Source organism: Pan paniscus, chromosome 10 (genome assembly GCF_029289425.2).
Source record: "Pan paniscus chromosome 10, NHGRI_mPanPan1-v2.0_pri, whole genome shotgun sequence".
In the NCBI taxonomy this organism is placed as follows: Eukaryota; Metazoa; Chordata; class Mammalia; order Primates; family Hominidae; genus Pan; species Pan paniscus.
Genome location: NC_073259.2, coordinates 121,864,133 through 122,151,224, shown reverse-complemented (window position 1 = coordinate 122,151,224; position 287,092 = coordinate 121,864,133). Strand labels below are relative to the sequence as shown.

General features: G+C 48.7%; 1 protein-coding gene, 1 long non-coding RNA gene and 1 pseudogene across 4 annotated transcripts; 2 read left to right on the top strand and 1 right to left on the bottom strand.

The window, feature by feature from the left end:
• The first annotated feature begins 102,393 nt into the window (after nucleotides 1-102,393).
• Nucleotides 102,394-271,355, top strand: RBM19 (RNA binding motif protein 19). 3 transcript variants are annotated; one of them, XR_008620506.1, is made up of 26 exons: nucleotides 102,394-102,593; nucleotides 106,385-106,567; nucleotides 108,622-108,741; nucleotides 108,897-108,935; nucleotides 109,396-109,588; nucleotides 110,751-111,019; nucleotides 113,591-113,671; nucleotides 116,214-116,292; nucleotides 118,645-118,716; nucleotides 119,758-119,961; nucleotides 121,331-121,461; nucleotides 122,320-122,441; nucleotides 122,871-122,967; nucleotides 126,360-126,470; nucleotides 128,601-128,801; nucleotides 131,637-131,766; nucleotides 141,565-141,743; nucleotides 144,038-144,098; nucleotides 148,087-148,166; nucleotides 150,341-150,396; nucleotides 153,705-153,821; nucleotides 207,911-208,016; nucleotides 222,165-222,285; nucleotides 243,668-243,780; nucleotides 270,227-270,382; nucleotides 271,145-271,355. XR_008620506.1 is itself a non-coding variant. In XM_034934590.3 (25 exons), exons 1-24 carry the CDS (start codon nucleotides 102,558-102,560, stop codon nucleotides 243,763-243,765), a joined length of 2,886 nt encoding a protein of 961 aa, XP_034790481.1. In that variant the 5' UTR covers nucleotides 102,394-102,557; the 3' UTR covers nucleotides 243,766-243,780; nucleotides 258,268-265,182. The 3 variants fall into 3 exon arrangements, 2 of the variants coding, with proteins under 2 accessions (XP_034790481.1, XP_008956072.1); XM_034934590.3 differs by lacking the exons at nucleotides 270,227-270,382; nucleotides 271,145-271,355 and adding an exon at nucleotides 258,268-265,182; XM_008957824.4 differs by lacking the exons at nucleotides 270,227-270,382; nucleotides 271,145-271,355 and adding an exon at nucleotides 244,343-244,932.
• On the bottom strand, nucleotides 131,817-136,355 carry LOC134728502 (uncharacterized). Its single transcript, XR_010108968.1, has 3 exons — nucleotides 136,063-136,355; nucleotides 134,877-134,986; nucleotides 131,817-131,926 (listed from the first exon to the last, which is right to left on the bottom strand). It is a non-coding gene; the product is annotated as an uncharacterized LOC134728502 (long non-coding RNA).
• A 150-nt stretch (nucleotides 271,356-271,505) lies between the features above and the next one.
• Nucleotides 271,506-279,801, top strand: LOC117975214 (dynein light chain 1, cytoplasmic-like; annotated as a pseudogene).
• Nucleotides 279,802-287,092: the final 7,291 nt, after the last annotated feature.

The window sequence follows — 287,092 nt, the reverse complement described above, 5'->3', positions numbered from 1 at the left end:
CTTTCTAAAATTTTTGCTCTAAATCCTTCCTCTTTTACCCCATGAGACTAAAAGTTCCTCTGAGGAGGAGACAACATTAGACTGGGGGGGTGGGGAACAGAGGAGCAAGTGGCCCCTGAATCAACTGAAAAGGTGATAAGCTCATGTTTAGGTCCCACCTCCAAATTTATCAAAGGCTTCTGGTGGGACTTAAGATAAAAGAGCCCTGACCCCCCTATTTTTCCTCAAAAGTCATGAGTGGAAGGGCTTCTTTCTCCTCTCTTAGTTCAGGACATCCTCTCTTGAAGTGGCCTGTTCTGCCACATCTATAGCACCTATCTTGTCCTTCCTCCCTCTTAGTTCTGGGATTCTTTAACTCTGTTCCCCCATACTCTTTAGGGGTCCTGGTAGATGAGAACCTTGGTCCTCCAGATGGAGGCTGGGGTCCTTTAAAAGAGGGTTCAGACCCTTTATAGTTTCTGGCTCCCTGGAAACTGTCTTAGAAGTACCTGGGTTTGGAGCCATTGTTTGGAAGGTAGAAAACATAAGTTTTGTCTTCTGTTTTTCTTCGTCCCTTTTCACATATACACTTGGGAAGACTGTCCCCTAATTGTCTCTTTTGTAACTTTTTTGAAATGTCTGGCCAACTTTTAGTGACAAATTGGAGTTTCAATATTCCTTGCCCAAGGGGATCATCCAAACTGAGGCCTGCATATTGCCTCATTTGCTCCCTCAGTCTGTCTAGGAATCTCATAGGCCCTTCATCATTTTCCTGTTATATATCAAATGTTTTAGAAAGATTTTGGGTTTGGGGTACTGAATCCCAAATTCCTTTTATTAACTCCCTTATGTTCTGCATATTTTCCTGGTGATCTGCAGTGTTGTCCCACCAGGGATGTCAGGTGGGGAATTTCTGGTCTGCGGTAGGAACGTTTTCACCAGGAGGGTGCTCACGTTCCCAAACTACCATAGCAGCCCTACGAATCATACTCCTTTCTTCCCCTGAAAAGAGCATGCCCAAGATGGACATTAACTTGATCCAAGTGTATAAATGATGTCCTAAGAATTGGTCAATTTGGTCTGCCCCTCCATAAGGGTCATCTAATAGTGGTTTAAGCTCCTTTTAAAAATTCCAGACTTCTGAACTGGTTAAGGGAGCATTTACAAAGCCAACGCCCTCTCCTACCCACCTTGTGGTATCTCTTTCAAAGGGAAGAGGGTTGGGGCTGACCCCTTAGGTTCAGAGGGAAATGGGAAATTCTGAATATCTTTTTTACATTGTGCTACCTCATGGTGGAGTCCTCTTAGGGAGGGGTATTTAGGTTGGGACAGAACAGGCTGGTGAGATGGTAATTCCCAAGAGTCAGGGTTATAAGGAGGAGGGATAACATGAGTACAGGGGAGATTTGGGATGGGATCTGAGGCAGCAGTGGCTGTCTAAAGGGAAAGATTGGGAACACTGAGTGGGGGAAGATGGTCTAGGGGATACCATGTACTGGAGTCTTTAGGCATGAGAGCTGGCTACTCTGACTTCTCATTTTGAGGTGCCAGATTGGGTTCTTCCCTATTTGTTTTTAAGGGGGAAAGGAAGGCAGGTCCTTGCCTCCAACAAAGGGCATAGCCTAGTTCTTCTTGAGACACTGGATTTTTATCATTAGCATATCGGATTAGAAGCTGACACATTACATCCTCATTCGACCCAAACTTTGGCCAGAAGATTGAGGGTTTAGGGTGGGTCCCTGAGTTCAAACAAAAGAGCAATATTTTATCATTTGTTGCTTTTTCCTATGTTTAGTCCTTTCATTATCCTTCAAGTAGTTTAACATGAGACCTAGGGACTATCTGGGGAAATATCTTTGTTACCATCTTTATCCCTCTTGCTCCCTGTCTTGCTTGGGGTATTTCCCATCTTGATGGTTTTGGGGTAAGCTTCAATTTCCCTTACTGGAAATTTCTCACCTTTTGGGGTGAGGCTCAATTTCCCCTACTGGAAATTTCTTGCCTTTTGGGGTGAGGCTCAATTGCCCCCACTGGAAATTTCTTGCCTTTTCTACTACTGGAGGTTTGTGTAAGGTTCGATCCCCCCAGTGGGGATGTCTCACCTCGTTTTCACCTCTAAGCCACCCCAACCAGGGAATACTTCACTGCCCCCCTGTGGCTTTCTTATCTTGGTCCCGACCACCAAGGAAATACTTTGCTGGCTCCTGTGGTTATGGTGTATTTTCCTCAGTCTGTGCACAGACTTGCGTGGCCGTTATGGAGGATCCTTTACCCTAGGTTGCCAGCCGATTTCTTTCCACATTGCAGAGAGCTCAGGTTATTCCTCACACTGGGTGGGTCCCGATTTCTTGCCCCTGAGGCTGCCATAAACGGGTGGGGCATGCCTCATGAGAGAGAACCAGAGACCACCCCTGGAGGGGAACATAATCCTGGATGGGCCCCCAAATTGTTATAACTGAAGTTTTGGTGCTTCAAAAGAAATAGCACTGGAATATAAAATTTTCTTTTTAATCCTCAGCAAGGCTATTTGCTTCTAGAGAAGGGTACAGCCTCATAGATGGGACAATGGTGAGCACACAGTTGAACAAGGAAGGGGAAGGGGTTCTTACCCCTGACACATGTAGCCCCTGCTGCTGTGTTGTTCCCCTATTGGCTAGGGTTAGACCACATAGGCTAAACTAATTCTGATTGGCTAATTTAAAAAGTTGGAGTGAGTGGTTTGGTGGGAAAAAATGGTTATGACAGAGAAGGAAATCAGAATGAGTCAGGGTGGAGAAAGGAGCCGGTAACCCGGAGGGAGTCAGGGTGGAGATAGGAGCCGGTAACCCAGAGGGAGTCAGGGTGGAGAAAGGAGCCGGTAACCCGGAGGGAGTCAGGGTGGAGATAGGAGCCGGTAACCCGGAGGGAGTCAGGGTGGAGATAGGAGCCAGTAACCAGGAGGGAGTCAGGGTGGAGATAGGAGCCGGTAACCCGGAGGGAGTCAGGGTGGAGATAGGAGCCGGTAACTGGGAGGGAGTCAGGGTGGAGATAGGAACCAGTAATCCAGAGGGAGTCAGGGTGGAGATAGGAGCCAGTAACCTGGGAGGGAGTCAGAGTGGAGATAGGAGCCAGTAACTGAAAAAGGTTGCTTTATGAGAAAACCACTGCCATGTTGCGAGGAAGCCCAAGCTTCCCCTTGAAGAGACATCTGAAAAGAAATAACCTGTATCGACTCACCAACCATGTGACCAGGGCTAAAGAATCCACTTCCAGGAATGCTCAGGTTGCCCCTGCTGACAGGTCCAGCTGTCTGTCCCATCCCCCCAAGCCTGCTCATATGCAGATCCATGGGCAAAAGCAGTGACTACTGTTGACTTCAGGCACTGATTAGGCAATAGACACATAATAGGAAGAAGATTCCAGCTCTGAAATCCCAACAATGAGGTATGGGAAGAGAACTCATCCTTCCTATAAAGATTAGAGAGGTAAAGTCATGTTCTCAAGATCACAAAACTAGTAAGAGCTGATTGTCATGCACATCCAAGTGAAGAGACCACCAAACAAGCTTTGTGTGAGCAATAAAGCTTTTTAATCACATGGGTGAAGGTGGGCTGAGTCCAAAAAGAAAGTCAGCAAAGGGTGGTGGGATTATCATTAGTTCTTACAGGTTTGGGGATAGGTGGTGGAGTTAGAAGCAATGTTTTGTGGGCAGGGGGTGGATCTCACAAATACATTCTCAAGGGTGGGAAGAATTACAAAGAAACTTCTTAAGGGTGGGGGAGATTACAAGTACACTGATCAGTTAGGGTGGGGCAGAAACAAATCACAATGTTGGAATGTCATCAGTTAAGGCTATTTTCACTTCTTTTGTGGATCTTCAGTTGCTTCAGGCCATCTGGATGTATACGTGCAGGTCACAGGGGATATGATGGCTTAGCTTGGGCTCAGAGGCCTGACATTCCTGTCTTCTTATATTAATAAGAAAAACAAAATAGTGGTGAAGTGTTGGAGTGGTGAAAAATTTGGGGGTGGTATGGAGAGATAATGGGCGATGTCTCTCAGGGCAGCTTTGAACGGGATTGGGGTGGCGTCAGAACCTACAGTGGGAAAGATTCAACTGAAGAAAGATTTTGGGGGTAAGGGGTGATATTGTAGGGTTAGAAGGAGCATTTGTCGTATAGAATTATTGGTGATGGCCTGGATGTGGTTTTATATGAATTGAGAAACTAAACAAAGGCACAAGGTCCAAATAAAAGAAGAAAAATAGGTATTAAAGGACTAAGAATTGGGAGTACCCAGGACGTCCAATTTGAGCGTGTCCAAGGGGGTTCAACATTATTGTTTGCTTGGTTGGTGAGTTTCTGGGCTCTATCCTTGAGTTTTTTTATGTTGTCATATACCAGGCCAGATTGATTTAGGTAAAAACAACACTCTTCATTTAAAAATATACAGAGTTCTCCTTTTTCAGAGTAAATCGAGGCCTTAGCGGTTTTGGAGGACAACTGCAGCTAAAGAGTCAACCTGGGCTTGGAGAACAGATAGTTTGTGACATGTCTGTAATGCTAGCGGAGAAGTCATTAGAGAGGCTGTGGAATGTTGACAGAGGTTGAGATGCCTGCTATTCCAGTTCCGAGTGCAGTAGTGGAGGCAGAAAGTCCTAGACCCACAAGTAAAGGGATTAGTGGGATGACTCTTTTTCTGTCATGTTGGTGTCATGAGGGGGACAGGTAGTTGTCCGTTCCCATCTACAAACTGGATTTTGGGGGTAAGGAAAACTAGAGTACATGTGCCTGTCCAGTTGGCAGGTAGGCACATGTAGGTGGAAGAGCCACATAAAAAGAAGAGACCTTGTGTACATTTACTGGAAATGTAAAGTGAAAAGGTGAGAGGGTGTACTGAAAGAGGAATCCTGCACCCAAAATCCTAGAGCTCCAGCAAGGGCAGCAGCCGTTAGAGGTTGTAATGGGGATTGATGGTGCAACTCATAAAGGGAGAGGTTTGGTTTTCATGGTGTATGAGAAACCACATAGTGTCTACAAGTAACCTTTCACTGCTATTCATGGGGCTGGGTATAAGAAAGCAAGAGGAGGAGCTAGGAGGAGATTCAGATGAGCAGGGGGAGGGTAGCCAAGGAAGGAGTGAGATGCAGGGTAGTTGTCTTCCTAAACAATAGTGACTGCCAATGTTTTTTAGTTTGTCAGTAATGATAGAGGGCTTATCAGTAATGCAAAGTGGGAGTGTTCCCACCTGTTTGGTAATGTGTGTGGCTGGGTTCTGGAGATAGTAAAGGAACATTTGGACAGTGGGAGGTTGCCTAAAGGGATTCCAGTAGGCTGTTGTTGGGAGATGCATAAAGGAGTGGCAACAGAGATAGTTGTTTGTGTGGTTAGGGGTCCAAATATGGGGGGCGTGGAATTAACATAAGGAGAAAGGTGCTATAAGTAGATGTGGAGAAGTGTGGCAGCTTGTTGGTGTGAAACATCTGGGGAGTTCTCACCAAATCTGTCTAGAAAGTAAAGAAGTTCCTCAGGCGGGTAAAGATGAGTGCTATTAAAGGAGGTCCTGAGGTGCAGGGAGACAGGAGAGGTAGCCCAGTCTGCCTGTAGAGCGGGGGTGGCTGTGTAAGAACAGGAAGAAAGGGAAATGCATAGCCAACAATTCTTTGCTAGAAAAGGATTGGAGGCAGTGAGGAGATAGTGGGTGAGATTGATAGTATGCTGGAGGTAACTAGGGAGAGGTAGAGAGTGGCCTAAGAATGGGAATGAGAAAAAGAGTGAGTATAAAAGTAAAGAATAGAACTTCATCAGGGTGGAAGTATTAGAAGGTGCCCTGTCAGCAAAGATCTTGACTCCAAGAGGGAGTCAAGAGTGGTGGTTTGGGGATAGAACCAGGAGATATCAGCTGTGATGGCTTGGAGAAACAATGTAAACCGGCAGCATAAACAAGAGCAGGTCATTTATGAGTAGTTGAGAATGGTGAATAGGAGTGTGACTAGACAGAATATAGTAGGGATGACAAGTTTTTGGGGACAGGTCAAGTAGTAGGGGTGACTGCATAAAGCCCTGTTGCAAAGAGTAGGGTAAGGATGGACAGACCTAATAGAATGAAGGGATGTATTAGGCTCATAAGGGTTATTATTTTTCAGAAATGCGAGTGAGTTTAAGGGAAGTAGGGGAGAGTATTTGCTACTTCCGGGAGGAAGAGGAAATATCAGGCTGGCTGGCTGACAGACACAGCTTTATTCTGGAATGGTGAACCCAATGGGGAGGGTCCTGCAGGCTGATGGTGGTTGGGGTATTATAAATGACTAAGTAGGGTCTGGTCCATCAAGGTTGTAGAGTTTGAGGGGTCAGATTCTTAACAAGAACTGATCACCCAGCTAGGGTGTCTTCATATGGCTGGGAATCTGGAGTAGGAAAGAGATTGGTCTGGCGAATTTCTTGCTTAGCCTGCTGGAGGCCTGGAAGACAGTTGCCTAGAGGGCTGGTGTCTGGGACAAGGTTGGGGCCGAGTAAGAAAGTATATCCATATAAAAGTTCAAATGGACTGTACCCTCTAGCATCTTGAGGACAGGCTCTAATTTTGAGAAGGGCAAGACTGTCCAGTCCTTTTTAAGTTGGAGGCTGAGCTTGGTGAGATGTGTCTTTAAAAGACCATTAGTCCATTCTACCTTTCCTGAAGATGAGGACAGTAAGGGGTATGAAGGTTCCACTGAATACCAAGAGCCTGAGAAACTGCTTGGGTGATTTGACTAAAGGCCGGTCCATTATAGGATTGTATAGAGGTGGGAAGGCTAAACTGAGGAATTATGTCTGATGTCTGACAGAGGGGAATAAATGACCACGATGGCCTTCTCAGACCCTGTGGGAAAGGCCTCTACCCATCCAGTGAAAGTGTCTACCCAGACCAAGAGGTATTTTAGTTTCCTGACTCGAGGCATGTGAGTGAAGTCAATTTGCCAGTCCTAGGTGGGGGCAAATCCCCAAGTTTGATGTGTAGGGAAGGGGAGGGGACCTGAACAATCCCTGAGGAGTAGTAGAATAGCAGATGGAACACTGAGAAGTGATTTCCTTAAGGATATATTTCCATGATGGAAAGGAAATGAGAGGTTCTAAGAGGTGGGCTAGCAGCTTGTAACCTACATGGAAGAGGTTATGAAATGACGATAGAATAGAATGGGCCCATGAAGCTGGAAGCAGATATTTTCCTTGGTCCAAGAACCATTTGCCTTGTGTGGGAAGATATTGATAGGCGGAAGTTTCAGTGGGAGAGTAGGTGGGAGTGACAAGATGAGAAAAACTGGCCATGAGGGACAGAAGTTGGACCGCTAGCTGCTTCTTTAGCTACCTTATCAGCATAAGTGTTGCCCTGAGTGATGGGATCTGATGCCTTTTGGTGGCCCTTGCAGTGTATGACTCCAGCTTCCTTTGGAAGTAAAGTGGCCTTGAGAAGAGTTTTTATTAAAGAGGCATTAATGTTGGACCACCCTTGCATAGTGAGGAAACCTCTTTCAGCCCATATAACAGCATGGTGGTGCAGGATATGGAAGGCATATTTAGAGTCAGTATAAATATTGACACATAATTCCTTTGCAAGAGTGAGGGTTCGAGTTAAGGCAATGAGTTTGGCTTGCCGAGAAGTAGCGGAGGGGGGCAGAGCAGCAGCCTCAATGATAGATGTGGAAGGTACTATAGCATAGCCTGCCTTTGCTGGTGTGTGGCGATTAGGCATGGTGGAACTGCCATCAATAAACCAGGTGTGATCAGGGTGAGGAATAGCAAAGAAGGAAATATGGGAAATGGAGTGAATGCCAGGTGTATCAGAGAGATAACAGTCATGGGGGTCAGGTGTGGTATCAGGAATAATGTGGGAGGCCAGATTGAAGTCCGGGCCAGGAACAATGGTAACTGGGAAATTCAACAAAGAGTGAGTACAGCTTAAGGAGCTGGGGGAGCAGAAACTATGTGTGTCAGGTGTGGGGAAGAAAATAGATTTTGGAAGTTACGAGAACTGTAGAGAGTGAGTTGAGCATAGTTTGTGATTTTGAGGGCCTCTAAAAGTATTAGGGCAGTGGCAGCCACCACATGGAGACATGATGGCAAGCCTAAAACAGTAAGGTCAAGTTGTTTGGACAAAAAGGCTACAGGGCACGGTCCCAGTCCTTGTGTAGGAGTTCTGACTGCACAGCCCTGCACTTCATGTGTGTAATGAAAAGGGTTGGGATGAGTCAGAGCTAGTGTGGGAGTAGTCTCTAAAGCTGCCTTCAAGGAATGGAAAGAGGAGTGGGGAAAGGATTTAGGATCTATGGGGTCAGCTAGGTTTCCTTTTGTGAGTTTATATAATGGTTTTGTTAGTATGGCAAAACCAGGTATCCAAAGGCGAAAGTATCCAACCATGCCCAGGAAAGAAAGGAGTTGTTGTTTTGCCGAAGGGGTTGGGGTTTGAGAGATCAGTCAGATGCATTTGACAGGGAGAGCATGTATGTTTTTATGAAGAATTATGCCAAGGTAGGTAACAGATGGAGAAGAAATTTGAGCTTTGGAGGGGGGATACCCGATATCCCTTGGAGAATAAATGTTGAAGGAGCAGGAGGGTGTCTTGTTGAGAAGAATCAAAGGAGGGGCTAAAAAGAAGGTCATCAATATATTAAATAACGTGAGAAGTGGAGGGGTGGAAAGAAAGTAAATCATGAGAAAGAGCTTGGCTGAAGTAATGAGGGCTGTCCCTGAAGCCTTGTGGCAGTACAGCCCAGGTAAGCTGCTGGGACTGATGGGTGTCAGGGTCAGTCCAGGTAAAAGCAAAGAGAGGCTGGGATGAGGGGTATAGGGGAATAGTGAAAAAAGCATCTTTAAGATCAAGAACAGAATAGTGAGTTGTGGAGGAAGGTATTGAGGACAAAGGAGTGTACGGGTTGGGCACCACAGGGTGGATAGGAAAAACAATTTGGCTGATAAGGTGCAGATCCTGAACTAACCTGTAAGACTTGTCTGGTTTTTGAACAGGTGAAATGGGAGAATTGTAAGGAGAGTTTATAGGTTTTAGAAGTGCATGCTGTAGCAGGCAAGTGATAACAGGCTTTAATCCCCTTAAAGCCTGTTGTGGGATGGGATACTGGCATTGAGCAGGGTAAGGGTGATTCGGTTTTAATGGGATAGTAATGGGCATGTGATCAGTTGCCAGGGAGGGAGTGGAGGTGTCCCATCCTTGTGGGTTAAGGTCAGGGGATAGGAGAGGAAGATGTGAAGGAGGCTTTGGGTTGGGAAGAAGGGTGGCAATGATATATGGCTGTAGTCCAGGAATAATCAGGGAAGCAGATAATTTGGTTAAAATATCTTGGCCTAATAAGGGAACTGGGCAGGTGGGGATAACAAAAAAACAGTGCGTAAAAGAATGTTGTCCAAGTTGGCACCAGAGTGGGGGAGTTTTAAGAGGTTTTGAAGCTTGGCTGTCAATACCCACAACAGTTATGGGGGCAAGAGAAACAGACCTTGAAAAGAAGGTAATGTGGAGTGGGTAGCCCCCGTATCGATTAAACAGGGGATGGACTTACCTTCCACCGTAAGAGTTACTCAAAGCTCAGCATCTGGGATGGTCTAGGGGGCTTCCAAGGCGATTGGGCAGCGTCAGTCTTCAGCTGCTAAGCCGAGGAGATCTGGCAAGGAGTCGGCCAAGGAACATTGGGTTTGGGCTCCAGGGGCTTTAGGAGCAGTGGTGATGTGAGTCAGAGAGTCTGACCTCCACTGGGGGCCCACACAGACAGGGCACGGCTTAGGAGGAATCCCGGGCTCCGGGCATTCTGAGGCCCAGTGGCCAGGCTTTTGGCATTTGAAGCAAGGTCCATGAGGATGTTTTGAAGGAGCCCCTGGGAGCTGTGGCTTGAATGTTCTGAAGTTCTTGTATGCTGGAGACATACGTGGTTGTGGGTTGTCTTACAGTGGAAGTAAGTAGCTGTAACCCAGAAATATGTTGCTATCTGGCTACCTCCTCTCTATTGTACACCTTGAAGGCGAGGTTAAATCCTGTTGTGGGGTTTGAGGGCCGGATTCCAATTTTTGAAGCTTTTTTCTAATGTCAGGAGCTGACTGGGTGATACAATGTGTATTAAGAATAAGGCAGCCTTCTGGCCCCTCTGGGTCTAGGGCGGTAAAGCGTCTAAGGGTTGCTGCTAAGCGGGCTATGAACTGGGCTGGGTTTTTGTCTTTACCTTGGGTAGTTTCTTTAAGCTTGTCATAATTAACAGCTTTGTAAGCTGCCTTTTTAAGCCCTTCAACTAGGCAGGAAACCATTTAATCTCGCCTAGCTATACCTGGGGAATCTGCCTGATAGCTCCATTGGGGATCCTCTTGGGGAACTGCTTTAATGCCTTTCTGGAGGTCTGGCTCATGAAGCCGGTGGTTATCAGCATGAAATTGGGCTAGAGAAAAAACTCTTTCCCATTCATCTGGGAAGAGGGTAGAAGTTAGGATGACATTTAAGTCACTAGAGGTTAAATTGTAGGAGAGAGTTAGATATCAGAATTCTTGTATATATTTAGTGGGGTCTGATGAGAAAGATCCTAAATGCTGGCTGATTTGGGAAAGGTCTGATAGAGAAAAAGGCACATGTACCCTGACTATGCTTTCAGCTCCAGCCACGTCTCTAAGAGGAAATTGTTGGGCAGGTGGGGGAGAGCTAGTGGCAGAACGAAACTGTAAACCAGACCAGGTGTGGGGAGGGGAGGTAATAGAAGGGTTACAGGGTGGGGGAGCAGAGGCTGAAGAAGAGTTGGAGCCTGATTCAGCCTGGTGGGGAGCGACCTGAGGAGGAGCAGTCTGACGAGAAAGTGAGAGGTCAGATAGGTCAGTAGAAAAGGAAGATTCACAAGACTCAGTGACGCTTGGCGTTGGGACTGAAGGGACAGGGGGGAGGGAAAGGAGGATTTAGGATGAGTTGCATTGGGAACAGAGACTAGGGAGGGAATGAAATGTGAAAAATGCCTAGACGTAAGACACCTCAGACCATTTGCCCATTTTTCGACAAAAGTTTATCTAGGTCTCGTAGGATGGAGAAATCAAAAGTGCTGTTTTCTGGCCATTTAGAACCATTGTTGAGTTTGTATTGGGGACAAGTGGTGTTGCAGAAGAAAATAAGATGCTTAGATTTTAGGTCAGGCAAGAGTTGAAGAGGTTTTAAGTTCTTAAGAACACAAGCTAAGGGAGGAGGAGGAATGGAGGGTGGAAGGTTGCCCATAGTGAAGGAGGCAAGTTTAAAGAGAAGGGTAGAGACACAGAGAAGGAGGGTGGGGAGCAGCCCTGGGCTGCAATGTGGGTGAGCAGCCAATGCAGGCATCCCCGCAATTGACTTGCCACCAAGGGAATGTGGGTGAATGACCAAGGCAGCCGTCCCTGCGGTGATCAGACACCAATGGAATGTGGGTGAATAATCAGGCAGGCGTCCCTGCAGTGATTAAACACCAAGGAAAGACTATCTTCCCGAGTCCATGACCGGCGCCAGAGTTTTGGGTCCATGAATAAAACATGTCTCCTTTGTCTCTACTAGAGAGGAAAAAGAACTGGAATTGGAAGGACAGGGAGATTGAAGGGTAGCGAGAGAGGCTAGAGAAGAGAGTTGAAAAGACTGCTTACCCGATTTGAAATGGGTGAGATATTCCTTGGGCTGGTTGGTCTGAGGACCCGAGGTCATAGGTGGATCTCTTCATGGAGTGAGAGTGAGGACAGGGGACTGGTCTCCCGAAGGAGTCCCTCTGACCCGGGTCTTAGGCACAAAATGTCACGTGCATCTGAGTGAAGAGACCACCAAACAGGCTTTGTGTGAGCAATAAAGTTTTTAATCACCTGGGTGAAGGTGGGCTGAGTCCAAAAAGAAAGTCAGCAAAGGGTGGTGGAATTATCATTAGTTCTTATAGGTTTTGGGATAGGCGGCAGAGTTAGGAGCAATGTTTTGCGGGCAGAGGGTGGATCTCACAAAGTACATTCTCAAGGGTGGGGAGAATTACAAAAAACATTCTTAAGGGTTGGGGAGATTACAAAGTACATTCATCAGTTAGGGTGGGGCAGAAGCAAATCACAATAGTGGGATGTCATCCGTTAAGGTATTTTCACTTCTTTTGTGGATCTTCAGTTGCTTCAGGCCATCTGGATGTATATGTGCAGGTCACAGTGGATATGATGGCTTAGCTTGGGCTCAGAAGCCTGACACTGATCTTCAAACACAGATCTGACCCTAAGCCTTTTTCCATGCTGCTAACGTGATGACTGTCTTTAGGATGACCCTCCCCAAAACACAGGTCAGTCAACTCTATGCTCAGCACAAAAAAATACTTAGGAATCCTTGCTGGAGACACATAGAGTCTATGAGAGATGAAAGATCCTCCCTACCTGCAGATCCCACCTTGCTGTAAGGGAGGCATCACCTTTCACAGTTGCTCAGCCCCAAAGAGTTACAGATGCAGGGTTGCTGAGAAAAGGATGTAAAGTTCATAAAAGCTGTAAATCAGAGGCACTTATTCCTAATGAAGGCTAGGAGATGGAAGGGGTTGCTTGGCTTCTGGGGCTTAGTTTTCCCTGCTGGAAAATTGGGATAAGCTGGCACAAGTCTGTATCCTGAAATTCCTCTGGATTTGAATCCTGATCCCTAATCCATTACTCTTCCCACTACGAAGTGGCAGGGGTCTGCTGATGACATACAGCTTACCTCTGTCCTGGGTCCCAAACTTTTTCAGCTACACTGCTTGCGAGCAAAGCATGAGGACCCTTTGCTGACTCAGACCCTAGAGTAGGTCCCCCTTTTCTCGTATCATGAAGTGCCTGTAAGCACACACACCTTACTATCTTCGAGATATAAATCAGCCCATTCCAATGCTGTGTGGTTGTGAACAAGTCAGCCTGCCCTCCCCCAGCTCTAGCATCTTGTGGTCTCCTGTTTAAAAAAGTGTGTGCTGGCTAATTAAAGGGCAGGCCCTTCAGTTGGAACAGTAGGTGATGGTCTGTAGTCTCTACACTAGAAAGCACAGAAAGGAATCATGCCCCCAGATGGGGGAGTTTAAAAGAAATGAGATGTCATCAAGAGGACTCAGCAATAGCTGTCAAGGGACTGTCCATTCTAGGCACTCAGGTGCCTTTTGAGATGCCGATGTGATTGGGGCTGTGTAAATGGGAGACAAGATCAATGATTCAACTTGAGATTGACAGTGAAGTGGAGATAGACAAGCTGGGAAGTCAGGGGCTGCCATAGACTAATGCCTAAGGGCATACATTTGGTGTCAGGTCCTAGCTGTGACTCTTACCTGCTACGAAACCTTGGCCGAGCTGTTTGGGAAAAGGGCTCTGAGATGAAAATCTATCTGTGAAACAGGAATGTTATTCAATAGTGTGATCACGTTGGTTCTCATGAGATCCAACAAGTCCTCAGTGTCTAGCATGTCAGATGCTCTGGATAGATTGTCTCAAGGAGATTGTAACTGCCTTCTCATTTGTAGCCGCTACTATTTTAATATACTCTAAATGCTACTGGGGAAAATCATAGGTTGAGTCTTTTTGGGAAACCCTGAAAAGATGTGTCTTAGGGGTGCCCTTGGGCTCAACCCCTGTGGAAAGGAGGGGAAAAAGGGAGGTTGAGCTGCAGTGTGGGCCCAACAGCAGCCTTAGCCAACCGCATGGAGAGCTTGGGAGCTGGGATGGCCCCTCAGAGGCATCTTGAGAGGTTGTCTGGCCAAGCCTTCATACCTCTGTGTGGGTGTTATTGGCTGTGAGCTACACAGATGTGCATGATCTTAGACTCAGCTGTTCTCTGCATCTCAATGAGGGGCTGACAGCCTGAGCCAGCAGCTGAAGGGGATCTGGGTATGTAGCACAAGGAAACATGGTATGCAGGGATGGGGCATGGGAGGGCTTCCTGGAGGAGGGTGGTGTCTGTGCTGAGTTCCGAAGGTCATGTGAGTAGGACTTGGCTACATGAAAGATAGTAGGAAGAAGGAATGTGCAGACAAAGGAAACTTCACAGGTAAGGGGAAAGAAGAAAATAGCTGACACTGGACCCGCTGCTGTCCTTTGACCTAAGCATGTTCCTTTCTTGAGCACTTGCCCTTGGAACACACTTTATGCACCACATGACTCACTTTCTCTCATGCAGGTCTTATGAAATATCCTGGGAAGGTAACACTGAGCTGATGCTACTTTCTAATACCGCAGTCCCTACTACTCTCCCTTTCTCACCCTGCTTTGCCTCCCAGCTCTCCTCAGGTCATAGAAAGATGAGAAAGTAGGTAGTATTCTCCCATGAAAAAGAAGCTTCATGAGGGCAGAGACTTGGAGCACACCTACTTTGTTATTCAACATCCCAACCCTCCCACCGCCTGCTGCCCCGCAGGACAGACCTCTGGATGCATTCAGAGACTTGGTCCTGCAAGTCAAGATTGGCAAGAAGGGCCAGATGGTAAAAATGTAAGATGACATTGTGTGCTAGGATGGCCAAAGAGTGGTGGAATGAAGGAGCTTGCTTGGATGATGTTGGGTTCCTAGGTCCCGGGGGTGGAGACTTTGACCCTGTAGGTATGTGGTGGCAAAAGGGCAGCTGAATTTCTAGGGAGTACCAGAGCCATTGACAACTGGAGTTGATGTCTCAGGGAGGATGGTGACCTCACTCCCAATACCCTGGAAGATGGATCTGTGTTGCAGCTAAGGAGGTATATCCACTTATGTCTGGGACAGATGGCACCTTAATCTTTCCCAGGTGTGGACCCTGCCTGACTCCTTGGAGGAGGCCCTTTCCAGGTCTCATGGGTTGGCCTTGAAGTCACACCTTCCTGAGCAGGATGTCTCTTTATTGCAGGCTTCCCAATTGATTGTTCTGAGGACAAGCCCTTTGATGGTTTTATCGTCCCTAAATTCACACCAGGCCCCAATAACTTCAGAGTAGGTAGAGAACGCAGAACGGGAGGGTCTGGGAAAGCGGATCAAGGCAGGAGATTACAACCTCTGAATCTGCGAGACCAGACTTGCCTCTGAAGGCTTCCACGTGTGGAGCAGGTCCTGCCATCTCCATCCTGGAATGCCCAGGCTAAGTGGATCAAGGTGGGCCCTCTACCTTTGAAAGCCCCAAAAACACCTGCTGCTGTGCAGTAAACAGCAGATCTGTGCAGCTGATGGCTTCTGTCCAGCGACAAATTCCTGGGACTAAATAACTCTCAAGCCTGACATGGAGGCTTTATATTGGGTATCACACACCCCTGCTCATCTTGGGACCAGCTCAGCTGACTTTGGCTGAGTGTCTGCTTTTGAAAGATCTCAAACTGAGATGAGAATTTAGGTACCACTTAAGCTTCCTGCCTGATTTTCTTCCCTTCGCTCATTTTCCTACCTTATTGTGTATTTTCCTGGGCTGACCTCCCAGTTGAAAGGGGCTGTTAAGGAGGCAGCAATTGGTCTTTATCCCATCGGGGACTGCTGTGGTCTATGCTGTGGTTTAAATACTTGGATCCCGCCCCCCCCTCCAAATTTTTATGTTAAAATTTTAGCTGAATTAAATATAAAGGAGTTTAATTGAGGAAGGAGTGATTTGCGATTCGGACAGTCCCCAGAATTACAGTAGATTCCGAGAGACTCCAACGCAGCTATGTGGTAGAATTATAGATAAAAAAGGGAAATGACTTACAGAAATCAGAAGTGAGTCTCAGAAACAGCTGCGAGTCTCAGAACCAGCTGCATTGGTTAAAGGTTGGCATTTGCCTTATTTGAACACAGTTCGAACAGTGGGCTACATTTGGCCAAAACTTGGTAATTGGCACAGGTGTGGCTACGGTCAGTTTGCACCTCCCACTTGTTATAGTTCACAATGTACAGAACAACCTTTAGGCTGAACTTGAGGCAGCTTTAGGCTAAACTGATTAACAGTTGAAAACCTAGCCCCACCAGCAATGTGATGGTAGTGTAGGTGGGACCTTTGGAAGGCGATTGGATCATGAGGGCTCTGCCCTTATGAATGGGATTAGAGCCTTTATAAAAGAGGCCTCGGAGCTACCTTGCCTATTCTACCCTACAAAGATGCAGCAAGAAGTGTCCATCTGTGTACCAGGAAACATGACCTCACCAGACACTGAATCTGTCACTCCCTTGATCTTAGACTTCCGAGTACCATGAGAAATCTTAGAATCCACCCAATCTATGGCATTTTGTTATAGCAGCCTCAGTGGACAAAGATGGGGGGACCACTTGAGAGCCTGCTCAGAACAAATCTCAGGATTGTTCTCCAAGGAGTGCAGAAGCTGTGGGGGTAATATTTAACCACTGACCACATCTTTCATGGGGGTGGAGTCGTCCCTCTGGGTATTAACCTGTAAGCACTTCTGGATTGCTATGTGTGCTTCTAGATGTTCCTATGGCCAGAGAACACCCTCAGACTCAGGTGCTTTCAAGGTGGGAGGCCAACAGCCTAAAGGTCATGTGCCAAGAACTGTCCACTGAAGTTGCAGGTGAACCTCCAGGTGGGCCAGGTGGATGTGGGAGACTCAGATTGCTGGCTTGCATCTGGTTCCAGCTCATGCTTGGGTCAGTTCAGGAGCCTTCACCAATGCAGCCAACAAATACCATGTGCCAGCACTGCAACTACTGAGGATACAGAAGTGAACAGAGATGACATCTCATACCTTCATGAAGTGCCATAAATCTCCTGATCCAACAGCAGTATGCCCTGTGGTGCTGAACCCCCTATTGACTCCATTGGGGAGGATACCAGGTTCAAGAGATCAAAGAGACCCAGAGCCAGCAGGCTAGAATTGGGATTTTGTTGGGAGCTTACATACAAGTTGTCCAGTGGCAGTGGCCTGAACAGAACTGCCTTATATATAGTCTAATGGCAGCAAGCTGGACTGCCTTATATGTAGTCTAATGGCAACAAGCTGGGCAGAAGAACCATGACCGCTTGCAAAAAGCATGCAGCTTATACAGCACTTTCACTTGGCAACAACATCCTACCTGGCAATCTTCATTCAACCCAAAACTTGGGGCCTCTACTCCCCTGTATGGTCTATGTGTCATAGGATGGGCTGGGGACTTGGATGTTCCTCATGGACAAGGAAGAAATCTCCCAGTTGGCTGCTCCTGGATTCCCTAGCTTGGAACACACATTCAGATGCATCTGCCCTACAGGACCTTTCTCAGGGCATGCTTAAGTTACTGCTATCAGGTACATTTAGCATTCACTTTCCATTGCAATGCCCTATTGATACCCGTAAACACTCTGGCGTCGCAGCTGACTGGACTAAGCTCTGAACACCAAGCCAGCTATGCCACCAGTAGATGTGAAAAACATCCAGGTTGAGGGAGCAATAAAAGCAAAGTGGTTAGATGCGACTGAGCTTGGTGTCAAACTGTAAGAAGGCTGATATGGCTGGGGGAAAGTGGTAGGAGACACCTTTGGAAAGGACAAAGCAGGCTGGCTGATGTAAGTCTCTTTAGAAGCTTAGCTTTTATTCTTAGGCCAATGGGAAGCTAGAAGTGTTAAGATTTTAAAGTATCATGAAGTAAACTGGCCTCCTTGCTTTCATTCTCTCTAGAACAATGGAAAGGATGCAGGCAGATCTAGGATCTGAGATGGAGCTTACATGACATGCTGAGGGGATGAGATGTGGGAAGGGGGAGAGCTCAAATTAGGATGATCAGATCTGTTGAGTCTTCCAGAAAACATGCAAAGAGTAAAAAGGGAAAGCGGCCTATCAAGGGCAATTCCCCTAAGCTGGAGCTGGTATCACTTCTCTACTGTGTTCAGTGATGTCACATGGGGAGTTCAACTGGTCACAATGGGAGTATTTACACCTCAAATTGGTAAACGTGATAAATCAGAACTGGTTGTTAAGTACTTACCAGCATACCTCGAATGTCTGAAAGATGGAAGTAGAACTGGACAGAGAGAGCCTCAGCCTGCAGAGTAGACCTGACACAGCATCAGTTAACAAGGAGCTGACAAAGACTGCTTATGAGAAGAGTCCTGCACTGGGGAGAAATGGCCAGGCCTTAGTACCCTTCTGTGCTGAGTCTCCTGGCCAGCAGCTTGGTTGTGTTCCAAGATAGAACACAACCTCATACATGAAAGCTGGGATTTCATTGTGTTCACTGCTATATCCCCAACAACGGAATGGGTTACCCAATGCAATGCGTCTTTGACAGGTCTCAAAGTGGGTTCTCTGAAAGGCACCCTGGATTTGTGCAGTGTATACCTATATGGCCCATCATGGTGGCTGATGAGGAAGACCCCAGCCATGGGGGGAAATGCCAGGAAATTCAAAGGGAATCTAACATGGAGAGCCAGTTTCAAATCCCTTAAGCCATCCCTAGAGCAAACAGTATGTGAGATCACCCAGAGATTAGCAACAGCTGTAAGCCACTACTACACTAATGTTGGAGAAATGGAAGAGGCAGCACCACCAGAGCCCGGAAGTTGGTGCCATTGTGCCAAAGCTGGAAATACTTCAGGCTTTCCCAGCAGTAGTTGATGACCAGGGAGAAGTGGCTGGCAAGACGAGCTAAAACCAGATGAGACCACATCAGAGGAGAAATATTCCGGTTTCTCCTTTTCTTGGGTTTCTATTGGTTGAACTCAAAAACAAATACCACTGGCAAGGGAGCCTAGGAAACATAGCCTACAGGGCTCTTTATATGCACAGCAAGGAAGGATGAGGAATTGATGTAAATGCAAGCAGAGAAATGACTAGAAGAGCAGTCCTGACCTTGCACACAGTAGGTATCCAAATACTTGAAGACTAGTGTCTTCTGTCATTCAAACAGAATTAAGCAGAGCTACAGAGATGTAGAAAAGAGATCATGTGGGAACAGAGAGATGGAAAGTAGCCTCTGTCACTGACAGCCTTCTGGCTCCCAGCAGGCCCAGACCTCTTTTTTCCTATCCATAGACTTTGAGATCTACACCCCTAAAACCACTGCTTAAGGTAACCCTAATGAGATGACTTGAGAAGATCAGTTTCTAGTAGCCAAAAGTCTTAGACCAGTCTGATTCCAGCAAAGTCATGGAACCTACATAAGTGTTAATCACCAGTTGATTGGATAAGGAAAACATGGTACATGTACACCATGCGATACTATTCGGCCATGAAAAATGAAATCATGTGCTTTACAGCAACATGGGTGGAGCTGGAGGCCATTATCCTCAGTGAAACAACTCAAATGGGCTAAAATACCGAACTGTCACTTATAAATGGGAGCTAAGCCATGGGTAAACATGAACTTAAAGATGGAAATGATACACTGGGGACTCAAACTAAGGAAGGTGGGAGGGGATGAGGGTTACTGGATATAATGTTCACTATTTGGGTGATGGATCTGCTAGAAGCCCAAACCTCACCATTACACAATATATCCATGTAACCTGCACATGTATTCCCAAATCTAAAAGTCCAATTCCAGAAAGACAGTACTTGGGATACTTTTGCTCAATAACCTTCTATAGCTCACTATTGCCTTCAGAATCAAGTTTATTCTTTTTATCTTAAAGGGCTCAAAAACAGGTTAGAGTTTCAACTAAACACATCCTTTCATCCTTTCATTTCTGTGTGGCTCTACCCAGAAAAATTGCCTCAGACATTGTATCAGCTAGCTATTACTATGTAAAACTTACTCCAAAACTTGGTGGCTTAACTTCATTTAAGGCTGAATGTTCCATCTGTGTATATGCCATACTTCCTTTATCCGTTTATTCATCATTGGACATTTAGGTTGTTTCTACATCTTGGCTATGGTGAATAATGCTCTAATGAACATGGGAATGCAGATAACTCAAGATCCTAACTTCCTGTATATACCCATAAGTGAGACTGAATATATGGTGGCTCTAGTTTTTTTTGAGGAAACTCCATAATGTTTCCCGTGGTGAAATGTACATTCCCAAGGGTTCCAAATTCTCCTGCCAGCATTCTTTTTAATAGCCATCCAAATTGGTGAAATGAGACTTCATTATGGTTTTGATTTGCATTTCCTGGGTTAGGAAGTTCTGCCATATTCAACAACATGGATGAACCTGGAGGACATTATGCTAATAAGATAAGCCAATCATAGAAGGACAAATCCTGCATGATTCATCTTATGTCAAATTCAAAGAAACAATAGAATGGTGGTTACCGGGGGCCTAGGGTCAAGGAAAATGGGGGAGGGAGATACTGTTTAACTGGCATAAAACTTATGCAAAATACATTCTAGATCTGCTATATGACATTGTTCCTATAGCTAACAATATTGCACACTTAAATCTCAAGGGTTCTTACCACAATTTTCCAAGTAAATGAACAGTGGCTCCTGTTCACAATTGCAAAGACTTGGATGGTTGCAATGCCCATCAACGATAGGCTGGATAAAGAAAATGGCACATATACACCATGGAATACTGTGCAGCCATAAAAAAGGATGAGTTCATGTCCTTTGCAGGGACATGGATGAAGCTGGAAACCATCATTCTCAGCAAACACAAGAACAGAAAACCAAACACCACATTTTCTCATAAGTGGGAGTTGAACAATGAGGACACATGGACACAGGGAGGGGAATATCACGTACTGGGGCCTGTCTGGGGGTGGGGAGCTAAGGGAGGACAGCATTAGGAGAAATACCCAATGTACATAATGGGTTGATGGGTGCAACAAACCACCATGGCACGTGTATACCTATGTAACAAACCACCATGGCACGTGTATACCTATGTAACAAACCTGCATGTTCTGCACATGTACCCCAGAACTTAAAGTATAATAATAAACAGTGGCTTAAAAGGATGAGCATGTATTATTCGTACTGAGTCCGAGTCAGCATGGTGGCTCTTCTGGTCTCAGCTGGGCTCATTTAGTGCTCCTCTGGTCAGCTGGAGAGAGAGCTCTGCTGACCCTAGCTGGGCTTTGTCACATCCTTGGGAATCAGCTGGCTATAAACAGATCTGAGATGGTCTTGGCTAGGACAGCTAGGCTGTGTGGTCTGTTATCTAGCAGGCCACCTTAGGTTCATTCACATGTGATAGCATGCTTTTTCCACTCTTTCCTGCAGCTAGATTCTAAAATAGGGGACACCACGGTGTGCTACCCAGGTCTCATCTTTCAAAACTGAGATGTAATTCCCCTGGGTGCTGAGTTTGGCCTGCTGGTGGCTCATGCATCAGATGCTCTTCAGGAATTACCCTCTGCTGAAGACAGCCTCTGCTAGCTAGCATGCTCCCTTCCTGGGGGCAACCTACATTCCATGACTATGAAGGGTATGAAGCCCATCTCTCTTCACTCCCACTTGAGATAGCTCTGAAAAGCAGTCCCCGTTTCAAAGCTCTCTGTGGGGTCAGCTGAGTTACCTTGCAGCTGAACTACAGTTTCTCCCATAGGAAACCAAATCTCCCTTCCCCAGTACCCCACAGGTACTGCTCATGAGTGTTCTCCCCAGTAAGCCACCTGCACACAGGTCCCAGGGAACTCGACCTACATGATTTCCTCATGAGCTGAAGTTTGACACATTAACATTTACCCGTATGCCACTAATTGCATAGAGACGAGCTCTTTGGGGGAAAGACTTTGTATTCTGATTTCTGTAACACAAATACACCTGACTATTTCAAACCACTAGTTAAGTCACAATGTAGAATCAGGAAGAGATGTGCAAAATAGACCTTCACAATAGGGGTTGGCTTAAGGACACTACTGCCCCCAACCCAGTGTGTCCACATGTGTATGTGTAACTGAAACAAAAGTATTTGGAGGCAACCTCGCTTTACTAATCTGCCTTGTTAGGAAACTGACTTTTCTATCTGTTTTCACTACTCAAACCCTTTCACAAGCCACCAAATTTTAAGGCCTCTAACAGGTGGTTGCAACCTGCAGCTTAAAATGCATGTGTTAGGAGTAGGTCCTGCTTGGCAGAGCAAGCCGTGGCGAAATGAATGTGAAGGAAGGAGGGTTCAGAGGCAGGAGTTCTCCCTTTCCTCCAGGGTGATTCAGGGTTTCTTAATTGGGGCGAGGGGAGGATAAGCAGAAAATACTGTGTTTAACATTGAAAAGCTTGCAAAGTCCCCCTCTTTAGATTTTGTTCCCAAAAGTACTTAAGTTGTCTTATGCCCTAAGAAGTGTTCTTGGAAATGGGAGTTAGGTTGTCCAGGAATTGGCTTTCTAGTGGGGCTTATATCAAGGAAAGCAAAGTATTTCCCTAATCCAAACCCATACCCCAAAAAGGTAGTTATAACACTGTGGGTGGTCACACCAGGAGTTCGTAGGATAAACAAAGCCATGTTCCACCATCAATATAGTGGTGTTAATTGTCACCTTTCAGGATAGTCTAAGGCTTTCAATACCTCCAATAATTGGCAAACTGGCTGCAGCAGAGCCCACTTCCGTTGCAAGCATGCTATTTGATGTGTGCAATCGGGGACATCTGACATAAAACCCAGCATTGGGGTTGCTTGTGACCAATGAGAAAGTCTGGCAACCATGAACTCACATTCTCACATGGCAATGATCTGATGGAGTTAAATGGAATGGTGACCTTATCATACGGAGTCCCAACAGGCAGCAAAGTTTGAGACTCCCCCAAAAAAGCAAGGGTGGACATTTTGGCATTAGTGTCTTCAGGTAGGCTTGGAAAACAGCACCTTTCCCACTGTACCTAGTTTAAGCAGTACCTAAAGAGTAAGCTGATCTTAGCTAGGTAGGAAAATAACTCGTTCCTAACCTGGCATGTTCCACCCACAACTGCAGCCCTTCACCTTGGCTGTTTGCAATCAACGGGAAATGGTGGTCTTCTGGTGAAGTTTCTCTTCCCAGGCAGCTGAGCCGCCTGTTTCTTTGAAGATTACAGGGCTTTAGCATGCCTTTAAAGTGAATTTTTCCCCCTGTGTTTTATTATAACTAATGACCAGAAAACTTTTCTTTTTTTTCCCCTCCCTTTATCTCTTAAATATGTTTCTTTCCTCTTTAAAAATGCAATATTTCTTTTAAACCAGGATATGAATGAGTCTGTCCCTAGCAGGGCAAGCCCAGCTTCATCCGTCAATTTGATTATGCAAAGCCTCTGTTTTCAGCTGGCATCTGAGGTGGATTTCAAAGCCATGACGCGTGTGCTTCCAGGCTTACGACCCAGAGAGCAACTGTCTACAAGAGCCTGAGCTCTCAGCGTGGGTCTGGTTTTAAGAGAGGATCCCTCCAAGGCCCCAGTGGCTAAATGATTCACAGGATTGTGTGTACACATGCAGGCACTAACACAACCAGGAGAGTGCAGTTATGCAAACCCAAGCTGACAGTCTGTTATTGGTGCCCAGGAGTCATTTCACTTAGATACAGAAAACACATCTGCAGTAGCGCAAGACTTCAGGTCATCGGGTAAATGTGCAAAGACGTAGCTACTGAGGCATTTTAGTAACCAGTATTAGGTTTCCCATTTTCCCCTAAATGCTCTATGGTACATGCATACAACAGAACAATACGGATGTCTAAGTACAATACTAAGTACACAATACTAAGTACAAAACAAGATTCAGAACAGCTACTACAATACGCATGCAATTGTATTGATTTGCGCAATTGGAGACATTTGCACAAACTATATCTGTACATGCACAGACTATATGTAGAACAGGGTTTCTCAGCCTCACCACTAATGATATTTATGTCTGGATAATTCTTAGGGGACTGTCCTATGTATTACAGGATGTTTAGCAGGATCCCTGGTTTCTATCCACTCATACAAGTCGGACCATCCAGGTATGACAACCAAAAATGTCTCTGAGCGTTGTTAGCCATCCCTGGGACAAAAATCACTCCCAGTTAAGAACCACTAGTCTACAAAGATACAAATGTAAAACAGCAATAGTGAATTCTGGGTAGCAGAATTCAGGGAGTAAGGATGAATAGGAGACTTGACTAACTATTTAAGTTGTATTGCTTTGGAGGTGGGCCCCTTTAATGTGAGATGAAGATTATTAGGTACCCTGACTTAATAACCAAATATAACTTTTATAAACCAGTAAAATTCAGAAAATGTTCTTAAAGTTTCTCAATGGAGCTATTACTAAGCAAAGGGTCTTTGCTGGGAACATGTGCATGGAGCCCTGGTGAAGTTTTTGTTCAGGGTACAAGTACATTCTGAACACAAGACAAAGTGGTTGCATACATTTCTCTACTTATACCACACACTTGAAAGAAGCTTAATTTGGTTGGGGAGCTCTGGCAAAGTATAATCTTTCAGGTATTATATTTATTACAAACTATTGCTTAATCCTCACTATTAATCCAATAACTGGAATGCAGTTTTCCACCAATACAGTTAAGAGAAGTGGCTTGCATTGACTCCCTTATGGACTCACTCAGTGGGAGAAAAGTTGAGGGACTTGATTTGGATGGTACAAGAATGACAACGTGAGCAGAGGCCGGATTTTGCACATCACACCCAAGGTATCATAAGTGGTACCTTCTTCATAAACGACTCCTTGAAGTGATGGCTGTAAAACAATCTTGGAAAACATTCAGGATTGTAACTCTTTAATCTGGCTTTGATCCAATCACTCAATTTTATATATATATATATACACACATGCACACACACATATATACACACATATATACATATATATGTGTATACATATATACATGTATACATGTGTATATGTATACACATATATGTATATATGTATACATATATGTATGTATATATGTATACATATATACATGTATACATGTATATGTATACACATATATATGTATATATGTGTGTATATATGTATGTGTGTATATAAGTATGTATATATGTGTGTATATATATATGTATATACCCTGAATCAAATCAATGTAGGGCTCCCAGAATGAACAAGGATGTTCCTTGTAGCCTTTATTAGGAAGAAACTGGAAATAACCTAAGTGCTCATCAAAAGTGCCTGACTTATATAATGAGAAACCCACACTCTGCAGCAGCTGAAATGAATGAGGAAGATCAATATAAACCAGTGTGGGATGATCTCCAACACATTAGGTTAAATTCCCATTTTATGTGCAATAGTCTGTACTGCATTAAAAAACCATGTTTTAAAAAAGTATGTATTTAAGTATCCACTTGTAGGAAGACACATATGAGAAAGTCTAGAACAGTGCAGCTTGTGTATGTATAGAAGTGTTCTGTATCTGTCCTGCCCAGTGCCATAGCCACTAACGATGTGTACTATTGAGCACTTAGTATAGCCAGTATGACCAAAAAAACTGAATGTTAATTTTGATTTAATTTGAAATTGCCCCCATTGGGTAATGGGTACCATATTGGACAGAAGACTATAATCTGTAGTTGAGAAGGCTAGAGATGGAACTTAATGGCACTGGGGCAGGAAGCCAGGAGTTAAAGAGGACCTTTTGTGTGTGTGTGACTTGGCTTTAGGAAGTATATTCCCTGTCTTATGTTAAAAATTAATACTCTTCTAAATGCACTGTGGTACCTTGGGTTGAATCCTGGAACAAAAAGTCAATAGTTAATCATTGCTGAAATCCAAATGAAGTCTGGAGTCAGTAGCAATATACCAATATTCACTTTAATTTTGACTAATGTATCATGGTAATGTAAAACATTGACATTAGGGGAAGCTGGGTGAAGGATATACAGGACCCTCTCTACTTGGTAACTTTTCTGTACACTTAAAATTATTCCAAAGTAAAAGTATATTCCAAGACTACAAGTTTAGTGCTGGGTTTTTCTTAACTCTTAAATCGGACACTTGAAACACTTCTGATTAAAGACAAGAACACCAACTTCAGTGCTTTCTGGCTCTGGGCTCAGCATGTTTGAGAACTTCAAAGTGGAGGCATCTGGGCAGCTGCTCAGAAGCAGCCACCACCATTCCCACTGCGCTTCTGTCTGGTGTCTGGTATGACCCTAAAGCCTTGAAACACCTGCAGAGACCTGGCAGCCACCCAGAGACTGGCCCTAGTGCAAGGCCAAGAACCTGAGACACATCTGTTCCAGTGGTCCCACCTCCATTAGAGGGTGCCACAGAAGCTGTTGCTTCTTCAAGGTCATTCTGAACGTACTTAGATTTATGAAAAACATGGACAAAAGAACCCACTTTCCAGCTGGTCATGGCGGTGTGTGCCTATAGTCCCAGCTACCAGGAAGACTGACGTGGGAGAGTCTCTTAAGCCCAGGAGTTCGAGGCTGCAGTGAGCTATGATTGTGCCACCGTACTCTGGCCTGGGCAACAGATCAAGACCCCATCTTTCATCCTCTACCATGTTTGTTACAGTGCCTCTTTGTGGCCAAGGGTAGATGTTTCACTACTTCTGTCTTAACAATGAAGAAATTGGGAACTCCCTTCACCTCTGAGCCTCAAGATCACAGCCAGCGCCCAGATGCTGTTCTACAGTGTGGAAGAGAGGCGAGGTCCCCACCTGAGTGGAGTTCCAGGCATGCAGAGCCACTCAGACCATGCATTCTAGACCCCAGCCAACCTGGATCCTGTGCCGTACTTCTAACACTTCCTAGCTGTATGAATCTGGGGAAAGCCTGCTGCATGAGGTGGTCTGAGCCTCTGTTTTCTCATCTGTAAAATGTGATTCTCTCTAGATTGGGTAAGATTTAAGTGACCTTGAAATTAAAGCCTCAAGACTATTTGCTGATGTTCATCACTGTTACACCAAGTAGGAAAAAAATCCTTGAACCACACACTCTTAGAAGTTCTCTGGCTGAGACAGGAAAAGAGGAGAGAAAGTTGTAATTCTTACTGACTTAGCTTCTAAGTGGAACCTCAAGATAATGCAGCAATAGCAAACCTGAACCTGAGAAAAGTCTAGAATCTTTGCCTTTAGGTCTCAGTTTTTGTGATTGATAGAAGGCTCATCAGTGTTCTGAGTGATCCACCTGGTCTGAAGATCAATCAGTACCTTCCTGAGTAATAAGGTCCTATAATAAAAATGTATGTCTGTTTTCATTGGAACATCACACGAATTTAGCGAGGACTTCTGCTGTGTCAGAAGCATCGCACAAAGTCGATGTGATGACTACATCGTGGTTTTCTGGGTCTGCAGGGCTTCCAGCCTGGCCAAGGGTCACATAACAACTGCCTTCCTGAGCCCTTTTCCTGATGTGAGTAAATGACTCCTAAATCAAAACCAGACTGCTCCCCTTACCCAATGAGCACCTCGCCAGCAAGAGCCTTCCCCGTCTGCCTGTGAGCTTGTGTCAGGGGTCTCGGGTCTTCATCTACACTGTCTAAAAGCAGCTCCTCCAGAGAACTGCTCTTCAGTTTCCTTCTCAGCACAGCCCAGCCAGGACCTTTGAGGGCCAAAGAGCGGAAGGCAAACTGAAGACCACCAGTCTGGCCCCATTTCAAGAATGGGCTACTATCTAAACTCTAGCTATGCCACCTTCTGCAGGATTATTCCAAGGCTTGGATTAGATGAAGGGAGGGTGAGAGTGAGAAGTTTGAGAAGCATTTGCCACTGTGACTTCTAGAACAGCCTCAATGGCAGAGGAGAATGAAGATACACTTCAGTTTTTCTAAATTGGCTAAATGTGAATCCAGGTGGCTTAATTAATGCTGAATAACTGGCATGGTCCTGTTGTGCTGGTGTCTGGCAGCAGGGCTCTGAGGAGCACTCAGGATGGAGTGAAGTAGGCTCCAGCTGTACTGAAACTATAAATTCCAGCAACCCTGCTGACTCCGGGAGACTCCTTACCCTAACCTCAGAGGGACCTGAAGCATCTCTGTGGTCTGCTGGATGACTTCTTCTCTTGCCTCAAACCAGAAGCTAGCATGGCCCTCCCTCTGTCCCCCAGGAGGAGCCTTCCCTCAGCTCTGCATGCCCAGGAAAACCCACTTGCTCCTGACTCCCAGTGGTGCCCAGGGTCCAACCACCAGGATCTGGCTGGCCCACAATTCCTCTTGCAGGACTGGTTCCTGACTCTGTAGGAGAAACAAGTGGGTGGGCTGGACTACCACCTCTCACTGAGACTCAGGAGCTGTCTCTGCCTGAGAGCATGTTCCTATTTTTCTCCTATATCCCTTCCAGGAGAGTCATCTCTTACACCTGCTTATTTGCGTTCCAAAGTACCCTGTCCCGGAGATTACAGCACAGAGCAGCCCATGTTGCAATTATGAACTGTCAAGGCTTATGAACATGAGATAAAACTTTAAGCGGTCAACCTCTGATCTATTGTATACCCCTAGAAATGTTAGGCTGTTTAACCTTGTTTGCTTCTGTGAGCCTCAGTTTTTTCATCTGTAAAATGGAAATAATAGTATCTATTTTGTAGGACTGTTCTGAGACTCCAGCAAATGTTTTAGCAGGCACTCAGAACAGTGCTTGGCACATCGTGTTTATACAAGTGTTTAAATCCCATAGAACCCTTGCAAACACCTCACAAAGGAAGGAACCATCTGTCTTACTGAGAAGAAAATAAGAGCTAGACTCTGTGTTTCACAGGTCACACAGCAAGTGCCAGCCTCAGCTGTCAGCTTCTGCCATCTGACTTGAGTCTTGCTCATATACCCAGTTTAATATTATGCCTAACTGATTTGATGGTGACTTGAGGAAAGTGGTGTTCCCCTTTGAACATGTCAATCTTGCATTCTGTACCAACACTATTCATTAACCTTAATACTATCCATTTAAACTTAAGCACAAAACTTAGCTAGTTTTTTTAGAACAGAGAATGCGTTAAGCTTTCAACCAGTTGAGTAAAAAATTAGAGGATGGAGTTGGGAGGCCGAGGTGGGCAGATCATGAGGTCAGGAGATCGAGACCATCCTGGCTAACATGGTGAAACCTCGCTCTACTAAAAAATACAAAAAAACTAGCTGGGCGTGGTGGCGGGTGCCTATAGTTCCAGCTACTCGGGAGGCTGAGGCAGGAGAATGGCGTGAACCCAGGAGGTGGAGTTTGCAGTGAGCCAAGATCACGCCACTGCACTCCAGCCTGGGCGACAGAGCGAGACTGTCTCAAAAAAAAAAAAAAAAAAAAAAAAGCTTAGAGGATGGAGAGAGCTGATACTTGAAGATGAACCATGTTAATCTTCAGCAATTCGCCAAGTTTTGAACCACTGACATTTGGATTTGCCGTGTTGAATACTCAGTTATTTGCATATGTTGACTTCTTTTGGCCTCGGTTTCCCCCATCTGGGAAAGACCAGTTGATTCGAGGATTCAGTAAGTTCACTTGCACGTGAGCCATAGTAACTAGGGGCAGAACTATTGAGCCCTGGCGTTCTGGCTGCTGTATCCATGCCTCTAACCATCTTGTTCTGAGTCTTCTTGGGACCACCAGCTGAACATCCTCGCGAGCCCTTCATCTCCATCTCTTCTCTGAAAGCCAAGTACACCATGGGGCCAGGCAAGATGGGAGCCTCTGGCAGAGGTGGCGGCATGTTTGTTATTCCTGCCCCACCTTCTGGAATGGGGGATGGCGGGTGTAGCCTGTAGAGGACGTTGAATAATAACTGGAGAAAGGCCTGCTCTGGTTCCCAAATAAACAGGCTCATGAGTGATGAGGGGGGACCCCCTTCTCTCCCACCTCCACCCAGGGCAGCTGCAGCCGCCAGCACTGTGCACACGTTTCTTACACGAAGGCGAATAAACACCACCAGGACCCACTTCAAAAGACTCCAGGAGCAGCCGCTGCTGATGGAACTGGCATGCCTATAGGGGGGCTGGGCCCGTGCAGAGGGGCTAGGGTGGCCTCTGGTAACAGACGGCCCCAAGACGTCCAAATACATCAGTGTGGAGGCCTCAAAGACCCAGTGACTGCGAGCAGGAAAAATAAATAATGCTGTTATCTCTGAATTTTTCCCTTTGATCTCGTTTCCCCTCTCTCTCCTGCCATTGCTTTTTCTCCCCACCCCCTTTCCTGATTTTTCTCTCTCCGCTACCTTTTTTTTTAAAAAAAACCCTTTTCTCCTTGCCATTTGATTTATGCCCCCAAACAGCTCTGAGAGGCTGTCGTCCCCTGATGAATTGGTGGGGTTGTTCTGCTCAGAGACCCCGAGCAGGCGGCTGGGAAGGGAGCGAGGGGAGGGCGGGATGGTTCCTTCCAAACAGGGAAGACCTGGCCTCAGTGAGGGGGATGCTGTATGGACACGTGTGAGCACGTGTGTGGGTGTGTTCCTACTGGCACACACCAGTGTCGCCTACAGCAGCAGTCCCCAACCTTTTTGGTACCAAGGACCAGTTTTGTAGAAGACACATTTTCCAGGCTCGGAGGAAGGGGGGGTGGTTTTGGGATGGTTCAAGTGCATTACACTATGGTACACTTCATTTCTATTAAATTGTAATATATAATGAAATAATTATACAACTCGCCATAATGTAGAATCAGTGGGAGCCCTGAGCTTGTTTTCCATCAACTAGACGGTCCCATCTGTGGGTGATGGGAGACAGTGACAGATCATCAGGCATTAGATTCTCATAAGGAGCATGCACTCTGGATCCCCCAGGTGGGCAGTTCACAATAGGGTTCGCACTCCTATGAGAATCTAATGCCACTGCTGATCTGAGAGGAGGTGGAGCTCAGGCAGTAACCCCAGCCAAGGGGAGCAGCTATAAATACAGATGAAGCTTTGCTCACCTACTCACAGCTCACCTCCTGCTGTGTGGCCCACTTCCTAACAGGCCACAGACTGGTACTGGGCTGTGGCCCAGGGGTTGGGTACCCTTGACTGAGAGCTTGGACCACCTCGGCTTCCACTTGGTTTTGTTTCTGAACCAACATAGGAATGCAGAGAAGTGGTTTTTGAGCCAATGTAGGAATAAGAAGAGGTGGTTTCTGAGCTAATGTAGGAATGGGGAGAGGTGGTTTTCTGTCATTGTTGGGAGATTATTCAGAGACCATTAAGTGTCTACTGCATGCAAGGCTCTAGGAATCTAGGGGTAAAGTCAGTTGTGACTTAGGGGCAAAAAACTTGTGACGTTCTGTATCCATCAGTGCAAGGTTGTGCCAAGACCTCAGGCTCTGGAACCAGACTACTCAAGGTCAAGTTATAGCTCTTTAGTTCCCTGGTGCTGTGCCCTTAACTTAATGAAAGCAGCTCAACCTGTCTGTGTCCAGTTTCCTCACCTATAAAATTAGTGTAATAAGGTTTGCCTCATAGTATCAAATGAGTTAACACTGAAAGCACTTAACAGCAGCTATGGGGTGACAACTAAAGTCTTCAGAGAAGGCTGTGTAGAGAGATAACAGTGGCCAGAACAACCTGTGCAAAGGTCCTGAGGCTGAAGCATTCAAGGAATTAAAAGCAACTCCCTTTAGAGGCTGAAAATTCAAGGGATAAGAATGAGTCTAGAGAAGCTGGCCCTATAGTCTTATAGGACAGGATTGGCAATTTGGTCTTTATCCAGATGGCAATGGGAAGCCCTCGAGGACCTAAGGCAGAGGAGTGATGAACTGTGCATTTAAAAGATCCATGTGGCTGGCTGGTACCTGGGAACAAAGGCCAGGAAGGGAAGTAGATTACTGAAGTTGCCTAGATGGGGGGACGATGGTTGATCACCGTGGCTTTGGATGAGTACAGTTGCTTCTCTCACTCTCCTTGACTGACAGCAATGAAGGATTATAGAAGGAACTTGACTGAATATAGTACATGGAAAAGTTAAGGTAGCCTCCCAAGTTTGAGCATTTGGTGGTACCATTGACTGCAGCAGGAAAGGCTGGCAGTGTTTTTATTATTATTATTATTATTATTTGCCAAGCGGCAAAGGAGACTGAACAGCTGAGTTCAGTCTCAGAGCAGCTGAGTCCATCTTTCACACCTATGCAGGAAATATTTGAAGCCAGAGCTACTAAAGGAATAGGAGTCTGCAGGCAGGTGGCTGAATGCCCCAAATCAGGAAAACTCAAGGCACCTAAAACCTGCTTTGGGAAAATTATGATCAGTGTCTTCCAAACGTTGCTACACACTAGGATTTTTTAAAGTATTGATGCTTGGCTTCCAATCCCAGACACTGATTTTGTGTGAGATGTGACCAGGGCATCAGGGTGGCTTTTTAAAGCTGCTCAGGTAATTCTAATGTGTAGCATAACTTGAGCCATTGTAGTAAAAACTCTTACCCTAGCTGCATGCCAGGCATTGTGCCAAATAGATTATACCCTACCTTTAATCTCCATGACAGCTTCTCTGAAGGTTTCTCATCTATAAGGGGAGACAGAAGTAACTGCTTCACAAGGTTAAATAACTTGCCAAAATGACACAACTAACATAGGTTATATGTGAAACTTGAGCCACTTGACTCTAGATGAAGGGCTATAACCATCACACTATATTGCCTTCCCGTTTGAGGATAAAGCAAGGAGAGATGAGAGGTGGTAAAAGCTCATCAAAGATGAAGACCGCCATCTTGGAAACTCCTTCAAGCTTCCCACGTGTCTCCAGGGAGCAGAACTAAGAGTGACCATGGGTGGGAGGTCTCTGCCATCAGAGCTGGTACAATGTCTAAGTTTCTCCTTATTAAATTTCTTTTTTTATAGTTAACAATAATTTATTTTATATTTCAAAATAACTAGAAGATAATTGTAATGTTCCCAGAACAAAAGATAAACGTTTCAGGTAGTGGATATACCAATAACCTTGATTTGATCATTACATGTTACATAGTATCAAAATATCACAAATGCTTCCAAATATGTACAACTATAATAATTTTAAAATCTTTTTTAAAAGACTAAGAAAATTTAAAAACAAAATTGGAGTCAGTCATCTCAAACCTTGCCACTGCTTTATCAACTAACTTTATGTAATAATCTAAATCCTTTGTTGTCATTTCAATAATGTTTATAGCATCTTCACCAGAAGCAGATTCTTTCAATAATGTTTATAGCATCTTCACCAGAAGCAGATTCCATCTTAAGAAAGCAATTTCTGTGCTTGTCCATAACAAGCAATTTATCATTTGTGAAAGTTTTATCATGAGACGTAGCAATTCAGTCACATCTTCAGGCTCCACTTCTAATTCTAGTTCTCTTGCTATTTTTATCACATCTGCAGTTTCTTCCTCCACTAAAATCTTGAACCTCTTGAAGTCATCCATTTGGGATGGAATCATCTTCTTCCAAACTCTGACTATGTTGATATTTTGACCTCCTCGTGAATCATGAATAGTCTTAATGGCATCTAGAATATGAATCCTTTCCAGAAGATTTTCAATTTACTTTGCCCAGATCCATTAAAATACAAGCATGTTTTGTTTTATTGTGCTCTCCAGTTATTTCTTAAACACTTTTTTTCCAGTTCCACAAATACTTCCTTTTATTATTTTTTCCTTATTCAATTTCATATGGGCTACCCAGGTTGGAGTAAAAAGCATTTGGTTGGTGGTATCCAGGGAGAGATGCTGGACTCAGCTACTGCTTATTGGGAACATTGTCAATGTCAGGCCCCTGGTATTGATTTTTCTATCAATGACCCCTCAATGCTTAACACCTTAATTCTATGTAAAAGGTCTAGTCTATTACCTCCCTAGTATGAAACCAGAGGCCAAGGGCTCCCTATCCATCTTGGTCACCATGCTCTTGTTAGGCTAACCTTTAAAGTGTGTCTACATTATAGCCCTTCCCTACTCCAGAATCTACCACACTATATGGTTTGATTCTTCTAATTAGGTCTTTACAGTATTATATGAATAAGCCACAACTTGTCTCTTCTACTTTGGGAATTTGATTTCTGTTTGGGGGCTATCATGAGCAATGCTGCTATGGGTGTCCTTGGACTTGTCTCCTGGGGCTTGGGGCAGAACTACTGTGCCACACAGCACAGAGGTTTTTACATTGATTTTTCTCAAATGATGTCAACCTGATTTCCAAAGCAGGCTAGACACTCCAGCAGTACATGAGAATGTCTGCTGACAAACACCTCTCATAACAGTTGTCTATCTAAAAGAAATTCCCACATTCAGTCACACCCCTGTACCCCCCTTTTTCTGTTCATTTGATCCTCAAACTGTGTCTCTGAGGGGGAGGTTATAGGACCCCCCATTTAATGGATAAACAAGCTGAGGCTCACCCAAGTCACACTGGGAGGGGGCAGATTCAGATCTTACTTTCCACCTTGTTCTCAGTAAGTTGTTACCTTCAATGTTCAGTTCCTCAACTGAATCCCCGAGAGTGTATAGCACGAGGGCATATCCCGTAGGTGAAGAATAACTCTTCCTATAGGAGTTGACTCAATTCTCAAAGTACAGTGGTATGGCTCTGTGGCTTCTGTAACTGTAGACCATTATAAGGCTGGCCTCATGCTTAAGGATCTAGGGAGGCAATGCAGGGGCTGGAAATAACAGCTTGTACTTTAAAATTAGACTGCATGAGTCAAGTGCTAACTCCATTAATAGCTAGTCTTTTAATCTTGGGTAAGTTGCTCAACCTTGCTGGGCCTCAGTTTCTTCCTTCTGAAAATGGGAATAATAGCACCTTACTGTTGGAGTTGTGGTGAAGATCAGATCATGGCACATGGTAAGCAGTCAAAAGTCAGATGCTTTTATGAGGACATTTGGAATATGTAGCATCCCACCACGTTGCCCCCCACACCACCACCACCACCACATTGCCCCCACCACCACAACCACCACCACCCCCACCACGTTGCCCATCCCCCACCCCCACCATGTTGCCCATCTCCCACCACCACCACATTGCACGCCCCCCACCCACCACCACCAAGATGTCTCCCCACCAAAAAGATGTTTGGAAAACCTAGTCCCAGGAGTTAAGGTATAAATGTTGAGGGAGTTTTATTCTAACTCGGATCCACAGCCACATTTTGAAAGGAGTGTATGTGTTGTAGGGGGTTGCTGAGGTTTGCTGGGAGGAATACATGATTAGAGTGAGGAATATCCTTGTGGCAGCCACCCTCACATCCACATTTCCTGCCTGCCAGTCCATCAAGCAGGAATAAAATTCCAAATGGACAATATTCCAAACAAACGATAAAATAAAGCCAATTAAAGGGATGGATAAAACTAGAAAAGGTTAAAATAACAGAATTAGTGTAAAACAACTCCCTCGACTAGGTTGAGACCCCTAGATATGTGTTCTTGGAAAACCCCGTACTCCCTTGCTAGAGCTGCTTACAGTGGTAATTGACATGTACTTTACAACCTTCCCAAGGCAAATGGGAGAGGCAAAACATATGGATGGTGTCTGCCTTCTGCAGGGTTGTATCCCCAGCACCTAGCATAGAGCCTAGCACATGGTATATGCTCACTAAGTGTTTTTCCTTTGCCCACCTTCACTTTTATTCAATGAGGCCTCTGAAACTAAAAATCACAAAAGAATAAGATAAAACTTATGTAAGGCACAACCTAAGATGGTAAATGGCATAATGGTAAGATGGTAAATGGTATGAAATGAAGAGAAAACAAATGGAACAATTATAAAGTCAAGTTGGAAAACTAAAATCAGCTAAGATGAAATATATCAATCTCAGTCTTACTCTTTTGTGTTTTTAAGTTCATCCGACCCTCTAGGTCATATATAAGAAGTCTGGACAGCTCCAAGCTAAGGTAACCAGACTCCAAAAGAGGAAAGTTTTGCTCATCTGTCCTCCCAAGTTAAGCCCCTTGGCGGCTTCTTGCTGAAAACTTCATTCTCCTATCTTCCCACTGAACAAGATCTTACACCATCCCTACCTCATGAGTGGGCCTAGGTGACAAGACCTCAGGCTTCTCTTGACACATTCCTCTCCATCAGAAAAGCAGATGAGTCTGTGCCCAGCATTCCCAAACACAAGTACCTTGTTGAAGCATCCCTTTGAGAAAAATATCTTCTCTTCCTGGCTTCGGTAGCAATAGCCTGCTACAGTTACCCACTTATTCCAAAGAAGTTTTCCAATTGAAACCATTTGTACAAGCCTCAAACTATCCCTACGCTTTATTGGGGGATTTAGCAGGTATCTAGATTGGTCAGGGCAAAAGGGAAAAGGAAGGTAAACACCAAAATGTGGTTCCATAGCACCTGCAGTTGAGCATCCAGAATTGTTTAAGCCCCAGAAGACCCCACTAGAGAAAGATCTCCGTGTTGGTCCAGCCAACCATGGTCTGTATGCATAGGAAGGGAGGTAATGCAGCAGTCAAGAATGTAGGCTGTGGGGTCAGATGGCCATCACTTAAATCTGCTTCCACCACTCACCAGCACTTGATCTTGGACATACTTCACATCCCTGAGCCTTACCTTTTTTTCTCCTGTAAAATGGTGATAATAGTACCTATTTCACTGACCTGATGGGATTTAGTAGATTCCCATATGTTAAAGGGTTTTTACTCCATGTTCCAGGTACTGTTTATCTCACTTCAGCTTTCAAGTCACCCAGCCAACAAATGTTGAGCACAGAAGGAATAACAATTATAGCAGCTGAGACTACTTGGACTCTATCAGATGGGAGGATACATTTCTTTCCCAAGGTTATTGTGAGGATCAGGTGAGGTTTGCACATACTCTTGCTTCGCGGACAGACTGAGTCTACAGAGCTGTGTTTAAACTCTGGCCCCTCAACACACTGTATGGCTTTGGGCAATGACTAACCTTACCTACCTGTAAAACGGAGATAACAGAACCTCAAGGTGCTGCTGTGAAGGTTACATGAAGCGAGACATGTGACGTGCTTGGCATGTGGTAATGACTTTGTAAACACAAGCTGCAATTATGTGTGTAGAAAACCTTGGAGACAGAAGATGCAGTAATGAAGGACAAGACTTTCATGAAAATGAGTCAGAAGACTTTCATGAAAATGAGTCAGGTGTTAAAATAACTTAATGTATGTTTGGTTCTCTTGGTAACTCTACTCCACCCCCACCCCATTCTATCATTGTCTGTCTTTCTAGTTCTCTCAGTTGAAAAGACTCCACTTGAGAAGGCCCCAGCCCATCTGTTTCAAAATACAGGGAAAAATGCCAAATAGCCTCCCCAGCTGGGCCCTAACTGCCTCTGATAAAAAGGATGAAGAGAGGTGAATTCTGAAAATTAAACAAATCCTGGTGTCTTTGAAAGGTCACCCGGCTCTGACGTTGGCTGTCCCGTCGGTGACAGACTGCAGGGCCAGCCGGCAGGAAGAAGGGAGCCTCAGGGGCAACTAAAACCAAAGTCTAGGGTGGCCAGAGAGGAAGGCCCCAGGATGCCACTCCCAGCAGGTAAGCAGCCTGCAACGAGATGATGGAGACTTGTTCTGCAGAGCTAGCTGTTCACAAGTGCCTTGTGAACACCTACTGTGTATAAGCAGCAAGAATCAAATTCTGTCCCTCCATGGAAGAACCCACTTTCTAGTGGAATGTTAGCACTTCCGTCCGTCCCAGCAGCAGACAAGGATTCTATCTCCAGAGGTAGACTTCTGATCTCTCAGCAGCAACACAGATGAAGAGGATGGTTCCAGGGCTTTGACTTCACTGGGATGCTGCTTTTCATGGGAACCTGCAGGAGAAATACCATCATCACTTCTAGGTGTGTACATTTCCCACCTCCCCCAAGACTGGACAAAGCAGTTGGGGCTGGGGGTATGTTTTCCAGCAGCCTGGCTCATGTGTATGGCTGAATAGAGGGTCTAGACCCTGCTGTGCCAAGGAAACAAGAGGGAGGACAGGGCCACCCCAAGAGACCTGGGAGAAGGAAGCCAAACTCTTGGCTACAGTGCCTTTAAAACTTCCTGTGACTGTGACTGCAACCACCAAGCAGCAGACATGCCTTATTTCAGCCCTAGGTTAATATCAGTTACTTCTATTGTCCCCATTTGATGTATGGCAAAACAGGTGTTGGATCCTGGCTCTGCTACTTCTGAGCTATGTAACTTATAGCTCAGGAACTTGCCCCAAGTCCATTCTATGCAATGGTTAAGGTTCTCCATTTCCACAGCACATCCACAAGATCTGAGAGGAGAAGAAAGCAAAATATTCTCCTTCAATGGGTTAGAGACTGGTAGAAACTTTACCAACAAGTGACAGCTCACCCTACCTTAATCAGAAGTGTCAGTGCCTCTTTTGTAGGAAGGATGCATGAGCCTTTCCTAGGCAGGCTCCAGCCCAGAGGATAAATCCTCCTGAAAGCCCTTAGAAAATGGAAATGGAAATAGCCAAACTGGAGTTGACTTCCTTGCCTTTTCCCATACATTCAGAAACCTATACATGTATATGAGTTGCCTTAATCAAATGGGATACCCCCAAGTTCTATATCTTTTAGTGGCTCCTGGTTCAGTGATAGTAATCTGTACATGGCCAAGATGCAAGATATGACTTTACTATCAGGAAATATTCAGTCTAGCAGGAGACACAATATTATACAAGTGGGTTCATACTCCCTTGTGACATCACCGCCTTATTTTTGTATTTAATAGAAAAGACAAATGATACTCTATCACCTGCCAGTTCTATTACAGTAGATTTGCAGGGACAAGGAGAATAGAACATCATTTGGTAGGAAAGGCTTGAGTCAGCCCTGGGTTCAAATCCCAGCTTGGCTATTGTGACCTTGCATGAGTTGCTCAGTAACCCAAAACTTCTGTAAAAGGAGCCTGATGGCCACCTCAAAAGGTTGTTGTTAAATTTTCAGGTGACATACTTAGCAAGTTGACTATAAATAGCAGATGCTACATTATCCACCACGTGATGCAGTGGTGAAGAATATTGCTGTGAAAACCAAATGTAGAGGATACCAACCTGGTCTGGCACTTACTAGCTAGGGAGAAGAGAGGTTAAAGGACCCTCCCAAGGTCAGTTTGCTCAACTAGAAAGTGGGATAACAGTACCTAACTCATTGGACTGCTGTGAAGATTAAATTAAACACTTGAAGTCCATAGAATAGTGCCTGGGACATAGTATTGGGAGACTATGTATGTATATATGTAAGTCTATAGGCGACTTACATTCCTGCATGTCTTCTGAGCAGAAGCACTGAACTTTTGTTCTGGACTACCTCTTCAAGAATGTTTATATAATCAACTGCCTTGGTAAATACTGTCACCACCCCCCTCCACCGCCTCAGAGCAGAGGGAAGATTCATTTGTTGTCCTGTGTAATAAAGACAATGTTGCTTCTCAGGCAGGTCAGACAGATCTACTTGCAGTTCTTTGTCTGGTTCCCTAGGCTCAAGGTATCTCAGCTGCGGTGTGAACCTGCCACATATGTAGCATTCACCTGGATTGCTCTGTGCCCAGGTGAATGGGAAAACTTGGACAGCAAGGGGGAACCCTCAAACTATCGATGTTTATTCTGCTTGCTGTGCTTTGAGTAAAAAACAAAAATCCTTTGTCTCTGACCCAGGAGTCTCATGTCATCTTGACAATGTGTTCAAGGTATAGTGGCTATTTTTAAACTATAACTATCATTTGCTTGCTATTGCAAATAGGGCCAACATCAGATAATTTTCACCCATGGAGATGGACATGTGAGGCTTAACTCATCTGTCCCTTGTGGAGCTCTTCTCCAGGACCTAAAGGATGTTTTGAATCTAGATATTCATTCATTCTGTCATCTGATCAGAATAAAACTTTTGCCTATAAATCAGAAGTTCAGGGATCACATAAAGGTAGTGACAAGTCTGTCCCTTTAGCTACTTCAGTCAATTGGTGAAGAAAGGAAGACCTCAATTGAGTCAGATTTTTATCTGGGATAATATTACAAGAGACTTGTGAAGTCATGTCCTGGTTCCAAACCCCAGCTCCACTACCAGCTTAGCTGTGTCATCTTAAGTCATTTGCCTCCCTCTCAATTTCCTCATGTGTAAAATGGGGATAATACTTTCATTATTTAATACTTGAATAATCATAACATGTCATTTCAAAATATCAATTTCTACCAAAACTTCAAGGCATACCTATACCTCAGTTGAACAGCATTGCTCACTCACCTTCTAGACTTTCCCTTTACTAGTCTTAATATTCATTGCTGAGTGTATCACTATCTGCAATTATATGTTAATGGTTTCCAAAAATGGCCACCAGCACTTCCTCTCCTCCCTGTATACACTTGCCACTCTTCATAGCAAGAGGCGTTATTAGTATTTTCTCCTACTCCTGAGTCTGGACTGGCCCTGGGATTTGCTTTAGCCAATAGATTGTAGTGGAGGTGATGTCTTGGGACTTCAGCCCTTAAGGTTTGCAGCTGCATCTTTCCCTTCTTGCAGCCCAGATGCCATGCTGTAAGGAAGTCCAAGCTGAACCGCTCAATGATGAGAGGCCACATACAGAGAGACCCTGGGGGGTGAGAGGCCATCATAGTGTTCCATCTGAATCACCAGCTAAATGTAAGCATGCATTAACTCCAGGTGACATAGGGTAGAAGAACCACACAGCTGAGCCCTGCCCAAATACGCAACCTGCAATATGAGAAATAAGCAATCATTGTTGTCTCAAGTTACCAAGTTTTGGGGTACTTTGTTATGCAGTAATTTTATTTTTCCCCTCACTAGGATGTAAGTTCAATAATGCAAGGACTGTCTTTTCACCGTATCCTTGAGCCCAGCATGGTGCCTGCCACTTGGTAGTTGTTTAAGTATTAGATGGTTGAAGCCACTTATTCACTCAAGCAGGCGTGGTGTTTTGTTCACCATTGTACCTCCAGTTTCTAGGCAACAAAACTACTGCCCCTTTGTTGATTAGAGGCTACTTATGTATGTTTTTAATCGGGAATTGCCTATCTCTGTAATAAGTGGAGATGAACAATAATATAAAACAAGACCTGGGAACATCCTGACACTTAACCAGGCAGCCAACTGCTTATGTGGTTGCTTTCAAAGGGGCATGCTTCTCAAATTCTGGTCCTAATTCTTCCAGTAGCTCAAATGAAGCCCCATTCTTCCCCTACCCTGTAACATAAAGTAATCATTTAGCAGATGAACTCTGCACTTTCATTCCTTTAACACTGGTCTCCACTAGAGAGAGAGGTGTCTCTCCCTTCTCCCACCCAGAACCTCACTGGTTTGGCTCTGGGTCTTAAGAATAGAAAGATCTGAAGAAGTGGTCTCTGTTCTCCCTGACCCAGCTCTTGCCCACCTCCCAGCCGATGAGTACTTTGGAGAAAGAAGTGAGCAACGGAAAGATGCCCAGCCTCCTGTAGCAGTGCTGCCTCTTATCAGTCCCCCAGCACCAGAGCCCTGCTGCAGCCCTCCCCTCCCCCAAGGCTGGGCCTGACAAGTTTGTACATTAGCACTTTTCAAAAGCAGTGTCCACTTTGGGAAGGGTGGCAGGGCCCAAGAGCAGCCACTTCCTTTGACAAATGCCAGTGCTGACAGCTGAACGCTGTCTTACAAACCCTGGCCCCTGCTGCTCCCCAGGAGGTACTGGGTAGAGCAGGAAGAAGCTCAGAGGTAAGTCATTCACCAAGGACAGTGAGCCCCAAGATGACATCTGCTTGATAGAAATCTACAAACACAGGAGAGAGGCAGTGAGCTCCAGGGCTGTTACCCCTGGGATCATGCTCTGCAGGTTCCTAGCTGTGTCTCTTGGGCAATTTAGTCCATGTTTCCAAACGCTATTTTCCTCATCTGTGAAAGAGAGGCAATTACTATGCCATATAGTTGCCTATTACTGCTTAATGGATTGCCACAAACTCAGTTGAAAACAGCACATTTATTTTCTCAGTTTCTGTAAGTCAGGTGAGCATATCGCTAGGCTGAATCCTCTTGAACCAGGGTCTCATGAGGCTGCAATCAAGATGTCGGCCAGAAGTTCCCTGGAAGGACCCACTTCCAAGCCCCTGTGATCACTGGCAAGTGTTGGTTTTTTGCAGGTTGTAGGATTGAGGACCTCAGCTTCTTGCTGTTGGCTGAAGGCTGCCCTTAGTTCTTTGCCATGTGGGCTGCCTCAACATGGCAACTTGCTTCATCAAAGACAGCAAGGAGAGGGGTTTGCTAGCAAGACAGTTGTTAGAACCATAGAAGTGATATCCTATCCCTTTTGCCACTCCCAGCTAGGAGCAAGTCACAGGTTCTACTCATACTCAAGGAGGAGAAAGAAGGTTGACAAGGGCCCCAAACACCAGGAAACAGGGACCACTGGGGAGAATCTTAGAGCCTGAGATGCATCAGCTCCTTCATTCCCACCTATGAGTCAGCTGTATGAAGTCTTTAATGCATGGCCTGGGTTTTCTGTTTAATTCCTAGCATTCAGTGTCCCAGCAGAAAGCAGATGGAATATTCAAATAAAATCCCTTCATTAAACTCATCTCAAAGGTGTGGAAAGGGAGTAAGCAGGGACACTAAAAGGAAGCAGAGAACTGTCCTGGGGCTGGCAAACTGCATCCCTACTTATGAAGGGGAAAGGGGTGGGGTGCAGTTCCCTGAACATAGAGGAAAGAGCCACATGGAAAGGGCTGCCTGACAGTGGAGGAGCAGCTACTGGCCAACCAGTGGCCCAGCCAGCAAGAGAAGGCTGGGCTGAGGCTAAATACCCTGACCTCTCTCTCCTACCTCTGACTTCCTGCTGGGCCTTCCAGTAGCAGGGCTCCCCTGGAAGTCATAGGAGGGGAAGCCATTGCATCAGTCTCTACTTCAGTCCCAGCTTCTCCAAAGAAGTAAAGGACAGCTCTGGGGACTAACAGCAGATCTTGCAGTCATTCATATCAAGCAGTTTTCAAGGCAACTAGTAAACAAAAGTAGAATATGTTTCATGATTCCAGAGATTGGAATCCCTACTTGATTTTAAACCTTGGGGATCTGTAGACCAATATAAAGCAGTTTATGATCTGGAGCAAGAGTCAGCAACTATAGCTCATGGGCCAGATCTGGCCTGCCACCTGTTTCTATAAAGCTGGGTTTTTGGGGTTTTGTTTTTTGTTGTTGTTTTGACACAGGGTCTCACTTTATCACCCAGGCTGGAGTGCAAGGGCGCGATCTTGGCTCACTGCAGCCTTGACCTCCTGGGCTCAAGCGATCCTCCCACCTCAGCCCCTGAAAGTAGCTGGAACAACAGGTACGTGCCACCATGACCAGCTAATTTTTTTGTGGAAGCGGGGTTTCACCATGTTGCCCAGTCTGGTCTTGAACTCCTGAGCTCAAGTGATCAGCCTGCCTCAGCCTCCCAAAGTGCTGGGATTACAGGCATGAGCCACTGCACCCGGCCTCTATAGTTTTATTAGAACCCAGTCATGCTTGTCTATTTGCATATTATCTGTGGCTGCTTTCATAATAAAATAGCAGAAATGAGTCCTTACAATAAGGATTATATGGCTCTCAAAGCCTAAAATATTTAACATCTAACCCTTTACAGAAAAATTACCAATCTCTGGTCTGGTAGAAAAGCATTTTGATTAGAAAAATAAGCCTTTTAGAGGAAAGAAGTAGGAAGAAATTAAATATTCCCATCTTTAAAGACAAGCGTGTGATTGGCAATTAATGTACAGTGTCTTGATCACAGCACAGGATAAAAGTCCCCAACTGACACTGCCTCTGAGGTACATTTCGGAGGTTCTATTTAAAAAGGTAAATATGAAACAGTCACAAGGCATAACAAGGTTAACCCAAACACCTATTTTGTAATGCGCTTATACAATCCTGGGTGCTCAGGGCCAAGAATGCCTTCTAGACTTGCACTGAATATCTTTACTAAAACCACTGTATTAGTCTGTTCTCACACTGCTATAAAGAACTACCTGAGACCGCGTAATTTATGAAGAAAAGTGGTTTAATTGACACACAGTTCTGCAGGTTTAATAGGCATGATTGGGAGGCCTCAGGAAACTTAGTCATGGCGGAAGGTGAAGCAAGCATGTCTTACTATGGTGTAAAGCAGGAGAAATAATGTGTGAATTGAGAAGTGCCACACACTTTAAACCATCACGTCTCATGAGAACTCACTATCATGAGAATAGCAAGAAGGAAATTCACCCCTATGATCCAGTCACCTCTCACCAGGCCCCTCCTCCAATTTGGGAGATTTGGATGGAGACACCAAACCATATCAACCACCAAATTTCTATTATAAAACTTACTGTAACAGAATCCCCTTCTTGCCTTAGCAAACTCTTTCTTATCAATAGTTGAAATTAAGAAGAAAATAGTCCAGTTTATTCACTCAAATGACCAAGCATCTTTTTATTATAGGTCCCAAGGCAGGTGCTAGGGATATGTCAAAGTTTTAATCTTTCATTCCCCTGTCTGGATCTTAATCTCAGAGATGGTCCCCTCCACCACCTATGTGAGCCCTTAAATCCCATTCCTTTTGTTTCCAGCCCAAGCCCTCTTTTCAACACACCACCGAGGAAAAGGGGGTTGAGGGTAGGTGGGATAGAATGTTCCACAGCTGATATGGTTTGTATCTGTGACCCTCCCAAATCTCATGTTCAATTGTAATCCCGTGTTGGAGGTGGGGCCTGATGGGAGGTGATTGAATTACAGGGGTGGATTTCCCCTTGGTGCTGTTCTTGTGATGGTGAGTTTTTGATCTGGTTGTTTAAAAGTATGTAGCACCCTCCCTTGCTCCTGCTCCTGCCATGTAAGATGCCTGCTACCCCCTTTGCCTTCTGCCATGATTGGAAGCTTCCTGAGGCCTCTACAGAAGCCGAAGCTATTACGTTTCCTGTACAGCCTGTAGAACTGTGAGCCAATTAAACCCTTTTCTTATCGATTACCCAGTATCAGATATTTCTTTTTTTTTCTTTTTTTTTTTTTTTTTTTTTTTGAGCAACAAGGCTGTTTATTTCACCTGGGTGCAGGTGGGCTGAGTCTGAAAAGAGAGTCAGCAAAGGGAGATAGGGGTGGGGCCGTTTTATAGGATTTGGGTAGGTAAAGGAAAATTACAGTCAAAGGGGGTTGTTCTCTGGCTGGCAGGAGTAGGGGTCACAAGGTGCCCAGTAGGGGAGCTTTTGAGCCAGGATGAGCCAGGAGAAGGAATTTCACAAGATAATGTCATCAGTTAAGGCAGGAACAGGCCATTTTCACTTCTTTTGTGGTGGAATGTCATCAGTTAAGGCAGGAACCAGCCATCTGGATGTGTACGTGCAGGTCACAGGGGATATGATGACTTAGCTTGGGCTCAGAGGCCTGACATTCCTGTCTGAAGATCGGCATCCGTGATGGTCTAGGGGACTTCCAAGGTGATCGGGCAGCATCAGTCTTCAGCTGCTAAGCCAAGAAGATCTGGTAAGGAGTCAGTCAGAGAGCCTTGGGCCAGAGTTCCAGGGGCTCTGGAAGTGGCTGCTGGGTGAGTTGAACAGTCCGATTTTCAGTGGGGTCTGGATTTGAAATTGGTGAGATGTTCCTTGGGCTGGTCGGTCTGAGGACCTGAGGTTGTAGGTGGATCTTTCTCATGGAGCAAAGAGCAGGAGGACAGGGGATTGATCTCCCAAGGGAGGTCCCCTGATCCGAGTCACGGCACCAAATTTCACTCACGTCCATGTGAAGAGACCACCAAACAGGCTTTGTGTGAGCAACAAGGCTGTTTATTTCACCTGGGTGCAGGCGGGCTGAGTCTGAAAAGAGAGTCAGCCGTATCAGACATTTCTTTATAGAAATGCAAGAATGACCTAACACAGCAGCAGACCCAGGAAGGACTCTGGGCTTCCTGAATCTATTGAGTGTGCTATATACTCACTAGATGTGAGACCCAGGGCAAGTCACTTCCCCCATAACCCTCCCTCCCTCCCCTCATCTCCCTGAGGGAGTAACATTTCCTGCTTCATCCATGTCAGAAGGCAGTTATGAAGCTGGAAAGATCACGGAAGGCTGGAGACTGTATAATTCCACTCATGAGGCACCTAGAGTAGCCAAGTTCAGAGAAAGAATGGTGGTTTCCAGGGATGAAGGGGGAGGGAGAATGGGGAGTTAGTACTTAATGGGCACAGAATTTCAGTTTTGCAAGATGAAAATGGTTTTGGAGTTGGATGGTGATGGTTGTATGAGCATGTTAATGTACTTGATGCCATAAAAGAATACCTTCTAAAGAGAATCGAGGCTGGGCACAGTGGCCTATGCCTATAATCCCAGCACTTTGGGAGGCCAAGGCAGGTGGATCATTTGAGGTCAAGAGTTTGAGACCAGCTTTGGCCAATATGGTGAAACCCTGTCTCTACTAAAAATACAAAAATTAGCCAGGTGTGGTGGCATGTGCCCATAATCCCAGCTACTAGGGAGCCTGAGGAAGGAGAATTACTTAGAACCTGGGAGGTGGAGGTTGCAGTGAGCTGAGATCATGCCACTGCACTCCAGCCTAGGCACCAGAGCAAGACTCGACTTTGTGAGCACTGCTGCAGAAAGAGGACTTTCTCTCTCATGGCTCTTGGGTTTTGCTGCCACCCATAGCAGACTCCCAAACCCAGAGCCTTTTTTTCTATACAGCTGTTCCACAGCCTCTCCACCCCAGCCCATCAATCACTCTGGCCCTGCTCTCATCCAACTCCCCAGGGCCATCTCAGGTACCACAGTCATCCATCAGCTATGCCAGCACTCTCCCCTTCTTTGCCCACCTCACTCAACCCTCCAGCCCCAGGCTCGTCTCAGAGCCATCTGCTGTTCCTGCCTCTCCTCTGCCCTTCCTAATCATCTTCCACCTGGACAAATGCAGGAGGGGTGAACCAAGGCAGGTACTCTGGCAACAGAGATCACCCTGCTTGGAGAAGATTGCCTTCTTGTCTCTGTTCCCAGAGGCTCTAGGGTTCTAAGACAGCACTTGTCAAACTATAGACAGGCACACAAGTCACAGTCTTGTTAAAATGCAGAGTCTGACTCAGGAGGTCCAAGTGGGGCCTGAGTTGCTGCATTTGTAACCTACCAGGTGATGCTGATGCTGCCAATCTGGCCACAGCTTGAAAAGCCACATCTGAAACACCACCCGGTTCCCCCTCTGCCTGACCCTGGGGGAGGACTTCTGAGAAGGAACTTAGTCGATATTGGGATCTTGCTTGAATTTGCAGTGACTTCAGTTTAACTTGAATAAAACTCGACTTTGAGGCAAGTACCAATTCATGGAGCATGTCTTCATCCATCTTGGAGAAAGCTATTTAGCAGATGTTGAGAAATTATTTTTACCAAAGGAATTAAGGGGGGAAGAGACAAATCTTCCTTACAGAAGAAACCCAAATAACATAAATCAATACAACCCCATCCAGGAGGTGGAGCTTAATATTCCTTTTCTCTCCTCCCCACCTCCCTAAAAATAAGAAAAGGATGAAAATTATAGCTCTACAATGGAGAGATCCGGCAGCTGCCACCTGAGCTGAGTGATCAACGTCAATACCATTTGGGAGGCAGGAGGCTGGGAGATGAGAAAGATGCTTCACCTCAGGTCGTCTTCTTGGGAAGCATCACCCCAGGATCCTCATGTGAAAAGCATCAGACCAACAGCAGGTGGACATCCTACAGAACACCTGACCAGTACTCCTCAGAAGTTAAGTTCATGAAACAGGGAGAGATGGAAGCTTTGACCTGAGAAGACTGGAAGAAACTAAGATATTAATACATGAGAACCAAACACAATGTAGAATCCCAAAGAAGATCTCACAACAGAGAAAGGCACTGCAGTAAAGTTGTGAAATCTGAATAAAGTCCAGGATTCACAGTAAAGTCCTGAGGTTGGTTTCTTAGTTTTGATGAATGTCCTGTGGTCTTGGAAGATGTTCGATTGAAAGTGTGAGGAGTATGGAAACTCTTGTCTTTGGGATGCTTTTGTGAATCTAAAATTTTCTGAAAACTTTTTGAATAATTAGCCTTACATGGATTAGGGTGTAACTGGGAAGCTGTACTGTACCAACGGGGATCTTATGAGAGTATCTAAAATGACCGGAAGGAATTATTGTATTACTGCATTGTTTTATATTTTACTATCTCCTGCCAACTCTTCTCCAAAATAATTCTGTGCTAATCCATGGCATCTGGTGGGTGGGAAGATGCAGTGGGACTGGGCTGCCATAGGTATAGTCAGTGAGAATGTGCTTTCTGTGAAGGATCTTAATAAAAACGAATTAAACATTGGTCTTTTTATTGCTATCTGCTGGCAATTCTAAAGTCATAACTTTTAACCTGGAAACTGGTAGGCATTGACAATTGAAATTAACATCACTGTCTGTCCCTGTTATATCTCGAAATAAGCAGCTCAATTGTTTTTTCCTTGGCTTAGGTATTTACCTGCCCCTAAAAGATGAAGCTAGATGACTAATCAAGACTAACAAGTTGTTCATCAAGATTCCCCCCAACTCCCCTCCTTACTGGGCCAGAGCCATGTCAGAAGGCTTGCCCAATCCTAGTCAAGGCCCAGCCTAAAAATTAGCCCAAGCCTTAGACCTCACAAATACCCTGCCCTATTCCCCATTGTGAGATACCTCAAACTATCAGGGGTTCTCCTTTACTGCAATGAGTCTGAACTTTAATGTGGGGTTTTTCTCCAGTACTTTCTTTGGGAAGTTGACAGATGCATCACATAAAAACCTACACATGCACAAAACAAGCACAAAGATGTTTATGTGCAGGATGACTAATAGGGAGAGTTGGCAGCCACCTATGTGTCCATCAAGGAGTGATTAAATAAACACTGAATGGTATCCTACAAGAGGAGCATGCTAACTAAGCCAGATACACTGAAGCTGGAAATGTTCACCCCATTCTGAGATGCACTACATTAAAAATATCTGTAATTCTAAATATTTTGAAAATGATCCTCTTTCAAAAATCATGCCTCTGAGGCTGTCTAGGTGTATATATTTGAAATATAAAAATGCATTGAAAAAAACTGGAGAACTGGTGACAGTCTTTGGGGAAGAGTCAAGAGAGACTTTGGCTTTATTTCTTTGCCCTTTATACATTTCAATTATGTAATTATTTGCATAATGAAAATGCTCTTACTGAATTTTTAAACAAATTGTCTATTTCTCTCCTGGTCCAGCATCTAGGGTACTTCTACAGTTATGATTCTGAGCGTGGGTGATGGCTCATCTGGGCACCTACTCTCTGCAAGGCTGTGAACCTGATCCTCTGAGTAATCTTCATGACAGTCCTGAGGGGGTGAAGTTGTCCCCACTTGGGGACAGTGAATGATGGAATGATCTGATCCCACATCTTCTGCCAAAGCACACACCATAGAAACAAGTACGAAGTGCATTCTTAATTCTTCATGACAGGTGCTGCTTATTCTATTTTTAAGGCGGGAAATTGCAGGTTATAGAGAATAAGGTTTTGCATGATTGTAGAGCTAGTAAATGGTGGGTGGGTGGTAACTATCTCTTCAGGCTGCTGCTTAGAACCTGTATACTCCCCATTCTCATCCCCTTGCATCTAAGGTTCCTGTTCCTCAATGGAAAACCCCTTTGGGAAGCTGATTCCCCTGCAGCTGTAGAGGGGAGTTTGAGGTTCCCTTGACTCTTCTGTTGAATGACTGCTGAATGAAGGTATCTCCCCTAAAGAGAGCATTTCTGACACTGTCATCATCCCTCCAGTTCTCCCAGAAGCAGACCTTGAGACAAGGAGTTGTGTGCCAGGGAATTATCAATGGATTGTCTCCAGGAGGAACTGGGAAGGGAGAGGGGAAGCAGGATAGGAAAGAGTAGAATTCCAGCAAGGGTATGATTTCAGGCAAATCCCAGCCTGAGCCTGATCCTGCAGGGTGCTGTGGGGCACAGTGTAGCCTCTTTTTGTTTTTTTGTTTTGTTTTGTTTTGTTTGTTTGTTTTGTTTGTTTTTTTTTGTTTGTTTTTTTTTTTTTTTGAGACGGAGTCTCGCTCTGTCGCCCAGGCTGGAGTGCAGTGGCGCGATCTCGGCTCACTGCAAGCTCCGCCTCCCGGGTTCACGCCATTCTCCTGCCTCAGCCTCCCGAGTAGCTGGGACTACAGGCGCCCGCTACCACGCCCGGCTAATTTTTTGTATTTTTAGTAGAGACGGGGTTTCACCGTGTTAGCCAGGATGGTCTCGATCTCCTGACCTCGTGATCCGCCCGCCTCGGCCTCCCAAAGTGCTGGGATTACAGGCGTGAGCCACCGCACCTGGCCACAGTGTAGCCTCTTAATAGGTCTTGATTCCCAGCAAGGGACCTGGGCTTCTATTGTCCCCACCAGTCAGTCACTGCATGGGGGGCTGCCCTAGAACATAAAGTCCCAGACACTTCTGTCTCTGTGGGTGAGGCTAAAGCAACTCCAATACCCCCTGGGAAGTTTCATTGCTTTCATCTCTTGTGACCATCAATCTATTGCAACGTGCGCTGTAGCCTACCCCACCCCCAGACGGCTGTCCCTCTGGTCATTACTGTCCTAGTCCCAGGACCAGGTGGAGGTCTCCTTACAAATCCTATCTCCCTTTTGTGAAATGAAGTGGTCGTTTGCAGTGTTTTAAAGGGAGAATGAAATATTCCAGTCAGAAGGACTTTCTTCTGACAGCATGTTACATGAAAACTGCCAACTCTTTATATTTAAGACTTCTGTCTACTCAATTCATTGATCCTCCCTCCTCCCCCTCCCACAACACTTAAGCTATGTAGAAGTGAGTTTCTCAAAGAACTATCAGGAAGTGTGAGTTTCTCATTCTTTTGGAAAGCAATCTAGTGAACTCTAAAATTCCAAAATTGCATGGCCTTTGACCCAGCAGAACTCTAGCCTGGCAATAGTAAGTACAATAGTAAGTACTCGACAGACACACAGTGGTGTTGACTGTAGCCCATCTTATAACATCCAAAGAACTGGGCATGACCTGCACGTCCATCCATAAGGAAGAGGCTAAGGGTGGTGATCTGTCTGGACTGTGGAACAAGCTTGTCCAACCTGTGGCCTGCAAGCACCCCAGGATGGCTTTTGTGGCCCAACACAAATTTGTAAGCTTTCTTAAAATATATTTTCACAATGATTTTTTTTTTAGCTCATCAGCTATCGATAATGTATTTTATTATATGTGTGGCCCAAGACCATTCTTCCAATATGGCCAAGGGAAGCCAAAAGATTGGACACCCTTGGTGTGGAATACCATGCGACTGTTAAAAAGAGACCCATGAATTCTATGTTGAAAATGTGTCCGGGATGTATTAGCAAAAAACACACACTGCAGAGTAACAATACAGTGCAAATTCCCCCCTCTTTTTTTTGAGACAGGGTTTCTCTCACCCAGGCTGTAGTGCAGTGGTGTGATCATAGCTCACTGCAGCCTCAACCTCCCGGGCTCAAGTGATCCACCTCAGCCTCCCAAATTGCTGAGATTATAGATGTGAGCCACCGTGACTGGCTGGCAATCTCACTTTTGCCAAAGTGGGTAAATCCTACATGCATGCATGTTTACATAAGAATGGAGAAAAGTGGGGGAAGTAATACATCAAAAGATGATGACTGGTTAGTCCTGAGTGATTGGACAGTATAGCTCTCTGCATTACTTTTCCTTAAAGATACAGCTTTGTAATATTGAATAAGTTACAAAGGTAAACTTTAAAACTGAAATGTTGGGAGCTGCTGGTTGAAGCAGGAAGGTGGAGCAAGCCTCATTCCTAGCCTCCAGCTTCCCTCTTCCCTCCTGTTCTCCTGGGCAGGCATGTGGATTGCAGGGCATCACCTCCTTGGTCCTCCTGGGACATCTCACATTGACACAGCCCACGCTGCTCAGCCCACCAGCTCTCAGCAGGCCTGCTGCCCCTGACCTGACCCCGGTTCTCTGAGAGGTTGAAAGGCCATGGTGAGATAACCCAGCTCCGTGCCCCCACCTGGCAGAAGATCAGTTAAAAGGCATCCAAGTGGAGGACCCCCGTGGCTGCCTATTTAGAGTTCCTTCAGAGCCTCCCGTGATAACAGCCACCATGGCTGAGCGCTTACATAGCAGAGCTTACAGCTAAGAGCATGGACTCTGAAATAAGTCACCTGTCATCTCCAGGCCTTAGTTTGCTCTTCTGTGAAATGGGCATAACGGTACCTCTCAGAGTGGTTATAACTAAAAGATCATATGCATGAAAAGACATACTGCATGTTGCATGTTGTCATGTGGGAACTAAAAGTTGATCTTGTAGAGTAGAATAGTGGTTACTGGAGGATGGGAAGGGTCAGGGGTGCAGGTGGAGATAGCCCAAGGTAGGTGAATGGATACGAAGTTACAGCTAGCTAGGAGGAATGAGCTCCAGTGTTTTATAGCATTGTAGGTGACTGTGATAGCAATTTGTTGTATATTTTCAAATAGCCAGAAGGGCAGATTTTGAATGTTCCCAACACAAAGAAATGATCAATGTTTAAGGTGGTTTTTATGTCAATTACCCTGATTTGATCATTATACATTGCATAACTATTGTAATATCACTGTACCCTATAAATATGTGCAGTTATGTCAAATAAAAGCAAAAATGCTAAAAAAGATGTATATGGACTCATATTCTCTTATCTATGTTATATACTATTTTCTGTATATATTCTCACACATATGAACAGAGCCAATATTAAGCATGTACTCTTGTCAGTAATTTGTCCTTCGAATACTAGATAAGAGCTCTGGTGCTGAACTCAGACTGGACCTGGTTTTAAATCCTTGCTCCGCAGATAACTAAGTCTCCCAAGACAGCCACTATGATTGACAGGGAGGCTGGAAAAGTGTCACTCTATTGCTACCCCTTGCAGAGCTGGTGTCAGATGGGAAGTGTCTGTAAAATTTAGGGCCACTTGGATGAATTTCTTCAAGAAAAGACCATATGGGCTAGAACTGTTGAAAGGGATTTCTGTGCTGCAGGAGTTGGTACTTGGTCCTCTGAAAGAATGGATGAGGAGCTGGGCCATTTTGCTGCGTGCCTGTGAGGAGTGCCATTTCTATTGCATTCTTAGGAGTCTATGTGAACAGCTGCTCTTGGAGCTGGGCATCTCTGGCAGTCCCACTCAGGACTTGCTTTGCTGATAACATTGGGAAGTGTGCTGAAGTCGGGGTTGGGGTGGAAGAGTCAACTTCCAGGCCCAAAGAGAAGTCACTGTCCCTTCTGACCTCCTGTCAAAGGTTTAGCCTAATTTATCTCTTACCGCTTTCTGTATAATAAAAATATTATGTAGTAATAATTTTTAAAGTTAAAAGTTCCAGCCGGGGCAACATGGAGAAAACCCATCTTTACCAAGAAAAAAAAATTAGTGGAGCATGGTGGGACTACAGGTGTGTAACTTGTAGTCCCAGCTACTTGAGAGGCTGAGGAGAGAGGATCACTTGAGCTCAGGAGGTGGAGGCTGCAGTGGGCTGTGATCATGCCACTGCACTCCAGCCTGGGCAACAGTGAGACCAGGTCTCAAATCCAATCAACTAAAACTATTGGCTAGGTACGTTACATGTGTGATCTCATTTAACTCTCCCACCACCCCATGAGCTATTGTAAATTTCACTTTTCCAGGAAGGAGCTGGAGTAGAACTAATAAGATGAAGAACCTTTACTTCCTGAGTGCCCACCAGGCACTGTGCTGTGCACTTTTCTTGCAAGATTGTTACGAAAATGAGATAAGGTGGGTAAATGATGGTTCTCCCCAGGGAAAGCTGAGGTGCGGAGAGGCCCAATCACTTGTCCAAGGTCTCAGGGAGAGCAAGTGGCAACGCTGGGATGCAAACCAGAGTTTCTCTTGCTCCAAATCCCTTTCAACATGGGCAAACAGTTTCTTCTGCTTAAAGAGTGTGGAGGACCCCTTGTGGCAAAATGTTGTCTCACCTGAAAACCATTCAGACAGAAAGCCAACTGATCCCCAGGGGGGAAGGGGAGGGAGGATTGGAAGGAAGCAACTGACTTATTTCATCTCAACATTGGTAAGATAAATTTAAAACAACACAAATGTCCAAAAACAAAAGATTGACTAAATTGATTTATATAATGAATATATATATGTATATATATATTACATATATATAAGAAGCCATTTAAACCAATGTCACAGAACATTGATTTGGAAAGGAAATGTTCAAAGGTTCATTAAAAAGCAGATGGGAAACAATCACGTAAGACATGATCTGTCTTTTTATTTAAAACATCTGCATTTGACCAGGCACAGTAACTCATGCCTATAATTCCAGCACTTTGGGAGGCTGAGGTGGGTGGGTCACTTGAGGTCAGGAGTTCAAGACCAGCCTGGCCAACATGGGGAAACCCCATCTCTACTAAAACACAAAAATTATCCGGGCGTGGTGGTGCGTGCCTGTAATCCCAGCTACTCCAGAGGCTGAGGCAGGAGAATTGCTTGAACCTGGGATGCAGAGGTTGCAGTGAGCCAATATTGCATCACTGCACTCCAGCCTAGTTGACAGAGCAAGACTCCATCTCAAAAAACAAAAAAAAAAATCTGCATTTTACATCATTCCTATCATACATTGAAGTAATGTGCTATGGTTTTACCTGAATGGCAAGATCAATAAAGGTAATTTTTGACCTTCTTTATTTGTATTTGTACTGTCCAAGTTTATAAACCTAAATGCCTTATTTTTCCTCTGGAGAAAAACATTGTTCTAGAAAATAATATTTTAAAATAGTTATCAAACTATTGTGGAAGAAAGCCCCTCTTTGGGGGCCTGTTTCCCCACCTGAATGATTCAATTGTGTTCCATCACTAGGTGCACCACTCAAGTTTGAAATGTCCCCCTCCCTTCCCCTCCCCATGCCCCTCCCTTCCCCTCCCCCTCCCCCTCCTCCCACCCTCCCCCTCCCTCCCCCTCCCCCTCCCTCCTTTCCCCCTCCCTCCCTCCATCTCCCTCTACCCTCCCTCCCTCTCCATCCCCCCTCCCTCCATCTCCTTCTCCACTCCCCCTTCCCCTCCCCCTCCCTCCTCCCTCCCTCCATCTCCCTCTTCCCTCCGTCCATCTCCCTCTCCCCCCTCCCCCTCCCTTTCCTTCCCTCCCCTCCCTCCCCCTCCCCCTCCCTCCATCTCCCTCTCCACTCCCTCTCCACTCCTTCCCCCTCCCTCCCCCATCTCCCTCTCCCCTCCCCCTCCCTCCCTCTCCCCCTCCCCTCCCTCCATCTCCCTCTCCCCCTCCCCTCCCTCCATCTCCCTCTCCCCCACCCTCCCTCCATCTCCCTCTCCCCCTCCCCTCCCTCCATCTCCCTCTCCCCCTCCCCTCCCTCCATCTCCCTCTCCTCCTCCCCTCCCTCCATCTCCCTCTCCCCTCCCCTCCCTCCATCTCCCTTTCCCCCATCTCCCTCTCCCCCTCCCCTCTCTCCATCTCCCTCTCCCCCCTTCCCCCACTCCCTTTATCTCCCTCTTCCCCCCTCCCATCACTCCATCTCCCTCTTCCCCTCTCCCTCTTTCCCTCTCCCCCCTCCCCACTCCATCTCCCTCTCCCTCCCTCCCTCTCCCTCCCCCATCTCCCTCCCCATCTCCCTCCCCCTCCCTCCCCCCTCTCCCTCCCCCTCCCTCCCCCCTCTCCCTCCCCCTCCCTCCCCCTCCCTCCCCCTCCTCCATCTCCTCGCTCTCCCTCCCCCTCCTCCGTCTCCCTCCTCCCTCTCCCTCCTCCCTCCCCCTCCTCCCTCTCCTGCTCCCTCCTCCCTCTCTCCCTCCTCTGTCTCTCCCTCCTCTGTCTCTCCCTCTCTCCGTCTCTCTGTCTCTCCCACCTCCCTCTCCCTCCTCCCTCTCCCTCTCCCTCCTCCCTCTCCCTCCTCCCTCTCCCTCCTCCCTCTCCCTCTCTCCCACATCACTCTTTCTCTCCCCCATCACTCCTCTCCCCCATCACTCCTCTCTCCCTCTCCCACATCACTCTTTCTCTCCCCCATCACTCCTCTCCCCCATCACTCCTCTCTCCTCTCTCCTCTCTCTCCTCCTCCCTCCCCCTCTCCTTCTCCCTCACCCTCTCCTCCCTCCCCTCTCCTCCTCCCTCCCCATCTCCTCCTCCCTCCCCCTCTCCTTCCCCTCTCCTCCTTCCCCCCTCCTCCTCCCTCCCCCTCTCCTCCTCCCTCCCCCTCTCCTCCTCCCTCCCCATCTCCTCCTCCCTCCCCCTCTCCTCCTCCCTCCCCATCTCCTCCTCCCTCCCCATCTCCTCCTCCCTCCCCATCTCCTTCTCCCTCCCCATCTCCTCCTCCCTCCCCATCTCCTTCCCCTCTCCTCCTCCCTCCCCCTCTCCTTCCCCTCTCCTCCTCCCTCCCCCTCTCCTTCCCCTCTCCTCCTCCCTCCCCCTCTCCTTCCCCTCTCCTCCTCCCTCCCCCTCTCCTTCCCCTCTCCTCCTCCCTCCCCCTCTCCTTCCCCTCTCCTCCTCCCTCCCCCTCTCCTCCTCCCTCCCACTCTCCTCCTCCCTCCCACTCTCCTTCCCCTCTCCTCCTCCCTCCCCCTCTCCTCCTCCCTCCCACTCTCCTTCCCCTCTCCTCCTCCCTCCCCCTCTCCTCCTCCCTCCCACTCTCCTTCCCCTCTCCTCCCTCCCCCTCTCCTCCCCCTCTCCTCCTCCTCTCCTCCTCCCTCCCGCTCTCCTCCTCCCTCCTCCTCTCCTCCTCCCTCCCCCTATCCACTGCCCCACCCCCTCTCTCTCTGTCTCCCTCTCACTCTCTCTCTCTCCCTCTCCCTCTCTCTCTCTCCTTCTCACTCTCCCTCTCTCGGCGTCCCTCTCTCACTCCACACACAAACATGACACTTAGCTTCAGATTCTTCAGCTGTGAAATAGAGATGACACTCCCTGCCTCATAGGTGTGTTATGAAGATCCAGTAAGTGGACACCTGTAAAGCACCTAGAACGCAGGACTCTGACAAGCACCTACCTAACGTGCCTCCAATAATGCTGGTGAGTTAGGCCAGAGCCAGGGCGCAAACCCAGATCTTTTGTCCCCGAGTCCACCACTCTTCCCTCTGAATTCCATTTCTTCTTTATGACATCACTCCCGATGGAAGACTGTCAGGCACAGGGGCAGGCTTTGAGTGGGCAGAAAGGGCTTCCCAGAGGTCTCTGAAGCCCCCTCGAGTACATGACCACAGTCCCCCACACCCCGGGCTTCAACACATGCAAGCTTCCAGGTCTTCATCTCCGCGGTCCTTTCGTGGCAGCTGCAGGTTTCTGCTTCCCCGATTCCAGGGCCATTTTTCTGCCTGAGCAGCTCCAATATCTAAATTTGCACTCCTGGCTGCAGGAGAGAAGAGCAGGTGTGGAAAGCTTTTACTTCTGAGAATAACTCGGGAGTCATGGTAAGGACAAGAGGAAAAGGAGGAGGTGTCTAGCGGGAGATGGTGCCAGCTCCCCGCTGTGTTTGCCCAAGGCTGGGAAGATTCTCATCCATGGGGAAGAGGGCAGGGAGCCCCAGACAGTTCTCCTCAGAGCCAGGCTGGAAGCTTAAGCCTGAATCTCTACCCACTACGAGTTTGCTACCTAAATATTGGGACGGCACCAAAGGCATCAATGTGTAAGGCTGAATTTAAATGATGCAAGATTCACAAATCACGGAGATGCAGAATCAAACACACGACCTCTAGGAGGGACTTCAGACAGTTCTAAACCAGCGCAGTGGCTTAGTGTGGCTCCTCCCATAGAGACGTGGAATCTAATTTTCCTTCCATGAACCTGGACTGGCCTTAGTGACTACTCTGACCGTTAGAATGTGGAAGAAGTGACGTACTGGGACAGCCGACGGTTGGTCGTAAGAGCCCTTGAATCTCCTCATTCGGAGCTCCTGAAAACTTTCTACAAGTCAGTGCCTTGTAAGAAATCCTACAACCCTGATGCCACCATGCTGTGAGAAAGCCCAGGCTACCTGAGGGAAGAGGGCCTGGAAAATAAGGCACCAAATGGAGCGTGAAGGACAAGGAGCACCGAGGTTCCAGATATGTGAGTGAAGACGCCATCTTGGAAGTGGATCCTGTTGCCCTAGTGGACCCCAAGTGAATCAAACAGAAATTACCCACTGAGCCCTTCCTGAATTCCTGTCCCACAAAACCAAGAGCAAAATAAAATGGCTGTTTTAAGCCACCAAATGTTGAGACAGCTCGTTACCCATCAATAGATAAGAGAAATTGCCATTTTTGTACCACTTTCATAATTTTGCTATATGAATGTATTATTAAAAGTTTCTTCCTTTAAATTGACTTACATTTTTGCCATATTTTTAAACAAATTTTATCTACATATAAATACCATGTCTTATGAGCTAATTTGAGACCCCTCAAAATTCATATTTTGAAGTTCTAATCCCCAGTATTTCAGAATATGACTATATTTGGAGGAAGGGTCTTTAAAGAGGTTAATAAGTTAAATGGGATTATTGGGATGGTTCTTAATCCAATAGGACTGGTTTCCTTATAAGAAGAGGAGATTAGGACACAGACGTTCATAAAGGGAGAATGTCATATGAACTTGAAGATGGCCATCTACAAGTCAAGGAGAAGGGACCTCAAAGAATCACCCTCGCCAATACCTTGATCTCATACTTCTAGCCTCCAGAATCATGAGAAAATTGATTTCTGTTATTTAAGCCACCCCATCTGCAATACTTTGTGACATCAGCCCTAGCAAATTAATACACCATGAAATTGAAAACCAGTATTAGACACAAACAAAAGATAACCTTTTTAATAAAATCCTTTTCCTTTGTTGTGTTTTTTTATGCTTCATGATGCCTGCAGTGCTAAGCATACCACACTTTGAGAAAAACTATATATTCTCATCTACTAAATGAGGGTTTTAGATTAGGATAGAGGCCCAAGAGAGGCAGTGGCATGTCAAGGTCACAGGACATGTTGATTGGCAGAGTTGAAATGAGAGTCAAAGCTTCCTAACTCCCAAGCCATCAACCCAAACTGGCTTAGGAGGTTCTAAGAAACACCTCTTGGCCCTAACTATCTCGGCAATTCATGGGGAATTTCTAGCATCAAATAGAGTGGAAAACCTCTTAATGCAAAGAAATAAAATTTCATGCAAAATTGAAAGAGAAGGAAGATCCTTAATATTATGTCAATTGTATTAGGGTTCTCTAGAGGGACAGGACTAATAGGATAGATGTATACATGAAAGGGAGTTTATTAAGGAGCATTGACTCATGTGATCACCAGGTGAAGTCCCACAATAGGCTGTCTGCAAGCTGAGGAGCAAGGAAGCCAGTGTGAGTCCCAAAACCTCAAAAGTAAGGAAGCCAAGAGTATCGCCTTCAGTCTGTGGCATTAGGAGATGGAGCCTTTTGGAAGGTGATTAGGTCATAGAGCCCTCATGAATGGTGTTAGTGGCCTTATAAAAAAGAGGCCCCAGAGAAATCTCTTGTCCCTTCTACCATGCGAGGACAGAGTCAAAAGTTGCCATCTATGAACCAGGAAACAGACCCTCATCAGACACTGAATCTGTTGGCACATTGATCTTGAATGTCCCAGCCTCCAGGACTGTAAGGCATACATTTCTGTACTTTATAAGCTACCCAGTTCATGCTATTTTGTTTATATAGACTCTACAGTCTCATAGACTAAGACCATTCCTAATTCATTTCTTTGCCTGGAGTACTCCCTGCCAACACAGACATACAATCGTAAAACTTAAGGTAAGCATGCTATGCTGCATGATCTATTAGAGAGGTAAATCTAGTACTATTCTGCAATAATGTTTCCTGAGCCCTTCGTGTATGCTAGACTCTTTGCTTGGGTTCTCTTACACTTCTCATTGATAAATCTATGAGGGAAGTAATATCATTGTGCCCATTTTTCACAGACTGTCAGCCTCTCCATCCTGCCATCTGGGGGATTTGAAAATCGTGATTTTGCACGTGCCATCCCCTTTGCGTACGTTGTTCCTTCTTTTCTTGTTCCCTGAGTATTTTGAATTTGTCCTCCAAGATTTATCTCCAACATCACCGCCTCTGTGAAGCCTTCCCAGGTTCCCCTTTCCAAACATCTGAGAATCACTCTGAGCCTCCATATTACCTCAATTTCCTTTTTACATGCAGTTCCTTGTCATGCACTGTGATGTCACACATGCAATGTGACACTCAGTACCTGGATCCAGGCGGTGTGGTCCTTCATGCCAGGAAGTGTGTCTAATTCATCTCAGAATCTATTCTTTGTGCACTAATTCATTCGGCTGACTACCTACATAAAGGATAGAATCCTTGTTGCTCTTGTTCACAGGTGAATAAACATTCCCTGTTTATGTGGGTGTGCAGCCCACCACAGGGTTTTAGAGGAAAAGATTGGCTTTTTTTTCTTAATTCATTGGCACACATATGGGGTCTGCTTGCCCTGGCTGCTGGAATCTTGTCACAGAGGGGGCTGGTGCTGAGGGGAGTCACTGGGATTGTTCCGTTAGAAGCTCCTAGCACCCAGTCCTCTGCCTCTCTCTTCCTCGGTTAAGGGCCCTTGTGATTACATTTGCCCACACAGATAATCCAGGATAATCTATCCATTCTAAGGTGAAACAAGTGGCAGCCTTAATTCATCTGCAGCTTTAATTCCCTTTACCATGTTACATAATGCATGCACCGGTTTGCAAGGATTAGGACATAGACATCCTTAAGAGGCCTTATTCTGCAAACTATACCAGTAGCACCTGCACTCCCATCCCAAGTCATGACAACCAGGTATATCTCCAGACATTGTCAAACGTCCCCTGGGGAGAGGGCAAAATCTGCCTTACTGGAGAACCATTGATTTAGAGAATTCCTAAGCATTGTAAGTCCTTGCTTCTGATATTTGCGCGTTCTAGTGACTTAATAAGAATTGTGGCTGGGCAGGGTGGCTCACATCTATAATCCTAGCATTTTGGGAGGCTGAGGCAGGAGGATCACTTGAGACCAGCGTTCAAGACCAGCCTGGGCAACATAGTGAAACCCCCATCTCTATCAAAAAAGAAAAATCCAGGCAGGGTGTCATGCACCCATAGTCCCAGCTACTCAGGAGGCGGGGGAGGGACAGTTGCTTGAGTCTAGTAGGTCAAGGCTACAGTGAGCCAAAACCACACCATTACACTCTAGCCTGGGCTACAGAGTGAGATCTGTCTCAAAAAAAAAAAAATTAAACGAATTGCAGGGAGTCTGGAGGTGAAGTGAATTACACCAAATGACCAAATGGTACCAAATGACTTTGTCTGAGACTCCATTTCCTCATCTGTACCAAGAGGAAAATAAAAACCATGTACTTCTAGAGTTATAGAGAATATTAAAGGAGAAAATGTGTGAAAATGGCTCTTAGTGCCTGGGGAACGGAGAAGCTTAATTATTAGATCCTGAGAAAAATTGTCTTGAATAGAGACATAGTATTAATACTAACTGCCTAGCCTTGGGTTTTCCCCAAATTAGAGCCCAACACAAAGGTTATTTAGGGAAGTGGTCCCCAGGAGTAGAAGCAGGGGGCTGGGGTGAGGTGAGCTAGGGAAGGAGAGAAAGCCGATTCGCAGGTGCATTATTCAGCTGGGTTCCACTAGGGACACGTGGTCTCAGTCTCACCTGGGCACCCTCAGGGAAACCACGTAGCACCTGCCCCAAATGTTTCCACCCAAGACAAGGGACAGAGGCATGGAGATTTCATGATTAACCTACACTATGTGATGGCCTCCATTCAAATCCCAGCTTCACCACTGGCTAGTCATGTCACCTGAAGTCATATCACCTCTTTCTGCATCAACCTCCTCATCAATGGGAATGTTGATGGCACCAATTTCATAAGGTGGCTGCAAAGAAGAGATGAAATCACATATATAAAGTGCTTAGCAGGCTGGGCACAGTGGCTCATCCCTGTTATCCCACACTTTGAGAAGCCAAGGTGGGAGGGATTGCTTGCACCCAGGAGTCTGAGACCAGCCTGAGCAACAGAGCACGACCCTGTATCTCCAAAATAAACATAAAAAGGTAGCCAGGCATGTTGGCATGCACCCATAGTCCCAGCCACTCAGGAGGCTGAAGCAGGAAGACAACTAGAGGCCAGGTGTTCACAGCTACAGTGAGCTATGACCACATCACTGGCCCAGCCTGGGAAACAGAGCTCACTGCAAAATTAAAAAGTGCTTAACAGTAAGTGTTTAATTAAAGGAAGTTCATAATATGGGAACAGTGTAAATAAGAATATCAGACCCCACTGCCTGGGGAAGGGCCTCTATCCCACTTGCTCTCCCTTTGTGAAATGCTGAAAAATGGACCTCAGTGTCCTTATCTGTAAGACAGAAAAATAATAAAACCTGCCTCAGAGGGTTAGAGTGAGGAGTAAGTGAGACAAAGCATGTTAAGTGTTCAAAGGGCATCTAGCATAGAGGTGCCCAGGCTTGGCACTGTTATAACTCACTCTCTGTGTGAGTTGCATTAGAAAGCAGCTTCAGAGAGTGAACAGACTGGGCCTGAGTTGTGTGTGTGGGCTTAGAATGAGCCGAGGTCAGAAAGGGCTCCTTGCTAGACTCTGAGGTAATGGGGATGGGTCCTAGGGAAGCCAGCATGGAGCCCAGAGTGTTGTTCTATCTCACGCCTCTAGGAGAAGCTAGAAACCCAAGAGCGACCTACCACAGGGGTCCAGCTGTGTCAAAGGAGATGTGGGGGACTCATTGTGGTGCCTGTGTCGTTAGAAGACCTGAATTCCAGGGGCCAGGCGCGGTGGCTGACATATGAAATCCCAGCACTTTGGGAGGCCGAGGCGGGCGAGTCAGCCTGGCCAACATGGTGAAACCCCGTCTCTACTAAAAATACAAAAAATTAGTTGGGTATGGTGGTGCACCCCTGTAATCCCAGGTACTTGGGAGGCTGAGGTAGGAGAATTGCTTGAACCTGGGAGGCAGAGGTTGCAGTGAGCTGATGTCACGCCACTGCACTCCAGCCTGGGCAACAGAGCGAGACTCCATCTAAGAAAAAAAAAAAAAAAGACCTGAATCTCAGAACCTGCTCTGCCCCACCCTTGTTGTGAGACCTTGAGTGAGTCTCCACTTCTCGCTGGGTCCCAGCTGAGCAGACAGACTGTAGACTGCAGAACAGCCCAGGGTTCTCTCTCTCACCCTCCATCCGTCCATCTCTCCTTCCCTGGATGCTCATGTGATCCTAGGTGATCCTGTGCATCGGGAGCCTCAGGGCTACTGTGTCCTGGCAGAGTTTGCTTGTCCAGTGATTGTCACCTGGCTAACTAGACTTGACCACATGCCTGTCCCATTGGACACAGTGCTCTTCAGTCCTTTCTGCCAAGGCTCTGTCTGCCACTGCCCTGCAGCCGGCTCTGTGTCTCCTCCCCCTCAGTTTCCTTTCTTACCCTTTCCCCACCCTTGGCTGGTTCTGAATTCTGGGTAACAAATGTCACCAAGGGACCAGCAGGGACATTAGCAACCTCATAACCACTTTTATGAGCAGTGAAATTTAACAGATCTCTCGTGTGGCCTAGGGAAGGTCATCCTCCCTTCTCCTTCCCCTTCCTCTTTGGTTGTTGCGAGGTAGGTGCATAAATTGTGTCTTTTTATTTTCTGTATTTTCTGATGTGTTGACACCTGGGGCTTCACTGATCCTGGAGAGAATGTCCTTCCCAGGGGTAGCTAATTTCTAGAGATAGTCAGGAATTCATCTGCAAGTGCACCTGTCATGTGTAAACCAACCGATCTGAAGCCCACAGCCCAGCCACCTTTTCTAGTGGGCTCTCACAGTCAGGCCACTATTCCCCTGCCTTAATCACCCCGGGGCTGGGGAGCAGAAAACTAGGGATAGCCCCTCTGTGTCTATGCTCCAGAACCTGCTAGAATTACCCCAATTTGCCAATCCTAAGCAAACCTACCCTGCCTTGTCTTGTCTTCCTGCAAAAGCCACAATAAAGGTTCTTGCCCACGTTTTGCCTCCCTCTCCCACTACCTCCTGGCCAACTCTGGTGCTGCCCTGTGCGGCCTTCCGTAGGTGATATGTCTCCTGTTTTTAGGGTCACGTGAGGAAACCTTCTTTCTTCATAAGAGTCATTTCCATGTCTGTGTATCTTACCATCTATGATTAAAATAAATCCTGGGTACATTTTAAAGACTGGGGTGGACCATCTTGCATTGGTGATTCAGAATGGGATAGAATGTGTGCACATAGCATTAAATGATCTTGAGAAAGCCAATTCCACACTCATTAACTAACTCATTGTTTATTCCTATTCAACCTTTTAGGTTACCTGGAGAAGAAAGTCTCAGCTTGGTGCTATTATGATTTTAACATGTCCATTTAAATAGACACCCCAAAGACTTTATTTCATTTGGTCAAAAATAAACATCATTTTTATTACATTTATGATGATGGTTCCCTGCAAGTGACAGCAAATAGAGCTGATTTTCCATTTACAACCTACTAGTTAGGGTCCCAACAGGATTACACAGTGCAGTTAGGATGATCTACAAAGCACTCATTGCAGGAGTATGGCGGGGTGGAAGGGGACCAGGAGGGAGGACACAGGATTCTGGGTAGCAGAGGAAAATTATTGCCACTCTTAGACCAGAAGGGACCAAGGGGAGGAACTATCACAACCTGTAAGCAAAGGGAGATGTGCAGAGCGGGCCAACTTGAGAGAAACAGGGATCTGCGTGGTCAGCCCAAGACCACCTCCTAGGGAGGGAGCCACACAAACCAACAACCTGACCTAACTCTCCTTTGTCTAGGCTCCCGCTTCAGGCTGGCCAGAACCAACCAGAAGTCAAGGCTAAGGGGGTACATGGATGGTGCTTACAGGTCAGCCTTGCAGGACACAGAACAGGGTGGAGAGTAGATCTAGAGGGGTAGAGAATGGGGTGGAAATAGACAAGATCCTATACAGAAGCAGACAGACAGACAGAAACCAAATTACTTCCCATGCCTGAACAGAAGACAGAGAATCCCTCCACCCCCAAAACATATATTATATAATATATATTAATATATAACATATCAGCTGGGTGGGGTGGCTCTGCCTATAATCCCAGCACTTTGGGAGGCAGAGGCGGGTGGATCTCCTGAGGTCAGGAGTTTGAGACAAGCCTGGCCAACATGACAAAACCCCATCTTTACTAAAAACACAAAAAATTAGCCAGGCGTGGTGGCTGGCACCTATAATCCCAGCTACTCGGGAGGCTGAGGGAAGACAATTGCTTGAACCTGGGAGGCGGAGGTTGCAGTGAGCTAAGATCATGCCATTGCACTCCAGCCTGGGTGACAGAATGAGACTCTGTCTCGAAATATATATATATATATATATATATATATATATGTGTGTGTGTGTGTGTGTGTGTGTGTGTGTGTGTATCAACCATACATTGCAATTATATACTATAATACATATATATTATCACATATCTATAATATACAGTCCTTAGAGAAGAAGAATTTGCCTTATCTTTGAATTCTTACAAAGTTTCCGTATTACAGGAGCCTTCTCCATTATTTTACTTTGAATGACAAAGTATTACTTAGGGAAGATACATTAGCCTAAAAAGGTGTTTCCTACAGTCTGGCTGCACAGTGGAGTCACCTGGGATGTTTTAAAAGCCCTGATACTAGGCCCCACCCCCAGAAAACCAGACTGTAATTGGTCTGAGCTGGGCTTGCCATAAGGAGTTTTCAGCACTCACTGATGAAGTCAAGCCTGAGAACCCCCACCTAGAACAATCTCAATCCCTGCAAGTGTGCAATGCTCGTGGGAACCACCCGGCACTTATAACTCCTCGTTAGCCTAAATCCCTAATTCAGACAGGGTGTAATTATTCCTAGCGGGATGAGTTCACCATAGCGTGTGCTGGATGCCACAGTCGAGAAGCCTCTTAAAGATGATCACTTAATGAAATATACTAAGGGACTGTATTGTGGAGAATAAAGATACCTCCAAGACAAACCAAAAACTCAACCATCCTGATAGTAAGCAAAAATGATCCTGTGGCTTGCAATACACCTTCCAGTGTCACTATCTCTTATCTGCTAAACTGTAGCCCCCAAAATTCATAGGTTAAATTCCTAAGCCAAGTGTGGTGGTGCGTGCCTGTAGTCCCAGCTACCAGGGAAGCTGGGGTGGGAGAATTGTTGAGCCTGGGAGTTGGAGGCTGCAGCGAGCATGGCCATACCACCCTAACGTGCCTGATCTCGTCTAAGGCTGCAACGAGCTATCACTGCACCATGGCACTCCAGCCTGGGCAACACAATAAGACCCCATATCTAAAAATTAATTAATTAAATTCCTAACCCTAGTACCTCAGAATGGAATTGTATTTGGAGATGGGGGAGGGGGGTTGGGGTGTGTGTGTGTGTGTGTGTGTGTGTGTGTGTTTTGAAACAGAGTTTCACTCTTGTCACCCAGGCTGAAGTGCAATGGCACGTTCTCGGCTCACTGCAACCTCCGCCTCCCAGGTTCAAGTGACTCTCCTGGCCTCAGCCTCCCAAGTAGCTGGAATTACAGGTGACTGCCACCATGCCTGGCTAATTTTTGTACTTTTAGTACAGAGGGAGTTTCACCATATTGGCCAAGCTGGTCTCGAACTCCTGACCTCAGGTGATCTACCTGCCTCGGCCTCCCAAAGAGCTGGGATCACAAGCATGAGCCACCACACCCGGCAAGAGATAGGGTCTTTAAAGAGGTAATTTAGCTGAAGGAGGCTGTTAGGGTGGGCCCTAATCCAATATGATTGGTTTCCTAAGGAGAGATTAGGACACAGACACACACACAGAGGGATGACCATGTGAAGATACAGGGAGGAGGCCATCAACAAGCCAAGAGAGAGGCCCCAGAAGCAACCAGCCCTGCCCACACCTTGATCTTGGACTTCTAGCCCCCAGAATGGTGAGAGAAGACATTTCTGTTTAAGCTACCCAGTCTGTAGCACTTTGTTATAGAAGCTGGCACAGACACATAAAATACTATACACGGGTTTTTAAAGCGCTGCATTTCAGACAACTTGTTTTAACACAGTTAAAGCCAGCCACCAAGTCAAAGCTTTTCTGTTATGAATGAAGAATAAAAGACAGGGTTCTGGAGCCACAGGCTCGGTTCTCTCTCTTCCCCATCTCATTTCCCTGCCCCTTTCCGAGTGCTTCCTGGGCTCATCTCCCAAACAAACTACTTTCACTGGATTCACTGTTTCTAGGTTGGCTTCTAGGGGAGTCCAGCCCAAGATACCTCCCAAACTAGGGGTTTGAATCTTTGATCCTTCTGCTGATGTGGGCTAAGGTTGTTTTCATGTGTCTGATATGCTTGGCTAGGCTTCTATCCACCAATGCAGGTCATATTAGGATATTAGGAGAAGATGGCTTCCCAGGGTGCTTCCTGAGCTGCCCAGCATTGCAACCTTCCTCTGGAGCACACAGCAGCCTCCCTTGCTCCTATCCCACCTCAAATAGGCAAAGTGCCTGCAGTTCTAGATATCACAGGGCCCAGGTCAGAGCCCCATGCAGGCTCTCAGCCTGGACACCCTCTCATCTCTCCATCCTCAACATGCTGCAATTTATGCAACAGATTTTTTTTTTCAAATTCCATTCAAAAGGGGGTGACTATTAGCCTGTAGAGAGTCTTATGGGGGCAGGAGGTGGAATGGCTAAACTAGGATATTCTCAGGATCCAGAGACCTGGAGATCACTAAGTGGCACATTTGAAACACACACACACACAACCTTCTCTAAATGTTGAGAACACAAGACCAAGTTATCACATTCTTAAAGCACTAGACAGAAAGGAGTAAAAAGAAATCTCTCTTCATCAGCTTGCCCATGCCTGGGTGGTGCCCAAGATGCATTTCCTTTGGCTGTAAGATTGTTTTATGGGCTGCTTTTGGAAAAGAAGTAGAATAAGGTTTTTGAAAAATCATCAAATGCTTCCAAGAAAACTCAAAATTCTAACCAGCATGGGAGGCGGTTTTCCATTCCCTGGTCATAAGCTGCCCAGGAGCCCTGGGGAGTCCAGCCAGTTCCCTAGACAGGGCCAGCCGAGCCCAGGGCAGAAGAGGTCAGGCTCAAAGAGATGCCAGTGGACCACCCTGGGCAGGGCAGCCCTGCAGGGCTCACAAGTGGCTCATTTTCTCCAAGACAGCTGGGTGCTGGGCTCAGGAGAAAAGGTGGAGACTGTATGTATCTTGGCAGAGCCTGGGAGGAGGGTCCGGGAGATAGTCATTTTATAAGAAGGTTATTTGTGTCTCCCATCCTTGTAGAGAAGAAAGCCAGGGTGGCCATGTGAGGTGGCTCACGCCCGTAATCATGGCACTTTGGGAGGCTGAGGCAGGTGGATCACCTGAGGTTTGGGGAGTTCAAGATCAGCCTGAGCAACACGGAGAAACCCCATCTCTACTAAAAATACAAAATTAGCCGGACATGGTGGTGCATGCCTGTAATCCCAGCTACTCGGGAGGCTGAGGCAGGAGAATTGCTTGAACCCGGTAGGCAGAGGTTGCGGTGAGCCAAGATCGTGCCATTGCACTCCAGCCTGGGCAACAAGAGTGAAACTCCATCTCAAAAAAAAAAAAAAGAGAGAGAGCCAGGGTGTGCTCTGAGACAGCTGGAGCCTTTTCTGGTGGCCTGGAGATATAAAGAAGCCTTCGTGATTGGTATGGTTTGGCTCTGTGTCTCCACCCAAATCTCATCTTGTAGCTCCCATAACTCCCATGTGTTGTGGGAGAGACCCGGTGGGAGATGATTGAATTATGTGGGCGGGCCTTCTTGTGTTGTTCTGATGATAGTGAATGGGTCTCATGAGATCTGATGGTTTTAAAAACCGGTGTTGCCCTGCACACGCTCTCTCTTTTCCTGCCACCATCCACGTAAGATGTGACTTGCTCCTCCTTGCCTTCTGCCATGATTGTGAGGCCTCCCAGACACGTGGAACTGTGAGTCCAATTAAACCTCTTTCTTTTGTAAATTGCCCAGCTTGGGTATGTCTTTATCAGCAGTGTGGAAAAAAACTAATGCAGTGATCTAAACTGGTCACTCTCTCTTTTTAGAGAGATTGTCGAGTAGAAAGATGCAAATGTGGGAAGACCAGAAATGAGAGTCCCAATTCCTGGTAGCAGTTGGGAAGCAGAAACAGGAGGGTGGATCCTCTGACTCAGCCTCGTGACCCATCAGCACAGAACTAATCTTGAGTCAAAATCTCCCCATCTTCAAAACTAGGGCTCAGGTCAACAGCCACCAAATTGCCATCTTCTGCTACCCCAGGAGGAAAATAAGGAAATGTCTGGAAGATGCTTCAGCTTATCAGTTTATTGTGACATACTATTAGGAATAGACTTAGAGGTATGTCACCTCTGGTCTGCAGGTAAAGCTGATATATGAGAATCCTATGGATTAGGTGGCTCAGCCCACCTTCCACTAATAGGATGATTTACCATCCTGGTTTGCCTGGGACTCTCCTGATTTTAACATAGAAAAGTCTTGCATCCTGGGAAACCCCTCTGTCCTGAGAAAAACCATGTGGTTCATTAGTCTTGCTAACTACACACACACACACACACACACACACATAAACACACCCCTAGCCAACCCTGATCTTTTCAAGGATATTGGTTATTCAAGTGCAAAAATTAGTCCCATACTCCTCTTGACCCCCCAGGCACAATGCTGAGTCCCATGTACATGGTCCATGAATGCTGTAGATGCAGCTGACATCCCCCTCACCCCCCTCATCTCCTTTGACACTAATGTACCCATTCTTTAAATGCTGCAAGTACTACAGGCAGCTTACAACCACCAACCACCTTGCCTGGAGAATTAACTTTGGCTGAGTCAAGCCACTTCGCCCAGAGATGCAGACCTCTGGAGGCCATACCACTTCTCACCGGGGGCAGCTGGTGAGATTGACTGATATAGGGACAATTCTGTAATGCAGTTTATGCTCCAGTATCCCCCTGAGGGTCAGGCCAAGGCTAGACTGCACCTGAGACCACATCCTGGCTCAACCCCTCCCCAACTTCTGGACTCTGCTTCTACGAATCCCAACCTAGGGCAATATGTGCTATCCTCTTCCCCTCCACAGTACCTCCTGAGGCAACACCCTTCTTTTTATTGCTGCTACCAGAGTTGAAGCCACCATCATCTCTCATGGGTGACCACACAGTGTCCACCCTGTCTCCCTGCCTCCACTCCTCCCTTCAATCCTCCCCATTTTCTTCAAAATGACCAGACGGAGCTTTTAAAAGTAAAAATCAACCATTCAGGCTGCTATAACAAAATATCATAGGCTAGGTATAACAAAATATCATACACTAGGTAGCTTAGAAACAACAGAAATTTCTCACTGTTCCAGAGGCCGGGAAGTTCAAGATCAAAGTGCCCAGTGAGAGTCCATTTTCTGGCTTAGAGATGGTGCCTTCTTGCCACATCTTCACATGGTGAAAGGGACTAGCGAGCTCTCTGTGGGTCTTTTATAAGGCACTAATCCCTTTCCTGAGGGCTCTATCCCATGACTTAATCACCTCCCAAAGGCCCCTCCTGCTAAGACCGGTGCCTTAGGTGTTAGGATTTCACAGGACACAAACATTCAGACCAGAGCATACTCCTCCGCAAATCCTTCTGCAAATCTAACACTTTTTTTTTTTTTTTTTTTTTGAGACAGAGTCTTCTCTGTTGCCCAGGCTGGAGTGCAGTGGTGCAACCTCGGCTCACTGCAACCTCCACCTCCCAGGTTCAAGCGATTCTTCTGCCTCAGCCTCCCGAGTAGCTGAGACTATAGGTGCACACCACCACGCCCAGCTAATTTTTGTATTTTTTTCTAGTAGAGACAGGGTTTCACCTGTCTCTGCCAGGCTGGTCTCGAACTCCTGACCTCGTGATCCACCTGCCTCAGCCTCCTAAAGTGCTAGGACTACAGGTGTGAGCCACCACGCCCGGCTTCTAACACCCTTTTATGAAGAAAAAATAATACTCGACAACTTAGGAATCGAAGGGAACTTCCTCAACCTGATAAAGAGCATCTGTAAGAAACCAGGGCCAGGCATGGTGGCTCACACCTATAATCTCAGCACTTTGGGAGGCCAAGGTGGGCAGATCACTTGAGCTCAGGAGTTCAAGACCAGTATCGGCAACATGGTGAGACCCCCACCTCTACAAAAAATACAAAAATTAGCCAGGCATGGTGGTGCATGCCTGTAGTCATAGCTACTCGGGAGGCAGAGGCAGGAGGGTTGCTTGAGCCCAGGAGGTGGAGGCTGCAGTGAGCTATGATCATGCCACCACACTCCAACCTGGGTGACAGAGCCAGAACAAGTCTCAAAAAAAGAGAAAAAAAACCAACAGCAAACATCATACTTAATGACAAAAAATTGAAAGCATTTCCCTTAAGATCAGGAGCATGATAAGGATGGCCATTCTTACCACTTCTAGTCACTATTGTGCTGAAGAGTCAAGCCAGGGAATTAGGCAAGAAATAGAAAAAGCAATCAGATTAGAAAGGAAGGATGGAGTAAAACTCTATTTGTGGATACTGTGATCTTGTAAGGCACATGGAGGGTGAGGTCCTGATTTGTAGCACTAGCCGACTTCAGAGGTATAAATATGCCCACACATGCAAGGTCAAGCTACTGATAGGATGTCACTGAATGTAGAACTGAGAAGAAATGCACAGAATTGGTCCTCTCAACTGTGACTATATACACAGAGGTGACCTCACCACTCATTACAATCCTTCCTCTGAAACCCCTTCTCTCACCCTCACTCACACACTATCTGGAACAGAGCAGGTATTTGACAAATAAATTGAATGGGGAAAATCCCATCTGTGGCTTTCTATTTCTCTTAAGATCTAAAGTCTTTGTAGTGGCCTGCATGTCCCTGCATGATCTGGCTTCTGCCCACCCTTCCAACTTCATCTCACACTGCTTCTCCCCTTCTCTGTGTACTCAGCTGCACTGTCCTCCTTTGTCTCCCCCAGTGATCTAAGTTCTTCCCACCGCTGGGCTTTTGCACATGCTGTTCCTGCTACCTGGAATGCTGACTTCTCTTGGCTAAGCCTTACTCCTCTCTCAGGCCTTGGTTTATTGTGGTTGTTCTCAACCAGGGGACGTTTGGAAATGTCTGGAGACCTTTTTAAAAAAAGAAACAGACAGGGTCTTGCTCTGTCACCCAGGCTGAAGTCTAATGTCATGATCATAGCTCACTGCAGCCTGGACTTCCCAGGCTCAATCGATCCTCCTGCCTCAGCCTCCTGCGAAGCTGGGACCACAGGCACGTGACACCACAGCCAAGTTGTTTTAACTCTTTTTTTTTTTTTTTGCAGGACAGGGTCTCACTATGTTGCCCAGGCTGGTCTCAAACTCCTGGACTCAAGCGATCCTCCATCCTCAGCCTCCCAAAGTGCTGGGATTACAGGCATGATCCACCACACCTGGCCTGGAGACATTTTTTATTATCACAGCTGGAGGAATCCTACTGGCCTCTCATGGATAGAGGCCAGAGATTCTGCTCAATATCCTAAAATGCCCGGGACAGCCTTTCCCATCAAAGAATTATCCAGCTCAAAATGTCAATAGTAGCAAGATGGAGAAACCATGGTTTAATGTGAGATCACCTTCCCTGATCACCTCATTAACTGATGGTGGTTTCCCCTGTTATTCTCTCTCACGATACTCAAGTCTCTCCTTGAACCACTTACGCACAATTTGGACCTGGGCCACAGTAGACAGCCTAACATATTTGAGAAGATATTCAGGAGGTGGGGGGCTTAGAAGGGTCTAAACCTCCCTGTCTTGTGTCTTATGTCAGGTTTGCAGAGGCAGGAACGGACCCGAGGAGTCTTGCACAAGTGATTTATTAAGGACGTGCTCCAGGAGAAACCAACAGGTGATGGGGGGAGCAAAAGTGGGGAAAGGAAGAAGCCAAGCCAGCATGAGATTTCAGCAAAGCCTCAGCACTAGCTGAGCCTGCTGGGGAGCTCTCAGCATAAATTACGCTCTGAGTGCGTCCCCACTCACTCAAGGCAGAGAAGTTGGGTTTTCATGCTCCTACACCGGTCAGTCTTCAGCTAGGGGTCACCCCAGAGCTGCACTCCCTCCCGATGCCATCAGCCCTCTGGGCTTGCAGGCAGAGCAGTTGGTAGCCTAAAAGCAGGCCTCCAGAGAGAGCCACAGTCGCAACCACAAGAAGCCAGAGCTCCTAGAAGCCAGAGAATATTTGCACAGAAGCAGTAAAAGAAAGAGAATCTGAGTGGGACATCAACAATGCAAATCCGCTAGACAGCTGGGCGATCAGATTAAAATGAATTAAACTTGTGGGACTTCCGTTGGTGTACAAAGTAGTGGCTCCTCTTCCTGGGTATGTCTCTCCTTCTCAAGAGCCTGCAGAAAGCTCCCTATTATAAGTCAGCATCTGTGATATGACCTCACTGGGCATTTATTTATACTAAATCCCTGCTAACAGTTTCTGCCACCCTGCTCCTCTTATTGTGAAAGTTACAGATTTCTCTCCCTGCTCACAATTTATGCTTCTACAAAGGTAGCTCATAACAAAAGAACATCTGTACATCAAACCTACTTGACTTGGTCAGCCCAGAGATGTTTCTTCACTCCCCCATGAAGCCACCAATAGGCTTGAAGATACTGGAGAGCTTCTGAAAGTTGTCTTCAAAATTCGATGTGGGTATGAGTTCTTTGTAGAGAGGATCCATTGTTTCACTTGATTATCCAGGTGGCTCATGACCCAAAATAAATCCAAGATAAAAGTTCCTCTCTTTGGTAGAATTGAATTTTCTATATCAGGATGTTTATTAGTTTGCTAGAGCTGTTTAAACAAAATACTACAGGCTGGGCACGGTGGCTCATAACTGTAATCCCAGCACTTTGGGAGGCCAAGGTGGGCAGATCACTTGAGCTCACGAGTTCAAGACCAGCTTGGCCAACATGGCAAAACCTTGTCTCTACCATAAACACAAAAATTAGTCAGATGTGGTGGTAGGCACCTGTAATCTCAACTACTTGTGAGGCTGAGGCACAAGAATCACTGGAACCTGGGAGATGGAGGTTGCAGTGAGCCAAGATCGTGCCACTGCGCTCCAGCCTGGGTGACAGAATGAGACTCTGTCAAAAAAAACAAAAACAAAAACAAAAACAAAACACAAACAAACACACACACACACACAGATTGAAGAGCTGAGTATGGTGGTTCAAGCCTGTAATCCCACACTTTGGGAGGCCAAGGTGGGAGGATCACTTGAGCCCAGAAGTTCAAGACCAGCCTGGGCAACATAGCAATACCCTGTCTCTACAAAAGGAAAAAAAAAAATCTTAAAAATTAGCCAGGCAGAAGCTGTGCACTGTAGTCCCACCTACTTGGAAAGCAGAGGTAGAAGGATCACTTGAGCCCAGGAGTTCGAAGCTGCAGTGAGCAGTGATCGCGCCACTGCACTCCATCCTGAGCAAAAGAGCGAGACCCGATCTCAAACAAAACAAACAAAACCACAGATTGGGTGGCTCATGCCAGATAAACAATAAATTTACTGTCTTACAGTTCAGGAAGAACAGAAGTCCAAGACCCAGGTTGGCACAATCAGTCTCTTCTGAGGGCTCTGTGGGTGAACCTGGCCCATGCCTCTCTCTGGCTTCTGATAATTGCTGGCATCTTTGGCATTCCTTGGCTTGTAGAGCTTTCACCCAGATCTCTGCCTTCACCTTGACATGGTGTTCTCCGTGTGCATGTGTGTGTGTGTGTGTGTGTGTTTGTCTGTGTCCACATTTCCCCTCTTTATAAAGATACAAATTCTATAAGATTTAGAGCCACCCTATCCGGTATGACCTCATCTCAACAAATTACATTTGCGACTACCTTTTTAAATATTTTTTTTTTCTTGAGACAGGGCTTTTCTCTGCTACCCAGGCTGGAGTGCAGTGGTGTGATCACAGTTCACTGCAGCCTCAACCTCCTGGGCTCACAGGATCCTCCTACTCCAGCCTCCTGAGTAGCTGGGACCACAGGTGTGCACCACCATGTCACCATGCCTGAGTAACTTCTTTATTTTTTTGTAGAGATGGGGGGTGGTCTCTCTATGTTGCCCAGGCTGGTCTCGAACTCCTCAAGTAATCCAACTCAGCCTCCCTAAGTGCTGGGATTACAGGCGTGAGCCACTGCACTCAACCTACCTATTTCTAAATAAGGTGACATTTTGAGATACTGGGGGTCAGGACATCAACATGTGAATATTTGGGAAACACAGTTTGGCCCATAACAGAGCGTCTTAAAGTCGGATAGGCCGATATCTTCAGTTGTCAGGGATGGTGCTGGGGCAAAGGACAGAAGAAGAGTGTTCATCCGAGTAGGGGGTGGGAGGGAGGAAGGTCCCCTGAGAGTGGAGGGGACTGGTTGACTATGGGGAGAATGAGCCAGCCTCAGCCCATGGGCTCTGAGAAGCCTCCCTAGTGGCATCCAGTGTCTCCAGCTCCTTTCATGCACCTCTTTCTGTTTACTCAGGCCCATCCCTTACCCCTACCGCTGATGGGGCAAGCAGCTGCAGGTCAGCTGCCACCAGCTTGGTGCAGGAGCTTGTGGATACCCTCAGTAAAGCAAAGACCACACTATCACACAACCTAAAAGCTGGATGAGTTAAAAGCCACAGGACTGCCTTGACCAAGGGGGGAAGGGAGCCCATGGATAACTTCTTCTCTCCCTCCTGCCCTGGGCAGACACTTCTGAGATGCCTCTCAGAAGGCTTCATAGATCCTGCAAAATATGCACCAGTTGCCTGTAGTGGTGGCCAAGTCCTCTCCTTCCTACGTTGTCCCTTTTTCCTTCTCCCTGGGATCATGTATTAGTCTGTTCTAATGCTGCTAATAAAGACATACTGGAGGCTGGGTGGGGTGGTTCATGCCTGTAATTCCAGCACTTTGGGAGGCTGACGGGGGCAGATCATTGGAGGTCAGGAGTTCAAGACTAGCCTGGCCAACATGGTAAAAACCCATCTCTACTAGGAAAAAAATACACAGATTAGCTGGGTGTGCTGGTGCATGCCTGTAATCCCAACTACTTGAGAGGCTGAGGCATGAGAATCGCTTGAACCTGGGAGGCAGAGGTGGCAGTGAGCCGAGACTGCACCACTGCACTCCAGCCTGGGCAACAGAGTGAGACTCCTTCTCAAAAAATAAAGACATACCCGAGACTGGGTAATTTATAAAGGAAAGGGGTTTAATGGACTCACAGTTCCACATGGCTGGGGAGGCTTCACAATCATGGTGGGAAGCGAAGGAGGAGCAAAGTCACGTCTTACATGGTGACAGGCAAGAGACCGTGTGCAGGGGAACTCCCCTGTATAAAACCATTAGATCTCATGGGACTTATTCATTACTATGAGAACAGTATGGGGGAAAAACTCCCATGACTCAGTTATCTCCACGTGGCCCTGCCCTTGACACTTGGGGATTATTACAATTCAAGATGGGATTTGGATGGGGATACAGAGCCGAACCATATCAGGTCACTTCCCAAGAAAACTGCCTGCACATGAACCTTTGCCTCAAGCTCTGCTTTCAGGCCCAGGCTGAGACATTCTGCATGCCAGATCACAGAGGAAGGAGAAGTGGGCTTCTCCCTGGTGTCAACAGCACATCCCCTATGTGGACAGACAAAGCTTTTGGAGGAGAGAATTGAGGGGGTGGGAGGAGACAGAGGCAGGCAGGGGCAGGAGCGGCCACATCTTTCCTGCTCCTGAGAGTAAGCTGCTGGCCACTTGCGAAGACAGAATAGACTCTGGGTTGAGTCCTAGTCCTCCATGCTGACTTCTGATCAGCCCCAGTCCCATGAACTCCCTCCAGTTTCTGCTATATGTCCCTAGCATAAGAACACATCAACCCTAATGTTATCATATATATGGCAGGACATGACACACGTCACATTCTTGTCTATTCTGGAGCGTGGCCTTTAGTTGTCTTGCTGGAGCATGTACCCCTCTCCCTATGGTAGGTAAGCCCTGGGTCTAGGGAGTAATAGTGCAGAAACCTAAGACCACGGTCTTGTGGCCACCCAAGACCATACTTCTGCCTGTAGTTTCCCCTAATTAAACCCCCTATACCAACAAATTGGATGTGTCTGTTTCCTTCTTGGTTTCCTGGCTTCCCTGGCATTTGGGGGCAACTTTGCATATACAACTTGCATATACAAAAAGAAGCCCTGAGGCATTACACAGCTATTATTTGTAAGCTTGCTTTCCTAATATACCCTCCTCCCAAAATACAAAACACACTCTCCCTCCTGACCCACTCCCAAGAGTGCCATCCCTGCAAGCGATCATCCCCGGAAGAGCAGTATCCCTAAAGCAGCAAGTGCTTACAGCCCTGCAGCCAGGACTTGGAGCTTTGAAGCCCTGCCTACCAATGTGTGGACAAGTTACTTAGACTCTTTATGCCTCCATTTTCTCATCTGTAAAATGGGCCTGATAATAGCACTAGCCTCATAGTGTGGTGGCAAGATTTATGAAGGTCAGTGCCTATCTCAGCTGGTTCTTAGTGGAGGGGACAGTGACTAGAAGGGTGTACAAGAGGGGTTTCCATGGGGGCTGGGAATGCTCTGCTTCTCTACTCAGCTGCTGGTTCCAGTGGGTGGGTACAGTTATTGATAAGTCAAATGTGCTGATAAGTGCACTCTTGTGTATATATCATATATTTTAATGAGAAGTCTAAAGCAAAATATAAAATAACCTGCTGCTGCCGGTGGTGGTGATGTTATTAAACTCCAAGCTGTAGGAGAAAGTGGATACATTTTTGACTTATATAAAATGCCCAGTGACATTGCTTTGGGCTCCTTTTTATTGGTAGCACTCCTGAGCAGGAGCCCAACCAGCCAATTTGGGACAACTCCCAGGTGGGAATATAGTGGGCTGGTTCCTCATTGCATGACCTCTCATCTCAAGACCTCAGTTTCTCCACTGGTAAAATGGAAAGAAATTGTCCCTGTCGAATTCCAAAGTCCTGTCATGGCTCTACGTTTTACACATGGGAAAATTGAGGCTCGAAATGGTTCATTACAAACTCGCAGGCACTAAAGCTTTCGGAAAGACCAGACTCTCTCATTCCCTCCCTGACTGGTCCCAGGAATAAGAACAGCAATAATCCCAGCACAGCAATAACAGGTGGTGTATATGAGCTCTTGCTCCTGGAACCAGGCACTGTTCTATTCCTTACCTCATTTTGTCCTCACATTATTGTCCCATTTTACAGGAAAGGAAACTGAGGCTCAGAGAGTTAAGGTCACAGAGGCAAAGCTCATGCTTCTACCCACTGCCCTTCCACCAGGTCCCTTGGGTTTGGTGGGTTGCTTCTGCGACCTTCCCCCACCCCCATCCCTCTTCCTCTCTACTCCCAGGCCTATCCTTTCCCTCCCCCACATGTGTATTTAGCCAGGCTGGGTCCCAGCCAAGTCTCGGCCGTCACAGCATTCCCATCTTTGATCACCCGTCAGCCCAGATGTTGGGCTGATCAAAGGCAGCTGTTACCCAGTCCCTCCCCAAAGCACATGATTATGGATGCACGTAAGAGAGAGGTGGGAGGGCGGGAGGGTGGAGGAACAGCCACGTGACAATGGAGACACGCTGGGCCACTGTGCAGGGATAGGCTGGGTCAGGGGGGAGCCAGCTGGGCTTGGGGACCTACTCTTGTCACTGCAAGGTCTCAGAAGAACCAGGGTCCACCAACGCTGAGCAGAGAAAGTGATGCTTAACTTTGAAAATGCTGGAGCTAGATTCAGGGCCCTAGCCTCAAAATGAGTTAAGAAACAAAATCTCAGAGATGAAGGAAGAGGCTGCCAGTAGCTCTACCCATGACAATAATACCCATCTGACTCAAAGCACTGGCTCCAGCCATCTTTTCTACCAGGTTTCTCAAGAGCTGAATTTTCTGTTTACAGTTAATTAAATAAAAAAAGCATGAAACGGCATGTAGGAGATAGCCTTGTGACATTTTACTTTTTAAAATACAGTTATAAGAACCGAGAAAAAGGAAAAAAAAACCACTGGAAGTGCATACGCCAGAATATTCAGTGGCTGGCCACATATGGGTAGGGAGAAGGCACTTCCCTTTGCTTTTTTTTTTTCATTCATCAATTCAACAAAATTTATGAGCATGTTTTGAAATAATAACACCTAAGATGTATTAAATGTTCACTGGATTCCAGAAACAGGCTCATCTCTATTTTGCAGAATTAATATATGTTATTTTTATTTTAAAAAAATTATAAAATTTAAGCAAAATATAAAATGGTATATATGCTTCGATAACAATTTTCTAAAAGGCATGATGAGAGAGATGAGATACATTGATAGATGATACATACATAGATGATTGATTGATAGATTGATGATTGATAGATACATGATAGACAGAGATAGATAGATAGATGATAGATAGATGATAGATGATAGATAGATGATAGATAGATAGATGATAGATAGGCAGGGATGATATAAGGCTGAAAAAAATGCTGGAATATACAAGGAACCCCCAGCACCTGCAACCTGATTGGCAAGTAGCAAACACCATCTACCCTCTCTCACTCCAGTTTCCAATTCCCATAGGCAAAATAAAAATTTATGGTGTTCTGGATGGGCTTGAATTCCCACCATCAGAAACTCCAAAGCCACAAACTCTTACCGGACCTGAGACAAAGCCACCTGCCTTTTTCAAGAGTGATCTGTGCCAGGCACTTTGCATACATTATTTCCAACCTGCACAACCACCGTTATATTATCAAGTGGTATTATATATTGGTTTTAACAGATGTGCAAACTGAGACGCAGAAAGGCCAGAACAAATAGATGCCCTAATTGTTCTTCTCTCACTAGATGCAGCATCTGCCTTCAGTCCCCAAGCAGTGACGTCTAGCAGTCCTGGGAACTGTGTACAGCCAAGGGGGTTGAAGTTAGATCTACCATTTCATTCCCCTGCCCAAAATCTTGATGTGGCAATCCAAAGCTCTTTGGTGAATGTCCCAACTCCTTAGCAAGGCCAAGATCCAAGAGGATTAGAGCCACGTGAATGTCTCCTGTTTGGTTTCTCATGGTTCCTCCTTTGTCCTGCGTGATCCCACCATGCAGACATTCCAGGATCTCAAATGCCAAGTCCTCCCTCATCCCTGCTCTGTGCTCACAGGTTGTTCTTCCTCCCTGGAACCTTCTCTCTTCCTTTATCGCCGCTCTCATTCTCCTTCCAGCCTCAACTAGGGTCCCCTCTTTCCACTTTCTCTTGGTTTATCTTCACCGCCCAAACTGGGCAGGTGAGAGCCTCCTCTGTGGCCTTCAGGCTCTCACATAAACTGCCAAAAGTGACAATCAAAATATCTAACACCTGGTAAGCTGCAGTAATAACCCATCACCATCAACTCTGACCCAATCAGACGAGACATTTGCAATAAAAAACTGGTCTAACCCACCTTACTGTGCAGCAGCTGGACATCAGCCCTGCTTAGCCTTAGCCCTCATCACACTGAATCACAAAATTCTATTTCCCACCTGTCTCCCTCTGAAGAACGTCAACAACTGAAGAACAGGATCTGTTTCCCACCATCTTGATCAATCAATATTTTCTCTTTTTCTTTATTTTTTTGTTTGTTTGTTGTTGTTGTTGTTTTGGTTTGGTTTGGTTTGGTTTTTGTTTTTTTTTTTTCTTTCTTGTTTTTGAGAAAGAGTCTTGCTCTGTCGCCCAGGCTGGAGAGCAGTGGTGGGATCTCGGCTCACTGCAACCTCTGCCTTCTAAGTTCAAGCGATTCTCCTGCCTCAGCCTCACGAGTACCTGGGATTACAGGTGCCCACCACCATGCTCAGCTAATTTTTGTATTTTTAGTAGAGATGAGGTTTCGCCATGTTGGCCAGGCTGGTCTCTAACTCCTCACCTCCAGTGATCTGCACACCTCAGCCTCCCAAAGTGCTGGGATTACAGATGTGAGCTACTGCGCCTGGCCAGATCAATCAATATTTTCTCAATGCCAACTGGCATCCAATCTCACTGCTTACTAGCTCTGTGCTCTTAGCCTTATCTGTAAAATGGGCCAATAAAGACATCTGCCTTGTGGTTTGCCTCAAAAGGGATAATGTATCCAAAGTGCTTAGTGTAATTAACATGCTTATTCAATAAATGGTAGTTGTTTATTATTATTTTGTGTGTGTTAGTCTTACGGATTTATAGACTGAAAAGGGAGTTCTCTCCAGGAGGGAAGCAGAGATGAATTGGGCAGTCTGGAGGTGCCACCTAAGTACTGAAAAGCTCTGCCTCGATGCTCTCAGAGCCGGAGTCTCCCCACCCTTCCACCCTGGCCCCCTAAGAGCATGAGACCAAAGAGGAAGCTGATCAATCAATAGGACTTTAAAGGCCAGTCAGCTTTCATACACTGTGTCCTCCCAATGTTTCTTTTAACTACATGGTAACACTCATTTGTTTAGAACTCACAGCAAATACATCTTGGAGAGGACTTTGATCCCTGGCAGCTGTGTATGTGTGAGTGAGGCAGAGTCCCAGGGGCAGAGAGAGCCTGGAAAGGCAGGCTGGTCTTGTGGCTCTCATGCCCTCTGGGCTTGGCACTTCATCCCCCAGCCCCCTCCCCAGCAAGGCTGCACTTGGTGGCAGAATGGACAGAAAAGCCAAACCAGAGAGCCCTGGATTCAAATCCTGGGTCTGCCACTTTTCAGATGTGTGACCTTGGGCAAGTCACTCAACCTCCATGGCATCACCTTCTTCATCTACAAAATAGGCATCATAATAGTCCTTGGCCAGGTGTGGTGGTTCACGCCTATAATCCCAGCACGTTGAGGGGCTGAGATGGGAGGATTCCTTGAGCCCAGGAGTTTGACACCAGCCTGGGCAACATAGTGAGACCCTGTGTCTACAAAAAATATATATACAAATATTAGCCAGGCATGGTGGTGTGTGCCTGTAATCCTGGCTACTCGGGAGGCTGAGGTGGGAGTATCACCTAAGCCTGGGAGGTTGAGGCTGCAGTGAGTTGAGATCATGCCACTGCACTCCAGTCTGGGAAACAGAGTATGAGCCCGTCTCAACAATAATGATAGTTTTTGAAGCCAGTAGTTTGCATAGGAGTAGATGGATCACGCGTGTATTAATAAAATGCCTTGGGATAAGGTAGGAACTTAAACATTTGAATGAACAAATACTTTGGCTCTGCTTGTGAGAAAGGCAGCCTAACATTGTAATCATAATGTTACAGTGTAACCTGTACAAATTACAATGTAACATTGGAATTAAAATGTGACAGATTTTACCCCTACCGTCTGGCTTTATGACCTTAGGTAAGTTACTTCCCCTTTCTGAGCCTTGGTCTTCTCATTTATAAAATAGAAATCATAATAGTATCTCCCTAATAGGGAGATTAGTTTGAAAATTAACTAAGGCAGTCACTTTTAAGTGCTTACAGCAGTACTCAGCACATTGTACAAACTCAATATTACCTTCTTCATCATTTTAAGTCACACGGCCACGTGGAGCAGAAGGGGAACCCAGGCAATGCAGATCTTAGCTTAGGAGGCATCTGCCCAGCACTGGTGGTGGGTATTGGTGAAGAGAGTTTTATGCCATAATTACCAAAGAGGAGGCCACATCCCCTTTGAGAAAGACAGGTCTTAGAGCTCCCACCCCAGCCCTCACCCCATCCTTACATTAATCTCAGCACCTTGGCCCAGCCTTGCCCTCTGATCCCAAGATATCATTCAAAATCCCCTTTTGGGGTTGCCCCAAGGTCTTATTTTGTCACCTTATGACCTCATTTAACCTTCATTACCTCCTTAAAGGCCCTATGTATCTCAAATACAGTTTCATAAGAGGTTACGACTTCAACATATGAATTGGGATGGGAGGACACAATTCAGTCCATACAAGCCTGCTCTTCCCTTTTTGGGAAGCATTTGAGTCCCCCTTCCATTTGTTTTGTTTTGTTTTTTGTTTTTTTTTTTTGGACAAGGTCTCACTCTGTTACCCAGGAGTGCAGTGACGCGATCACAGCTCACTGCAGTTTCAAACTCCCACCTCAGCCTCCCGAGTAGCTAGGACGACAAGCACGCACAACCACGCCCGGCTAATTTTTTGTATTTTTTGTGGAAAGGGGGTCTTGCTATGTTGCCCAGGCTGGTTTGAACTTTTGGACTCAAGTGATCCTCCTGCCTCAGCCTACCAAAGTGCTGGGATTACAGGCATGAGCCACCAGGCCTGGACCCCCTCCCATTTGGGTTGAATTGAATTTGCCTTCAAGTTCATAGAAGCACAAAATAAACCCTTCTGCCTAACCAAGCGTGGAAAATGGTCATGAGTATGCACCTTTCCCCCAAAGAAAAATGGCACTTTTTATAACTATTAAGCCAACAGGAAAATCATAGTGAGCCGTGCATCAACTTTCAGATGACCATCCATCCCTCGCCTAGCATTCACCTCCTCTCCACTGTAACTAACAGATAAGCACAACCTCCACTGACAAGCAGGGAAATCTAGTGTTTCCCAGCTTCCAAAATGCTCTGCTGAACAAGAACTTGTTTAATTCTCACACCCACACCTAGGATGCAGGATCCCATACACAGCTCCCATCCTACATGTTTTTTCTCACAATGCAGCTGACACTCCCCAAATCCCACCCCAGCAAGTGGCCGGATCTGTGTTCCCACCCTTAAATCCATTTGGGGCCATGACTGCTCTGCCCAACAGGGTATAGCAGAAGTGATGCTCCATGACTTTAGAGGCTATATTTTAAAACTATATACAGTTTCTGCTTGTCTCTCTTGCTCCCACGGAAAGCCACCTTGGAGGCCAGCCACCATGCTGTGAGGAAGCTGAAACAAGCCTAGGCTAAGAACTTACAAGAAGAGGCCTCTGAGGCCCCAGACAAGCCAGCCCACCTGTGTCCCATCTGAATTCTAACCCATGTGAATCCATGAGCATAATGAATGGATGTACTATACCATCAGGTCTGGGATAATTTGTTATGCAACCTTAGTACCTAGAAAAACAATGTGTTCACTTTCTAGAGCTGCTGTAACAAATTATCACAGTCTGCTTTCCTTAAAACAACAGAATTCATTCATGCAGAGTTCTGGAGGCCAGAAGTTCAGAGTCAAGGTGTTGGCAGGGCTCTGCTCCCTCTGCGGGCTCTGGGGGGAGTCCGTGCTTTTTCTTTAGTTTCTGGTGTTGTTGGCAAGTCTTGGCATTCTCTGTCTTATAGATGCATCGCTCCAGGCTGGGCTTCCATTGTCACTTGGTGTCCTCCCGGTGTGTCTGTCTCTGTTCTCTTCTTATAAGGACACTGGTCATGTTGGAGTAGGGCCCACCCTACTCCAGTAGACCTCACCTTAATTTGATTACATCTATAAAGACCTTATTTCCAAATAAGGTCCCACACGGGAATTAGGACTTCAACATCTCTTTTGGAGAAACATAATTCAATTCATAACAAATAGTCAAGATAGGTACTCTATTTTGTAGATGAGAAAACCGAGGCTCAGAGAGGTAGAGTGACTTCCCCAAGGTCACACAGCTGGGGAAGTCACTCTACCTCTACTTCTAATGGCTGAGATGAGCTTGGAACCCAGGTTTTAGTCTAGAGGTTTGTCTTCGTGGCACCAGCTCAGAGAGGTTAAGTAATTACCCTAAGGCCACACAGCTTCCAAGTTTAGCTGCTGAATTTTGAACCCAGATATTAAGTGACAAAGCGAAACGCTCCTCTCCTAAGCCTCGCTGATTCCGCTGGGTCAGGAGGGCAAGTTCCCTGAGGGAGTGAAGAAGGCAGGCTTTTCTGGAGGATTCCAGGAGACACTTATGCAAGGGTCCTGGGTTCTGACGTTGCTGAGAAGTCAAGCAACTTCCCCAACCTCACTTCACTAAATCATCTCTCCAAGATGCTCAGAAACTTAATCCTCAGGCTTGACATTGCAACAGGTTGTTGGTTTTCTCCTCCTTGTCCCAAGGGTCAAGGACTTAACCCTCAAGAGGGAGCCCAGAGATCCTGAGTCCCACCTGCACATCCCCCCAGGGAGAAGGGGAGGTGATGGGAAACTTCCAGCAGGCTTGTTTGCTGTCTGCCCTTCTCTACGCCCACCTTCTCCATGCTGCTCAGTGCTGTGGGAGATGGCCTGGAATGGATCCTGCAGGTTCCACTGTGCCCTCTGGCTTCCAGTTTGGTTTGGCCAAAGGGGATCCCCAAAATGAGATTGCAGGGAGGGAAGCATGTTGGGCTGGGACATTTATTCCACCAGTGCGTCCCTGCAGGGTTGCCTTGGGCTGATCACATGCCTGACAGGCCCCAGCTCCCATCAGACACAGCCTGCATCCCTTTTGATGGGTCCAGAGGCCATGCCCTCCCCTCCCTCTTCAGTACTAGATACGTCCTGCTCCTTGCTGTGAGTAGCCCTGAGCACCGTGCTCTCCCACACCCTGCACACATATTGGTAAACTTTCCCCTTCATCAAACTCTCCTCAATTTCCTCAATTTGAATTGAGGCCAGAGCCAGGCTGATACAAGGGGCATTGCCCTCGCGAACCATTTTCTGACTACATTGACTTTTAATTTTTCAGATTCCAGCAGGCGGCTGCACTAAGCATCCCCATCTTATAAGCTCAGGACGTGCTATTTCTTTCGGGCTCTACTGGGCATGGCCAGGCAGTTGGTGCTTCAGTGGTTCCTCCAGTGGTTCAGGAACCAGGATGGATTCAGGTCACTCAGTTCCTCCAGTGACCCAAGCCACTTTGTGCCACTGAGTTCAAAGTGTACTAGGATTTGCAAGAAGGGGTCTTTCTAGACGGGGAAGCTGCAAGACCTCAGGCACAGCTCTGTGCTGGGAAGTCTCTGTGACACTCTTCCTTAAGCCATCTGTTTCCTGAAATATCTCTGCACCATGTTAGAGGCAACGAGGAGTAATAGTTAAGATGACAAATTTTGCAGCCAGAGAGACTTGAGTCCAGCTCTGCCTCTCACTGTGTGACATAGGACAAGTCCCTGACCTCAGCCTCCTCAGCATGGGAAATAGCAGGAAGAGTAGAACCCACCTTGGAGGCTGGTGGTAGGGATTTCATTACAATAATTCATAATGCATAGCAAGCCCTAAGCAATTAGCAGCTGTTGCTGATTTTTTTTTTTTTTTTTTTTTTGAGATAGGGTCTCACTCTCATGACTCAGGCTGGAGGGCAGTGGTGTGATCACAGCTCACTGCAGCCTCAACCTCCTGGGCTCAAGGGGTCCTCTTGCCTCAGCCTCCAAGGTAGCTGGGGCTACAGACACACACCACAATGCTGGCTAATTTTTTTGTATTTTTAGTAGACATAGGGTTTTGGCATGTTGCCCAGGCTGATCTCGAACTTCTGGGCTCAGGCGATCCCCACTACCTTAGCCTCCCAAAGTTGCTTATTTATTTAAGTGAGGATAAGAACAAGTGCTTAGGAGTGCTCACCACAGCCAGGCACTGTGTGATGCACTGTCTGCTTATTAACACATTTAATCATCACAGCACACCTATGTGGGAACCACTATCATCGCTATCCCCATTTTGCTGGTAAGAAAAATGAGGCACAGAGAGGTTAAGTGTCTTGCCCAAGGTGACACAGCTCTTAAGAGGCAAAGCTGGGATTACAAACCCAGGCAGATGACTCCAAAATGCATGCTTTCATCCACTCCATGAAAACACCTCCTGGGATTTGGGGGCTCTTCTGGATTACATCCACTCAGCCTGAATCCCACCAGTTCAAGTACTGCCTGTTACTGTTGGGTGTCCCCTTCTTGCGAATATATGAAATACAGTTAGGTTTGAGGTTCTTTGAGGGTAGGACTCCTGACTCACATTTATTCAGTCACCCCATTTTCCCAAGCTCAAAATTAAGCCATTTGCAATCAAATGGATAATTCTTTTTTTCCTAATCAGTCAAGGTGTTTTCAAGAAAGTGTTTCCAAAGCACCAAAGCTAAGGCACATTGCAATGTACATAAGTTGCTGTTGTTGAAGACAGGAAAATCCACCCAAATCTGGAGCTGTCCTGGGGAATGGAGATCTTGGCTGGGTACACACATGCATGCTGGGCACAGAGCAGGCGCACTGGTTATAAGCCATGTGTCCCCCTCAACCTCCCAGCTCTGTGCCCTGGAGGCTGGCCCGATGGACTGCATCACCCATGGTTCCCTTACCTGTCCTTCACCTTCTGGTTGGGGTCAGCCCATGGGAGGCGCCAACAGGTGATTGCAGCAGGAGGGGTAAGAAGAGGCAGTTAGAGTCCCCCCAGGCCCAGCCAGGGCTCTGCTGCTGGCTGCGTCTCTCTGTCTGCAGGTCCTCTCTAAGTAGCCCAGTAACCTCACTCCCTCTCCCTGCATCTGGGTTCCTTTCCTGTGGCTGCTTTAACAAATGACCACACATATTGAAAACAATGCAAATTTATTTTCTCACAGCCATGGAGGCTAGAAGCCTGAAATCAGTATGGCTGCGTTAAAGTTGAGGTTATCAGCAGGGCCCCTTTCACGGCTCTAGGGGAGAACCCACCCCATTCTCCCTTCCAATTTCAGAGGGCTGCCAACTTTCCTTGGCTTGTGGCTGCATTACACCAGTCTTCAAGGCTGACACCTTTAAGTTTCTCTGCATTGCATCTCCACAGTGCTTTCCTCTTTTTTTTTTTTTTTTTTTTTTTTTTGAGACAGGGTGTCACTCTGTTGCCCAGGCTGGAGTGCAGTGGTACAGTCTCAGCTCACTGCACCCTCCACATCCCAGGTTCTAGTAATCCTCCCACCTCAGCCTCCCAAGTAGCTGGGACTACAGGTGTGTTTCACCACACCTGGCTAATTTTTGTATTTTTTGTAGAGACTGGGTTTTACCATGTTGGCCAGGCTGGCCTCGAACTCCTGACCTCAAGCTATCTGCCCACCTTGGCCTCCCAGAGTGCTGGGATTACAGGTGTGAGCCACAACGCCTGGCTCCATCTCCATCATGTGTCAAATCTCCCTCTGCCTCCCCCTGTAAGCGTACATGCGATGGCATTTAGGGATAATCTCTCATCCCAAGAGTCTTAACTTCATCACATCTGCAGAGACCTTCCCCCTTTTTTTGAAGGAGTGCATATTTTGCAAGGGGCCATTTCTCAGCCTACCGTGACTCCCACTGTTGCAGGTTCCTGGAGCCCTATGACCTCTTGGCATTTCCTTATCCTGGCCCCACCTCCATAGAAGTAGCTATAAAACCTCAGTGGCCTCTTCCTTGCATGGGACCCTCATGAGCTCAGTTTCCCTGCTCAGCCAGATAGCTCCTTCTTACTGTCTGTATTGAGGCCCCTTCGGCTTAACTTCCTCCCAGTTCAAATCTATATATTTATTTATGCAGAAATATTTATTGACCAACTACAGCTGGGCGCTCTGTTGAGCAGGGTTCTTCCAGTAAAAAGGCCGAATTCTGTCTCCCCACAGGGGCAAAATCAGGAATAAGCTCCATCCATTGTGTACCAGGCCAGCTTGGGCACATGTCTCTCGCTGTTGTCAAAGTCCCAGCTCTCCTAATTCAGCCTCCTAAGGATTTTTCGCCTTGCTTCCAAGGCTCAGCACGGGCTTATCCACGATCCTCTGGCGTCCCCTGCTGGTAGCTATATAGAATTGTAGGCAGTTTTTCTAATACCCTCACAAAGACATCTTAAGCTGAGTTAAGATGCCTCTCGCCTAATAAGAAAAAAAGGAAAGGAGATGAGAAGTGTGGACTGGCAATTACAAAGAATACTAGGAGGCAAAAATGTAATGCCAGAAGAGGCATCGACTCCATCTATTCGATGCATGGCATAGTGGATGCAATGCAGATTCTGAATCTCTGTTCACTGCTTCCTGGCTGAGTGAGCCCAGGTAAGTCACTTCACTTCTCTGTGCTTGAATTTCTTCATCTGTTATAATTCTACCTACATTACTGGGTTGCTGTGAGGTTGAAATGAGCTAGTCTGTTTTAACCAGTACCTGGCACATCGAAATACAATTTTGTTATTACTGCCGTTGGCATTGTGCTAAGCAGCATAAATATATTCTCTCTAATCCTCACCACGACCCTGGAAGAAGGCATTACTGGTCCTGCTTTGCAAATGAGGAATGAGGTTCAGAGAGGGTGAGTAACTTACCCAGGGTCACACAGCATGAAGTGTCAGAGATGGGATTTGGACTCGGGTCTCTCTACCTCCTATGTTTCTGCTCTCTCCAGGGCTCCATGTCATCATCAAGGATGAGTTACTTCATGGCTGTGACTTTCCAGGGCTCCCCTCAGCAGTAGAATGGAAGAGGACAACTGGAGAGATGGTGACGCTGCTTACTTCAAGAAAAAAGCCAAGAGGGGTAGTAGGCAGGCACAGCCAGGCACAGCCCGTGGTTGAAAAGGAGGACTTTCCACTCATTTCAAAGCAGAAACTAAACTTGGACACGACCTTGGAGAAGCATAGCCCCTTCTCCTCCAAGATGGTGCCTATGAAGGTGAAGAACTTGTCCCATAATGAGTATATCAGTCATTGTGATGGCAACAATGATGATAATGATGAATTATAGGAGTATGCCTATTTTTTTTTTTTGAGACTGAGTTTTATTCTTGTCACCCAGGCTGGAGTGCAGTGATGTGATCTCGGCTCACATCAACCTCCACCTCCCAGGTTCAAGCCATTCTCGTGCCTCAGCCTCCCAGGTATCTACAGCCGTGTGCCAACACATCTGGCTAATTTTTGTATTTTTAGTAGAGACAGGATTTCGCCGTGTTGGCCAGGTTGGTCTCAAACTCCTGGCCTCAGGTGATCTGCCTGCCTCAGCCTCCCAAAGTGCTGGGATTACAGGAGTGAGCCACCATGCCTAGCTTGAGTGTGCCTTTTAATGTCAGTCTTTCTGACTAGACTATAAGCCTCCTAAGGACAAGGAACATGTCTGTCCTGACCACTGCTGTATTCTCAGTTCCTGGAACAGGGTCTGGTACGGAGCAGGTGCTCAGGAACTATGTGAATAATAAGTGACTGAATGAATGATCATGTCTGCCTCCCTGAAGAGAGCTCCCTGTCTAGTTGAACCATAATCAAATTTAGTGATGGGGCTGGTGTCGTGGCTGACATCTCTAACGCCAGAACTTTGGGAAGCCGAGTTGGGTGGATCACTTGAGCCCAGGAGTTTGAGACCAGCCAGGGCAACATGTAGAAACCCCATCTCTACAAAACTTGTTTTAAAAATCAGCTGAGTGTGGTGGAGTGCACCTGTGGTCCCCGCTACTTGGGATGCTGAGGTGGGAGAATCACCTGAGCCCAGGAAGTCGAGGCTACAGTGAGCCGTGATTGTGCCACTGCACTCCAGCCTGGGTGAGAGAATTAGACCCTGAATCAAAAAAAAAAAAAAAAAAAAAAAGCTCTCTTTCATTAATTTTTTTTCTGGCAAACAATTCCTTCAACTGAACTTTTTAAGCCAGACCTTGATGATTCTCTGTATGTGTGAAGGAGGTATCAGCCCACAGTACCACTGCAAAATTTAAAAAGGAAAGACAATGATTCTGATTTTAATTCCAACCCATCCCCAGCACACTGCCTGGGTCCCCACTGAGCATCATAGCCAGCCCCAATTAAAGCGGCACTGGAATTTGCAGCCTCCAGAGCCTGGGATAAGACCCTCGTTGGCTTGTCTTCTCAGAGTGAATTTAGCTTTTTCCCAGCCTGTAGTCTGTTTGATGAATGATTTGTTGTTTCTGCTCCTTCCAGGTGAATATTTCTGGTTCACTGCCAAGAGAAGGAGGGGCCCCCACATCTCTAATGCTGGGCCCCCAGCAGGGCCCACCAGGGCCAAGGCTCAGCTGCCACCTGCCACAGGTGAACTGCCTGGTCTCCATGCAGGTGTGGCTGAAGCTAGTGCACACCTGGTCTCCTGTTTCCAATCATCCTGGCCACTTGGATTCTCCCTTGAGGCTCCTCTGCAGTTGCCTGGGAATAGGAGGCTGCCCTTCAGAGGGGCTTTTGGGGTGGGTAGTGAAATGCTGGGCTACATTGGTGACACTCAACATAGCAGATGGTGACACCCCAGGGCAACCATCTCTAGCACCCCCTCCACTGGGTCCACTTCCTGCCCCCTAGGGGTGGTCACACGCAGGGAGGAGCAAAGGGAGCCAAACTCGAACCTGGCCTTGGTCTCTACAATGTGATCTTGGGCAAGTGTTTCCTCCTTTCTGGGCCTCAGTTTCCCTGTATGTCAGCAGATGAGAAGAAGGTTGCCCCAGGACCTACGTATACCAAAAAAAAAAAAATTAACTAAAATGTACCAACTCTGAGCCTTTCTACATACTAACAACATTTTTAAAAACCCATAGATTACTTGTTAATGACAAAAAGAAAAATTTTACAAAAGAGGAACCTGGCAGGCACCCCCTTAACCAAGCAATCAAAGTTACCATCATCAGGCCGGGCGCGGTTGCTCACGCCTGTAATCCTAGCACTTTGGGAGGCCAAGGTGGATGGATCATGAGGTCGAGAGATCGAGACCATCGTGGCCAATATGGTGAAACCTCATCTCTACTAAAAATACAAAAATTAGCTGGGCGTGGTGGTGCATGCCTGTAGTCCCAGCTACTCAGGAGGCTGAGGCAGGAGAATCTCTTGAACCTGGGAGGCGGAGGTTGCAGTGAGATTGCGCCACTGTACTCCAGCCTCGCGACAGAGCGAGACTATGTCTCAAAAAAATAAAATAAAAAATAAAGTTACCATCATCAGTTTTGAGGCAAATTGATGTCACATGCCTCTCAATTTGGTGCACTGTAAAGGATACAGCACCGTGTGAGCCTGCAGAATTGTTGCCAAAAAAGCAAGGTGCAGCTGTGTGCTTTCTTGATGACTTGGAATATACTTTGGCTATTAATACACATCTATAAATACAGAATTACTGAACCCTTCTTTTTTCATTTTCACAATGTCTTTTAAGAGATATCTAATAGACCAGGTGTGGTGGCTTACATTTGTAATCCCACCATTTGGGAGACCAAGGTGGGCAGATCACTTGAGGTCAGGAGTTCAAGACCAGCCTGGCCAACATGGTGAAACCCCACCTCTACTAAAAATGCAAAAATTACCTGTGTGTGGTGGCATGCACCTGTAATCCCAGCTACTCGGGAAGCTGAGGCAGGAGAATCGCTTGAACCCAGGAGGCGGAGGCTGCAGTGAGCTGAGATCACATCACTGCACTCCAGCCTGGGCAACAACAACAAAAGAAATATTTAATAAACTATTTTGGAACAGTTTAGATTCACGGAAGAGTTGTGAAAACCTTACAGAGTTCCCGAATTCCCTGTACCCAGATTTCCTTATTGTCAGCATTGCTCTGGAATGTTTGTCCCAATTAATGAACCAATACTGATACATGACTATTCATTCAGGTCTATGCTCTATTCAGATATTTGTTTGTATCTAATGTCCTCTTTCTGTCCCAGCATCCCATATTCGATTTATTCCTTAGGCTCTACTTGGCTGTGACAGTTTCTCAGACTTCTCTTGTTTTCAATGGCCTTGACAGTTTTGAGGGGCACTGCCCAGGGATTTTGAAGGATGTCCTTCAGCAGGGGTTGGTCTGATGTTTTCTCATAATTAGACTTTGGTTATGGGTCCCCGGGGGGATGACCACAGAGGTGAATGGTCATTTCCTATCAAGCATACATACATCAACATGACTTATCACTGTTGATCCTGACCTTGACCACCTGGCTAAGGTCATGTTTCTCAGATTTCTCCACCATAAAGCTACTCTTCTCCCTCCTTTTCTGTAGTGTAGTCTCTGGAAGTCATGATGCACAGCCCACACATAAGGCTGGGAAGTGATGTTCCTTCTTCTTTTTTTTTTTTTTTTTTTTTTGAGAGAGGGTCTCACTCTATTGCCCAGGCTGGAGTATAGGGGTGAGACGATCGCTCACTGCAGCCTCAACCTCCTGGGCTCAAGCAATCCTCCCACCTCAGCCCCACAAGTAGCTGGGACTACAGGTGCACACCACCACACTTGGCTAATTTTCCATTTTTTGTAGAGATGGGATCTTGCCATGTTGCCCAGGCTGGTCTCCTGGGCCCAAGCAATCCTCCCACCTTGGCCTCCCAGAGAGCTAGGATTACAAGCTGTGAGCCACCATGCCCAGCCTTGAGGGACAAGTATTATCATAAATAATTTGAAATTCTCAATTTATCTATCCTCCATTTTATTTTCTATTACTTATTTATATCACTGGACTTATGAATATTTATTTTATACTTTGGGTTATAATCCAATACTACTTTATTTATTTATTTATTTATTTTGAGACGGAGTTTCGCTCTGTCGCTCAGGCTAGAGTACAGTGGTGCGATCTCGGCTCACTGCAGCCTCCACCTCCCAGGTTCAAGCAATTCTCCTGCCTTAGCCTCCCGAGTAGCTGGGATTACAGGCGCCCGCTACCATGCCTGGCTAATTTTTATATTTTTAGTAGAGATGGTGTTTCACCATGTTGGCCAGGCTGGTCTCAAACTCCCGACTTCAGGTGATTGGCCCGTCTCGGCCTCCCAAAGGGCTGGGATTACAGGCGTGAGCCACAGTGCCCGGCCATATTATTTATTTTGTTACTCAAAATATTCCAGCCTTGGACACTGGAAGCCCTTTCAGTTGGCTCTTGTGTCCCATTAGGGAAAAAATTTTGTTTTGAGCTCGTTCTTACTTTTTGGCATTACAAGATACTCCAGGTTCACCTTGTGTATTCCCTGCCCCAGCCCTAGAAATAGCCATTACTCCAAATAGCCCTGGTCCTTTTTATTAAAGAATGGATTTGAAATCGAGGCTTGAGCATTGCTTCATTCTTTTCTTAACATCTACATGATATTTTATCCATTGTCTCATCGGTTCTCTGTTGATGGGTATTTCGGCTGCTGCCCATCCTTGGTGATTGCAAACAATGCTGCAATAAATATTAATGTGTCAGCATAGCTATATGATACATTTCTACAAGTCCTCCCCAGTGCCTCTGAACCATGCCCAGAAGGGACAGAAGGATTGGGGCAAGAGAGCAACAGCTTTCTCCCTATTACCCCTCACCCTGAACAAAGCTGAATTCTCAGTTCCTGTGCACATTTTCACCTCTTGAAACTGTCATCCTCACCCTGCCCATCTCATGCCAAGTAGGGAAAGTTTCCTTCTCCTTTCTCTCCCAACCCCCAACCCTCACCCAAAATCTCTCTTGCATTGCAGCTATGGTTACCCATTGACTCAATTCCTCAACGTTTGGTCAATAAAGGGTCAGAAAACAATTCAAACCAAAGGTCTTGCCTCAGAGGGTCTGGTCGGGCACAGGGTTGGGTGCCAGGGACACCCAGTGCATAAATCAGAGCAATCTCTGCTTTCATGGATAATGCTGCTACTGGGGGAGACCAACAAACAGACACATAAAAAGTAAGAAATGCCAGGTCATAATAACACGATGAAAAAATGGACTAGGCCAGGTTCACGCCTGTAATCCCACCACTTTGGGAGGCCGAGGCGGGTGGATCACGAGGTCAAGAGATCGAGACCACCCTGGCCAAAATGGTGAAACCCCATCTCTGCTAAAAATATAAAAATTAGCCGGTGTGGTGGCATGCACCTGTAGTCTCAGCTACTCAGGAGGCCAGGACAGGAGAATCGCTCGAACCCTGGAGGCGGAGGTTGCAGTGAGCCAAGATCGTGCCACTGCACTCCAGCCTGGCAACAGAGCAAGACACTCTGTCTCAAAAAAAAAAAAAAAAAGAAAGAAAAGAAAAAAGAAAGAAAGAAAGAAAGAAAGAAAGAAAGAAAGAAAGAAAGAAAGAAAGAAAGAAAGAAAAAGAAAGAAAAAGAAAACAGAAAAAAATGGACTATGGGGGATGAGAGGGATGGGGTAGAATGGAATGGTTGGTGCCCTTTCAGAGATGGTGGCCAGGGAAGGCTTTTCTGGGAAGATGAACTTTGATCAGACACCTGAGGGAAGTGACAGAGGGGACCCATGGAGGGGGAAAGGTGCTCTAGGCAGAGAACATGGCAGATTGCAAAGGTCTCGGGGCAGAATCCTGCAGGAGGGGGTTGAGGATGAGCAGGGAGGCTAGAAGGGATGAAGCAAAGTCAGAGACTGAGGTGACGCCTTCTTCTTTGGGTCAGACCCTGGGGGCACTGGGAGGCTTAGGCAGAGAAGGCACTGGTCAGTCTGGCTTTTGTTTTAACAAGACCGTAGAAGTAAAAGACAGAACAAGGGGACCAATGAGGGTGCTGCTGGAATAACATGGGCAAGATGATAGTTTTGGTGGGCTGAATAACGTCCACCAGTGGTGTCTACGTCCTAATCCCGGGAACCTGTAAGTACATCGCCTTCTACAGCAAAGGGACTTTTTCAGTTGATAAATTAAGGATTTTGAGGTGAGGAGATGACCCTGGATTATCCAGGTGAGCCCAGTGTAGTGACAAAGGTGCAGCAGGAGGGTCAGAGTGAAGAGGAGATGTGACCACAGCCCAGAGGGTCAAAGAGAGAACTTTGAGGATGGAGGGAGGAGCCGCGAGCTAAGGGAAACAGGTTCTCCCCTGCAGCCTCCAGAGGGAAGCAGCCCTGCCACCGCCCCCCTACCCCGCCACCCTCGGCTTTAGCGTTTCTGCTGTCCAGACTGCAGATCATAAATGTGTGTGGTTTTAAGCGACTAAATTTGGGGTTGTTACAGCAGCAACAGGAAATGAATACAATATGGGCTTGGACTAGCCTGATAGCGGTGGAGACAGGGAAAAGATGATGTGTTTGGCAAATCTTTAAAAAATGGGGTTGGCAGAACTTGATGATGGGTTAGACATAGGCTGATGAGTGAGGGGTGGGCTGAGGATGACCCCTAGGTTTCTAGCCACAGCATCTGGGTGCCCATTGGTCCCGCTCATGGGGACCAACTGACATAGGAAGGAAATCAAGTTTGCTTTCCTCTCCTGTCTCCATTCTCTTCTAGAACCTTCTAGAATCCCTCCCCAATAACTGGCCTTTCTGCAGCTGAGAAGTTAATTCCCTCAGGGACCAGGCACTACTTCTCTCACGTCCTCAAGTACGTACACTTATGCTTTTTGTTTTGTTTTGTTTTTGAGGTAGGATCTCCCTCTGTTGCCCAGGCTGGAGTGTGGTGGCACAATTATAGCTCACTGCTGCCTCAACTTCCTGGGCTCAGGTGATCCTCCCACTTCAGCTTCCCAAGTAGCTGGGTCTACAGGCGTGCGCCACCACACTTTACTAATTTTTGTACTTTTTTGTAGAGACAGGATCTCACTATGTTGCCCAGGCTGGTCTTGAATTCCTGGGCTCAAGGGATCCTCCTATCTCAGCCTCCCAAAGAAGTACGCTGATGAAGCCCAGGGATGGAGCTGGCTTAGATGGGACTGAATTTTTTAAACATCTAGGTATAATTGGAGAGCCCAACCTGGTGGCATCTAGGTGCCCCTGGATTAGTTCTGATGGGAGAAAAAAGGAGGCAGGAGACAAAACAGGAAGGCTGGAGAGCAGGAAGACTAATAATAATGTTATAATGTGGCTGCTTATTAAATGCATGGGAATATATGGCCTGAGAACGGTCTCTCCTCCCCACATGTGGCAACCATATTTTCTGGACCCAGAATTGGGATGTGGGGATTCGTAACCGGCATTCCATTTTCTTTTAATACCTTTGAAAGACCTTCTGATTTGTGAATTTTTTTAGGGCAGGCTACATTGAATTGTATGTTTTAATAAAGGCAGTTCATGAAAATAATAAAAGTACGTGAAACTAGGACTGCCTGGGCAACATTGGTCCTCTTGTAAAACTAATATCTCAGAGCTGCCTCATAAAGCCTGCCCCAGCCCACCCTAACGAGGGTCACGGTTTGCAGCAAACAACCCCCCAGTTGTCATTTAATTCATATCACATATCAATAAATATCTGTTAAATATCACAGTGTGCAGGAAACAACCCTCCAGTTATTATTTAATTAAAGACATAACAATAAATATCTGTTGACTTTAAAACACAGTGACCCGTAAGTCATCAACTCCAGGCTTGAGGGTACATTTTTACATGCATATGTGTTTTAATTGAATAGACAGTCTACACAAGACAGAGAGAGGGTGAAATCTGATCTTCAGAGTAAACTACTACAAAGCAAGCAGATCTCATGGGTTGAACAGCAGCCCCCAAAAGATATGCCTACATCCTAATCCTCAAAACCTGTGAATGTGACTCTTTTTGGAAAAAGGGTCTATGTAGATATAATCACCTATGGATCTCAAGATGAGATTGACCTGGAGTTACAGTGGGTCCTAAGCTTAATGGCAGGTGTCCTGCTAAGAGGAAGCATAGGGAGGTGGATTTGACTCAGACACCAGAGTGGAGAAGGTCATGTGAAAACAGAGGCAGAGATGGACGCTACGCAGCCACAAGCCAAGGAATACCTACCGCCACCAGAAACTGGAGGAGACAAAAAAGGATCCTTCCACTTTGAGCCTTTGGAGAGACCACTGCCCTGCTGACACCTTGATTTTAAATTATTGGCCTCCAGAACTGCAAGAGAATACACTTCTGTTGTTTGAAGCCATCCAGTTTCTGGTAATTTGATATAGAAGCCCTAGAAAATCAATACACCCCATAATCCTGTAACTTAAAACTACAGCTCATGGGGTGGCTTCCTGGTTTTGTAAATAAAGTTTTATTGGAACATGGCCACAGATGTTAGCTCTGGGTGTGTTCAAAATACAGTAGCAGGATGCAGAAGTTGCATTAGGGACCACATAGTGAAATACTCTCTGACTTTTTAAGAAAAAGTTTGCCAATCTCTGATTTAAAACATATACACACCGGGCATGGTGGCATGCACCTGTGATCCCAGCACTTTGGGAGGCCAAGGCGAGAGGATCACTTGAGCCCAGAAATTTGAGACCAGCCTGGGCAACAAAGCCAGACCCTGTCTCTACAAAAAATTTAAAAATTAGCTGGGTGTGGTAATGCATGCATGTAGTCCCACCCACTTGGGAGGCTGAGGAAGGAGGATCACTTGTGCTCAGGAGGTCAAGGCAGCAGTAAGGCCTGATCACACCACAGCACTCCAGTCTGGGCAACAGAGCAAGACCTTGTCTCAAAAAAATAAAGGCCAGACACAGTCACTCATGCCTGTAATCCAAGCACTTTGGGAGGCCAAGGCAGGTGGATCACTTGAGGTCTGGAATTTGAGACCAGCCTGGCCAACACAGTGAAACCCATCTGTAATAAAAATACAAACAATTAGCCAGGCACGGTGGTGTGCACCTATAATCCCAGTTACCATCTCAAAAAAAAAAAAAAGACAAAACCCAAAATAAATACATAAAGATTTACTGGGATCCCTACAATTTCACCCCTCCAAAGCCATCCTGCAGAAATGCCCACAATTAATATACATGCTTGTTGACTTTACCCTATGGTTAAGTATAAATATATGCAGATGTAGTTTATACATGATTAACATTTTAATGTATTAAAAATAATAGGTAATTTTTTCATAATGAAATATCAAAATTATAAAAGGTTACTCAAGGTAAAGGACATTTCCATCCATCCGTATACCCACTTCCTCGGTCCCCTCCCCAGAAACAACTGCTGTTACCACTTCCTCATGTATCTTTTGAGATCGCCTTTGCTTACATAAATCATATATAGTGTCCCCTCCAAATTCCTATGTTGGAGTCTTAACTTTTCATACTTCACAAAGTGATGTTATTTGGAAATAGAGTGTTTACAGAGGTAACTATATTAAAATGAGGTCATTAGAATGAGCTCTAATCCAATGTCTTTTAAAATGGGGAAGTTTGAACATGAACTCATGGACACAGGGAGACTGTCATGTGGAGATGAAGGCTGAGATCGGGGTGACATGTCTACAGGCCAAAGAGTGTCAAAGATTGCCAGCACACCACCAGAAGTGAGACAGGGAGGAACAGATTCAACCTCACGGCTCTCAGAAGGAACCAGCACTGCCAACACCTTCATCTCGAACTTCTAGCCTTCAGAACTGCAAGACAATACATTTGGAAATTTACGAGTACCCTGGCCAACAAACATGACAAGTATCTATGTATCCTCACCCATCTCCCTCCTTTTTTTGTGTGTGTGTTTTGTTTTTACCTAAGTGAAAGCATACATAATACATTATTTAGTATACTGCTGGTTTTCACTTAACAATATATTTTGGAGATTGTCCCATGTCCCATGTGCTAGTTCTTCTCTAACACCCCATCTCCCATTCCCTGAGCCTGCTCCTCCACTTTGCTCCGTGCCCCAGATGCAATCTGTGTGCACTGCAACATCTGTGATCATGCCTCCAGCTTCCCATTGGTCCAGCCAAGGGGAGACTCCAGCAGGAAACTGCAGTTGGGAAGAGAAAGAGGGGACAGTGTATTTATCCCCGACACACACACACCTGTGGTCCCACAGTGGCTGTATCTCTCTATAGCTCTAGTCCTTAAAGGACGTCCCTCTTCCATGGCTCCTGGCATCACTGAAGCCCAGGAATGACATGTCCCGCTCTGCCCTTCAGCCCCAGGGGTGGTGATAGCTCCCCACTGTTGCCGGGCCCTGGGGTTTGGCCATCCTTTGTTGGTTCCCTTAACCCTTCCTGTATTCATTTTCTGCAGGTGCTGTCTCAAATTACCACAAATTAGATGGCATAACAATGCAAAGTTATTCTCTCACATTTCTGGAGGCCAGAATCCCCCAAAGCACCAGCAGGGCCATGCTCCCTCCAAAACCTCCAGGGGAGAACGCTTCCTTGCTTCTTTCAGCTTCTGGTGGCTCCAGGTCTTCGTTGACTTGTGACTGCATCACTCCAGACTCTACCTCCACCTACACATGACGTTCTCTGTGTGTCCTTTAAAAGGACATGTGTCATTGGATTTAGGGTCTACCAGGATAATTCAGGATGATCTCATTTTGAGACCCTTAAGTACATTTGCAAAGACCCTTGATATGGTTTGGCTGTGTCCCCACCAAATCTCATCTTGAATTGTAGCTCCCATAATCCCCACGTGTCCTGGGAGGGACCCAGTGGGAGATAATTGAATTATGGGGGTAGTTTCCCCATACTGTTCTCGTGGTAGTGAATAAGTCTCACGAGATCTGATGGTTTTATAAGGGGAAAGCCTTTCACTTGGTTCTCATTCTCTCTTTGCCTGCCACCAGGTAAGACATCCCTTGCTCTTCCACCATGATTGTGAGGCCTCCCCAGCCATGTGGAACTGTGAGTCCATTAAATCTCTTTCCTTTATAAATTACCCAGTCTCAGGTATGTCTTCATTAGCAGCATGAGAACAAACTAATACAAAAAAAACTAAACCCTTTTTTGCAAATAAAGTCACATTTACAGTCAGGATGCCCCCAGTGTGTGTGGTGGTGAGGGGACAGGGGATCATTCATCCCACTACACTGCCCACGCTTCCGTAAATAGCTTTTTGTCCAGATTTTCTTTTGTTAAATCCTTTTGAGTATACATCTGTGTCCTGCTGACTGATGCATTTCCTTCAAAAACATTTATAGCTACATACCTACCGTTTTTTAACAACTGCATAGAATCCTGTTGAATGGACAGACCTTAATTTACAATTAGCATTTAATGAACTCCTATTACCTGTCTCCTCCTGGTGCCCAGTGTGATGCTTTGCAAAGATGGATCTAAGGATGTCCCTATGGCAACATAATGTAGAAAGAACAAGTGGCCTCATCTATAACTCTGAACCTACACTGTGTGCTCCTCACCAGCGAGTTCTGTAGGTTTATGCTGTGGCAGATGCATGAGCTCCCTGCATTTGGGGCTCAGTAGGAAAGAGGCATATTCGAGGACGCCATGTTTGAGCTGGTCTTAGAGAGGGGATGGGAGTGGGTTCAGAAAGATATTCCAGTGGCCAAAAGCACGTGAAAGATGCTGTTTCATTAGTTATCGGGGAAATGCAAATCAAAACATTGAGTCACCACTGTACAGCCACTAGAGTGGCTATGATTATAAAGACCCAATAACAAACACTGGAGGAGATGTGGAGATATTTGAACCTTCATATACCGCTGGTAGGAATATAAAATGGGGAAGCCACTTTGGATAACAGGTTAGCAGGTTCTGAAAAGGTTAAGCATAGAGTTACCATATGAGCAGGCAATCCTACTCCTAGGAATATATCCAAGAGAAATAAGAACATATGCCCACACAGGAACTTATAGGTAAATGTTCACGGCAAGATTATTCACAGTAGCCACGAAGCGGAAACAACCCAAATGTCCATCATCAACTGATGAATAAATAAAATGTAATACATCCATATATGTAATACTATTCAGCAAAAAAAGTGTGGTGGCTCACGTCTGTAATCCCAGCACTTTGAAAGTTCAAGGCAGGTGGATTGCTTGAGCCCAGGAGTTCAAGACCAGCCTGGGCAACATGTTGAAACCTCGCCTCTACCAAAAAATTACCACAAAAAAAATTAGCCAGGCATGGTGGCATGTGCCTGTAGTCCCAGCTGCTCAGGAGGCTGAGGTGGGAGGATGGCTTGAGCCTGGGAGGCAGAGGTTGCAGTGAGCTGAGATTGTGCCACTGCACTCCAGTCGGGGTGACAGAGCCCGACCCTGTCTCAAATAAATAAACAGATAAATAAAGTGCTGATTCATGCTGCAACATGGAAGAACCTTGAAAACATTATGCTAAGTGAAAGAAGTCAATTACAAAAGACTACATATTGTATTATTCCATTTACATGAAATGTCCATAACAGACAAATCCATAGAGACAGAAAGTAGATAAGTGGTTATCAGGGGGAAGGGAGAGGGAGGAATTGGAAGGTTATAGCTAAAGGGTGTGGTGTTTCTTTGGGGGTAATGAAAATGTCCTAGCATTGATTGTGGTGATGGCTGCACAGCTCTGTAAATATAGTCAGCACCATTGAATTGTGCACTTTAAGTGGGTGAATTGCATGGTTTGTGATAAAGCTGTTAACAATAAGAAGGGGGGACGGAATGTCTTCTAGGTGAAGGAAACTGCAGAAGCTTGGCAGCAACGTCCAGTGCAGCTGAGGCACTGTGGGGAAACAGAAAGGAAATACCGTCATTTAAGAGTGAAAACAGGGGTTTTCATAGGATGTCTCCATCCAAGAGTAGGTACCGAGAATGCTCAGAGAAGCAATAGGAAAATAACATCCCTTTCACGTTCTCACCTCCTTAACCCCTAGCATAATAAAGAATTATTCCCATTTTATAGAAGTAGACACAAAGGCTCAGAGGCCATTTTGGCCAAGATCTCTCAGCTAGAAGATTGGCCAGCTGAGAGTTCCAAACATTAGGAAGGGAGGCAAAATGCTTGTGGGGCTGGGGTTGAAGGCGTAGAGACTCATTGTAGGGCCCTAGGCAGCCCCTAGCTCGAATCTGACTTTCCAATTCATAGTTATAAGACTTTGAGCAAGCTGCTTTACACGCACGATTCCCAGTTTATCTGCCTGCAAAATGAGAGCGTTTATTTCCAACATGTTCATTCCAAGTATTTACACAAAAGGCTCAATACTTGATTTGTGTTGGCTGGCAATCTCTCTAAACTTCACTTTCCCCATTTCTACGAGGAAGGCAAGGGTCCCTAATCTTGCCCCCGTTCTCAGGGCAGTCCTAAGGCTCAATAATAAAAATAAAATAAGAAAAAGGCGAGAACGCGATTGCCCGGTTGGCGCGACCCTTAACACCGAGCTAACCCGGCGCATGTTAGGGACCGGCGCCCCCTGCCGCCTTCTCCGCTGCATTGGCGTCTCACAGAATCCGCCCAAGGCCCTGCGCCTGCGCAAAATGCAAGCGCCCAGGCCCACCCCTTGTGGGGTGTGACTTCCCTGAGTAGTTTTGGATTAGCCACGCCTACTTCCGGACAGGTCAGCCCACGGTCTCAGCCACATGACTGTGTTCCGGCTCGGTAAAGATGGCGGCGCCCAGGGCGGTAGCGTGAAACTTGTTGGTGGAAGACGCTGACCAGTCGTGTTGGAATCAAAACAGCGGGGACCCTGCGCCATGTCGCGACTGATCGTGAAGAATCTCCCGAATGGGGTGAGTGCAGAGGCAGGACTTGGGAATCTGAAATGAGACCAGCCGGGAGCTGTGAGGTAGCGAAGAGATGCCTGGAGGTGATCGAAGAATTTTTGCTCTGGGGCAGGACTCCGGGCCAATTCTGAACTCAAAGGGGGCGGGATCCTGGGCTTATCCCCATTTGATCCCGAGGAAAGAGGAATAGTGACTGCTTACGGTTTCACGGCCGGTTGTTTGGTACCTGACTCCTAACACACCTCTTCTCGGGGAGATGACAACTCCCACCTTGTGGCGAATACCCTGCTCCCACAACCTCTTTCATTCGATCACTGTTTTTTAGTTGTTGACCCGGGACATGGTCCGACACTGTATTTATATTCCTCTCCCAGTCTGGAAACTGTTGGGGAAGACATGGGGAATATTAATCTGCGGACCTGCGTTCCAATTCCCACTCCCATCCTTAGGGCAAGTAGGAATACGGAGTGGGTAAAGGGCTTTACAGCATTTATCCAGTAAGTAGGGAGTGGTGACCCAGCCATACTTTTTTGTTTCCCTGGAGCCCAGCGCAGAACCCGACACATGGTAGGCAAAATAGGTGAATGTACGTAATATTAGTTGATTAGATGCGGTGGGCTCGAATGGATCATCCTTTTTTCTCTCTCTCGCTGTTTTTTGTTCTGTTTTGTTTTTTTGTTTTTAAATGGATTACTGCTCCATCCATCAGGTTAGACAGTGTCTCTTGATGCCTCGCTTTGTGGGATGAGGATTTTTAGCGTAGCTGCACTTCCTTTCCCTCCCAAATTCAGCTTTGTTGTGTTTCAAGTGTAGTTGATTCTCTTATCATTGTTTGTCTTATCTCCTTTTTTCTCTCTCTCTTTCATGACTTTTTTTGGTTTTGTTTTTTGTTTTTTTCTTTTTTTGTTTTTTTTTTTTTTTTGTAAACGGAGTCTGGCTCTGTCTCCCAGGCTGGAGTGCGGTGGAGCAATCTCGGCAGTCTCGGCTCACTGCAACTTTTGCCTCCCGGGTTCTAGCGATGCTCCTGCCTCAGCCTCCCAAGTAGCTGGGACTACAGACACGCGCCACCACGCCCGACTAATTTTTTTTATTTTTAGTAGAGACATGGGGTTTCGCCATGTTGGACAAGTTGGTCTCGAACTCCTGACCTCAGGTGATCCACCGCCTCGGCCTCCCAAAGTGCTGGGATTACAGGCGTGAGCCACTGCACCTGGCCCCCATTTCTGTTCTAATGTTGTGAGTTTTTTCCTTTCCTTTTTTTTTTTTTTTTTTCATTTGTCAGGTGGGACAAAGGAACTTTGTAACACACAGTTTTCAAAATTCAAACAGTATAGTAGTGTATAACATGAGTAGCAAAGTCTTTGCTCTGTCCTACCTTCCCTCTCTGTCCAGGAGTAACCATCTTCATTGATTTGTTTTTGGGACTCCTCACATGTATCTCTGTATATTCGAGGAGTGTACTTTCCTCCTTTTGACCTGCCTGCCCCAGTGACTATCTGCTAGGCCTCAACTGTGAAAAATAAGGAATTTAGATCATCTGTTCCTCCTCTCCAGTGTCTGTAATATTCTTGTTTTTAATTATCCTGTTATAATCTCTGAGTAGTATACTTAAAAATATCTATTACTCATCCATCCATCAGGTTAGACATGTCTCTTGATGCCTTGCTTTGTGCGATGAGGATTTTTAGCGTGGCTGCACTTCCTTTTCTTCCCAAATTCAGCTTTGTTGCACTTCACAGTGTAGTTGACTCTCTTATCATTGTTTGTCTTATCTCATGAATGAAAGAATAATAAAAACAAGGGCAGTTGCAGCTGACACTTGGAGAGTTTACTGTGTGCCAGGCACTGTTCCAGGTGCTTTAGGTAAAGTAACATTTAATCCTCACCATATCCCTGTGAGGTAAGTTTTATTTTTACGCCCATTTTAAAGGTAAAGAAACCAAGATACAGCGAGGTACAGGGATTTGCCTGAGGTCACACACTGGTGTAATTTATAGAGCAGGGATTGAATTGAGCAATCTTTAGTTTAGGGATTGAATTGAGGAAATAATTAGTAGTGAGTACTTGTGATATTGCCGACACTGTAGATAGAGGTGGATAAGCCTGTGTCCTTATTTTTAATGGGACTTGCAGGCTAGCAGAAAAGAGAGGCACCAGATCATTACGATGCAAGGTGCATCACTGACATGTGAACCGAGTGCTGTGGGAGCACAGTGAGGGTTGGTTATCTCGTCCATCTAAGGCATCTAAGAAAGGCCTCCTGGAATAGGAGATGATTGAACTGAGAATGAGGAGTTAGCCAGGGCCTGTCTTGGGAAATGTCACCCAGAGGGGACAACCAAAGTAAAACCTCGGAAGTGAGAAGGCTGTGAGGAATTTGTCAAAGCGTGGTGCTGAAGAGGTTGGTCGGGGCAGATCTTGAAGAATTGCATGTTTTCCTTTAGGTGCTTGTCCTTGAGACTTTGGTGCCAGAAAGTCACCGAAAGGTTTTTGGCAAAGGAATGATGGATTCAGACTTGAGCCAGGTCTCTCCCAGGCACTGAGGAATTGAATTCACTGTCTTATATTTCTGAATTGAGTCACAAACCTTGATTCTGTAGGCCTTGGGCAGATCATTTATCCCTTATGAGTTTCATTTTCTCTATAAAATGTGGACAAAAATTCCTAACTCACAGTGTGATTGAGATTTTGATTAGATCAGTTAGTAAGAAGCTACCTCAGAAAATGTCATCTTCTGGCTGGACTGCCAAGGCCTCTAGCTTCTTGCATTTTCAAACTTATTTTGGCTGTTCGTGGGGCCCTGAATGTCCCCTCAACTCCACTACCACACACACAAATATCCCAGTATCTGCTTAGAAAACTGAGTTGTGAGGGTAGCCTGGCTGCAGTGAAGATGGTGAGAAGCCAGGAGCCTGTTTTCCATAGTGTGGGGCTTCTTGACCAAATTATAATAATAGTGTGTTAATTTTTTAGTGCAGCTATAGCAAATTAGCACAAACTTAGTGGCTTAAACAATCCAGACAATCCTTATCTTACAGTTTTGCAGGTCAGAAATCCTAAAATCAAGGCTTTGGCAGGGCTGCAGTCCTTCTGGAAGCTCTGTGGGAATATCTGTCCCTTTGCCTTTTTTCAGCTTCTAGAAGCACCTGCCTTCCTTGGTTCATAGCTATATACTCCATATTTGGAGCCAATAGCATAGCATCTTCCAATCTTTCTGTTTCCATCTTCTCTGATCTTCCCGCCTCCCTCTCATAAGGACCCTTGAGGTGACATTGGACCTGGCTGCATAATCCAGATCATCTCCCCATCTCCATATCAGTCACACCTGACAAGTCCCTTTTGCCTTGTAAGGTAACATATCCACAGTTTCCAGGGATTAAGATGTGGGCATCTTTTGGGGGGGCTTCATTAACAAAGATATATATAGCTTACCATGCTTGTTCATTCTTTCATTTATTCCTACAAGTATTTATTAGGTATCTACTATGTAGCAGACGTAATACTGCTTTTGTAATTGGTCTTATCCTCATAGGAGCCCCATAGGGTAGGAAGATGTCATTTGCAGCCATTATGAGTCATGATTTCCACATCAGTGGGTGGTTAAGGGACTTTCTCAAGGCCACACAACTCGTGCTAGAGTCAGAGCTGGAACCTGTTGTAACTAGAAAAGTACACTCTGCCCCTCTTCATCTAAGGCCACCCTTGGAGAATCTCGTGGCCTCAGGTTTCCAGCCCATTTTGTCCCCTTGCTCTGGGGACTTTCCAGTTCGTCTCTCATTCCTCTCCCTCTGTCCTAGATGAAGGAGGAGCGTTTCAGGCAGCTGTTTGCCGCCTTCGGCACGCTGACAGACTGCAGCCTGAAGTTCACCAAAGATGGCAAGTTCCGCAAGTTTGGTTTTATTGGCTTCAAGTCCGAGGAAGAGGCCCAGAAGGCACAGAAGCATTTCAACAAGAGCTTCATCGACACATCCCGGATCACAGTGAGTGGGCAGGAGTCTCACCCTTACCTGCCTGTCAAGTGTGACGTTGTTTGATCTTTCACTCAGCACTTGAGTTCAAAGACCGTCCCTCTTCACTTTGTGATGTCTTTGGTTTTCTTCCTCACCGATTCACACACTTTCATGTGCATACAAATCACCTGAGAGCTTATTATAATAGCTTCCTGGGCCCGTCCCCAGAGCATCTGATTCAGTGCATGGAGTCAGGACCCAAGAATTCACACATCCAACAAGCCCTCAGGTGACGACCATGCTGCTGGTCTGAGGCCCACACCTTGAGAACCACAGCTCTACCTCATCCATTCACTCATGCATTTAGCAAGCACTCAATGATGCTGGGAGTTTAGAGAAAAAGGTGATGCCTCAGCTCCTGTCCTCATGGAGCCTGCTGTCTCTGGGCAGGCAGGGGGCTGACAAGTCAGCAGGCTGCTTTGGCTCAGTGACATCAGTGCTATGATAGGGTGAGCCCCAGGGACTGTGGGAGAACAAAGATCTATAGCCGGACCAGGGAGGAGTCAGGAAAGCTTCCTGGAGGAGGGGGCTCCACTCAGGTCACTCGTGTATTTAGTGACTTCGTAAAAACATCTCTAATGCTTTGTTGAGAAGGAAAAAACAGATGATGGATAAATATATATATGTCTCGTGATCCTATATAGACACAATCGTATTCCTCTATCCATACATATGTGATAAATGCATAGAAGGCCATAGGATAGGATTTGTACCAAAATACTAATCATTCCTCTCCATGAGTGATAGGAATTGGAGTACATCTTTTTTAACTTCCATTGTACTTTTGTATATTATTTGAATTTTGTACCGTGAGCATGTCATTATTATAGAGATAACAAGCCTATTTTGAAAGTGTGCACAAAAGGGATTGTAACTGGCCAGGTGTGGTGGCTCCTGCCTATAATACAAGCACTTTGGGAGGCTGAGGTGGGAGGATCACTTGAAGCCAGGAGTTCAAGACCAGCCTGTGCAACATAGCAAGACTGCGTCTTTACAAAAATAAAAAAAAAAAATTAGCTGGGCATGGTGACATGTGCCTGGAGTCCTAGGTATTCAGAAGGCTGAGACAAGAGGATCACTTGAGCCCAAGAGTTTGAGGCTGCAGTGAGCTATGATCATGCCACTGCAGTCCAGCCTGGGCAACGGAGTGAGACCCTGTGTCTTAAAAAGGATTGCAACCAGATGGCAGCTCCTTCCCCCAGGGGCAGTGGTTGGTTGACCAGCATCAGCCTTAACTGTGGCTGGGAGTGGCTTGCGGTGGTGGATGCCCCAGTAACCAGCGCTCTCAAAGTCCTCTCAGAGGAGTGTATTGGAGGTTTTAGGGCCTGAATAGTGCGTCAGCTCAGGCTGGGTCTCCAGTACTCTTCCTTCCCTCCAGTGGTCACCCCAGTGCCCCTATCACCCTAGAATTGTTCTCTGGAGCCAGATGAGCTTACTTTATGATAATTAACCCAGGGCAGTGTGGGGTAACTGTGGTAGCCACTGCCCCACATTACCCTGCCCAGAGCCTGGTTGAGTGCTTGGCCCAGGTCATCTCATGCCATCCTCACAGCCACCCTGTAGAGTGGATGGTTAAGAACTCGGGTTCCAGAGCCCAGAGACCCCCTGAGTTCCAGTCTTCACTCTGTCACTTATTATCTGGGTAACCCAGGGAAATTGACTTCTTGATGCTCCAATTTCTTGATCTGAATTGTAGAAAGTCATAGCTGTCACTGACATGAGAGGCTCGGTGTATCAGTACTTGCAGAGCACTTCAGACAGTACCTGGCATGTGGAGTTCCTCAGTAAGTGGCAGCTATTACCATTACAGTATTACAGACTCATAATGATAGACTGTTAGAGTATTGTATTCTAGACTTGAAGGGAAAGAAAGCCCAGGCTAAGGGGTGACGTGTAATCTACTTCAGCAAACTCAGCTAGGCAGTGACAGTTGTCTAAAATGCCCGAGCTCCCAGGTGCCGAAGGGCAGCACCCAACGCCTGGGTGCCATGGCAGGTGTGAAAATCACTCTCTTTCCCACACAGGTGGAGTTCTGCAAGTCATTCGGGGACCCAGCCAAACCCAGAGCCTGGAGCAAACATGCCCAGAAACCAAGCCAGCCCAAGCAGCCTCCAAAAGACTCTACTACTCCAGAAATTAAGAAAGTATGTAAAGGGTCACTCTAGCCTCTGTCCCCACTGCCAGCAGGGTAGTCACTCACTTTTGGTTCCCAAAGATGGGCCCTCCCAGGTCAGTGCAGTTCTGTTTCCCAGCTCTCTTCATCTGTGTGACCCTCACTCTCTGTGCCTTCTGTTTTCAGGATGAGAAGAAGAAAAAGGTGGCAGGTCAACTGGAGAAGGTGAGTCTGTCCTGTTGCCCAAGGAGGAGAGAGGGCGGGCAGCAGGTGGAAGAGGGTGGAGACTGGAGAGGTTAGAGGCTGGGAGAGGGTGGAGGCTAGGAGACCGTAGAGGCTGGAGAAGGTGGAGGCTAGGAAAGGGAAGAGGCTGGAGAGGGTGGACACTGGGAGGGGGAGGAGGCTGGAGAGGATGGAGGCTGGCCCTGGCAAGCAGAGCTGTGCCTCTGGTCTCCCCTGGCCTTGTCTTCTTGTCCTCTTAGTTTTGTCTAGTGAGGAGTCAACTCTGCCTTCCTCAGAACTGACCCAGCTGAACCTCGGGGTCCTCTAGAGAATGGGGGAAATTAGCTTGAGGGATCTTCTCACCCTCTTAAGAGTTAGAAAGATCAAGCCCCACCTGAGCCTTCTCTGCCTCTTCCTCTCTCTTTTTCCCGTGTCCCTGCCGCCCGGGTTCTGGTGCCACCAGCTGAAGGAGGATACAGAGTTCCAGGAGTTTCTGTCAGTTCATCAGAGGCGGGCGCAGGCAGCCACTTGGGCGAATGATGGCCTGGATGCTGAGCCCTCGAAAGGGAAGAGCAAGCCGGCCAGTGACTACCTGAACTTCGACTCCGATTCTGGGCAGGAGAGTGAGGAGGAGGGAGCCAGGGAGGACCTGGAAGGTGAGGGCATGGGGACTGTGTGCTCCATGCGCACGGACCTGTGCTTGCCACTGGGCTAACCGGCACTGGGGGCCCCTCTGTGCAGACTCTAGGAGTCAGGTGAGCCCTTGAGCTCTCCATTGGGGGTGATGATCCCTCTGCAGGTGCATCTGTCTTCACTGATCCTAGCTGTGTATTCAGTCAGTCAGTCAACAAATATTTCTTGAGCACCTATTATCTGCCAGGCATACTTCAGGCATTGGGACCATGTTGATAAGCAAAAGACAGAAGGGTTTATTCCCCTATGGAGCTGTGATTATGGTTGTGGAGAGAAACAATAAGCAAATAAGTCCACTGTTGGGTATATCATAGGATGATGAATGCTACAGAGAGAAAGCAGGAAAGGGGGACAGGAGAATTATGAGGGAAGGCCTCCCTGAGGAGGTGTGGGAGTGAGCCTTTGTCCTCAGAAGGGGTTTGTGGTGTGGGGGAGGCCTGGTGGGCAAGGAAACAGTTGCAACACAGGAGGGAATGTGCTTGGTGGAGAGCTGGGCATCTATTTGGGTCTAAAGGTGAGAAGATGTACATTTAGTGCAGTTATGCCTGGTAACGTTTCTGCACTAAGTTCACATCCGAGGAACTCAGGGGACTTAGTGGGACACGGTAGGGGAGGGGAGAGGAAAGGGGTTCCAGGCAAGGGAACAGCATCGCAAAGACACAGAGGAAAGGAAAGTGCATGGGCTTGAGGGACTCAATGTGGGTTGGGATGGCTTGAGCAGGAGGAGACAGTGGAAGAAGCCCACGCAGCCAGCCCTGATGAGGAGCCTGGGTTTCACCCTGAGCATTCAGAAACCCCTGGAGGGTGTTAAGCAGAGACTGACCGTCCTGTACCTACTCTGTAAAGTGTCACAGAGGCTGCCGTATAGAGGACTAGGAAGACATGGCTGGTGGCAGGGAGCCAGGAGCTCAATGTGTGGCACAGAGAATATCAAAGCTGCAGTAGCCCTGCCCCGTTTTGGTATTGCTAATCAGAGGACTTATGGGGGATGCTGGGCACAGGGGCCATGGACACGGTGGGCGTGGTGCCTCAGGCCTCTCACTAGGAGGACCATCTACCATTTGCTGCCTCTGACCTCTGGTTTGCTCATAGCTGTCGCTGATCCCAGCCTCCCTGTTTTTCCAGAAGAAGCAAGCCTCGAACCAAAGGCAGCCGTGCAGAAGGAGCTGTCGGACATGGATTACCTGAAATCCAAGATGGTGAAGGCCGGGTCGTCCTCTTCCTCGGAGGAAGAGGAAAGTGAAGATGAAGCCGTGCACTGTGATGAAGGGAGTGAGGCCGAGGAAGAGGATTCCTCCGCCACCCCAGTCCTGCAGGAAAGAGACAGCAAGGGTGCAGGCCAAGAGCAAGGGATGCCAGCTGGGAAAAAGAGACCACCGGAGGCCAGAGCCGAGGTGCGTGTGTATCCCGCAGGTGATGAGGGAGGAGGTGCGCTCTCCTGCTTACCCGTGGTCCCCACAGCTCCTCTGTTAGGAGAGTGGAATGTTGGGGAAAGACGCAGCTCTGCAGTCCAAAGGCTTCCCGATCTTGGCCCTGCCACTTGCTCGCCGTGTGTTCTTTCTGCGTTTCTTTTCTGTTTTTATTTTTATTTTTATTTTTATTTTTTTTGAGACAGAGTCTCACTCTGTCACCCAGGCTGGAGTGCGGTGGTGCAATCTCAGCTCACTGCAACCTCCGCCTCCTGGGTTCAAGTGATTCTTCTGCCTCAGCCTCCTGAGTAGCTGGGATTATAGTCACACCCAGCTAATTTTTTGTATTTTTAGTCGAGATGGGGTTTTGTCATGTTAGCCAGGCTGGTCTCAAACTCCTGACCTCAAGTGATCCACTCATCTCAGCCTCCCAAAGTGCTGGGATTATAGGCATGAGCCACTGCACCCAGCCTCTGCATTTATTTTCTGTTGCTAACCTGGAGAGGTCACCTGCCTTCCAGAAATTGCCTATAAGTAGGGTGACAACTAAATTATTGTCAACACTAAGTTAAAAGTGAGATGCTAGTCCAGTGGGGTGCCAGGCTGTGGATGTAGTTACTGCAGGTCTAATGACTACAGATACAGTGAACAACTATCCCGGGCAAACTGGAGCAGCCCCGGTCAACACACCCATATCCCACCAATGGGGCAGAAGTGAGCTGAGTGATGGCTCTGAGCCTTTATCCTTTGTATTTAGTAACAACACAGGCAGAGGGGTGCAGACCAGTCATCAGCAATCATAGGGAGGATCAACTGAGCCTGCGCTACACACTAGGCTCCATGCCTGCCATGCTGTTGCATCTCATCACTATCTGGAGGGCAGTATTGCTCTTGTTCCATTTTACAGATGAGGAAACAGGCCTGGAGAAGGAAGGCGCCTCAGCCAGGGCACCATGGCTGGGAAATGGTGGGTTCAGGACTTAGCCCCAGGTCTGTGGGGTCTGAAGTCGAGATAATAAATGTGGGCGCTTCCCCAGAGGTCGGCCAACTTGTCTCTGACCTGGGAGTCCTCTCTGCATCACAGACAGAGCAGTTTAACATGTTGTCCAGGTCCCTGTTCCCTCCTTTCTCTGTGAAGCATCACTTCTCTCCCTGCCTAGCCCTGTATTTTTTTTTTTTTTTTTTTTTTTGAGACAGTCTTGCTCTGTCGCCCAGGCTGGAGTGCAGTGGTGTGATCTCAGCTCACTGCAGCCTCTGCCTCCCGGGTTCAAATGATTCTCATGCCTCAGCCTCCCAAGTAGCTGGGATTACAGGCACACACCACCATACCCAGCTAATTTTTGTATTTTTAGTAGAGATGGAGTTTCACCATATTGTCCAGGCTGATCTTGAGCTCCTGGCCTCAAGTGATCAACCCACCTCAGCCTCCCAAATTGCTGGGATTACAGGCCTGAGCCACTGCACCTGGCCGCAGCCCTGTATTTTCAAATGAGATGAAAGCAAGCTTCATCCTCTTTTCTTTCCTCTTTTCCCTCTCTTCTTTCTCCCTCCTTTTATTTTCTGCCTCTTCTAATTATGCATCCTGTCCTTTTTTTTTCCCCCAAAATTGTATATTTCAGTGAGGTAGTAGAATGTGGGGAAGTCAGAATTATGAGTTCAAATCCTAGTTCCATCATTTAGTAGCTGTTGGTCCTTGGGTGAGATACTTTACTTCCTTCAGCCTCTGAATTTACGTTTACAAAAAGGCACTCATGGTAGCACTGCTCCCTGCCTCCGGTTTCTGACCCCGTGCCTAAGTATATGCTGGAATTCTGGAATCCAGGTTTCAGGAAGAGAACCCTCTGGAATGCAGCACCCCCAGCAGGGCTCACTCCCCTCTGCCTACCTTGTTACTAAATACAGGATAAAAGGCAGAACCCCACGGTCAAGCGCAGTCACATTTCTGCAACGCATGGACAAGACTGCTTGCGCTGCGTGAATGAGCATAAGCTATATATGGGCTCACATCCACTCAGGGCAGGCTTTGCTGGGAAGTGCATTCAAGTCGGGGCAGGTTTTGTTGCCCTAAAGGTTACCAGAAACTTAGGTTTTTTCAGAGGTGTTTGGATTCCGGAGTTGTGGGAAAAAGGATCCTGAACCCATAATCCCCATGGGATTGTTGTGAAGATGTAGTAGATCACTGGCATCTATAAAGTGCTTGGCTCAGTGTCTGGCACTGATAAGCCCTACATAGTGGTACTGACACCCTTGTTCTTCAGGGCTCCTTCACATTCCCACCCTGCCCCTCCTTGTAGCCCCAGGGTCCCTGTCCAAGTGCCCATAGCTTGCCAGGCTCTGGTTCCAGCCCTCATCTCAGGGGCACATGGAGACTTGGCATCACCTAGCCCCACCTCTGGCCAGACTCCATGCACGGTAGACATTGATTCTTCCCAGCATTCCCCAGCTCCCCCCGGCAGCAGGCACCTTCTCTGGCACTGAAATGTCCCAGTGTGCCACCTCCTGCAGCTGTACGAAGGGTTAGTGTGGCCACTTCTGTTTGTTTTTCTGATCACTCAGACAGAGAAACCAGCAAACCAGAAGGAACCCACCACCTGCCACACCGTGAAGCTGCGGGGAGCCCCGTTCAATGTCACAGAGGTATGTGCTAACTGAGGACAAGGGTCGGCAGCCTGCGGGAGCAGGAGACGAGGGTGGGGAGGCTGGGAGCCTTTGGTGCATGGGGGCTTTAGAGTCGGTTGAGGACATGAGCTGGAAGGAATTGGGGGCCAAAAAGGCTGAGAAATAACATCTCCGGCATCGTCAGGGTCAGGAAACAGGAATGGCTACACCAAGACAAAGGAGGTTCTGGTTTCACTCACCAGTACCCACACCAGAGTGGGCACACACTCTGTTAAAGAAAAGGTTGTGGGGGCAGTCAGCCAGTTAATATTTAAGACTTCGTGATCAACACGGTCTATGTTGTGACTACTCACCCTGCTCTTATAGCAAGGAAGCAGTCTCAGAAAGTAGGTAAAAATAAATAAAACTTTAGTTACAAAAACAGGCAGTGAGCCAGATTTGGCCTGTGGACTGTAGTTTGCTGCCTTTGGGTCTGTAACAGCAGAAGAACACTTAATTTTCATTCTTCATGAAAGTAGTAGTTCAATATAGGAAACTCAAAACCATGTAGCTAAATAAAAAATATTTAAAAATTGCCTGTAAGTAGGATGACTACTAAATTATCATCTACACTAAATTGAGAGTGAGAGGGGTGCTACCCCAATGGGGTGCCAGGCTGTGGATGTAATTACCGCAGGTCTAACGACTCCAAATACAGTGACAACTCATCCCAGGCAAACTAGGGCTGCCCTGGCCAACACACTTGTATCTACCCAGTGACGTCCACTGATACATTTTGGGTGTGTCTTCTTAGATGGTTTTTGTTTTGTTTTCCTTTGTTTTTAGTTTTTATTATTATTATTATTATTTTTTGTGTGTGTGAGACAGGGTCTCACTGTGTTGCCCAGGCTGTAGTACAGTGCTGCCATCATAGCTCACTGAAGCCTCTTCTTGGACGTTTTTGTCTTTGTATGTCTAAGAAGCAATCATTTACTGGGAACTCTTTGGAAACCCCTTTTTCCTCCTCATCACGGTATGTTATAGACCTCTTTGAATATTGAATATACTCTGCTACAGCAGCATTTTTTATGCTCATGCTCTTCCTTACTCAGGGTAAACTTCTGTAGGTTTACTCAGTCCCCTAAATTGGGACGTGGGAGTTACATCCAATTTTTTGCTGTTATAAATAATAATTCAGTTCCTTGGGATTAGGGGTGAGCAGACTTCGTCTGTAAAGGCCAGATGGTAAATATGTCAGGCTTTGTAAGCCATTTAATCTCTGTCACATATTCGTTGTTTTCTCTTTTTTTGGTAAATAATCCTTTAAAATGTAAAAACCATTTTAGCTTGCAAGCCATTCAAAAGCAGACCATGGTGATATTTGGCCCGTGGGCCATAGTTTGCTGATCTTTGCTCCAGATAAATATTCTGTGTAGGCAAATGTGTGTACAATTCTAAGGCTTTGGCACAGAATATCAGTTGCCCTCTGGGAGCATTGCTAGTTTATGCTCGCTGTAGCAGAGTCTACAAGTGCCCATTTTCCTGAACCCTGGGTATTATTAATGTTTCATCAATGTGATAGGTAAAATTGGCATCTCATGTTAATTTATATTTTAAATTACTTGGAAGATGGATCATACTCTCTCACATTTGTAGATCGTGTATATCTTGTTGTCATTGATGTTTTGAGACAGAGTTTCGCCCTTATCTCCCAGGCTGGAGTACAATGGTGCAATCTCAGCTCACTGCAACCTCCGCCTCCTGGGTTCAAGTGATTCTCCTGCCTCAGCCTCTCGGGTAGCTGGGATTACAGGCACCTGTCACCATGTCCAGCTAATTTTTGTATTTTTAGTAGAGACAGCATTTCACCATGTTGGCCAGGCTGGTCTTGAACTCCTGACCTCGGGTGATCACCCGCCTTGGACTCCCAAAGTGCTGGGATTACAGGCGTGAGCCACCCCACCTGGCCAATATATCTTCTCTTTTGGAAAGTGCCCGATCATGTCTTTTGCCCTTTTTTCTCTTGAAGTCTTTATCTGTTCTGGTACTCTATGTTTATAAATTTCTGAATTACAACTTATCAAACTTCAGAGTAGCAAGCATGTAGGTTTTATTAAACTCACTGAGTTGCTTGTAATTTTGTCAGAATTCTTTCAGTACCAACCATTCAGAAAATCACATGCTTTAATTAACAAAACCAAAACCACTAGGTGGGTACTTGCAAAACTAATACACAAAAACCAAATACTCAAGCTTAATGAGAAGCGAAAAAAGCCAGATTTAATCCTAAGTATATAAAATTATCTAGGGGGGAAACAGTGCCTTAAAATGCGGATAGTGACATCGCTATTTTAACGCTGATAGTGACACTGCTATTTTATATTTATATTACTCATTTCTTCTCCAATTTTCTTTTTCAAATTTTCTCCAAGGTAATTGGAGAAGAGATACCTATAAGGAAAGAGAAAAACTAAAGAATGAAACACTTTGTAATCCTTTCTGATTTAGAAATTTGCCCCATGTCTTTTCGTTGGGTTGTACTTTTATTATGTGGTTGGTAAGGGGAAAAAACTTCTTACAGAAAAATGTTATGGAATTCCTGGCACCCCTGAAACCAGTGGCCATTCGAATTGTGAGAAACGCTCATGGGAATAAAACAGGTAAGATCCGGGATGTTTCCAGGTGGGAAAGCGGGTAGACAGTGAAGATTGAAGGTTGGGGTACTTGAATAAGGAAGAAGTTTTAAGGGCACCTGTTTTTCTTCCTGTTTGTGGTCCTCAGTTGTGTGGATGTGGTCAGCCTGGGCAGGTTAAGGCTGCATCTCTTGCCCCAGCCTTTGGTGGCCTAGTGTATATAGGGATGGAGTTCTCACCTGTGCTTTTCATCCTTCCCTTCCTCTTCTTAGCCTTTGCCTATCTCAGTGGGCTCACCTATTACGCTGAAACAAATGCCAACAGGTTCTGGGGTTTGCTAGGCCAAGTCCACAGGCAGCTCTGCTGGTGGGCAGGGCTCTTAGTTGCTGAGCATGTGTGGTGTTGCCCCGTGCCACCCTCCCTGCAGGTTTATACTCTGGGCAACCAGGCACCTCCCTTGGCTTCAGAGCCCTGGGTTCTGGTTGTCCTGAGATGAGCAGTGTGGCTGGAAGGCAGAGTGTCTGAGCTCGGGGAGGTGGGCACCTGTCCGTGCCTACTTCTTGCTGGCCAGGACACTGGGAGATTCAGCAGCTGACTTGCTACTTCTCAAGAGAACCACACTGAGGCCCTGTAGCTGCGGGGAGCCTGGAGGCCGGAAGCCGCTGGATGTGTACTCTGTCTTTGGCAAGAAGACACTGGCCTGGGTAGAGCAGTTGAGATCTACCTAGGCTGACATGTGGGGAAGAAAGTGTGCTTGAGGGATGGTCTCCTCACTGTCATGTTTCTGCATTTCTTCCCCAGCTCTCCTCTTATCACGGAAGTCCCACTTACCCGGCTGATCCATTCAGCCACCCATCCTTCTCCTTGCAGACTGATTACAGGGCAGGATGAGGTCAGGGTAAAGGGCTCTGCCTAAGTGCAGATCTCAGGTAGGAGCCCTATGACCTTGGACAAGGGACTTAGCCTCAGTTTGTTTGTGTGTGTGAGTGTGTGTGTGTGTGTGTGTGTGTGTGTGTGTGCAGTCAGGTAAATCTGTCTCACCAAGTTGCATGAATGGCTCTGTGTACAGCATTTAGAGCAGTGCTGAGCCCCTGTTGCACACTCCGTGAAAGCTGCTGTTAATATTCATCATGGTGGTGGTGATGGTGCTGGTACCCTTGGTTTTATGGCACTTCACAGACCAGGGAGGGAGCAGGAAGAAGCATATCTGAGTTGTCAGACCCAAGAGAAAACCATATTGGAGGCCCCAGAGTTGGAGAGAGCTGGCATCCAAGCATGAAATGTTGAAAAGCAGCAGAATGTCCCCTGCAGGAGAGCTGGGGAGGAGGCAGGCTGGGCCCCTTAAGCTTTAGGGGCCTCATTAAAGATTGTGTGTCTCAGCTACTCAGGAGGCTGAAGTAGGAGGATTACTTGAGCCTAGGAGTTCAAATCCAGCCTGGACAACATAGCAAGACCCAATCTCAAAAAGAAAAAGATTGTGGGCTTCAGTCTGGATGCAGGGGCCCCTGGGAGCTTAGAGCAGGGGAGGGCAGTGATCACATTTAGGATGGTCCCTGGCAGGTGAAGAATGGGTCCTGGAGCCAGGCGTTTGCCATCGTCTAAGGGAGGATCAGTGGTGATGGGGCCTAGGGTGTGGCCATGGAGAGGGGGAGGGAAAAGGATGGAAGATGTTTATGGGGATGGATGAGGTGCCTGGATATAGGAAAGGAGGGCATGGAGGAGTCACAGAAAGAATCTAAACAGCCTTGTGATTAAAGGCAGAAAACCCAAGGGCTTTGGACCAAGTATTAGACATTGCCAGCTATTAGCCGAGTGCCCCTCGGAGTATTTCTTTAATGCTCCAGAAAAGCAGGGGAATGGTCCTCACCTTGTTGCCTCACAGGTTTGAGGCCCAAAGAGGTCAGGAAGCAGAGCCTCTCATGCTAGAGGAAAGACTCCCCCATTTGCTTGTTTTTTTGTGCAAGTCAAGGCCTCAGGTGCCCAGGAGCAGAGTGGGTGTGGAGAAGGTGCTTCCAGCGCCTAGATGGGTCCTCATGCTGCAGCCACAGGCCCTTCTCCAGAGAATAGCTTAGAGCAGGTGCCAGTCGGGGGATGGGGGTGAGGCTTGGAGGGAGACAGAAAGGCCTCCTGGGCTTCCAACTCCTGGCATTCAGCATCTTCATCCACGACACCGGGCTGGGGTCTGTACACTCCCTGCAGAGGGAAATTTGGCTGTGGGTGGGAGAGAGAGAGGGAGACCCTTTGTATTTTGGAGATTTGACCAAGGTAGAGGTTTCTCCCTCACTTTCTGCTCCTAGCACAGTATGGGTGTTCCTCTGGGGACCACCACAAGTGTCTGCAAGGCCTGCAGATTTTACCTCTGTCATTGTCCTCTGTCAGGATACATCTTTGTGGATTTCAGCAATGAAGAGGAAGTGAAGCAAGCTCTGAAATGCAACCGGGAGTACATGGGTAAGGAAGCCCTGGCCACGTGCTTTCTCTGTGTTACAGCGTTCCTTCGTTCCTTCATTTCCTTTACACGTTCTTGTACCAGCACCATCACCACCACCAAGAATGCAGTGTCTCTGCAGACACTGTTCTAGGCACTGGGGACACGGCAGGGAGCAAACAGACCCAAATCCCTGCCCTTTCGGGGCTGACAGAGAGTAAACTGACTTAGGAGGGAGAGACAGGTGGTTAAATGTGTGATCCATGCTACAGGGAAACACAAAGCAGGCACGGGTCCTGGGGAGGGCAGGGATTGGAGGAGGCTTGGCTTTAAACAGGGTCCTGTCTGCTTTGGCCTCACTGAGGGGTGATACTGGGACACAAACCTACGGTTGTGTAGGCTCTGGCTCTACGGACAGGATGTTCAGTAGAGGGAACAGCACGTGCAAATTCCCTGGAGTTGGGAGGTCTTCTGAACAATACCCAGGGATGTATTCTTTGACCAATCCCTGGCCAAGACAAGTGATTTGAATCCAGCCATCAACCCCAGTGAAGACATGAGTTGTGTTAGAGAAGGATGGAGAGCCTTGGGAATCTTGTTAGCAAGTCAGGAGGTGGGTATTTATTGAGCACCTAGTAGTGCCTGTGCAGGATACAGTGATAATAGCACCCTAATCAGGCACAGGGGCTATGCGTGCAAATAAATCATCAGCAGGTAAGTACCCAGGGCTGGGCTGTCACCTAAGACCCTTCCCAAGGCAGAACAGCAAGCAGTGCCAGAGAATACAGCCCGGAGTTTAGAGAATGCATCACCGTGGTCTGGGATAACTCAGGCAGGCTCCCTCCAGGGCTGAAGCTGAACTGGCAGGGTGAGTGAGATTTGGGTTCAGGCCTGGTGTTGGCTTACACTGCCGCCTCAGGTGACAGGGCAGGTGTTGGGTGCTGTCATCTGCCACCTTGATTGTGTTTTCTGGAAGGCAGCAGAGAAGAGTTTGGAGTCACCAGCAAGGAGTTGCTGGCAAGTTCTAGGCCTCCCCCTGGAGCCCTGACTCCTCTTCATTGCAGGTGGGCGCTACATCGAGGTGTTCAGGGAAAAGAACGTCCCCACCACCAAGGGTGCACCAAAGAATACCACCAAATCCTGGCAAGGCCGGATACTCGGGGAGAACGAAGAGGAGGAGGACCTGGCCGAATCCGGAAGGCTCTTTGTACGGAACCTGCCCTACACCAGCACCGAGGAGGATCTGGAGAAGCTCTTCTCCAAATACGGTAGGGGTGTGGCCTCCGGGCCGTGGATAGCCCAGCGGCTATGGGAGCCGGGCTCTCACTCTGACGTCCTGGGTTCAATTCCCAGTGTGCACACGACTCCACATCTCTTGCCTCACTTTTCTCATCTGTAAAATGGGACCAAGTACCCCTGAGCTGCTGTGAGGATTCAGTGACATGATGAATGCAGGGATTCACAGGGCAGGAAGTAAAAGGTATTAATAGCATCACTGGCATCCTTTGCTGTCTGAACTCTCTAACTTCTCCAAATTCAGAATTGAAGCAATTCGGATGACTTTTTTGAGATACTCCCTTGCTGTCCAAACTCATGCCACTCAGTATTGGAATTGAGTAACTGTACAGGTTTCACCTGATGAATATACCTACACGGCGTTCCTCCGTATCTGAACTCTTAATTATGTAAAGTCTTCTTATCCAAGCTGAGCACCAAATAGATTTGATAGTGTCAAGGTTAGTGTTGTTGTTGCTGTTATTTCTCAGGCCATGGGCTTGAGGGCCTGTAGTCCAGCTTGGTCACAACAGGCTGTGTTTGTTTGTGGAGTTACCATTGTTGAAGGGCAGGAAGGGAGGGTTCAGGATGAGGGGAGGTCTTGATACCTTTGAGATCCCCGCAGTGTCTCCCCATGTCTATTCAGAGGCCAGCTGTAGGTTGTGGAGGATTGGAGATGTAGGTTGAACACCTGATGTGGGCCCCGTTGTCAGGGTAAGGGTGCCCTGAGTGGAGCATGCCATCAGGAAAATTGACCTGACCTCCAAGCCTGGGGCCTGCCCCAGTGGAACTGTGTGTTCCATTCACCAGTCTGCTCACCATATCCTTCACACAGGCTGGCATCCCGGCTTACACCTCATGGCTGGGCTGAGGGGGAGAAGCATTTGTCGATATATTGCAAATGTCCATTTGGGAAGGAAAGACCCAGAGAGGGGACGCGGTCACACCCTGGCATTCAGAGTTGAAAGCAATGCAGAAAGGGTGTGCTTTAATTTGAGCATGATGCTAATATCATCATGGAAGACACTTCTTTGGCACTAACTCTAGCAGGCACTGTTTAGTGCACTATGCACGCATGAACGCATTTAGCCCATGAGCTTAGGTACTGTTGTGCTGTTTTACAGATGAAAAGACTGAGGCATGGGGAGGCTTAGTGATTTGCTCAAGGCAAGCTACATGTGTAATAGGTGGTGGTGCTGGGCTCCAGCCCAGGTATTGTTGCTGTTAGGATAGACACACGTAAGGGACTGGGAAATAACACCCATGACCTGTGAGGTTGGCTCACAGCTGGTGCTCACCACATTCTTCCCTGGGGCCAAGTGGCCGCGGCCCACCAGAGACCGACACTTCTCCTGTCCTCAGGTCCCCTGTCTGAGCTCCACTACCCCATCGACAGCCTGACCAAGAAACCCAAGGGTTTTGCATTCATCACCTTCATGTTCCCTGAGCACGCTGTGAAGGCCTACTCGGAGGTGGACGGGCAGGTATTCCAGGTGAGGCCCCCTCCCGGGCTGGCCAGGAGGCTGTGGGGCTCACATGGTCGGGAAAGGCTGGTGTGTGTGTGTGTGTCTGTGTGTGGACACGGGCGTCCACTTTGTGGGCCTAAGAAAACGTGCAATGGCATGCTAAGTCACTGCCTCACTCAAGCCACTGGAGGGTAAGAAGTCGTGTGAGGGCACGGTCTGATCTGTTCTGGTCACTGATCTGTGGCACCTACACCAGTGTCTGGCACTTAGCAGGCACTGAAAAAATACTCCTTGAATGGATGAATTTGCTCTCCGTCTCTATAGATACCACCTTAGAAGAGGAGTAAGAAGAAAAGAATTTTGACAGGGACCTATTAAAATGGCCACAGTGGAATATAAGAAACTTCTCTTTTCCCAGTGTTACCAAGTGATATACTTAGCATACATCCTCAAGCCCCAGGCTGCCTCATCATCACCCTTTTTCCTTTTCTCATTCATTCATTTATTTATTCATGATTTCTTGATCCCCTTGTTGCCATCAGGCCAGACCTGGCCCTGCCGGCATGGACCTCACATTCTTACTCACTGGTGCAGGGACAGGATGCGATGCAGGCTTGAGAGGCGGGGAGAGGGCTGCGGGTGCGGGGTTATACACTGATCGAAGTTTCGTGTGTGTAGCTGTGTCAGGTGGCCCCCTCACGACATCAGGATCCTGTGTCAGGTGGGAAGAGAGTGGCCACGTTCTACCTGACCTCCCTCCCACCCTCTGGTCAGGGTTTCAGTGCTGGGTCCAGCTTACTCGTGGCAGAAGCCAACATCCTTCGGCAGGAAGCAGGGCTTGCAGGCAAGGCTTCTGTTTACTCCCTTCCCGTCATTCCCATCCAGGGCAGGATGCTCCACGTGTTACCATCTACCATCAAGAAGGAAGCCAGCGAGGATGCCAGTGCCCTGGGATCGTCGTCCTACAAGAAGAAGAAGGAGGCCCAGGACAAAGCCAACAGTGCCAGGTCCTCAGTGCCCCTGAAACCGCTGAGCTCCAACCCCAACCCTCTGCCACCCTCACCCTGCCCTTTCTAAGCCACCTGGGTCTTCTGACTCCTGATGGGTTTAGTTCATACCTTACCGAGCTTCCGTTTTCTCATCTGTAAAATGGGAGAATAATAGTAGTGCCTTACTTTTATGGTGCTGTAAGGTTTAAATGAGTGAATGTATGTGAAGTTCTTAGTCCCTGACACAGATGAAGCACTGTTAGGGATGGTCCCTGTCATCATCCGTCTTGTTGTCTTCAGGCCCTGTATACGTAGCCCATGATAGGGAAATTGGGGGCATGTAGATAGGCAGGCCTAGGAGCCCATTTCTTACAGGATTCGTGTCTGAGAACGAGTTCCCCTCATCCAGCTGCGGTCTGATCTCCCTGTTTTGCCTCTGCCTCTTAGCTCTCACAACTGGAACACACTATTCATGGGGCCGAATGCCGTGGCCGATGCCATCGCACAGAAGTACAACGCCACCAAGAGTCAAGTGTTTGACCACGTGAGTAAGGGCCGACCAGTCCTCTCTGGGATCTGGGCCAAACTGAAGGGGAGAAAGAGCAGGAGGTTCGTTGCACTGCTGTTGGCTGTGAGGCTGGGGCCGCCAGGGCTTTCCTCTTGGGCCTTCCCAGAGGCCTCTGGAATGGAAGGTGCTCTCCCAGCCCTCCCTTTGGAAACATCCCCAGCCAGGCTCCAGCCCTGGCTTCTCATGCCCTTATGTGGAGCCACCCCGGAGAATGTGATTGACAGTGGTGTTGACAGGTGACATTCCTGAGCATTAGTGCGTGGTACTCCTCACAATGGCCCTGTGAAGTAGGGTTTGTTGTATCCCATTGTCCAGATGAAGAAACCGAGATCCAGGGACACAATAACTTGTCCAAGGTCACAGACTTGCAAAGAGGTGGAGGTGGGAGGACACCAGGTCTGGCCAACTCCGGTGCCTTGGCTCTGAACCGTGTCTCATGATTTCCGCAGCCCAGGCAGCCCCGGTCTCTGAAGCCAGAGGAGGGGGTCGCTGGGTTCCGTTCCTCCTTCTCTCCCAAGTCTAGCCTTATTCCTTCTGACTTCCCCATCCATCCAGCTCCTCCATATCACATAGCTTTAAAAATCAACATGATGTTTTGATAGACATATAGATAGTGAAATGCTTACCATAGGCCAGCCAATTAACATTTCCATCATCTCACACTTGCCCTTTTTGTGTGTGTGGCAAAAACACTTAAAATCCACTACAAAAGATTTTGCTAGAAGCAGAAATCTCCAATGTTAACTCTAGTCTTCATGTTGTACATTTATATTAGATCTCTAGACTTACACAGCTGACATATCTGCTCTTTTGTATTCTTTCTACTTTGGATCCTATATGTGCTTTGTACCTTCTATAAAAGGATACTTTTTAAAAGGTATATTCAAGTAGGGGTGTGTGTGTGTGTATATATATATGAATGTGTATATATATACATTTTTATATATACATATATATACACATTCATATATATATATACACATGTATATATAATTTTTTTTTTGAGACAGAGTTGCTCTGTCACCCAGGCTGGAGTGCAGGGACATGACCATAGCTCATAGCTCACTGCAGCCTCCCAAATTCTTGGCTAAAGCAGTCCTCCCACCTCACCCTCCCGAGTGGCTAGGACTACAGATGCATGCCATCATGCCTAATTTATTTTTATTTTTGCAGAGATGGGGTCTCACTATGTTGCCCAGTCTGGTCTCAAACTTCTAGGCTCAAGTGATCATGCCACCTTGGCCTCCCAAAGTGTTGGGATTACAGGCAGGAGTCATATAAAGTATATTTTATATATATGAAGTACAAAGTATACTTTGTCTAAGGTACTTTGTAGAAAGCCTGAAAATGCCCCCTTCTTTGTATATTTTGTATCCTCATACCTTCTTTTAAAATGCATGCATCTGGGTTGGGCACGGTGGCTCACACCTATAAACCGAGCTCTTTGGAAGGCTGAGGCAGGTGGATCACTAGAGGTCAGGAGTTCGAGACCAGCCTGGCCAACATGGAGAAACCCCATCTCTACTAAAAATACAAAAATTAGCCTTGTGTGGTGGCGCATGCCTGTAATCCCAGCTATTTGGGAGGCTGAGGCAGGAGAATCGCTTGAACCCAGGAGGCAGGTTGCAATGAGCCGAGATCTTGCCACTGTACTCCAGTGCAGGTGACAGAGCGAGAGTCTGTCCCAAAAAAAAAACAAAAAACAAAAAACAAAACATGCATCTGGAGTTAGAGGCAGCTGAGTTCTTCCCAGGCAAACCTGGGAATGTTTTTGACATGGGTGGATTTGGCTCGTAAGCTCCTTGCCCATTGCTGTCCACCAGGCACTGAAGGTCAGTGCTGTCCATTAGGGAATGTGAGCCACATGTGTAGTTGGAAATGGTCTAGTGGCCACATGTTTAAAAGGCTAAATGAAACAGACAAAATTAACATTAATAATATATTTCATGTAACTCAGTATATCCAAGACATTTTCCCTCCCTCCTGAGACAGAGTTTTGCTCTTGTTGCCCAGGCTGGAGTGCAATGCTGTGATCTCGGCTAACCAAAACCTCTGCCTCTCGGGTTCAAGCAATTCTCCAGCCTCAGCCTCCCAAGTAGCTGGGATTACAGGCACGCACCACCATGCCTGGCTAATTTTGTATTTTTAGTAGAGATGAGGTTTCTCCATGTTGGTCAGGCTGGTCTCGAACTCCTGACCTCAGGTGATCCCCCTGCCTCAGCCTCCCAAAGTGCTGGGATTATGGGCGTGAGCCACTGGGCTGTCCAAAATATTATCATTTCAACATATGCACAATGTTAAAAAAAAAAAATTGCAAGCTATTGTAGTCTTTTTTTCCTCACGGAATTCCGTGTGTGTTTTCCACGGAGAGCACTTTGGATGTGTCGCGTTGCATTTCACATACTGAGGGGCTCTGAGGGGCTTGTGGCACTGTGTTGGATGGCACAATTCTAGACCCAGGCCAGCTGGGGGCCTGCAGCCGCTTCAGATCCCCCGAGTACTCTGAGTTCTCGGAATGCAGCAACCCCCAAAACAGGAGCAGTGAGGTTCCTCTGGTGCTTTCCGATGAGGGAAAAGACACTGACACATTAGCAGAGGTGCAGTGCCGCAGGCCTGGTGAGGGCAGAGAACAGAAAAGCCAAGGGAGGGATAGGGTGTCACCGCAAGGGTGAGCTGGTCAGCAACGTGACACTTAAGCAGAAACTGAATGGAGCAAGGAAATGTGGGGTAAAAGCCATGGAGGCCAAGGTCAACAACTGCAGGAGCCCTGCGGTGAGATGAGCTCAGCATGGGGTGGCAGCAAAGACCCATATGATGAGGGGAGGGAGTGCAGGAGAGGGGACCCTGGGGTCCCAGATCTACTGTGAGAGACCTGGGAAGCCAGAGCCACTGGGGGGCCAAGCACAGTGGCTCACGCCTGTAATCCTGGCACTTTGGGAAGCTGAGGCAGGTGGATTGCTTAAGCCTAGCAGTTCAAGATCAGCCTGGGCAGTATGGCAAAATCCCATCTCTACAAAAAATATAAAAATGAGCTGGAAGTGGTGGGGTGCGTCTGTGGTCCCAGCTACTCAGGAGGCTGAAGTGTGAAGATTGCATGAGTCTGGGAGATTGAGGCTGCAGTGAGCTGTGATCACACCACTGCACTCCAGCCTGGGGGACAGATATGACAGAGTGAGACCCTGTCTTTCTTAAAAAAAAAGAAAAAAAAGCACAGAGCCGTTGGGGGCATCTGATCAATGTAGGAAGGTGAGCGGCATCCGTAGAATCCATTTCCATCCCAGCCTCCTCTTCAGGCTGTTGGGAGATGGGAGGGCCAGCAAGTCACCTGGCCGACAGCCAACCAGAACTCTTCCTTTCCTCTTCCACAGGAGACCAAGGGCAGCGTGGCCGTGCGCGTGGCTCTGGGGGAGACCCAGCTCGTCCAGGAAGTGCGGCGTTTTCTCATAGACAACGGGGTCAGCCTGGATTCCTTCAGCCAGGTGGGTGTTCTCGGCGGCGCCAGCCAGCCAGTAGCCACTGGAGAGTCGAGAATGGCCTTTCCAGGGGAGATGCAGATGGATTTAAGGATCTGGCCTTAATCCTTAATTTAAGGATTGTCTCTAAAGAAAGGAAGAAATGTTACATGGGCTGAGACAAGTGGCCTATCTGACCCTGATTCTGTCTGTCCAGAGCCATGTACAAGAGGTCTGCCTATAACCCCACAGTTCCCCCACACAGATCGGCACCCCCAACATCTCACTCCCCTACCCAGTGGCTTCCCAGAGCATCTGTTATCTGTTCGGGGACTTTGACCCTTCTTGAACCTAGCAGGGAAGAGTCCAGCACCTCAATGTGCCTGTTCTCCACCAAGTAGCAGGTCTTAGATTTATGGATGACTGCAGCTTAGAGGGCCCCTAAGACACCATGAGACCCCTTCATTTTACAATCTGGGATACCAACGCTCAGAGGGGGGGGGTGACTTACAAGGTCAAACAGTCTATATGTGAGAGGAGCCTGGACTAAAACTCAGGGCTTATGACTCCCAAAACAGCCCTTTCAACAGCCTTCCCAGGCCTTACATTTTTACCTCAAGATGGATGAGGAGGATGGATGAATGAAGATGTATGGGGGATGGGTGGATGGATGGATGGATGGATGGATGGATGGAGGATGAATATGGATGGTGGATGAATGGATGGCTTGATGGCTGGATGGATGGATGGTGGATGAATACAGATGATGGATGGATGGATGGATGGATGGATAGATGGATAAAATAAATATACTAATAGCTAACATTTATTAAGACTTACCAAAGCACTCTTCTAAGTTTACATGTTTAATTAGCTCATTTCATTCACATGGCCACTCTGTGAAAGCAGCTCTACTGTGCTTCCCACCCTACAGAAGGAACCACAGTCACAGAGGGGTGAAGTCACTTCACAGCTAGTCATGGTGGAGCTGAGTTTGAACACAGGCCTTAAACTGTAACACTGCGGCCTGAGTTGCACCTAAAAGGCCCACAGGTGCCCAGCCTTTCCCACCTGCAGATGGGTTTCACTCCCCTCACCTCACTCAATCCTCATAGTAACCTTGTGTGGCCTCTATAAGATGGGTGTGACTGTTAGCCCATTTTGCAGATGAGAAAAATTGAGGCCCACAGAAACAAGGTAATTGACCCAAGGTCTCAGGTTACATTAGCGGCTGAGCTAAGACTTATTCCCAGATAGGCCATATGCCTAGATTTTTCCATTATATTTTGTTGGCTCTTTTATCCTCCTCCAACATTATTTTTTAATAAAATTATTGCTAACGTTTTCAGAGTGCTCATATTACATGTATTTTTACTAACCCATTTAATGAAAACTTTTCCTGGAGCGATCCTGTGAAATAAATGCTCTGTCCTTGCTGTCACTGCGGGAGCTGAGGCACAGTTAAGTACATTTCTCAAGGCTGAATAGCTTAGTCTTTTAGTTTTGGTTCTCCCAGAAGCAGATTCTGAGACAAGGATTCAAGGGCAAACAGTTTTGGGGGCAGTGCAGAAAACTCTGGTGAGAAAGGGATGCAGGGAAGGGAAGGAGCCCAGGGTGCAGAGTGTGCTGCTGCAGTACGCTGCCCTGTGGCTGCCTGGAGCTCTGCCTAGGGGAAAGCCTGCAGCGCTCACACCTCAGTCTCATCCCACCCAAGGACAAGGAGTGCAGCAACTCCTGAGAGCTGTGGGCTGCTCCCAGGGGGCGTTAGCTCTGCAGCACGTCCTGCTGGCTGCACGTGGTAGCAGGTGGGCGGTCTGTAGTTCAGGAAAAAAAGCCTTGGTACTGAGATGCAGACCCCAGCCACTGGAAGCCTTGGAAAGTGCGGCCCTGCTCAGGAGTGGAGGAGGGGCTGGGATTTGATCCAGAAGCTCCAGCTTCAGAGTCCCAGGCCTTACCCCCTCTGCAGAGCTGCCTCGCAGCCTTACAGGGAGCATCATGCCAGAGAGGGTCGTTCCTCCTGGGTCTTCCTCCTAAGTGCCTGGTTGCTGAGGTTCCAAATGGAGAGCCTCGTCTGGAGAGCCCCATGATCCCTGCTGGTGTCAGCTGGGGACCCTCCTCCCTCCTGTGGTCCCATGTGTGTGCATTTCCTCTTTGCAGGCTGCAGCAGAGCGAAGCAAGACTGTGATTCTGGTCAAGAACCTCCCGGCAGGCACCCTGGCGGCCGAGCTGCAGGAGACCTTTGGCCGTTTTGGCAGCCTGGGCCGCGTGCTGCTGCCAGAGGGCGGAATCACTGCCATCGTGGAGTTCCTGGAGCCCCTGGAGGCCCGCAAGGCCTTCAGGCATCTGGCCTATTCCAAGGTAGGGTTGCTGGAGACCCAGAGTTGATCTGGAGAAGGACCAGTGAGGGCTGCTTCAAGGGAGAGGGTGCAGTGGGCTATGGATTCACAGATGTGGCACATGGGAGCTCACCCTAAACCGCCCGTCACGATCATGGCTGAATATCATCCCTGCTGCCTGAAAACCTGTCTGGATGGGAAGAATGGGAGACGGAAGTTCTTTTTTTTTTTTTGAGACAGAGTCTCGCTCTGTCACCCAGGCTGGAGTGCAGTGGCGCGATCTCTGCTCACTGCAAGCTCCGCCTCCCGGGTTCACGCCATTCTCCTGCCTCAGCCTCCCAAGTAGCTGGGACTACAGGCACCCGCCACCCCGCCTGGCTAATTTTTTTATATTTTTGGTTGAGACGGGGTTTCACCATGTTCACCAGGATGGTCTCGATCTCCTGACCTCGTGATCCACCCGCCTCAGCCTCCCGCCCACCTCAGCCTCCCAAAGTGCTGGGATTACAGGCGTGAGCCACTGCGCCGGGCCGGGAGAAGGAAGTTCTGAACCATCCTCCAGAAAGCATGCCTTGGTTCCTTGCCTGACTCTAGCTTTTCTTTGGCTTTCTTTACCCATGTTAATTTGGATTAGCATTTTAATTTTAATTAAATGTGTTCATTATTTTTTTTAAAAAGTATTTATTTATTTTTAAAGGCAGGGTCTCGCTCTGCCACCCAGGCTACAGTGCAGTGGCACCATCTTGGTTCGCTGCAGCCTTGAACTCTGGGGCTCAAGCAATCCTCCCACCTCAGCCTCCCATGTAGCTGAGACTACAGGCATGCACCACCACGCCTGGCTAATTTTTTGATTTTTTGTAGAGACAAAGGTCTCCCTATTTTGCCCAAGAATGAGCATTCTTGATGCTTTTGTAATCCTGTAGCTACAATGAGATGAATGAAAGTCAGTTCTGTAGGTAGGGCTGTCTCCTGGTTCTTGGTTTAGAAAAAAGCCAACAGTTGTGTATTAGTTTGCTGGCTGTGGCTGTCATAACAAATTATTACAAGCTAGTTGGCTTGAAACAACAGAAATAGATCATCCCACGGTTCCGAAGGCCACAGTCTGAAATCAAGGTGTCAGCAGGGTTGTGCTTCCTCTGAAGGCTCTAGGGAGTCTGATCTGTGTCTCTTCCAGCTTCTGGTGGCTCCAGGCATCCCTGGCCCATGGCTGCATCACTCCAGTTTCTCCCTTCATCCTCACTTGGCTTTTCCTCTTCTCTCAGTCTTCCTCCCTGTTTCTCTTATAAGGACACTTGTCATTGGATTTAGGCTCTGCTGGGATAATGCAAGATGATCTCATCTCAAAATCTTTCACTTAATGAAATTTGCAAAGATCCTTTTTCCAAATAAGGGCGTATTCACAGGTCTCTAGGGGTTCAAGATATAGACATACCCTTGCGGTGCCACTACAAGTATTTTCTGTTTATAAGACACTTTAGCACTTTGCAGACCTTGGTCTCCCTCAGCAATTCTTAGAGATAGATATTCATGTCCCCCCCAGCAATTCTTAGAGATAGGTATTCATATGCCCCCCAGCAATTCTTAGAGATAGATATTCATGTCCCCATTTTGCTGGTGAGAAAATGATTTCTCATTCTCTGCCACTTTAACCCCGTAATAGTCTTTAGCTTGGGACTCTGTGGCCACTAAGCTCTCAGGAAGTCAGTCTGCGCCTGACCCATAAGAAAAATTATCTAGGTGGGGCCCCATGACTGAGATGTGAGCATCCTTTGGAATGTGACACCATCCTTTCTTCCTTCTGCTTTGGGAGGACATGCCAGTCACCAAAAGCTCTCTCTGTGTGAGCCACAGTTGGAGAACACTGACTAGGTGAGGCCTCCTGTTTTGGGCAGTGTCTGTTTCACTGACAAGAAGACTGCTGTCTTCATTTTGCACATATGGAAACTGATGCCCAGAGAGGTGCCCTGACCCACGATCACACAGCTAAGTAGTGATGCAGCCTGCTGTCTGCACACCAATCTGTTTCACTCTGAAGCATGTGTATTTCTCTGAAAATAACTGATTTGCAAGGCTTTCATGGAGTAGGAAATTTGAAAAGATTCAAAAAGGGCATTTGTTGACAAGTCTCACTCCCACCCCTGTCCTGCAGCTCCCCAGTAACCGCCTAATGAGGCAGGTGTCATCAGTGTCTTGTTTATCACCCGCCTGCCCAGGGCCCCTCTTTTTTTTTCTTTTTTTAAGAGGCAGGATTTCCCTGGAGTGCAGTGGCAGAATCCTAGCTCACTGCAGCCTCAAACTCCTGAGCTCAAGGGATCCTCCCACCTCAGCTTCCTGAGTAGCTAGGACTACAGGTGTGTGCCACCATGCCCAGCTATCCTTTTAAAAAAATAACATCTGCATGCACACATATGCACACGTATACAGGTGTTGCCCATGGATATATGCACATAGAGAGAAAGTGTGTTCTCTTAACGGGTATTTTACACTTCCTCCTGGAGAGCTGCACTTTACCAGTGATGTGGTCGCTCCTCGTCCCACTCCCATCTAAAGTATGAAACTTTAGAGTTTCATACTCTAATTGGAAAAAACACAAAGGGGGCCTGGGAGCTGCCATATGTCTGGTGGCAACAGAGACTAAAGCCTCTCTCCTGCACCCTGAGATGCAGCACGGGGGCCGAATGTTGTCCTCAGGGAGTAGACAGCAGTCAGGGCTCTGGGCTGGGCTCCTTCCGGCTCCATTCTTGGGTGAGTTGCCCATCCTCTGTGACCCTTGGGCTGTGATCTGCATGGGACTGAGTCCCTCCCCAGCAGTGTGTTGTAATGAAGACCCACAGGGCCATCACTCTTGTCTCTGCAGTTCCATCATGTCCCCCTCTATCTGGAGTGGGCTCCAGTTGGCGTCTTCTCCAGCGCAGCCCCACAGAAGAAAAAGCTCCAAGACACACCTTCAGAACCCATGGAAAAGGACCCAGCAGAGCCAGAAACAGGTAAGAGCTGAGTCTGAGACCAGGATGGCTTGGGATCCTGGTGAGGGAAAGGAGGAGGGTTGGGGGCAGCGTGAAGTTTCTTATCAAGCCTCTGGTTTAAAGCTCTTTGTTCATGCTAGAGACCAGCAGGGCTCAGACTCTCAGATTTTATGGGCATGTCCTGTAAAAAACAGTGTCAAAATTATGGATGCAGTATGCTTTTAGTTTTTCAATTAAAGCTTTTAGGGGAAAAAAATTACTATCTATTAACAAGGATTCAAAGCAGAGCAAGTATAAACAACCTTCCTGTTTCAGAGATGGACCAGAATGGCTCATGGAGGAGGGTGGCTGGTATGGGAGATACTTATTCTCATGTCCTTGGAGTGGCAGTGCCCTCTGATGTCCAGTGACTGCAAAGACAGGAAAGGAAGGGGAAGCCGTGGCCCCTGGGGGCCAGATAGGGCAACCCCCACCCCCTGGCTAATGCTTCCTAGCTGGGAAAAGGGGTATCATTGGGCTTTGGGACTGGACAGTACTTTCTTGTCAGGACTGCTTTGCAAATCACAAGACATTTCACATCCCTGGCCTGTGCCTCTGAGTGTCACGCTGAGTGTCACGAGTGCCCCCAGTCCTTGTGACAACCTGGAACACCCCCACGCATTCCTAGATGCCCACAGCGGGCAGTGTATCCCCCGCATCGAGGACCTCATAGTCTAAGGACCATGACCACATCTTAGAAGCCAAGACCAACAGGACCATGGTCATTCTATCCAGATGTTACGATTTTCCTTGTCAGTAATAACCACTCACCTATACACACCCACAATACAGCAACCAGTTGTTTAACTTATTAAAATAAGGATGTTAAAAAAATAATAATCAGTCCTCAGCTACTCTCTCCTTTGTTCTCATTTTTTTTAAAGGACATTTCATAGTTAAAAAAAAAATAGTCGGGGAGGAACACTGTCAGATTTAAGAGTTGTTTTGTTTTTTTTTTTGTTTTTTTTTTTTTTTTGAGACAGAGCCTTGCTCTGTTGCCCAGGCTGGAGTGCGCGATCTTGGCTCACTGCAACCTCTGCCTCCTGGGTTGAAGCAATTCTCCTGCCTCAGCCTCCTGAGTAGCTGGGACTACAGGCGCCCACCACCACGCCTGGCTAATTTTTTTGTATTTTTGGTAGAGATGGGGTTTCACCATATTGGCCAGGCTGGTCTGGAATTCCTGGCCTCAAGTGATCTGCCTGCCTCAGCCTCCCAAAGTGCTGGGATTACAGGCATAAGCCACCATGCCCAGTCTAAGATTTTAGTGGAATAGACTTTGCTGTACCTAACCTCCCCTGCCTTGTCCACATTTCTCATTTCCTTGTTTCACTGTGTATCTTCAGGACTGGCTCAGCCAGCGCAAGGCATTCAGGAAGTGCCTGTCTGGAGGCCTGTTTCAATCAGGAAACAAAATCCTTCAGTCCCTTTGCGATCTGAGGACCCAGAAGCATCCCACATCGTTGGGGTTAATGATGATTGGTGTAAACCTTGTGAAAGCCCGACTCCTGCTCGTTTATGAGTTAAGCTCTCTCCACTCAGTTTGGATCAGGGTCTCCTTCAAAACCTGTGCCTGTTCCCATCAAAACAAAATTCTCTTCATGTCATCCTGGCTTGTTCTTAACTGTCTCCCCCAAATCACAGCTGCCTTGATTTTTACTTCAGTTACCACCCTTGAACCTAAGTAATGTTTTTTTTTTTTTTGGCCCAAAGCGAGTTCTCCTTTGAAACGCAGAGATCAGCCAGGGCTGAGCGGCACTGAAAACAAATCGGTGGAGGCCTCTTCCCGCAGCCTTGGGTGGCAACAGGAGGCAGGCTGGGGACATGTGGTGGCTCCCAAAGTGACCGCTTCCACCAGGCTCTTCATTTCCTTGTGTCCTGGGGATTATCCCTCTCTGCTGTCTTCTTTTTTCTCTAACACTTGTCACAATTTCTATTTATTCTGTTTATTTGTTACTTGTATTCGTTTCCTATCTCAGCCAGACTTTGAGCCGTGAAGGCAGGGAATGGGGCTGTCTCCTTCACTGCCCGGTACCCAGCACCCCGGGGGGCCCAGGCATAGGGAAGCTCGGTTCACAGGTGTCAAGGGAGTGAGGGAATGCATGAGAATCTGCCTCTCTGTTCCTTCGAAAGATGAGGCCGGGTCATATTTGTCTTTGTGTCCCAAGGCTCTGGCACACAGTAGAAGCTTAGTTAGGTTTGAACGTTTGGTTTTCGTTGTTAGCCCAGCCTCAGAACACAGTGGTGACAATAACACCATCAATCAAAATATTAGAGGGGGCTCCCATTTGTCCCCACTCTCACAAATGGCCCTTTATTTTATTTCAAATGCTTATCACTTCCTGGAATTGTGTCATGAATGGTTCCTTTCCCCGGTGTTGCTCTGTCGGACTCTGCCCCTGGAATGGCCACTCCACATGCCGAGAGCCCATTCACCTTGCTCACGGCAGTATCCTAGCACCCATGAACGTGCCCCAGTGGCTGATAGTGATCAGGAAGTGTGTGTGAGTGAACCCAAGAGCAAAAGCAGCAGTTATGCCATGCTAGGCATGGTTCTAAGTCCTTGGCATCCTCATCATGTGAGGCCTAGAGCCCCTGGGGAAATGGCCCTGAGATTTCCAGTAAGCAGCCATTCTGTGACTGGGCAAGCCACCTGCCTCTCTGAGGCTCAGTTTCCATATCTGTAAAATGGGCATGATATCCGCCCCGCCCTCTGAGGGCGTGGTGGGATGTCACATGCACATCACCAGTCTTCCGCTGCTGTTGGTGACTGAGCAATATAAATCACAGTGCATCTTGGGAGGCTGAGGCAGGAGGATCACTCGAGTCCAGAAGTTCAAGACAAGCCTGGACAACATGGCAAAACCCCATTTCTACAAAAAATACAAAAATTAGCTGGGCGTAGTGGTGCATGCCTTGTAGTCCCAGCTACTCAGGAGGCTGAGGTTGGAGGATCACTTGAGCCTGGAAGATCGAGGCTGCAGTGAGCCGAGATTGCACCACTACACTCAGCCTGGGTGACAGAGAGAGACCCTATCTCAAAAATTAAATTAAAATTTAGAAAAATATGGCACAGTGGATAGTCTTTAACTCACCATGGGCACCAGCCCCGAGCCAGCAGCCGAGCTGAGTGATCAAGATGGACACCACACAGATGCACAGACCCCCTTCCCCAGGAACTTTTGAGCTGTGGAGGACAATAGAGCTGTTGGGGGACAAGTGAGATGTCACAAGTAGTAATAGAAGTGGGCCCTGAGTACAGAAATGTCTGCATCACAGCACAGGGTGCATCACGGAGATAGCATGCTGTGGTTTACAGTCAGAGTGTTTTCCCACCCCCTGCCCGCGGGTCCCCCTGCTTCCTGGGTCTACATTGTAGGTTTGAGCATGTGCCCAACAGCCCCTACCTCCCAGAGGGGCTGCTTTCCAGGGCCTGACCATGACTCACACAAAGAAGGCCTTAGAGCCCGGCTGCCGGGCCTCCTTTGGCCCGGGAAGTTGTGCGTGTCTGTGCTAATTCCAAGCCCCGCTGTGTCCCGCGTCATCGGTGAATTCCCACAGAGCTGATCTCCAGGGCCTCCTCCTGCCCTCACTGCACGCAGCACGTGCACAGCCCCTCCTGGCGGGTGCTGTTCTTTTCACCTGCTCCTCCCCCACCCCCACCCTCTTTGCATTGTTCCCGAAGCTTCACCAAATCCCCGACTCCCCCGTTGTACGAGGACAACGAGGGCTGGGGGGACTCAGCCAGCCCACAAAGCCCTGGGTTTTCTCAGGCTCCCAAGGAAGAAGAGTAGGAAGGGAGTGGACATACCTTTTTTTTTTTATTTTACCCCCTTCCTTTCTGCAAAGCTCTCCTGTTCTCTGTACCAGTCTCGAGGGAGGGGGACAGCGTGTTTTATCTCCCCACAACCAAGACCCTCACCTCCAGATAAAGGGCTCAGAGTGAGGGGAGGTCCTGAAAAGCTGCTTGCAACTGATAACAGTCTTTGCTGTCAGCTCCAGCGCCGAGAGCCGGGAAAGGGGAGGAGGCCGCAGTAAATTCTGTGGCCTGATTATAATAAAGCCCCATGTGGCGATGCGTGACTGGATTTGATTGTGCTAACTACAGATGGAAGCACAGTTCCCCTGCCTCTCCCAGCCCCCTCCAGCCCACCTTGCTTTTAGATCCTTCCCCCAACTCCCCCGCCCCCAGGCCTAGCCCTGATTCCTTTCTCACTTCTTCCCTCTTTTTCTGGTTCCTGGTGTTTTTGTTGGCAAACATCTGTTTGAGTTTCACAATACCTTATTTTTTTCTTTCCCATCTTTCTTTTGTCTCCCAACTTGGGGCCAGCAGCAGAAGTGCTTTTTAAAATGACCTTTGGCTTCATGGCCTTGGCTCCTGGCTGTCTCCACGCCTCTCTGGACACAGCCTGGCCTGGTGACTCGGGGAGCAGTAGCTGGCTGGCAAGGGTGCCCAGCTGTGGACTCGGATGCCTGGCACTGGCTGGCCTTCCTGGGAGCCTGAAGCCAGCAGCTTACCCTGCAGGGAGAAGGAGAGGGAGGGCCGAGGGCTCCCCACACTGGGTTGTCTTATCTCTCCCAGGGTTAGGGATTTCCAACATTTTCCCCTGGATTTCTCTCTCAGCAAGGCCTGCTGGGCAGTGTGGGTAGCAAGGGTAATATTAAGAACGAAACTGTTCTCTCCCAGTGCTCGCTGCAGGCCCAGGCTCAGGTCTTGCAGCCTGCTCTGCATTCATTCTCATCATCGTCCTGCAAGTAGGCACCATGATGGCCAGCCCCTTTTTAGATGGAAAGAAGGAAGCACAGAGAGTTTGCATGACTTGAGCAAGGTCACACATGTGGAGAGAGCCAGGATATGACCTGAAGCCATCAACTCTGAGGCCTGTGCTCTTACCTAAGACCTCACAGCTCCTCTCGATCACAATAAGGGCTATTTCATGATCACTGTGTTCTAGGCACATGCTGAGTGCTCAACAGACTCATCGCCCACAAGTAGATCTGTTCTGAGCCCAGTGCTGGAGATTCAGTGCCAACTGAGTCAGACTGGGTCCTGTCTCGAGCTCCCTGTGTAGTTGGGGAGCACAGATAGAGGAGCAAACTGCTCAATACAGTGATGCTAGAATAGGACAGGGCTCTGAAAAGAGGAAAGCAGAAGAATGGAACAGCGAGTGGTTGGGCCCAGGCTGGAGACTGCTTTAACTAGAGTGGACAGGATGAGCTCCCTGCGGGGAGGCTGTGTGAGAAGGAGCCAGGCCTAGGAAAGCAGCAGACCAGCAGAACAGGCAGAGGCCAGCAGGTGCAAAGGCCCTGTGGTAGGAAGGGGGCTTGGCAGGCTCGGCCATCAGAAAAGAGACCAGTGCATTTGGAACGGAGGTGACGGGAGAGAAGGGAAAAGGGTGAGGGATGAAGTCAGGGAAGGTGGCGAGCCAGGGAGAGGGGCAGAGGGCACAGCAGCAGGGAGTCTCTTCAGTTGTCCAGGTGAGGTGAGGGGTAACAGAGCCATGGCCTGGCATGTGGAGGAAATAGTGGATACTTGCATTTCTAAACAGCCCAGCAAAGCGCAGGTGTATGAGGACTGCTGGCAAAGATAACAACTCTTCCCCCTTCGAAGCACACCAGCCACAGCTCATGGACCTGGGAGGCCATGCTGAGGGCTGCTGGGCCCTCCAGGTTGTTGCCCTTATAAGACTTGGGAACTCCTGGAATGCCATGCTGGGGACTAGCTGGGTTCTGGGGCCTTGTGGGAGAGAGGGGGAAGGGCCATTATCTTTGCCAGTGGTCTCTATACACCGGCACTTTGCTGGGTTTTGAAACAACCTATACAATACATCCTATACAATATACTCACATTAATTTACAATTCATTTAAACTTCAAATGTAGATTTTGCGTTCTTTCTTCGTCATAATTATTACATTATTGTCCTTTTAAAATTTGGTAATTGAGTTTACAGTCACTCACTGTTCTGTTTACCAATTTTCCTACAAATGAGCATGACTTTGGGGTTTTTGTTTGTGTATGTATTTTTGGTATTAGGGGAGAGGTGGTTTTAATAAGCTCTATTTTATAGGTAAGGGTGCAGAGACAGCAGTGAAGTCACTCACCCAGGGCCATGCAGCTAGGTTGTGGCAGGGCTGGGACTGGGCCTGCCCTCCTCGTCTTTTCCAGGCCCCCTTCTCCGGCAGATCTCTAAAGACCATGATGCCCTTGAATTGTTAGTTCTTCTAGGATCCAGGGTGAAGTTTCAGGTGTAGGGCGGTTGTTGCTATGAACTCAAGGTTCAGGGAAAGAACGGACGTCTCCGGGGTCTGCCAGAGCCTGCGCTGCTGGAGGAAAAGGAGACCCCTTTGAGCACATCTTTCATTTAAGCTGGGTGTTCCTCCCGAAGGGGAGGGTAAGAGGCTGACTTATGGGAGGTTGGAGATGCCAGGTGAGCCCCATGCCAGGCCAACTGCACACCCAGATAATAGGTCTTCACCTTCCTCACAGTTCCCTCTTGTTCTTCCTGGGCTGGGGCTAAGGGCAGCTGATCTGCCAGGGAAGGGATCTGTCCATTACTGGTCTTAGCTGTGTTACCAAACCCAAACATCACACCCCCTTGGGCAGGTGCCTGGGCATTTAAAGGTGCCCTTTGCAGCACACCAGCCACTGCTCATAGACCAGGGAGGCAGGGTGGAGTCAACTCCAGCCATGCTGAGGGGTTCTGGGCTCCCCGGGTTATTACCCTTGTGAGACTGGGAACTCCTGGAATGCCACACTGGGCACTGGCTGGGTTCTGTGACCTTGAGACAGAAAGAGGGAAGGGCATCTTTGCCAGTGCTCTGGGGCAGGCCAGATGCAGGGAGCAGAGCACTGAGGCTTCAATGAGCTGGTGTACTTGCTGACTACTGCCTAATTCAAAAGTCACTTGCCATTAAGTTGCCAAGATTTAAAAACCGTGGGATTTCCTCTGTAAAGCGCTGGATTTCCGACTTCTCTTAATAGATCTGAATTCTGGCCATGCTAGGTTGACCTTTCCGTCAATTGGCCAGTGCCAAGAAGGGGCTGTCCTTTAAACCGGCCATGAGCCCTCCTGGTCACCGTCATCCCCACTATGCTTTTCTCTATAAAATTTTTTTCCAGTCTTCCATGAACCTGTCTCACCAACCAGAAGGTGCCTGAGATTTCGGGTACAGATGCGGCAGCCTCCAGAACTCTCCTTGGGCCCCCTGTTTTCTGTGATGTGGCTGCTGTGGTCATGAGTGAGACTGTACTCAGGGTATCCAACCACATGCCTGGTGCATGGCAGGGCATCTCATCAGTGTTCTTTCCTTTCTCCTTTAATCTCCAAGATGTCAAATGCCAAGGAGGGCCAGCTGGGTGGAAATATCATTCACTGCTGAAGGTCATGGTTTTCATCTGCATTGAAGTTCTGGTCCAGGACCTGAAGTCTTAGCTGCCTTGCATAGCTTTCGTTCTCACCATTAGTGGTACTTTTTCCTCCAGCTTTGTTTGAAAGTTGGGTTTTAAGTACAAAGGGCCACACCATGGAGTCTCTCTTGTTGGGTAAATTGTGTTAGTTTCTTGGTTGGCGGAGGAGCCTTTGTGTAGATTTCTTCTTTTTGTGCTGGTATCTGAGTCTCGATTCTGGGCTTACCCGAGGGAGGAAGGCAGTGTGTTCAACTGATGTTAAAGAGACAGCATTATCACGGTAGCTGTTTCTGTAAGGGCTTAAAAGGGTTGTTTTATGACAAAGTGGTCGAAGCTTAATTAGGACTTGAAAGCATTAGGCTTGCATCAGAAAGGGCAGGACAGACAGAGGCATCTTTTGTGCTTGGCGGTGAGAGTATGTGGGATGCAGCTGAACCCCAAGAAGCCCCCTTACATCACAAAGAAGTTTGAACTATGCAAGTGAAGGTGTGAGTAGAAGAAGCAGGCTGTCTCCATCAGCTCCAGCGTACCCGCCCGTGGGACCTCCAGGTGCTTCTGCCAGGCTGGGGTGCAGGGTTTAACTCTTAGGGGAGGTCACTGGTCATCTGCTTAGAAACATTGAGGGTGAGGGGTGTGAAGGCACAGCCTGAGAACTGCTTTGAAGAGTTGCTAAGACAGTTTGATTTCCTGGGGGATATGGGAATAGCTTCAGAAGCCTTGTCTTTGGAGGAGGAATTTGTCTCCAGGTCCTAATCATGTGACTTAGGGAAATTGGGGAGCTTGAAACGAATTGAACACATTTCCTTCTAAGATTTCTCAAAAGATCATGACACTGCCCTCTTCCAACTTCCTGAGGCTTCTGGCAGCTGAGAATGAAATCTACATGCTTAGCGCCACTGCAGGCTAGCAGGTCTAGTCTCCCTGTTCCCAACTCCCTGAGCTGCAGCCACACACACACACACACACACATCCCTTGCTAACTCACAACTTCACATCTGCTCTTCCTCTCCCTAAAATGCTGTTCCTTCAGAGTGGAAGCGGTACAAAGTGCTAGCAGTGACAGGTTGAAATGACGACCATCCCTAGTGCCATCCTCCAGAAATAAACCAGGAGCACTTTGTGCATCTCCTTCCTGTGATCACTGTGTGTGTGTGTGTGTGTGTGTGTGTGTGTGTGTGTGTGTGTATATGCACATGTATGTTTTCTCATAAATGTGCAGATCATGGTTTTTTTGTTGTTGTTGTTGTTTGTTTTGTTTTATTTTTGAGATGGAGTCTCACTCTGTCACCCAGGCTGGAGTGCAGTGGCATGATCTCAGCTCACTGCAACCTCTGCCTCCCAGGTTCGAGCAATTCTTGTGCCTCAGCCTCCCAAGTAGCTGGGATCATAGGTGCCCACCACCATGCCCGGCTAATTTTTGTGTTTTTAGTGGAGACAGGGTTTCACCACATTGGCCAGGCTAGTCTTGAACTCCTGACCTCAAGTAATCCACCTGCCTCCGCCTCCCAGAGTGCTGGGATTACAGGCATGAGCCACCGCACCTAGCTTAGATCATGGTTTGGATTACATTGAACATTTTCTAAAATTACAGTATATACTTTTTTAATATCTTAATTTTTCTCTAACTTTTATATGATGAGCTTTGTTGTGTGTCATTAAACGTTCTTCGGAAACGACATTTTTAATGACGACATATTTTTCCAGCTTTTGGTGGTACTCTACCTTACCTAGTCTCTTGTTTGTGAACATAGAGTATTTTCCGTTTTTCCCTGTGATGCATAACTCTGAATTTAATATGTATAGACAAAACCACACCTTTTGTGTATATGCTTCCTGAAGTAATGCATATGAGGGATTTCGATGGTATGTAACATTCTTTAGGTTCAAGGGGGTATTTAGACTCTTCCTAAGTTTTGTTCCCATTCTGTAATTTTTTAAAAGTTTTAAGTTGCATTTTAGTTTGAAAGTTCACTAAGTGCTGGGTTTTTTGTTTGTTTGTTTTGTTTTTTTTGTTTTTTTGAGGAAAAATAACGTTTTGCTTAGGCTCACGGTTCAGTAAAACAGTTCACATGGTAATTTATTTCGAAGTTCAAATTAGTGTGAGCTGGTCCTGTTTAAGGCTCCGTTTGGGGGCTGTGTTTTGTATTCCTTTCTCTTTACAACACAGCAGGGGCAGGACTTTCTCTCTGTCTCAAGAGTTGCTGAAGCTCAGCACAAGTTGGGGATCATGGTGCCCCTTCCTGCCACTGCCTGCAGAGGCAGAACCCCTTTACCTAGTGGGCTTTTTGCAGTTGGCCCCAGGGCTCTGGTGGGTTTGACATTATTTCATGGATTTGATGTTTTTGTTTTTGTTTTTGTTTTGATGGGGGTTCAGTGCCTGATGGCGAAACCCCAGAAGATGAAAATCCAACAGAGGAAGGAGCAGACAACTCTTCAGCAAAGATGGAAGAGGAGGAGGAGGAGGAAGAGGAAGAAGAAGAAGAGAGCCTCCCAGGATGTACTCTGTTTATTAAGAATCTCAATTTTGACACAACAGAAGAGAAGCTGAAGGAAGTGAGTGGTTTCTCAGCCCAGGAGGGAGGGGCGTGGGATGGGAAACCCCAGTCTACTGATACGGCCACTGCATTTATTCTGCCCTGAAACATGATGCGTGTTAATATGCACTTGGGAGCAATAACCAGCACCACCTACTTGACCCTTTCCCCTGGGGTGTCCAGTAGATGACTCAACAGAAGACTAGAGCAGTAGCAAGGCTGGCCGGGGGCCCTGATAGGGGCTACCACATACGCTTTGGAGGCATACCAGAATCTCTCGGGAGACCGTGTAATATGAAGGCAGTAGTTGTTTCTATGATGTAAATACCCAAAAGTAAATGTCAGCACAATCCTCTCGCCCGCTGGGAATAATGGAGAAGCCACATCAGTGAGTGAGGGTCTGGGCTTGACCCTGGAATCCCTGGATGGGGTGAGATTTTTGCATTTATGGGAAAAGGGAAGGGGATGAAAGGACAGGGAGCTCCACATAGAAGGTTAGTAAAAGCCAAATGAGGGCTGCCCTGAGTGAGGGCCGGGGGCTTCTAGAAGGAATTGGACCAGCGATCAGGAAACAACGGGGCCTCCAGTTCCAAAGGAGTGGGGTCTGCAAGGTCCCCAATTTGTGGCACCTCCCTCAGGAGACTGTTTATTTCTAGAGTCTGGGCTTGGCACAGAATAAACACTCAGTGGGTTTTTCAGTTTTTTGTTTTGTTTTAATGAATAACAGCAGGCTGATCGCCATCAACTTGTTCTGGTAAGGAAGCTGGCCATAAGAATTGACCTGATTGATTTCTAAAAATCCCTCTGAACCCTAAAATTCGATCATGGGGTCAAGAGAGAAGAAAGTGTCCACTGAACCTCAGTTGTAGGAACATGGTGGGCAGAAGATATGGAGGCAAACATTGGGATGTGGTAGAGAGGCAGAGGGTCAGAGCCCCTCTGACACCCTCTGGCTCAGCCTCTGTGATGTGACTGTCCCCTTACCTAGTAGAAGAGCAGCCCCAACAGCAGAGATACCTGACTAAAGCAGCAGCGTTTAAGGAGCCAAGATTCACCTTCTTCAGCAATTGGAAACCCACCCTTAGACTTGTCTTTGGCTATTTCCTGGTTCCATTTTTGTTTTGCTTTGCTTTTAAATGGCGGCATGTGCTTGTAGCATCCAAAAGGTAGATAGATTTGAATATGTCGGATAGATTTGAATGTTAGTTTTATTTTTTTTCTGGTGCGGGTCTGGTATGGGAACATCATTATCCGGGATCATTGTTTCCTGGGAGATGCACTCAAACAGCAGCCCAAGAGCATCCTCTGAATTCAAGGATTCTGGAGCTGGAAGTCATAGCCAAGATGACCTAGTTCAGTCTCTTCATGCAACATGGCTGGAGACTGAGCTTCAGAGAGGCCAGTTCACTGTCCTTAGGTCACACAGTCCACTTGAGGCCCTGCGGGGAAGAGCCCGTAGTTCCCAGGGCTCCTGTCTCAGCACCCTGAGTGGAGAGCCATGCGTAGCGATCAGTCTGCCTGGGCTTGGATCCCAGCTTTGCCCCTTGCTAATGATGTGACCCTGAGTGAGTCCTTCAGCCTTTCTGTGCCTCAGTTTCTTCATCTGTAACATGGGGATGTTAATAGACTCGTCTCATGGAGTTGTTTTGATGATTTGGATGAAGGAGATACTCCAAATAAAGCATCTGACACTTTAAACACAAGAGTCAGTAAGCAGCTGCTGCTCGTAGTATTTGTTTCTCAAGTTTCTCCCCAGCCCCTGGGCTTCCCCATTGCTCATTTAGTGAATGTTTATTGGGTACCTGCCTTTCCCTGGGCTCTGTGTGTAGTGCTGAAGACATAGCCGGGAACCAGGTAAACATGGATTTTGCTCTGGGTGGGTTTCAAATTCTAGCAAAGGAGACAGAAAAAGTAAAGGGGAAAATAGAATAGACTATGACTTAAAATTTTTGTAAAAATTATTTTGGCATTTGGTGCAGGGGCAGTGAGAGAGGTCCAGACTGGGGCAGTAGACCCCATACTTCGGAACTTAGGCCCAGCTTCCCGATTGCATGATCTGCAGTCAGTCTCTCGCTGTTCTGTGTCCTACTTCCTTCTTCTAAAACTGGAACGAGAAACAAGCCCAGCTGCTCTTATGGGGAACTCTAAGGGACTGCCCAGGTTACTTAAAGGAGGTCATCCATCATCACCTCAAAATGTTTTTGGGACCCCAAGGTGTCCATATGGCAAATTTGGGGGTATAGTGTTTGACAGGCGCCCTTGCCTGCATAGTGGTTTAGAGCTGCCGATGATACTTGTTACTTTCTTATCCAGGTGTTTTCAAAAGTGGGGACAGTGAAGAGCTGCTCCATCTCCAAGAAGAAGAACAAAGCAGGTATTCCGCATGAAATTCGGAAAGTATTCAGTATTCAGCCAGAAAGAGTGGATTCCAAAAGAAGCTCCAGCTTCAGACAAGGGGTTGGGGGAGTTCTCCCTTGCACATTTTGAAGGTTCTCTTTTTTCTGAAGCATGGTCAGCCTCAGACTCTTTGAAATAGCCCCTCTTTCTGTTCCCCTGGAGTCTCCTTTCCAGTCGAAGCAGCCTCTTGGGTCAGATCCTTCTGAACCTAGAGCCTCCACCACCTCAAACTGTCAGGGGTGGTTTCAGAGCAGTAACATTTGTGGGCAGATAGCGAGGACCCTGGATGGTATCAGGAACCTCTGCCTCCTCCCAGCACTTTTGTGCTCTGGAAGTTTCCTAGGAAATAGCAAGAAACAACCAGTCTTGCACTCTCCCTCTTCCCTTCTGAGGGAGATAACCCAGTTGTAGAACTTCTGGAACGTTCTACCGAGTCATTAACCACACAGATTTTCCTGAGTCAATAACCATGCCAGTGGGTACATGGACAGGCAGAGAGCACCCTCATCTCTCCATTCGGCCCTGGGTGCTATTCTGAGTCTCCTGGCCTCTGCTGGGCTCCAGCCCTGGCTTCCTGCAGGGGATACGTCCTTGCTTTCGCACAGCCATGCCAGCCCTATCCTGAGTCCCTTTGGTTTGGCAGGATTTGTAGGAATGCTACATGTGTCAGCCCAAACTGTGTCCTGAGCACCTACTGCATGCAAAGTACTGGGTGGCCAGAATGTCTGCTGTTGAGTTACTCCTCAGACAGTCCCCAGGCCCCACCAGGCAGCAGGCACGGTGTTAGTTATATAAGACTGAGGGAGACGCAGCCCTGCCCGCAGCATGCACACAGTCTAGCTAGAGAGACCAATGTGCTGGTGGTTACAGCAGAGTGCAGCAAGGGGTTGGATGGCAGGGACAGGCGTCCAGCACAGGGGACACCACATCAGCCCGAGGCTGGGAGGGGTGGGGGGCAGAGCAGCCAGGCGGCGGGAACAAGGTGTTCAGAGGCCACTCACACTGCAGTGGCCAAGCCTGGGGAATTCGTTGAGGAAGAGGCAGGAGATACGCCTAGAAAGGTAGGCGAGTTCCAAACCATGAAGTGGCTTTTATGCCACACACACAGAAGAGTTTTGACTTTTCCCCAGAAGTACTGGGGAGCCATGGAGGGTTCTAAGCAGACATACAGCACAGAAGTCAGAACATCCCTTGTATTCGTTTGCCGGGCTGCCATAAGAAAGTGCCACAGACTGGGTGGCTTAAATGACAGAAATGTGTTGTCTCACAGCCTTGGAGTCTAGAAGTCTAAGATCAAGGTGCCAGTTGATTTGGTTCTTTCTGGGGGCTGCGAGGGAAGGTCTGTTCTAGGCCTGTCTGGGCTTATAGATGGCCTCCTCCATGTTCACAGGGCATCCTCCTTGTATATGCCCATCCCATGTTCAAATCCACCCACACTTTTTTTAAAAGAACAGCAGTCATCCAATCATATTGGATTTAGGGCCCACCCTAATGACTGCATTTAATTTATTTTTATTTTTCGAGACAGAGTCTCACTCTGTCACCCAGGCTGGAGTGCAATGGTGTGATCTCAGCTCACTGCAACCTCTGTCTCCTAGGTTCAAACGATTCTTGTGCCTCAACCTCCCCAGTAGCTGGGATTACAGGCGTGTGTCACCACGCCTGGCTAATTTTTGTATTCTTGGTAGAGATGGGGTTTCACCATGTTGGTCAGGCTGGTCTCGAACTCCTGACCTCAAGTGATCTGCCTGCCTTGGCCTCCCAAAGTGCTGATATTACAAGCGTGAGCTTCCGCGCCTGGCCTGTGACCTCATTTTAACTTGGTTACCTCTGTAAAGAGCTTGTCTCAGATAAGGTCACATCTGAGATACTGGGGGTCAGGATTTCTACATGTGAGTCTGGGAAGACACTGTTCACCCCTTAACATCCCTGTTCTCCAGGGTCTTCAGATATAGTTTTGGGTGCAAGGAAAGGCAGCTAAGTACCAAGTTAATTATGAGAAGGACCAGTTTTGAGGATTTCAGGAAAAAAAAAAAAAAGTTATTGCTGAAGTCCAGGATGGGGGTCAGATTGACAGAGGTGCACCCAGGCCAGCAGGTGGAGGTGGCTGTCCCTGCCTCTCACTGCGCCCAGTCAGATGCTCTGTGGGGCCAGCCTTGTACTCCTGGGGAGCACTCGTCAGCATGTTTTAGAAGTGGTTATCTGATCTTTCCATGTCATAAGCAGCTCTTAAAACATACACTGTCTTTTTCAAGGGCCTGTATTTGAGACCCCTGTTCTCTGGGGCCCATCCGTCACAGTCTGGGGAAAATCTAGACAAAGTGTATCAGTCAGGGTTGCAGCAGGAAACAGAAAGCACTCTCAGCTGGGGTTGGAGCAGAGATGTCTGTAAGGAAGGGGCCGAGGTGTGGCTGGGCTAAGGGAGCCCACAGGGATGTCCAGGAAGTGGGCTCTACAGGAAGAATGCCTTTCCGCCTGCCGTGCCTGGAGGGGCATTAAAGGAAAACGTGTGACCAGAGCTCAGCTGAGAGTTGGAGCCACGAGATAACCTGCAGGAGTGGTGGCCGTGGATTGGACGTGGCCACTGCAGAGCCACCCAAAGCAAGGAGGCGGGTGGGGACATGTGGAAGGATCCAGTACTCCAGCCTCTCTCTCCTCCATCCCCCCACCCCACAATGCCAGATCAGAGCCTCTTGCTGGCTGATCCCAACAGGAAGCAAGGAATCTGGGGAGCCCAGGTAGAGCTGTCTATAGAGGTCAGTTTCCCATAGAGGATGGTGGCGGAGAGTGGATCTGCATAGTGTCAGTAACTCAGAGATGAACTTGACCTTCTCACAGTTGCCTTTCACACAGTCACTGCACTTTTAAAATCTCACAGGTGCACAGACATGCCAGCCCACCACCTGCAGCCTCGAGCCTCCAAAAGAGAGCTTTGGAGCAGTATCTGCTTGCAGAACGAACATTTAAAGTCACCATGGGGTGGCACTGGCTGTCAGTTCTGTCTGAGCCATGTATGGGCAATTAATGGAATTCCTTAATGCAGTTGGCTCTTATTTTGTAACACCTGCTGTCAATGGAAAGGCAGGAGCATAGGTCTCACAAACAGCACAGTAAAGGTAAAGATAGGACCTGCAAAGTGAGCCAAAGGTAGAGAGCCTTGAGCCTCATTTGAACCCATCAGACTGAAGGGAATCTTCTTTGAATTCACAATAAAGAAGAAACCTAACAAATATGTATGAGATGCTGGGGTGTGGGTGGAAGGTGGGGGGACATCAAATCTAATGTCAAGAGGGCAAGATGTAATTAGGGATCTTAATGTTTTTTAGTGCCCTATAAAAACACTCCTCCCTCCCCAGTTACACATAGTGAGGAAGCGGAAGTTTCTGATGAAATTTTTGCAGTATTCTTTGCTATCTGAACTCTTGCTACTTGCAACCTAGAAGTAAGGAATCAGAGAAGTTTGAATAATGCAGTCGCCCACATGATCCAAACTTTATATCTGAAACCCAGGAAACTGAATGTGATTGGCTGGTGAGAAATATTTGTGAAGAGCAAGCCTTTGGTGCGTTTGACTCTCACGCACATATTCATTTTAGGCATTACATGTGGAGGCAGAGGACTGCCCAGGTAGAGGTTTTGCCACTTGCCTTTACGATGGTCATCTCTCTTAGGTCAGTCTCCCTCCCAAAGCAGAATCCTATTATGAAGTTAATTATCATGTCAGTCATCTGTTAATTAATAGTCAAATGGGCCTCAGGTGGCAGCCATGTTAACTGCGTTGGCTGATTCGTCAAGATGACTAATGATAAACAGCAAGCCAGGTGCTGAGATTTTGAGGGGGAATGAAGGGGGTATGAAAAGAAGAGGAAATACAGCGCAGGTCTGGGGGCCCGTCACAGCCCTTGCACTTGGCCTTGTGCTTCCGCTTCACCGACTGGTGTGATTTCCACCTCTCTCTCTCTTAGGAGCGCTCCTTTCCATGGGGTTTGGATTTGTGGAATACAGGAAGCCGGAGCAAGCCCAGAAAGCTCTCAAGCAGCTCCAGGTAAAGTGAAGATTCTCAGCTGAGGGCCACGGAGGCACTTGGCAGGTAGTGGGAGGTCCCGTCAGCCCTCTGAAATTGAGTGAGAATATGTGTGAAGTCTACACTTGACCGGGCCCATTGCTTTTCCCAGATCTCTATGGGACTGTGGCCCAAGAAAAAATTAAGAACCTTTCCCAACACTCCACGGTCACCATAGTTCATTCATTCGATCCATAGCACTATTATCAAGGGCCTGACGTGAGCCAGGGGTGGTGGTAGGCCTGGGAGAGGTTGCTCACGTGGGCCCCTCTTTCTGGTGGGGTAGACAGGCCATGGACCTCTGAATAAACATGCAGGACCAGGTCATGAAGACAAAGCTGCGAGTTGGGGGTGGAGGTGGGGCACTTAGGCTGTGTGGTCAGGGAAGGCCTCTCTAAGGAGGTGACAGTTGAGGCCACACCTACTTGGCCAGAAGTCAGCTGCACGGAGATCTGGGAGGGAGGTAGTTGGGGAGGAGGGACCATGTGCAGAGGGTCTGAGGCAGGGGCCATAAGGTGGGAATGAGCTTAGTAACGTTTGAAAAGCTAAGAGGCCACTGTGGCAGGGGCGGCGTGGGGTGGCGGTTCAGGGTGCAGGATGAGGAGAGAGGTGTGCAGGGCAGGATCTTCTAGGCCATTTTACTGCTCAGCCTAAAGGCAGTGGGAGACCATTAGGGGGCTGTGAGCACACTGGCTTCTACTCCAGCCTCTGCAGCTGCTGGTGTGGAGAGGGGACGATGGCTGGGGGCAGGGGGCAGGGGGCAGGTAGGAGACCCTTGAGTCATCCAGGCTTGGCCAGTGGGGGAGAAGGTGGGGAGAACAGGGCTGAACCGAAAGCTGTTTGGACAGAGACTCAACATCCTATTCAGACAGAGAAGGGAGATATGCCTTCCTGCTGGATCCTAAGTACAAGGACAGATTGATACTCTCTAGCAGGAGGGGAGTTAGGGCTGTGGAGAGCAAAACAGCCTGGGATTGGCACCATCCCAAAGGGCAAATTTTGCACCTCCTATAAGTTCTTCTTCTTTTTTCTTGAGACGGAGTCTCACTCTGTTGCCCAGGCTGGAGTGCAGTGGCGCGATCTCGGCTCACTGCAAGCTCCGCCTCCCAGGTTCACGCCATTCTCCTGCCTCAGCTTCCAGAGTAGCTGGGACTACAGGCGCCCGCCACCAAGCCCGGCTAATTTTTCGTATTTTTAGTAGAGACGGGGTTTCACCGTATTAGCCAGGATGGTCTCGATCTCCTGACCCCGTGATCCGCCCGCCTTAGCCTCCCAAAGTGCTGGGATTACAGGCGTGAGCCACCATGCTCAGCCTAAGTTCTAATCCAGAAGCTCTGTGGCTTTGCATTAGGTGATGCATCCTGATGCATGGTGCCTAGGATGGCCTTCAGCTAAAGTGAAGCAGATGCAGTAGGTGTTAGTAGCTTGAGAAGGTATCCTCTGTTCCCTTCATAATGCCCCACATCCTAGGCCCTTCCTGGTCAGGGGCTGTGTACTCATTTAACTTAAAATTGGCTCTGCAGGTTCAGTGGTCCGTGTTTCTCTTTCACGCGATATAAGATTCTATGAAATTTCACTTTGCACGTGTACTGTGTTATGTTCTGGACATCATTGTGTGCATGCATATGTGAATATTGCCTCCAAGAATTGTTCCTATGAAGCTCTGTGTGCTGTATTTTATGGGAGATTTAAGGGATTTTCAAGGGTAATTTTGCTAATACACCAGTTCTGCCTTGAGGGACCAATGTTAGAACCTAGCTTTAGATGCAACTCCACTAGGATTTAGAATATTTTTCAGGAACATACAAACTAAACCCAACTCTCTCTGCAAGCCAGACCTAAGGGCTTTACTTTGCCTGAACATGCTTATAAACAATGGAAAATTCCGTGTCCCTTGAATGACATCTAGGTCAAGGCCTACCTGTGGCTTAAGAGAGCGTCCAAGGGCTGAGTCTCTGACCACCAGCTGCTGCCTGGGCACGGTGTGAGCCATTTCAGGGAAAAACCATCCTCTGTCCTCTAGACCAGCTAGCCCCGCTCCCCGGGGAACAATCAGGCTCCCATCTGCGAGCCAGGGCTCTGCTCTGGTGAAGGGCAAGGATTCGGGTGAGTATTTCTCGGGACAGAGAGATGAGCCATGTTGTCTTCTCTCTTAGGGTCACGTCGTGGACGGCCACAAGCTGGAAGTGAGGATCTCGGAACGAGCCACTAAGTGAGTCTTCAGTGTCCTCATTTCCTTTCCTACGAGCTGGGGCTTCCTGTGCTTGGTGCCGGCCACCCTGGAGGCTGTCTCACAACCCTTCAATGTCCTTTCCACCTATCCCTTTACCATTTAGGACTCTTCCTAATTAAGATGCCTAATTATGTTGGCATTTACCAACTCCGACCCTGGTTTTCCCAGTGAACTACAACAGTGTTAGTCCTTTGGGTGAATGTTTAATGCACAGGGGTGTTTTTTTTTCTTTTTTTTTTTAATAAGAAAAGGAACAAGTGCAGGAGAAACAGGCAAACAACACTCATCTTGGGATAAATAAACCAAGGAAGAGCTGGAGGTTGCTGGTGCTGTGGATGAACCAGAAGAAGCTGTAAAACCTAGACATTCAGCTTTATGGGACGTGCTTTCTTAGAGCTGAATGGCAGTGCCTACGATGGCCTCCAGTTAATGGGAAAGAGATTCCGTAGGTGTTAGAGATGGAGGCAGACCAATTTGCCCAATTACCAGTATACTGAAGTAGGGGGATTGTTTGGAGATTTATCTTTGCACCTCCATTTCTACCTGCTTGTATATCTAAATGAACTATTACACCCGACGTGCCTCCAACAGTGTCCGGCACATAACAGGTGCCCAGTGTAAGCCATTATTGTCATTATCATCTACTTGCCTCGGGTGATAAAATGAATGCCTCTCACAGCCCTAGAGCTGGTTTCAGATATTTATTCAGTAGTTCTCAACAAGTTGGTAATTTGTTGTGGTCATCCGGCAAATTAGCTTCCAGCGAATTGACCTTTCTTTTTCCTTCTTTCTTTCTTGTTAATGCTTCCTGTGAGTCCAGCTTGGGCCAGCTCTGGTGTTTTTCACCCATTGTGGTCTGTGCTATGTTAAGCATCCTTGGAGGGAAGATGGCTTGGTACAGAGGCCCTCAGAAGTCTAGTGGGGGTTCCTGAGCTGCCAGTATAACAGAAGGAGCTCAGGCTTTGAGCCCCACACCTGTAGTTTCTAATTCAGGAGCTCTGTGACCTTGCATGGGTGACTTTGCCTCTGAAGTGAAACGTGCTAACTAGAGGTTGTGTGTTAAGCATCCAGCACTTGCAGTGCCCATGAGCACTGAGCCAGCGGTTTCTTTCCAGTACCCTATCTCCAGAGAGCCAGCCTGAATTCAGCCTTGCAAGGTCTCACTTCCTAGCCAGTGTTCATGGAACCATTGTTTTACTCAAGAAAAAATTACAGCAAGCCCACTGTGTACCACATCCTCCTTCTAGGCACTGGGGATGGTGTTTCCTTGGGAGTTTACACCCTAGGGCAGTGCTGTTCCATAGAAGCTTCTGCAGCAATGGAAATGTTCCACATCTCTTCTGTCCAAGATGGTAGCCAATTGCCACACATGGCTATTTAGCTCTTGAGATGTGGCAAGTGCAACTGTTTTAGCTATCTATTGCTGCATCACAAAGTATCCCAGAACTTAAAGGCTGAAAAGGAAAACATTATCTCATAGTTTCATGGGTCAGGAATTCAGGAGCAGCTTAGCTGGGAATTCTGGCTCAGGGTCTCTCATGAGGTTACAGTCAGGATGTCGGCTAGGGCAGCAGTCATCTGAAGGCTCAGCTGGGGCTGGTAGATCTGTCATTAAGATGATACACTCACATGGCTGCTGGCAGGGGGCCTCAGTTCCTCACCTCGGGGATCTCTTTCTGGGACCGCTTGAGTGTCCCCATGGCATGGCAGCGGGTCTCTCTGGAGTGAGTGATCCAAGAATGGGGAAGAAGGAGGCCACAATGTCTTCTACAACCTAGTCTTAGAATTCACACACCATCCCTCTGCTGTATGCTGCTCGTCACCCAGACCTGCCCTGATACAGCATGGGAAGGGATTACCCAGGGCATGAACACCAAGAGCCAGGAATCATTGGGCACCATCTTGGAGCCTGATACCCCAGCAACCGAGGAAGTGAATTTGTAGTTTTGCTGCTTCTATTTTTTTGAGACGGAGTCTCACCCTGTCACCCAGGCTGGACTGCAGTGGTGTGATCTTAGCTCACTGCAACCTCCGCCTCCTGGGTTCAAGCAATTCTCGTGCCTCAGCCTCCCAAGTAACTGGGATTACAGGCGCCTGCCACCACACCTGGCTAATTTTTGTATTTTCAGTAGAGACAGGGTTTCACTATGTTGGCCAGGCTGGTCTTGAACTCCTGACCTCAGGTGATCCACCTAAGCCTCCCAAAGTGTTGGGATTACAGGTATAAGCCACCATGCCCAGCCTAGTTTTGCTTCATTTTAATTTAGATTCAACTAGCCACATGTGGCTGGTGGCTGCCATATGAGACAGCATAGCCCCAGAATGACAAGACAAAAAAAAAGAAAAGAAACATGATTAAATGTATAATGTACTAGCACAGGGATCAGTGCCAGGAAGAGAAATGAAGCTGGGGGCTGTGGGTGAGGGGGCTGCCATTTTAATGGAGACAGGGAAGGCCTGTGAGGAGGTGACGTGGAGCAGGCCTGAAGGAGGTAAGTCCTAACATGGTCATTATCATAACAGCTGCTGTTTATTGAATGTTTACCACATTCTGGGTCCAGTGCTGAGTCTGCTTATTAAATCTTCAAACAATCAAATTAGGTGGGCCTATCATTACACCCATTCTACAGTGGAGGAAATGGAGGCCCAGAGCGGCCATGTTACTTGCCCAAGATCGCAGAGATCCTAAGTGTCGGATTTGGCATTCACACCCAGCTTGTTAACTCCCAGCCTTGCTCACTTCCCTACCCTGTTTTAGTGGAGTGGGAGGTTTCCCTGAGAGAGCAGGGGGACAGGCCAGGTAGCACTGCATTGGGGATGGCCTTGAACCTGGGCTGAGAGTGTCCTTGCTCGCCACCTGGTCCATCTGCATGGTTAGGCCCCCGCATGTTCCTCCTCGGGTTATTGATGAAGTGTCACAAGACCTTTGGAAACCAACCAGGGTCTTTCTTTGCAACTGGAGAGAAAGACACAATGGAGATTGGGTTTGGTGAGAAACCAGCCCCACCCTTAGCGGGGCTCCTTAAGTCCCTGGTGGCCCCGGAGTCTCTCAAATGAAGGGCAGCAGCCACCCAAGCACGGATGTGTCCCCCTGACGTCTGCAGCTGTTTTGGGTCCTATCACCTGGTGGGAGACGGCCTTTCTCTCCTTTCACGTTGGTCCCGCACCCCACGCACACTCCTTGAATCCATCACCTGAATATTCTGATGGAGGCGTAGTGGAGTCAATGTTGGGCAGGAGCTGCTGAAGCCACGAATAACTTGGACCCTCTCCCCCAACCACTCCAGGCCAGCCGTGACATCGGCTCGGAAGAAACAAGTTCCCAGAAAGCAGACCACCTCCAAGATCCTGGTGCGGAACATCCCCTTCCAGGCCCACAGCCGGGAGATCCGAGAGCTCTTCAGGTGAGAACTTCAGGTTTAGTCCAGGGGACTGGCGTGTGGGCGGGGAGCCTGCCCGAGTCTCAGGGAAGATGTCCTTTGGGTCCTGGATGGTTCCGTTGCAGGCCGGCACAGTGATCTTTCAAAGGTCATCTTTTGGCTGCTTTTGATTTATCTCCCTTAATCTCAGATGTGGCTCCCCAGAGCACTGTGCAGGAAAAAAGTCAAAACAGCCAGGCTTCCCCCTCTCCGAGGCAGATGGAGAAAGGGCAGGCAGGCTTCCCTGTCCCCATCCACAACGTGCAAGAGGGGCAGGGGCCCCAGTGGCTAAAACCCAGCCCTACCCATGATCTGCTTGAAATTTCCTCCATCCAGGCCACCCCTTTGGTTTAAGGTGCTGGTTTTCCACCTTAGCCACACATTCCAGCCACCTGGCGATGGCTAAAATACACCTTTCCCCAGGCTGCACCCCCAGAGAGTTGGATTCCATTTTTCAACGGTGGGGTCTAGACATCGGTGTTTTGCCAAAAGCTTCCCAGGGGATCCTAATGTCCAGCCGGGGTTGGGGACCAGTGGCCTAAATGGCTCTATGGAAACGAAGGTGAATTACCTGCACACATAAAGCAGTCCATCAGCACCTGCTTGCACAGGGGTGGAAAATGCAGCTGTCGCAGGGACCCAGCCGGTAAAGGCAGCAGGCTGGGTGGGGACTGAGCAGCAGGCGGGCCTCTCTCTGGTCATCCAGCTGGGATGCCACACAGGAACTCAGGCTTCGTAAGACCAGTTCCCATGTTTTGAAAGAGAAACCAGCCATGTGGATTCTTAAGGAGAATTCATCAGCAACTAATTCACTTTTTAAAAACAAAACAAGTCTGGCCTGCCCCAGGGCCCCTAGTTGGTGATCCCTACGCTACCATGTTACAGTGTTTGGCTTTTCAGATTAGGTAGGCACCACCCAGCACCAAGCCGTGAATGAAAGAAACGTCCTCATATCAGGGCCTAAGGGGAATGCTTGAAGCCAAGGCCTCCCGCCCAAGGCATGGGCAGGGTAATAGAGAGACCATCTAGCTCTCAGAATGCAAAGGCAGATGAAGTCAGCTTCACCTAAACACATTGTTGAGGCTTGGGTGGGATCCAGGACTGCTCGGGGGACCTGCAGCACCGTGGCCTGCGTGTGGGTGAACATTTAGGATTCTAGACACTAGGTCTCGTTCGTTCATTCTACGCTTGCACAAGGGTCCGAGAGTGAAGCCTCTGTTAGAGTTGCCAGTTAGCATCTTGCAAGGTAATCTGTGGATACAAAATCAGCCTTGTGTTTTGGAGATGAGAAAGAATTATCTTTGTGTGGCATCTACCTTCTTTGCTCTCACTCTGTAGTTTGAAGAATAAGAAGTCATGTGGGGAACTTCAGATATCTTTGACCTCCTTTTCCCCTCTGTTTGTTCTAAATCATACACTAGTATTCAGTTCATAAACAGATGTGGTGTGTGGTGAGCTGGGATCTGAGGCAGAGACCAATCCTGCCAGTATCTGGGAAGCAGGATCTTAGCTATGATCTCTGGGTATCCTGCACAGCAGGAATAGCCTGGCGAGATGGGGTCATGACCTGGGGGGAGGTTTCCCATTTCCCTAAACCTCGATTGATCAGTCGTCCCTCCAGGAAGGTACATATCCTTAGCCTCTCGGTATGTCTGCTTGTTTAAACATGCTCTGCTTTTTAAAAGGAGTCCAATTTAAGAACTGCCAGATTAAAACGGGCTTGCTAAGAAGAGCGCATGTTGATCGGGAAATAATATCCCGCTGAAATGACAGTTTCACTTGGTTCTGCAGTATATTTAGGATGACACTTATCCGGGGAAACAAAAGACCACAAGGGAAGAGAGAGCACTTTGTGTGATCTCATGTATTATATTTATTTTTAGAAGACAGGGAATTAGTGTCCACTGAACATAATTACATGTGGTGACTCTTCTCCTTGCCATTGTTCTGATGAGAGTTTTCTTAAAACCCTGGAAACGTAAGACCTTCTTGGAGGGCCGTACCTGCTATTGTTGTTCACTCCGGCTGGGGATGTAAGGCAGTTCCTTGTTGCAGACAGCAGGGGTCGCTGTGAGCCTTCTCAGGGACTTCAAGATTGTCCAGGGAAGCCCCAGACAGGATTTCAGACAAAGCCACTGGCCGGTAAAGGTCATTAGCCAGGGGGAGGTTTCAGGGTTTCGGGGAACCAAGCTGGTCCATTTGGGCAGGCAGGTTCTATGGGTTTCTCCTACCAGGTGTAGTAAAAATCACAACTCCCTTTTATTACACGCTTGCTGTGTGCGGGGCTCTGAGCTTGAATGCCTTCCCGTGCAGAATCACATCTTTTAAGCCGCACAGCAGCCCTGCGAGGGATGGATGCTGTCATCCCTTTTGCACCCAGACAGAAACTGGAGATGGAAACTAGGGAGATGGAGTGTCCTGCCTGGGACCATGCCGCTGAATGGGGATTTGGATCTAAGTCAGCCTAACCCAGAGCCCCGGCTTGGAGCCACTCCTCTCTGCTGCCTGTTTTCTTGGGTCTAGAAGGAACTGTCTTCCTCCAGATCATTCCAGTGGGACCAAATGACAGCGAGTGTGTCATTTATACCAGGCACTGTGCTAGGCACGAGGCATGTAGCCATTTCAGGAGAGACTCAGGTCTCTCTGTGGGGGACCAGAGAGGAAACTGACAGGGACAGCCAGTGGGACAGGTGTGCGGGTGAGAGTGCAGGGCTCCGGAGAGCATTCTCTGGGCAGGGCCTCAAGCTACCCCGCCTGCTGGAGGGGAGAGAAGGCGGCCTCCTAGCCCGAGGCAGCAGTGCCTGAGGCCCTTCCCGGAGGCCACCAGCCTTCCACTCGGGCCTCAGTGCACCACACTCCAGCCCCTTAACTAACCAGCCCTGGGTTAAACCAGACAGGCATCAAGAGGCACTGCATTTCCATGTTTCTGTGGGATCACTGTCTAGGGTGACTCAAAGATTATGCTTTTGGAAACTCAGAGAGAGGCACAGCAGTGGATGTGCAGACAGCGATTCTCGTCTTCTCTGTGGCTCTCTTTTCGGACCTCAGTTTCCCCTGGCATAAACTAGTGGTAGTAACACTAGTGATAACATACACTAATTTGTGATGATGCTGTGGTAATGTGTGTGAGTGTTGATTTCTTTCTCATGTCCCCGGCCCCATGTGCTGCAGTGCCTCATGTTTCTGGGGGCCCATTCATCACCGTGGCCCGGTAAAGTAGTTTCATGTCTCTGTTTCTCAGTGAAGAAACCAGCTCCAGAGCCCAAATTCCACCCACTGGGTCATCAGATGCCTCAGGCCGCCACGCTGCTCAGCAGCCTCAAGGACTATAAGGATTAAATGAGATTGTACAAATGAGGCACTTAATCCAGCCCCTGGTAGAGTAACAGGTAGTTAATAAATGTTGACTGTGGCGTTCAACAGCACCAAACCAGTGGAGCCAGGATTTGAACCCAGGGTTTGAATCTTGAGTTTATAGACAGAACCCAGGTCCACAACGGCAGTGCTGAAGCCTTGAAGGTCCTGGGCAGCGTTTTCCTGGTTTTTTTGTTTGTTTGTTTTGTTTTTGTTTTTTCTTCTGTAAAGGAAGGCTGTAATCCTGTAATCCTCTATTTCTGCCCCATTTGTCTGTGTTCTGGGGTAGAGAGTCAGGAAGGACCTTGAGGGACAGGCTGAGCCAGCTCCCCTTTATCCCCCAAAAGGAAATGTGGAAGACACACAAATAGGGGTGTCCCAGACTGTGCAAGTATGCATGTACACACAAACTTCTCACCCCACCACTCGAACAAGGACGGAAATGGCCAGTGGTCAGCTCACCCGGCAGGTGCCCAGAGTCTTAGGTTAGTATGGATCTAAAAGAAGGAAGGAAGGAGGTGGAGACTGGGCTTCCCACCCCCCCACCGCCACCCCATCTGGGTTTGCTCTGGAGTAGGTATGTTGCACATGTGTGTTTTGCCATGTTGTTTATTTTCCTCTTTCCCTGTCACCACCAGGAAGTGCCCAGGGCAGAGAGGCAGTTCAGGGCCTGGATCGGGCCTAAGTGTATACATGCAAATGAAGCTTACACTTGGGGCTCTCCTGCTGATACACAGCAGCCGTATGCAGAGCTCAAGCATTTGGTGGAGAGGGTCTTATTTCCACCCCCATTTCAAAAGCTGGAAGTGGTGTTAAAAACAGAGCTGGCTAATACAGGCATCGGGGAGGCATGGGACATGGGGTGAACCACGTCCCACGCAGTCTTTGTATCAGTTCGTCCACACAGCAGCCCAACATGGTAAGACTGTTGTTAAACCTGCCTTCTAGATGAAGAAACTAGGGTACAGACAGTAACGGTGCTATTCCTAGATGGACCCTCGGCTTGCCCATTTCTGTCATAGTCCATGGGGCAGCCTGGTTTGAGCCACCTGGGTTCTGGCAGGCAGTACCCCCCATCTTCCAGGAAGGAGGTTCTGCAAACAGGGTTGGCCTCACACTTGGTTAAATGCACTGCTGTCACCATCTTGAAATTCTTAGTAATGTGTGAACAAGGGGTCCTGGATTTTTATTTTGCGCCAGGCCCTGCAAATTATATAGCCAGTTCTGCCTGTGAACCAGTAGAAGAATCGGGAAGTTTGGAGCCTGGGTGTAGTGGCCATTGGCCAGGCTTAGTTTGCTCGCCTGCAGGGTGGGAATGAAGAATGTGTCTGCCTCCCTTGCCTCCCTGCCCAGGCGGTGAAAGGCTCAGGGAAAGGGTGGGTGGACAGGCTGACTAAAGGAGGGAGGTGTTTATGGGAGCATGTCTGTCACTGTCATGATCATCACTAAGGCCCTCTGTGGAAACTGCTAAGGAGCGCGTTTCAGACCTGCCTCTCTGAGGATGGCGTGGGAATGTCTAGGCAGCTCTGAAGTCCAGGCCAGGTCAAGTCATGGTGAAGAGTCAGTTCTGGCGATAAATCTGTGGATTAAATGCACTTCTCTCCCTTCCTATGCTATGTCATGTTAGCTCTCCGGGCCTCAGTTTTCCTCATCTGTAAAATGGGGATGAAAAGCCCTGCCTGACAGCTGGGCGATAAAAGATGAGTCAAGTATGTGAGACACCTAGCGTAGTGCCGGGCTCATGAAAAGCTCCCAGCCAGCGTAGCTGTTATTACTGTGTTTCCTTCTGGTGGTCTGCCACGTCAGGAACACTGTTTGGGGTTAGGTTTAGGAAGACAGTCAAGTGGGTCTGGAGGTGAGAAGGAAGGCTTGGGTGGCTCACGCTTAGCCTGTCCATATACACAGTACTCCAGAGTCCCCCGGCTCACTTTCCACCTGTGAGCTTCCGCTGTCTTTGTGGGAAGCTGGCATCCACAGGTTCACAGTCAAGACCCGATTTCGCTTTCTTCCTTCTCCGCTCCCTCCCTTCCTTTTTACCGACAGGTGGTTCACGTTGCCTTCCAGCCATTGGAGTCAGGTGGACATTTGTGAGAGACTTACCTTCTTGGTTGGGGCTTTGGGCAATTAGCTTTTCCTTGAGCTTGGCCCCTGAGAGAAAATCGCCCGCATGGCCATCACCAGGGTAGCAAATGCTAAAAGTCTGTTCCCGCACTTTGGGAGGCCAAAGCAGGAGGATCCTTTGAAGCTAGGAATTCGAGACTATGCTGGACAACATAGCAAGACCCCATCTCTACAACAAATACAAAAATTAGCTGAACTGTGTGGCACTCCTATAGTCCCAGTTACTCAGGAGGCTGAGGCAGGAAAATTGTTTGAGTCTGGGAGTCTGAGTTTGCAGTGAGCTATAAGCAGGCCACTGCACCCCAGCCTGTGCAACAGAGTGAGACCTTCTCTCTAAAAAAATAGAATAAAATGAGGCCTTCAGCACACTCCAGCACACTCTTCCACTGACTAACTCCTGACCCCTGTCCAGGGTAGCTCAGCCTGTCCTGCGGTCCTGCAGTCCCGTTACCATTGCACCCCAGCTGCCTCAGCTCCCCTTGGAACTGCTCCATGTGGTTGCTTAGTGTACTGACCCCCAACCCCCGAATATAAGCTGGGACACTCTGACTGGCTCACTGTCATGTCCACAGGTGCCTGCTACATAGCTGGTGCTGTGATAATGTTTGTGGAGTGCATACCCACTATGTGAAGCCTTTCTCTATACAGTCCTGGTAGAAACGCGAAGTGTAAGGCACAGAGAGGTTCAGCAGTCTGCCCTAGGTCACACAGCTCTGAGGCTGGTCACACAGACCAGCACAACCAGCTCTCCCTCCAGAGCTTCACTTATCGCCCTGGAACTCCTGCCATGGGTCAGGGATGTCTGGTGAGAGCAGGCAGCAATTGCAGGCTGGCAGATGGAGAGCTACTTTTCTCCTTTTATCTCAGCATCTTTTTTTTTTTTTTTTTTTTTTTTTTTTTGCTATTTTCTTCCTTGAGGTGTGAACCACCTGCTAGGGTGTGAATGGGCGAGAGTTCACAACAGGTGTCTGGAGATCTTAATTACATGGCTTGCATCTCCTGTCCACCCCACACCTGTTGTGCCTGCTTTGTGGGCAGCGTCTGTCCATCCCTGGCCTCCTGGCCTTCTCATTTCCTCTTGCAGTGGCCGTGACAGTGGAGGGAGGGCCGAGGACAGCTTGCTCACTCATGTTCCCCACACACACCTCCCTTGTCTCCCCCACGCAGGCATGGGGTCACTGCCCGATTGACTCCTGGTTGTCAGCAGTACTTTTCCAAAAGCTTCGAGCCCTTTGAGCCCTTTCACCTGCTAGGGCAGAGACACAGAGCAGGATGGGGGAGGACTTCCCATTCTCCAGGCTTTCCCTGAAGAAACTCTGCAAAAATCAGGCTCAGGCAGCTCCTGAGAGCCAGCCAGGCAGGATGGGTTGAGTGAGGTGTGTGGGGTGGGAGAAAACCCTTAGCCAAGTTCTCAAAGGGATGGGTGAGGAGGATGAGGCTGACCCCAGGTGTCTCTCCTCTGCACAGGTTGTCTCCTCCCAAATCCACTTCCCCAGAGAGGCCCTAGGTCAGGGGGCATCACAGCCACTGACCACTGACCAACTCCAGCTATGCTTGCTCATTATTGCCTGGTGCTTCGCGGCTTCCGCAGCAGAGTTAAGAGCTTGCAACCTCATCCATATGACCTCATCCTACCTTGCTGAGGTATTTCCAAATATCGATGCTCTGGCCCTGGCTGGGAAAAGTTTGCCAACCCCTGGACTCAGTTAAACACAAGGCCTAAGTGGGGATTTGGCACGTCCTCACAGAGCACTGGGAACCTGAAGTCAGAAAACGGGGTTTGTGGCCTTCTAGTTTCAGTTACACAAATAAGGTATTTTTTTCCTCCCCTTATAAAACATACAGGGGTTACAAATAAAGCTAAGTCCTGTTGACCCCCTCGGAGGGCTGGCCGCGAGGACCGGGTCATTTCCCCACTCTGCCCTGTTTTCCTATCAGGATATTCCCACTCTTCCTACTTTGCTGTGGTTTGAAAGGACGGAATGAATGCGTGCTTTCATTCCTTCAGTGTGCATGGGGTGCCTCCTGTCTCCTCTGCACCAAGGGAGATGCAGATTTATTCCCCTGGCATTCCTCTGGTGTTGATGGAGCCTCTCTCTGTACCAGGTGCATTGCTCGGCACTGGGAAGGTGGCTGTGAACAAGGCAAAGTTCCTGCCCTTGTGGCTCTTATGTTCTAATGGTGGTTGGCAGTAGGGGCAGTAAACAAATGAACAAATAAATTCCGTGACATGGTGGCATGAGCGTTCTGAAGACAGTTAAAGCAAGAGGTAGGAGGGATGAGAATAAGACCAGTACCAGTTTCTGTGGCTGCCATGACAACATGCCACAAATGGGGGTCTTAAACAGCAGACATGTATTCTCACAGTTCCAGAAGCCAGAAGTCCCAGTTCAAGGTGTGGGCAGGGCCATGCTGCCTCCGAAGGCTGCAGGGGGGATCCTTCCTCGCTTCCTCCCGCTCCTGGCAGCTGCTGCCAATCCCTGGTATTGCTTGGCATGGGGCTGTGTCAGTCCCGTCTCTGCCTCTGTCGTCTCTGGCGTTCTTCCTTCTGTGCCTTCTCCTGATAAGGACACCGGGCATTGCATCGAGGACCCACACTAATCCATATGACCCCATCTGACCTTGATCACATCTGTAGAGGTCCTATTTCTAAGTAAGGTCACATTACAGGTTTCAAGTACACATCATTTGGGAGACATCCAGTACAGGGCATCTTAGATTGGGCAGTTAGGTAAGGCTCCTCCAAGCAGGGGACATTTGCATGGAGACCTGGGTTGTGAAGGAGTGAGCACGTGCAGATCCAGAGACAGTAAATGCCGAGCCCCGACGAGGCAGGACCAGCCTTGCCCCGTGTGATTGCCAGCTAGCATGCGTGCAGAAAAGTGCACAGATCCTAAGCGGACAGTATGGCAGGTGGTCACAAATTCAGCACCACTGTGTAACCAGCACCTGGCTCAAGAGGCAGAGCATTTCCAGCTAGCCCCTGCCCAGCGCCTCCTGCCAGTCACTACCTGCCCCCCACCAAGAGCAGCCACTCTCTTAACTTCGAAAAACATATATTAGTGTTGCCTGTTTTTGTACTTTCTGTAAATGGAACTGGAACATATATTCTCATTTGTGTCTGGCTTCTTTGATCATCATTCTATTTCTGAGATCCACACTTGTTATGTTGCAGTTGTAATCCGTTCATTGTTGTGACCATCTAGAATTCCATTGTGTGAATATTTTGCAATATACTTACCCATTTTACCAATGAGCATTTGGGTAGTTGGCAGGGTTTGGGCTATTTCAAATACTGCTCCTGTGAGCATTTCTTTGGCATCCACATGCATGTGTCCCTGTAGAGTGTATGTGTAGGTATGGAATTGCAGGGTCACAGGGTATGCATATTTTAGCTTTAGTAGATATTTATTTCCAGGCAGGTTTCCAAAGTGGTTGTATCAGTTTGCGCTTCCTTCCACGGTCAGTTTATGGTGTTCTGGTGCCCCTCATCCTCGTCCACACTTGGTGTTGTCTGTCTTTTCCTTAGCCATTCTGGTAGATGAATAATGGCTACAGTGGTATTACCGTATTATGGTTCTAATCTGTGCTTCCCTGATAGTTCAGGAAGTCAAATATTTTCTCCTATGTTTATGAGCCATTTGGATATCTATTGTCTCTTGTGGGATGTCTGTTCAAGTCTTTTGCCCACTTTTTAAAAACTGGCTTGTATGATTTTTAAATTTATTTTTCTTTTCAATTTTCTAATTACTTTTTATTTAACTTTCTGTATTCTGGACTGTGTGATTGCAGTGTCTCCCATTCTGTGGGTTGCTTTCACCTTCTTGGTGGTATCCTTTGATGAACAGAGGCTCTTCACTTAGATATTGTCACTGTCATTCTTTCTCCTTCCTGGTTATAACTTTTTGTGTCTGCTAAGAGATCCTTGCCTCCTTTGAGCTCATGAAGGTGGCCACCTATATTTTTCTCTAAAAGGAAAGGCTTCTCTTTGACCCTTCACATCAAGGTATGCAATCCGTCTGGCATTGATTTTGTATATGGCGTGAGGTGCAGACCAAGGAGCATTTTTTTTCCACTTGGATATTCAATTGGCCCAATATCATTTATTGCAAAGACCATTCTTTCCCCTCCCTCTGCAGCATTGATTTTGTCATAAATCAGGTGACTGTGTGTGAGGGTCTGCTTCTGACTCTAATCTGCTCCCTGGGTCTATTTGTCTGCCCCCATGCCAATACCAACCTGTGTTAATTACCAAGGCTTTGTAATAGACTTGATATCCAGTGGCTTTGTTCTTTCTCGTGATTGCCTGGCTGGGGTTGGCCGTTAGCACTTCAGGTCTTTGGGCTTTCTTGACTTACATTTGTAAAAGATCTTGTAAGGAGAAAAGTCTCTCAGGGGGACTAGCAGGTGTGAGGAGACCCAAGAGGGAGTTTTTGCTTCACCTGGGCCATAGCTGACTGTGGCTTGGACCAGGCGTCAGCCATGGAAGTAGGATGCCAGGTCAGTTTGGGAATATGTTTGATGGTGGCTTTGGTGAGGGCTATGGCAGAGAGAGGGATTGCAGATGACACCTATATTTAGGTCCTAAGCAGCTAGCTGGATGATTGGCCACATTCGGGGACGGGAAAGTCTGAGAGAGCTGCCATCTTGGTGGAATGTGCATCCCTCACAGCCCCGCTCCACACACACACATCCTCTCCTCACCTGTCATACAGCACAAACAACCACTGGCCACAGTCGTGATGCCAAGGTTGTGTGCCTCAACCCATCTGGCCGTGTGTCTATGTGTGTTTGGGGGCTTCTGTGAGCATTCCTGTTGGGATCCATGCATGTCAGCCTCAGCACCAGTATTTGAGTATTGATGGTCCTCGCTGCTGCATTCTCTGCCTATGTGAGCAAGGCACCATTAACCATACCTCCCGATGTCTGCACAGCACCTTACCCAAGGGCCCTGCCGGGGCCTGAAGTGCTTTTGTGCTCAGGATTTCATTCATTCCCCCGCCAAGAAGCCTGGGGAACTGAAGCGCACAAGTCAGATGGCTTCCCAGCTATAAAACCCTGCACAAGTGGCAAAGCCGTATTTGCACTCACAGATACTCTTCCTGTGCTGTCTTTCCTATTATGAATTCAAGGGAAAGAGTTTTTTTTAACTCTTTCATGTGCGCATTCAGCAACGTATCTGCTGAGCCCTTACAACATGCCTATCTTCAGCAAGCATCACCCCTGAGGTTTTACTGTCCACTGTGCTTATCAAGGGCAGTCCACAAATAACCACGTGCTTATTGGGAGCTCAGCGCTCTACCAGTTTCAAAGAGCCCCCTCCTACCCTCAGAATAACCACAGTCTAAGGAAGTGATGAGCCACCTGGAAGACGAGCACAGGTACCAGGCAGTGACTACAAAATGCCAGGGAATCAGTTCCACTAAGGGAATGGCCCCAAGACAGAATGTAGGAGTCCTTGCCTCATATCTTTTTATTTCAAAAAAAAAGATCTTGAGTTCTTAGTGGACTCCAGGGTTCACATTAACCAGCTGTGGGATGTAGCTCAACAGAATCCCATGGTCCGGATCCCAGAGGTCTCAACTCCTCTATGGCATGACCACATCTTAAATCTGTCTTTTAACGGGTAAAGTGAGTAAGTATGTCCTCTTATTTTAGGAGGGAGAGACAGGAACTACCCAGATTATATCAAGATAGAAGATCTAGGGTTGGCCAGCCTACAAAAGGAATGCCCAAGAGGAATATTCAGGGCTCTGACTCACAGCAAATGTTACCGAAAATCAGATTTCTGCTGAGGGTACAAACAAATGAATATACATGTAACGGTCAGGATGGCTAAAATAAAAAATAGTGGTGACACAAAATGCTGACAATGATGCAGAGAAACTGGATTGTTTATGCATTGCTCATGGGAGCCAAAAATGGTACAGCTGCTCTGGGAAATTCCAAGTGTGGGCAGTTTCTTACAAAGTAAAACGTGCACTTTCTCTATGACCCAGTGATTGCACTCTTGGGCATCAGCAACAGAGAAATGACAACTCACGTTCACACAAAAACAGATTCACATGTCTGTCAGCTGATGAGTGGATAAACAAAATTGGGTGTATTCATACAATGGAACGTTATTCGGCCATAAATAGGAATGGACTACTGATAACGTGGATTTGAAAACATGATGCTGAGTGAAAGAAGCCAGACATGAAAGGCCACATATCCTATGATTCTGTATCTGTGGGTTCCACATCCACAGATTCTGCACCCACAGATTCCACCAACCACAGATCGAAAATAATGCAGAAGGGACTTGAGCATCCTTGGATTTTGGTACCCATGAGGGTCCTGGAACCCATCCCCTGTGGATACCGAGGGATGACTAGGCACATCCGTAGAGACTGAAAGTAGATTCACAGTTGCTTAGGGAAGGGGAAGGTAGGTTGGGAGTTACTGGATAGAGGGTACAGGACTTCTGTGTGAGGTAATGAAAATCTTCTAAAATTGGCTGTGGCAAGGGTTGCACAGCTCTGTAAATGTAGCAAAAACCATCAAGTTGTGCACTTTAAATGGGTGAACTATATAAGATGTGAATTATATCTCAATAAAGCTGCTACCCCCCCATAAAAGGAATCTATAATTGAATGTTCATAATACCTTTATGCATAAATAGCCAAAACTTGGAAACAACCCAAATGTCTTTCAGTAGGAAAATAGCTACACAAACTGGTATGTTCAAGACATGGGATGCTGCTCAGCAGTGAAAAGGGACAAACTATTGATTCACAAAACAACGTGGCTAAATCTCCAGAGATTTATACTAAATAGAAAAAAAGAATCCTGAAAAGATGACATACTGTGTGATTCCATTTATATAACGTTGTCTTTTTTTTTTTTTTTTTTTTTTGAGACTGGGTCTCATTCTGTTGTCCAGGCTAGAGTACAGTAGTGTAATCATTGCTCACTGAAGCCTCAAACTCCTGGGCTCAAGGGATCCTCCTTCCCCAGCCTCCTGAGTAGCTGAGATTACAGGCATGCACTTCCACGCCCAGCTAATTTTTCAGTTTTTTTGTAGAGACAGGGCTTGCTATGTTGCCCAGGCTGGTCTTGAACTGAGCCCAAGTAATCCTCCTGTGTCAGCCTCCCAAAGTGCTGGGATTACAGGTGTGAGCCACCACACACAGCTCTATAATGTTCTTGAAATGACAAAATTAGATGAGTGGGAGGCAGGAGGGAGGGAGGTGGCTGTGTCTATCAAAAGGTAGCTTAGGGGGTCCTTGTGATAAAACCATTCTGTGTTTTCATTGTGGTGGACACTCATAACTACTCATAAGATTTCATGGAACTCAATACATGCATGCAAATGACCGCATATAAAACTAGTGAAATCTGAATAAGGTCAATTATTAATGTTGATTTTCTGATGATGATATTGTACTGTAGTTTTGCCAGATGTCACCATTGAGGGAAACTGGGTGAAGGGTGTATAAGTTCTCTCTGATTCTTTCTTACAACTGCATATAGATCTATAATTATCTCAAAATTCAAAGGTTTTTTAAAAGTGAATATCCCAAACTATAAAGCATTAGAAAAAGGCCATTTCCTGCAGTAATGAGTTGCCCATCATCAGCGGTAACCAAGTGATGTCAAGGTTAACTGTTTGTTAAGGATGCTTAAGAAGGAATTCCTGGGGCTGGGCATGGTGGCTCACGCCTGTAATCCCAGCACTTTGGGAAGCTGAGGCAGGTGGATCACCTGAGGTCAGGAGTTCAAGACCAGCCTAGCCAACATGGTGAAACCCCGTCTCTACCAAAAATAGAAAAAAAAAATTAGCCAGGCGTGGTGGCGGGCGCCTGTCATCCCAGCTACTCGGGAGGCTAAGGTGGGAGAATCACTTGAACCCAGGAGGTGGAGGTTGCAGTAAGCCAAGATTACGCCACTGCACTCCAGCCTGGGTGACAGAGCAAGACTCTGTCTCGAATGAATGAATGAATGAATAAAAGAAGGAATTCCTGATGGAGTGAGAGGCCAGGCTTACTCTCTATGTGAAACTTCCTCACCAAAGTATGCCAGCAGTAGCCTTTTATGGGGTCAAAGAAGGTAGAATCCTCTAGGCTTTAGGGTCACCTGCAGGTGGTGGTTCCTTGGTCAGAAGGAAACTAATATTCAGCTGCCACAGAGTCAACAGATAGGGGGGATAAGTGGGGGAAGAGAAATTATCCCAACTTTTATACTCCATATAGACAATTTATACAGTTTATTACTTAAATCTAGGCTAACTGTACCTAGGGAAATCAAAAGGCTGACCTAGTAAGTACATTTTATCTAGGATCTATTTTTATTTAGTAGGTTCATACATGAACCTTGTACTATAAAGAATGTAGAAAATATTAACCTTCAGTTTGCAGTGTGAGGAAACACTGTTTGGGGATCTTTCTAGACCCTTTTCAGAAAGCAAAGAAACCAGTGCGGAACTTTCTTAGGCTTCTATCTATCTGTGTCTCTCCAGATTCTCCATATTGCAGGATGGGCACAAAGCCATGTTTCTCAGAACATGCCCTGCCCTATTTAAGATCTCTGGGAATGCAGCCCCAAGGAGTTTGGGAGGGATGTTTACTGAGTGATACCTTCTTCACTGGAGAAGCTGGCTTTGCAGACTCTTCTCCTTTTTAATCATCCTACCAATATGTCCAGAGGATGATCAGAGGCTGTAAAAGTTACTGCTGCTCAAGCCAAGAGAAGTGCCACTTGCTCAGAGGACATACTCGGGTTAGCTGAGTTCTTGTCTTCATGCTGTCCTTCCTCCTCCTTCATCAGGAGTTGGCTGTCAGCTTGGAAAGGCGCCAGTGTGATTTTCCACGTGAAAAAAAACACTAGCCAGGGAGTCAGGAGACCTGAATTCTGGCCTGGGCCCTGCTGCTTGACCTCCGGCGATTACATGACCTCTCGGGGCCTCATTTGTTGAATGATTCCATGAAGGGTTTGGGATAGGCCTGCCATTTCCAAGCCAACACAAACCCATTGGTCATGGCTGCCTGGAACCCTGTGCGGGAGGATTGAGACTGTTTGGGCTCCGTGGAAAATGGCACCGAAATTGATTAGTGATGTCTGCCACAGATGTGGGGCCAGCGTCTTTGATAAGTCAACAGCTGCACGTACTTGACTAAGAGTATGTCATTTATCTGCCATGAGGCTGTTTCCATCTGCCAGACTAACTGGTCGAGCAATCCCAAACCACGGCCACGTGGAAGCCTCCTTAGTTTGCCTCCTTAAAAAAATAAATAATTAACCCTGAGCACTGAGAAGGGTTTTCTTGCCGTTGTTTTCGTCCTTCCTTTGAGATTTCGCAGGCTCGGGCTTCCGCTGCAGCTGGCGTTTTCCCTCACTGCACGCCTAGACTGGTTCCAGAGCGGGCGACAAAAGCTCAGACAGTGGAACAGGGTGCCCCAGGGAGAGCGTGCCTGTACCGGGGGAAGGGTGACATTGTGCGCCCTCATTCCTCCCCTCCTGCCCCAAGCAGCAGCTCACTCTAACCTTGCTTTCACACCTCCCCTGTCTGCATTCAGAGCCTTTTCAGCTGCAAGGTCTCTGTGCTTTGTCTGGGCTTGCTCGGAGGGCCGCCGTTGGCTCATTGTTGGAGCTGATAATTGTGCGCCATGTCTCCCAGCATTCTGGGTGGTGAAAGGCAGCAGGGAGCCCCAGACAGCTTGGGGGATTCCTCTTTAGGAACAGCTTCTCTCCCCTCACGCATCGCAGAGTTTTCCACGGAAAAGGGAGGTCTCAAACACTGCTTTTTAGTTAAGAAATAACTTGTCGGTTTAGCAAATATTTACTAAGCATCACTAATGAAGCAGGGACTGCGCCAGGTGCTAGGTTACAGAAACAACCATGAACTCCAGAAAGGGAAGGAACCGTTTTGGCTTAGAGGGAGGTGGATACAAGGCTTACCCCATTAAAACCCTCAGGGTAGAAGCCCGGATTGTGCATGCTGTTTTGTCTTGACTTAGTAACTTGGTCTGATGAGTTCTCTGGGACTCAGTGTCTGTCTCTGTAAAATGGCAGGATTAACAGCTGTGTCTGGTTTGCTGTAAGATACAAGGTCAGTGAGGCTGGTAAAGCACCTGGTATCACTCCTGGCTTAGGGTTGCTGTCATCTCTATTGTGGCTCCTGCCTCGGACTTCAGTAATACACTCGGGCTGCGTAAGGAGCCAGGAGACTAGGCTGTGACTCCCAGCCCTGCTGCTAACTAGCTGTGTGCTCTTAGGAAAGTCACCTAACCTTTCTGATCCTCCCTGAGGAAACTGAAGTAAGGGAATTCCCAACGACGTGATGGTCTCTGAGTTTCATTCCTAAAGTAACATTGCATGCAATCTTGGGCCATCACGGTGTTTCTCAAACTTGAGCAAGGTATAAAGAGCCCTTTTAAAGTAAAATAAAATTTCACAGTCCTTCCCCATGGTGATAATGTAAATATTTTTATTATTATGTTATTTAACTATGTACAAATATAAAACTCAGAATAAACTGACAACTCATGCTTATGGTTCTTTTAGGACTATAAAACCAAAACACAATTTCACGTTAAATACAAACAAAATTTAAAATCAATAAAATTCAAATTAACAACATTATTTTAGCGTGATGGATGATGTCGTTTTGCAGAAACTAAATTCAGAACGTGGGTTTTTAATATTAGAAAGATGTAGCCTCAGGTCCAGATCTATAATCTGTTTCGGTTCTTTTACGTCAGTAATACTAATGCAGAGAATGCCTGTTTGCATAAGTAAGTGCTTGTGCCGGATGAGAATACCACATTGAAGGCTTCATTTGCTGGTTCAGCACGATTAGACCTCTTGCTTCTCTGAGTCTTGCCGGTCATCAAACACCCCTTTTCATGCAGCGGTGCTTATTGGTTCTATCCTGATCACTTAAAAATAAAAGTTAGCATTGTAGTGTTATTGAAATTATGAATGAATGGATAACCAATTACTCTTGGAATTGGGAACAGAAAAATGTTTCATTTTTCATCCCAGTGAATTGATCTCTTGTTGCCAGTTGGTTAGGTGCAGAGACATGATCTGAACACTCTAGTGTCCAAAGGCATCATGTCTGTGTCTGTAGGATGTCACTTGCCTGTCCCTGAAGTCCAGTACAGGCACTGAAATCTCTTCATGGTTCTATCATGATACACACGTATGTACACATATTAAAAATTAGACTGTCTAAATAAAAACAGAAAAATCTGAAATTGTCCTACAAAAAGAGCAAATCCTCTCCACCCCCACCCCACCCTCAACACACATGCACAGGTATATATGCCCAAATGTATCCGAGAGGCAGCAGACCCTAATTAGAGAAACTGTTCCATTAAATGGACTCTTACTTTAGTCCAAATTTCAGGTTCCAGGATACCTGTCAGGTTCACTTAGACCTGTAGATCTTTCTCCCAGCCAAGCCCACCTGTGGTTGAAATGCTGCTGGTTTTGATGCAATTTACCTATTGGAGTTAGTCATTTTGCTACTTGGCCACCAAGGTTAAATGAAGCTTCTGGTGCTCCTTGGCATGTCCTGTGAGTCTGTTTACCTGGGAATGGGATGTGGCCAGAGGCTCTGCTCAGGTAATCATAGAAGTCAGAGCAAGAGGTTGCTCAGTGAAGAGGGAAGGGCTACTACAGCTGGAGGCTTTGTGCACAGTCAAGCCTCAGCTGCTAGCGTAGTGATTCAGATGGTCAGTACTGTAATCTGCAGGAGTGGCGGCCTCTAGGATTGTGCAGTATTCAACCTGCACGACCAAACGTGGCCGCCCTGAGAGTCTATCAGATTGGTGTTTCTGTTTGCCTTTAAGAGACAGAGTCTTGCTATATTGCCCAGGCCAGTCTTGAACTCCTGGCCTCAAGTGATCCTCCCACCTCAGCCTCCCGAGTAGCCGGGATTGTAGGTGCGAGCCACCACACCTGGCTAGATTGGTGTTTGAATCTTACCTCCTTCAGCTGTCACACTTGGACAAGTCATTTAAACACTCTGGGCCGGGTGCCATGACTCACACCTGTAATCCCAGTGCTTTGGGAGGCCAAAGTAGATGGATTACTTGAGGTTAGGAGCTTGAGACCAGCCTGGCCAACGGGGTAAAACCCCATCTCTACTAAAAATACAAAACTTAGCTGGGTATGGTGGTGGGCGCCTGTAATCCCAGCTTGGGAGGCTGAGGCAGGAGAATCACTTGAACCCAGGAAGCAAAGGTTGCAGTGAGCTGAGATCACACCAGTGCACTCCAGCCTGGGCGACAGAGCGAGACTCTATCTCAAAAAATAAAAAAATAAACACTGACTGTCAGTATCTGCATCTATAAAATGGAGATCATAATAAATACTTGCCGGGTCTATTGGGAGGGCTCAGTAAAGTAACAAGTAAAGCCATTGGCCCAAAGCCGTGGTTCCCAAACTGTGTACCAAGGCACCTCAGGGTGCCACAGTCAACTGACACCTTCCCTGTGGGCTATTTCAGATTTCTGAGGAAAAACAGCCACATCTGTCAGAGATGGTGTAAACTGCTACTGTCAAGTTGTTTAGCCCTAACTACTTAATAAACAAACTGTTAGGTATTTCTTTCGGCCTAGGAGTGCCATGAAAAGATCCTGCAGCCTAGTGTTTGGTGCAAAATCAGCACTCAATAAATAGGAGAGGTTCTTTTGTTGTAATAGAGCCAGAAAGGCTGTGCTGGCCTCAAGATTCCATTTTGTTTCGACTCTTTGTACATTTCACCATCGTCTTGGAGGCGCTGGGATTGGTATCCAGGGTTATTCACCATTCCTCCCGCCTTCCCTCTCCTCACCTCTGTTCTCTTGTAAAATGCATTTCAGAACATGGATTTCTCAGCCCAGATTTTGGGAAAAAACCCAGCCTGCCTGCAGCCATCTCAAAGGGGTGTCACAAGAGCATCCAAAACATAAAAGTCTCAGAAGAAAATTAATTTTCTTCACTGTAATGTCTGTGCCTCCCAGTGTTCCTGGCAAGAGCTGGTCCTCCAGGTTGGAGCCAGGGTGTGGCTCCCCTCCCATGGGGGGCGGAGCCTGTGGGGACAGCCTGGGCCTGAACCTTTAAGGCGGACACACCCCCGAGCCCAGAAATTCCCCGGAGCTCTAAGCACTGCACGTGATGGGGCCGCTGCATTCCGGAGAATTTGCCTGGTTTTCCCTGCTCTGGGGCAAGCGAACAAAGCACATTACAGGGAAGATAGGTGGACCCAGGGCCCAGGATGTTTCTCTTTGGTTTGCTTTGTTTTGTTTTCACTTCCATCCTCATTCTAGCTACCTCCAGCGACCTCATGGATTGGGGTGCCCTTTAGCTGACAGTTGACAGGTTAAATTACAGAAAAATGCTAATATGTGGTCATCTTTGACATTCAAAAACAGCCTAATTATAATCGTTCATCCTTTATTGTACCCCTACCATGCACCCAGCACACATGAGCTCTCTCTCCCTTTCTCCTCTCTACATATATATCTATAGATATGTGTATAGAGAGATACATAGATATGTACATGTATATTTGAGAGAGAACGAAATGTATATCTTGGATTTTTATATATACACACATATAAAATATGTCCTATATGTAATCCTATATATAGCTATAGTATATATTCTATATATAATCCAATAGATATATAGTATATATCCTATATATAGGATTTTGTCTTTTTTTAAAAATGTAGTTGCACAATTAAAACATGAATATGTTTTCCTTGCTGAAAGTAAAATTTAAGGCCAAGATATCCTTTCATCCACTGCCACCCAAGTCTTGTGCCACCCTCCTCCCTGGAGAAATTCATGCCACTCATTTGCGAATCTCCTTCTAGATCTTTGTCTTTGCATTTTGTACATATGTGAACCTGTAGGCGACGGATGTGATAGTGCTGTGTCCATTTAGAGAAACTGATGTCGTGTTTTCTGTATTGTTAGGCATCTTCCCCTCTCTGACATGTATCTGGCAATCTTGCCTATTTCACCCATGTAACTCTCCTCATCTTTCATAATGCCGTACGTATCCTTCACTCTCAGGAGGCCAGGCAGCCCATTTCACAGATAAGGAAAGTGGGTTTGGAGCCGGGCATGTTGTATGGTTGAGAGGTGGTCCTGACTGTTTCCCTCCCAGCAGCTCACCTTCCCTGCCCCATCATCCCTCATGGACTGACACACGCTCTCTCCCGCCCAAACAAGATGAGGCATTGGGCTTCCTGGCAGGCCACCTTGCAGGTTAATGGAGAGTTACCATCAATACCATAGATGGCCACTTTCCAGGGAATTCAAATATAATAAAATATACTTAACATGGGAACTCGATGGAGTGTAATTGAAATCTTTGATGATCCAGAAGGTGATTCAGGACCTGCTGGGCCCTGTTTCATCCTTGCAAATATCAACTATCACTGTGCATGCTGCACAGAAGCCTTGATGAGTAAAGTTCCCTGGCTGCTGGCCTAAGTGGTTCTCATTGTGTGCCACGTCCCCTGCGATGGGCCTTGTCCTCTGGCCAGAAGAGCAGGCTTGGGGAAGTGCTTTGCTCAGGTGAAGGACAGCCCCTGTCCAATATCAAAATGGTCAGGCATGTGGCTGTCCCAGTCGTGGCCTTAGTGTCATCGCACAAGAGTGTGTCCCACTTGACTGTCTGCAAAGCACTTCAGCCAGTGCTTGGACTCTGCTCTCAGATAGCACAGGCTTTGAGTCCTAGCCCAGACCTTCATTTGGAGAAGTAGGTTTGTAGCTTATTATTCCCTTTTCAGGAAAATGCAGCTCTGTAAGCAGGTAGATTCCTCATCTACTTCCAGAATAATTAAGACCTTAACTCATCCCTGCAGAATTTGAGAAAAATGTCAGTTGAAAGAAAATTACATTGCAACCCCCAGTCTAAGGAGTATGTTTATAAAGGGGCACAAAACTTCAATCAGAGCTCCCTAGCAACCAAAGCAAGAAAGGGGAGAGGCACTGTGCCTGCTAACTCTTACTCTGCCACCCAGCCCTCTAAAGAGATGCCCCTCCCTCAGAGGGTGCCAGGGGTTCTGGCAGCCTAGATTAAGCCTGTTATTTCTCAGGCTGGAAGAGGGCATGTTCTGTTTGTATTTTGGTACCTAAAACTTCAAGATTAACAAGGCTTAGCCTCTTGCAGCATCAGTTTTACTCAGTAATATAGCACAAACTTATTTTTTGAATGTTACTGCATACATACTGCCCTGTTGTGGAACAGGATGCAAAGTTGGCATGCAGGGTTAAAATAAGCACAAGATGACTTTGACTCACACCCCCTGAGCCTCTGGAAGTGTGTGCTCCTCTCACCTACCATTCAGGGGAAGGGGAAAGATGTGTTGCCGGAAAGTCTTGAGACATCTTGGCCTAACTCATAAGTGGAGAGAAAGAGGTAGAAAAGGGAGCTATGAAAGAGAGAAGGTGGTGCAGACCAGGAAAAGGTGGAGTGCTCAGTGCTGATCTTCAGTGCCAAGCTTGTCCCACCTTGCTCGCCTGCGCTCTCTGACTGTTGTGTGTGCCGAGACAACACCATCCATTAGAACTTTCTGCCGCAATAAAGGTACTCTCCATCTACGCTGTCCAGTACAGTAGCTGCTGGCCCCGTGTCGCTCCTGAGCACTTGAAATCTGGCAAGTGTGACTGAGGAATTGAATTTTCACTTTACTCAATGTCAATTGAATGAGTCAAAAACCTGTATTTTTCTCATTTTAGTCACATATGGCAGAGGCTGCCATATTGGGCAGCGCGGATCTAGATTCTTTAAAACGCTGATACCTTTTGATCTAGTGATTCTTCTCCTAGAGCTCTATTCTAAAGAAATAATTGGAAATGTGGACAAAGTTTTTAAATGGGAGGATCTTCAATGGTGGGTTGCTTATGATAGCAAAAAATTAGAAACACTACCAGTGTTCAGCAGTGAGACAGGGCGGGCTAAATGATGGAAGGAAAAGACATCCGCAGTGTTTATCAAGAATGTTACTGCGAGGAGAAATGCTTTTCCATCCAGCAATCAAGGGAAAAAAGCAAGAATCAAAACAGTAGGCCAGCCGCGGTGGCTCACACCTGTAATCCCAGCACTTTTGGGAGGGCAAGGCGGGCGGACTGCTTGAGCCCAGAAGTTCAAGAACAGCATGTCACTACAAAAAAGTTAAAAATTAGGTGGCCAGGTGCGGTGGCTCACACCTGTAATCCCAGAACTTTGGGAGGCTGAGGCAGGCGGATTGCTTGAACCCAGAAATTCAAGACCAGTGTGTCTCTACAAAAAATTAAAAATTAGACAGGTATGGTGGCATGTGTCTGTAGTGCCAGTTACTCAGGAGACTGAGGTGGGAGGATGGCTTGAGCCCAGGAGTTGGAGGCTGCTGTGAGCCGTGATTGCACCACTGCACTCCAGCCTGTGTGACAGAGCAAGACCCCATCTCTCTTATTAAAAAAAAAAAAAAAAAAAAATCAATAGATACAGTGTGGTCATTGAGTAGACCCGCATAGACATATATGCATAGAAAAAAAGACTGGAAGGAAATGCACCCAAAATAAAGATCGTTATTGGTGAGTTTTTAGGCACTTTTTATTTCCTCCCCCATATTACTGTGCATTTGGCAAATTACCTACACCGAACACAGATACCACTTTAGAATCAGAAGAAAAAATATTTCTTCAAAATAAGACAGCTGTTCATTGCTCTATCACAGTTGTCAGGGGAGGGCGAGGAGGGTGTTTCATGAGATACTCAGGTTCAAACTCAAGACCCATTTCACTTTTAATAAACCTTTTGAGTGGCTGTCTGCATTCTCTCTTCCCCGTCTCTGTTCAGCATTCCTCTTTAACTCCAAAGCTGACCCTTTTAAAAACCTAATTGCATTAAACGAAGCCAGGACAATACTGCTCTGCTGTCTTTTTGCCCAGCACTTTATATCATTTCAAAACTCTTTCATACACAAAACTCTTTTGAATCTTACCCTATTAGCAAGTCAAAGTTTTACTCTTTCAAAATTCTTTCTCCTGATTATAAAACGAATCTCATTCCTGAGAGTTCGGGAAATTGAGCAAATGCAAAAGAAAACCACCCCAGTCCCCACTGGGCAACAATAGCAATCCTGTTTCTGTCTGCCTCGCCCCATCACTTTTTCATATGCCTCTGCAGGCAGGGCTGGTATTAATATCACCACCGCACAGATGAGGAGATAGCAGGTCAGAGAGGTTAAGTGACTCACCTGAGGTCTCGTGGCTGGTTAAGTGGCAGAACCGAGGCCCGAGCCTGAGTTCTAGTCTGTGTTCTTTGCCTGGCTTTGTAGGTGAGGCTTGATGTAACCCCCAAATAGGCATCTCACCTATTCATAGGATGCTGAGAGCCTCTTATCCTTCCAAGTGCAGTGCTTAAAAGCCTTCTATAATGGCTCAGCTCACAGAGTAAGTTACACCGGGCTGATCCTTTCTTTACAGGAGTTTACTATTTAAAGTAGACACGGGTGACACAGACAGGGTTATTCAGGATGTGCGTTGTCACATACAAGCAGAATGATCTCAGTGTTTACCCGACACACGACAGAGGAATAAAGGCTTTCTACAGGGAAATGAGAGGGAAGACAGAGGGAATCACATGGGAGAGGTTTGAATCCAGGCAGTGTGATTACACTTCGTGGGGCAGTTATACTCTGCCTACCTGAAATTTAAATCAAGTCCCTTTAACAGAGGCGTGTTCGCAAAAGTTTTATCTTTTTTCATCCCAGCCTGAACCATCACCTTGGCTTCTGTTAATATAGCAGAGCAGTAGCTGCAACCCAAAATGGTCTACTATTAAAAAGAGAAAGTCAGTGAATTTTTTTTTAAGGGCCTCTAAGCCTCCTGGATGGATGTGGTGTGCGCTCTGCAATTTTCGGAGACCTACTATATCCTCAAGTAAGTGAACATGACAGCCCCTTCCTCCCTGTCCACCTGGACGATTCCAGCTCTGCCTTGAGAAGCAGAGAGTGATGCCAGGTCCAAACCAACCCTGGCAAATGGGAAAGAAGTTTAAGATCTGCCTGAGTCTCTGCCCTCTCCTGCTGTCAGCCCCCTCCCTGCTGGAGAAATGTGGAAAAGTGCTGACCACACTCTTTGTACTCCCTGGGGCTTATTGGTGCTTTTCTAAACAAGTTGTGCTAATGTTGACTTCCCCATGGGAGGAACAGCCCAAGTTTCAGCAAGAGAGAGTTGGCTGGACGAATAAAAGCAACCAGCGTCCCACCTGTGGACAACAGGACAGGGCAGGAGATGGCGGGATGTTTCCTGGGAAGAAGGTTCTTTTCTCTTGCTGGGGATCCTGATGCAGCCCTTCCTAAATTGGTGGCTAGGAAATAGCCCCATGGGTTGTTTCCACCTAAATATTCCATCAAGGCCAGGCCTGGTGGCTCATGCCTATAATCCCAACACCTTGGTAGGCTGAGGCAGGAGGATCCCTTGAGGCCAGGAGTTTGAGACCAGCCTGGCCAACATAGCAAGACCCTGTCTCTACAAAAAAAAAAAAAAAAATTGAAATATTAGCCAGGCATAGTGGTATGCACCTGTAGTCTATAGTCCCAGCTACTCGGAAGGCTGAGGTGGGAGCATGGCTTGAGCCTGAGAGTTTGAGGCTACAGTGAGCTGTGATCGCGCCACTGCTCTCCAGCCAGGCAACACTGCAACACCCTGTCTCAAAAATTATATATATTCCACAGGCACATCCATTTGCATTGGGGAGCACACAGCATCCCTTGGGGGAAGGATCTCAGAACTGTTCTGAAGTCCTGTGGGACACCCCTGCCTTGCCCTAGGGACATGGAATGGGGAGAAGCCAGCACTTCTAGCTGGTTGGTTTTTGTTTTTCAACCAGTCTCTCCACCGTGGCCAGAGCTTCTCTCTGCCATCCCTGAACATTCCCCGATACGCTCGGAAGCCAGTGGGGTGGGGGTGATCGGCAGCGTGTTCCACTCATGAAGAGTCACTCATTTGTATCTCATTTTCGAGTTATTATCGAGCTGCCGGTTGTGAGAGTATTTTGACAGCAACTGTCAGCAAGGTGCAAGCGGCTGCCATCGCCTCCGATTGGCTGCAGACACCTATGGCAGGATGCTGAATAATATTCCAGCCCACCCCTGCCCCCACCAGAGAGCAAGGCAGGGAGGAAAGGGGGTGCCAGGGGAGGAAAAGAAAACAGCAGAGCAGAGGAAGGGAAAACACCCCAGCCACTCACGGCCCAGAGCCAGCCTGGCTCGGCTCCAGCAGCCCCAGAATCATTAGCATTTTTCTGACTCCCACTAGAGAAGGCGGCCGTAAAAGACTCAGATTGTGTCTAGTGTTTTATTTAATTTATTTTATTTGAGGTTTTGGGCAGCGAGGGAGGGGGGAATGAGAGAGGATCCATCCAAACAACCATTTAGGCTTGTCAGAGTTCATTTATTGAATTAGCGAGGTTACCACTCCCAGGCTCCCAGCTGCCTGGGCTCCAGCCCGGAAAGCCGGAGGTAGCTGCAGCCTCGGAGCAGGGAGCTGGGGAGCTGGAGAAGGAGGGTGAGGATCTGAGCGCCGAGGCTCTCTGATCGATTACGCCTTTTCTTTGCTTTTTTTTTTTTTCCCCCTCAGCTTGATTGAAATGCAATGGAATGCATGTATTTTCCCTTCTTCCTCGAAGACTCCTCTAGCCATAATATAAATCGTTCCACATGTGTTTCTTTCCAAGAGCCGTGCATCCAGGCAAAGGAATAAATAATGCTTTATATTCTCTTCCTTTTACCTAAGCAGTTTAAAATTCGTTGTTTGTTTGGGTTTTGGGGTCTTTTTGGGTTTTTTTGTTTGTTTTTGTTTTTTTAGTATGAAAAACAAATGTCAGCGACACTAGAAAGCAGATGTGTGGTGATCAGGAAGCAGGCACACTTTTGCTTTCAACTGAGGACCCGTGGGGCTGGTCTTAAAGGCAGAGTGACTGCAGGAGAATGCCATCTTTGTGTTCCAGATGAGGGAGTCCATGTGTCATTTTTGTTTGCTACCCCCAAAATTTCCCCAGATTGACTCAGGCTTCAGCTGCTTTGCCCAGGTTTGGGGCTGAGCTGAGTTGGGTTTTACAGAGTGCAGCTCCCACATTCCTGTGAGTTCTCCTTGCCTGTGGGTTCCTGAGAGCTGAAGGGAACTGCAGCTCGGGATGTGCCTTTCCCCATAGCAGTGCTGATCCACCAGGGCACTTTGCCTGCCAGGGGACTTTTGGAAATGTCTAGAGTCACTTTTGGTTGTTGCAACCTGAAGGGTGCTGCTGGCATCTAGTGGATGGAAGCCAGGGGTGCTTCTCAACACCCTACAGTGCACAGGACAGATGGGGCCGAGAGACTGTGGCCTGTAGGGAAAGGACCAGAGGGAAATGTGTGGAGGAAACAGCAGAGGAGCCGGGAGCATCCCAGTGTTTCTGTTGGCATGCGGGGAGAGGGCTGTCCTCTGCCTGTGGGCATTTCCCATGCATGGCCACCACCCACTAAATACCAGCCATGATCACAGTCATTGTGACATCCAGAAGAGCCCCCCAAAGGCTTTCAGGGGGGCAGTACCACCCGTTAAGAACCACTGCCTTTATTTCTATCTATATTTTATTTTTCTAGTGCTGACCACATGCCAAATGCCAAGCTAAGTTCTCTAATATCCCTTTGGTCCTCACAATAGTCCCATGAGGTTGAAGTTTTTACCTCCATTTTAGAGATGAAGACGGGAAGTACAGCTTACAGAGGCAGTGTCCCTGCCTACAGCTAAAATGCGGGGAAGACAGGTTGAAAGTCCGGCCCTGGCAGAGGCCAGTCTCTGCTTGTAACTGCTCTGCTGAGCACTGCTCTTCTGGGAACCTCAGTTTCCTCGTCTGTTGAATGGGGGAACTGATGCCTGTCCTCTCACATGTTTCTCTTAAGAATCTTAAGAGAATGTACATAAAGGGGCTTTGAAAAAAATCGTATACAATATACGGAAATTGCCATACTGTTCCTGGGAAGAACCTAAAATCACGTGGACAGTGAAGAGTGTTCTTTATGGGCCCCACATTGACAGGTGAGACAGTGGCCACTGGAATGTGGACTTAGAAGGTCAAGGTTTAAAGCCAGTCGAGATTTGGGCTGAAATCTACAAAGTGGTTGCAAAGCAGAACCAAATAGTCTTTGACGGATGTGATGTCAGCTTCCACGGGATTCTGTTATTTGTTTTGTCATTAAACAGATTGGTTATATAATGTCATTTCAAAGGGAATGTTTGTAAAGCATTGAGTTTTTTTTCACTAAAAGCAGTGCACATGCTGGCAGAGGCCCCTGACTCAGAATCTTAATAGAGCAGCATTCTGTTCTCTCGCTGTCTTTCTCCAGCTTTCTGATGGTTGGCCAGGGAGTGGGAGGAGCAAGTCCAGGGAGCTAACCACAGGTCTGGCTGTGCATCCAGGTGGCCTCAGGGACTTGTAAAAAGTTGGGATGAGCCAGGCACAGTGGCTCACACCTGTAATCTCAACACTTTGGGAGCCCAAGCCAGGAGGATCAGTTGAGCCCACGAGTTCAACAACAGCCTGGGCAATGTAGTGAGACCTCACCTCTACAGAAAATTTTAAAAACTAGCTGAGCATGTTGGTGCACTCTTGTAGTCCCAGGTACTCAGGGGGCTGAGGTAAGAGGATCACCCGAACCCAGGAGGTAGAGGTTGCAGTGAGCTGAGATCGCACCATTTGCACTCCAGCCTGGGTGACAGAGCAAGACCCTGTCACACATAAAAAAGTTGGGTGCCTGAGGCCCACCCAAGATCAGTGAAATCAGATCTACTAGATGTTGGCTTTTTCTTTTCTTTTTTTTTTTTTTTTTTGAGATGGAGTCTTGCTCTGTTGCTCAGGCTGGAGTGCAGTGGTGCGATCTCGGCTCACTGCAACCTCACCTCCCGGGTTTAAGCGATTCTCCTGCCTCAGCCTCCCGAGTAGCTGCGACCACAAGTGCGTGCCACCACGCCTGGCTAATTTTTTGTATTTTTAGCAGAGACGGGGTTTCACTGTGTTAGCCAGGATGGTCTCCATCTCCTGACCTCGTGATGTGCCCACCTCGGCCTCCCAAAGTGCTGGGATTTACAGGCATGAGCCACTGCGCCCAGCCAGTGTTGGCATTTTTTAAAACACTCCCTGTCAGGTGATTCAGATAGGCAGCCATGGGTGAGAAAGGCTCCTCTAGATCAGAGATTGTCAAATTTATCCATAAAGGGCCAGACAGTGAAGAGTTTTAGCTTTGTGGGCCCCCAGCTCTCCATCAGGATTACCCAACTCTGCCTACAGCTCAAGAAGCAAAGACAAGAAGTCAACAAGTAGGTGTGGCTCTTCCAGTAAATCTGTATCATAGACGATGAAATTGGAATTTCATATGATTTTCTTGTGTCACAAAATGTTATTCTTGTGATTTTTTTCCCCCAAAATATTTTAAAAATGTAAAAACCACCCTTGCTTCGATGGCTGTACAAAACAGGCGGTACAGTTTGCCAAACCCTGGTGTAGATGAACACGGAATTCCCTCTCAGCGCAGGCTTTCTGCGTTCCTCTGAGAAACAGGTGTTCATCTCTAAAGTCCTCTGCGCTTGCACACCCAGACCCCTCTGTCCTTGGGCTGCGTGGCCTGTGTGATGTTTACTGTTTGAGAAACTCGTGTTAAAGTTGGAACTAACGGATTCTCTTGGAGGTGGACCCATAGGATCCCCATCCAAAGAAAATGAGTGTTTTTTCCTCATGCAAGACAAGAGCAAATCTTTGGGTTTAAAAAAAAACAAAAACAAAACAAAACCGCATTGTGAAAAGTGCCTGTTAGGTCCAAACTACTGAGAAAGGCCACACCACAGTTGCAAGGTCCATGGTGGACTATGCAGAGCTGAGCCTTTATCCAGCACAGGAGTAAGACTCCATTGCAGCTGTTCATGCATTACTTTATGTGATTACTTATTCAAAAAAGCTTTAGAGGAGTCTGCATCTATCTTAACGGGCCTGGGTCTGTCACTGGTTAAAATGGCAAAGCTGGCCAGTCGCGGTGGCTTACACCTCTAATCTCAGCACTTCGGGAGGCAGAGGCGGGTGCATCACTTGAGCCCAGGAGTTTGAGACTAGCATGGACAACATAGTGAAACTCCATCTCTATAAAAAATTTAAAAATTAGCCGAGCATGGTGGTGCATGCCTGTAGTCCCAACTACTCTGGAGGCTGAGGTGGGAGAATCACTTGAGCCTACGAGGCAGAGGTTGCAGTGAGCTGTGGTTACGCCACTGCATTCTAGCCTGGGCAACAGAATGGCGGTGGCTCACGCCTGTAATCCCAGCACTTTGGGAGGCTGAGGCAGGCGGACCTCAAGGTCAAGAGATAGAGACCATCCTGGCTAACATGGTGAAACCCTGTCTCTATTAAAAATACAAAAAAAATTAGCTGGGCATGGTGGTGGGGAGCCTGTAGTCCCAGCTACTTGGGAGGCTGAGGCAGGAGAATTGCATGAACCCGGGAGGCAGAGCTTGCAGTGAGCCGAGATTGCACCACTGCACTCCAGCCTGGGCGACAGAGAGAGACCCCGTCTCAAAAAAAAAAAAAAAAAAAAAAGGCAAAGCTGAGAGGAGCAATATAAAAGCATATGATGTTAAACTTATTTTAACTTAAAAAAAATTCAAACATAGAAAAGTTGCAAGAATATTATAAAGAGTTCCAGATAACCCTTCACTCATATTCCCCAAAGTTAATGTTTATCATTCTCTCTATATTCCCATACTGGTTTTTCTGAACCATTTGAAAGTAAGTTTCATAGATGACGCTACTTCACCAGTAAATATCTAAAAGTATATTGTTTAAAAAAAACAAGATCCTTTTTATACGTTATAGTACAGTTATCAAAACCAGGAAATTAACCTAGAGACAATGTTATCTTATCTATAGATCTTATTCCAAATGCTACCACTTATTCTAATAATGTCCTCCATAGAACCGGAAACAACTGATTCAGAACCCCATCCAGAACCACACGTTACATTCCATTTTCATATCTCTTTAGTTTTCTTTAATTTTGGAAATGTTACCCTGTATTGCTTTCTTTTTCACGACCCTGACAGTTTTGAAAAGTACAAGCCAGTTGCCTTGTGGAAGTTCCCCGACTGGGTTTGTGGGATGATTTGTCCTGATTGGATGGGTTAGGATTCTCACATAGAAATACCGAAGATTTGTCCCACTGCTGGTGATGTTATCTTTGATTATTTGGTTAAAGTAGTTTCAGCCAGGTTTTCTCCACTAACTTACTATTTGTCCCTTTGTAATTAAGAAATATGTTGGAAGATAGTTCAGGACCCTGAAAATATCCTGTGCGTGGACTCACTTTACTAGTTTTAGCTTCCACTGAAGATCCTTACCTGAATTATTCATCACTGTGCTGGTGGCCAACTGATGATTGTGTAATTCCATCATTCCTCCCACATGACGTTTATTAGTGGGTATTCTCCCCTGGGAAGGACTTTTCTCCACATTCCATTTCCTCATAGTTATTTATTTTCTTATTTTTTATCAGTGTGGGGTCAGTGGTTATTTTATTTAATGAGTTACAAACCATTATTATCATTATTTATTTTGTTTTGCAAATTGTCCCCAATTTGACCAGTGGGAACCCCTTCAAGGTAGATTGTGTCCTTTCTATGTGTCCCCATCTTTTTTTTTCGACCCTTAAGTTATTCTTTCTTAAGCGTTTTCTATGGAGATATTTCAGATTCATCTTGTACTTTCTCAGTGCCAACCTGGAATCAGCCATTTCTCCAGGGAGCCCTAGTTCTCTGCAGTGGGTGATGGTACTTAGAAGCCAAGATCTGGGTGCCAGGTGTGCTCATGGCTACAGGGTCTCATTGCCTCCAGTACGGAGTTTCCCAACCTTGGCACATCTTGGGCTGAATAATTATTTGTGGTGGGAGGCCGTTCTGTGCATTATGGGATGGTCAGCAGCATCCCTGACCTCTACCCACTAGAGAGGCCAGTAGCACCCAGATATGACAACTAAAAATGCCTCCAGACATTGCCAGATGTCCTGCAGGAATAGAGGTGGGGACAGGGGCAAAATTGCCTGATTGAGAACCAACCTGTCTTAGCAAACAGTACGTGTGTGTGTGTGTGTGTGTGTGTTTGTGTGTGTGTGTATACTTTTTTTTTTGAGACATTGTCTTGCTCTGTCACCTAGGCTGGAGTGCAGTGGTGCTATAATGGATTACTGCAGCTACAAACTCCTAGCTCAAGCGATCCTCCCACCTCAGCCTCCTGAGTAGCTGGGTCCACAAGCTTGCATCACCATGCCTGGCGAGTTTTTTTTTTTTTTTTTTTTTTTTTGGTAAAGATGGAGTATCCCTATGTTGCCTGGGCTGGTCTTGAACTCCTGGGTTCAAGCTGTCCTCTCCCTTCAGCCTCCCAAAGTGCTGAGATTACAGGCGTAAGCCACTGTGCCCAACTTATCTATATTTTTAAATACACACAAGGATGCAAATGCTTCTATCTCTATTTCTGTATCTGTATTAAAATCATGAGTTCACACTGATACCTCCAGTTCCTATCCAGGGTTATATTACAGGGTTCATTCTCTACTTCCCCCTTTTCATGTTTATAGCTGTCTTCTCAGGCAGTGAGAAACCTCCTCCTGTTATCCAGGGCTGGTGGACAGGCAATTGAGTTCCCACAGTGGCCCCATCTACAGCAGGATGGCATCATGGGAAAGAGCAGAGACTCAGAAACCAGACAGACCTGGGTCCAAATCCCAGCTCAACGCTGATCAGTCTCATGGCCTTGGCCAGGTTACCTAACCTGCCTGATTTCCTCATCTGTAAAATGGGAAAAATATCTACAGGCACTATTGTGGAATCACTGGTTATAGAAGATAATAGCTGTCTTTGTGATTGAGAATTTGGAGTCAGTCACTCTGCCCTATTAGTGTGCAGTGTTCTGCTACTACCTTCCAGAAGAAAAGAGAAGATGGACTACAAGAGGGTCTTTCTCAGTATTTGATAAGCCCCTTCTTTTCCCTCTTCCTTGACTGATAGCTCAGCCAGTTAATTCCAGCAGACACCCTGACCCACATGTGGCATCAAAGAGGGTTCTGTCTGCACTAGACAGCAGCCTCTCTTGCTTTCTTGCTTTCTTGCCAGAACTGGCCACCCCCAGCCCAGGCTGCGTTGTCCAGAACACCACCTGCAATCAGTCTGTTCACCATTTCCTACTGTCACTGTCACTCTGGTAGCCACCGGTGACTTCTTGAAATTTCTGGGCAGGAGTTTTCTTTAGAGGCAATGACCTGCCTTTTGCATGTCCTGTTCCTCAAAGTTATCTCTCTGTTTTTTCTCCCTCCTTCCCTACAACCTCTCTCTGTCTGTCTCTCTCTCCTTCCCTCTCTCTCTGTCTCTCTTTCTCTCCTTTTGCCTTTTCCCAAAAATGTTTAGGCTTGGCATTTTTTCAAGGCATCCCAAGGGCTTCATGTTGCCGGCAACTGCCTCTCCTGGGAAAAAGAGGGCTGCTTTATTATTGACAACGTGACCACACAGGGCTTGCAGACTCAGCATAAGAGCTGGGTCTTGAACTCTTGTATCTCTGGACTCTTAGTGGCTCCAGAATTTCTCCAGTGCTGTGGGGCATCTGAGAGTACCTGCCAGGGAGCTCCATTTGCCCAGTAACACATGCTTTTATGTAGATTTTGGGTGGCTGGGGAGGGGCTAATGGGAGTCCAGATGGTTAAGATACCCCAAGCCGCTCCTTGGAGCCACCGCTGGGCTCGGCATGGGCCCCGCTTCCCATAATTCTCAGTCCTCTCCCTCCCCCCGTGCCTCCAGCTCTCATTTAGAATCCACTCAGCTCCAGGGCCTTCTCTGGCTCTTTTCAGTACTGAGCAGGCTATGCCAGTCGTTCATCTTGAGATTCCTTTTACTATGAGCCTAGAGCTCCTTTCAAATAAAATATGCTGATTCTTTACCTTGGAGGAGGAAGAGTTTTCTAGAACACAGAATTCTGGTGATTTAGGATCATGCTTTAAGGTTTACAGAGCCTTGAACTCCCATGGAGGTGGCCAGGCCATTCCTCCACTTCACACAGGGTGTGAGTGACTTGCTCAAAGTCACTGAGCCCCACAGGCCAGGTTTGGGACAACTCTCAACGGCCAGTTGAGACAGAGAGAACCATGTCCTCCTTAAGACACCTGGTGCCTGTCCTATGCAAGAGGAATGGGGTTCTCTTTCTTTTCACCCCAAGCCATGAGGTCCCAGCACCTATCTCTCCTACACACCTGCCCTTCACTGTCTCCTCAGCCCAGCTGCCAGAGCCCTTCTCCCCTTAGAGGGGAGAGCACATGAGCTGACAGAACTCCCAGAGAACAGGGGCCACCAGGACTCTGTGACTTGCCCATGGGGGCCTGGAGGATTTGAGGACAGAAGCTCCGTTATGAGAGGACCCAGCTGTACCGAGTGGCCAGCAGCACAATTAGTGACGGTCAGGGTGCGTGTGCACCCCGATGGGTGGAGGGCATGTGGGTCGTCTCTGCAGGAAGGCTTTGCTTCTACCCCACAAAATAACTGGGCCTCCGGAAGAGACACTACCAGGCCTCAGTTCTTTCCAAGAGTTGATGTTGCAAGGAAGCAACATGTGGTTTTCACAAGGAAGGATTTTGTCCAGCCTGTGAAAGAGACCTCCTCTTAAGTCAGGGAGCCAGGACAGTTGTTCACACCCATCCTCCAAAGTGTTTGTTTGCAGAGATGGCAGCGTTTTGCCTTCCTGTCTGGCCGTAGTTTCGTCTTCCATGAAATGGGCCCTTGAGGGAAAGAGAGAGGCTGCCACGTCAGGGTTTTTATTAATATAAGCTGTCACTTTAAAGAAAGACACTCCAGGCTCTGGATGCAAAAGGGAGGTAACTAGTGGCCAGAGGAAGACACCGTTTGGTGTAGATGTCCCTGCCATTTTTTTAATTCACTTGTTTCCTCCCCCAAAAGTAGAGAAGTCAGGCATTCCCACCTGGGTCCTGGAAAAACTGTTCTCACTCTTCCATCTCCCCAGCCATGGGCCTCCTCTGGCTACGGAAACTTAGATTATTTTTTGGAGGTGGAGACACCAAGCCACATGACACTTGTCCTCCTTCCTCCCTTCCCATGACAGATCATTAAATTATTGCAGGGGAGCCAGAGCTCTGAGGCTAAATGACCACAACGGCCGTATCATGGCAACTGTACCTGTCTGTGGTTCTGCAGCTGCAGCTACCGAGAAACTCGCTCGAGAGAAGTCATTATCGGGGCTGGGTGGGGAATCCAAGACAGTGCGTGTTCCAGAACTCCCTCCTGCCTCCTCAGACCCATTAGAGCAGCGCCCCAGTTCAGGCAAGCCTTGCGTGTGTAAGGAAGCAAATTGAGGGGATGATGGTGTTCAGGATGTGATGTGGGTACTGATGTTCACAGCCCAAAACTCACCCGCGTTTGCAGACTAAGGGACATTTGATGACAGCAGTGTTTTTAGGAAGGGGGCAAGGCAGAGAGAGCCTCTTTCTGTCTACGTTCCTGATGTTTGCCCTCATTTATTCATTTCTTGAATTATTGAGCACATGAGAGGGTCATGGGGGATGTGTTTTTGGCCAAGACCAGTAAGGCCCCTGTAGTCACGGAGCTAAGGTACAGGTGGGAAAACGGAACAGTAAATTAGGGGGCATCAGAGAGTGGTCACTTGACGCAGGCTTGTTATCGGGCGATGGGGTTGAGGGAGCCTGGGAGTGTAGCTCGGTGGGCAGGGAAGGTTTCCCTGGAAAGGTGTCTCTGACGGGAGGCTAGCAGAGACCAAGGCAGGGGAAGTGTCAGGTGCCCCAGCCCTGAGTAAGTAGGGCTGTAGCCCAGAGTCTCGCCGTTCGCAGCTGTGACATCACTCTGCTTCCCCTGAGACTGAAGCCACTTGAAATATGACCCTCATGCAGAAAAATGTTTACGACAAGGCTCACAGAACAAGAGCTGTCATACCTGTCAGGATCTCAGCTAGAAACAGAATTCATGTCGCTGTGTTCATTACTTACCGAATGGATCTTTACAGATGTTGGCAGGATCATGGAACCCACGAGGAACCAGTGAGGGTAGGGGAGGTACTCAGCATGCCCAGAGACCAACCACAGCAAACAGAGTCTGTCACCTCAGGGGGTATCAGAGCAAATAAAACGACAGGATTCCCCATTTAATTTGAATTTTAGATAAATTTTTTTAAGTTTTTTTTTTTTTTTTTTTTTTGGACATAAGTATGTCCTATACAGTACTTGGATGTACATGCAATACCTATTTGTTCTTTTTCTGGAATTCATACTTAAGTAGGCCTTCTTCATTTTATCTGGTGGCCTTCATCACCACCCCCGGGACCAGAGTGACGGGCTTTGGGGAGACAGTCAGAACCACCACTGAGCACAGAGGAGGGGCTGCCCGGGGAGCTGTCATTTTGGAGGGCAGAGCTGCTGCCAGAGAAGGGGCTTCTAAGCAAGAAGGCACCAGGAAAAAATGCCTCAGCCCCTCTCTGCTCACCCTCTGCCTGCCCACCAGGAGTCACAGTACTGCCCTCCATTGGGCATCTGGGAAAAGGACAAATGGAGCCATGTACAAGCTGGGGTGGAGGAGGGTGCTATTTGTGCCAGGAGACTTAGGCTAAGGAGGGTTCCTGCAATGGAATGCTGGATGTAGCCCGAGCTCCCCAGCAGCCTAGGGAGGAAGGGAAGCAAGTGATTCTCCTGGGCATTATGGATACGAGGATCAAGGCAGAACAGTGTTTTCTATGCACTAAGCTCTTAGGAGGAAGGAATGGGCGAGCCATCCAGCCATGGTGGAAGGGGGGCGTAGGAGGAAGGAATGGACAAGCCATCCAGCCATGGGGCCTAGGAGGAAGGAATGGGCAAGTCATCCAGCCCTGATGGGAGGGGCTAGTGTTTGAAGTGTCAGTGGGTTTTCTTTTTCCCCTTAAAAAAAGAAAAGTCCATATATATATATAAAATGTATGTATGATCATTTTTACAGAAAAGAGTATGGAAAAATGCTAAATGTCTATCTTAATTTGTTCTCTCCAAACCAGAAGACCTTAGGTACAGATGACCCCAGGGAGCTGGGACAGCAGGACAGACAGGGAAGGGACAGGTCCATATATAGGTGTGTCATTGCAGCCACTGCAATGAACATAACATGCAAGAAATGTACAGAATGTGGTCCAGAATTGCCCACTGGTGTCCTGTGCCCTGGTGGACCCCACAGAGGACTGCCCCAGGCTTTCACTTTCCTTCCCCATGGATTGAGCAAGCTCCCAGGGCAGGATGGGTGGCCAGGAGGGGCAGAACGCTGGCGGGGACGGGGAAGCCAAGTGCTCACAGGACCATCCACCACAGCTGCAGCCACACTGCAAGATGGCGGGGATGGGACACACGGTCTAGTTCTTAGTTCTGCCTCCCACAGGCAGCCCCTGCTGTCACTCCAGAACTAATTCTCTGTGTGCCACTCACGTGTGTGACACACAACAGATACACATACATAGACACATACGTACATCTCCTCCCCCAATCTCACCCTCTCACCCCCCTCCTTTTTTTTTTTTTTTTTTTTTTTCAATTCTTTGGCACCTGGCTTTTTTTCTTTTCACTCAGTTGCATGCCTTGGCTATAGTCCAGTTTAGGGAACAGTTTTCTAATGGGCTTCCGCATAGGTGACCTTGGGCGGCTTTCCTGCCATCCCCGTGCTATGGGACGTTTGCTGAGTGAGGGTGTGTGTGTGTGTGTGTATGTGTGTGTCAGGGAGAATGGATGCACCCTCTTTCTTCTGGGCCCCATGTCTTGCCACTCTCAGGGCAGGGTGGTAAGGTGGCTTGTCCCTTCTCCTGGTCACTTGCAGAAAAGAGCCCGCTTGGGGCCTGCGATGGCCGATGCCAGGTTCAGCTGTCTGCAGTGGCAGGATCCCTGGAAACTTATCCATCATTAAGGCCCCCTCAGGTAAATGACACATTGGGAGGCAGAGGTGGAGAGGCCTAATGAGGCTTTGTGCTAACCTTCCTAATTACCAATTGACTTGATCTTCTCACGGCTTCTAATAAGTGCCCCCTGTAAGTACCTGATTAAGGAAAACAAATAACTGAGGGAGTGAGGAGGTCAAGACACCGGGTGTTTAGGGTGACATGATGAGGACATAGTGGCAGAGAGGGGCCCTGGGCTGGGGATACAGTGGTGATGTGATGCCTAAGGATGGAGTGGGGTTTGGATGGGGAGGAGATGAGTTGAGAACAAGGGTCGTCGATGTTTCTGTAAAGGGCCGGAGAGTAAATACCCTAGCTTCGTGGGCCATGTGATTTCTGTCTCAGAGCTTCAGCTCTGCTGTAGCTTGAAAGCAGCCGTAGACGAGACATAAGAGAATAAGTGTAGCCGTGTTCTAGTAAAATTGTATTTACCCCAAATATTTAGTAGGCCAGATTCTGCCGGTAGGCCGTGGTTTATTGAGCCCTTGTGGAAAAGAACCAGTCATTTTTTTCCTTTTTTCCTCTGTATCATTTAAAATGGTAATTGCTGTCCCAGTGGACATTAGAGAGCAGGAGCTGGGCCTCACTCGCCCATCCGTTCTGAACATAGTAGGTGCCTGCACATAGTAGGTGATTTGTAACTGAGTAGAGAACCAAACCCAACTTGGATTCTGAAGACCAGTCTACATGAGCTCTCATCCTGGGGCTGCTGTTCTTGCAGCTGCTGTCCTTTTGCATTTCTCTTGCTTTCGTTGCTGCCTGCTCATACCCGTCCTGATCTTCCCTTCAGCACTTCCTTTTTGAGGCCTGTTTTAGTCAGGATGGACTAGATGCATTGCAGTAACAACTTAGCCTCAAACTTCAGTAGCTTACCTTAGCTACAGTGTATGGACACGTCCAGGAGGCTCTGCTCCACATAGTCACTCAGGCCCCCAAGTTTCACCATGGCCGGGGAGAAGACAGCTGCAGCCCCACACTCAGGCCTCTGCTCACACCTCACGGGCCAGATCCGGCCACAGGGCTCCCCCTAACTCCACCTCCCTGTAGGGTCTGGGAGGGGTAGTGGGGGCCATAGATACTTGGCAAGCAGGTAATGCTTCTTCTATGGTAACGGCCCCCCCCCCCCCCCCGCAATGTAGTGTCAGTAAAAGTTCCTGGGACAGCACAGTTCCAACCTGTGGGTCTTTGTGGTTCACGGTCATCAATGGTCACTGGTGTATCAGAGGAGGGCCTCTCCCCGACGGAAACCTTGTTTCAAGTAAAATCACCTCCACACCCTAGAGAAGCTTCCCTGTCTTGATTTGCAGAGAGTGAGACAAGCCACGCATCCTTGTGGCTGCAGGGGCAGCCCAGTGGGGGCATGGGACCTTGGTGGGCTCCAAGTGCCATCTCTGTGGCTTGATATTTTGCACCTAGGCAGGGGCAAGCACCTTCCCTTTCCTCATGTGTAAAGTGGGATTTCAGTCCTGGCCCTTCACTGGCTCCGAGGACACAGGTGTCAGAACACTCTGGAGGGAGGGTTATTCTTAAACTGCCCCATATGTAATCCCAAAGTTCATCCTGTCATTCGCTCATTTAATTTGTCCATTTTACTTCTTTTTTCTTACATTTTTTATTTTATTTTACTATTTTTTTTTGGAGACAGGGTCTCACTGTCACCTAGGCTGTAGTGCAGTGGTACGATCTCAGCTCACTGTAGCTCTCACCTCCTGGGCTCAAGCATTCCTCCTACCTCAGCCCCTACGGTATCTGGGAACACAGGCACACACCACCACGCCCAGCTTATTTTTGTATTTTTGGTACAGACGGGGTTTCACCATGTTGCCCAGGCTGGTCACAAACTCCTGAGCTCAAATGATCCTCCCACCTCAGCCTCCCAAAGTGCTGGGATTACAAGCATAAGCCACCATGTTCAACCCCATTTTACTTCTTCTTGAATACTCACTATGGGCCCAGCTCTGTGTTCATTGCCATAGATTTATTATCTGTTTTAAGCCTTAACACAACTCTGTTGAGCATGGAGACCATTGTCCCCATTTCACAGATGGGCAAGCCGAGGCCAAGTGGAGGAGAGAGGCTCATAAGCACTGGAGGCAGCTGGACTCCCAGGCTCACACTCATGACCCCCACCTCCCAGCTATGCCTCTAGACTTACCTTCTTCCCAGTGTGGGTGGCAGCCACTCCCAGCATAGGTTGCAGATTCTGCCCTGCAGTTGCGGGAGCAGCCCCCCACCCGGATATAGGAAACACAACATCTGATCCAGACCGAATTTCTGTTTAATGTGGGACTTGAATCCAGCCAGAGAATCCTAGTCTGGTTTTAATTATTTCCCACCTTGCCCCATGAGGGTGTGAAAACCTTTGATTATTTTTCCTCTAACAATAAATTCCCCACCCCACACCCACCCCAAGGCACACGTCACCACAGGCCTGCTGGAATAGTCACTGTGCCTCAGAAAAAGCTGTGACCACACTTCCCCATCTTCCAAATGGAATGGAGGAGGGGGAAGTGAGGACAGGGGAGGTGCGGCCGAGATTCACACAAACGGCCCCTCTCCTGTGCGTGCACAGAGAGGCAGCTGGGAGATGAAGCACATCCTGGGCTTTGTGCGTCGCCAGAGACACGATCATTGACTTTTCCCTCTGCGTGAAGTTTGCAAATGACGCTCTTTAACGCACTTGTGAGATAAACAGTGGCTGTTGCAAGGGGCCTCCTGACCATTGATTTTTCTCTTCTTTCTCTTCACTTCTGCCTCAGGCTCCTTGGTTTTGCTACACCCCAAATCCTATCTGGTCCGAATTGGGTTTCTTATTAAGAAAAGAGCCTCCCACCTACATACACCAAGATGTCCAAGGGCTGTCCCCACTTGGGCTGTCACATTTGCATGCTCTGACTCACATGTTCTGCCTTTTCCTGTCACCACCAGGAACCAGCCTTCCAGAGTCCATTCCTCTCGGTCCTGGACTCCAGGCCACGCACAGACCCAATTAGACCTCTTGGGCTCTCAGCTTCTGACTCACCATCCAATTCTAAACTTTTGTAGTTGAATCGAGTTCTTTGTTGGTTTATTTGGCCTCAAACAAATGGTCCAACTCACAGATTCATTTCAACCCTTCTCTGCATCTTAAAACTCACCAGTCATCCTGAGCTCGGCTTGTTTTATTGTTGTTTTCTTTCCCAGACTTTTAAAAATAATATTTGTCCCAGCAGGGTGAGTCATTCTCCTCCCCATGAGCACTGGCAGGCTCTGCGGCATGAATCACTCACTCCCGTGCTCCCTGTCCCCTGACATGTCCCTGGGAGGCCTCCAACGCTTTCTGTCGAACGGTCCGCACCGTGGCTTCACCGCTTGCATCTTCTGCAGAGGTGTCTTGGCTGTCATCTCCTGGTTGACAGTAGGCCTGGCTTTCTTGAGAAGCTCAGATGTTGAAGCTACTCAATTACCTGAAGTACACCCCAATCTGTACCCCACTGGTCTGGAAAAGTGGTCCCCACATGGCTGTGACCTCTTGGTCTGGGACTTCCCAGGGAGACTCAGTAACCATGCCCGCTCCCTCTTTCCAGCCATTGAGTAGGGCCATTTGGATGCTTTGGCCTTTTGCCAAGAGGATGGGAAGCATCTGAACTGGGCTTTCCAACATCATGGGGGTTCTGGAGTGTTCCTCCTCATGGCAGGTGTCAGAAACCTCTAGAATGCTAGCTCTTCAGAAGCCGCCTTCCCTATCCATCATCATCTCCTCAGCCTCTTTTTCCACTTCTGCCATCATTTCCCAGTGGCTGGCGGGCTCCAGCTAGAACATAAGGACTGAGTTCAAGGGCTGAAGCTGGTTACTGTCCCCAGAGTGGGGCACAGTGTGCCAAAGCAAAATCCACAGTCAGACAGACCCACACGCAAGTCCTGTGACCTCAGATAAGACCTCCCCTCGAGGTCTCACATGCGTCCTGGGAGGCCTGCCGCCCAGTGGGTCCGCTCTGGGCCTAAAGGGAGGCAGCGCGTGTAGAGCATTTGGCATGGCCAGGGCAGATGCTCAACAAGTGCCGCTTCCTCCCACTCCCAGTTTCTTATTTCAGGTATTGAGAGCCCGATCATGAGAGGGGCCAGAAATCAGAAAAGCCAGGAAAAGACAAGCATCCATTAATAACTCCATTCATCAGCACTCCACAGACACTTTTTAGTGGGCACCTACTGTGTGCCAGGTGCTGTTGGAACTGTTCTGGGTGCCGGCCATTCAGTAGTCAGCAAGGAAGACCAACCATAAACAAATAGAGGGGAAAAAATGTGCAATAGAATGCAAAGTCCCGTAACATCAAGGTGACAAATGAAGCAGGGTGACAGCAAATGCTAGTCGTGTGCAGACAAGCAGCCTGGGTTGGAGCACCTTTGAGGTGGCACCCTCCACCTTGCTGCTGTTCTCTGTTTCCATTTAGCAGGGCGGTGACTGGGTTTCTAGGTTCATCTGTTTGTCTCTGTGCTAAGCAGGTCTCCAGGGTAATGGCGAGATGTCTGGCTCTTGGCCCTCTGGGGCACAGCACTCCCCACTTGGTCCAGACACGTGTAACTCAGCTCATCACCCGCACCATGCATCTCATTTCTCCCATCACTGAACAATGAGGGGTTTCCCCAGTAAGTGACTTTGCCACCTTATACCTTTAAGTATCAGCCCTCTGAAAATGTTGACCATTCAGTGGAAATCTTCCTAAAATACACAGTGCCTTTTCTAACCAGTGCAAGGAATCCTGAGCCCAGGCCACAGTCTGGGGACACTGGTCAGATCTGTTGAGGTGTGTCAGCTGTTTGCCCCTGTCCTAAATAGACCCAGACTGCTGTGCTTTTCCAGTGGTTTTAATATCATGTTTTGATACTTTTTGTGTAATCAAGGGATCAAAAAACTAAAGCCTACGTCCCCGTCGTCCGTTTTTGTAAATAAAGTTTCACTGGCACCTAGCCATACCCACTCATTTACATATCATCAGGGGCCGCTTTTGCGCTACAGAGCAGAGTAGAGTAGTCGCAAAGCTAAAATTATTGACTGACCCTTTATAGAAAAAATGTGTGCATCCCTGGTCTAATTCGTGGCTGCTAGTTGTCACTTCTGGAAGTCTTTTAGGAACCTGCCACTATTAATCCCAGTGCCCTTTTCAACTCCTCTGGGATGAGAAATTAAATAAACGAGTTTGTTTCTAAAATAAAAGTAAATAGGCTTTCAGTGGCTGGGCCATGGGGCAGGGCCAAGGGCTTTCCCATAGGTGACAGGCAGAAGCTTAGTATGTGGGTTTCAGGCATCATTTTGTTTGCCAGGGGCTCTTTTCTTTATTTTGGCTTCTCTGGAGTCTTGAGGAGTGGGTGACAACATCTCCTTGTGCAGGCTGTAGTAGTCACATAGCCTTAACAGCATGTGACTTGCTTTGCTCTAAGCTCCTTGTTCCCTGAGTCTCTGTGCTGGCCCCTAAATGGTGGCATTGCCTCACATTCCATTTGTGCCCCGCAAGAGGAATCTGGTTCCCTGAACCATACACAGGGGCCTCCTGCTGCCATTGGAGGGCCCCTGTCATAGAGATGCCCTCTGGAAACCATGTAGATGTATCTGGATGTTGAGGTGTGTCACCTTGTGCTTCTCAGAGAGGTCAGCACCCTGATAGTCACAAACTGCTATGTCACGAATCTCAAATCTCCCTGGGATGTCTTCCTCTTGACCAGTAAGCAGAAGCCAGTGTTGGTGGCTATGGGCTGCTGCTTGGTGCTGTTAGTGCAGAGACGATACATGGAGAGTTTTCTAATTTCCTAGGGACTGGAACTTTCTACCTACCCACCTGTGCCCCTCCCTTGATCCCTGCAAAACCCTGCAACCTCAGTGGACGTTCTCCCTGTATTTGTAAGATCTTGTTGCTCTGCTTTTCCATTGATAGCCCCCTTATTCTCATCACCTGCCCTCCTTGTTCTCTAAGTAGGAGGATCCAGGTCTTTGGAAGATTCCTGCCTTAGGTTGAGGAGTCAAAACAGACTGGGAGAGCAGCACAGTACAGGACTGGTGCAAGGCAACCCGAGGCCATCTGGATTCATGCTCTGCAGACCACATTAGGATTCTGAGCATTGAAATGGATCTGAACCAAATGAAATTGATAGGGCCCTTTCAGTGTCTGTAGGAGACGTGGCAGGCGAAGGAGTGGGCACAGAGTGGAGATAGCAGGTGCTGCGAAGTTGAGCGGCCACCCTGAATCCAGCCTTTTCAGGAGGCGTGGCCATCAGCAGGCAGCAGGCAGCAGGAGTGGGTGTGAGCCGGCGACACAGTGTGTCTCCCTGCTTGCCACTGCCTGCTCACTCTGAAACAGTAGGTCCAGCTCCCTGCTCTGTTTTACAAGAGAGCTCACCCCATCTTCTCCTCCTGCCTCATCACTAACTTGGTTTCCACCCTCAGCCTTCCAGGATCCTGGAACTTCATCTTCATAGCAACCCCAGGGGTAGTTAAATCCAGTACCGGAGGTTTCTAGATTTGGTGTTAACGTGGAGCAGCCCTGGGAGCCCAGGAGTTCACCCCATAGTGGCCTTTCTTAGAGTGGCAGCAGAAATGGGCAAAACAAAGGGTGTCAAGTTAGGCACAATGTTCACCACAGCTGGTGACTTCCTGGATTCTCTTCATCTCCTCTTGGAGTTTCTGGAGTTACCTTGGAGATATCAGGCCTGATGGAGATAATAGCAAAAAGCAAGATATGCGGCTGATTAATTCTTGAACCATTTTTAAGATAACAAGCAAACGGCTGGGTTTTTTTTTTTTCCTCTTTAATTTTTGTCCTTCCTCTTTTCAAACATTTCGTGTACTGAGGATAACGACACCAAGCGGTGTTAAATTGGTTCTGAATGTCCACCTCTGGCTGGCCACATTTTAGTAACGATTTCATTAGCCTGAATTATCCACTTTATTTTCTTGTAATGGGATTAGCTGTACTTGAGGCAGCTGAAGACTAGAGGGGGAGAAAGTGGGGGAGAGCGTCCACTGTGTGTTTCATTAACTCACTCAGGCAGAGGGGTGGAACTGACCAGGATGCAGTACCCCAGGCCAGAAATCGTGCCTCCATCCTCTCCTGAGAGGAGGAGCATGCACAGCTGTCCCAAGGGCTTGCCCCACCCAAGGGATGGCAGAGGTGCCTGGGTCTGGCTGAGAGATGCCTCCTTGGGGACAATTTCTTCCAATTATCCATGTGGATAAGAGGGAGATCCACTGCTTCTTCAGAGCTCCACGAATCACAGAATCACATCTGGCTTCTTTTGCTTGGGCCCCTTTGCCATCTCAGGTCTTTTCTGGGAACTCCTGATGTTCACTAGGAGGGGTCGGACTCACTCAGCCAGTTCCTCGCTTTGACCCAAAATACCATAAGGGCTTAGGAGGGGTCACCTGCTTGGCACCAATATAGATCCTTTTCACAGATAAGCACATTACTCACAACAGCTCCCATTTCTTCAGTTCCTGATATACGCCAGGAACCTGGATTCAACGACATTGTGTGGGCTGGGGGACGTTGGTTGGAGCCCATTTTATAGGTGACAAAACTGAGCCTCAGAAAGGTGGTGGCAGGTGCCGGGCTGGGATCTGAACCAAAGTCTGGCTCCGCACTTAGGTTCTTTCGGTGATGCTGTGACTCAGCCCCACTGTCAGAGCTAGACTTCCTCTGCAGAAGCTCACTGCTGTATACAGTCCCTGGTGAGTTACAAGTGTTACCTGAATGTTAGTTGAAGACCAAGGCCTTGTGCCTTAATGTATATGTTCAGCCCTACTGAAATGACTGCCTTCTTCTCCTCTCCCATATCGTACCTCCCAGTTGTATTCCATGGAATACCAGTGTCCTGAGAGATGCTAATAGCTTTCCTTGTTTGGGAGTTTGAGAAACACTATGTCTTTTCCTTTCCCAGAGAAATCCTCCATGCACCTAACATCTTAAAGGCACTGTCAAGGTCTGCAGCAGAAAAGCTTGCTGAACTCTGTTTAAATAGATGTCTCCCAAACTTACCAAATCCCAGAAGACTTTAAACACAGAATATCTATCAATATCTTTCAGGACAAGTTCAAGAAACACTGTTTTAAAAAAGTTATCTCTGATTTGTAAAACTCTATTTTTATGAAATTCTCTGCCCGAGGACCCTATTCAGGTTCAGCAGACAGGGTTCCCCCTTCAGTTGCTTCTAAACTCTATGCACAGATCTACCCTGTCTACTGTGAGGCAACAGGTAAGGAGAGCATAGGCTTTGGGGTTTCATCAGGCTTTGGTGTGAGACCTGTCTCACCATTTAATAGCTTTGTACATTTTGGTAAATACCTTAAGCAGCCAGAGACTCATTTTTCCTGTATGTAAAATGGGCACACAGCTGCCTCACAGAGTTACTGAGGACGCATAAGAGTAATACATGGACTATATTTAGCACAATGCCTGGCCTGTTGTGTGCTTTTAAATAAAGGGGTGACTACAGAAGGTGCCTGCGATGGAACAGGAGAAAAAATACTAGAATGTCCATTTCTACTTAGGTTTTATTTCATCCTTCTACATTTCCTATTTATTTATTTATTTATTTATTCAGACAAGAGTCTCACTCTCGACCAGGCTAGAGTGCAGTGGTGCAATCTCGGCTCGCTGTAATCTCCGCCTCCCGGGTTCAAGCAGTTCTCCTGCCTCAGCCTCCCCACTAGCTGGGCTGTTTACAGGTGTACGCCACCATGCCTGGCTAATTTTTGTTTTGTGTTTTTAGTAGAAATGGGGCTTCACCATGTTGGCCAGGGCAGTCTAGTACTCCTAACCCCAAGTTATTCACCCACCTTGGGCTCCCAGAGTGCTAGGATTACAGGTGTGAGCCACCGTAGCTGGGCTTAAATTTCCTAATTTTTATTTAAAGATTTACAAAGAGAATGAAATAGCAGTACATGCGCATATCATTTATCAGTTTTAAACTGTACATATATTGGAGATGCATGCTGAAAACTATTTTGCTGAGAGTGTGCACCAACCCTGGGTTGGAGGGGATTGAAAACCACCGGCTTAAAATCCACACCCCCTGGAGGCCAGAGCACATCAGGTCCACATTTCTTTCCCAGCCCAGAGCTTGGTGCCTGCACACAGGATATGCTTGGGAAATATTTGCCTGGTGATTGCAGGATCCATAGTATCTGAATGATGAGTCCCATGAAAATTCCTACCAAGCTTCAAATTGTGGTTTCAGTGCTGGAGATTGGTGAGGGATGATTCAATTCATTCATTAAGTGTAGCCACAAATGTGTTCACATCTGAGGTAGATGCTGTGCAGCAAATTGCCATGGCAAGACCCTCTCTGTCCCCAAGGAGCTTAGAATCCTGCAGAGGCTACATGATGTGAACACAACTGAGAGGGCTGGTAGGCTGCAGGGGCCAAAGGAGAGGTCAGAAAGGCCCTGTTGCTTGTCCCAAGACCTAACCCCAGGTCATAAGGAGGTAAGAGGATTCCTTATTTTGGGAAGTAGACCAGCTCTTATGATCTCTTGAAACCAAAATCAGAATGGATCCCAAATGTAGAACGTGGTACCCAAGGCAGCCCACAGACTCCTTCTGTTGTTTTTGGCAACACGGTGTCTTGACTTTGTTACCAATATTTTAAAATCTCATTTCTTAAAATAATCTGGACCACTAGCTTCTTTGGAAGAAGGGGAAGATCTGCTAGTCCTGGGCCCAGATGTCCACCTGGCTATCTAGCTTGGGGCTGAGTGGCCCCTGTCCCTTCCAGTGGGGCAGTGGACCTCAACCCTGAGCAGGCCCACACTCACCTAGAGGGCTTGGTGCAGCCCCTGAGCTTCTGATCCAGAAAGACAAGAGGAGGGCAGAACATTGCATTTTTGACAAGCTCCCTGGTGATGCTGATGCTACCAGTCCAGGTATCAGTCCAGGCTGGAAATGATTTGCCCAGGTTCACCCAGTTGGTGAGGGCAGAGCCAGGCCAGGAGCCTACTTTTTGCATGCCAAATCCGCCCCATCCAGAGCCTCTCAGGAGAGTCCGTGGGTTCCATCTGAAACGCAGGCCCTGACTCTGATTTAGAAATACCATTTAAGTGCTCATCCCTGGGATTTCTCATCTAGAAAATGAGAGGGTCATGCTTGCCTGGAAAGGACCCCAATGAAATGCTATTGAGAAAAGCTAAAGGCCCTCCTCCACACCTCTTTTTTTCACTTTCTTGGAAACTAGGCCATTTTTCAGCCTCCAGGAGGCAAAAATGAAAGGGAATATTGCGTTGATGGTGATAAGGTAACCTTTCTACACCTGGCTCTCACCATGATGAGCAGTAACTGGAGAAGTTCAGTCTAAAAGGCACTCTAAGAAGGGAGAGCAAGAACAGAAGAGGAAGAAACTCCACACCTAAATATGCCTCCATTAAATGGCTTGCAAAGCCATTGCCTCTTGTCAGAGCAGGCTTGACCCTGCACTTTGTACACACTCATCAACATAACCTTCTGCGGGAGAGAAAGCATCTCAGTGCAGGGCAAACCATGCTGAAACTCCTTATTTGTGTCTGCATCTTGGCCAGGGTTGCCTGTGGAGGAGCCAGTGTCTTCTCATTCCCACCAAGCAGCACATGATTTGAACATCATTATCCAGACAGTATTCCCTTGGTAAATGATCTAGCTGGCCCCCCTGCCCTTTTTTTTTTTTTTTTTTTCTTGCTGTGATGATTCATTGCCTGGAAGGAATAAACATGGATACTTTGGAAAGAGTGTTGATTCTTGAGGACCAAACGCTCCTTGTAATAGCATATGGTTGCACTGCATAAAAGAGCATCATCCTGTGGGACAGAAAGACTGAATGTGTTGCCCCCAAGTGTGACTATGCTTCCACAAGAACATACAGTTATATGAGATGATGCATGTGAAGTAAAGGGACCTGGCACTCGGGGAGATGTCAATAGATGATGAATTCATGATTAAATGAATGGATACAGTGTTTTCTGAGTGCTAGACACAGTCTCAGGTTCTGTAGACACAACAGAGTATAAGAGCCATGACATCTTGGAGTCCACTTTCAGTCTCTAGCAAAATGAGAGGAAAGATAAATAAGTAAACAAGCCATTTCAGACAGTGCTCAGATGTGACAGGCAGGGGTGGGTGTGCAAAGAAGGCAACGTTAGATAAGATGGTCACAGAAGGCCTCTTTGAGGAGGTGGCATTTCAGCTGAGAATTGAATGGCAAGAAAGAGTCAATTGTGAAAACATCTAGGCAAGCAGGATTCCAGGTGATGCAAAAAGCAAGTGCAAAGGCCCTGAGGTAAGCATACGTTTGGTGGGTTCAGGGAATGGGGAAAGCCAGTGTGGATTCTTCATAGTAAATGAGGGGGTGCAGGGCATGAGATAAGATTGGAGAGCAAGAAAAGTATGTCTGATCAGGCACAGCCTTGATTCCCAAGTAAGGAGCTCAGAAATTATTCTAAGGATGCAAAAACCATTAGAGAGTTAAGCAATTTGGAAGAGATGATGACTGGCACATACACACAGAACTCCAGGCAGTAGTGGCCATTGAAACCCACTGTGGGAATGGTGATGACTGACAGATATTCATGAAACTGGGGACAGTAGTAGCCATTGAAACCCACTGTGGGAGTGGCGATGACTAGCACATATTTGTGAAACTCGGGGCACTAGTACCCATTGAAACCCACCAGACTGATTGGATTAGCCTCTGTTAGAGAGTTGGATGAGGCAGGCTTGAGATAAGCCCTCACCAAAGGCTTCAGTTTGTATGTATCTCAGGAAAAGTGAGAATTTTAGATGATAGTTCTGTTCCCAAGCCTCCCTCCACTACAGAAATTGCCCATTATAGATGAAGGGATAGGTTTGTTCCTAGCTGTGCAGTTGGTCTATCTCTCCAACTTGCCACAACTGGGGCCCTTGGCCACATGGGAACTCTGTAAGGGAAGGGGAATGTGAGACAGGACACCATGCAAGGCAGCTGCCATCTTACCATATTTCTTGCCCAGTGGGAATGTTTCCATGGGTCCATAAGTTCACTGGTGGGGCCCTTCTTTAGGATGGGGCCAGGGGAGCAGTAAGCAAAGATCAGGCATCCTCAGCTCTAGACCTTTATCAATTGAGATAAGTGGCTTTATCCCATAGTCTTCTTGTGCATCTGAGGAAGAGGGGAGGGAGCTCACTGGCTGCTTCCCAGCTAAGAGGCTTCCCATGCAGCTGCCCCCAATCAAGGTGAGGGCAAGGTTAATACTTGACCTGCTGGTGACTCCCTCCCTGCACTCTGCATCATCTTTGGCTGCTTGTAGATAGGTGGACCAATCGTGTGAGCTCTTAGCAAAGCATAGACCTGTGGGGCACACCGCCTACTTTGAGCCTAGCTCAGCCTAATGCTGCCCATGGAACCTTGGGCAAGTCACTTCGCCCATTGTGGTAGGTAAGGGCTCACCGAGACCTTGGAGAAATCATGTTCCTTCTTTGAGCCTCAGTTTTCTCCATCTAGGAAATGGGATTGGCATTGCTCAGCTCACATGGGCCTTGTGAGTTCATGTCCAGCAGGTGCTAACATGCTGCAGGGCACGTAAGCGCTGAGGAAGTACCCAGTGAATGGACAGATGTGCGTGTATGTGCATCATGTGTGTTAGAAAATTGGTGGGGGTGGCATATTTGAAAGGCTTTTTAATGCCAAGAGATTTAGCTATTTTTTCTTACCTCTAGAAGGAGCAGAAGAAGCTTGTAGTTTATTCTTATCATGAAACCACCCCTTCATCTTGTTCAGATCACACCATTGTTCTGATTCTGGGTCTCTTGGGTGGCAGCAGACTTTCTTTTCTCAACAATGCCTTGGGCGCAGGTGGGGAGAAGTTATGCCAGCAAACTCCCCCACATAACTCAGCACTTCTGCTGGGATTCTGATTCTTCCAGCAGATCTGAATAGTGAGGGGGACTTATGTCCTGGGAGCAGAAGGCCCTAGGTTTGACCCCCACTTGGTGCCAGCATGCAGGCTGTGGGGTTAAGCAGGACTCCCAGCCTGCCCAGGCTCCAGGTACCAGCACAGCTGCAAAACTGTCCAGCTCCGCATCTCTGGAGGGTTCTCGCTTCCTCTGCTCCACCCTTCCTCTCACTTCTTTCCCCCTGAGCCTGTCGCTTCAATCAGGGAGGGAGAGAGAGACCCAAGATGATTCATCCCTTTTCGGTAGCAGCTGCTGGCCAGGGCTGGGGCAAGACCAGTCAGGGGGCACGCAGTTTGCACGGAGAGAGGAAATCCCCACCCCCTCATACGCTGGCCACACACACACAGACACACGTATTGTGTCTGCCTTCAGGCCTGTGTGCAAACACGATTTCCATCCCCCGACTTGTTTATGAGTGCTGGGCATAATTGGCTTGCCTCATGCAACACCTCGGAGCCCCATCCCACCTCCTCCCCCCTCCTCCCTTCTCTCCCCCCACCACACACCTCAAAAGAAATTAGAAACGTGACAACAAACTCTAGTTGTGGAAAACCCACAAACCCACCACCAATCATGCTCCTGGCATGGCAGAGGGGGTGGGGCTGCAGGGTGAGGGAGTAATTGGTGAACCCAGGGTGAATGAAATAATTGGAAAAGTGAGGTGTGAGTTTGTTACCGAAGTGTGAGCCTGGTGGGGGAGGGAAGGAGGGCTGTGTTTAAAAGCCCGGTATGTCCTCTTTATTCACAGCTTCTGATACAGTAATTGCTACTTTGTGGTTTCTATTATCTGCACAGTGGGGAGTGTGGTGTGCGTCTCCTTCCCCCCCGAGCGGCAGAGTTGGGCTCAGGGAGGAGTTCCTGGGTGCCCTGTGATTTTCTTCCTCCCCAGTCCCTGGTGGCCCTGCGCAGCTTCGCCCCAACAGTGGCCTAAGCTCCCAGGAGACAAAGGTTCATGCACAACTTCCTTCAAAAGCTGCTCTTAAAAACAGCTTCGTAGACCTTGCTGTCAGATAAGAACCTTAATAATGGCTGGTATTTATATATCGCTTATCTCCAAGGAGCTAAAGGTACTTCATCGATTTCTTCTCCCCCAACCTTTTTTTTTCTTTTTAATTCTCTTTCGATAGCTCTCTGAGATCATTAGTATTGGCCTTATATGATCCCACACCGTTATACAAGCAACCAAGCCACTCACTGTCCAGCTTTGTTCTTGGGCTGGGAGAAGCAGCCCGGATGAGAAAGATCTCGCCTGGATTTTGAGTTCCTGGGGCCATGAGACATGGGCAAGTCGCTTTTCTTCTCCGGCCCTTGGTTTTCCCATCTGTAAAACAGAGGCATGGATATGATGTATTTAAAAGACTGCATATTGCAGGCACTCATTGGTAGCGGAAATGATGGCAGCAATGATGGTGTCTTGAAGCCTCATCCATGCATTTCAGGAAGTGTCCACAGACATCGGGAAGTTCCTTCTAAGATCTAACCCTGATCTTTCAGCTCCTCCTTAAGCTTCAGTTCTCTCATGTCCTGTTCTTAGAAGGGGGAAAGAAACCTGCTCACTGTAGCCATTTCTCTGACTCTGAAGAATAATAGGATTTCTGAAGCTTCTAGAGTCTTCGTGGGCGGCGTTTCATTTGTCGTGCTGATGTCTGCCTGGAAACCCCCAACCACAGCTGTGACCTCCCCCAAGGCCCTTCAGCTGCCTGGGATGGGATCCCCAGCTCCCTGATCCCTGCCTACGATCCCTGGTAGATCCAGGGTGCCCTTCTTTCCCAGCTTTCCCTGCTGAACTCTCAAATGCCACTTTTGCAGGCCACAAAAGCATGGCTTCTGTAGCCTCTCCTCAACAGCGTTTTTCTCTACCTTTTAATTATTTTTCTCGCCTTTCTCCAGACCCTTAGCTGCTTACCATGCACAGAGCATCCACAGCTTGCAATGTGCTGCAGAGTGGGAAGAATTAACCTCAACAGTCTTTCTCTCTCTCTCTCTCTCTCTTTCTCTCCTTCTCTCTTTCTCTCTCACACCACCACCCCCCCGACCCCTTCTCTCCTTCTCATACACACACACACACACACACACACACACACACAGAGTCTGGCTTACCAGAAATCTGGGCAGAGGTCATTGAGACCATCAAGGGATAGGAGATTATAGCCCTTGTGGGCAGAAGTAGAGGGTTTGCACACAGTGTGGGCAGAAGGAACTGGGACTCGGTCTACCCCCACCTTGCCTGGTGGTCTTAGGGAAGTCACTGGACCCCTGGGAGTCCACACAGGGCATTCCTAGCCACCCCGTATGGGACCTTCCTGCTTCACCTCAGACCTGGCCGAGACTCGGGAAGAAAGAGGCCCCAGCTCTTGCAAGTGGCCAGTCCCCATCCAGATGATGCAAGGGGGTTGAGTCATTGTGCAGCAGAAAGAGAGCTTGGGCTTAACGTCAGACATGCCTGGATTCACATTCTAACCCTGCTGCCTGTGAGGAAGGATCCCTGGCTCCCAGAGCCTTGGTTTCTTCATCTGTAACATGGGAATGATAAGGCTAACAATAGTTCACATTTGTGCTATGTGTATTTCATTTCACCCTCATCACCGCCCTCTGAGGGTAGGTGTAATTTACCCGTGGTAATGTCTACCTTCCAGGGCTACCATTTGCTTGTTTATTCGTTCCAAAACACCTTCAGGCTTCTACCCTGAGCCAGACTCCTGGGCTCACTGCCACAGGTCCAGTGATGAGCAAGATAGATGGGGCCTGGACTCTTGCGGAGCTGAGCCCTAGCCCCGGCCAGGGAAGGCATGCACCCCACAGAGCCCTGGTCAGGGAGCACAGTGAGCGGTGACACTGTGGATGGGGGCAGTCACCCCAGCCTCGAGGGGTCAGGAAAGACATCTCAGGGCTAGTGCAGTTAGGTGAGGCCAAGGCATGGACGGAGGAACCAGCTCACCCAGTGGCTGTCTATGGCCGTGTTGAGAAAGCACCCAGCCTGGTCTTCCATGTGCCTCTCAGTTGCCTCATACCAGCTCTGAACGCTCTCAGGCTCCAGCCCCTTAGCCGCCGGATGTGCCATCACTGTAGTCCCAGTGGGCTCCTGAAGACTTGGACCCAAAGAACCATTCATCTGAACGAGCTTACAAGAAAATTTGTCCACGCCCTTCCCTCCCTGTTCAAAGCCAGCATGGCAGAGGGGCTTTGGTGGAGGGAAGAGAGACAGTGTCTGTCATGGGATGCATCCGCCTTTAGGTGGCAGAATGAAGCAGGGTTTGTGGGCTTGACTCCTCAGCTCTCCAACCTCACCTTGTCCCCACCTGCCCAGCCTCTGGTCCCCAGCCCTGGCCCCCCTCCAGCAGGGAAACCTGACCGGGCTCCACTCCCCACGTTCCTGGCTCCTTCCCCTGCCCGGGAGGCTGGCCTTGTCACCAGTGCCTCTCTGCCGTTTCTCGTTGCCTGCACAGAGGAGGCACCAGGAAGGGGGAGCATAGCTGCTGGGGAGAGCTCTGAGGAGACGTGCAGATTCATTTTGAGGATTCATAATGCCACATTTACACACCGTCCTGCCTTCAGAAATTGGGCTGGCAGATGCCTGGTCATGCTGGCAGGGCTGTGGGTTAACACTTCGGATTTAGCTTATATCATTTCACAAGAGCTTACGGCCTTTACTGTGTTTTTTACCCAATCGGTCTTTGGCCCTGAAGCATCCTAGACCATCGTGCATATGTGTGTGTGCCCACGCGGCCGCAAGTGTGTGTAGATTTTCAAATAAAATAATACCTCTCTTCAGATGCCGTGCACATTAAATATTTATCGGTAGCAATTTGTGCGTATATATTTGATAAATGGACATTAGGAAGGGATTGGGAGGTGGGAAGTGAGACAGGGAGGCAAGGGAGGCCTGAGAAAGCCCTATCCCTTTGTCCTACAATTTCTCAAAGGTTTAACCTGGAGGAGAGAAGAGGAGGGAACCGGGGGGATGGTCCAAGGCCGTGGTTACCAGTTTGATCCCTGTCAGGAGGAGCCAAGCCATTTTCTTCTCCAGAGCTTTGCCTGACTTTGGCTTAGAAGATATCGAAATGAAAGCTCAGAGGGAGGGGAAGCAGGGTTTAAAGGGAGTAGCTGCGTATCATTTGAGCGCTGAAGAAACACATGTCCCAGGTCCCAGGTCCAGGAGAAAGGGCCCCATCCCATTTGCTCAGCCTGGGGTCACTGTGTGCTCAGCTCAGACATACAGGCAGTTTGGAAAGGTCAGGCAACCCTGCTGATCACATGTCCAGAGCCCCGACTCGCACATATGGGCAGCCCCTTGCCCTGGCCAGGCCCCCCAACCGGAGCCTGGCTGCTTATGTACTAGGCAGGGTCCTCCCCAGTGCATAGTTACCCCACAGGGAAGTGGGGCCCCATGGGGGCAGGGAGTCTCTTGCTGGTTGCAGAGGAACTAAAAATTCTCCATTCACATCCCCAGCCTGATTGTTCCCTCCCTGCCCTGCCTGATGGCCCGGGCCTGGGAGGAGAAGGCCGCTCATGCCCCTGAGCTGACATGTGTGAGCGTCTGTGTGCCTGCATGCACTTGTCTTTTATAACCCAAAGGGATTTACATGTGAGAATCAGTCCTGCCTTCCTGACCTCCCTTGCAGGCCTCTATTCTTAAACCCCTATGTCTTGCCTTTTGTTTCTAGCACCTTTGGGGAGTTGAAGACGGTCCGCCTGCCAAAGAAGATGACTGGGACAGGCACACACAGAGGCTTCGGCTTTGTGGACTTCCTCACCAAGCAGGATGCGAAGGTGAGACCGTGAATCCCTTCCCCACCTGTCCGGGCCTCCCCTTTCCAGTACCCATTGTAGGAGAGGCAGCCAGGCCTCTAACACACACAGAGTCACCTCCCCATGCAGGTGTTCTTTTTTTGCCTTTGATTCTGCTTAATGTGTACAACATCCTTGGAGAAGATCCTGGGGGGTTTGTATTTGGAGGAAGGGGCAGTTTCTGTGTCCCCTTCCCTCCCCTAGTTTCACATATGCAGGAACCTGGGACATAAACTGGGGATGGGAAGCAAATGGGTTTCCTAGGCCTCTCCACATCATCAAGAAAATTCCTCAGTTCAGGTGGCCCCCTGGGGTAGGCAGTATGGGAAATGCCACGCAGAACAGTGCGGAGAGGGCAGGGCGCTTGGAGAGTAGGAGCACCCAAGAAGCAGCCACGGGAATGCGTCTTCCCCTTCCTTTTTTCCGCTCATGGCCAGGGCTTCTGTTTTGTGCTGGTTATCTGTGAGGGCAGCCCCTGCAGGTGCAGCTGCATGCAAGCGTGCATACCGAAATCCCTCCAGGCTCCTTGAGAACCTTTTATTTTTGAAGCAAGGCGGCATCTCCAAATTGGTTCAGTACAGCACAGCCAGGCTTTGCTCCTGCAGTAGGTGCTGGGCCCAGCCGCCGATGTGGGGCAGAGGCTGTGTGAACAAGAGCCTGGCTGTACCCAAAGCCACTGCCCTCGTGGCATTGAGCTCCAGGTCAGAATCCAGAAGGAATGTGGCTGCAGAGCTGTCACAGTGGGCTGCCTTCCGTGAGCTCTGCCCACAGGTGGCCTGTCCTCTCTCTCAGCCTCACTATTCCTCAAGGCTAAAATAAAGTGACAGGGAGGTCTCATTAATGGCTGGGATCCCCTTCACCTCTGACGAGCTGCTCCTCAGAAGAACAGTGAACATTTCCTGGAGTCACAGCCATTGGGCTTTAGCAGGCTGGCATCACAAGAGGCCCAGGGGGTGGGTCAGCTGTGCAGAGCCAAAGGTGGCAGCTCCGGGACACAGCTGCGGCCTTTGTGGGCCCTGGGAACACGCACAGGCAGAGAAGGCACATGGGGACCCTCGGAGAGCCTCGCCAGCCACCTTTGTCTCCGAGTCTTGAGCTCAAGTGCCTGTTTTGTTGACACATGGCCATATTTGTCTGGACATCTGCTCCTCTCTCCTCCTGGCTGGCAGCCTTTCCCTCGCCTCTCATCAGAGACAGCAGGGGACACACCTTGCATGCAGCAGGTCACGGCCCTCACCCTCACAGCGGGGCAGGCACGTGGTGCCCTGTGTTGGCTCAGGGCAGCAGCGGAGGGCTGCCTTTCAGAGCTCCCACCCACGGCAGCTCAACCCACACTGGCCTTCCCTGTGCCACAGTTTTCTGATCTGTGAAACGGGAATGATGGCTGCGCCCCCCTCCCAGGGTTAGGGCAGGTGATGCATGGGAGACACTGACTCGGTCCTGGCATGTGGTGGGTACTCGATACCAGTACACCGTTTCCTTCTCATTGCCACCAGCCTGGTTCCCTTCAGAGCCACCCTTGGTCTGAGGATTCGTGCACACATGTGATGCTCTGTGGATAGAAGACAGTACAGGGCAGCGTCTTTTCCCTACTGCATTCCACTGAGCTCTGGGTATCCAAGGGGATTGGGCAGTGATGGTGTAGAAGTGTTGTCATCTGTCTTATATCAGAGTTCCTATAGGAGGCTGTGCTTGGGGGAGAAATGAGGGATTCACTCTCTGCTCCTAAGAAATGTCTCTTACAAAGAACAATGCAAGAGCTTGTCATTACAACACAAACTTCAAAGCCAGACTGCCTGAGTTTGAACCCCAGGGCTGCCACACATCTCCCGTGTGACCTTGGGCAAGTGACATCCTTTCTGTGTGCCTCAGTTTCCCCCCCTCGTAAAATGGTCATAGGGTTTTCCATATTTTCATAGAGTCATTGTGAGGTTTGGATGGGGTGATAATTTAGAACAGGGCCTGGCCCCTACATACGGGCTGTTGGCTGTGATGAGGAGGCGGAAGGCGTTGGTGGTGACAGTGGTGATGGTCTGAAATAAGGAAGGGTGTTCCCCTTCTTATTTGGCCACCCACTGGGCCTCTTTTCTCACCCACCCACTGGGCCTCTTGTGATGCCAACCTTAAATTTAAAGCCCAATGGGTGCACCTCCAGGAAACGCTCACTGCTGTTCTGAATGGCTTGTCAGAGGTGGAGGGGATCCCAGCCATTGATGAGAGCAGAGAGCAAAGGCGTTGGAGCCCCTTCACTGGAAGCCCTCTTTCAGCACCAAGAGGTTGATGCTGAGTTGACACAGCCCTTGGGACATGGAGGGTCCAACCAGGGCTGGGCCCCAGCCATGAGCCCTTTGACATGTCACCGTTGGCTAAGTTTTGCTCTTCAGCTTTATTAGGACAGAAGGTGGACTCCCAGGTAATCAAGGCAGTGAGTGCCATTGAGGAAGTTCACCAAGTGCCCAGGTGGCTCGCACTTGGCACACCCAGGCCCGGCTGTGGATGTTCCTTCTGAAGCCCAGCACAGCCCTCTAGTTATTTATGGAGGTGGCAGCTCCTCCCCCTTCATCCCTTCCCTGCCTTTACTCCGGGCTCTGGGAGGAGAAAGGGCAGCCGAGGACAGTACAGGCTCAACTCACAGCCTCTCCAGGATTGGCCCTTCTCCCCATCAGGTGGCTATTTCTGGCCCCTCCATCCCTGTAGTGACTTCCCTCTCCCACACTGGGGCTTGTGCCATGGAACGCACTCATCTTCCAGGAAGGAGGAGCCCATCACAAGCACATCTTTCCTGCAAGGATCCCTTTGCTCTTTTTGTTTCCTAGGGAAGCTGCCATTGCTTTCTCCCTCCCCAGCTCTAGGTCTGTCTGGAGAACTTTATTGTCTTCTGAGTGGAACATTTAGCACTCTCCACTGACCCGTAGAATTGTGCACACTGCATATTAGTGAATAGGATTCTGAATATTGTAAATATCTAGTTAGCTCTTGAGGGTGGGCGTGAGTTTGAAGAGGGAGAGCAATACTGCCAGAAACATGGAGTCAAAAGCACTGGTGATCTTTTTTATCTCAGCAGAAGGAATTAGTGAGAACCCAGGGCTGGTAGAGGATCCTCCATGATCCCAGCCTCTCAGGGCCGGCTCCTGTGCATCCTCCCCCTGTTGAAGCTCTTAGGGAAGGAGATTTCCTTCAAAAACCCTTCCCAGGGCTCAGTTCAACCCTGACCCACTCAGATCCCCCGCCAAGGGCATTGATCCCATTTCCTGTCACGGCACCCTCAATGAAGATAAATAGTCGCCCCCTGTGTTGGCATCGGCCACCTCTTAAGCCAGGAGGTCTGCCCCAGCAATCGTCAGATGGGAGGAAAGAAGGGACCAGGATAGGCTGAAAGGAGGGGGCAGCTAAGCTCATTGTAGAAGTTGAGGCTGGAACAGGAATGGAGAAATGAATGGTTTCTGGGAGGGGCCAGTGCCGCGGTTTGATCCCCGGTATCTCAACTCCCAGAACAGTGGTCTTTCCCCATCATCCACCAGTCCATTTGCCTGCTGACAGAGGATAGAAGAGTTAAGGCATCCCCTCAACACCACAGTCCCTGCTGTGGCCCTGAGCACATGCCGTCTCCACCGTCCCTGAACTGAGGGGTTCTGAGTTGTCTGACCCTTCTCCATGAGACCCACGTCCCACTGTGCATATTCTCGAGGGCTCTGTGATATCTATCAAGCCTCTTTTGGATTCAGCACACATACCCCCAAACTGGAAAGAGAATCCTAGCCAGAGGCTCCTCAAAGGCTGTTGTGGCAGAGCTCAGAGTAACCAGGCAACTGATGATAATAGCAAGAGGCTCCTGCGAGCGCGGTGGCTTTGTATGTGACATTCACCACACTCGCACTGCCCCACCCCAACCTGCGGCAGCTCCAGCATCGGGTGGGAGATTTGCATCCAGTCTCCCTCCCCAGTCTCACTGAGCATTTGCTAAACTCCAGCACTGAAGCCACCGTGGAACCCTATGAATTGATGGGAAGCCCAGACCCCGGTCTGTTACTGAGCTGCTCCAGTGAACCGGGGGTGGGTCCTGACCATCTGCCCTCATCACGGGCCCTGGTGACCAGAGGCCTGCTCAGAGGAAGCAGGATCGATGAGCTGGCATATTCTCCCACTCTAGGACATTCTATCAGCCCCTGATGTCCCGGGCAGTAAATGTCAGTCCCTCTGAAAATGCTGGTGTTATCTAAACCTCCAGGTGTGATGATCCGGCATTTCTTAAAGAGCCTTCCCCACATGTGGAGGGAAGCAGGGGACAGAGGTTGATGGGGGAAGGAGAATGGGGGTGGTGTAGGAAGTCAAGGACTCAAGCAGGACTGCATCCTGAATGCAGTGGTCTCCTGGGTGGCCTGGGTCTACACCGTGTGCACGGCTGTCAGTTGTGTCATCAACGCCATGCAACCAGGGGACCACACGACCTGGAAGTTTCTAAAAGGGCAATATCTTTGAGTTGATAAAAACTGTCAACTTCTGGAAGCCCGTCTTTGGCAGGGATGGTGTAGGATATTTGCATATATAAGTTTTAATCCTCATGGGACTCTAGGAGATAGGTGGTAGGAGGCCATTTGACAGCTGGGGAAACCAAGGCTCAAAGGGACAAAGTTGCTTGCTCAAGATCTTATAGTGGTACTTGGCAGAGCTGGGAAAAATCTAATTCCAAAGCTTGTATTCAGGGATTCCTCCTCCCTTCATTCACTGATTCACTTAAATTCTGTGTATCTCCACGCCAGGCTCTGGGTAGCGCCCCTTCTCCCTACCATGCCCACCACCTCTCACCCAGCCCTGACACCTCACCAAGGAGAAGGACTCTCCAATTAGAGGGACACTTTGGAGGAAGGCCAAGAGGTTGTCCCTTAAAACGTCTCTTGGGAACAAGTCCAGAATGAAATCAACTTCCCCCAGCCCCCAGAGGAGGAGTGGGCATTCAGTCAGCTGCCCCCACTAGCACAGTCTACCGTGCTGCCTTCCAACCCTGCCAATCCCCAGGAGTAGCCTCACTGAGGAGGCAGCAGCCTTTCACCTGGGCAGCTGTAATGGGGACTCCCTACCAGGTACACTCATCCCCATTGGCTGAGTGGCCACCAATAGCCATTGGGATTCCAGTTAGAAGCTGCCACCTCCTCTCTCTTTACCCAGACCGGGCTGGTCCTGAAGGAAGAAAGGAAGGGCAACACGGAAGGGGAAGACCACAAAGAATAGACTTGCAGCCCAGAAGCCAGAATATTAATTTTTTCCCATGCAATGCGCCTTTAATTTTTCCCTTCCCCAGGCCTGCCGTGCCTTTGTACTTTTGCAGTTGCAGCTGTTTTTATTTGCCACCGCTGCTGTTGTTTTAAAAGGTCTATTTTCACATGGAATGTTATCCAATTAGCAGAGCAATGTGTTGGCTTAAATAAACACTTGGGGGGAGCCGGCAGTAGGGAGACGCGATGGTGGTTGGCGTTGGCAGGCAGAGCTGTTCTCACTGTGGTAAACAACCACAGCTTTCATTGTAGGGTCGCACCAGTTAATGTCTCCTTCCTCATTTCTCACTTTTCCACTCTGCCAAGGGTGGGGGCAGAGGAAGGGATGTGGACATGTGGCCCAGGCCCTCCCCAGCCTGGGGGACGCCAGTGTTTTGGCAGAAGCTCACACTGGGCCTCTCAAGGAGTGTTCTGTGAGCCTACTGTCTTCACCTGGCAGATTCTAGCCAGACAGGACCTGTAGTGGAAGGGACCAATGATGAGCGAGCCGGACAAAGCTCATTAAGGCAGGGACAGCCTTCCTCCTCGCCGGGTGCCCAGCGCACCCAGCACAGTGCTGAACCATGTTGTGTGCACAGTAAACCATCGCTATTAGATTGTCAGTGGCGTGCCTTCAACACGTTTGTTTAAACTGAGTGCAGAGGAGGAGCGTGCTGCACGCTGGTTAGTGTGGCCTGTGACATCAAGCGGCCTCTTTGCAGCTGTGCGAACATGGACAAGGGACTTCAGATCCCTTTAGCCCAAGTGACTTGTCCCCACACAGGCAATAATAAGGCTGCCGTTGAGGCATTTGTGAAGATGAAGCAGAATGTTACATGCAAAGCATTTAACACAGGCTGTGGCACGTGACACCAAAGAAGTGAGGGTGGCTGAGTGTTCCTCTGGGCCCCCGGGGATCAGAGGTGCTGCAGCCTGAAACCTAGGTGTCCATTGTCCTGTGTGTCCCAAAATGTTAACCGAAAGCAAATTCAGGAATTGGAGTTTTGTCCCCACTTTTCTGTTCAGGTGTGCATGTGACGTGTGTGCGCTCATGACTGTTTTGTAATTGTGGGCTTTTTGCCAAGTTTTCTTCAGCAGAGCCCTGGAGGAATTGAAAATGTATTTGAATCCCGAGCTTGCATTTCAAGGCAGGCTCGGCCAGCACACATGTGTATGGGCTGAGACCTGGGATCAGGACAGGCTGCCCTCCTCAGATGGGCAGGTGAGCAGCCCTTGTGGCCAAGACTCAGTGCCAGGATGGACCCCCCTGCTAATTGTGTCCCTGGAGCTTCTGTGCGGACTGAGGACTGCACAGTCCTACAGAGATCAGAGTGAGAAGGACTCAGGTTCAGACGTCCTCATTTCAGATTTATCAGGCAGGCCGTACTAGTCATCAAGGAAAGGTAAAACTCCCAGCCAAGTTTGACAGCCTTCCTCCCTTTTAACAGCATTAAAATAATTTTTTTTTTTTTTGAGACAATCTCGTTCTGTCGCTCAGGCTGGAGTGCAGTGGCATGTTCTCTGCTCCCTGCAACCTCCACCTCCTCGGTTCAAGCGATTCTCCTGCCTCAGCCTCCCAAGTAGCTAGGATCACAGACGTGCGCCCCCACACCCGGCTAATTTTTGTATTTTTAGTAGAGACGGGGTTTCTCCATGTTGGCCAGGCTAGTCTCGAACTCCTGGCCTCAAGTGATTCCCACCGCCTCGGCTTCCCAAAGTGCTGGGATTACAGGCATGAGCCACCGCACCCAGCCTAAAATAATTTAAATTAAAAAAAAAAAAAAAAAAACTTTACCACAAATGGCACCAGCAACAGGTACCAGGAATTAGGCCCTTCCCATTATGCCAGGCGTTGGGCTAAAGGAAGAGTTGCTGTCTTATTTATGCTTCCCAGCAGCTCTGAGAGGCTGAAGCACCCCCATTTTGCAGTTGAAAAATTGAAAACTCAGAGAAGTTTATTGAAAGCAGCAGGCCCAGGCCTGTGCCTGAGGGGAGCCCAGAGCCTCAGCTGCCCGTGCTGCCCATGGCCTTGTGGCTTGGTGCCCTTGGGTCCCTGGCATTGGCCCTCTCTCCCTAGTGGCTCTCTTTCATCTCCCAGGGGTGCTATAAACTTGCAGAGGTCCAAAGTGTGTCCCACCTTTGTCTCCTCATCTTATGTTTGCCTCACAATCAGCTCCCCAGAGACTTTGAGCCGAATCGCACTGAGCTGAGCGAGCTAGGGAATGAATGAATGAGAGGGCGAGGTGCCTCTTTGTCTGAAGAGTTCAGACAGCATCACCCAGAAGCGGACCCTGGATGTCTCTCCTAGAAGTTCACCCTCAGCTCCATGGTGTCATTTCTGGGAAGGGACCGGGATGGGAGTCACCCAAGATTGTGCAGGGAGCTTAACTTATTCTGGGCAAACTCCTGCCTAGCAGACAGCTACCCTGTGAGGATGGAAGCAGCTAGTGAGGTTTGCTGAGAGCTTACTCACAGGACAGTGGGAGCCTTGGGACCGAAGGAAAGGATCTATCTCTCTCTCAGGGTGATGGCGTTAAAACACCCCAGGGAGGCAGACCCTTCTCCCAGAAGTCCTTGGCCTCAATTTTTTGACCACCTCTGCAGAGAGCCCCCAACAGTGCCAGCCACTTACTTTAGTAAGTAAGTTGGGGGCACAGCGGGTTTCGGAGGGGTTGATGTCGTCCTTGTTAGGACAGATTTAGCGTCTGCTGAGAGATGCAGCCCTCTGGCTTTGCCAGAGACAGCTCCCTGAGGAGCAGAAGGGGCCAGGAGAATGCCTTAGAGTTCTAAAGACAGGAATACTGTCCTCAGCTCTGCCCAGAAGCCGTGGCCCTGGGCAGTTCTTCACAGCCCCTTGGGATGGAAGTCATGCCAAGGGCATGCAGTGCCTTTTGTTGCTGAGAGGAGGTCTGTCTCCAGGGAGGCTGCAGAAAGGTCAGGCCCAGTGCTGCACTGGCAGCCTTCCAATGCCTTCCCAGTTCTTGAAAGAGGCCGCCAGGCTGGGCCACAGTCTAGCCTGCGGCTGTCAACCCCACACCACCTTAGCAGATTGCCTTCTAAGGGAATTCAGAAAAGGCGGCAGGAGGCCAGGCCTCTTGATGCCTGGAGTTCATGGCTTGAGTCAGAGGAGCTCAAAGAGCTGTGATTTCAGGACAGCAGAGCCAGAGAGCTGGATCATGAGGGCAGCCCTGGAGTCTGGCTAGACCTGCTGAGAGCTTTCCTGGGTAGGCCTCAAATTCTGAGTAGGGCCAAGGCATGCGAGACACCCCATCTGAAGTAGGAAATCCACCTGTCCCCCGGTCAAGGCAAAGGGACTCCAGATCCTGCCAGGGATCTGGCAGGAAACAGAATCTACCCCCACCCCCAGGTGGTGTGAATGAAGAGGTATTTATGGAGGCATAGGTAGGACTAAGGGATTCCCCAGGGATGGCGAAGCCCCCAGAACTGTCATCTCCCTTAGGCCAAGAGGAGGGTTGGAAGGAAAGCCAGGGCTGGAGCTGCTGAGGAGAGGCCTTGAGCAGGAGCTATAGCCCTGCAGGGAGGGGGAGGTATGCAGCACCAAACTGTCTCCTCCCTCTTCCCCTCTTTCCTCCAGTCTCCCAGAAGTGCCACCCATTTGCTTCACCTCAGTAGAAACCAGAGGCCAAGGGAGCCCTGGTCACACTGTGCAGAGTCAGCTCCTAAAGCGTAGAGGATGGGGGAGGGGGAGGTACGCAGCACCAACCTCTCTCCTCCCTCTTCCCCTCTTTCCTCCAGTCTCCCAGAAGTGCCACCCATTTGCTTCACCTCAGTAGAAACCAGAGGCCAAGGGAGCCCTGGTCACACTGTGCAGAGTCGGCTCCTAAAGCATAGAGGATGGGGGAGGAGGGACCAGGAATAACCAGCCCTGGCCATCAATGATGGCAGGAAGTGCTCCCAAGAGCAGAGGTGGCTTCTCTTCTGTGACGTTCATTTTGCTGGACTCCTGCATCCTCGGGGTTCTGTGCTGGATCTTCAGGCCTCTCCAGCAGACCATCTGGGGGTCTGATATGTGATCTCTCGAGCCATAGTGGTGCAGGTTACTATTCCCATCCTGCAGCCAAGCCAGGCATGTTGGGAGCAGAGCCAGACCCAAGATTATTTGTGTATCGTTTCAAAACGCCAAATGTCCCACTCGTCTGGATGGTCAGGCACTGCCTGCTCTCTCAGAACGGGACATACTCCTATCCCCGTTGCATTTGTAGTCTATAAAGTGCAGGGGTTTGAAGGGAACTGTGGCAGGACATCTAAGCAAGCCCTCCGTCCCCAGCTAGGACCAGCCTAACCATCTACCCGAGTCTGGAGACGTGTTCTCAAGACACCCAGTGAAGGAGACGCCACAGTGTGCTTTGTGAACATTGACTGAGTGGCCTCTGCCCCAGCACCAGGCTGAGGATCTTAAGCATGGAGCGCCTTCCCTCCAGGGTTCAAGATTGAGTCAGGAAGACTGGCACACAGAAGGCATTATGGGGCAGGGAGCAGGTTCTGGAAACGGAGGCCAGGTGTCCAGGGCACAGGGAGGGTGCCTGGCTGTTGCCTGTGCAGGAGGAGCAGAACCCTCCCTGGGCCGTCTGTGTAAGGGGCCAGAGACAACGTGTAGAGGCCAAAAGGAAGAAGGAGAAGGAAGTTGACCTGCATACAAACCTTGGCCAGTGCCTCAGTTTCCCATTCATTGAAATGGGAGAATAATGTCTGTTCTCAGGAGTAGGCTGAGGTCATATGCTTGGAGTGCCATGGAGCTAGGAGATAGGATCATCCTTGCTAAGAAGGCCTTTGATGCCACAAAAGGAAAATCAGACAGCAGGAGCCAGACTTGGAGAGGAACAAAGGTGCAGTAACTCCTCAGTCTCCTGAGATGAACAAGCCCAGGGGCTGTTTTGGCAGAGGAGCATCATGCCCGCAGCTGAGGTTTAGAAAAACGCTTGGGAGAAGGTGGAGGTCAAGTTTCAGTGGGGTCAAGTGTAGGTAGACACCAGGGAGGGAGCTGCTAGTGGACCTCTCTGGCTTGCGCTTTTCCCTCTGTGATGGCTGGAACCTTCCAAGCTCCTCACAGTCTTTTCTGTGCCAACCCAAAAGCCCCTTGAGACCCGGGCCTGCATCTTCCTCCTCCTCCCCACCTGCCTTGCCCCTAGAATGTGTCAAATATAACAAGCTCTCGTTATGCTCTTTTAATGAAACACAATTACTCTGGATTATCCAAGGCCTATTTTAGCCTCAAATCACTGTCCTCACACTGCCTGCGACAGTTTGAGGCCACCACATTCCAGCCACCCAGGCAGTGGGCACTTGGGAATGCAACCTGATTTCATATTAACCTGCAGGTACTAGAACTCAGCAGGGTAATTCTGCTATTTTTGGAGAACCACGTATTGTGCTCTAACTTCAAATACAAAAGAGCTTTTGTGTCTTACCTTCCCTTCTCCCTGCTCTTTAGCCTGATAATGAAAAGTGGAGGCATACATCATCATAATAACAGCCAATCTTAAGTGACACATGTTATGTGCCAGTGTTCTAAGTGTCAGACTTAACAGTTCTCTGAATTCTCACTACTCTTTGCTGCTGCCCTCCTTTTACATATGAGGAAGCTCGGGCTCAGAGAGGTTCAGCAGCTTGCCTGAGATCACACAGCTCATAAGCACTGGAGCAGGGATTTGAACCAAGGCAGGCCAGCAGCAGAGCCCACCCTCTAAACTGCCATGCCACCTCCCCTCTTACCATGAAGAGCTCTTCCAGAGAGAGGCCAATAACATGTCAGAGGAGTGCAGAGGGAAGAGAGAAAGATTTGTGAGAGGTGATGTCGCAAAGAAGCCAGAAGAGGGAATTTTTAGTGACTCCTGCAATGAATAGAGATCTCCCAGGCTTTCTGTGGTACGGGAATAGAGAACTGGCTTCCAAGGGAGAGAAGGAAACATTGAAATCTGACAGTGGGAATCAGAGAGGCTGGGGTTGGGGCCTCTCACTCGGACCGACCTCCTGGGATCTTATTCCGTTCTTGAGAGTTCCAGCCTAGCATTCACCAGATGCATCCCCTTGGCCACCCCCACCCCACGGCGTCCCCGGGACCACAGCTCCTCAGGGACCCTGGCACGAGGATGGAACATCCGCCACACCAGACTCCCCACCAATTCCTCTCCCCCATCTTAAAACCCCAGCTCCCCCAGTCAAGCCGTTTCTCTGCCTCGCCAGCTGAGAACGCGTGTGTTTTAAAGCTCTGAATGGGCCATTTCGGCTCAGAGTCCAGATGCATTTTTATATCCACATGGAAAAAAATGCAGAGGCTCTGCTGGCAGTCAGAAAGAGTTTTTTAAATTAAAGTTAAAAAAAAAAGGAAAGAAAAAGTTTTCTGCACCTGGTCCTTCGCAGAACAGCACAGAAGAGAACAAAGCGTTTCTTTAATTTGGCTGCATGTCTAGTTTTAAAAAGATGCATGTTCTAGTCACCTCCCTTTTGTCTCTTCGGATTCATTTGTTTATTGAATGTGTATTATATGCTGCCCTCTGTGCTCGTTTTGTGTAAATCTCACAGCCAGCCCCAACAGGGATGAGGAAACGGAGGCTCAAGATGTGGCAGTTGATTACCCAAGGGCATTGCGTCCTTTCCCTAGGGCTACTATAACAAAACGCCACAGACCGGATGGCTTCAAACCACAGAAATGGGCTGGGTACAGTGGCTCAGGCCTGTAATCCCAGCACTTTGGGAAGCTGAGGCAGGAGATCACTAGAGTTCAGGAGTTCAAGACCAGCCTGGGCAATGTAGGGAGACCCCGTCTCTACAAAAAATTAAAAACTTAGCAAGGCATTGCAGCATGTGCCTGTGGTCCCAGTTACTCGGTAGGCCAAGGTGAGAGGATTGCTTGAGCCCAGGGGTTCGAGGATGCAGTGAGCCATGATCACACCATTGCACTCTAAATGTGTTTTTAAAACACATTTTAAAAATCCAGCAATGTGTCTCACAGTTCTGGAGGCCGGAAGTCCAAAATCAAGGTGCTGGCAGGATTGGTTCCTTCCGAGGGAAATCCTGTTTGGTGCCTCTCCCCTGGCTGCTGGGGACAGTTGGCATCCTTGGTTTGTAGACTCATCACCCAGTCTCTGCCTCCATCTCCCCACGGCATTTGCCGTGTGTCTCTGTCTTCACATGGCGATCCAATGACACTAGTCATTGGCTCAGGGCCTGCTGTTCTCCAGTATGACATCGTCTTGACTGATTACATCTGCAGCTACCTATTTCCAAATAAGGTCACATACTGAAGTACAGGGGGTTAGGACTCAACATGGCCCCTCTTGCGGGACAGGGTCTGACCATAAGAGCTACATTGTAGATAAGGAGCACAGTTGGATGGGTTCCCATCCAGACCCTTCCAGTTGTATGATTCTTCACAGCATAAAAGAAACGAGCAGCAAACCCCTCCTCTTCTTGTACCCACTGGTGCTCTCTGCAACCCAGAAGCAAAGCAAAGGGCCTTCTTAGCCACCGTTGCTCTCCACTGCCAATGCTCAAGCACCTGGAGCCTACTGCTCTTTAAACCAATGCCTGCCCGAAAGCTGTCTGCTGAGAGAAAGCAGCTGCAAATGTGATGTCTATGGTAACAAAACAACAGCAACGAGAAGTAGCATCTATTGAGTAATTATGGTGTGCCCATACTGTTCTAGACGCTGTTAACTCATTTTTGTCCCTAGAACCCTTGAGATTGGCATATATGAACATACCCATTTTATGGATAAGGAAACAGAGTCCAGGAAGATTTCTTTAACTTGCCCAAGATCTTCAAGTTAGGACCTGCAGGGTCTGTCCTTCCTGGTCAGGGTGACCTCAGACTCCAAGCTTTTGGCCACTAAGCTCACGGCCTCTCTGTGCCGTGGGAGTGTTTGGGGATGAGCCCATCAAGTTAGGGTGTCCCTGTGCAGTGCCATTGAACTTGAGACCTAGCGATGTTTAAGACGGTACTGATCACTACCGTATGATTCCGTTCCTATGAAATGTCCAGAATATGCAAATCCATAGAGACAGAAAGCAGACTGGTGGTTGCCAGGGGCTGGGGGACTGCTAGCTAAGGGGTGTGGGGTTTCCTTTGGGGGTGATGAAAATGTTCTAAAATTGATTTGATGGCATTTTGCACAGCTCTGCGATTATACTAAAACGCATTGAATTGTCTTCAGACAAGCAGTGTATATAGTATGTGAATTCTGTCTCAGTATAGCTGTTAAAAAGCAGAAAGAGGGAACCAGGCAGCATGTGGGAGTCGGGAACAGCAAAGAGTAAGCAGGAACAGCCTGTGCCAGGACCCAGGCTGCTGAGCTGGGGGTGGGAGCTGGGAGTGGGAGTTGGGAGCGCAGGGCTGGGGGAACCAGCGAGGAGGCGAAGGGCACTGGCAGCAGAGACAGAAGGGGCCCCTTCAAGAGCAGCGTGGGGGACAGAGTCACCAGGGCAGTGAAGGAGAGCGACACCCAGTGACACCCAGAGGCCTGCACGCTTGTCATCCGGCAGCCGGCCAGGGCTCGGCTTTCTCAAGTGGCCGCCATGCAGACAGCCGGGTGGGAGGCGAGCCCACTAATGGGGTCACCCTCCACAGATCGGATGACACACGGCAAATAGACGGCTGCCTCAGCCCAGGCACCAATTACAGCCCAGACGGCAGATATATTGACTGCTCAGTCACTTGCAGCTTTCTCCCTGGGAATGCAACCCACTAATTAAATAGATGCGCCCAACCGCTCCCCACACCCTCGCTGGAGATCAGATGTCACGGGGCCAGAACCTGGGCTTTGGCATCTGAGACGCGGGCAGGCAGCTGGCGGGCAGAGTGGAGTGTCTGCCGCACTGATCCAGCTGATGTGCAGTTTCGTTTCTTGTCCCTCTGCAGAGAGCCTTCAACGCCCTGTGTCACAGCACCCACTTGTACGGGCGGAGGCTGGTGCTGGAGTGGGCCGACTCCGAGGTGACCCTGCAGGCCCTGCGGCGGAAGACGGCTGCGCACTTTCACGGTAGGAGCGGGACGGTCTTTTGGGCTGACTCATGGGCCCCCTGGGGAACACAAGAGGTGGATGGGACATCTGAGAGAACTGCCCTCGACCCAGCAGGCTATGGGCACAAAGGCTGCCAAGCACCTCCTGCTGGGCATCCTCCCACAGCCCCTCCAGACCTGCTCCCCACCTTCCTTGGGCACTCCCTGCCGGGAGGCTGGCCTACATGGAAGCATCTGGGTTCTGTGCCCTTTTGGGTTGCAGTCGGGTTAGGTCACTGGGGGCCTTGGCAGGAAGAGACAGAGGTCAGAGTGTTTATCCCTCCCTGCCTGCCAGATTGCCAGGTCACAGCTCGTGGCCATTGGCTCTGTCCTCACAGTGCTCTGTGTTCAGATTCCGGTGTCCACAGGGCAGGGATGCTCACGGCCTTCCTGGTGGCCAGCCGTGGGGACCACACTCTTGCTGATCACTTTCCTCCATGACCCCGTCCACTTGCTGCCGGAGGGCTGATGCCCACAGGTCTCACTCACCTCTTACCCACCTTGGTGGTGTCATGTGGCCTCAGTGACTATTCAGGTGGTGGCCAGAAAATACTGAGCGCCCGCTGTGCCCTCATGCACCCACATGACAGTAACCAAGCAGGGCCCTAGGCTCAGGTGGAAGAGGCTGGGACACATTCCTCATCAGGTGGGCTAGAGAGGCTTCACTGCAGAGGTGACATCTGTACCCAACAAAGGGCTGCCTAAGCAGGAGGCCAGGGGCAGGGGAGACCCCAAGGTTGGAGCAAGCTCGGTATGTGTGAGAAACAGGGAGGCCAGCGTGGCTGGAGGTGAGGGGAGGAGAGAGGGAGCAGATGAGGTCGGCAGGGCCTCGTCTTCTCCAAGAGGTTGTGTTCAGTCAGGTGAGGAGAGGGTGAGACAGCCCCAAGAATCGCTCCACCCTGGACACATGGAAAGTATGGCAGGTGCCCCTTGCTGTAGGGTACACACCCTCCAAACTTGGGATATCAAGGGGTACTTGACCTTGATCCCCATCTCCACACCTCCGCCTCCCATCACAGAAGTGCTTCCACTGTGGCCTGGGCCCGGCAGCAAAAGGGCAGCTGCTGGCTTTCCACCCACTTTGGATCCCGCTTACTTGGCGATGGGTCACCCAGCTGGGGAGCTTCTCTGCCTTTTGCATGCCCAGAAAAGCTAGGCTCCATGATGGGGAACAGTCCTGTCCGTGGTGCCACCCATGGTGCTCTGAGGTCTTCCTGGCACGCCACCGCATTCCTCCCCACCTCATTGTCGCCTGGGTCCCAGGTCTCAGGACCTTTCCTGGATGGAGCCACCATTGTGCCCTCATCCATCCCTTCTCTGTGGGGCAGCTCAGGGCCTCGGGTGTCACCGGGTACAGACTAGGGGTGTTTGCTACCAGCATCCCCCAACCCCACTTCTCTGTGTAGACATGGAACCTGGAGCCAGGAGTGATTATTCCCTCGCCTGACTGGTGCAGCTCTGTTGCCAAACCAGGCAGCACCTTGGGAACAGTTTCTCTTATGGAGATAGGAGCCTTCCAGCAGGGCCACTGGTCTTGCTTAGGGCGAAACGACTGGGCTTCTGAGAAGCAGCGTCTCAGCAATGCAGCAGGACTGCATCCCCCACAAGTGGACTTGGAACTCCAGAGATAGCAGGGAATCCCCTTGATTCTAGCCCAGCTGCCACACACTTCAGAACACTGCCTCCTGCCCACACCTGTGGTCTTCCCGGACTCCTCCTTCTTCCCACCACACCTCCCACAGAGTTCATTGTTCCCCAGACTCCAGACAGGATTCTGTGCCTTTGCACATGCTGTTCCCTCTGCTTAGAATGCCTTGCCCCTCACTTTTTTTTTTTTAACCTGATAAATGCCTTCAAAACCCAGATAGAATGACACCTCCTCCAGGAAGCCTTCCCTGTTCCCTCCCCCTCCACAGGTATCAGTAATTTCTCCATCCTCTACTCTCCTCTTCTGTCACCATGCCTTCTTGCCACGTTGTAACTTATTTCTTTATGGTTTGTTATCCTCTCTGGACCCGTGCCTTCCCCACATGGGGGCTGTGTTGTGCTCATCTCTCTTAGTGATCAGTTCTTCCCTGGGTCCCCTGTGCCCAGCATAGTACCTGGCACATGCCAGGCTCCCAGTCTCAGACTGGGGAATATTTGAGCTGAGGCAAATGTGGAACCAGAGAAATGAAGGCTAAATACACAGTTGCAAGCTCACAACTCAATAAGACCCCAAATCCTGATGTGCAGAAAGAGAGCCTGTCCTTATCGACAACCATTGACAAGCCCAAATGCGCCCGTCGGCAAATGTTTGTGTAAGGGACTCTCCCCGGAGTGGAGACGGGGGCCCATCTCCCCCGCCACCCCCATCCCCCAACCCCGGGGCCAGCCGAGGAGTGCAGGCTCAGCAGTTCTGCCCTGCCTTAGAGAGAAGCCCCCTTCAATAAATTGAGTTCCAAAGACAGCACTATTGCCTCGCCACAGTGGAAAGACTTGGCTGGCAGCATTTCTGTGGGATTGACTGTCTCCACAGCCACTTACCAGCCAGGCCAAGGCCCAGACAGGGGCAGATAGAATGATAACAGTAACAAAGACAGTTTTTCATTTGCCTACATCTTCCCATTCACTCCCTAGCAGCTCTATGAGATGGACACTATTAGCCCCATTTCACAGATCAGAGAACTAAGGCCTGCCAAGCACTGCAGTAATTTATGACGACTACTGTTTATTAAGCACTTACTGTGCATCAGGGGGCCGTCCTCACACCGGCATCATCTCAGTGCTCACAGCAACTGTAGCAGCTGTAGGCAGTGCTATGTCTACTCAGCAAGGAAGTGGCAGAGCTCAGACTTGATCTCCAGACTGGCTCTAGAGCCTCCCACCCCACCCACCGGCCCCAACTATGTTATAGTAGCAAACGTCACTCAAGAAAAAACTCCTGGCCAGGCGCAGTGGCTCAGGCCTGTAATCCCAGCACTTTGTGAGGCCGAGGTGTGTGGATCACTTGAGGTCAGGAATTTGAGACCAGCCTGGCCAACATGGTGAAACCCCGTCTCTACTAAAAATACAAAAAAATAGCCAGGCTTGGTGGCGCATGCCTGTAGTCCCAGCTACTTGGGAGGCTGAGGCAGGAGAATCACTTGAACCCGGGAGGTGGAGGTTGCAGTGAGCCAGGATCACACCACTGCACTCCAGCCTGGGTGACAGAGCGAGACTCCGTCTCAAAAAAAAAAAGAAAAGAAAAGAAAAAGAAAGTCCCATGCCCTCACTAAACCTGGGGTATGTGAGTGTTCACTGACTGCATGGCTTTGGCCCTTCTGACTCATCGGGACCATGAACCCAAGATCTGCAGGGTTCCTTCAGAAACTGACAGAATGAATAACAAATCATAATGACAAACACTGCTGGCCCTTCGGAATTGGCACAGCATGTGCTCATAGAAGGCCCTGTTATGTGCATGTTTCATTGTCCCCATTGTATAGATGAGGAAGCCGACATGCATAGGTGAGATAAGGCCCCTCAGGGCGGGCTTGAGTGTCAGAGCCATGTGTTTCCACCCCTCTGAGTCCCTCTGAAAGAGCACTGCTCTCCCAGGTTCTGGAAGGGGACATCAGCTCTGGGCTCCCCGAGTATGTCAAAGATGAGCACTAACGAACCCTTCCCCAGTGCCACAGGAGATGGGCCAAGGCCCCAGGAGGGAGCAGAATTTGCACAGGAGCCTCATAGAAAGACCCTGTCATGCAATGGCAGCTTACGGGGGTATAGGCAGTGCCCACGGAGCAACAGGATGCTGGGGCTCCCAGAGCGGAGTAGTGTCAGAGCTCTTAACCACCCCAGGGGCTGAAAGGGCAGGGGGAGGAAGTGATATTCCTGGGGTCCAGTGAGGACAGGAGCCTAGGAGCAGCTACCAGTGGGCACTGCAGTGTGGAGGGACACAGCCCCTGCCAGAGGACAGCAGCAAAGCAGGAAGAAGGGACTGGGGACAGAACAGCTGCAGCTCTCTCTCCTGCAGCCGTCTGCTCTCCGGCCATGGCCTCCCATCAGGCCATCCCACCTGTCGGCCACAGGCCCAAATTGTCCCTGTGACACATTCAGTAGGGTTCAGCCTTCCGGGGATGGAGCAGGACAGAGGATGGATGTGGAGGGACCAGACAGAGAATGTCCAGCGTGTACGGTGACCTACGTACATGTCAGGGCATGTTGCCAGAGGTAGGGGTTATGTTTTCCCGGGGGCAGGAGCAGCCCTGAGAAACGGTGCCCAGGTTGGAGAGGATGCTGATATGGTCCTGGATGTGACCCATCCACAGGCATCAGGGCCAAGCACAGCAGAGTGTCAGACCTCCCTGCTGGCCTCACCTGTGTGGACCAGGAAGAGGGGGCAAGAAGGTGGCCTGAGAGTTTGGAGCCAAAGAGTCTGAATTCCTCATTGCGTTTTTCAGCACTGTTTTCCAAAGAAACATGATAATCCCTTGAAAACAAAAGAACACACTCTGTAGAATACAGCAAGATGTAAGATGGGGATTGTTTTTTAACTAAGAATCCATGAAACTTTGTCTTCCAGTATGGCTGGCCTCGGAGGAACTGGGAACACCTGGTAGTTGCATTACCTGGGTCCCAGTATGGCTGGCCTCAGAGGGACTGGGAATGCCTGGTAATTGCGTTTGTGTCTGCGTGTGTGGCAAGAGGATCTTTTGTTTTCATCAGATTTTCTAGGAGGTCATGGGCCCCAAAAGGTTTAGGAACCACCAGCTTAGGAAAAAGAGCATCAACTTTGGAGTCAGCAAGACCCAGATTCTGCATTCTGGCTGTGTGTTCCAGGGCAAGACCCGGATTCCGCATTCTGGCTGTGTGTCCCAGGGCAAGACCCGGATTCCGCATTCTGGCTGTTGTCCTGGGGCAAGTCGCTCCTCCCTGTGAGCTTCTGTTTTCTCATTTGAAAGATGTTAACAGGGGTACCCCTTCTGGAATTGATTTGACAGTGATCAGGGAAGTAACAAAAGCCATAGTAGCAGCTTTCCTCACTGGGGACCAGGAACTCTTCTAAATCCCTTGCAGTGAGGGGTCTCATGTCATTCACACACCACCGCTATGAGTGAGATGCTGTTCATCTCCCCATTCTGCAGATAAGGGAACTGAGGCACGCAGAGATGAAGCACCTTGCCCAAGGTCACACAGGTAGTGAATGGTTGAACTTGAACGATAGTCAGGTTTACCTCTCTATCCGTCCTCCCCTGGGAGTGTGACACTGGATTGGGAAAGTGAGGTGATGCCTGGAGTGTGTCCAGCACAGAGCAGGCGTGCTAGAGATGTCAGTCTCTCTCACCCACTGAGACACCTATTGTCCGATTGATGTCTCTGGGACACAGGAGGTGCCCACAGCAGCCTCAAATGTTCAGAATAGGCCTGCTGGCCTCCTGCCCTCCTGGCCAGACCCTTCTCCCCACCCTGTGCCCTTTTCCCATGGAGAAAAATAACTCAGTTCATTTGTGTGAAAATCCGCATTGTTCAGAGCTCCTGGGGCCCTGGCAGACCCTAAGAGCAGGTGGTATCCATGCCCAGTTCCCTCCCCTGGCTCTGGCCTCGGCCCTGAACTCTGCCAGGAAGGCACTCAGATCTCAGGTGGAGACTGCCAAGCTCTGAGGCCACAACAAAGAGCTCCCTGCAGAATGTGGGCCACAGAATGAAAGGCAGGCAGGCATCTTAACCATTCGGCAGGGCCTGGCAGGAAGATGCCGGTGACACCTTAGCCTGTGAGCCGCACTCAGGGACAGTGGGAAGTGGCCAGAGCAGATAGAGTGGAGCTTTGGCACCAGCCGAAGCCCTTGATGTGGTCCGTGCCCCACCAGCATGAATTACCCTAGAGTGCCCCTGCCCCTGGGCTCAGCTTCCCAGCTCCCAGGACTGGCCTCATCTTCCCTGGGTCCCTGAGGCACCTAGGTCATAGTAGAACATTCAATTTGTAGTTCAAGCTAAATAATACCAATTATTATTATCATTACTGTAACTAGCAATCTTCATGTGTCAAGCCTTACTTGGCGGCCAGGTACTATCTGCAAGCTTGCATGGGAACGAGTCCTGCAGAATCCTGGGAGGTAAATACAGGTCCTCAGATAACATCATTTTATCATAATTGATAAGAAAAAAATAGCTTCCCATCCAGGGCCACTGTCTGTGTGCAGTTTGTGTGTTCTCCCTGTGGTGTTTGTGTGCTCACCCTGTGGAGTGTGCATGCTCTCCCCATGTTGTTTGCATGTTCTCCCCATGGAGTTTGCATGTTCTCCCCGTGGAGTTTGTGTGTTCTCCCCATGGAGTTTGTGTGCTCACCCCGTGGAGTTTGTGTGTTTTCCCTGTGGAGTTTGTGTGTTCTCCCCATGGAGTTTGTGTGCTCACCCCGTGGAGTTTGTGTGTTCTCCCCATGGAGTTTGTTTGCATGCTCATCCTGTGGAGTTTGCATGCTCTCCCCATGGAGTTTATGTGTTCTCCCCGTGGAGTTTGCGTGCTCACCCTGTGGGGTTTGTGTGTTCACCCCATGTGGGTTTTCTCCAGATCCTCTGGTTTCCTCCCACATCCCAAAGCCATGCACGCTGGGTGAATTGGCAAGTCTCAGTGGTCCCAGAGTGGGTGAGTGCAGTTACGTGTGTGATCCGTGCCCTACCCGGGGTGGGTTCCCTCCCAGTGTCCTGAGCTGCCAGGAGAGGCTCTGGCCCCCTGCAGCCCTGAACTGGAATTGTTGGGTAAATCATTATCTTCCTTGTTTTTACTGATCTGTCTTAAATGTATATATAGCTCACATTTATTTCAGTGTTTAATATTTAGACGTTTTGGTGTCTTTATTCAGAAGTTTGGTGATGCTTTTGTTACTAGAAATACATTAGTGTGTAGGAGTTTAGCTCTTGTTTACATCCATTAACCTGTGGTAATATTGAGTTTGTTATACATCTTTTCACTAAAAGTTGCGAGATTTCCAAGAACTTATGAACCAGTCAATTTACTGTACTGTCGCAATCCTCTGTTTTAAATATGAGAAAACTAAGGCACAGAGAGGGCAAGTAACTTGCCCAAGGGCACCCAGCTACTGACCACAGAGCCAGAATTCAAACCTGTGTTTTCCACCATCCTGCTGTACCGAGTATTTGTGTCAGCTGATCTGAGCAGCTGCCCCTTGCATTTTACCTGAATGTGTCCTCATACCCGTTCTGTGACCTCAGGCAAGTCGCTCTGCCTCAGCTCTGTCATTGGTACGATGGGGCCACAGCGCCCACCTCGTTAGGGAAACGGTGGGGCTCCAAGGGAAGGATGCCTATAAAGGAGATGGCGCACAGCTCCTGGCACATCACGTGCAGTCAACAAATAGGATTGTTGAGGGGCCTCATTGTCCTTCGGAGCACTCACTCTTCCTTTTCTGAGTTGCCAAAAATACTCCCACTTTCTTTGCATTCCAGTCAGGCCAGGCTAAGGGAGGATGCTCTCTGGGCAAAGGACCGAGACACAGAGATGAGCCCTGGTGTTTATAAGCCTGGGCAGTAGCACTGTGTGTGTGTGTGTGTGTGTGTGTGTGTGTGTGTGTGTGTATTAAGTAGGAGGATGGGTTATAAGCCTGGGCAGTAGCACGTGAGAGTGTGTGTGTGTGTCTGTGTGTGTGTCTGTGTGTGTATATTAAGTAGGAGGATGGGTATACCTGACACAGAAGCATTGCTTGGGACGTGTGTGTGTGTGTGTGTATGTGTATGTATGTATGTATGTAGTAAGTAGGGGGATAGGTATGCCTGACACATAAGCATTGCTTGGGACGTGTATGTGTGTGTGTGTGTGTGTGGGGGGGGGGGGGGTGAGTGTGTATGTAGTAAGTAGGAGGACAGGTATGCCTGACACATAAGCATTGCTTGGGACACGTGTGTGTATGTGTGTGTGTGTGTACGTATGTAGTAAGTAGAAGGACAGGTATGCCTGACACATAAGCATTGCTTGGGATAGGATGTTTATATCTGGCCACAGATGCCACCTGTTCTCCCTTGTCTCCATGGCATAGCACAGAGCCTGGCACCTAGTAGGAGCTTATTAGTGCCCAGGTGCCATGAGGAGAAGGAGGAGGATTCACTGCTCAAGCAGCAACCGTAATGTCCTGCCTTCCAAGTCAGTTACAATGACTCATTATGCTCCGCGCCCAGACTCGAGCTCTCTGCTTATCCAGGTTCCTTATTGGCAGCCAAAAGAAACTTGTTGTAAACCCCCCAGCCCCTCCCCACCAAGCAGAAGCCTTCATTTTATCCATTGTCCCCGTATAATGGCAGGGCATTATATTTTTCCTTGCAAGTTGATGCTTGCAAAACACCTGTCAAATTGAACAGCGAAGGACAGGGCTTTGAAAGTCATTGTAAAAGTTGGCCTGAGTAGGCAAAGACCTTGACACCAGACAGAGATGCTTTCAAAAGGGAATAGCAAGACAGACGTTTTCCACCAAACCGCCCTCCCCATCTCCCCTGTCCTCTTCCTGCCCCTGCCCGCTGCCCCGCACCTCCCTCCCTTCCTTGCTGGCCAAGAATCAGGTTTCTCATCTCCAGCGCAGCAGCCCCGTGGTAGGTGAAGTGCTATTCTTCACTGCCTTGCATGTGGGAGTTTGAAAAGAGAGAGCAAGGAGGGAAGAAAGAGGAAAGTCTGCCGCTGGCTGTGTCCTTTTCTTCCTGAGCGTGTTACAAACCAGCAGGGTCACGGCATCGAGAAGCTTTCAGGGCCGCGGCAGGCCACAGTACCTGCGAGCACAGCCGAGAGAATATAATGGTATGGAAGAAATCCGTGCGCAGAACCCTGTGTTTTACAGCACTCACAGCCAGGGAGGCTGGGCAAACAGGCTTTTATTTGGCCGGGAGCGTGGCTCTGCTTCCCGTGTTGTCTTATTCCAGCTGGGGAGGACTGATGGGCTGTGGTTAGCATCTCTACCTTTCACCTCCAGAGCTGGGAGCGCAGACATGACCAGCATGGCGAGTGGCTGGCAGTGGGGCCTTCCCCCGCCTGCCCAAGCCAGGTTGGGCTGGGGCGGGAGATCTATGAGCAGAGCGCCTGGAGAAGCGCTCTTCCGGCACAGACGGGTGGCTGTCCCCATGGGTCGCCGGCCTCCAGCAAACAGTCACCCTCCCAGCCTCGCGAGGAGCAGGGAAGGAGCCTGCTTGCTAGAGCCCTGGTCCCGGCAGCCCCCACTGACCCCGGCCCCCACTGCCTCCCAGCCAGAGTGTCAAAGATGCAGCTTTTCCCCCACACCTCTCCTTTTCGTGATTCCCTTGTCATGCCCCTCCCGTGGTCCTCCTCGAATACCACAGCCTGCCATCAGGTGCTCACGTGTGCAATTAAGATCCTTCTCCATGTGGCACTTTATCCTTTGGGCGGGTACAAGGCCCTTTGACCACCCTGCCTGGGCCCCACATCTAACACAGAGAGGAGGCACTCAGTGACCATTTGTGGGGTGAAAAAATGAACATACATAAGAACCTAATCATCAGAATGATGATTAGAATTTAATTGAGCATCTAATAGGTGCTGGACACTGTGTGAGCGTTAACTCAGTTCATCTTCACAGTCACCCCACAAGGAAGGAAGCCGGGCTCAGAAAAGCTGGCTAATGTGCTCCAAGCCCCACACTTAGCCAGGTGTGCGGTCGGCACTGGAGCCCTGTGTGGTCGAAGCCAGATATTCCTAACTGGGTGCTTCGAAGCACCGCTGGTCTGAAAAGGCAATCATGTAAGTTCTTATAAAGATCAAGTCAGAGGGAAAGGAAAGAAAGAGGGCAAGAAAGCTTTGTCATGGACCTACCATGTGCAGAGAGTGATATCAGGTGGTTTTACGTAACTCAGTCTCATTTCAGGCTCACAGCTCCTTTAAGAACAGTGTTGCTTCCATTTTACTGAAGCACAAACCAAGACCCAGAGCAGTCTAGTGCCCGGTCTGAAGGCATACAGGTCTGGACACTGCAGAACTGTAGTTAATGTCTATACCTGGGTGTTCCATCGTACCCTGTATCCTCAGCACCTCCTAAATCCCAAATTGCCCTCTCTTTATTGGATCTGGGCTCCTGATCCAGGTACAGCAGCAGTTGCAAACCACAGCCTACAATCTGTTTTTATAAATAAAGTTGTATTGGAACACAGGCATGCCCATTTGTTCATATATCGTCTAGGGCTACTTTCTTCCCCTGCAAGGAAAAGCTGAGTGGTTGTGACAGAGACCCTATGGCCCACCAAGCCTAAAGTATTTACTTTCTGGCTCTTCAAAGAAAGGCCTTGCAGCCCCTAGGCCTTCTGAAGTGGCTGCCCTTATTTTATCCAAAAGCCAGGGGTGGCTAGTTCCTCCCACGGTGACTCCCCACTTTCTCAGAGCATGTAACTCTAGAGGCCTCATAACTGCACCCCCAGTGCCCTGCAACTGGAGTCCTGTGCTTAGATCTCCAGCTTCCCTGGATAGGAGGCCCCATTCATTCATTCATTCATTCATTCAACAGTTCTTCACTGATGACCTTATATTACCAAGCCGTGCTCTAGGCACTGAGGGCAAAGCAGTGTACAAAAGAGAAAGTCCTCCCTCATGGAGCTGATTTGAGTGAGAGAGACAGATGATTGCCCCCCTCCCCTGCCCTACCAAAAAAATAAATAAATAGCAACAAAGTTCTAATGATACCAAGTCCTGTGGTGGAAATTAGAAAGGGTAAAATATGGTTGATGCAGTGGCTCACACCTGTAATCCCAGTGCTTTGAGACGCCAAGGCAGGAAGATCACTTGAGCCTAGGAGTTTGAGACCAGCCTGAGCCACATAGCGAGACCCCGTCTCTAAAAAAAACTTTTAAAATTAGCCAGACATGGTGGCGCACACCTGTAGTCCCAGTTACTCGGGAGGCTGAGGTGGGAGGATCACTTGAGCCCAGGAGTTCGAGGCTGCAGCAAGCCATGATTATGCCACTGCACTCCAGCCTGGGCAACAGAGCAAGACCCTGTCTCTTTTAAAAAAAGAAAAGAAAAGAAAGGATAGCATAATGAGCTCTTCAGGACCAGAGAGGGGAAGGAGAGATTCCAAATATGATGGTTGGAAAGTCTTTCTGCCGAGTCAGCATTTCTGTGTGATTCAAAGGGACCAACCAGCCAAGGATCTGGGGGGAACCATCCCAGGTAGCAGAAGCCATGGGTGCCAAGGTCCTGGGGTCAGAGTGTGTTCAAAGCAGGCAGAGAAGCCAGCAGGGGTTCCTCCTGGGGCCTTGCCTGGCCTGGCAGGAAGCGCAGCTTATATTCAAGGTGCAGTGGGAAGCTCCCAGAAGATTTGAGGAGAAGAGTCTCAAGACCCGATTCACACTGTCAGACCTCATCCCCTGCATTGTAGAGGGGCAAGAATGGAGGGCAGAGGTCCCATCCAGACCAATAAGGGCCATGGAGCAGAGGCTGTGAGGTGGGGAAGCAGGTGGATTGAGCATTTTGGATAAAGGTAGAGCCAGCCAGACTTGCTTCTGGAAGGCAGGAGAAAAATCAAAACTGGTGCATAGGTTTTTGCTCCAAGCCATTCATGGGATGGTGGTGCTGCATGGTGAGCAGAGGCCCAGGAAGCTGGGAAGAACAGGTGGCTGGGCGGGGGTGTTCTGAACGTGTTGAAGTTGAGACACCTATTAGGACTCCCCTTGATGTCAGGCAGATAAGATCTATGAGTTGGGAGCTCAGGGGTGAAGTCTGGGCTGAGACATAAATTTGGAAGTCATCAGCAGACAGATGATATTTAAAGCCTGCAAGAGTTCACCCCCCTCCCCACTTCCATAACTTAATTATTCACAGGACCGTACATTTTCAAAAGACTGGAGACCAAGAGAGCCAGTTATCCCCACGTCAACCCTTGCGAATAGGCCGCCTTGATCTTGCCCATGAAAACATAATCATCAGGCTTTAAAACTCACAGTCAGGAAAGTTCAAGAAAAGATGTGAAGCCACAGAATTTGTTATTCAAAATATCCCTTGGTCGTGGTTCCTTCCATCCACCTGGAGACAGAGGTTTTCTGTAAGCTTCCCATTTTCATTCCTTCACCTGGGTCCTTCTTGTTTTCTCCTGAAGACTTGACTGTAGCAGCCCTTCCTCCAGAGGTGTTGAAGGCCTAAGCAGGAGGCAGGCAAAGAGGGAGACTGTCCCGGATTGCCATAGCGGGTCCTGACAGGAAAGGCCGAGACTGGGTGGGGCATGGGAATATGTGGGTGATTTATCCCTGACCTCTTTAAAATGATCACTTTACAGCCAAAAGTGGTGGCTCACGCCTGTAATCCCAGCACTTTGGGAGGCCAAGGTGGGTGGATAACTTGAGCCCAGGAGTTCGAGACCAGCCTGGCCAACACGACGAAGCCCTGTCTCTTCTAAAAATACAAAAATTAGCCAGGCGTGGTGGCGTGCGCCCATAATCCCAGCTACTCAGGAGGCTGAGGCAGGAGAATCACTTGAACCCGGGAGACAGAAGTTGCAGTGAGCCGAGATCACACCACTGCACTCCAGCCTGGGCAACAGAGTGAGACTTAGTCTCAAAAAAAAAAGAAAAAAGAAATGATCACTTTTTGTGTTCAGGGTAGTGTGTTTTAACCTATCTCCAGCTCCTGGTCATGTTGGGAAGTGGTTCCAGGAGAGGTTGAGGTTGCCTGGGAAACCCACTCTCACACCCCTGGCTACCTTAGCTGCTGGAGGCTGAATCCAGAGGAGAAAAATCAAGGAGAGGGAATTCTTTCGGTCAAGGCAGTTCCCAAGTGTGCGCCCAAGTGGTGCACATGGCTGGCCATGCAGGGAGCCATGATCAGAGAGCAAGATCCTTCTCCCTGCAGTGGTGCAGGGAGGCTGGGGGGCCTGGAGGCCAGCTGGAGCAGGTATTGCCCAGTCATCCCCTCCTAATTCCTTCCACTCCCCACGCCTGAGCCTTGCTGGGCGGTGTTTTGGAAATAATTCCAAGTGCTTCGGCAATATCCCGCACACTCTCTTCCCCTTCCCCCGGGAGCGGCTGTCCGTGTGGGGAAGGTACTTGCTCCCAATCCAGCTAAATTGTTATTGACTTGTGTTCTCTGCGTTCCGCAAACATTTCACTCAGCCGTCGCCAGCAAGGCCAGGAATCCCTGCTAGGGCTAACGGGGAAGCCAGCTGTGCCGGGCCATTTCTCGTGCTCTTCCTCATCGATCACGGAATTAAACTGACAGAAGGAGAATTTCAGAGCGACTTGGGAGGGGCAGGGGCTGGGCCGGGATTGGACGAGGGTTTGGGGACTTGGGGACCACAGTGCTAGAAACAGGGACAGGAGGAGGGTGGGTTTCCCTCCGGGGTTGTAGCTGGTGGTAGGGGGTGGCCAGTTTTATTTCTGAACTGTAGGCTGGCCCAGCCCGGAGAAACCCAAGGAAAACACACAGACAAGGTTTTTATTACTGCTTCATGACCACAAGTGAAAGTAATGGGGTTTGGTAGACAGAGAGGAGAGAGAGAAAAGAGCAGAGACCACACTGGCAAGTTGTCGGCTGAAATTAGATCTTTATTTTGCCTACCAGGTATGAAAACAATGGTTTTGTATGAATCATCACTATTTTCCTAGTGGAAGATTTGACCTGAAAATCAAGATTCTGACCTCTTCTGAAAAATCAGATTTGGCCAGCCTGGTTCCACATTCCCACAGGGCACCAGGCCCAAGGAATGGCTGCACATTTATACGAAGGCTGGGCTTCCCCTTACGCACAATGCATAGCCCTCCCTGTAGTCTCCCCCAACCCCCTGGACTGTTTGATGCCATCATATTCCTATCTGGACCCTCGAGCCTTTGCACTTACACAGCCTGGTATAGACACCACTATACCTTGGCCCTATGAGATGTTACCAGCTGCTCCCTTTCAGCCTCTGCTTTCCAACCCAGGGCCTATGCCAAAAGAAAAGAGATCAGTAACTAATGTGGACCAAACCCTAAGACTTGGGAGATTCCTCCAGACCTGAGGCAGAGGAGTAGGGGATGCCTTCCCACCTTTCCTGGTTCTTTTTCCCTTTTCCCTCTGCAGTGAGTCACCCTCACCGGGACACTCCCCTTGCTTCCCAGCCCGCACAGGTCTCCCAGTATCTGTAACTAATACAAACACGTGGGACCAAGTCTAGAAGCCCCCAGGCATAGCCCACGCCCACAGCCCTAGCTCAGGGTAACTCCATGGGTATCAGGGCTGCAGCACCTTCACCAGCCCCTGTGTATGGGGTTGTGCGTGGCCAGTCATAGAATTCTGCACACACACAAGACACCCAGAGCGCAGAGGGAAATTACTCCACCCACCGACCCACTCTCCAGCCACTCAGGGAGCCCAGGTCCTCAGCACCAAGATTAATAACATCAGTCATCATAGCAGTCATCATATCCCGTGCCCACCCCAGGCCATTTGCATCAGAACCTCTGGAGGTAGGATCCAGGCATCAGTGGGTTCCTAGCTGATGCTACCAGACAGCTGGATTGAGAACCAATGGCCTTTGAAAAGGAAATTGCTGCTACATAGCCTGGGTCTGTTCATGCTTTTCCTGTTGAGACCCCCCTCCTAGGGAGGCTGGGCTAGTGTCCCCCTCTGCGGGGCAGGCTTTGCTGTGCTGTGCCAGCAAGGCTGGAGCCAACCCTATCTGAGCTCAAGGTCCTGCTTGGAAAGTGTGGCCACTTGACTCTTCAGAGCCCTAGTGCGGCTGCTTCCTCATCTGAAAAGTGGGACAATGATGTTGCCTAGCTGGCGGAATTTCTGTAGGAAAGTCCAGAGCCAGCCTGCTGCTTAGAGCCAGCAGGCGCCTGAGGAGTGGTCCCTGCGGCTCGCCCCTCAGCCTTATCTTGGGCAGCTGGATTTCCCCTTTGCTGGGCACTGCCTGTCCTCTGGGGTGGCCTCACAGGACCCTTTGATTGTTAGCTTTCATGTTTGCCTGGCACCTCAACGGGCCGGGCCCGGCCCTGGGCTAAGTGCTCTCATGCTTTATCTCATCAAATCCCCTGTGGTGGGTGCTACTACTGTGCCCTGTCTGCAGAAGAGTAACTTTGGTAACTCAGAGAAGGCTGGGACCACCAAGTGGCAGCACTCAGGTCCCACCTCGTCCTGTCCACCCTGAGCCCCAGTGTGGCCCCCGTGGCTGGTGGTTTAGTTTATCCTGTGGAGTTTTGTTCACTGCCATATCCCCAGCATCATTCCTGGCACATAGAATATGCTGGGTCATGCTTGCTAAGAGTGACTGAAGGCAGGAACCCTTACGGTCCCCATGAGATAAGCAGAGCAGGCACCGTCCCCATTTAACAGGTGGGAACACTGAGGTAAGGAGCTTAGCAGCTCCTGGGAGTCCCACAGTGGCAGAGGCCAGTCTGCGGCCCAGGCTCCTGCCCACCCGCTCTGCACAAGGACCCTCTCAGATCATACCTAGTTCTTAGAAGGACTCGCTGTGTTTTAAAAAGGCACAACTGGCTGGACGTAGTGGCTCATGCCTATAATCCCAGCACGTTAGGAGGCCAAGGCGGGTGGATCACTTGAGCTCATGTCCAACATGGTGAAATCTCATTTCTACTAAAAATACAAAAATTAGTTGGGCCTGGTGGTGTACGCCTGTAATCCCAGCTACTTGGGAGGCTGAGGCACAAGAATCACTCAAACCCGGAAAGCAGAGGTTGCAGTGAGCCAAGATCACTCCACTGCACTCACCTGGGTGACAGTGTGATTCTGTCTATTTTAACAAAAAAAAAGGCACAGCCCTAAAACAGCCTCCTGTATCAATAAAGGGACATTGGCTTGGTCTTAGGAGCCAGGCCAGTCTCCTGAAGAGTACCCTTTATTCTGTGCATACCTAATGTGTGCCTGCTGTACACAGCCCTGAGATGCAGACCCATCTGGGTAGGAGAGCTCTGCCCGTGGGGGCTGCAAGATCTGAAGCCAGGGAGGACAGGGAGAGACCCCATGCAGAGGTACCAGCAGCTGAGGGTGGGGGTCTGGCTCAGCCAGCCTTCCAGAGCAGGCAGCCTCCCAAGCCAGGCCAGCCCCCGGGTGCCCAGCCCCCCTGCGGTACCCACATCATGGCACCCTCATACTCCCCAAGGGTGGGAGCTACAGGTGGCTGGTGTCCCCCAGCAGCCTAGGACTGCACACCACTGAGTCTGAAGATTGTGGTGCCTCATTCTGGCCTCCACACTCTGCCCCAACCTCCTTCCTCCCCTCGCCCACCTGTGCCCCCGCCCCCTGCCCTTCACCCTGGCCTCTTGGAATCAGTTCTGTCTCCGACTTAGCGGAGTTTGTCGAAGCCTTGCCTATCCTCTGTCTTGGGAAGTAGCAACTCAGGAGCCTCCAGGAACAGGAAGAAAAGCCCCCATAAGTGAGGCTGCCTGTCTCTAGGGGCAGCTAGTGCACGGCCTCATCAGTAACCTGTAGGCAGGGAGGGGACAGGTCTGCCACACTCATAGGTTAGCCATTCCAGGTTCAAGAGAAACGAGAGGTGCAGATTCTCATGTAGCATTTCCCTGTTTTTGAACATTAGTCACTGATTTCTGTATTCATGGCAAATCATGTCAGCAAATCCAGACACTCTTCTGTGGGCCCACAGTGGGAGGCCCTGCTCCATCCCATTGGTCATTTTTTTTTTTTTTTTGAGACAGTCGAGAGCTGCTGTTGCTATCATCGTGTTATAGAGGAGGGGAGCAGCCCACCCTCGTGCTCTCAGTAACAGATTCCATCAACAGCAGTAAGAATGACCAACCTATATTGACAGCTTGCCGTGTGCTAGGCACTATTGTGAAGGCCTTACATACATATATTCATTCTTTTAATACCCTTACACACCCTAGGCGTGTAAATTTCATCACCATTCAGTAACTGCAGAAACTGAGAGGAGCCCAGAGAGGTGAAGCAACTTACCCGAGGTTGCCCAGCCAGGAGCAGCAGGGTTTGATCCTGGCAGCTCACCCACCCAGCACCCTGCATCTAGCACCCTCCACCCTGTACCTCAGGCCTCTCCACTCAGAATCCAGCCCTGGGCTTCCTGGCCCAGTGCTTTTCCCCTCCCCGAACTGTTCACGCCTGCCTCATCCCAGGGTTCCTTTCAGAACTCCCTTCTCCCCTTATCAGCCGTGCTCTTCTCCCCTGGCTTGCCTTTCCTCAACGTCTGCTTCCAGAACAAAACCCCAAGAAGCGCTTTCTCTTGTCCTCCCGACGCCCCCCCGCCCCCCGCCCTTTCTCCCTGCCTGCGCCTATCTCCCTGCCTGCCTGCGCCTCCCATGCAGGGCCGACAGCGCCAGCCAGGGAAGGGAGAGACACAGGCTGGCATTCTGTCAAGGAATTAATTGAAAAATAAAATCATTAGGTGGGAACTCCAGAAATGCAAAAATGGTGGTTGGAGGTTGGTGGGGAGGGGGGCAGGACTGGGGGGTTGTCGGGGGACGGCTGAGCTTTTTGTCAAGTTAATTTCTCGGGTATTGATGTTTGGTGACATTCACTTGTTGTTTATCTTCGGGTGCAGCTGTAATACTGAAAGAAAATGCACAGCTTGTTTCATTTATTTATTTTACACCTTTCTCCTGTTCTGCATTATGTTTGTTTGGTGAAAACCCACTGAGGCTTTTGATGTCGGAGAAGTGGGATTTCAGCAGCTGTTCGCTGCAAACAGGGTGCTCCTCAAGGAAGCAGGGCCAGCGCGGGTGCGGGGTGTCATTTGGTGGGAACTCGGGGCCTGACATGTCCTCCAGGGGGTAGTTGGGGGCCCAGCCTGAACCCTGGCAGATATGCCAGGCCCAGGAGCACGGAGGCTGGCTTATGATACATGAGTACATAGTTGGCAGGTAAAGGAATGAGATGTTTTGGTTCATCAAGGCCACAAAGCCAGGCTCCGCGTAAGAGCCCCCGCCCCATGAGTGCTCACTGCCCCAAAGACCAAGAGAGACACGAAGTCAACACCTTTCCTATCAATAATAGTAACACAGGTGTTGGTCTCAGCACCATCGACTGAGCCAGGGGCTGGGCATTGCCCTTTTTACTCATTTCAGCCTCACCACAACCCCTAGTATTTCCATTTTACAGGTTAGAAATTGAGGCACAACTATCTGGTTCTTTCTCCATCTCCCCCTGCCAGACCAGAAAGCCTTAGGTGGGGCCAAGCCAGGCTTGTTCCCCACCATGCCCGACCCAGAGCAGGTGCTGCAGGTGTCTCCGTCATGTGAGGGGATGAGAGCATGGATGAAGGCTCTGAACAACTGCTCTTGGCCTCGTCTCAGCTGCTGTTTGTCCTTCAGCAACCTACACTACTTGACCCTCAATTTTCCCTGTCATTCACTCCCTCAGTCTCTCAGCACACATTTATTGAGCATCTACTATGTGCCAGGCACAGTTCTGGGCATTGGGAATGGAACAGTGGACAAAACAGGCAGAAACCCCTGCCCTCCTAGAGCAGACGTTCCAGCCAGGAAGACAGATAATAAAGTGGAAACATGACACACAGTGAGACCGGGAGACATGCTGTGGGGGAAGTGGACAGGGAAGGGATTAGGAAGTGTACATCAGGGCACTCTGGAGGACTTGGAATTTTAAATAAGGAGGGAAGCTTCACTGAAAAGGTAAGGCCCCTGAATGGCTCCGTGGAGGAAGAGCATTCCAGACCAAGGGAACAGCAGGTGCAAGGCCCTGAGGTGGGAGTGCTGGAAGCCAGGAGCCAGCAAGGGGCCCGAGTGCCTGAGCAGAGTGGGAGGGAAGTAGAGAGGTGGCAGGGCCTGCTCAGTAGCCCTGGCAGCCGACGTGACAGCTTTAGCTTTTCCCCAGGTGAGATGGTGCCCCTGGAGCCTTGAGCAAAGGAACGGCATGCCGTGATGGAGGATTTAACAAGCTCCCTCTGGCTGCCGTTTGAGACCAGACTCCTGGGAGGAGGACAGAGGAAGCCAGAGGCAATGGTGGCACGGCCCAGGGGTGCAGGAGCATGGGGAAGAAGCACCCCAAGTCCAGGTCTATCTTACAGGTTGAGCCGACACAATGGATGGGGCTAGAATTTGCCCCTCGCCAGTCCCTCCAAGTTGTCAGGATGTGGGAGAGAAGAAAAAATCCCATGCCGCCATCGCTGGCCATCCCTTAGGCCCCAGGCCAGGCCTGGCCCAGGAAGGCAGGGACCCTGCCCCAGGAGTGAGCTGCCATCCCCAACTCATGTTAGCAGATGGGAGGGGCGTCAGTGATCGCCTGTGGGCCCTGTTTTGTTGCGTTCTATTTTCCAGTTCCTATTACCTGCCCACAAATTCAATTTCCAGAGGCCATTGTGCACCTCCAGGGCTGGCGATTATAAGGAAACCAAGAGTGTCTAGGAGGTCACAAGGAAGGAGAGGAAGCCGGAGTCCGAGCCCCAGGCCGCCAGCCCCCACCACCCCAGCCCACCCTGTCCCCCTCTCCCTTTTCATGATTAACAATGATGGGTAGAGCTGCAAGGCCTTGAGGCTCTCAGGTGGCAGGCAGGTGGGCACCTCCTGCACCTTCTACACGCTCACCATGGGGCAGGCTCTGCCGTCTCTCTCTCACCCTTGCTCCGTCCGCTCATTCCCCTTTCTGGGATATTTCACAAGCACTTGCGAGGCGCCAGGCAGTGTGCTAAGGCCAGAGACACAGCAGTGAGTGAGACAACATCCCACACAAAGAAAGGCCTGCGGCAGTGTGGGTAATAAAAAGTGCCAGGGGGTGGGGTGGCATTGGAGCTCAGGGGTAGAGGGAGAGGGAGATCTGGGTGCTGCCGGTGCAAAGGTCTTGAGCAGGGGGAGGTGGGCCAGCTCCAGTGACGCCTCCAGAGGAACTTGGGGCTTTCTTAGGGAGTGGTGGATCTGACGCACATGTTTTAGAGGGATCCCTTGGTGGGAGGGGGGTCTCTAGTGAGGGGCTGAGAGGTACTTGGATTGGGGTGCAGCCATGGAGATGATGAGAAACGGGGTCAATGTTTGAATTGATTTGGGAGGGACGAGATTGAAGAAACAGGCTCAGAGAGGTGAAATCGCTCACCCAGGAACACGCAGAGGGAAACCAAGTCTTCATCTCTGGGCCAGGCACTGTGCTGGCCCTGGGGAGGTCTCAGTACAAAAGGCTAGGCCGCAGCTCACAGCCTGCGGATAAATGGAGGTAAAGGGCCTCAGGGTGATTTATTTGGGGAGGTGTTTGAGCCATGGAAAGGGAGGGGATTTGGACAGCCTTTTTACACTGCCTCTGTACAAATCAAGCCTTACCTGTGAGCAAGGCTGCTCATCGACAAGTGGTTAGACTAGCAGAGGGACTGACAGAGGAAGCCAGCCTGGATTCCAGCCTCGCTCTTTTCCTGGAGGGCCAAGGGGCCCCACACGTCCTCTCCTGCCACCATTGATCCCCTTGGAGTTCTCTGCCTAGAACCCGAGACTTTCATAAAAAGCAGAAAGACTGTGGGCTTAGGTGTGACTGGGGTTCGAATCCTGGCTCCACCGCTTCCTAGCTGGGTGACTTCAGACCTGCCTGTCCGTGCCTCAGTTCCGTCTCCTGCAAGAGGCAGCATACCACCTGCCTTGTGGGGTTGCTGACAGGAGTGGAGCCATGGCTCATGATGGTGCCTAATTAGGAGGTGCTTGTGGGGCTAAGCCCACCATGCCCTTTCCTACCTCCATGCTTTTCTTCATGACCCTGAATCCCCTCTCCTCACAGAAAACTCCTCTGCATTCTTCAAAGCCCAAGTCAAATAGTCCTCCTCTTCAAAGCCACCTCTAATTTTCATTCCCTCCACGCCTCCTCTGGAATCCTTGAGCTTTGCATCTGTTCTATTCACCCACCACTTATTGAGCACCTGTTGTATGCCAGCCATGTACTACACCATTAGTCTGGCCTCCAAGAAAACAGAAACAACTTCTACTTGTCTCCCCAGCCGTTGCCCACTGCTTGGCCCAGCCTCTCTGAAGGGTTTCAGCTTCCTCCAAGCCAAGCTCTGACCTGCTGTGAGGAAGCAGCACAGGAGACCCTCTCTCTCTTTTTTCTCCAGGGAATCCTTTCCCCTGCGGGTAGAAGATGGGGAGGGGATGGCCAGGGAAGCAGGAGAGTTTCTGGGGGTGCAAGGGAGGCAGCCCCGCCATGGTGATGCTGAGACTAACTCTAGTGTTTCTCTCTCCTCCTCATTTCCCCTTTGATTCTCTCCCCTACTCCTTGTCTTTCTTCATTGCCACGTCCTCTCTTCCCCTCCCTCTGTATCTTCTCTCCCTCCACTCTCCCCCACTTCCCTCTCTTGCATTCTCTCGGAACTTCTGTTCTGTCTCCCCGCACCCGTGTTCTGCTCATCTCTCCCCTCTCCCTCCTTCCTCTGTCATTTCTCTCTTCCTGCCTCCCAACCCTCTCGGCTGTTCTTTTCTCCTCTCTTGCCATCTGGGCTCCCACAGAGCCCCCGAAGAAAAAGCGGTCTGTGGTGTTGGATGAGATCCTGGAGCAGCTGGAAGGCAGTGACAGCGACAGCGAGGAGCAGACCCTTCAGCTGTGAGCTGGCGCCGAGAGGGTGCGTGGCTCCGGGGCCTTGGGGACCGGGACAGCCGCTCCAGCTTCTGCACTCACCACCATGTGGGCTGGGGGGTGGGGCGGGGAGCGGCAGGCGGCCCCACCCTGCACTGGTCCAAGGTCGGAGGGGATAGGGGATGAGGAAGGCCTCAGGCCACTGCCCGGCGGCCCAGGCATCCTGGGTTTCACCAGTGACACATTTTAGCAGACACTGACTGTGCACCTGCTCTGTAGCAGACACGGAAGAGTCCAAGGGAGCAGCCACGTTAGGAAGAGAGACTTGGGAACAGCTACACAGGGAGCTAGAACCCCTGCTCCCCCTGTCCCCACCCCAGGAGAGTAAGGGGACGAGGGCCAGCTCTCTGGCATCAGGCTGCTTGGACATGAAACCCCGTCTCCAAGCTCAAGCTGGGAGACCCTGGCCCAGTTTCCTTATCTCCTTGGGCCCAGCCTTCCCCTTGCTAGCTAGTTCTTACCTCATAAGGTTTTAGAGAGAAATAAACGCAGTAATGCATGAAGAGTGCCGGGCATGGTGCTGAGCCCTGTTCCTGCTCTCCCTCCAGGGCTGCTGAGCTAGAATTCCCACCTATGTCTTTCCAAGGGACTGTTCACGGCTTGGGACTTGGTCTCTGTCCTGCCCCATCCTCGTCACTTGGGACCACGAGCCCTGGTTCAGTCACCCAGGGAAGCCTCCCAGCGGCTCATGAAGCATCGAGCTCCAAGCCCAGATGCCAAGCTCCCTGGCTGAGCTGAATGATGTCACTCATGGTGGACGCGTTCTGCTCACGGGCCCAGAGCCCTGTGAAATGCATCAAGGTCCTCTCCGCTGGCCAGCAGCATCCCCAGCCTTCTCTCAGGCTCCCGTGTTCACATTTTCTCCAGCCTGAGACGCAGCCTCCCGCCTGGAAGGGCCTGTGCCAGCACCAGGCAGAGGGCAAGACGGAGAGGGCAGAGCAAGAACTGCACTGCATCTCACTGCAGTCTGAATCTAGACATCGCCATTCCCTGAGGTGCGACCTCAGACTAATGACGTCCTGTCTGAGCCTCTGTTTTTCTCTCTAGGAAATGGGGGTGATAATTGTGCCTACCTCAGATAGACAGTGCCAGAATTAAGTGAGTCAAGCCAAGTAAAGCCCAGAGAAGATTCTCATCAGCACTTTTGTTTTCTTCTTCATTTAGAATCACTGGGTGGGCCTCCAAGTGAGAGTTTGGGAATCTTCAGACTCTGCGCATAAAACATGGTCTGTGCATTTTGGTGGGGATGAGGTTCCAGTCTTCATCCAGTTTTCGGAGTGGCCCAGAGCCCAGGCAAGGCCACACAGAGCTGGCAGCCTGCACGACCAAGCGTGCACCTCATGTCCTCTAGGGCAGGCACCCCCTTAGCCATCCAAGCTCATCCCTGAGAATTCGTGGAAACAAAAGACACAGAATGGCTCGTTCCCCAGCCGTTTATTTTTAATTTTTTTAGAGACGGGGTGCAATGGCATGATCATAGCTCACTGCAGCCTCAAGTGGTCCTCCCACCTTAGCCTCCCAAAGCTCTGGGATTACAGGTGTAAGCCATCACGCCCAGCCACATTCTCCAGCTTTTATAGTGGGGTGGCTCACAGAGTCACATCGCCCACAGCCTTCTGGATGTGGGGGCTGAACAGTGTCTCTGTTAAACCACACCCAGGCCGACCCTCAGGTGACCAGGGTCCCAAGTTGCCGTGGGTCGTGCGGAATGACAGGGCTGGAGACCTACCCCATGCCTTCCCACTGCTCAGATCTGTGAGCTGGATCGTGTCCTGTTCGGCGGCACATGGCTCCTTCTGGCTGAACCTTCTGGTCTATACAATTTGTACTCACATTTCCACACCACCAGAGCCAGCAGGGATGGCTGGCTGATCACCAAAACTCAGGTGTAGACCCACGGGCCTGGTGCAGAGGCAGGCATCTTTTGGCACTGACTTAACTGGCCCAGAGGATGCTTCTAGAACCTCCCCCCAGAGCAGGATTCAGCATCATCCAGGGCTTGGTGCGGGGTGAGCAGACATGGGCTCTGTATTCGGATCTGCCTGGGCTCCGTAACAGTCCACCACTCTCCAGCCTCGTGAGCCTCGGCAAGTGACTTAACCTGCTGAGTCCTCAGTCTCCTCATCTTTAAAATGGAGTGATGCAAGTAGCATCTCCGTCACAAAAGCGTTATCAGGCCCAGGCAGCTGCTGGCCCCTGCCAGGGCTCACACAGTGAAATGATGGGAATCAGGGCTGTCCAACCCTTCCTGCGTCACTGCCTTCCCTGTGGCCAAAAGAAAAAGCCGGTGAGCTGGGGAAGGTTCAGGAACTGCAGGAGAGTGAAAGGTAGCAAGAGGAGGGAGAGCTTCCAGCCACTCGCCAGGCCTGGCCTGGAATTGGCAGTGGGGAGTGAGGCAGCCTAGAGGCCATATACTGAGCCTGGCCCCTGCACCCCTGCCCCAGGCACGCACTGTTTGGAAGGGGCAGATCTGTGAGCACACAGGAGTAGTGGAGTCCACTCCCACAGAGATCTCGGGGTGCCCCTTCATGCCGCGCCCACCAGACTGCACCCTCATCTCCTCTCTTCCGGCTCAGCTGTCCTCGTGCAGCCAGTGTGGCCTGACTGATCCGTGAGCTGGATCATGTCAGGCTGCAGCTTCAAACCCTCTAGGGCCTCCCTGACGCATGGAAAGTCGAGTCCCGCTGCTCACCCCAGCACCGAGGCCCCACCTCACCTGACCCTGCACTCGCTGTCTCGGCCTTCCTCCCTGCAGGCTCCCACCCCAGGGCCCTCGCGCTGCCTCTTCCCTCTGCCTGGGATGCCCTTCCCTCACATTCTTCCTGCGTGGCGCCTTTTTATTTTCCTTTGAGATCTTAAATCACGCTTGTCCAACCCAAGCTTGGGCTTTGAATGCAGCCCAACACAAATTTGTAAACTTCCTTAAAACATGAGATTTTTTTTGCAATTTTTTTTTTTTTTTTTTTTAGTTCATCAGTTATCACTAGTGTTATTGTATTTTATGTGTGGTCCAAGACAGTTCTTCCAGGGTGACCCAGGGAAGCCAAAAGTTTGGATGCCCCGGTTTAACTTCTGCTTCCTCACTGAGGGAGACAGACTCCTGATCAGTTCGTCTGCAGTAACCACACCCAGCTCCTCTTTACACCCAGCCCCAACCCCCTATCCCCCATCCTCTGTCCCTCTCAGTCACAGCACTCAGTACAGGGGACAACCTGGAGTGTGAGCAAGATCTCAGTGACCCAGAGCCTTTTACCCCCTCAAAAATAACTGTTTTAAACGAGAACTAGGAAAGCAATTAAGATTTTTGTTACGATCATCATCATTGTTCTAGAATGCAGTAAAGTACAGCCAGGTAGCCATAAAGCGGAGCTCGGGAAAAGTCGTTTGCCTGGCCCAGAGGAGGGGCTTCATCTCTTCTTCCTTTGGAGAAGAGGGACTGGTGAAAGCATCTTACGAGAAATTCCTCCATCCAGCATGTGGGGGTTGAACTGGGAGACTCTAAGCCTTTGAGCCAAGGCAGCAAGGGACTGATAGTCACCGCTGTCACTGGGAGGGGGACACGGGAGCTTTCTGAAAGGCGGCTTCAGTTGTTTTTGAAGCAATGATGGGACGTTGGTAGACACAGACACCCAGAAGATCTGGGAGAGAAACTCCAGAAATAACCCACAGAGGTGGCACTGAGGAGGGAGCACTCCTCCAGGGCGGTGAGCCTCCTGACCCGGCTCAGGACTGACTGCTGCAGGGGGCAGGAAACTGCCTCAGCCACATCTCAGGGGGCTGTGACCCTTCCCTGCCGATATGGTCACCAGAGAGCCAGGAAAGAGAACCATGACAGGCTGGACCAGAGCACTTGCGTAGGAAAGGAGAGGTGACACCAAGAGGCCAGAGGGGCCAAAGGGACACAGGGAGGTGGGAGGTCAGTAGGACACGTGCCTCAGAAAAGCCAGAGGCACACATCTGGATGAGGCCTGTGACCCGGTGTTCAGAGTGTGGCTCAGTTAGCTGGGAGGAACGAGGACAGGCTGTTTCCAGAGTGGAGGGCTGGCTGGAACCGCATCTGCTGTCCTCACGTCCGTCTCCCACCCGCTGTGGGTCTCAGGGGCCTGGCCCCTTGAGCTGTGTCTCTGAAACTCCCTTGTCAAGAGGCTTGTGTTCAGTTTGGCCAGCAGTGGGCACTAGCGGGCGCCTGGAAGGCTGGTAGAAGAGAAACTCCAGGCATCCCGCCCTCTCCCTCTGTCCCACGTGGCATCTCCACCAAGGGTCCACCCCTGGATGGGTGAGGAGGGCCCTGGCATCTCTACTATAGGATACACACAGTCAGACTGCAGGAGGGAGATGGGTGGTCAGACAGGTCCTGGAGAACAGACAGGGGTGAGGGACAGTGGGGCCTGGAGGAGGGACAGGAGTGAGAGACAGTGGGGACGGGAAGAGGAGAGCGGAATGCACAGGCCCTGACTCCAAAGGCCTGCGTTAGAATCTCTAGGCTCTCAGTGTCTCCAGGCCTTGCGTTCCATGTCTTTCAAATGGGTCCAGGAATTCCTGCCTCATTGGATTGGTTAAGACAGAAACAGAAGGTCATGAATGGAAAGTAGTTAGCAGACTGTGTCATGCCTAGTGAGTACTTAGTAATGGTAGTTGCCATCGTTATTGTGAACATAACTTCAAAACAAGGCAAGCTTGTGGGGCTGCACCCAGCAGATGTCAGGCCAGCTGGGCCCACGTCCAGAGGCTGGGGTGGGATAGGGACTCACAGGGCGCTGCGCCATGTTGGGGAGGAGCCTATGATCCAGGAAGGAGCCTGTAGGAGGTGCCCCCCTGCCCACTGGCCCCAGTAGGCAAACCAGCACCTGGCTCTTCCTGCACAGAACCAAAGTTCAAGCCCAAATGGGCCAATGGTTGTGGGGAAACAGGTGAGCAACCCCCGCCCCCAGGAGCAGCTGCCTGTCTATTGCTGTGTCTGTGTGTCTGTTCCTAACCCTTTATTTTTTATTTTATTTTATTTTTTTTTTGAGACAAAGTCTCGCTCTGTTCCCCAGGCTGGAGTGCAGTGGCGTGATCTGAGCTCACCTCCCTGGTTCAAGCGATTGTCCCGCCTCAGCCTCCCAAGGCTGGGATTACAGGTGTGCACCACCACACCTGGCTAATTTTGTATTTTTCATAGAGACTGGGTTTCACCATGTAGACCAGGCTGGTCTCGAATTCCTGACCTCAAGTGATCCACCTGCCTCGGCCTCCCAAAGTGTGGGGATTACGGGTGTGAGCCACCATGCCCGGCTAATTTTTTGTATTTTTAGTAGACAGGGTTTCACCATGTGGGCCAGGCTGGTCTTGAACTCCCAACCTCAAGTGATCCACCCACCTTGTTCTCCCGAAGTGCTGAGATTACAGGTGTGAGCCACCATGCCCAGCCTGTTCCTAACCCTTTCAACTGGGGGGTCTTAAGTGGGTGAGGACTCCGTGGCCACGGCAGCAGAACTGTCTCTTCTGAAAACCAGACTCCGGGGCCCCTGGGTCAGCACCTCTAGGTCATTCCACAGACTTACACAGTTTAAAGAAAGAGCCAGCGAACATGGGGTGATCCTGGGGTGCCATTGGGATCCCAAGCCAGGCCTGGAGGTCTGCCTGTTTCGTCCCCAGAAACTTGAGCTGGCATCCTCCGCTGGTTTGCACTGGGCACGGGGACTGGAGAGCCACGAGGCCACTGAGCGCAGCATGCTATCACTTCTCAGGAAGTTGTGAGGGTGAGGAGAATAGCCGGGCCCACTCTGCAGAGGGGAGGAACAGGCACAGGCTAGAGGCACGGGCTGATAGAGTGAGTCCTCTCCCTCATTCATTCATTCATTCATTCATTCATCCATCAGACACCTGCTGGGCATCTGCTGTGTGCGAGACACTGTGCTGGGTGCCCCAGACATGAGACAGAAACTCGGGTCGCCCTGTGTGCCTCCACACTGGCCTTCCCTGCTGCGTGGACGCAGGCTCTGTCTCCTAGGCTTTAAGCCCCATGCATCAGGTGGAAGACAATTTCCAGCGGCCTCTGCCCGCTTGTTTTTCCTCCTCTCCTTTTCCTGCCGCCTTGGTCTTTTTTGTCTTTTGTGCAGGGCCGTCTCTCGCAGCGCCCGTCTGTGCTCCGCAGCGTCTAGGAAAGGATTAGTGTGAGCAGAGCATGCAGGCTTTGGTGAACAGAGCCGAGCTTGGTTTCAACATCTAATTCAATTTGTTCTGCCGAGATTGAAATATGAAATGGTTGCCAGTCAAACGTTCAAAGGACGGGGAAGGGAGAGTGAGCGCCTGCTGAAATTTAAATTTTAATGAAAATGACTTTAACCCTTTGGTACACCTTGCAAAATGTAACCCATCCTCCCATCCTGTGAAAGCGGCCTCTCGGGTTAGAGCTTTCCACCCACTTCTCTTCCACTGAGCTTCACTAATAATATGTAATCATTTTTTTCAGCCGTCTTAACAATAAAAGATTAATAGAATGCTTGCATAATAATAATTTATTCACCCATGCCGCCTAGGCCATTGAAATAGGCACCTTGCCCAGATGACTTTCCCAAGCCCCATCCTAGACAAGCCCAGGCCCCTCGTTAGATTCACTCGTCACACCGAACACCTCCCTAGCTCCTTACAGCTGTGAACAGTTTCTGTGTTTTTATTTCATGTCTGACCTCTCTCTCTGGACCGGAAGTCCCAGGAGAGCAAGGTCTGTGCCTGTTTTGTGCATGCTGCATCGTGGAGTAGATGCTTAGTAAATACTTGAGGAAGGAATCAGTGGCCCCACTTTGTCCTTTTAGCAACTGTGAGAGGTAAGTTGATGGGAGATGTAGAAATGGAGAGGTGGGTGACATTCCCAAGACGGCGCTGCACAGAGGGCTGCCACCAGGCTCACACTCAGCTCGCTCTGGCACAAGCCTAAGCCCCTACCTCCCCAGAGCAGTGAGGGCAGTTCCCACATGCAGGGGGCCCGGCCCTATGCCGGGCTTCAGAGGCGCACCCTGTGCTCTCGCTCCTGCTGCAGGGCCTGAACTGCTGTCTCCTCTTTACAGCGAGGGCAGGCCCAATGTGTGCCAGCTCGAGCCTTATCCTCAAGGCAGCAAGAGCAGGCCCAATGTGTGCCAGCTCGAGCCTTATCCTCAAGGCAGCAAGAGCAGGCCCAATGTGTGCCAGCTCGAGCCTTATCCTCAAGGCAGCAAGAGCAGGCCCAATGTGTGCCGACTCGAGCCCTGTCCTCAAGGCGGTGTGGGTGAAGGGCTCTCTCTCCTCACCCCCAGTGAGGTTCTCCTATTCAGCTCCTGCTTGCCATGGAACCCCCAGTGTGTTTTTTGTTTTGTTTTTAAATATCAAATGCCATCAGTGCCGGACCAGTGGGCATGCGTGGCAGCTCATTATGGCTGTGGACAGACAGTGCCAGGCATTGACCAGGCATCATAGGTTTTCAGGGTAGAGTGGGGTGATGGGGGCAGCCCTGAGACCACCTTCAGGACAGTTGGCTTCCAAGGACTGAGTCCTTGGCTTCATCCTCCAGGGCTCATACAGACCAGGAGCGCAAGGGAGAGGTTCAAACCTGAAACACCCAGCAAATGTGTGTTGAGCTTATGTGCACCAGGCATGGCCATGATGCTGGGAATGCAGGAGTTGACACAGCAGATAAGACTCCCTGGCCTCGAGGAGCTGGTAGTCAAATGTGGGGAGACCCAGACATGAGTGGGTGGAGGATTGCTTCCCTGGCACTGCTGAGGCTCGGTTCTCTCTGGGGATGTCTGGCAGGGTCAAGGAAGGGCTCCCTGAGGAGGTGGCATGTGAGCAGAGCTGGGAGGAAGGGGACAGCTCTGTGTGCTCAAGGGAGAGTGAGGGGGACAGCCCGGGCCCCAGAAAAAGCCAGGGAGAGTGGGCAGGGGCCTGCCAACCCGGCTCAGGCTTGGGTGTCAAGTCTGGGCCTGTGGAGGGGAGCAGAGCCGGCCCAGTCTGCCACCATGTTAAGGATCAATAGCAGAAGGTCAAGGACTGAAGCAGGGACAGGTGTTCAGAAGCCATCGCAGTGGCCAGGAGAGCAGGGAGGTGGTGACTCAGAGCAGGCAGGTGGCAGTGGAGGGGTGAGGTGGCCCAAGCCTGTAGACAGACTGAAAATGCAGCCAGTGGCCTAAAGGTTTGGCTGTGGGGTGTGTACAACCAAGGCTAGCGCCCTGGCTCCAGCCCAAGCAGTGGGAAGAAGGAAGCTAGTGTGCGCTGAGACCATTGCAGGAAGAGCTGGCTTGGAGGGAAGCAGGAACTGGCTTTAAACTCGGTAAGCTGTTGACTGCTAAGAGGTAGAGAACACACCAGAGGATACGTATCTCAGGTTGAGAGAGGGTTGGACCAAGGTATAACAGGAAATTATCCTTCTTTGGTTAAGAAATCTAAAAGGGGCCAGCCTCGGTGCTTCACTCTTGTAATCCCAGCACTTTGGGAGGCTGAGGTGGGAGGATCGCTTTGAGGCCAGGAGTTCGAGACCAGCCTGGGCAACATAGGGAGACCCCCATCTCTACAAATAATTTTTAACATTAGCCGGCTGTGGTAGTGTGGGCCTGTGGTCCCAGCTACTCAGGAGGCTGAGGTGGGAGGATCACTTGAGCCCAGGAGGTCGAGGCTGCAGTGAGCCATGATCACACCATCGCACTCCAGCCTGGGCAATGGAGTGAGATGCTGTCTCCCAAAAAAAAAAGGGAAAAAAAAAGAAATCTAAGAGTCAGCATGGGAACTAACAGCCCCGTGTAGACAGACTGGGAAATCTCATAGCTTCAACGCTTCAAGTTAATTTTTTTATTTTTTATTTTTTTTTGAGATGGAGTCTCACTCTGTCGCCCAGCCTGGAGTGCAGTGGCGCGATCTTGGCTCACTGCAGCCCCTGCCTCTCTGGGTTCAAGCAGTCCTCCCACTTCATCCTCCCAAGTAGCTGAGATTACAGGCATGCACCACCATGCCTGGCTAAGTTTTGTATCTTTAGTAGAGGTGAGGTTTTGCCATGTTGGCCAGACTGGTCATGAACTCCTGACCTCAGGTAATCCTCCCGCCTCGTCCTCCCAAAGTGCTGGGATTACAGGCATGAGCCACTGCACGGGCCTCAAGTTCATTTTGAAGCCACTTCCAGATGGTTCCAAACTCCTTTGGCCCCAGAACCCGTTTCCCAAACAAATGTCTTAAACAGATTAAGCAAAACTGCTTTGTTCCAAGTCAGGGTACAGGCCTGACCTCCCCCACCCAGACTCCTCTTCCCCCTCAACACCTCAGTGATTTGAAAAACACTGACCTAGGCCTGGCGCGGTGGCTCACGCCTGTAATCCCAGCACTTTGGGAGGCCAAGGTGGGTCATCGCAAAGTCAGGAGATGGAGACCATCCTGGCTAACATGGTGAAACCCCATCTCTACTAAAAATATAAAAAATTAGCCGGGCATGGTGGCACATGCCTGTAGTCCCAGCTACTCGGGAGGCTGAGGCACGAGAATCACTTGAACCCGGGAGGTAGAGGTTGCAGTGAGCCGAGATCGTGCCACTGCTCTCCAGCCTGGACGACAGAGTGAGACTCCATCTCGAAAAAAAAATATATTGAACTAAAAAATGTCTCCCAAAGCACAGAGCATGGACCTCTGTGCTTCAGGAGATGGTTTAGGTGGCCCACACACTTTTCTTTTTAATTTTTAACTCACAAGTTTATTTTCACATGTATGCCACAAATACAAACCTGTGTTTGTTTAGGTCATCAAACCTATGGTGTTGCTAAGCTCTAAGGAATACCAGTGAATTCGTATAAAGAAAAGTATTAAAAACATGAATTTCGTAAGGCAAAGTAGTAAAGAAGTGACGTGAATGATCGAAATCAGGGGTTGGCAAACCATGGCCCTCTTTTTTTTGTGTGCTGCTGTTGCCTGGTTTTGTAAATAAAGTTTTATTGGAATACAGCCATGCCCATTAGTTTACATATTGTCAATAGTTGCTGCATGTAGCAGAGTTGAGTAGCAACAGAGACCTTATGACCTGCAAAGCCTAAAATATTTACCATCTGGCCCTTTGCATCAAGTGTGGTGACCCCGATCTAAAGCAAACCCCCATCATTTTACAGATTAGAAAGCCCAGAGTGTCTTCTACAAGGTCACACTGTGGCAGAATTCCCCGTTCCGGCTCTTTCACCTCTGCCATGCTGCCTCGGCACATGTGCTGAGTAAAACTTTATTGACAAGACCAGGCAACAGTAGCAGGAAAAAAAAAAAAAACGAGCTGTGGTTTGGCGACCCCTGATTTCAATCATTCATGTCCCTTCTTTACTACTTTGCCACTTAGCCACAATGTGACCTTGAGCAACCTCCTTGACCTCTCTGTGCCTGTGTTCTCACCTGTGAACTGAGAACAGGACAGACTCCTGCAGATGCCAGGATGAAGTGAAGGCTGAGAATGGCGCCGGCCCCACATGAGCACTACACAAGCCTCAGCTGTTGTTACCCCATCCCCCCAACATAAAGGCAGTGTCCTCCTGCACCCCGACAGGCTTGGGCCATCACCCGCTGCCCAGGAGGCCAGGGTATTTCAGCACAAGCCCCGGGCCAAGGCCTTCTGGATCGTCAGCAAAGTAAAAGGGGCCCTGCAATCTAATTATAGCATTGCTAGAAGCCAGGGCCGCATTCCCCTCCAGCTTCCTTAATAAGCCCCACTTCCCCATAATTGCAGATTTCATGGAAGCGGTCCACTGGGGCCACCATGTCCCATCCTTGGGCTTAGGCCAATAGCAGACATTTTGTTGTGCAGATTTCTGGATAGCAGCTGCTCCTGCCTTTCCTGGAAACTGTCAGGAGCCCTCCCTTCTCCTGGTCCCCAAAAAGATTCCAGGCGATAACATCGCTGCCACCTTGTACACCTGCAGTTTACAAAGCACTTAACGCAGGTGGGAGCTGAGTCACTAGGCAGGGGCTGTCACTGCCATGGCACAGATGAGGAAACTGAGGCTCCAGGAAAGGAGGGGAGCAGCCTGTGGCCGATGTTCCAGAAAGAAGGCAGTCCCCTTTCCCAGGCTGTGGCTCCAAAGTCAAAGACCCTCCTCTCCTTCCCCTCTGGCTTTGTGGAAGAGGACAGGAAGCTGGATATGTGGCAGTCCGTGCAAGGGATAGCAGGAAACACTGCGTCCCATGAACAATTCTCAGACTGCATTCCCCAGAGATGCTGAGATATGGGGCTGAGGAGTCCAGCACCCTTAACCCCTCCACCTCCCAGGATTTTATATTCCTAGGCTCAGTTGCCCAACCCTCATAGTGTAAGCATCTCACTGTGATCGTTGTGAGCTGCGAAGTATTTTGTGAACCCTGAACACAAGTCAACAACTTCACCCAATGCTCAACCAAAGAACAGCAGCTGCCCCAGTGCTAGGGGACAGCCTGCTGTGTTCGCCTCCCAGAGCAACAGTGTATATATATAGGTCAGGGAATGTGTTGGTTCCTGTGACAGACCCAGACATTAGTGGGCTTAAATGAGATGGAGGTGGATTTCTGTCACATGACAGTTGGAAGGTGAACAGGCCTGGTCTGACAGCAGCAGGGGCCCAGCCCCTCTGAACTGTCACTCTGACACGCCTCCATGGCCCAGACAGCACCCCGCTGTGCTGCCACCACCCAGTCACTGGGAGTGGGGAGGAAAAAGAGGGCTTGCCCTGCCCTTCAAGGACACAGCCTGGGCATTCTCACGTCACTTTGACCAGAATATGGTCACCTGGTTGAGCCTAGCTGCAAGAGATGCTGGGAAGTGGTCTTTCTCTTGGGCAGCCGTATGCTCCCCAAAACATACAGTCCCTCCTTCTACAGGAAGTGGGAAAACAAATGCTGGGGGCAGCCAGCAGCCTCAGCCACTGATGGTTGGGTGCTGCCTGGGGTCTTCCCAGGGCATTTTCAAGGTCAATTTGACTGTCCTTGATTTCCACCTTTTGAGCTGACGTTAGAACCTAACCCCACATAAGCATTGTTTAAAGACTCATGTATCACAGCCGTAAAAAAGAATGAGTTCACGTCCTTTGCAGGGACATGGATGAAGCTGGAAACCAGCATTCTCAGCCAAATAACACAGGAACAGAAAACCAAACACCACATGTTCTCACTCATAAGTGGGAGTTGACCAATGAGGACACATGGACACAGGGAAGGGAACATCACACACCAGGACCTGTCGGGGGTGGAGGGCTAAGGGAGGGATAGCATTAGGAGAAATACCTAATGTAGATGGTGGGTTGATGGGTGCAGCAAACCACCATGGCACATGTATGCCTATGTGACAAACCTGCACTTTCTGCATATGTATCCCAGAACTTAAAGTATTTTAAAGAAAAAAGAAAAAGACTCATGAATCTAATGTGTTCATCAGATTTTTTGGGTTTTTTTTTTCTTTTTTTTTTGTTTAGAGACAGGGTCTTGCTGTGTCACCCAGGCCGGAGTGCAGTAGTGTGATCATGGCTCACTGCAGCCTCAACCCCCCAGGCTCAAGTCATCCTCTTGCCTCAGCCTTCTGAGTAGCTGGGACTACAGGCATGCACCACCATGCTCGGCTAATTTTTTAATTTTTTTTAGGGAAGGGGTCTCCCTATGTTGCCCAGGCTGGCCTCAAACTCCTGGGCTCAAGCAATCCTCCTGCCGTGGCTTCCCAAAGTTCTGGCATTACAGGTGTGAGCCACTATGCCTGGCCTCATCACATTCTTAAACCAAGAAAAGTTAACCCACTTTTCTTAACCCACTGTGTTAGACACTAGTGCTGGTTGTCAGTGAAAAACTCCAAAGTAACATGTGGATCTTGTTGCTTACACATTAAGACAAAATGCCAATTTTGGGGGCCGGGGGAATAAGGCATCAAGTTCGCCCCATGTGTAGATTCACTCGTGTCTGACCAGGTGCACCCTCGGGGTGTTGCCTACACAGAGGCTGGCTTTTCCCTAACGTCCTTCTTTTCTGCAGATCTTCAGAAAGGCTTTCTCTGATAGGGCAGTATGTTAATTCCTGTGACTGCTGTAACAAAATACCTCAAACTGGGGGGCTTAAAGCAACAGAAAGTTGTGCTCTCACAGTTCCAGAGTCCACAGGTCTGAAATCCAGGTGTGGGCAGGGCCGTGCTCCCTCCGAAGGCTCTAGGGGAGGATCCTTGCTCAACTTATTTTTGAGACAGTCTTGCTCCGTCACCCACACTGGAGTGCAATGGCACGATCTCGGCTCGCTGAAACCTCTGCCTCCCGAGTAGCTGAGATTACAGGTGCCCGCCACCACGCCCAACTAATTTTTGTATTTTTAGTAGAGACAAGGTTTCACCATTGGCCAGGCTGATCTTGAACTCCTGGCCTCAGGTGATCCACCCGCCTCAGCTTCCCAAAGTGTTGGGATTACAGGCCTGAGCCACCACGCCCAGCCTGCCTTTCTCTTCTGAGGACAGTTGGCACCTATAATCTCATCTCAAGATCGTTAGTTATATGTACAAAGACCCTTTTTTCCCAAATAAGGTCATATTTACAGGTTCCAGGTGGACGTATATTTTGGGGGAGGTCACCATTCAACCCTCTGCAGACCATCTGAGTCCCCTTTCCTTGCTCTACAAGCATTTAATGAGCACCTCCTATTGGCCAGCCCTGAACTGGCGACCAGGGATCCAGCAATCAACACAGCAGGATCAGCCAGGCCCGGTGACTCACGCCTGTAATCCCAGCACTTTGAGAGGCTGAGGCGGGCAGATCACTTGAGGTCAGGAGTTTGAGACCAGCTTGGCCAACATGGTGAAACCCCATCTCTACTAAAATACATAACTTAGCTGGGCGCTGTGGCTCACGCCTGTAATCCCAGCAGTTTGGGAGGTTGAGGCGGGTGGATCACTTGAGGTCCAGGAGTTCAAGACCAGTCTAGCCAACATGGCAAAACCCCGTCTCTACTAAAAATACAAAAAATGAGCTGGGCATTTTTTGTATGAGGCGGGCGCCTGTAGTCCCAGCTACTCAGGAGGCACGAGAATCACTTGAGCCCGGGAGGTGGAGGTTGCAATGAGCTGAGATGGCACCACTGCACTCCAGCCTGGGCGACAGAGCGAGACTCTGCCTCAAAAACAAACAAACATACAACACAGTAGGCTCACTGCTGCTGTGAAAGTTCACAGTCTGTTGGGAGATGGCTAAGTAACAGGTGGTCATGGTGCCAAAGGAGAAGTGGGGCAGGTGTCCAAAGGAAGGGTGGGAAGGGCTTCCCAAAAGACGTGGCTTCTAAACTGTGTCCCAGGAGGTGAGTAGGGGCTACCCTGAGAGGTGGACTTACCCTGAGGGCAGCAGAGAGCCCCTGAAGGTCCAAGAGCAGGAGAGCAGCCATGCCCAGCTGCCTGTGAAGCTGCCACCTCCTCTCCCTCCACACCCTGACACTCAGGGACACGCCCCCGCAGCCCACACTCCCAGGAAAAGCATTCCTCTAGCGGACCTTCTGGTTACTTTTGTAGATAACCTTGTGGCCGGCCCTCCATCACCTCTGCAGAAACAACACCCTCACCCCACGAAGCCCGACCTGTTCTCTCCCTGGCTGACTTTGAAGCCGTGGTTGTAGCAGAGTGGGTAGGTTCTGATGATGGGTAGAGAAGGCAGAGGCCAGAGCGAGGCAGCCAAGGCCAGGAACACCAGGAGCCACCAGAAGCTGGAACGGCCGAGGAAGTATCCTCTAGAGCCTCCAGGGGAGCATAGCCCTGCTCACACCTGGATTTCAGACTTGTGGACTCTGAACTATGAAAGCATAACTTCAAAGCATGTTCCTGAGAGTGGGGCAGGTACCACTCCAGGGGGCCTGGAGTGAGTTGCAGGGAATGGGAATAGGTAGAGAAGGCATCTCGGGGACAGGGTTCAGCTGAGGGCAAGGCTGCCTTCAGGCGGGACCATGACTTGCAGCCGCACAGCACAGGACACTTAGTCTGAGCTAAAGAATATTTGCTTAATGAGTGAGCTTACATCATATGTATATAAAATCTAGAAACATGTCTGGTTTGCTGAAGACTGACTACGTGGGTGGGTGCTGAGCCCCATTTCAACTGTAAATGCTAACTCATTGCAACAGACAGAAGGTCATTGTCTTGTAAGCAGAGGTCTGAAAGCCAGTTCCGGCATCGGAACCTAACGAACAGACACGGGAATCCAAGGCCATCATAGCAGCAGTGGTCACAATTACTGAGCCTTACTCTGGGCCAGGCACTATAAGCCAGGGAGTTCTCACGACAGCCAGAATTGATGGGGTTGTTGTCCCCATTTGACAAGTGAAACCGGTGCAGAGAGATGGCATGCCTTGCCCAAATTCACAAGGCTATTAGTGGGAGGAGTCAAGAGACTTTAAGGGCCCTTTCTCTGTCTACGAAAGCAATAAACAATCAAAGATAAAGCATAATGTTATTCAAAGAACAGTCAGTGACTTTCTTTGGTTCATAGGAACCTGGCTATGGTTGGGATGGAAGGGGGTAAAATCCCAATTACCAGGCCCTCCTTGTACCAAATGAATTAATACTAATGAGGTTGAGTCTTAAGACTCTGTATTGAACCAGGCACCTTCTCCCCTACCCCCATGATATGGTTTGGATTTGTGTCCCCCAAGTCTCATGTCAAATAATAATCCCCAGTGTGGGGCCTGGTAGGAGGTGATTGAATCATGGGAGCGGTTTCTCATGAATGCTTTAACACCGTCTCCCTGGGTGCCGTTCTCATGATACTGAGTGAGTTCTCATGGGACCTGGTTGTTTAAAAGTGCATGGTGGCTCTTGCCTGTAATCCCAGCACTTTGGGAGGCTGAGGTGGGCAGATCACGAGGTCAAGAGATCAAGACCATCCTGGCCAACAAGGTGAAACCCCGTCTCTACTAAAAATACAAAAATTAACTGGGCGTGATGGCTCATGCCTGTAGTCCCAGCTTCTCGGGAGGCTGAGGCAGGAGAATTGCTTGAACCTGGGAGGAGGAGGTTGCAGTGAGCCAAGATCGCACCACTGCCCTCCGACCTGGGCGACCGAGTGAGACTCCATCTCAGAAAAAGAAAAAAAAGAAAGAAAGAAAAAAGCATGTAACACCTTCCACCTCTGTCTCTTCCTCCTGCTCTGGCCACGTAAGATGTGCCTGCCTCCCCTTCACCTTCTGCCATGATTGTAAGTTTCTTGAGGCCTCCCCAGGAGCAGAAGCTGCTATGCTTCCTGTATAGCCCATGGAACCATGAACCAATTAAAACCTCTTTTCTTTATGAATTACCCAGTCTCAGGTATTTCTTTATATCAGTGTGAAAATGCAAATATAACCCACCCCTGCAATTTGTCTGTATCCCAGTTTGGGATCCACCATTGTGAAGTGTACATGTATATTTTCTGCCTTCAGGAATCAGATTCTTTGCTGTAAACATAGAATGTAATGTACCTCCTTTCAAACAATCATGGGAACATGTATAAAAGAGCACCATCTATAAGGCTACCAAAGAAAACCTCAATACATTCCAGAAAGAGGAAATAATATTGATTACATCCTTTGACTACATGCAATAAAAGTAGAAATTTGTATCAAAACAGGGGAAAGAAAAGCTCTTATAAATTAGAACTCTCAAAGAACTTGAGTCAAAAAATACACTGAAATTGCATAATATCTACTAAAAACAGCAGTAATAGAAACATTCATGGTTCTGATGACAGCTAAAGCTATGCCTAGAGGAAAAGTCATAGCCTTAAATACCTGTTACATACACAAGCTCTGCCAGTTCCATCTTGTATTAGTTATCTGTTGCTGCTTAATGAACAATCACAAGACTCAGTGGCTTAAAACATTACATGCTTATTTAGCTCAGGGGTCTGTAGGTGAGGTGGGCAGTCTTTGTCCAGCTTGGTCATTCACGCCTCTGCCCTCAGCTGCAGGTTAATTAGGTGGCTTTGCAGATCTTGGCTGGACTCTTCTATATCTCAGAGCTGTCTCCTTGTCTGGCCTGGCTTCAGGCTGAACTGACTCAGTGCTCTCTCATCCTCCAAATGGCCAGGCTAGGCATCTTTTCATGGGTGAGGCAGAGGAGCCAGAGAGGAAGAGTTTATTCAAAGCCTCTTGTGCCAAGTTTGCTACTTGCCCCATTGGTTAAAGCAAGTCTCATGGTGGAGCTTCAAGTCAGCAAGGGAGGGGTCTATCAGAAGGCATGGATATGGGCTGGAAAGGGACAAAAAACTGGGACCATGAATACAGTCTCTCTCCCACATACCTCTTAAATATATCTTGTATCCATCATTTTCCTTGGGCACCATCTTTGTGCCAGCCCCCATGTGCTGCCTAGATTAGTGGGACAGCCTCCCTCTCCCCTTTCCCTCACCCCACTTCCCTAGTTACCACCTGCTCATCCTTGAGGTCTAGACATCACTTCCTCTGAGCAGTCCACTGACCACCCAAGACAGGTGCTCTCCCTCTGGTCCTCTGTAGGGCTTGTCACTGCTGTAGGGTACTTCCCTCACTGCACTGTAGAGTCTGTGTGCTCTGTCACCCTGCTGCCAGCAATTTGAAGACAGAAACCATGCTTTATTCACAGCAGCGTCCACAAGCGAGAGGCACCCACTAAGTGTTTGCTAGCGTGCAGGTAGTCCCTAGACTGTCCCCTTGAGAAACGGAGCATTCAGAGACTTGTCATTGCCAAAACCAGGAAAGTTCTGGCCAGCAGGTGAGCTCAGCCTCACCCATGGTTGTCTTCCGACTTCAGGGGTATTTGTGCTGCCAAGGGACCCAGATGGCGCTCCCCAAGCCCCGGGTGTGAGTGGGCCAGTGAATTAATTCCCTCCTACCAAAATGGTCTGTGCTCTTTGTCTTTCTCCCTCACTGTGGTCCAACCAGCTTGATCATCACAGCCAGGTGGATCCCAGGACCACCCAGAGGTCACTGACAGGTTCCCTCGGACCAGGCAGCCTCCAGTCCCAATCATCTTTAAGGAAGGGAAGCCAGCCCAGCCAGCTCAAGGCCAATCCCTCCTTCCCTGACAGGGCAGATGGCAAACCGGACCCTCCTCCTTCCCCCCACCCACCTCCTCCGTAGCAGACCCTGCACGTGCCCACACGTTCGTTCGCTCTGCCGGCCTGCTCAGATTGGCCGCCGTGTGGATTGGAAATGGTGCCCATCCCCAGTTTAAAATGTGCCCCCAGGGCTCTTCAACAGCCGGATCTAGTTCATTCTGGTTCCCAAGACTCAGTCATTTCAAACCCCGTTTTCCCTGGGAAACCTTTGAATTTAGAAATCTGAGTTTTGGATTTAGCCTCATTTCTCTGCATTCTGCTTCCTCTCCAATTCCCTAGGCCTCCCTGCCCTCACTGTGGAGCCCTGAATCAGGGGCAAGCTGCCCCACCCTGCCTTGCCACCCAGCTGGGGCGGCCTCATTTCTGGGGGGAGATGAAAAACCAACTCGTCCTTGTTCCTGCCCAGAGAAGCCCAGATTTTTAACTTCCTGGTGTCTTAAAAGCAGTCCCGATTCTTCAGTCTCTCTTCTCTGTGGTTAGGTAGGTGATCTACTTAAAAGAATAGTGTACTCATACCTCTCCCCTCGCCCTCCACCCAACCAACTCAGTAAAGCAGTTTTCAAAACGAGGCGGGATGGTGGCTGGGAAGGGGTGCAGTCAGCGTTTGTATTTTCTGAGTTGATTGCTGTTTTTACTTTGATTGCATCTTGCCTGAGAGTCCTGGCTTCTGGGGCAGAAGCCGTTGGCCCCTCGAGATGCGATTCCAGTGCTTCCAAGAAACCCAGGCCCTGGCCAGCCATGGTGGCTCACGCCTGTAACCCTAGCACTTTGAGAGGCTGAGGCGGGTGGATCACCTGAGGTCGGGAGTTCAAGACCAGCCTGGTTAACATGGTGAAACCCTGTCTCTACTAAGAATACAAAAATTAGCCGGGCATGGTGGTGGGTGCCTATAGTCTCAGCTACTTGGGAGGCTGAGGCAGGAGAATCACCTGAACCCAGGAGGCGGAGGTTGCAGTGACTGAGATCGTACCACTGCACTCCAGCCTGGGCAACACAGTGAGACTCTTGTCTCAAAAAAAAAAAAAAGAAAAGAAAAAAGAAAAACCCAGTCCCTTAGGAGTGACAGGTCAAGCTTCTCCCTTTAATCTGGAAGCACAGGCTGGAAAATCACCCCAGCCAGGATTCTCCTTCCCAATTCCCACATCTCTGCATCTGCTTCCTCATCAGAAAACAGGGATAACGTGTCCATTCCTTCCCAGAGGTGTTAGGAAGACCCAGGAGATGAGTGTTGAGCCACCACAGAGTGCCTGGTTTGTAGGAAACACGTAAACCATTCATTCCACCAAGTTTTGCTTAACGCTGCCCAGTGCCAGGCACTGGTTGGTAAGCCAGGGATCCACATCCAGGTCCCCATGGGAGTCATCCCCACACATCCAGACTTAAAATGACAGCCAGTGGCACCTGTGTAGTGTGTGTGCGGGGACAGTGCAGGGTGCCATGAGAGAAGGATGCTGGGGGGCCTCCTTCAGAGGGACAATGAGCAGGTTTCTCTAGGAAGTGATTTTCCAGTCAAGGGAGAATAGGAGGCAGCTGAGCAAAGGGACGAGGAGGTTCAGGAGGGAGGAGCGGCCTGTGCAAAGGTGCAGCAGTGAGAACTGAGTGCGTGGCTGCTGGCTGCCCTCCAACCCCAGCCCCCAGCCCCTCTTCTCCATTACCTGCCCTGCTGGAAAGCCCTGCTGGCGCCTCCAGTCCCAGGATGGAACACCATCAGCCGGGGGCTGCTCCCAGGACACTGAACTGTCCCCATCTGGGGGCCGACGTCTTGGGTCAGGGCTGCACAGGTGCCCCTGTCCTCAGACCGGCCTCCTCCCCGAGGCAGGGAGTCACATGGCAGCTGACTGAGGTTTCAGATGTGACGACTCATGAATATCAATGAGGCCTGGTAATTCACAGTAAGTGAGATCCAGATTGACTAATAAGCAAGGCTTTCACCCCAAACTGGGTCTGGGGAAGGAGAGTGGCAGCGGCGGGCGGCGGGCAGGTGTGGGCATGATGTGACCAGAATTGGAAAACCCGACAGCAGAGCCACAGGCAACAAGGTGGCCGTGGTCACCTGCTCGCTCACTGGAGGGGCCGCCAAACAGCCTGGGGAGCGGGGGTCCCCTCACCGGCAGCAGGCTTTAAGCCCTGGCACAGAGCATGTGTAGCCCAAGGGAATGGTTCAAAAACCCCTGCAGTGTGACGAGGGGCCAGGGGCTGATGGGCTTGCTCAGGGTAGAAGGAGGCAGCTGTCAGTCCCAGGCAGGGCTGAGGAAAGGGCTGCAGCCTTTCAGAGATGTCTGATGCCCACCCTAGTGTTTTGGTTGGCATCAGGAACTTGAGAGCCCTGCGGGTCTCTTCTCCGTCCCGGCTGAGAGCCAGTGCCTCTCTCTGCAGTTGTGGGGTCCGACTGGGGATCCCAGGAGAGATGAGTTGTCTGGGCAGAGTGCTCCAGGAGGGGTGAGACTCCTGGGGCCATGGTCCAGGAGAGAGAGCACCCTGAGAGCTTGAGGCCCTGAGAGTCGAGGGTGGCACCCAGCCCTGTTCTGAGCACTTCCTGTGAGCAATAGGCTCAATCTGAGCAGAACCAGCTGCAAGTCTGAATTGTGTACAGTTTCATGGGAACCAGCCAGAGTGCTGGGTGAAAATCTGCCTCTACTGCTTACAAGCTCTGTGACCTCAGGGCGGTTACCTCAGGGCTGTTCTGTGCCTCAGTTTCCTCCTCTGTAAAACGGGCATGAGAGGAACGCTCATCTCCGAGGATTAACTGAGCGCACCCGGGTGTGTCACCTCCCGGCTGTGTGACTCAGGCAAGCACTGTGCCTCCCTGAGCCACGTCCCCATCTGTAGGGTGAGGCCAGGAGACTGAAATGGGAGGTAGAAAGCCCCCTGCACACCGTGGGCATTGGATGAGGGTCGCTTTCCTCCTTCCCTCCACTTCCCCCATTGGAGTCTTGGTTCATCCACTACCCTGACATGTGATTGTCATCATTGTCCTAGCCATGGGTTAACTCATTCAACCCGCACGCCATCCCACAAGATGGGTACCATTATTGCCATCCTTATCTCCCAAGAGGAAGCAGGAGCCCAGAGAGGGCCCGTCACTTGCTCAAGACCACACAGCTCATGGTTGAGCCAGGGTTAGAACCAGGTGGCCTGATTCTGGGGTCTGTGCTCTCCACCTGGCGCTGTACCCCTCAGCCGGCTGGGTCAGTCTTTACCTGATGTCTTAAATACAGACATGTGCTCCTGCCCATTGGAGAAAGCAATGGAAGGCTCTGGAAACTGGACCTCTCCCTCCAGCCCCCAGCTGCAGGCTGCTGGTGGCTGAGAGAACTTCCCCTTCCCTCCCGCACCGGAAGGAGTGTTGGGTTTTCAGCAGGAGCTGATGGGGGGATTTGCAGAGAATCAATCATACCGAATCCTTCATTTCCCTGGTGCAGCGCCGTCTTCGTGTCCCTAGCCATTAAGACGCGATCGGTTCCCAGAAGGAGCTGCATGCTCCCACTCATGGTGTCTGCTGCAGCCCAGCTCCAGGAGAGGACAGCGCCTTCAAAAGATTCCCTTCCATCAGGCACAATGGTCAACCCAGAGTAGGGACGGGAGAAACGTGGGGCTCAAATCAGAAGACACTGCATCCATCCAGGCACATCTTGGACAGGTTCTCGGGCTGGGGATTGCATCTTAAAGATGGTAGCCAGCCTTCTTTGAGAGCTAAATTCGAGGTCCTGGGGATTCAATGATAAATTGAATCCATCACTCCTTTATGGAATCCTCCCCACAGCCCCATGGGTACTGCTGTCTCCCTCATTTTACAGTTGAGGAAACTGAGGCACAGGGCTGCTCCGGGGGCTTCTCAGCGCCAAACAGCTTGGAATAAGCTGGCGTGGCATTCCTGCCGGGTGTCTCTGACTTCCAGCCCCAAGACTGGACCCCCAGCTGAAGGCCAGTGACAGAGAGCCTAGTGCATTTCTTCATTCGTCAGAACAGACATTGACTAGCACCATTCCCCGCTGGGCCTGGCCTTAGCTTCCATGGGGAAGAGGGTGGACACAGCCCCTGGTCACAGGGGGAGCCACAGGCTGGTGGGGGAGCAGACGGTTCCAAAGATTATGGAGGATTGAGAATGCCGAGGTCGGGGCATACCTGGGGCCCCGTTGGACATGTGTGTTTGTGTGTGCACCCGCATGTGGAAGGCGACAGCAAGCCACAGACATAGTTCCGTGGTCATCCCGAGCTTAGCCTTGGCCTTCAGAAAGCACCAGGCACTGCCTTTACTCATCCAAACAGTAGCCAGGACATGGATTCAGTGCCCTCTAGGCCCCCTCCCCAGCCACACTGCCTGTTTTTCTGATGTGGGATGACATAAAAGGTAGTTTTAAAACCAGCAGATTGGGGGTTTGTTTTGTTTTTTGTTTCTGAGACAGAGTCTCACTCTGTTGCCTAGGCCGGAGTGCAGTGTTTTGATCTCAGCTCACTGCAACCTCCACCTCCCAGGTTCAAGCAATTGTTGTGCCTCAGCCTCCAAAGCAGCTGGGAGTGCACCACCATGCCCGGCTAATTTTTTTGTTGTTGTATTTTTAGTAGAGACGGCGTCTCACCACGTTGGTCAGGCTGGTCTTGAACTCCTAACCTCAAGTGATCCGCCTGCCTTGGCCTCCCAAAGTGCTGGGATTACAGGCGTGAGCCACCGTGCCCAGCCAAAACCAGCAGGCCTTGTAACCCAGGGAGGCAGGTGAGCAGGTTGTCTGCCTTCATCACAGACAAGCTGCGTTGGTGTCGACGCCTCCAGCCAGGACATCTTGAACATGACGTCAAGTCTTGTGCAGAGGGGCCCAGGGAGACAAGGCATCAGGGCTTTCCCAAGGCCACTGCTGACAGCGGGCTGGGTGTTAGGCCTGGAGTGGCCCCAGGAAAATGAGACAGCACCACTGGGACTCTGACGGAGCAGTGTTTTCCGCACACGGTCAGGCTGGGGGCAGCTCAGGACTGATCAGTCTCAGTTTCCCTTCCCTAATACACAAGCGGCATTTCTCCCACCTGAAAAAAACACCCCAGCGCCTGTAATCCCAGCACTTTGGAAGGCCGGGGAGGGCGGATCACCTGAGGTCGGGAGTTCGAGACCATCCTGACCAACATGGAGAATCTGCTAAGAATACAAAAATTAGCTGGGCGTGGTGGTGGGCGCCTGGCTACTTGGGAGGCTGAGGCAGGAGAATCTCTTGAACCCGGGAGGCGGAGGTTGTGGTGAGCCGAGATCGTGCCATTGCACTCCAGCCTGGGCAACAAGAGTGAAACTCCATCTCAAAAAGAAAAGAAAAAGAAAAAAACACCCCAGGCACACCATGTTCCATTTCACTCTGGCATGTGTGAGGATCCAGTTCTTCTGGATCATGAATTCCATGAGCACTGACCCTGTTCTAAGTCTTCTAAGTGAATGAACTCTTTCAGCCTTTGAAACAGATACTAGCGTTCTCCTCTTTTTCCAGACAAGGAAACAAGGCACAGAGAGGTGTCGTGGAGTGCCCAAGACCACACAGCTTCTAAGTGGCAGGACTAGGCTTAGAAGTCAGGGAATCTGGCTCCAGGGCCTACACCCTTGACCACAGCACACCATAACTTTGGGATGGTCCCTTCCACGCCTGCATGTGCTCCTGGCAGGGGGCTCCCGGCGGGCGGGGCCTCTGTCTGCACCACTCAGCCTATGGAAGTCAGAGCCCATCAAGAGATGAGCTTCAGCCGGGCGCAGTGGCTCACACCTGTAATCCCAGCATTTTGGGAGGCCGAGGCGGGTGGATCACGAGGTCAGGAGAGTGAGACCATCCTGACGGTGAAATGCCGTCTCTACTAAAAATACAAAAAATTAGCTGGGCGTGGTGGCGGGTGCCTGTAGTCCCAGTTACTCGGCGCTCAGTAGCTACAGTAGCTACTGAGGCAGGAGAATGGCGTGAACCCAGGAGGTGGAGTTTGCAGTGAGCCGAGATCCTGCCACTGCACTCCAGCCTGGGTGACAGAGCAAGACTCTATCTCAAAAAAAAAAAAGAGAGAGAGATGAGCTTCAAAAGCATACTCTGAGCATCTTCTCCCAGCTTGTGCGGTCACCCGGCCCTTTGCTGGAAGGTGTGAGTCAGCCAGAGGGGAAAGGTTTGAATTGTGAGGAAATAGGGTGTAGGTTGGGTGAGTGCCCCCTCTCCTGATCAAATGTTAAATGCTAAAGGACATGTCCAGGAGTGGGTGGGCAGAAGGTGGCCCATGGCCCTGCACTGTGGCCGAGATCCAGCCCTGCCCACCTACCCCTGGGATCCTCGTGGCCCCCGTTCCGTCTCTATAAAGTGGGGATCCACTTATTTGGTAAGTGTGTATTGAAAGGCACCTAAGTGCCAAGCCCTGTTCTAGGCACTGGGGATACCGCGGTGAAGAGAACAGACAGAAAGCCCCGCCCCCCTGAAGCTCACATCTCACTCCCAGAGACAGACATTCCGCAAGTCAGAACGTAATGTCTGGCAGAGGGTGCTGCAATGTCGTCAGAGCAAGGGGCAGGCACCGCATCAGTCAGGGAGCGCCCTCACTCGGGACCCAGGCAAGGCCTCGCTGATGAGGTGACAGTCATGCTACAGCTGCCCTGAGGATGACCGGGAGGAAGCTTGTCCAGGGCCCCTCAACACAGGGCCTACACATAGTAAGTGCTCAATAAACAGCCACCACTGGCGTGGTGCCTGTTCTTATTATTTACATTCCTATTCTCGGTCCCATCGATTCTTAAGCAGATGCCAGGTCAGCTCGAAATTTCCCCATCTAAACTGCAAAGACGAGCGATATTCATGAGGGGCCATGGGGAATAGATGGGCCAGCTTGCCACCGCTGCTAATTTTTATTTGCATCTCAAGTGGGCCTTGTTGCCTTCCTGATGTGGGGAAGCACCACGAGGATTCAGTGGGGGCAGGGAACACGTGCCCCCTGGTCGGAGGGAATCCAGGGGCTCTCTGCATCCATGGCTGGCGGCTGGAGAGGGTTTGCCATCAGAGCTCGGAAGGCCCAGCCCGTTGCCTCCCGTGAAACACTGGGTAGTTTCTCATTTTCCCCTTGAGTAGTTTCACAGCCCAGTTAAACCTGCAGCAAAGGCTGGCTGGGATGGAGACCCAGGCCCAGGAAGGAGGGGGGTGAGGGGAAGCAAATATACCCCACACTGTGCCCTGCCCCCACCACACACACAAAAATATGAAATGGCCAGGAAGAACTCAAAGGAGAAAGTGATTTACAAACACTGGCCCTGGTTCCAAGACAAGCATTCCCCAAATACGAAAAAAGACACCGCACAGAGATCCCACTTTGGGACATTTATTTTGCAAACTGAACAGCAAACCGCACAAAGACATCCTATTGCAGCTCCTTATCTTTTAGAGCAGCAATTTGCCCCCTGGTCCATTTCCCTAATGTGTGGTTCAGCTGCAGAATTCTTGCTTTGATTGTGATAGCCAGGGGTGTGATCATCTTTAGTTATAGGGGGGTTGGAAGTGCTACTTTTGAGAATCTGCCCTCCCCCAGATGCTCATTAACAATGCTGGCCCATAACCATGTGAGGGAGGCTCTTATGCCCATTTTTCAGGTGCAGCAACTGAGGCTCAGAGAGGTGTGGTGACTTGCCCAGGGTCATACAGCTCAGAAACCACAGACTCAGGCCTCAGGCTTCAGGCCCATCCACCCCCACTCCCCACCCCTGTCCATCTGACTCTGAAGTCAGTGTTAGTTCCAGAAGATACCCGGATGGGCCGGAGCAGGGAGGGAGAAAACGGGGCCATCATCTTGCAAACAGCTTCCGGTCTGGGGTCCACGAAGTCCCAGCCGGCTGCCGCTGTGACAGCATCAATTTCCCCTCAGGCTCACTGGTCCCCTTTGCAGCTCGCTTTCAATCAGTGCCAGCAACTGGAATGAGACCCTCCCGCCAGTGTCAGCCCTGGCCCATAGACAGGGTCAGGCACCACACGTGGGCATCTCAGGATGCTTTCTCTGCCCTCATAGGGCTCTGGAATCGGGGTTATCAGGGTCATCAGGCTGGGCAACACGAGTCCAGCTTCTTGAAGCTTCAAAGTGTCAAAGGCTTCTGGAGCCGAGCCCCCACCATATCCCTGCTGCCTTTGCCCAGTGGTCTCCAGCCTCATGGTAACAATTCTCATTGTGATTAGAATTGTCTGCTCCACTTCAGCCACTAGGGCCACCTTGCAGTCCCTTATGCTCTCTGTCCCCTTCTTTTCTCCAGGTCTCTGCTCAGATGTGGCCTCATCGGAGAGGCCTTCCCTTCCATCTTGTGTAAAATACCACCCCCAACACGCTCTGTCCCCAACTCCTTTGATTTTCTTCCTAGCACTTAACATCCTCTGACATACTTTATATTTATTTGTTTATTGCTTCTCCTCCCTCCCCAACTAGAATGTTCCATGAGGGCGGGGTGTGTTATCTTGGTCTCTGTTGAGTCCCCAGTGCCCAGAACGACGCTTGGACAAAGGCACATGGATATGGAGTGAACGAGAGTTTGTAGGCAGAGAGCGCCGCGGGCTCCCTCCTTAGTCATCACCACCCTTCAAGGTAAGTCATCTTATCCCCACTTCACAGATCAGAAGACTGAGGTCCCAGGGGCTGAGTATCACGAAGCTCGAAGCAGGAGAACCTAGTCTCCTTGACACTGAAATGGCCACCCTGCACAAATGCAGAGAGCCCCATGTCACCCTTTGATGGCACCAGCACAACAGGGAACTTTGTCCTCCACGAAGGTGGGAAGTTCAACTCCTGGCAAGCCTCCGCAGCTTTCAAAAAAGAATAAAGGGGGATCAAATCAAACTAGAAGTTGGAAACTCAGGTCGGCCCTCCTGGCTCCAAGTCCCTGGCGAGGCCGCAGCCGCTGTCTGTGCCCGAGCCGGGAGCGGGGCAGAGAGTGGCAGGCCGCGGGGTCTGGGGGCTTGCTGGCAGCCGGCCGGCTGCGGGCTCGCCTGACTTAGTTAGAATGCAGCCGTTAGATCGCTGCATCCTCTCTGATGGCTGCGAGTGATTGACACTTACAAATTACCCAGCCGAAAGTGTCGAGTCTTTGACCCCTGAGTAACATCTTTGGCAAGCCTGAGATTTGCCAGCATTTTGTCATCTAATTACTACAAATCCCTTGAAAATTCACTGGCTGGTGAATTTTTAATGCGGGGCAATTTCAATGTGATGCATGGTCCAGATGGGTTCTTGCGTTTCTCACCTCTCTCTCTCTCTCTCTTTCTCCTCTTCTCTCCCTCTCGTTCTGTCTCCATTCCTCTTTGCTTAACTTTTTTATTTCCTAACCTCCCAAACTTTTGAATGAGCCAGTAGTAACAGGAGCCCCACCCGAGCATTTGGGTAGAGTGGTTGCAGGATGGCTGTCTTCACATCTGATCATTTTCATGCAGTGTTCTTTGGAAATGGGCTTACAGACCAGTCACCAGAAAAATGCCTCCCAGAGAATGCACGGGTTCACCTTCTCCCGCTAGACTTCCCCAACCAGCACAATAAACAAAGCGGCATAAATAAACCAGCCTCCTTCGCGAAGTACCTTGTGAGTGGTCACTTCCCCCAGGCAAGCGGGCTGGTGACTGTCTGCAAGGTTAGTTGCATTCGCACTAAACTCTTGGGCAAAGCTAGCGTGTCATCACAATTGTTTTCTTTTAACTCATTGCTAAGGTCCTCTGAGAATGGTGCTCAGTGGGGAAGGGGCGAGATGGCTGCCTTTTCTGGAGCAGAGATGAAATCATCTCTTCTGCCCTGCATGCTTGGACATTTAATGCTGACCAGGCCTCCAGGCTTCTCAGACCTGGACGGGGAAGCTGGACTTTCTCCAGCCCAGTGCCGCACTGCCCCGTGTTGTAGAATGAACATGAGACTTCAATACAGAGGAAGGCAGGCTTCCCAGTGCTTAGGGTTTCTTCCCCAAAGGAGCAAAGTAATCTTCAAACCATGAGTGAGAAGTAGCCCATGAATGAGAAATTCGCGTCCCATTCTCTAAAGACTCAACCACCCCATTCTGGCATGGTTTTAGAATATTTATTATTCTTTTTTCTTTCACCTATGATATGTATATTGGGTTCTTATATCTAAATACAAAAACAAGATGCCTTTTAAACTTTGTGCCCCAAACAGCTGTTTGTGCAGACGCTCCCCGCGTTGACAAGACGGAGGGTGGAAATCAGTCACCGCATGTTCCCACTGTTGACCTCCTAGAGATAAGTCCCTTCTGCCACCTCCACCAGCATCCCCACCCCCTCCCTCCTTCCCCCTATTCAGGGAAACGAGGTTTTGCTTTTCAGCCCCGTTTCTGGTTACATATGTACACGGCTGATAAAATATTCCTCTTCACCCCTTCTCCCTGTGGGACCCACCGTCTTACGGGGAAAGGGTTTGTATGACAGCGACCGCAACAGACGACGTGTCGCCTGGAAACCACAGTGGGGAGGGGGGGTGGTGACTCTCTCTCCCCTCTCCTTTTTATTCAAATTCCCTCTCCTGGTTTTGATAACGGCATCATTGCTGGAGAGAAAAGGCTGGGGCTTCCTCCATGGAACTCTGGCCAAGGCCCAGATGGTCACCCTCCTGTCCTTGAGAGAGATGGAGAATGCCACCGAGGTCCTGACCATTTGCTCCCTGGCAATGGGCACCTGAGGCTACCCGGGCCTGTGAGGAGGTCGGTTCTGCCCTCCTGCTAAGTAGGCAAGGTCTGTCTTCTGCACAGCAGGCTCAGTTGGTTCTACAGAGTTCACTCTCCCTTCGTGGCCGGGATAGTTGGGGCCAGAGAAGAATTTGGGTGGGGGAAATTTCCACAGAAGCAAACATGGCTGGCTGGATGGAGTCCAGCAATGGGAGAAGGAGGGGCTGGGCACTGTGCATGGAGAGGAGGAGGTCTCGGCTGCTGAGATTGTCCAGGAAGGATGAAGATAAAGGAAGGTCTATGGGGTTTGCCCCAAGGGTTCGAGGAGACTCTAGACGGTGCCTTTGCAGAGACAGATTTCTGCTTGTCTCTCCACCCACTTGGTTCCCTCATGTCTCCCTTCATGTGTAACTGATGTTCTCCAAATCCAGAATATTCCAGAAGCAGAAGATGGGGCAAAGGAAGGTTCAGGGAGGTTAGGAGCCAGAGGGAGGCTTCTTTCCCCAAGCTTCTTGACAACCTCCTTTGCCAAAAAGCAACACCTCTCTTTGTTCAGAGTTCACAGAGGCAGGGAAATTGCTGTGAGCATTTTGAAAGCTGGGCATCAACTCTGGAATCGCTGTTTGCAGAGATCTGTGATTGACCAGGCACGGGGCTTGGCACTGAGGGGCAGAGCTGCAGACCCTGTGGTGAAAGAGCTTAAAATGGCATGTGGGGTTCAGAAGACAAGAACGAATTGAATGAACTCCATGTGAGAGGTGCAGAGGCTTCTAAAAGAGCAAAACAAGGTGGAGTTCAGATATTAATGCTATGAGCATTTAATAAACACCACTAGTTGCTCAGCACAAGAGTGGCAAACATAAGAGACACAGTCCCTGGTCTTGGAGGGCTGAAGTGTACTGGGAATGATCTTTGCATGCAGATGACCCTTAGAAAGGGGGCATCCAGGTGGGAGGTTGCCACAGTGATGAAACACCAACTTCACATATGCACTGAGACCCCTGTAGCTGGGTGGAGCAGGGCTGTTTTCAAGCTAACCTATTTCAAACAAAGATGCACGTGTGCATTACGTGTAGAATAGAGCCTGGTCCCTCCATATGGAGGCCCGATTTGCATGAGCTGGCAGCCAGCAATATGGAGTCCACGTTGAAAGAAGTGCATTTGGATCTAAAAATAACACGGCCACTGCAAATGACAAATTCTGTTATCTGTTCTGTGAGGCCGCCTGCCTTCAGCCTCATACTCCTTAAGATGGAATAATGAAGCAAAAATGCTGGCAACAAAATTTGCCTCTACTTCTTTCCCTTACCTCAATATTCCTCTGCTTTTTTCTTATTGTCTTATTTTGGCGTGTGTGTGTGTGCATGTTTGCATGTACATGCATTTTACTCCTAACAAGTGCTGTGGTAACCATTTAAAGTTCTGTACTTATTTGGACCATGGTCCGCACTTGACAATATATACCAACAGTTCGGAGACTATTGGGATTTTTCCCTCCTCCCTTTCACGTATTCACACATTCATTCAACAAACATTTATCAATATCTTTACACTGTTTTTTGCACGTGGGCATACTATAGTAGGAGAGAAAGTTCTTCTGAGGTCTCCTGCAAAAACAGATAATAAGCCAGGAACAAAAACATTTATCATTTCAGATAGGGATGAGGGGTAAAGAAAGGGCTGATTTTAGGTTGCAGTGGCCCAGGAAGGTCACCCTGAGGAGGTGACATTTCAGCCAAGACTTGAAGGTTAAGAAGATACCACCCATGTTTGCTGAGAATGGAGCTGGGGCCAGCAGTATGATGGGTGGAGGGAAAAGAAAGTTCAAAGGTCCAGAAGCGGGGAGACTTTGTGTTTGAGGATGTAAAGTTGGCCCAGGTTTCTGGAACACAATCCATGTGCGGAATGAACTGGAGAGATATTTAGCCTCGTAGAAGCAACTGTTGAGAGCTTGCCATTCATTGAAACTGGAAGGTTCAATGACGCAACAGAGAGTTGCAGGAGATGGGGTGAAAACAGGACACGGCAGACACTGTGGGATAACCAGTTATTTCTAATCCCCTTCACCAGTGCTGCCTTCCACTTGATTTCTCAGCCCTGATGGCAGCTAGGGGGTGTCCAAGACAGAGTTCTAGCCAATCAGACATAAACAGAAATTTGGCTGGGTGCGGTTGCTCACGCCTGTAATGCCAGCACTTTGGGAGGCCAAGGTAGGTGGATCGCTGGTCAGGAGTTCAAGACCAGCCTGCCAACATGGTGAAACCTCATCTCTACTCAAAATACAAAAAGTTACCTGGGAGTAGTGGCAGGTGCCTGTAATCTCAGCTACTTGGCAGGCTGAGGCAGGAGAATCGTTTGAACCCGGAAGGCAGAGGTTGCAGTGAGCTGAGATCGTGCCACTGCACTCCTGCACTCCAGCGTAGGTAGCAGAGCAAGACTCCATCAAAAAAACAAAAACAAAAACAAAAACAAACAAAAAAACCAGAAATCTGCTAGGAGCTTTCCAGAAAAGTTTTTGTTTTCCTGATTAAAATAATAGTGAAACCGTAGGCCCTCTCCCTTCCTGCCTTCTTTCTGTCTTTCTTTAACAAGGGCAGATGTGATGTCTGGAGCCGTGACAGCTATTTCCCAACCTTAAGGCAAAGGCCAATAGAATCACAAAGACAGAAGCTGGGCTCGGTGGCTCATGCCTGCAATCCAAGCACTTTCGGAGGCCAAGATGGGTGGATCACTTAAGGTCAGGAGTTTGAGACCAGCCTGTCCACCATGGTGAAGCCTCATCTCTACTAAAAATACAAAAATTAGCAGGGCGTGGTGGTACACATCTGTAATCCCAGCTACTCGGGGGGCTGAGGCATGAGAATCGCTTGAACCTGGGAGGCAGAGGTTGCAGTGAGCCAAGATCGCACCACTACACTCCAGCCTGGGCAACAGAGCGAGAGACTGTCTCAAAAAACAAACAAAAAAAAAGAATCACAAAGACAAGCTATTTAATCCACACCAGTCACCTCCCTCCAGACTCTTCATTATATAAGAACGGCTCCCATCTGTTTAAGCCATAGTTGGCTTTTCTGTTACTTGCTCTCAAATGCATTCTTGAGTTGATCCGTGGAGTAAGGGTTTGGGGCTGTGGATGGGGGAATAACAATATGGGTGAGTCTGAATTCAAAAGCAGCAGCCTGAAGATTCTAAGATGGACACCATGCTTGAAAGAGCCATCTCTGATGGTAAAATGAATCTATTGCTTACTTAAATATCTCCACTTCAAGTTCCATATTTTGGGGGAAGGGCTAAGATGAAATGAATCAAGATAGGCATGAAAAGTAAAAGTCTGCAATGAAATATAAATCATACGAATGACCACAGGTTCTAGATAGCACAGAGTTAAGGTCTCAAAATCATGGAAGGCTGAGAGCACAAATGACATGGGATGAGATGAAACTGTGAACCTTGGTTCCAAGAATCCTTATTTTATATGTGATCCTTATTTCACCCAAAAGCAAGTTTGGTGGACAGACAGCACCACTGCAGAAAGACTGCTTCCTGGGGTTTAATTTGTGTATCCATTGAGCCTGGATGGGGAAGGGCTGGAGATGATGGAAAGTGAACAACAGTGGAAAGTAGAACATCTTTCCACATGAGCTCTGCTATCCCCTGGGCTTCCAGGATTTGAGGCATATTGTGACAATAAACTTTTTGTGGAATATGAAAGAAAAGTTATGGGATGTGCAGATTCATTATACAGTGTTAGAAAACAAACAAACAAAAAAGAACATTTATTTGCTTTTTGTGTTCCCTCAAGTCCCATGTAAATTCTTGTAAAGTAAAAGTCTGCAATGAAATACAAATCATACGGATGGCCACAGGTTCTAGATAGCAGAGTTAAGGTCTCAAAATCATGGAATGCTGAGAGAACAAATGACATGGGATGAGATGAAACTGTGAGCCTTGGTTCCAAGAATCCGGCATCAGGGCAGTCCCCATCCTGTCCACTTAATCTAATGCCAGCAAGTGTTAAGGTCCAATTGGGCCAAGAGAAACCATCATGCCCAAGGAGAAGGCATCCACCCTATAGTGTAAATGCTAAATATTCAGCTCTCTGCCTAAGTGTGTGGCATATTGACTTGTAACCAACTGATATAGTTTGGCTTTGTCCCCACCCAAATTTCATCTTGAATTTTAGTTCCCATAATCCCCATGTGTTGTGGGAGGGACCAGGTGGAGATACTTAAATCATGGGGGCCATTTCCCCCATCTGTTCTCATGATATTGAGTTAGTTCTCACAAGATCTGATGGTTTTATAAGGGGTTTCCCCCTTCACTAGGCACTCATTCTTCTTCTCCCCACTGCCATGTGAAGAAGGACGTGTTTGCTTCTCCTTCCTCCATGATTGTAAGTTTGCTGAGGCCTCCCCAGCCATACTGAACTGTGAATCAATTAAACCCCTTTCCTTTGTAAATTACCCAGTCTCAGGTATGTCTTTATTAGCAGTGTGAGAATGGACTAATACACCAACAAACATTTGTTGAAGAAATACCTACCTACCGTTCACATACCGCCTCGTGTGCTGGAATCATCTAAGACCAAAGGATTATCATAAAAGATGGATGTCAAGGTAGCTGTCCCAGAAATAATATAGGATATTCTACATGCCACATTTGCCTCTAGGGAATGTGCTTCCAGCTGCATTTTAACCAGGACATGGTCGTTCTGCAGCTAGAAAACTCCAGACATGGCTGAGCATGGTGGCTCATGCCTGTAATCACAGCACTTTGGGAGGCCAAGGTGGGAGGGTTGCTTGCTCCCTAGGTAACCATGTGCAACCTAAAGGCCATAATAAAAAATGCTGACATCTTGGAAGAGATGCAACAGGACTTGGTGGAGTGCACTACTCAGGCGCTAGAGAAATAGAATATAGAGAAGGACATTCCAGCTCATATCAAGAAGGAATTTGACAAGAAGTCCAGTCCCATGCGGCTTGCATCATGGGGAGGAACTTCAGGAGTTATGTGACACATGAAACCAAATGCTTCATCTGTTTCTACCTGGGCCAAGTGGCCACTCTTCTGTTCAAATCTGGTTAAAAGCATGGACTGTACCACGCACCCAGTGATCCATCCGAAATCAAGGACTGCACCCTAAGTCCCAAAAACCAGAGACTGAAATTTTTAGCCTTGATCTTGGAAGCTTCATTGTGTTTTATACAGGACAGTCACTGAACTAGTTTGTTATGGTTATAAAACAATTAGTAAAACCGCCTACATTTGTATTTCTTTTCTTTTCTTTCTTTTTTTTTTTTTTTAGACAGAGTTCCACTCTGTTACCCAGGCTGAAGTGTGCAGTGGCACGATCTCGGCTCACTACAATCTCTGCCTCCTGGGTTCAAGTGATTCTCCTACCTCAGCCTCTCGAGTAGCTGGGATTACAGGCGTGCACCACCACATCCAGCTAATTTTTGTATTTTTAGTGGAGACGGGGTTTCCCCATGTTGCCCAGGCTGGTCTCGAACTCCTGGCCTCAAGTGACCTGCCTGCCTTGGGCTCCCAGAGTGCTGGGATTACAGGTGTGAGCACCACACCAGGCCTTGTATTTATTTTCTGTTCCATATCCTGCCCCATGTTATTTTCTCTCAAAATCCATTCCTTTGAAAAATAAATATGTTGCAAATGTGAAAAAAAAAAAAGAAAATTGGACTTGGAGTATAACATGAAAGGAGAAAGGAATAAAATGTCATTAAAATAAGAATATAGACAAAGGATCTATATACAAATGTCCATAGCAGCATTATTTGCAATAGCGAAAGACTGGAAACAACCCAAATGTCTGTCAACAGAGGATGGATAATAAAATTGTGGTATATCCATACAACAGAATACAGCTCAGCAGTGAAAAAGAAACCACTGGCATCCACAGCAGCACTGGCCTGAAGTTCAAGAACGTGCAAAACTGAAGGTGGTAACAGGATAGCAATGGCCTTTGGGGAAGAGAAACGTTCTATATTTTAATCTGGGTGATAGGTACACAGTGTATACCTAGGTCAAAATTCATCAACATGTGGACATTATCTAATTTATACCTCAGTTTAAAAAACATAGGAAGGATAGAAATGTACACATGTATGGGTAGATAATAGTTATAAAGCATATCATATGATTCAGACTGGACCTAGATAAATATCAAGATCCCCTAGGGAGTTTTTGAAAAACATCCATGTCTTGCCTGGCGTGGTGACTCACACGTGTAATCCCAGCACTTTGGGAGGCTGAGGCTGGCCTTCTTTCCTTCCTTCCTTTCCTTCCTTCCTTCCTTCCTTTCCTTTTCTTTTTCTTTTTCTTTTTCTTTCTTTCTTTCTCTCTCTCTCTTTCTATATTTCTTTCTTTCCTTATTTCTCTCTTTCTTCTTTCTTTCTTTCCCCTTCCTTCCTTTCTTTCTCTCTTTCTCTTTCTTCTTTCTTTCTCCTTTCTCTCTTCTTTCTTTCTCTTTCTGTATTTCTTTCCTTCTTTCTCCTCTTTCTCTTTTTTCTCCTTTTTCTTTCTTTCTCTTTCTTTCCTTCTTTCTCCCTCCTTCCTTCCTTTCTTTCCCATTCCTTCCTTCCTTTCTTTCTCTCTCTTTATTTCTTTCTTCTTTCTTTCTTTTTTCTTTCTTTCTCTTTCTGTATTTCTTTCTCTCCTTCTTTCTCTCTCCTTTCTTTCTCTTTCTCTCTCTTCCTTTCTTTCTTTCTTTCCTTCTTTCTTTCTTTCTTTCCTTTCTTTCTTTCTTTCTTTCACAGGGTCTCACTCTGTTGCCCAGGCTGGAGTACAGTGGCGCAATCACAGCTCACTGCAGCCTTGACCTCCTGGGCTCCGGTGATCCTCCCACCTCAGCCTCCTGAGTAGCTGGGACCACAGGCATGCGACATCACACCCAGCTAATTTTTCTATTTTTTGCAGAGATGGGGGTTTCCCTGTTGCCCAGCTGGTCTCAAACTCCTGGGCTCAAGCAGTCTGCCTGCCTCAGTCTCCCAAAGTGCTGGGATTACAAGTGTGAGCCACTACACTCAGCCAAGCTTTTTAAAAATGATCATCCCTCTAAGAAGACTTTCTAGACTTTTTTCTAATCACTCATCCTCCCCATGAAATTACAATACTGCAGATATACTGTGTTGCTGTTTATGTGCTGTATGTATATTTCTGCTTTCTACATACAGAGTAAGATTTGTTTCACCTCCCAATAATCAATTTTTGCCCCTTTTGGGGGTGAAATTGACCCTATTAAGAAATCATGAGCTCCTTGGGGACCACCAGTAGCTTCCGCTTCACCTTGCCTTATAGGAACAAGGTGTAATGGCTCCTCACTGCTGCCAGTCCCAAGTAGCTTCGCTCCCCTTTCTGATGTCTCTTAACTTCATCCACACATTTGTTCCTTTAAACCCCCCTCAATTAGCATTTCATTCCTCCCAGAACCCTGACTGATGGAGATTCAGTGACAGAACCAAGAACATACCACAGGAATGTTCTGGGATGTTCTAGAAGTAAGATTTGAGAGTTGGGAGTCATCCACATCTCCCCCAATCCCAAAACCTCTGTCCTTCCCATTGGCAGAGCCTGGCATGACTTGCCCCTCTTGTGGCTAACTGCCCCGGAGCTTATCTGTGAAAGAAATACCTCTGGCTCCACAGCTGCATTCCAGAACCTTTTCAAGAGCATTCAGAATTTCCTCAGGTGGGCAGTAACTGCACTGCTTGTTCAGGGAAAACTAGGGACAGAAGGGAAGGAGAAGAATTTTAGCCTCTTTAACAAGGCAGACAGGTATCTTGATTATTCACCTCCAACCTGCAAAGACAGCCAGGTTCTGTGTGAGTCAGCCTTGGGTTTGAATTTTTTGAATCTATTTCTTAAAGATAAAGCATTCCATATTAAATGATCCATGCTAGTTGGTCAAGGAAACTCCTTTCCTATCTCCAGCCTCCTTCCCGAGCAGATTTGGGATTTTCACCTTCCTTGTGGCCCCTGAGGATATTTCTCAGCAAGCATCATTTCCTAACTGGAGAGTTCATGTTTTCACCTTGGGTCTTGAGTCTTACAGAGTGATCCACAAACTCACTCTTGATGAATAAGGGAGCCCTTTCCGGCCCAGGAGTCCTGATTTGCCTCTTTGCTGATTTCACCTGCTTCTCCATTTGCTCCTTCTTTACAATCAGCCCACATTTTCTGCCCAGTATAACCAATAACTTGCTGCCCCTTCAAGTAAAAGCCAGTAAAGGTATTTGCTCTGCACTGTTTTAAGGGGTAGCAGAGAGCTTCTAGGGGAGATGGCAAGAAAGAGTGTCCTCTGGTGGCAAAGTTCAGCCTCTCCTCCAGGAACTGCAGCAATTCCGTTCTGGACCCAAACTTGCATAACCTCTTCAGCAAAGAATGGTCTTGCAGTTAGTTACTAGGTACACAGTCCTTACAGGGCAGTTTAGCAATCATCACTGTTACTTGAGAAATCCTCTTGGGGATCTCACTACTTATCCCTGTAACAGCCTCATACAAGACTCTCCCGAGAGGAATTGGACAAAACACTATTTTCTCCATATTATTACACATCCATTGCTGATTTTATGACCCTTAAGGGTGGCTGTTTCTGGCTACTGTTCAGCTGGCCTGATCCTTAATCCACCCCTTTTGCTGCCACTAGCCTGCCTTGCCTACCACATCTCCCAGAATGCCCCATAGCCAAAGCCCTGGGTTAGAGCTGGATGTGTCACAGCTCCTTCTATCACAACCGGGTAGGTTTCCAAAGAACAGCAGTTCTCAAACTTCTGGGGTTTCAGGACACTTTTACACTCATAAAATATTGAGGATCTCAAAGAGCTTTTATTTATGTAAGCTATGTGTATCCATATTTACTGTTTTCGAAATTAAAACAGACATTTAAAAGGCTTAATTTTTTAAAATAATAATTATAAAGTCATTATATACTAACATATAACATATTTATAGAAAGCAAATAATTTTCTAAAAATAAAAATTTAATGAGGAGGGCCAGGCACGGTGGCTCACACCTGTAATCCCAGCACTTTGGGAGATTATAGGTGTGCAGATTACCCGAGGTTAGGAGTTTGAGACCATCCTGGCCAATGTGGTGAAACCCCATCTCTACTAAAAATACAAAAAATTAGCCAGACGTGGTGGTGCGCACCTATAATCTCAGCTACTCAGGAGGCTGAGGCAGGAGAATTGCTAGAACCCAGGAGGCGGAGGTTGCAGAGTGGCATTGTTCTACATTTTTGCAAATGTCTGACTTAATAGAAAACACCTGGATTCTTTTTTTTTTTCTTTTCCTTTTTTTTTTTTTTTTTTTTTTTTTTGGAGACAGGATCTCACTGTGTCACCCAGGTTGGAGTGCAGTGGCATGATCTCAGCTTACTCACTGCAACCTCTGCCCCCAGGCTCAAGTGATCCTCCCACTACAGCCTTCTGAGTAGCTGGGACCACAGGCACACGCCACCACACCTAGCTAATTTTTTGTATTTTTAGTAGAGACAAGCTCTCACCGTGTTGCCCAGGCTGGTCTTGAACTCCTGAGCTGAAGTGATCCACCTGTCTCGGCCTCCCGAAGTGTTCAGGTTACAGGCATGAGCCACCGCTCCCAGAAACACCTGGATTCTTAAACCCACTTTTGTGACCTGTTGTTTTGCTTGAGGCATATGAAGAAAATCTAGTTGTACAGAAATATGAGTTGGGAAAGGGAGAAGCCCCCAGGTTCCCTGGAAGGATTTCTGGGACCATCAAGAGTCCTCAGAACACTGCTTAGAGATTCAAACTCTGGCTTCTCCTTAGCAGAAAAGCAGATCTTTGCAGGAAGCAGAGAGCCTGTGTTAAGCCTCAGGCGTTCTTAACTCTCTTGGGTTAATGACCACTTTGAGTATCTGATGAAAGAGAAAGATCTTTGCCTGAAAAGAAAACGGTTTTTAGTGGATGCAAAAGCGGTGTGCATGCGCATAATTCCAGAGGTTTCACTAACCCTATGAGGCCCATCTCTGACCCCAAAATGACAGTAGGGGTTGGGAAAGAGGGAGGTCATAGTTGCTTCTAGGCCCTGAATAAGTACACACCCCCTCTAATCCATTCAATGCACAGTCATGTTCATAGCTAATTCATAACAACAACAGCTACTATTTGGGGGCAATCTTTATGGTATGTCAGGCTCTGCTGTCTATTTTACACACTTTACCTAAGTTACTCCTCACAAGAGCCCTCCATGCTATTATTATTCCCATTTTATAGATGGCAAAACTGGGACCCAGATAGGTAAAGTCACTCATCCAAGGTCACACAGTGGGAGTACACCAGCTTAGTCTGCTAACCACAGCCTTGCTCAGCCCCAGTGCTAGCAGCTTTACAACTAATGTGTGTGTATGTGTGTGTGTGTGTGCTGTGTTAAGCAGGAGAACCTGTTTTCCTAAACAATTCGTAATATGTAAAACAAAGAGAGGCTAGGCTGATTAAAGTGCTGGGGCTGGGAAGAGTGTATTCCAATGCTCTTCCTCTATCCTTTCTATGTACTCAGCACTGTTCTAAGCACATTACACGTGTTAATTTATTCAGCTTTCCCTACAACCTACAATCTATAACTGTTTCTGTTTTACAGATGAGGAAGCAGATTCAGAGAGGTTGAGCAACCTGCGTAAGGTCACACAGAAAATGGCAGTGCTGAGTGAGGAACTCAGTGAATCGTGTGTGTGTGTGTGTGTGTGCACGTGCGTGTGCATATGCACGTGTGTGTACCTTTTTATAATCATGATGTTTGCATGGGAAAGTCTGGCAAAACAGATACCAACCCATTAGCAGTGGTTATCCTAAAATGGTTGAGAAAAAAGATGGACCTTTACTTGCTAAACCTTTTCTTGTAATGTTTGAAATTTTAAATCAGAAAAATAAAGTAGAGATTTTTTTTTTTTTAGAAATAATAAGACTTAGTATGTTGACCTGTGGAGCAGGCCCCGAGCATGTAGCGTAGTGTCTGGGCATGCAGGTTTATGTGATTGGTGGGGAGGGAGAAAGAAACTTCTAGAAAGCCACAGGCTGGGGAAAAGTTGCCAGGTCCTAGGCACAGGGCTGGAGAGTGAGGTGATGCAAGGGAATCACAGGGGCCTCATGACTGTGCTGCCTCCCCCATGAAGTCCTCCAGGTGTACACCCACATGTGGTAGACATTGGGGTACTCCCAGAAAAATCTGCAGGGGCCTCAAGCCTCTAGAATGTGCTGGGGCATGGGCCTGGCCCTCCGGGGTGCTCACAGTCATCCTGCGGTGTGAACACCCCCTGCAAAGTCCCCCACCGAGTTCACAAGACAGGAGATTCTCATTTTCACCCAGAAGACAGCCTGTCTGTTGGATGGCTAGGAGCCTCCTTCTATTTTTTTTTTTCCTGAATGATAATTTTCCCCCTTTTTTGTAGCTAAAAATCACCCAGGCTTGTCCAGACGAGAGGGCAGAAAATTATGCGGTGAAAGAGAAGGGAAGATAATTTCTCTGGGTCACAGACATTCTCACTTGTCATCCGTCTGCAGGAGGAGAAGTGGAGAGGGAGGGAGAGCGAGCGTGAGATGCAGGGATCGAGAATGAAAATGAAGGCTGGCCCAAATCCATCACTGTCCTCCTCGGCTCTCCCTGTGGGGGATGAGTCTGGAGGAGGGGGGCCGCGGGAGGGAGGGGAGAGGATGGCGCTTAGCTCTGATCGAAGGGCGGGAGGAAGGACCGAGCCACACATGGAGCCCTGCCCTCCTGTCCCAGCTACTCAGGCCCACTTCCCCCCTCTGGGCCTCAGTTTCCCCATTAAGAAAACAGGGATAATAAAGCCCTCCTGCACTCACCACCTGCACCCCTTCCCGCACAACACACATAGGAGATAACATATGGGAACATTTCGGAGAATCTGGACCATGAAAACAAAGGTATGGGAGGAACAGGATCGATGTTCTCCAAAGACAGACGAAACCTGCAGGCAGAGACCAGAACAAGCCAGGGTTCAAATCCCAGTGCCGTCCTAAGAGGACCTGGGAAAATTGCAACCCCTGTCTGTGCCTCAGTTTCCCCATTTGTAATCTGGGGACAATAATGCACCATATCTCATAGGGCTATTGTGAGGACAAACTGAGAATGATAGATAAAGTGTCTGGCACCTTGTAATCACTCAATAGTAGTAATAAGAGAAATAACAGAAAATGACAAAGGAACTACCAACCGCCACCCATATTCTCGCTGCCCCAAATTGACAGTGGGTAATGCCTTGGAGTTGCCATTTCTCATGTGTATAAAAAGCTCTTAAGAGCTTTTAAAGTGAGAGGTTGAAAAAAAAAAAAAGAAGCAGAATTTATCATCAAAAAATCTGGTTAGAGTCCTAGATCTATCACCCATGGTGTGACCCTTGGCAAGTCACTTTACTTCGTTGGGCCTCAGTTTCCCCATCTGCAAAGAGCAGGTTGTAATATCTCACAGGGTTGCTGGGAGGATTAGCAATACTGTGTGTGACCTGCCTAGCATAGTGATGACTGGAGGTTCTCCAAACTCTTTCAATAAAGGGCTAGATAGTATTTTCCGTTTTGCAGGCCAGATGGTCTTTGCTGCAATGACTCAACTCTGTCATTGTAGCAGAGTTGAGTAAAGCAGCCATAAACGGTATGTAAACAAATGGTGTGACTGTGTTCCAATAACACATATTTACGAAAACAAGCCACAGGCCAGATTGGCCCATGGGTCACAGTTTGTTGACCCCTGGTCTAATGGAACAAAACCATAGCATGAGAAACCCACCCAGATCAGCACTCTGTCAAGCTGAAATTACCTCAGTTGTGTGTATGAGCATCAGGATTGCAGGAAAACACAAGCAATTCCAAAAGCTGAATCAGTTTCCCAGCCATTTCCTTAAGCCAGCCCTGGATGTCCTCCCTCCCTGACCTGTCCTGGACTTGCCCTTCCAAGTGCATGCCTCCTGTCACTCCCTGCTGCCCCACCGTCCTGCCCTGTGGCCCTCCGAAAACTTGTTCCTTGAAGTTTTCCCTGGTGGGAGTGACTTTACTCTTTCCCTGGCTGGTCAGTGCAGAGTTGACCTTCAAGAGTTGGCTCACATACCAAGCTGAGATTTTGAGGAACTACTAGGGCGCTACCTAAAGCAAAATGGCAAATGCGGAGCGCACGTTATGCAAGTTCCCTTCCGGTACCAAGGCAGACATTACTAATCAATCAAGACAATCTTTCCCACCTTAGGTAGCCATTAAATCAAATAGAGTTGCTTTTGTGATAAAAGCTAATTGCCATTCAGGCCCCATAAGAAGAAAGAAAATAGCTGCTTTAGTGTTAGTTTATTTTATGACCGGGAAAGTCCTGAAGTCTGAGATAAAAGTGTTTGTAAAATCCTTACCACAATACTATGAGCCCCATAAATGGGAGTTGCTATGAGTCCCATAAATGGGAGCTTCCGAGGTTACTGGCTCCAACTTGGGCTTCTGATGGCCTTGTCTGGAAGATTTGAGCCCAAATGGAAGAAATTGGGTCTAGCAAATCCTGGGAGAAGTTTTGAGGGTAGTTAGCTAAACCCTAGGATCTTCTGCTTTCTAGTAATTCAGGTCCCCTATTTCTCATAAGAGAAAGAGTGGGAAAATACTAATGAAATAGCCCCAAACTTCCCAAGGTGGGGGTGCATATGCAGGGGAAGGAAGGGGTGACCATCCTTTGGGGCTTTAAAGGCTCCTTTTGCTTTAAAAAAAAAAAAATCAAAATCCCCTTCTCCAGCTTCTCTTCATTCTTTTTTTCTTTTCCTTTTCTCTTTATTTTATTTTATTTTATTTTATTTTTGAGAAGGAGTCTCACTCTGTCACCCAGGCTGGAATGCAGTGGCATGATCTCTGCTCACTGCAACCTCTGCCTCCTGGGTTCCGGTGATTCTCCTGCCTCAGCCTCCGCAGTAGCTGTGACTACAGGTGCGCGCCACCACGCCCGGCTAATTTTTATATTTTTAGTAGAGATGCAGTTTCACCATACTGGCCAGGCTGGTCTCAAATTCCTGACCTCGTGATGCGCCCACCTGGGCCTCCCAAAGTGCTGAGATTACAGGCATGAGCCACCACACCTGGCCGCTTCTCTTCATTTCTTTGACTTTGTTACACCCCCTCCTGTCTTAGGGCCTTGGCACCTGCTGTTCTCTTTTCCTGAAATGCCCTTCCCTGCCCATTTTACCTAATTGGTGTTTACTCATCCTTCAGATCCCAGCTCTGATGTCCTTTCCTGGGGAAGCCTTTCTCTATAGCCTGACTTTTCCCTCCTTAGACACGCTCCTTCGTGCCAGGTTGTTTGTGATCTGGTAACATCATCTCCTCCACTGGGTGATAAACCCCATGAGAACAATGAGTAATGGTGTCTGTTCATTTATCAACTGATTCATTCATTCATTCATTCATTCACTCAACAAATATTTATTGAGGACCTATCATGTGCCAGAATGGATGGTCAGGGAGACCAGGAAGCAGGAAAAAGGGAGATTCTTATAAGAAAATGAATGCAAAAAAAACTGACTGGGCAAAGTGAGTGAGGGGGCGAGAGTGAGAGAGGGGAGGAGTGGGAAGAGCTGAGATCAAGGGGGAGGTTGGCTTTAATACAAAAAGCAAAGGGAGAC

Coding starts and splice junctions, on each gene's coding strand:
- RBM19 (XM_034934590.3), top strand. CDS start 102,558: ATGTCGCGACTGATCGTGAAGAATCTCCCGAATGGG. Junction 113,672..116,213: donor CCCCGTTCAATGTCACAGAG/GTATGTGCTAAC, acceptor AACTTCTTACAG/AAAAATGTTATGGAATTCCT. Junction 208,017..222,164: donor TCACCAAGCAGGATGCGAAG/GTGAGACCGTGA, acceptor GTCCCTCTGCAG/AGAGCCTTCAACGCCCTGTG.